Below are 214176 nucleotides of genomic sequence, written 5' to 3' on the forward strand. Positions count from 1 at the left end.
TGTATTTATTATAATAAAATACATATATATTTCATGATGGTAAATATACATAACACTGTTTTAAGCATTTTTTAAGAATATAATTCAGTGGCATTTAGGACATTTGCAGTGATGTGCAACCATCACCGCTATCCATATCCAGAACTTTCTCAGCATCCTAAATAGATACTCTGTACGCATGAAACAACTCCCCATTTTCCCTCCTCCGGGACCTGGTACCCTCTCTTCTATCTTCTGTCTCCATGAATTTGCCTATTCTAGCTTCCTCATGTAAATGGAATCATACAGATTTGGGGTTTTGTGGGTTAAAAAAAAGTGGCTATCTCTCAGACAGACAGACTGGATGAAAAGAAATGGAGACAAGCCAAATGCAGCTTCCCTTGGCTCTTCCAGTCCCTGGCGCGTGTCCCTCCTTCCCTGCACGTCTGCATGGCGACCATACCATTAGGCGCCTTTTTTTTTTTTTTTTTTTTTTTTTTTTTTTTGCGGTACGCGGGCCTCTCACTGTTGTGGCCCCGCCCATTGCGGAGCACAGGCTCCGGATGCGCAGGCTCAGCGGCCATGGCTCACGGGCCCAGCCGCTCCGTGGCACGTGGGATCTTCCCGGACCGGGGCACGAACCCACATCCCCCGCATCGGCAGGCGGACCCCCAACCACTTCGCCACCAGGGAAGCCCTCCGTGTAAGCCTTTTTTTTTTTTTCTGCGCTACGCGGGCCTCTCACTGCCGTGGCCTCTCCCGTTGTGGAGCACAGGCTCCGGACGCGCAGGCTCAGCGGCCGTGGCTCACGGGCCCAGCTGCTCCGCGGCATGTGGCATCTTCCCGGACCGGGGCGCGAACCCGCGTCCCCCGCATCGGCAGGCGGGCTTGCAGCCCCTGCACTGCCAGGGTAGCCCCGGGCCCCTTCTTGAAGCTCCTTGTGCTGTTCATCTCAGCCCAGTTCCTTCCTGCTCTGCACAGAAGCTGATTTCCCCTTTGCTGGCTCCGTCAGCTGAGCTCAAAAGCAGGGTCGCACCTCAACTCCTGGCACAAATAACATCTTGTGCAGCCTGGCTGGGTTTGGACGGGCAGCTGCCAGGCTTCTAGTCCCCTACAAGGCCGTCCGGGTCACAAAGGAGCTTTGTGTGTGACCAGCGGGTGTTGGGCGGGGGCCCTGCTGGCTGAAGCGCTAAATTGTTCTTGGTACTTTTGCTCTCACTGCCCTTGAGACCTGGGGCCTGGAGGGCACTGTGACCTGGCAGATGACCTTCCCCATGAAAAATAAAACTTGCCTCTGCTTCTCCTGCACGGTTCTTGGTTTGTAATTATCTGTGACTTTTTCAGGACTGACCAATCAACAAGGCAGTCTTGGAAAGCCTATCCCTCAGCATTTAGTGACTGGAAAATTAGACTTCCAGATCCCTGAGGGGTCAGGGCAGATTTCCAATGAGTATTCCTAATTTGAAAAATCTGTCCTCAAATTTTCTTAATTCTAGAGATTCTCCTCCAGAATGTGGGTTTCCTTTATCTGTGATTAGATGTGGAATGTGTACATTCAAATGTATAGGATGCCCCACGCAACAGTGCATAGGCCAGGCTATTTACCTCTTTACCTGTTAGTAAAGATGATTTCAAAGTGGCTTCAGAGGGAACTGACCAAACCTTACCGTCTTGGTCCAAAATCTCCTAGTCTCCCTACAAGAATGCTTTTCTTCCCGAGACTCTGTCCAGTCTAGTACCTACTCAGTTTTGTTGTTGTTGTTTTTTGTTTGTTTGTTTGTTTTTGACTAGTAGACTCTGATTTACTTTGCATGACACTTGCCCTTGTTTTAAGATTCTTTCTCTCAGTTTCCTCCTGATTCCTCCTTTAAACATTCCTTAAAAAGGCTCTGGCCTGGCCCCTTCTGTGTCATTTCCTTCTTCCTCTGTGTCTTGCTAGTGGCACGGTGGCAATTGGACATAGGGTTTTGTGTTAGATACATCTGCTTTCAAAGCCTGACTGTGCTACTACCTGGCTGTGTGACCTTGGGCAAGTGACTTAACCTCTCTAAGCCACAGATCCCTCCTCTGTGAAACGGGAATAAATGATTTGTCATTCTCGGGGATGTTGATACAACTGCTGAAAATAATCAGGAAAATACCTGGCACATAGCAGAGACCTGGCAAACGTTAGCACACATCCCATGCCCTTTTCTTTCCTGATCTAGTTTAGTGTACGCCCTTCCCAGTCGGCCTTCAGCAGACTTGAATTCCTGGGACAGACCCCAAATGTCCAGAGCTCTTTCAGGTCTAAGCCAATCGAGGCTCCACACCGGCTGCCCTCAACGGAAGCGGGTGATTGACACGCCCCTTAACTAACTCCACGCCAGGCTGCGCCAAGGAGGGGGATGTTTCAGAGAGACCCCCGGCAAATAAAGCCAAAAATACCTCTGACATGGTTCCACAGTGTCTCTTCCATCTTCCTGGAAGTGACAAAGGACAAAGCCAAGGAACCAAAAGGATTGCGGTGCGGGTTTGGTTTTACCGAGCAGACGGGCCCAGGACTGGGTCACCTGCGTGTTGTTACCGGAGCAGGTAACTGGGCGATTCTTTCCCCTAGAGAAGTTAGGGCGCTGCTGGAGCGCGCTGAAGCTCCCTAGGGGCCGAGAGACGTCGTGCACTCAGCCGTACTGTCAGGGCTTAGGTTTCTATTTGTGAAAACTTTCTGTATTGGTTGGCTGCTTCTCGCCAGCCTCCACCGCGATCTGCGTGCTCTGCGCGGCACAGCTGTGATGGGTTTCCAAACCCTCGCTGCAGGCGGACAAGGACGATTAGGCCGGACGAATGCCGGCGGTGGCGTCCTCGGAGTGGGGTTCCGCGGGGAGCAGCCTGCTGAGGTCAGAAAGATGCAGCTCTCGCTCCGGGTAAGTTGCAGGTCCCCGCTGGGCCCATTGATTGCAGTGCAGACTTGAATCCAAATTACTAAGGAAGATCATCATTTCAGGCGATAGCACTGACGCTAAAGACTTTGAGCTTTGGGGTTGGACATTTAAGTCCGCCAGGTGTGTGATTATCTCGTTTCGACCGCGGAAAGCGCGGTTCCATCTGGGTCCCCAGCGAGGGGTAGGGGGGGATTTCCGGAGGGAACCGAGGGAGAAGCGAGCACAGCTGCTCCGGCGGTCCCCAGCCCGCATCACCCAGGGCCCGGTGTCGGGGGGAGCGCAGGGGGCCCGAGTGGCTTCCAGCTCGCCTCTTTGGCGTCTCCCCGCGAGCAGCAGGCCGGGGGGGTGGCGCTTCGCTTCCCTTGGGAGCTTCTCGGATTGCTGCCGGAGCCCCGGATTTGGGGGTTGGCGCGGGGAGATGGGGGTGGCGGCGTCAGGGCGCCGCTTCCCCCTCCTCGCTCCCTCGCTCGGCCGCTGGGGGGCGCAGTGACCGCGCAGCGCGGTTCGGAGCCGCGCCAGAGAGGAGACGCCGCGCGGCGTCCACTTGGTTTTCCGCCGCTTAGTTGAGCCGGGCGGGGCCGGGGACGCGAGAGCTGCGGGAGGTGCGGGGAGAGGGGGAGGGACGCCAGATAGGCGAGCGCAGAGCGGAGACTCGGGGGACCCCAAGGTAGGTCAGGCCAGTGCCGAGTCCCGCCAGTCCCCGGGAGAAGGTAGGAGGGGGCATCTGGGTTAGGGTGGCGGGTTTTTGTGGAGTTGCCTTGCAGGGGGTGAGGGTGGGGACGACCCTGTGCTCGGCTTGGGTCCGGAGGGGCGCAGGAGCCGGATCACCAGGCACTTTTGCGCAGGGCGACTCTCAGTAAGCGCGAATCCTGCGCCCTGCGTGGTCCCGGACGCTGGGCTCCGGACTCGGTGGCTTTTCCCGGTTCTACAAAAAGCGCCCACACAGCAGGCGAAGGTCCGCGGAGAAGCACCCGCCTAACACGCCCAAACCTGGTGGCAAGCAACTTTTGGCTCCTTAACTGACCTAGGTTAGAGTGCGAAAGCGCCGCGCAAGGTTTCGTCTGGGCATCAGGTGTGACATCCTCCTGCTGAGATTGCAGCGCGAAAAGCGGATGCTGCGTTTCACCCTCACCCCGCCTGCCCGTGGCCGCGCGGGAGGTTTGCTACCGACCTCCTGCGAAATTGATGCTGTCGACTTGGAGAAGGTAGACCACCTTCAGAAGAGGGATCGTTTAGCCTTCATGAGAACGAAGACTCAAAGGAAAGGGGATATTCAAGCGCTGCCCTGTGTTATGCCAGTGTAATCTGGAAGGATCTTTAAATTGAAATGTGCAGGCGAAGTGCAAAGGACTGAGGGTCGGCCGACTTGGGGTTCTTAGACCCTGTCCTGAGGCCGAATAGCAGTGAGCTCTCAGCAAGTCAGGAAACCTCGTTGAACTTCAGTTTGCTTGTGTGAGAAGCGTGGGGATGGTTCCTGCCCCACCTCACTGGGTGGTTTGGAAGAGAATTGGAGGGAGGGTGGTATTTTGAAAAGTATAAAATGTGGTTTGTACAAATTAAGCATTGCTGCCCACACCTTTTTCCTGGCCACCAACGGAACCTTGCTCATAGCCGAGTTAAGGCAGGAACTTCGCTGCAGTGCGGGCGTTTTCCTGGTTACCTGTCAGAGGGGCGAGATGTGTCTGTTTCTCAATCTCTTGTTGCAGTTCCTCTTCACGGGCACAGCCGTTGTGAAACTGCCCAGCACAGTGTGACAACAGGGGACAGGAACTTTGCCTTGTTCTCAGCTTCTTTAGGGCGGGTACAAAGCGGGGGAGGGGCTTGGAGAGCGCACAAAAGTTGAAAGTCTTTGTTGGAGCGGCTGGGGGGTTAGATTTGATTGGACAAGTTCTTCAGGAGAACAGGTTTAGCTCCGAAAATATCGTTGGCTTTCTGAAGTTGGAGTTCTTGTTTTCTGACGCGGGGAAAATTCTGTCAGAGCCAAGGATAGACATCCAAGAAGAAGCATTTTAACTCGAATGCCTTTAGAGGAAGCTAAGTAAAGAGATCCGGAGATGTTTCCCACACAAATCATAACACATATTAGCAAGGACAAGTTAGAATAATATCTCTTATTACTAAATTTAGATTCGTGTATCTAATACTGAAAGGAGAGCTTCGCATGGTTGGTTGCGTTACTGTTAAAATTTAAGCAGTCCATTCGAGATAAGCGTGTCCTGCCTTCCAGAGGCTATAAACGTGAGCAATACTAGAGCCTGTATGTCATATTGTATCTTTTCACGATACCAAACAAGACCTCTGACTGGCTTTTCCATTTTAACTAAAAGAAGTTGAAAGATGACTCATTCAAGAGCTTGGGAAGGGATTCCCTGGTGGCGCAGTGGTTGAGAGTCCGCCTGCCGATGCAGGGGACGCGGGTTCGTGCCCCGGTCCGGGAGGATCCCACATGCCGCGGAGCGGCTGGGCCCGTGAGCCATGGCCGCTGAGCCTGCGCGTCCGGAGCCTTGCTCCGCAACGGGAGAGGCCACGACAGTGAAAGGCCCGCGTGCCGCAAAAAAAGAAAAAAAAAAAGGAGATTGGGAAATGAAACTAGATTGTCTAGGGGCTTCCCTGGTGGCACAGTGGTTGAGAATCTGCCTGCTAATGCAGGGCACATGGGTTCGAGCCCTGGTTCGGGAAGATCCCACACGCCGCGGAGCCACTAAGCCCGTGCGCCACAACTACTGAGCTTGAGCTCTAGAGCCCGCGAGCCGCAGCTACTGAAGCCCACGTGCCACAACTACTGAAGCCCGCGCGCCTAGAGCCTGTGCTCTACAACAGGAGAAGCCACCACAATGAGAAGCCTGTGCCCCGCAACAAAGAGTAACCCCCGCTCTCTGCAACTAGAGAAAGCCCGTGTGCAGAAGCGAAGACCCAATGCAGCCAAATATTAAATGAATAAATAAATAAATTTATATAAAAAAACTAGATTTTCTAATACAGAACTGTAAATCTTTATAAAATAACACAAAGGGTGATAATAAAGCTAACTTTTATAAACTTGTGTGCCAGACTCCGATATGCATGTTACAATCCATTTAGTTCTCACAAGTCTGTAAAGAAACTGAAGCACAGAGACGTTGAGTGCCTTGCCCAAGGTCACACAGCTAATAGTGAGGAATTTCTCTCAAATTGGCATAACAATTACATTTGATTGGTAGTCTTGTGTTTGTTTCTTAACTTAGGCGCTGGGTTTTCTCCCACATATACAGGCAGTCAGGAGTGAGACTCAGGGCTCTGGAGCAGGGACCCAGGACCCTGAGCTTGCTGCCAAGTTGCTGTGTGGTCTTTACTTCCTTTTTCTGAGCCTCGGTTTTCTCATCCACAAAATAGTGATAATAATCCCAAATTGAGTGAACGCTTTATTCCTCACCTGAACATGGAATGTGAACTGTAAAAGAAATACTTCTCAGCATGTAAAGGGAAGTTTCAAAGTGTTTTTGTCTTCCGTTAACAGTAGGCTGGCAGGTGGCAAATGAGTAAAAGCTGGAGGAGACTACACACAATGGAATTTACCCAACAATTATGTTTGAAAATTGTTTTTAAAAATTCTTGACTTCTGTTCTTGGATCCTTAGCATTACATTTATTAAAAGAGATAAATGCAAATTAGACCTCAAAGTTTTTCTGGCAAGTAACATTGAATAACACTCACAGCCAGCACATGCTTTTCTCTGGTTGAGTTCAGGTGATGAAAATTGGAGGGTGGAGGGTTTTTTTGTTTGTTTGTTTTTTAATCCTTACATTCTACATCCTTTTATTCCAACAAGCTATAGTGGGTCAGAGAACAACCGAGTCCTGAAAACATATGGAAGTTACTTCCCTATCTTCTCTTTCTTTGTTTGGAAATTGTTCTTAGAAGACAGCTTTTGGGACAGCCAGTTTAAATCTGGTAGGTGAGGAAACTTGAACTTCTGTATATGCTTGTATTAAGGGTATTTTAAACAATACGGTTCATTGTCAAATCATTTGAACTGTCCTGTGACCTATGTAAAATCTTTTTTTGGGGGGGGTTCTCACTCTTAATTTAGCCTGTGGTCTTGAGGGAGGTAACTGTGTCAGTGTTACTGATATGGCCAGGCTCACAGCAGCCAGTCCACACTTGGTGAATTTTGATGATCTGGAGTGATGTTTGGATCTGTGCTATTTAAAGATCTTCCCTTCACCCCTGTGCTGTTGTAGGTAAGAATGTGGACTTGGAGAGAGACTGCCTGGGTGGGAAACTGGCTCCATTGTCTAACCGTGCCTCAGTTTCTCATCTGTAAAATAAAAACAGTGTTGTCATATCTACCTCATAGGTTGTTAGGAGGATCAGGTGTGTGTGTGTGTGTGTGTGTGTGTGTGTGTGTGTGTGTGTGTGTGTAGAAAGCTTAGAACAGTGTCAGGCACATAGTAAATGCCATCTAAGTGTTAGTAATGAACTGATGATGATGAGTGCTCTCAGAGGATGAGTGCTATGGAAAAAGAAACAGGGCAGGTACTTCCCTGGTGGTCCAGTGGTTAAGACTCCACGCTTCCACTGCATGGAGCACGGGTTCAATCCCTGGTCAGGGAACTAAGATCCCACATGCTGTGCAGTGTGGCAAAAATAAAAAGAAGGCAGTAAATGGGGATAGGGTATACTTGTAGGGATGCAGTTTTTAACAGGGTGATAGGGAAATTCTCAACCCAAAGGTAAAATTGAATAAGACAGGGGGGTAGAAGGGTGTAGGGGTGTAAAGGGGTATAGTGGTGTAGGGTCGCAGAGGGGTATAGAGGTGTAGGGGTACAGAGGTAGATAAGGAGGTCAGAGAGGTAACTTAGGGACACACGGACAGATATAGCACATGTTGAAGGGTTTTTTTTTTAACTTGGGAATTTTCTTTTGGAAAATTTCAACCATTAAGTAGAGAGAACAGTCCATGTGCCTTTCTTCCACCTTCAACAATGATCAACGTGGCCAATTGTGTTTCATCCATATCCCCCCACTGGCACTGTTTTATTTTAAAGCAAATTCAAGAAATTCTATCAATTATTTCTAAATCCTTCTGTGTATATTTCTCAAAGATAGGCACTTCACCAAACATGACCATGATACTTAATCTCTTTGACTTTGTTTTCCCATCTCTAAATTGGGACCAGCAGAACCTCCCCTGCAGTGCTTGTGTAAAGATCAGGGTGGATGCTTGGAACCCTCAGTGTAGAAAATCGGTGCCCTGTTATTCAGCCATCATGCCGACGGTATTGTCCTTACTCTCCCTTGGGTTTGTTTCTTTTTTTCCTACATAGTTCAGTCATGGCATTTTCACTTCTACTTACCCTCTCCCTTCTCCATGCCTACTTTAGGCACATTTATTCCGTACTCCCTTTATCTACTCTCCTTTTCCCCTTTTAGCTTTCAGTGCTTTTGTTCTCAGCCTGACTTACAGCCTGTGCTCCTTTTATCCCTGTGGCACATGAAATACCAGTGCTCTGTAGTCTTCCCAGACCTTTTTTTTTTTTTTTTTTTGTGCTACGCGGGCCTCTCACTGCCGTGGCCCCTCCCGCTGCGGAGCACAGGCTCCGGACGCACGGGCTCAGCGGCCATGGCTCACGGGCCCAGCCGCCCCGCGGCACATGGGATCCTCCCGGACCGGGGCACGAACCCGCGTCCCCTGCATCGGCAGGCGGACTCCCAACCACTGCGCCACCAGGGAAGCCCTCCCAGACCTTTTTGAAGGGAGATGGGTACTTGGCCCATTTCATTTTTTCAACAGCATCATTGAGATTGAAATAGAATTGACATCACATAGAATTCACCCAATTAAAGTGTACAATCCAGTGGTTTTAGTGTCTTCACAGGTATGTGCCAGAACTGAGAACATTTAGAACCTCAAAAAGATACCTTTTACCTGTTACCCCCTATCTTCCCATCCCCCAAAGCAACTGCTAACCTGCTTTCTGTCCTATGGATTGGCCTATTCTGGACATTTCATTCATTCATAAATAAATAAATACATAAGAAATATTTTTGTCACTGGCTTCTTTCACTTAGTAGGATGTTTGCAGGGCTCCTCCATGTTGTAGCGTGCATTAGTACTTCCCTTCTTATTCTGGCTGAATAATATGACATTATATGGCTGTAGTGTCCTTTGGTTATCCATTTTTCAATCGATGAACATTTGGGTTGCTTCCACTTTTCAGCTATTGTGAGTAATACTGCCGTTAACATTCATGTAGGTATAGAAACATCAAATCACTGTTTTGTAACAGGAACTAACATAGCGTTGTAGGTCAATTATACTTCAAAAGCAAACAAATTTATAGAGAAAGAGATCAGACTTGGGGTTGCCAGTGATGAGGTTGGAGGGGGAGGGGAGGGGAATTGGATGAAGATGGTCGAAAGGTACAAACTTCCAGCTTTAACACAAATAAGTGCTAGCGATGTAATGTACAACATGATCATTATAATTAGCACTTCTGTATGTTATATATGAAAATTGTTAAGAGAGTAAATTCTAGGAGTTCTCATCAGAAGAGAAAACGTTTTTTTTTGTATTTCTTTAATTTTTTTTTTTTTTTTTTTTTTTTTTTTTTTTTTTTTTTTTTGCGGTACGCGGGCCTCTCACTGTTGTGGCCTCTCCCGTTGCGGAGCACAGGCTCCGGGCGCGCAGGCTCAGCGGCCATGGCTCACGGACCCAGCCGCTCCGCGGCATGTGGGATCCTCCCGGACCGGGGCACGAACCCGTGTCCCCTGCATCGGCAGGCGGATTCTCAATCACTGCGCCACCAGGGAAGCCCTGTATTTCTTTAATTTTGTACCTATATGAGAGGATGGATGTTCACTAAACGTACTGTGATAATTGCTTCACAGTGTATGTAAGTCAAATCATTATGCTGTAAACCTTAAAGTTATACAGGGCTGTATGTCAATTACATCTCAATTTTTAAAATTCATGTATAAGTTTTTGTGGTAACACATACTTTCATTTCTCCTGGGTATAGAGCCGGGAGTGGAATTGCTTGTTCAAATGGTAACTGGATGTTGAACCATCTGAGGAACTGTCTGACTGTTTTCTATCAATAATATGGCTCCCCATTTTATTTTGCCCAAATATGGGAATCTAGCTATCTTTCAAGTGCAGGTACCCACCCTTACTTTGGGTAAATTTTTATATTAATATTTTTCTAAGTCTTATTTAGTTATCTAATTATATTCATGTATAAGTCTTTTTTGTTATTGACGTTTTTTGTTGTTTCTTTTTTAAAAATTATATTTTGGCCGCGTTGGGTCTTCGCTGCTGTGCGCGGGCTTTCTCTAGTTGCGGCGAGAGGGGGCTACTCTTCATTGTGGTGCGTGGGTTTCTCACTGCGGTGGCTTCTCTTGTTGCAGAGCACGGGATCTAGGTGCGCGGGCTTCAGTAGTTGTGGCGCATGGGCTCAGTAGTTGTGGCTTGCGGGCTCTAGAGCACAGGCTCAGTAGTTGTGGTGCGTGGGCTCAGTTGCTCCGTGGCACATGGGATCTTCCTGGACCGGGGCTTGAACGCGTGTCCCCTACATTGGCAGGAGGATTCTTAACCACTGTGCCACCAGGGACATCACTGTTATTGATTTTTGAGTAAAGCATTACTTGAGCAGTGGTCCCCAAAGTGGAAGTTATGTACCTTTAGGGTACAAGATGATTCATTGGAAAACAAGAACAAAATGCTATGTTCTTGCATCTTTTCAATGAGACTTTGTAATTATACAATGTATTAGAATATCTGTGTATATGTAAGGTTTATAAGTAAATAGTCCTATATTGGAGATGTAAGTGCAAAGTTTTTTTTTTTTTTTTTTTTACAAGTAGGAAGTCATATAAAACTCTGGGGACAAGTGTTCTAAAGGCATGGGATCAAATATATGTAGCTGTGTGGTTATTAATCCCATGCTTTGTGACAATTCCGATGGGGGAATTCTTAAAATTACTTTGCTAAAGAAATTGAAAATATCCTGCTAATTTCAGCCCAAATGGAACGTGTAAATACCAGTGGGAGGAGCTTTGGATCAGGTGTTGGACTTTTATTTTTATTCTACTTCTGCTGATTACTAATGGTTAGACTTTGGGCAAGTCCCCTAAAGGTCTGCATTTCAGTTCCCAAACTGGCCTAATAATAATACCCGAAATATCGTATATTTTCATTGTGCAGAACGAGAGTGGTAAGTGTGATGTATGCAGTGACCACAGAAAGTCAGTCATTTGTGCAGCTTGTGCAACCCTGCAGTTTTCTTAGGCAAATGTCTGGGTTTCCTGGACCTTTTCCCTGGCTGGATCTTCCCCTTCCCACCCCACCTCACCCCACCCTGCTTTCTGTCCTTCCTCTGTGTTCTTCTGACAACAGACCTTCAAAATGAAGGGTCATTGCCAAAGGTTGAGTTGGACGCAGAGGAGTCGTGTGATGCCACCAGCCACCATGGCGGTATGGCACTGTCTCCTTCCTGGTGCTTTTCATATGAGAACGCAGCATTCAGCACATGTGCACTGAAGGTGCAGCTGTCTCAAAACGGCAGTTTACTCTGATTCCTGGCCCCTGCCCTGGAAGCTATGGAGTTGCATTATTGGGCATCTTAAAGGTTTCTGTGTGATCTGTGATCGCTTGAGGCTGTAGACATCCTTGGGGGATATTAGCCTTTGCTTAAAGTCAAAGCATGAAGGGAAGTAGTTACAGAAAGATGAGAAGAGGTTCTGGGGACTGTGTTAACCAAGGAGCTCACATGATGTGGTTAAAGATTTCATTCTCTGCTTGCTTTTGTCTCTTACCTGGCATGCTCAGTAAGACACCGTAAAACTGAGAGAAATGAATTTGACCTTTCACCCCCAACCCTTGTTTGTGATTTCTCTTCTCTAACACCCTTTATTCTAAGGAGATGGTTGGCAGATATTTTAGGTCGTGATCTCCAGTTTCTTCTACAGGGTGACGTCTGTTCTTGGCTTCCTTTCTTGGGCAACAGAAATAACCAGTATAACCATGCTTAGGTACTGTTGGCTAGTTTGTTCATTCTTTTTTTTTTTTTTTTTTTTTTTTTTGCGGTACGCGGGCCTCTCACTGCTGTGGCCTCTCCCGTTGCGGAGCACAGGCTCCAGACGCGCAGGGGCAGCGGCCATGGCTCACGGGCCCAGCCGCTCCGCGGCACATGGGATCCTCCCGGACCGGGGCTCGAACCCGCGTCCCCTGCATCGGCAGGCGGACTCTCAACCACTGTGCCACCAGGGAAGCCCTAGTTTGTTCATTCTTTTATTCATATACTCAATATATTTATTGAGTACCTATGATATGCCCCTGTTCTAGATACTAGGGACAGATCAGTGAAGAAAATTAAAAGTTTTTAAAATGCCCTCAAAGATTTTACATTCTTGTGGGTGTTAGTCACTGAGGTTAAATGAAATGAGGATTAGTGCTGAGGAGTAAAGAGAGAAAGATAGTTGTGAAGGGGCAGAGGCAGAGAAAATCCTAAATCCTAAACCTGACATGCTTGCTCCTAGCCCTGGAGTATCTGTAAGATTGTTAGGGGTATTGGGAGCTAAAGCCAGCTCGCTACCATCAAAATGCTGGCTGCTTATGGTCTGCAAGGCTTTTGCCTTGCAGGTCTCTCTGGAGGTTCACGGCGAGTCATCCGCCCCTCTTGCAAAGGTTGCATCTTTGCAGCGGACACTGTACCTCAGCAGTGGCCCTAGTGATGCAATCATTCTCAATGGGATCAATGACTCCAGCGCTCAGGGACCTTCCAGAATGACTTGGGGGTATTGCAAGTCAAGTCCTGGAGTCTTTCCTTTGTCTAGGGCCTTTGCTGCTGCACATGTGTTCCCTAGTAATCTGGCCTGTGTTCACCTTCAGTAGGAAAATCTCAATAGAAATGACACTAAGCTTTGCAACGAGCTTTCTCTTCCTTTAAAACGTGTTTGGAAATGGATTTCATCTTTGCACCTAAGCATCTCTGATTCAAGGGAGCTCATTTGTGACAGTGGGAAGGACTTTTGAGAAGATGCCAGGCATTCCTTAGATCCATGTTACCTGCTTCCAGTCAGTGCCTGAAACTTATGAATGTGTTTAGCCCCTGTCTCCCCTCCACCAGAATGTAAGCCACTGGAGGGCAGGAAACTTATTTTAGTCACCACTGTTACCCCAGTGCTACCAGAACAAGAACACTGCCAGTCATGTAGTAGATGCTCAATAAATATTGGCTTAATTGAATAACAGACTACAAGCAATGTGGCAATAAGCAACACAGCCAGCAGCCATATCTTGGTATCTCCTGAATTATCTGTTGCCCCAAAGATCCAGAAACGGAGATGATCTCTCATCACCAGGGTCTGGACTTTATTTCCAATCATTGCTCTCTCCTCTGTGTCAGTCTGCATGTCAGAGAAACTCATGCTCCTTAATGAGTGTCCAACCTGGCTTGTCATCCTTTCTCTGCCACTACCCAGCTGTGACCTTAGATATGGCTTTGAATTTCTGTGGGCCTATTCTGTGGGCTCTAAAATGTTCTTATTCTATAACCTGGCAAAGCCAGCACCTGCTGGCTATTTGTGTGAAACAAGAACAACTTTCTAGAAGGAAGTAGAACAAGCACCTGCTTCTGAAAGTTACTTTTTATGAGGAAGTCTGTTTTTGCTCAGTGCAGTTGATTCCGTATCTGGGAGGCTCATGAATAACATCATTCTCTTTGAATTATTAACTTTAAACTGTTTATAAAAACACAGGTATTGGGCTTCCCTGGTGGCGCAGTGGTTGAGAATCTGCCTGCCGATGCAGGGGACACGGGTTCGTGCCCCGGTCCGGGAAGATCCCACATGCCGCGGAGCGGCTGGGCCCGTGAGCCATGGCCGCTGAGCCTGCGCGTCTGGAGCCTGCACTCCGCAATGGGAGAGGCCACAACAGTGAGAGGCCCGCATACCGCAAAAAAAAAAAAAAAAAAAAAAAAAACCCACAGGTATCACTACTGCTTACCATTTGTCTGAGGTTGTGTGTTTTTCATATGATTTCATATCTGTAATCATCTCTCACACAGAAAACCAGATATGATGTGCAGAAAATTGAGAATAAAACATGACTGACATAGCTTCATTCTCTTGGAAATAGTGAGATTATCATGGGCTATGGACTCAGAACTAAAATTGGCACTAGTGAAAGAAAAGATCTAGTAAAAGAAAGTCAATCAAAAGCAACATGAATGAAGATGTTCATTGCTGTATATTTTATAATAGTGAAAAACTGAGAAGTTTCATCAGTAGGAGTCTGGCTAAGAATTTATGATACATTTGTACCATAAAAAGTGGTAAAATAGTTAAGGTAAAGAATATACACCCTCAATGGGACTTCCCTGGTGGCGTAGTGGTTAAGAATCCGCCTGCCAATGCAGGGGACACGGGTTAGAGTCCAGGGCCAGGAAGATCCCACATGCCGCGGAGCAACTAAGCCTGTGCGCCGCAACTACTGAGCCTGCGCTCTAGAGCCCGTGAGCCACAACTACTGAGCCTGCACTCTAGAGCCCACGAGCCACAACTATTGAGCCCGTGTGCTGCAACTACTGAAGCCTGCGTGCCTAGAGCCCGTGCTCCGCAACAAGAGAAGCCACCTCCCGCGCACCACAACAAAGAGTAGCCTCCACTTGCTGCAAATAGAGAAAGCCCTCACGCAGCAATGAAGTCCCAGAACAGCCATAAGTCAATCAATCAGTCAGTCAGTCAATCAATCAATCAATAAAATATTTTAATAAAGAATATATACCCTCAAGACAAGTTGCTGAGAGAAAAATAAGGTATGTTTAGAGTATGTTTAGTATGATGTCGTGTGTATGTGAAAAAGAAAATAAGACATTTCTTCTGATCTGACATATGTATGTTAATTCATAGAAAAAGGTCTGGATGGAATAAACTGGTTGATGATGTTATTTCTGGGAAAGAAGTAGGATTGGTGGGGGCTTAGTGCTGTGACACTGCTTCACTTTTTACTCCAGGCTTCTGTGTTTTTGGCATTTTAGAAAACCAGTCATGAGTGGGTTTTTTGGTAATTATAACACTCGAAATTACTGGAGAGGAAAAGATTTGTGACAAAGAGAAATTGGGGCACCAAGGGAGATTTGAGGTCGGGAGAAGGAAGGTGAAACACTTCAGGTAGTGAGTGCTGGCCGTTCTCACCAAACCCTGTGATATTTTGTGACTGGTGATTTGGAGCTTGTGCCGTGTTCTCAGGATGATATATATACATAGATGTCCTACATCACTCCAAAAACTATGACCTACAATGGAGGACCCACAAATCAAGAAAACCCAGTTTCCACATTACCTTCTTTTGGTCTATTTGTAAGCATTGGATGAGAAAAATTTTGTATCTTTAGGAAACATTGATTCGCTTCCACCCCTGGATGAGTAAGTCTGCTACCATAATAGAGCAGTTGTATTGACCACAGAAGTCTTTCCTCTACCCGTGACTTTGTTTCCACTTTGTTGGATTTATTCATTCAGTCTGTAACTTTTATTGAGCCCTCATCTGCCACTCTTAGGCAAGGCCCCTGCTCTCCTGGAGCTTCTAGTCAGGGGGGTGGACAGAGATGACATGAGTATCAGGAAGTAAGAACTACTGTGATGAAAATTAAGCAAAGTGATGTGAGAAAGCGTAACCAGGAAACTACGGTAAGAGAGGTAGTTAGTAAAGACCTCTTTGAGGAAGTCATTCATAAACCCAGGCACGCATAAGAGGGGAAGGAGCCAGATGTGCAATCACTTGAGGAAAGAGTGGTCCGAGCAGAGAGATTACAACGGGGCCCAGAGAGGGCAAGAGCGTGTGGGACGCAAGAGTTTGCTGTGAGGTTGGGACTTCCGGAGGTTGGACAGGCGAGAGAGGTCTGCAGGACAGGACCATGTCATGCCTGGAGGACAAGGTAAGGATTTTGGATTTTATTCCAGATTCGATGGGAAGCTATGGGGGTGGGGGTCGATTAGGGGAATGATTTAGGTTTATAAAATATGTCTCTGAATAACTTGATTACAGATAGGTGAGAGTGGAAGCACAGAGACCATTGGGAAGATGGCAGGAGGTCCGGTGGGAGAAGTGCTTACCACCCTAGTGCTTACACTAGGGTGGTGGCTATAAGTTAAAGATGGAGAGCCTGGGAAGGTAGGGTCAGTACTGACTCCTACATTCGGGGCTTCAGCAACTAGGGGGTTGCTGAGATGGGGAAAACCAGGCAGGAGCAGATTTGGGGGGGGGGGAATCAGTGTCTCTTTTGGGTATATCAGGTTGTGATGTCCCCCGGACAAACGTCAAATAGGCAGTAAGATACGCTAGCCCAGAGTTCAGGGGAGGTCAGGAATAGAGATCCACGTGGGAGCCGCCTATACATAACGATGGTGTTTAAAGTCCTGGCACTTTATGAGGACCAAAGTCTCAGGCTCACTGCAGTGTGCCCATGGATTTCACCCTTCCTTTAGGGTCAGTGCCCAAGCAGACACCTCCATCTCTAAACCTTCCCCCCGCCAACCTTGCTTTGGCTGTTGAAGGCTGTTTAGAGCTTTACAACGTGAAGGACAGTGGAAAACACCAGGAAGACACGTGTGCTGGGCCTGTAATTAGTGATGAGAGCGCTTGTCATTTGTGTGGCTCTCAACATGGTAATCACTACCTAATTTACTAAAGTTAAAAACGGAGCTGAAAAGTGAGCGGACCATTTTAAAGACAGAGTCTAGGTTTGTAGTGTGCCCTTTAGATATTATAAGCTAATCTTAAATTCGTATTGCTGTTATAATCTAAGTAAGTATTACAAGCTCATGTAAAGTTATACAAAACAAAAGGTTTCAGTGCTATTGCTTCTCAGTTTCACATGCCACTTGCCTACTTTGTTGAAATACAAACACAAACTAAATAAAAATAAGAAACTATGACAAACGTAGGGTGGATAGCTAGTGGGAAGCAGCCTCATAGCACAGGGAGATCAGCTGGGTGCTTTGTGACCACCTAGAGGGGTGGGATAGGGAGGGTGGGAGGGAGGGAGACGCAAGAGGGAACAGAAATGGGGATATATTTATATGTATAACTGATTCACTTTGTTATAAAGCAGAAACTAACACACCATTGTAAAGCAATTATACTCCAATAAAGATGTTAAAAAAGAAAAAGAAACTATGACAATGTGTCTTTACTTCCAGATGGCATTCCCATTTTGAGTTTGACATTTAATTTTATTGGAATACTTGATGGATGTTTTACATTTTTACCTGTTTTTTTTATCAGCAGTATCCTCATACGACTTTATCCTGGTATAAAAATAATATTTGTATGCTTTGAAATCCCTTTCCTATCCCAGTGTCATATCCCTTACGTTCGCTTCTAGTTTTATGGCCGATTCATTTAATTTTTTTCCTTTTAAATCCAAGCAGAATTTACTGTGTTGTATAGGGCAAAGTACAAACTTTATTTCTTGTTTCTTTGCTTCCTTAAAAGAATTTGGAGTTAAAAATATGATTGAGCCCTTGTTTATCGTGAATGATTCTTGCTCATTGCAGGTAAGCTCCCCAGCCCTCTAGCTGACCAGGTGGTGAGTTCAAGGTCCTAAGCCAACAGCACAAGGGAATTCACACCAGCCCTGAGCCTCGAGGATGGTGTCACGGTCTGTGGGCTAGCAGAACTCTCCTGTGGACCCCTGGGAAGGACTCAGCAATGACCCTGGCGACATTGATGGTTTGCCCAGCCTGCTGGACACGGACCACCTCTCCTGCGCATCGAACATCAGGTTTACGAGGCACGGAGCTGCCTGGATTAACCCCCAGTGTGTGTAGCAACCGCTGCAGGACTCGCCCCCGCCAGGTGCCAGCAGTGGAGAACAGAGAGAGCCGTGTTGCCTGGGACGCTGCCTCTCCCTTGGGCCCTTCACCGTTATCTCTTGGGGACTCCGTGTCGGAGACATCATTGTCGAGGGGCACTGTGGACTCCATGGGCAGCTCCTCTGCCCGGGGCTCAGCCGAAAAAGGCAGTGACTTCCCTCTTACCTCAAAGGAAGAACGGGCAGTGCTCCCAGGACGCTGTCCTTGGACGCCTCTGTTCACAAGCTCCAAGACTGCTTTGGCTGCGCCCCTGTGTCGTGAGGCTGACAATGTTTTTCTCAAGCCTTCCCAGCCGACAGCTTCCACTGATGCAGGTAACTCTGGTGGGGACTGCCCTCCTTCCTGTCTGTTCTCACACCAGCTCTGAGCACCTGGGGCTGAGGCCAGGTGTTCCTTGCAAGGGAAAAGCTCCTGGGTTTCCACTTGGCCCACGATCCAGGGCATGGGCTCAGTTCATGCTGTCTTTGGCCCAGCACAATGGGTCACGATGGACAGAGTCAAGGATTCCCCTTGTCCTTAGACTGCAGGAAAATGTCATCTTAGCTCAACTTAGTTGATAATCGGTGTCACCTGCCATCTTGGAGCAGGTATGTGCCCTGCAGGAGAAAACACCAGAAGTGCTCTGCATTCAGTGTGGTGATGGAAGGTGGGCCAGACAGAGTGGGCTCCAATTCACTCCGGCGCTGAGGTAGGAGAGGAACTCGCCTCCGCTGTTAGATTTACCTGGACAGGGTGTGGCCAGAAGAAAAGTAAGACTTAAAAACAGTAACCACAATTCCTCCAAACTGGAGAAAACCTTTTTCTGTTAAAACCAGGGCTATGGGCTTCCCTGGTGGCGCAGCGGTTGAGAGTCCGCCTGCCGATGCAGGGGACGCGGGTTCGTGCCCCGGTCCGGGAAGATCCCACGTGCAGCGGAGCGGCTGGGCCCGTGAGCCATGGCCGCTGAGCCTGCGCGTCCGGAGCCTGTGCTCCCCAACAGGAGAGGCCACAGCAGTGAGGGGCCCGCGTACCACAAAAAAAAAAAAAAAAAAAAAAACCCAGGGCTACGAGGTCACACACATATTCCTAAAATACTGAAATTCCTAAAATGAGATAATCCATACCAAACGCCACTCAGGAGTCAATAAATTAGCAATTCTTGTTAGAATTTGTGGCATGCTTAGTTTATTTTTAAATATTCATTATGCTATATTCACACTTTGCATTGACGTGTATTTCTGTTGGAATCCTAGTTCAAATAGTCAATGATGTTTTTTCTTTTCAAAACAGTTTTAAAAGCTGCCTGCCTTTGTATATTTGTGTGTGTGTGTGTAAGTATTTATTTCTCACTAGCAGGAACCAGTCCTCCCCCTTTCCTAAAATACGGGGTTTATTTGTTCTATTGAAACTTTTGAAAAGTCAAAGATGGTGACAATCTTTAGCATATTATTAATAGTTTAAGAAGAGCAGATTTTGGACAATGTTTCAGTGGGCTAACTTTGAGTTAAGAACCAAATTGGAGCAAAATGGCACGGTCTGATTATAGGCCTTTTTTTCTCTTTTCGCTCACCTGGCCGGATAGGTCTCAGGAAAAGAGTGACTTGTAAATCCCCTGGTTGAAAGGTGAGAAATTAGTTTCCTACTAGATTGTCTCAGAGGAGAGTGAGGAGAAAACAGAGAAAATGGAAAGCCCTCTCTCCCGCAGGCCACCACCACGACAACTTATAAAGTGACGGAAGATGACCTGTAGGGCCTAGTGTACCCCTGCCCCAGATCATGTTTTATATTCCTCTATAGGAAGTGGTTCTGCAATTTCAAATTATCCTTTCTCCAAGAAAGAAAAGAGGCACCCCAGCCGCTTTGTCCAGAAACAGCGACTCCCAGCAATCTCTCTAAGTACCTTTAAAAACCACTCTGTCTTTTGAGAGTATCTCTTGAACTTGGTAAGCGGATTCATGCCATGGGCTTAAGGAAAAGAAGTCCCGAGTGAGATGGTTCCTTCTTTCTTTGCTATGGGGGCAGCAGTGGGGAGAGCAGGCATTTGCCACAAGGCCTGGGATTTTCCTGGATCTGCTGCCTCTCAAATGGGGGCGGCAGGGGTTTCCTTTCTTAGATTATTTGGGAGGGAAAGACACCTGAGCCTGTCAGCATTTCCTGGGGCTCTAAGAAACAATTCCTTTTGTCTGCATAGGATCTACACGTTTACAAAGTGGTTTCACATTCCTTATCTCCTTCACTTTCCCAATAAGGTAAGTATCCCAATAATAGTAATTATCCCAATTCCAGGGATGAGGAAATTTTACCGCAGAGGCACAGCTGGTGAACGGGGTGGGGCTGGAACTGGAATCCACTGTCTGATTTTTCTCTGTGCTTTTTCCTCTATCCTCAGGGTCCCCAAACTATGACCTGTAGCCAAACCCCTCCAGACTCCTGATTTTACAAATACAGTTGTGTTTGTTTTGTCTATAGCTACTTTCTCAGGACAGTGGCAGAGCTGAGTAGTAATTGCAACGGATGCTGTGTGGCCCTCAGATCCTACAATATTTACTACCTAGTCCTTTGCAGAAAAAGTTTGCCCACCCCAGATGGCTTCTGAAGCTAAGAGGTCCAAAGTTTTCCATGCAACAGTGGAGTTCTTGAAGACGAGGCAGAGGGGTTGGGGGGATCCTGCTTGCCTCTCTGTTCGCCACCCCGAGAGCTTTAAAGCCTTCAAAACATCTGTAGCATTTTGTTCTGATTCACCAGGTTGGGACAACAGCACTTATGGCTCTCACAGAAATGTTTTGCCTTACAAGCTGCAATAAGATGTCACATGACAGGCCTCATTTTTGTCTTCGTGGTGTTCATTGCCAGTAATGGAGTGGCTTAATAAGGATGCAGAATGGATGAGTCAGCCGAATATATCCTCTGCAGCTTATTCTTGTTTTTGACTGGAGGAAGAACGTTTTAGAGAAGCAGTGCTGACGTTTCTCAGATAGATTTTGTTTCTGTAAACAGGAAGTTTTAGGTCAAATGCAGTGAGTTGGAGGAATGATCCCACAGTTCTTAAGGCCCTGCTTCTAGACTGTTCCTTCTCACCCTCCATCTCCTGTAGGTAGATTCCATGATCCTCTTCTCTTTCTACCCTCTTTCCTCATTGGTCTCCTCCATTCCCATGGCTCTCTGGGAATCCTTCTCTGAGGATTCCTCCCAAGTTACTCCAGAAGCTTCTTGCAGAAATGATGACCCTCTGCCATCTGCAAGGTCTACCATCAGAAGGGTCTTTCTTCTTCTGTCGTCCTAATTTATTCTAGAATTGTGCTGATTTTTCTATTTGTTTTATTTTTTATTTTATTTATTTATTTATTTGGTTCTGTCGGGTCTTAGTTGCGGCACGCAGGATCTTTCCTTGCGGTACACAGGCTCTTTGTTGCAGCATGAGGGCTTCTCTCTAGTTGTGGCGTGTGGGTTTTCTCTCTCTAGTTGTGGCGCATGGCACACAGGCTCCAGAGTGTGTGGGCTCCGTAGTTTGCAGCACACGGGCTCTCTTGTTGAAGCGCGCGAGCTCAGTAGTTGTGGCACGTGGGCTTAGTTGCCCCGCGGCATGTGGGATCTTAGTCCCCAGACCAGGGATCGAACCTGCGTCCCCTGCGTTGCAAGGCAGATTCTTTACCACTGGACCACCAGGGAAGCCCCTGTGCTGATTTTTAAAACAGCATTTAAAAGCCACTCCCTAGAATTGTTCTTAGATAATCTTTGAACTTCTTTTTCTCTATTTTTAATAACTTGTTGTATTGGCAGGTGCTATTCAAGTCGGTGGAAGAACTCTTTCTTCAAATTCCTTCTCACCAGAGGCATTCGTGCTCCCTGTGGATGTAGAAAAGGTGAACACAAGCTTCTTTTTTCTTTTTAAAACCACCGAGAGTGTTAATCCCTTAGAATGTGCTGTTCTGATTTCAGTCTGGAAACTTCACTGCATGAGGCATGGCAAATAAGTTTCATTTCAGCATTTGATGGGTAGTATGTGCCCTCAGCTGGGAAGTTTTCCATGATTGATGAATGATGTCTCCCACTGAGGCACCACCGGTCTAGGGTTTCATATCACAAGAAATTCAGCTTGGGTCATCTTTTGGTTGCAGTGGGCTAAATCTTCTGTTTCTGGAAGATATGGGCTGTACTTGATGTAATGACCGATAATAACGCAGTTAAATAAACATATGTCTCTACGCATTAACTCCACTTCAATACAACTTCTTGATTTTTCAATCTAATACACCCTCAGTGGAAAAAAAAGTTGATTATGCTTGTGAGAATTTTAACTGATCATCTTTTCCTCTGCAGGAAAATGCTCACTTTTACATTGCAGATATGATTATATCAGTCATGGAGAATGTGAAGTGTAGTATTCTGAGTCAACAGCACACAGAGACCTGGAGTACAGGAGAGGCCAGCGGGTCACTCGGGAACAAGCCAGCGGACTCGGAAGTGACGTTTTATAGCCACATAAAGCAGGGATCTGGCTCTTCCACTTCGTCCCACAGTGGCTCTGAAGGCAAGTGGGGCAAATATGAGAAAGCTTCCTGCTGTATTTGCCACGTGCATCCCCTCCGTCAAACCCTCTGTCTGCAGTTTCTGGAGTAACCTGTACAATGCCCACCATTTCTGCCGCTTGGCTTGGAATTGGTCATCGTGCGCCGTTCAGTTATGAAATCGATCTGCTTTTTTCTTGGGCGCCATCCTGCCTTCCCTCGTCCTCTGTCTCATCACGCAGCATCCCTCTTCTTACACAGGCTTCCTTCCCCCCTGTGGTCCTCTTTCATTCATTCCGATAACAAGGAGCCCATGATGCACTGGGTGCTGGGAATCTGCAGGCAACAAGATGTGCTCCGTCCCCCAGGGAGCTGTCGCGCTGGAACAGAGGCTGAGGAAGGGATGTGTGATCACTGGGCTAACAGAAGCAAGGGTCCAGCGTGGCGAGTCACGGGCTCAGGGCATCTCTCTCTCTTTTTTTTTAATATAAATTTATTGTATTTATTTCTGGCTGTGTTGGGTCTTCGTTGCAGTGCACAGGCTTCTCACTGTGGTGGCTTCTCTCATTGTGGAGCACGGGGTCTAGGTGTGTGGGCTTCAGTAGTTGTGGCACGCTGGCTCAGTAGTTGTGGCTCACGGGCTCTAGAGCACAGGCTCAATAGTTGTGGCGCACAGGCTTAGTTGCTCCGTGGCATGTGGGATCTTCCCAGACCAGGGACTGAACCTGTGTCCCCTGCATTAGCAGGCGGATTCTCAACCACTGCGCCACCAGGGAAGCCCAGGGCATCTCTCTTTATTCTGGGATCCAGGGAGCCTTCCTGGACCGGAGGGGACCTAAGCTGAGAACTGAAGTTAGGGCTTAACCATTTTCTTCCCATTTCCTAAGTCTGAGTCCTGCTTCAGTCCTAGATTCTTTCTCTATGTTTACTTCCTGGGAGATTTCATCCACTGCGGTGCTTTTCCATTATTCCTTCTCCCTTGATATCTCCCTAGTTTCTTTCCAGTCTTTCACCTGTCTTCTAAGGGCTTGCTTCACAAGCCTGGGAGCTGTTGAACATGTTTACCTGGCGGGCAGGTAACTACCTTAACTTGTCTAAACTAGTCATCTATCATTCCCTTACAAGGCCCCTCCTTTCAAAAAAATGATGAAAATTAAAGCCCACTTTTCCGTGAGACTGCCTTCACTTAGCATCTTAATCAGGAGCCTTCCAGTGATGAGGGAAGCACCAGCTCCATGTGTAGCACAACGCTTGACACAAAACAGGTGCACAATCAATAGACGTCGAATATACTACCTCGCTCAAATTTACAGGGATTTTTTCAAGAAAGGATACAAAGCATCCTCATCGAACCCAGTGGTGGCCAGTACGGAACTGACCAGTAGAGAGGCAGCCCTGGCATCTGTCTTTTCTGGGGTTTTTGTGGCTTCTCATTACTTCTCTTCTTGCAGTTGTTTCATTCTCCTTTTGCTGCGGCCAGACTTCTACCCTCCCCCTAGCATCTGGTTTCAGCTCGGCAGTCCCCCTGCTGGCTCCGTCAGGCTCTCACAGCTCAACCTAGCCTTGCAGGACCCCAAGTCCACATCCCCAGGGAAGAGCACCTGGCCTGCTTTGACTGGGTGTCCACAACTGGCCGGCCAGCGGTGGCCAGGGGAGCCGGGGAATGGGATATGGACCGTCGTTCCCCTCGAGGCCACCCGTGGTGAGAAAAGAAGGGGTTCATATTCCTGTACACGGGGCTCTACCTGTGACTCTACCTCATGCCCATGGTCCGTCCTGTTTCTACAAGGGAAAAAAAATCAGTCCTGACTTGACAGTGATACAACATCCCGCCACCTGTGCCCCAGTCCCACCTTTTACCTGGACCACCACAGCAGCCTTCTGGCCAGTCGTTCTGTAACAGCTGCATCTAGGTCCGCCGTGTATGTCTGCTGCCTTTGATGTTCTCTCTTGACTTTCAGCCTCTTTCCCCTCGTTGATCCTACACGCCTCTGTTCTCCTAGAACACAGCTTCTCATCCTCTAAAATGGCCTGCTGAGTTTGTTCCACATTTTACCCTGGGATTTCAGCCTTTGGGGCCCAGCTTCTCCCTGCCTCTCCAACAGGCATCTCCTGCCATTCGCTTCCCTGTGCTGTACCATGGGCTCCAGTTTTGCTAGCCTGTTCTACTCGCTGGCAGACGTTTTTCATAAGCTCCTGCCTCCCTCCCTTTGCTTCCCTGGGCTCCCCTGGATTGCCGGTTGCCCAGGAAGAGCACACTAGTTGCCTCCTCCTTCCCATTCTTCAAAAGCAATCTCCCACTACGAGCTCTGTGACATGCTCCCTGATTTGTATCACAGGGCAGGGGTCCCATTCATGGGAAATGAATCATAAGCTGTGCTCCAGAATGCTCTGTGATTATCTATGTGCATGGCCTCTCCCGCCTCTGAACTTCTGAAGGCCCGTGACACACACCTTGCTTTCTTGCTTTTCTTGCCTTAAGTGTGTCGGTGTCTCAGCCCCCTCATGAGATCTTAAGCTCTTTGAGAGATGAGAATTTGTCTTATCTATATTTGCATTCAATATAGTGCCTGGCCTGAAATATTTTATAAACATTTGTTGAATGGTTGACCGGAAACTCATGCTTAGCTGAAATTTTTTTAAAAAATATGAATATGTTAAATGAAATTGTAAAATATTTCTACCACCCAGATAAAAATATTTATCTCTTATCCCTCTTGTGACATTTATGGTCATAGAGGTTACTCCACGAGGTAAGGCAGGCGTTCAACAAATTGCAGGTTGATCGAGAGAGTATTAAAAACAAAAAACAAAAAATTAGACAATATCAGCATGCACCTCACATAGGGTGAGCGATGCTTCCTGGAACTTTATCAGTTAAGTATATTTTTGGGCCTGTACTAGGTTGCTATGTAAATTGTATGTTACTGCTGATCATGATCGAAAGAGTGTGAGAAACACAGAGGTGGGTGAAATTGCCCCCATTTAACCCATGAGGAAACCAAGCTGAGAAGTTGATTGTCCCCCAGCTAGAATGGTTTTTCAGTGATCACATTTTTCGGTGAGGGTATTTCTTGAGGTAATGGCATGATTTGCAAAATCATTTCCCAATTATTTGGCATTTAGGTAGCTTTCAATATTTTAACACTTTAAAAGGACTGCAGGGCTTCCCTGGTGGCGCAGTGGTTGGGAGTCCGCCTGCCGATGCAGGGGACACGGGTTCGTGCCCCGGTCCGGGAAGATCCCACGTGCCGCGGAGCGGCTGGGCCCGTGAGCCATGGCCGCTGAGCCTGCACTTCCGGAGCCTGTGCTCCGCAACGGGAGAGGCCACAGCAGTGAGAGGCCCATGTACCACAAAAAAAAAAAAAAAAAGACTGCAGATAGCTCCTTTGTGATCAAAATCTTCCTCTTTCACCTGTTTTTCTCTGTTTAATGACATTCTTAGGATAATTCCCCAAACTGGTATTAGGGATAGAAAAGCATAAACATATTTGTACTAGTTTCCTAGGGCTCCTGTAGCAAAATATGACAAACTGGGTGACGTAAGACAACAGAAATTTATCCTCTCACAGTCGTGGAGGCCAGAGGTCAGCCATGAAGGTGTTGGAAAGGGTGGTTCCTTCCGGAGGCTCTGGTCCACGCCTGTCTCCTGGCTTCTGGCAATTGCTGCGGATCCTTGATGTTCTTGATGTGTAGATGTATCCCTCCAGGCTCTGCCTCCGTCTTCACAGGATGTTCTTTTTTTTTTTTTTTTTTGTGATATGCGGGCCTCTCACTGTTGTGGCCTCTCCCGTTGCAAAGCACAGGGTCCGGACGCACAGGCTCAGCGACCATGGCTCACGGACCCAGCCGCTCCGCGGCACGTGGGATCTTCCCGGACCGGGGCACGAACCCGTGTCCCCTGCATCGGCAGGCGGATTCTCAACCACCGCGCCACCAGGGAAGCCCTCACAGGATGTTCTTTCTCCGAATGTCTGTGTCCAAATCTCCCTCTTTTTATGACACCAGTCGTATTGGATCTAGGGCTTGTCCTGATCCAGTACGACCTCAGCTTAACTTGATTACGATGCAATGACCCTCTTTCCAAATCAGGTCACATTCACAGGTTCTGGGCAGACATGATTTGGGGGGACACGTTCAACCCAGTACAATGTTTGTCACCTACACTCTTTGCCTCACTGTGAAAGAAAAAAGTGTTTTTCGCCCTCTTTCATTTTGTAAAACTTTGTGTTATGGAAATTTTCAAACTTACATAAAAGTAGGCAGAATACTCCTATGGACCCCAGTAAACTCAGCAGTCTGTTTCACTTAATCATGTGAATATATAAGAACATCACAAAAAGAGCTCCCTGTACTTTTTTAATTCTAACAGCTGAATTTTAAAATTTTTTAAAAATCAGCTAGCCCTTTCATGTCCCAATTTCGATTTAGCTGGGTGTTGCAGGTTGGACAGTCCTTTTTCTTCTTGTTGGTGAAACCTCCTTCCTTTCTTCTTCTAGGTTGTGCTGTGTTACAGGTCAGCCCAGTGGCTGAAACACCTCCTTACGATGTGATGAAAGAGGACTGCAAATGTGACTTGGAGGAATTCGTTATCGTAGGTAAGATTTGGAAACGCATGATCTCTGACTAAGTACCCTCCTACCCACATACATACTGACACTCATCACCCACAGTACCGCAGGACGTGGCATTCAGAGAAGCTCCTCCCAAGATCAGACAATGTCCCTGATATAAAAAATAAGATGTCTCGCTAGTAATCTCTCATCTCATTTGTAGATTTGAATGCAAAAGAGGTGCTCGTTATGGTCCGATATCTGTTTGGCGCCTCAATTATATTTTGATGAAATTTCACACGGGCATATTTTGAAATCCCATCTTTGGTCATTAGCTGTAGTCTCATAGTAGAAACACAGAAGAACGTGAAGTATGGAGATGCTGAATAATTGGTCCTTTCTGAGATGCAGGCAGCTATTTCTGTGTTCTTATAAACTTGACTACGATTAAGTGAAACAGACTAAAAGACCTCACTACCCTTTCTTTGATCTTCCCACAGAACTTGGAGATTTCAGCAATACCACAGAGACCTGTGGATGTTCCTGCAGCTCCTCTAAGAGGTATCATCTGCACACAGACCCCCCCGGGCCGTCACCTCTGAGGCACTGTAGACCCCAGGCCTCTGACATCTTGGGCCAAATTCAGCCAGTTCCAATAACAAGGATTACTGCTTAGAAATGAAACAATCACTGCTAAAGTTCCTACAGTGTTTTTAGAGTGTTTAAAAGACTTTTGTACACATTCTCATTAATCCTCATGGGTGGGATGGGCGGGTTTTCTTAAACCCCATTTTATGGATGCAGAAACTGAGGTTCGGATGAGATGTGCCTCAGGACGCCGTGCTGTTAAATAGCAGAGGTAGGACTTGAACTCAGGTCTTCTGACTCTACATCTGGTGCTCTTTTCACCACCCCTCCCCACCTTGGTACCCTCAACAAATACAAGCTGCCCTGTTGAGCGTGGAGGAATTGAGTCGAGTAAGGTAACCCTCGGTGGGCAGTTGATGCATGGTCTGTTGTATGACACCTTCTCTGGTTTTTGGAGAGGGAAGGATAGTTGAAAACCTGAAGCACAAGACCGTAAAACACTCCTCATGAATATAGTATTCCATTTTTGCATCTCTTACATTTTAGTGTCATTTATGAGCCAAACTTCAATTCGGCTGAGCTAATAGCCAAGGAGTTATACCACTTATTCAAGAAGTGCTGGATGTCAGAAGTTAATTATCAGCTGGCAGGCTCCCTGAATACAGCTGGCTCCATAGTAAGTATCAACAGAAGTTGACCTTGAATCAAGAGTTCCTAGGGCTTCCCTGGTGGCGCAGTGGTTGAGAGCCCGCCTACCGATGCAAGGGACACGGGTTCGTGCCCTGGTCCGGGAGGATCCCACATGCTGCGGCAGCGGCTGGGCCCGTGAGCCATGGCCGCTGAGCCTGCGCGTCCGGAGCCTGTGCTCTGCAACGGGAGAGGCCACAACAGTGAGAGGCCCGCGTACCAAGAAAAAAAAAAAAAAAAAAAAAGTACCTAAATTCTCATTTTGCCTGCTGTTCACATCAGATGTTTCTGTCTTTCTTTGTTGCTGGGTGCTGATGAATCTGATGTTGATTGAGCACTTGTGATGCACCAGGGCCTGTGCTCAGCAATTCAGGTTTTAATCCTCACAAGTCTCCTATTAGGTAGATGCTACCGTTATTTTAATTTTAAAGTGTTAGTTCCAGACCCTCAGTGGTAGAGCAGCGAGAGTCAAGCCCCAGGCTGCCTCGTTTGAAAGCCCAGGCTGGTTCCCTTCCACACTGTGCGCCTAGCAGGCCACCCACCGGGGCAGAGGACTCTGTGGCAGAGGCTAAAGACGGGGTGGGAGAAAAGCGCTCTGGAAGTGCAGGGAAGGCAGTGTTCCGTTTCACCAGGGGAACTTGGGAAGGCTGATAGGCGATCTCAGAATTCAGGGTAACGGTCAGGCCAGGCAGAACTGTAGCAGGTAGGGGCACGTGACGGGCATTCTTGGCAAAGGGCAGCTGGGACAAAAGTGACAGGGAGGTGCTGGGTGTGTTTCCCTTTTTTTTTTTCTGGCCTGCCGCAGGGCATGCGAGATCTTAGTTCCCCGACCAGGGATCAAACCTGCACCTCCTGCAGTGGAAGCTCAGAGTCTTAACCACTGGACCGCCAGGGACGTCCCCATGGTGTTTTTTTTTTTTTTTTCCTCTTAATATTTTTTAAAATTAATTAATTTATCTTTGGCTGCATTGGTTCTTCATTTCTTCCAGAGGGCTTTCTCTAGTTGCGGCGGGTGGGGGCCACTTTGTTGCGGTGTGTGGGCTTCTCATTGCGGTGGCTTCTCTTGTTGCGGAGCACAGGCTCTAGGCACACGGGCTTCAGTAGTTGTGACACGTGGGCTCAGTAGTTGTGGCTCGCGGGCTCTAGAACGCAGGCTCAGTAGTTGTGGTGCATGGGCTTAGTTGCTCCGCGGCATGTGGGATCTTCCCGGACCAGGCATTGAACCCGTGTCCCCTACCTTGGCAGGCGGATTCTCAAGCACTGTGCCACCAGAGAAGTCCACATGGTGTGTTTCTTGAGCAGAGTGTTCAGTGTGGTTGGAAAACGTGTGTTTGAGTGTAGCTGGGTGTGTTTGGGGGACAGTTAATCTTAACCTTCCTTGGAAATTAAGCTCAAAAGCGACCAAACTATGGAGGGCATAGATGCTAAGTTCAGGAGTTTGGATTTTAGATGCTAAGAGGTAAGTATAATTGTTGGGAGAGGGGCCTCTGCACCTGTATAAGCCGGGAAGTGTCTGCAGAGAGCTGCTTCTGGAAAAGTCTGACTACAACAGGGGATTCTGACCCACAGCATTTGTCAGCCTATTGACTAAGCAGGGTAAGGTTCTGCTGTGCACGAAAGCATTCCAGGTCACACTGACCTACTTACAGCAATTCGAAGTCTGGAAACAAAAGAACTAACTGAAAATACCAAGCAAAGTGATCTCAGCTGCGTGATGTCTTAAGCAATTCCCCTGCAGAGGGTTTTAGATACAGGGAGGGCTCTGCCCAGGTCCTTTAGTTCAGATGAAAGCAGTTTTCATTTCTCAAGGTAAGTTTGAATGTTGGGAACACATTTGAATGTTCTTTTATTTCAGTTCCTGAAATATGCTTGTTGCTCCTAAATCCTCTTCTGGGTTCTTTACGCAGGTTGTAAATGAAGAATGTGTCCAGAAAGACTTTGAATCCAGCACGGATGTAGTACAGGAAATTAAATTGAAGTCGAGGATCAGAGAGACTGGAGACTGGGCGCCCCCTAGGTTTCAAATCATATTTAATGTTCATCTACCGCTCAAGTAAGTCTGGGTTGCTGCTTGGACCCTCCAGTACATTTAAAACAAGTTGTGATGGGTCCCACCTGACTCGTTCTGAAAATAGGTGAAGGCAAAAAATAATATACCAAGGGACAAAGAACAATTTTGTTTTAGGAAGAGAAAAGTTGGGTACATTTTTCTGAGTTAGCTTTCTTGGCACCCTGTTTATCATGGGCTTTTGGGTTCTGTAAGTTTTGACAACTTAAGAATTTAACTATGTGTCCTTAATTATGAACATTACATAACAATTGAAAAGTAAATAGGCTCATATTAAGTGGCTAATAGTGAGCCTTAAAAATTACACACAATAATTTTAAGACTAGGCCACTCTATTTTCCAGTGCAATGTGAAGTAAAAATTGATGAATTACTTTTTTTAAAGGAAAATTTAATCTTGAAAAGCACACCTATAGTTAAGAAACATAACAGAATGCAAATAAAAATATCTTTGTTCTCTATGAAGTAACAAAATCCTAAAGAGACAAAAAAGCTAAGATGGTGCAAAAAAAGGAAATAAATACATTGTATATAAATATATATAATAATTTAAAGTAGTGTTTATTCTGAGAGTAGATGACATTGTAGACCAAGGGACATTGTAACAAAATACAGTTTTTTTCATTCTTCTTGGTTGGTATTTAATACAGTGTACAAACTGCAGAGTTATGAAGGGACTGGTAAGGGTCATTTGCCTTCCCTGTGGAGGTGCCTTATAGACTGACTATTTTTTTCTTTTGAGAGAATGCCAGGAAGTTCTCTGGGGCTGCTTGGGCAGAAGAGCCCCCTCTCCAAGCCTAGTTGAGAGGTCATTTCCCTTGGTGTGGGATGTCTTTCCTCTGGGATTTCCCTGGGTCCTCTCAAAGGCATATGAGTAGGGTTCCACATATTTTTACCATGGCCACTTTTGCTGACCCTAAACTGTATTAAAATTTTACAACTTTCTCCATATTTCCAAATCCCATGTGGAACTGTGACACTAATAGTTCAATAGCAAACACTTCAGTAGACTATCTTTCACCAAAAATGTTTGATAGCATTGTCTTATATTACCTCTTATTCATCTAAATGTCTTTGGATCTATCTGTAAACTACCCAAGTGCATCATCTCTTGGTGTCCTGAACTTTCTCCCAGGTATTACGTGCCTCTAGTTCTCCGTAGAGAGAGAATTCTGTGTATGCCCAGTGAGAAGTCTCTAAAGACCCCTTGGTGGAATAGTTACTTGTGATACTGACTTCTGCTTTGGTGGCAGCAGGGGCTTTTAAAAGACCTAGAGATTTCAACTAGAAAACTATAGAATAATTCTATTTCTTTCCCAAATGAAAAATGATAAAATTAAGCCCCCATGCCAAGAGAAGTATGATGATGTCAATTTCTCTTCCAATCCGTGAAAAATGCCCCCTTGGCCTTTTCTGAAATGTAACTCTTATCATTTTCTGCCCTCAGGAGGGATCTCATGGTAGCAGCCCAAAATTTTTTTTGTGCTGGCTGTGGAACTCCAATAGAACCTAGTAAGTATGGATAATGGGTTGCCTGCTTATTAGGTGATAACATTTTTTTCTTAAAACATAAGTATGGGTCTATTTTTCTCTCAAGTGCATACAAGCAGTAATTACACAGCAGCAAACCTTTTGTTCAACAATTATTTGATTCATAAGCATGTGAATGAAATTTTCATAATTCCATATCCATACTTTGCATTTTTAAATACTGTAAGTTAAAAAGCACCCCCAAATAACCAATTCTTATATTTCCTGTTTATCCCTCTATACATCCAAAGTTGGGCGGTGCCTTGTTTTTGTCAGAGATGCCTTGATGAGAAGTTATAGGCGCTTCACGATGCTACCCTCTCTTTCGTGAAGAGGCCACCATGACCTACAAGGCTCTGTGACTGCCCATTACCTCTCCGACTCTTATCTCCTAGCTTTCTCCCCGTCGGGCATTGAGCTCCAGCCACATGGCCTCCCTGTTGGTCCTTGACGGCATTTACAAATTTCTCTCCCTGGAATGCCCTCCCTAAGACATCCCCCTGACTGGTTCCCTTCCTTCCTTCCCATCTTCATTCACAGATCTTCCCTGGCTACCCTATATCGAAACTGTCCACCTCACCACCCCTCCTGGCCACAAACACACACATACACTTTATATTCCCCTGCCTTTCGATTTTTTATTCAGCCACGTATCTCCCTAAAATATTCTTTCCTATTTTACTGATTTTTCTTCTTATTGTCTGTCTCCCTCAGAAGACTCTAAGTTCCATGAGGACAGATATGTGGTCTGTTTTATCCATTGCTTTCTCTGTTCCTCCTACAAGCATGCCTGGCCCACAGTTGGGACTCAGTAGATATTTGTTGAATGACTGAATGGCTTACGCAGGAGCTAAGCAGAGACTCCTCTGAGAGGGTTTCAGAGAGTGGCCCCAGGGCCTAGAAAGTTAGGTTTCACCCCATCAGAAAGGCGAGTTGCTCGCTTGAGACTGGGAATCACTTGTTTTGCTGTGAAGGCATCCATAGGTCTAACCCGAGGAAGCCTGGGAAGAGGAGCTTTGTGGGAAAGCGTTCCTTTGATAGGCAGTCTTGGAAGGAAAAAGACTTTGAGCATCTCCACCTCAAGAAATAAACATAGAAAGCAGAAATCTGTCTGAACTCCCTTCTGCCATGTTGAATGATAATGCCTGCCATGAATCACCGTTGTGACTAATTTTCTTCGAATGACTCTCTTCCCCGCTAGTCTAGTGGGGCCCGTGTCTCTTTGGTTAACCACTGTATCCCGGGGCCTCAGTAAATATTGAATGCATGACTCAGAAACTGTGAATGCGTGACTATGATTCCACCAACTTTTAAGGTACTTCCCAGAGTTTGTTCACGTGTGGAGACGTAGGCCTGCACCACTGATAATCGCATGGGCCTTCCCCCATGGAGCTGGCTGACGGCAAGTCAGCAGCTAAGTAAATAACAGAGTGACGCCTGCGACAAAAGAGAAAGGCAAGAGTGCTATGGGATTTACAGCCAGGGAACTTAATCTGGGCTCAGGGGGCTGGGAGTGAAAGGTTTCATAAGGAAGTGATTGTCTCCAAAGGAGGTGGGGGGGTCACCATATGTAAAGGGCCCAAGGCTACTGCAAAGAAGTCCTGTATGTCTGGAGGGTAGGAACAAGAGCAGACAACATGCTGCAGAGGTAGGCTGAGCACAGAGGGCTGGAGCGTTCGCAACCGTGGAAATCATTTTGGACTTTTCCCGTGAACTTCCTGTAGTTCTTAGGATAATGTTAACTTTTCATTTCGAGATATTTTTAGACTTACAGAGGAGTTGCAAAAATACTACGGGCACATCCCGTATACCCTTCACCCACCCTTCACCTTATAGTAATCATAGTATAATTATTAAAACTGATACATTAGCATTGATACAATCCTAGTAAGTAACCTACAGGGTTTATTTGGGTTTCACTAATGACCGCTATGCATTCCCGGGTCCAGTCCAGAATTCCACATTGAATTTAGTTGTCGTGTCTTCTTACTCTCCTCCAATCTCACACAAAACTGAATCATTTGAAACGTAAGCAGCAGAAAGGATGGTATTTTACCCTTTAGCGGGTCCTAAAAATAAGGATGATGAACAGTTATCCTACCAAAGAAAATTAATAACGATTCTCTAATATTGTCTAATAGTAGTCCAGATTCCCTCGTGGTCCTCAGGATAATGTATATAGCTAATTTGTCCACCCAGTTTCCAACCAAGTTCCATACATTGCATTTCGTCATTACTTCTCTTTAGTCAGCTTTATTCTAGAACTGCACTGTCCAGTATGGTAGCCACTAGCCCCTGCGGCTACTGAAAATTAAAATTAAAAATGCAGTTCCTCGAACACACGGGTCACACTGCGGGTGCCTAGCAGCCACCTCTGGCCTGTAGTGACTGTACCGGACAGCCCAGATCAAGAACCTTTCTGTCCTCACAGAAAGCTCTGTTGGACAGCGCTGTTCTAGAACTCTTCCCTCTTATTTTTTTTTCTATGACACTGACTTTTCCTGAGGTGGGAACAGCTGTGGCTCAGAGCAGAGTTTCGCAACCTCAGTGCTGTTGACTCTGTTCTGTGTGGGGATGGGGTAGAAGAGACTGCTCTGTGCACTGTTTGGAGGGGCTTGGGGGAGACTCTACCCCGTGACTTGTAGGAAGTTGGGCAGCATCACTAGATGCCTCTAGCAGCTCCCCAGTTGTGACACCCAAAATTGTCTCTAGACATTTCCAAATGTCCCTTAGGGGGCAAATCACTCCCGGTCGAGAACCGCCGGTTCAGGGTGCTTTGTTTTGTTCTGTTTTAATTCAAGGACTGAGGAAACCAAAAGAGATGGACGTAATTCGTTCTGTATTGATAGTATAATGCTTAGTATGTAGTCAGTGAAATTTGGTGAGTGAGAGGCTGGATGTTGAAACGTTCGGATTTTAGATGTTAGAGAAAGGTGCATTCTAACAGGAAAATGCATTGGCCCCTGCTGTCCTCCTCTGTCTTCACATCTTGCTAAGTTCGATCAGAAAAATAGAGTTCAGGGGCCGGGATATCCCTGTGTTTTTCCCGTTTAATATAAAATGCGCTGAGGCCCTATCATACGCAAAATAATACTCATTATTCTTCATATCAGAGATCTTAAGCCAAGGTGGGAAACAGACACAGTACAATAGACTTTTCAAAGTTTCAAATTTGAGAGCTCAGACATAAATCATTAAGCGCTTAAGTTCTTCACAAATAATTTGTCAACCCTAGAGAAGTGTCATATGTTAATTTAGAGTTTGATAATAGCGTATGTACATATGTACCTACCGTTGACCCTCATCATTCACGAATTCCGTATTTGCAAATTTGCTTGTGACTCTCCAAAATCAGTACTCACGGTGATTTCACAGGCATTCACGGGTATGTGCAAAGCACTGAAAAAATTATCGCCTGAAACGTGAGTTGCCCGAAGCACTTGCTCTCAGCTGAAATTGACCGAGGCAGCTCCGCCTTCCTGTTTCGGCTCTCATGCTGTAAACAGGTCCTTTTCACAGTTTATTGAATGCCATGTGTTTTCACATTTTGGGGTGGTTTCAGCTGTTTAAACTGGCCCCCAAGCTTAGTGCTGAAGTGCTGTCCAGTGATCCTAAGCTCAGGAAGGCTGTGATGTGCCTTAAGGAGAAAATCAGCTTCCTTCGTGAATGATCCTCGGCTCATCTTCGCCCCGAGGCGTGAGGGAGGAGCACATAGGAGGCTTAACTGAACTGCCATTTTCTTTCTTAAGCCGGGTGGTGGGCACCCAGGTATTGGTTGCATTAATTTCCATACCTTTTGTTTGTCAATATGTTTTATTTATTAACGATATTTCCAAAAGCAATGCGTGTTCATTTTAGCAAATTAAAAAGTGCAAAGAGCAAAACTCCTTTCTTTCCCCCACCCTCTAGAAGTATTCACTGATGGCTTTTTGGCGGGCACTTTTTTGGACTGTGTGTGGTTATTTTTAAGAACAAAATACAGATCACATTATACACACCTATACCTGGACGTCCACTCTCCACTCTTCCCTGTATTTCATAGGCCCTCGGGTATCTCACTGTTGAGTGCACCATGCTTTTTTAACCAGTTGCTTCTTTTTTTTGCGGTACTCGGGCCTCTCACTGCTGTGGCCTCTCCCGTTGCGGAGCACAGGCTCCGGACGCGCAGGCGCAGCGGCCATGGCTCACGGGCCCAGCCGCTGCGCGGCACGTGGCATCTTCCCGGACCGGGGCACGAACCCGTGTCCCCTGCATCGGCAGGCGGGCTCTCGACCACTGCGCCCCCAGGGAAGTCCCCCAGTTGCTTCTTAATGGATATTTAGATCGCCCCCCCCATCTATTATAAATGTGCTGTAATGAACACTTTATTGCCACACGTGCAAGTTAGCATTTCTGTCTAATGCTGCAGAAACAAGATTACTGCCTCACGTTGAAGAATTGAACTGTATCATGGAAATGTCCTAAAAGGTAGCCTCTCCTGTCAGCCCTGGGAGTGAGTGCCCACCACTCTACACCTCACCAGCTCTGGATCTCTTAAATGTGTGACAGTCTGAGGCAAAGCCAAGTATTTCACTCATTTTATATGCATGTCTTTGTCGCTGAGACCGAGTGTTTTTTACACCTTTACTGGTTGTGTTTCCTCTTCCTATGTATTCCCAGCCTTTGTGCACGGTTTTTTTCTTTTCCTCCCTGATTTATTCAGGAACTCTTTGGGGTGCTACTTCCTAACAGTCTACATAGAGTGCGTTATCATTTCCAAAGCATTTTTCATAGGTGTGATATCACGGAATCCACTTCTGAGTTGTTTTTGTGGCTTCAGGACACTTAGCCTGAAGAGATTCGGGCTTGTAAGGGTCTTCCTGCCAGTAAGGGGTTGAGTCCGGACTCCCAACCAAATCCCCACACCCTGAATCTCATATTCTTTTGGCAACACGTCAGTTTAAAAGGCCCATCTTCCAAATCCAAGAGGGTTTCGGGAGGGTTCTATTTCCCGACACCTGTTACACGAGAGCAAAGCTCATGAATGGCCATGACTCGAGGCCTCCGGCGTCTGCCAGAGCTTCCCCAGCGCGGCCTGAGCGTCGTGAAAACAACGATCCTGAGTCTCGCCCTTGGGAGGCACTTGGAGGTGGGGACAGGCAAGGGCGTGTTTCCAGCGTCACGTGATCAGCGCTCCTCCCCCCCGTGTGTCCCGCAGAATTTGTGAAGCGGCTCCGCTACTGCGAATACCTGGGCAAGTATTTCTGCGACTGCTGTCACTCGTACGCGGAGTCTTGCATCCCTGCCCGGGTCCTCAGGATGTGGGACTTCAGGAGGTACTATGTCAGCAATTTCTCCAAACGGCTGCTGGACAGCATATGGCACCAACCCGTCTTCAATTTGCTGCACGTAGGCCACGGCCTGTATACGAAGGCCAAGGAGCTGGACAGAGTAAGGGTGAGTAGCTGCCTTTCCGGGGAAGGGAGTCCAGCGGCTGAAAGGGTCCTGTGGCAGTAAATGGACATCTCCCCCAGCTCGGGGCATCCAGACAGAGCCTCTAAGGGGCGGATTGACCATCCACCGGATGGAGCTTATGCTTCAGAGACCCTCGCCTGCTTGGGCTCTTTCCGTGGTTCCAAACCGAATTTCACATTTACGCGTAGTTTCCATTTATACCTAGCTTTTGAATTTTATTACCTTTTGAATACAAATTGTACGTGTTTAAGGTGCACAACATGACGATTTGGTATACGTATACGTGGTGAAGTGATTGCTAGTCAAGCTAATGACCATATCCATCCCCCCACACAGTTACCTGTTGGGTGTTTGTGGTGAAACACCTGAAATTTACTCTCTCGGCAGATTTCCAGTATTTAATATAGTCTCGTGAACTGTAGTCACCATGCTATACGTGAGGTCTGTAGACTTTTCCTACATAACTGCAACTCTGTACCCTGGACCAGCATCTCCCCATTTCCCTCACTTCTCCCCTAGGAACCACCCTTCTAGTCTCTGCTTTTATGTACTTGACTTTTTTAGATTCCACGTATAAGTGAGATCACGCAGTTTTCGTCTTTCTGTGTCTGGCTTATCTCACTTAGCATGATGTCCTCCAGGTTCATCCATGGTGTCTCAAATCGCAGGACCTCCTCCTTTTGTATATAGTTTGGTGTTTTTCTTAAAGAAGGCCCCCAACATTGTATAAGCTTCAGGTTCCCCAAGACCTGGGTTCCTCCTGGACCCTCTGTAGATCTCTGGGCTCAGTAATGAACCCCTGCTATAAAGACTGTGTATTTCAAAGGCTTATTTTCTAGAGTTGTAGCATTTCAAGGTTAGAAATAACATTTAATTGACTTATACATTTCCAGTGTTATTTCTTGTTAACATCTTTATTGGAGTATAATTGCTTTACAATGGTGCGTTAGTTTCTGCTGTAGCACAGAGTGAATCAGCTATACGTATACATATATCCTCCAGTGTTATTTTATCACATTTACCTTTCCCCCTGTTTGGTTCCTCACATCAGGAAATCCAGGAGCAGCTATTTCATATCAGGAAGCTGTTGAAGACCTGCAGGTTTGCTGAAAGGTGCTACTGCTGGCTGGGACGGGTGGGCGGGCCTGTGAATGGGAGGTCTGATAACCCCACATATTTGCTGATCCTTTGTGCCTCCAGGCCCAGCTCCTCCAGTACATAGCGGTCACCTTGTGACTCTCCTTGGGGATGCCGAACGCCTCTTGAATGGTGCTAAGCCTTTTAACTCACTAGCAGGGAATTTAACATGTTAAGAATGGACCAGTATAAGGCTGAAACAACTCTGGCCAGTGGGCTATTACTATTATTGTCATTATTTTATTTTATTTTATTTTATTTTATTTTATTTTTTATTTTTTTGCTGTACGCAGGCCTCTCACTGCTGTGGCCTCTCCCGCCACGGAGCACAGGCTCCGGACGCGCAGGCCCAGTGGCCACGGCCCACGGGCCCAGCCGCTCGGCGGCACGTGGGATCCTCCCGGACCGGGGCACGAACCCGCGCCCCCTGCATCGGCAGGCGGACTCCCAACCACTGCGCCACCAGGGAAGCCCCTATTGTCATTATTTTAAATTGTGATAAAATACACATAACATAAAATTTACCATCCTAACCCTTTGTAAGTGTCCAGTTAAGGGGTTAAGTCCGTTCACATTGCTGGCCAACCATCACCACCATCCACGCACAGAACTCTTTTCATCTTGTAAATCTGAAACTCTGTACCCATTCGACACCATCTCCCCAGCCTCCATTCCCCCAGCCCGTGGGAACCACCCTTCTCTTTTCTGTCTCTATGATTTTGACTATTCCAAGTACCTCATATGAGTGGAATCAAACAGTATTTGTCGTTTTGTGACTGGCTTATTTCATGTAGCATCGTGTCTTTAAGCTTCACCCCACGCTGTGGCCTGTGTCAGGATTTCCTTCCTTTGTAAAGCTGAATGACTTTGCATTGTATGTATATTCCACCTTTTGTGGATCCATCCATCCTTCTTGGGTTGCTTTCTTTTGCTTATTGTGACTAGTGTTGCTATGCTGATAGAGAGGCATGTCAACTTTTATTGGCTGTGTAATAGTCTGTACTACGATGTGGTATTAAGTATTGTCCTATTACTGAACACCTCATACATTTTAAGTATCTTTTGTTATTTAAAAAAAAAAAAAAAAAAGCACTAAGCTTTAGCTGAATCTCTGACCACATCCATAGGTATGGCCTGAGGATGAACTTCTGAAGGCCATGGCCGTAAAGGCACAGGCATAAATTTAGCAGAGAGATTTTTAAGTGGAAGAAGAGTAGTTTACTCAAGGAGTTAAGATCATTTGTTATAATAGCTGGAATCATAGGTTTTAAAACATTGTTGTTCTGTTTTAAAGCTGCTTTCCGTTTCTGATCTTTATTTGATGATGCTGCATTGCTTTTGAATGACATTTCTCCTGGAAGAACTTGTTTTCTGTAGTGGTTTGTCCTTGAGCTCCACCTCATGGCATTGGGGTGAAAGGTTAATTTCTTCTCAGGGCCTCAATTTTCTCCGTAACACGTAACAACATTCACAATCTTACCATCTACGAAAATTTCTTGAATAGCCACTCTGTGCTTCAGATAAACAAGCAACAGTACACATGTTAAGGGAGAGTCCTGGGAGAACGTCGGCACAGAGACATCTTGGCCAGAGTGTGTGTCGGTCGCTGCGCGTGCCCTGAGAGTGCTGGGGGAGGGCAGCGTGTAGTTCATATGGGACGAGGTGGGGAAGCGAGCAGACAAGGCTTTCTGGAGACAAAGCCTGAGCTTGAAGAGCAATTCCAAGCGAAGATGAGGGGTCAGGGATCCTTTGGCCGAGGAAGTAGTGTGAGCGAGGACCCCGGGCTGGGCAGAGAATTAAACACGGTCTGGCATCCCTAGAATGTCAAGTCCAGCGTAGGCAGTGGCTGGCTTGAGAATGCAGTGCATGGTGGTGCTGCTAACTGATTTAGGGAATTCCAGAGGAGATCAGGAGGCTCGGAGAAGATTATGTTCGGTTTTCAATGCCCTTGGGACTTCCAAGTGCCTTTGACAAGCCTGCAGTTGGATGCCTGAATCTTTTTTTTTTTTTTTTTTTTTTTTTTTTTTTTTTTTTTTGTGGTACGTGGGCCTCTCACTGCTGTGGCCTCTCCCGCTGCGGAGCACAGGCTCCGGACGCGCAGGCTCAGCGGCCATGGCTCACGGGCCCAGCCGCTCCGCTGTACGTGGGATCTTCCCGGACCGGGGCATGAACCCGCGTCCCCTGCATTGGCAGGCGGATTCTCAACCACTGCGCCACCAGGGAAGCCCGGATGCCTGAATCTTAATCTCAGTGCTGGACCCGTGGTTTGGGAGTCATAGTAACTCTCTGATGGACCTGAAATTTAATGGAAATGAATCAAGTGGTAATTTTTTTTATCTCAGTACACGTTTTCAGGACTGGAAAAACAAATTTTCAGTTTTCTTTTGCTCAGCGTGCACATGGGCAGGCTGCCAGAGACACTTTTCTTGTTCAAGCTTTTTGAAATTCGGCCTTTATGGAACTTTCACTTCCTGGCTTCCAAGCAGATTTGCAAAATGTAAAGTGGGGAGTAAAGTTAACTTGTTCCTGGGGCTATCTTTTTTAAAAAGTTGAGTTCAAAATATTCAGTGTGAGTGCCAGGAAAAGACACCCGCCTGTTTCTGCCCTTGCCAGTGTCAGGGGGGTTTGACTTCCCGTTGGTTTCCTTTCCGGCAGCACATTAAAGGAGTTTGAACAGGTGCCGGGGCACTTGACTGATGAGCTTCACCTGTTCTCCCTGGAGGACCTGGTCCGGGTCAAGAAGGGGCTGCTGGCGCCCTTGCTCAAGGACATTCTGAAAGTTTCCCTCGCGCACGTGGCCAGCTGTGAGGTGAGGTCTGTCTGCCCTGGTGGGTGCATCCCTGAACTGTGCCTTCTGGGGCCAGGCCTGGGCAGGGTGTCCTGCACTTGCCTCTTTTAACCCTCACAGGCTCTGAGGAAAGTGCCAGCAACGCTATTCGCAGGTGAGAAAAATGAGGTTCAGAGCTGTTAAGTACCAGACCCACAGCATCCTACTGGGATGCAAGCCTGGGCCCAGCGACTTGTGGTCTGGGCTCCCAGCGCCGTGTGGGACCTCCCTCGACTCCCGTCTGCCCTGACGTGCCAAAGGCAGCCGTGTAGACTCAGGATCCAGTGGAGCGGGAGGTTCTGTGTCCTCACAGAGTGACAGATGGCAGGGGAGCTATCAGACACAAAATGAGATCCTTTAAGAACACATATTTAAAATCATGATCTTTCTCTGTTGCCTCAGACTGCCCTGATGTGCCATTTCTCCAGACAAAACAAATGCACATTTATTGTTCTGATTCTTCCACTGTGGCAGGATATAGCATCCCGTTCCTTCTAGAGGCTAGAATCATAGACATTTAAAAATTGGTGTTTGCAGAACTCTGTATGGCATTAGAACTCTTGTAGAGTAAGAGTAGTTTACAGTCTGGGCTTATAGAATACCAAACTGAAATCTTTACATCATCTGCCGTAGACAAGCTTTTTAATTGTTACGTAGATCCATGGCATTCAGTGGCCTTGTGCAAATATGATATGTTGCTTAGGCATATCTTTTGTCCTATGCAGAATGTTTCATTTGACTTCTATGACAATTGCAATTCACGAATTTATATAAATGTTTTAAATGCAGAAACGTGTTACTTCCACAGTCAATCTGGGGGATGCTAGAATAAAAGATTTCAATACCTAGGGGAAAAAACTGGTGCTTATAAAGTTCTGTGAAAGTGGTAACTCAGCTTCTGCGTCAGGAGAAGCATTACCAATGAGGGCTCTCGCTTTTTGACTCCTATTCTTACAGCTGTGTCAAGGAAAGGGTTTCATTTGTGAATTTTGCCGGAGTACAGCTGTCATCTTCCCGTTTCAGACCGCAACGTGTAGAAGATGTTCAGGTATCGTAATGCGATAACACCTTAAGCTTTATAGTAGCTTACTAACTTAAGCGCAAAGTTAAGTTTGATGACTTCAGCACAAAATTAACTTAAGCTTAAAAAACAGCTTAATAACTAAAGCACTGTGTTATTTCTTTAAAGTATAATAATGCTGCTGTGTGCTTCTCTGTTGAATTGGAGCCAATAAAGGTCTGGGTGCACAGGGAGGGGTATTTGAGTGGGGCAGAGATAAAGGATGATGTCTTATGGAGCAGGGTTTGGAGAGAGGAGGTGGTCCCTGTTTGGCCTGTCCCCCAGTTCTTCTCCATCGGGGCAAGTTACAGCTGCCCCTGTTTTGTAATTGAATCACAGTCAATCCCAAGTTCACTAGGGCACTTCGCAGGTTCAACACCTGCGAGGGTATGAAGGCAGCAGGGTTGGGTAGAGGGAGACGTTGAACTGTGGTGGGGTGGCCACGAAGAACTCAGTGCATCTCAGGGAAGCTGGGATGGTTTTGCGGCATTTTCCCAAACTGGAGACGAGAGAGCCAGCCAGGCCTTTAAACCTCGTATTGACCGGTCACCGGATGCAGGCTGGGGCCAGCAAGGAGGCATGACCTTGATCAAGCCAGCTCTCTTTAGTCAGGGCCATTTCCAGAGGAGGGATGCCTCCTCCTGATCCATCAGCCACTGTTGCACTCTTAGCACGCCAGGGGGGGGGCGGGGAGTGGTGGTCTTTGGACAGATCTGGGAGGCACTGCAGCATCCACTACATCACGTTCCCTGAGCCTCATGTTCTACTGGCCCTCATGACCTACTGGGGACTTTGGAGTCCCTCTGAGTTTCAACCTGCCTGATTGCTCTTTGGAAGACTCTGGTTTCTGGGTTCAGATCCCCTCTCTCCCCGGCACGGGGATGAGCGTCTGTACATATTTGAGAAAACCAGCTACCTGTTTGCTGACGGCTGTCCTCCTTGCTTGCAGCATGCAGGGCTTGCTTTCACAAGCAGTGCTTCCAGTCCTCCGAGTGTCCCCGGTGTGCGAGGATCACAGCAAGGAGGAGACTTTTGGAAAGCGTGCCTTCGGTGGCGACCTCATGCCCTTGACTGTTGTGAGAAAGACTGTGAAACACTTGTTATGATCACGTCTCCTATTGATAAGATCGTTTTATTATTGTCTATTAAGAAAAAAAGATGGCCAATATTCTCTTTATTATGTATATTTAATATTTTACAAGAATGCAGATTCTTTGTTGTTAAGCATAGGGTTGTTACTGGTGATTTTGTTTACAAATGTTCAATGTTGTTGCTGCTACTGGTTTTTTAAGGTGTTTTTTTTTCTTTTGATACTTCTTAAATTGGATTTGAATAGTTGTATTTAGCTAATGGTGGAGCCTATTTTTTATGAATTGTAACTAACAAGACAAATTACTCAGTTCCTCTTCCCGCAAAGCTTGTTTTGTGAAAGGGATTGGTACTTTCAAGGAACAAAAAGGCAACCAAAAATCTGTTTGCTCAGGCTTTTTTTTCCAACTTAACTTCCATTTTGTAATTGTAGCAGTCTTACAGATTTACTTATTCCAGGGTTTGTACAGAGGGTACGTATTACTTCTGCAGTTACATCTGTGTCGAGGTGAGTTTGAGATGCTTAGCGGTGCGTGCAGGTGCCGTTTGAAGTAGTTGCCTCTAGATGGCGCTCTTTCGGGTGGCACAAATCAAACCTGTATTTGTCACCTCTGTTCCACAAAGTCAAGGGACGCATGGGTGGGTAGAACTTTCAGGGTTTTGTTTTATAATTCTATAAAATTAACTATAAGATATTTGAAGACTTAAATACGCTGTGGGGAAATGCTGTTAATGAACAATGTGATTCTAGTAATAACTTTAAAATCGTAGACTTTCCATTAACAAGGTTCAGTGAATCACTAAGCCTTTATGAATTTCTTTTTCCTAATATTTCTTATATTTCCATGCTTTTCTTCCACCTCCTATATACTTTCTGCTGCTTGAGAAAGGGCCCTGGGGCTGGGTCCCTTCTCAGCACATCTTTGGTCTGGAACGTGGTGTCATGTCCCGAGGATTCTCACGCCCTAAGTAAACCTACTCAGAATGAACTTTTCAAACAGCACAGGCAAGCAATAAAGTGGGACAGGTTGTTCCCTCACCCCATCCAGTCGTGTGTGTGTGTGTGTGTGTGTGTGTTTCATTCAGTGGGATGATATTGAGTACTTGCAAGAAATGAGCGTCTACTGTAAATCTGGTGTCTTCTCATCCTATCAATTGTTTTCCCATCCCAGATGCCTCTGCTGGAGCTGTGCCCCATTCATTATTTAAGCTAGGTCTCTTTTATTTTTTTTTAATTAAAAAAAAAATGTCAGTGTGTTTTAATTAATTAATTTGGCTGTGCTGGCTCTTAGTTGCAACACGCGGGATCTTTGTTGACACGTGTGGGGTCTTTAGTTATGGCATGCGGGCTCTTAGTTGTGGCATGCGAACTCTTAGTTGTGGCATGCACGCGGGATCTAGTTCCCTGACTAGGCATCAAACCCGGCCCCGCCTGCATTGGGAGCAGGGAGTCTTAACCACTGGGTACCGGGGAAGTCCAAGCTAGGTCTCTTTTAAATAGAAATTCAGGCACACAGGGTAAGATAAATGAGATGAAATTTAAGACACTGTTTCATTTTTACCCATAGCTTATATTCTGTCTTAGGAATCTAGGATCCGAGGGGCATGTTGATATTCCTTGTAACAGTCCTACGAGGTTCATGTCAATATCTCCATTTTACAGGTAAGGGCACTGAGGCTTAGAGAAGAGAAGTAACTTACCTAGGTTCCCACAAGTTATGCATGCTGCCTGCCTCCAAAGACCATGTTCCAACTCCACTTCTTCTGTGGTATCTTTTTTAGATCACACACACAAAAAAACACTTTAACTTCTAAGTGCTGGTCAAACCTCAGTTGGTGGCATTGGCTGAGTACTTTCTCACATTCTTCCCTTGCATTGATTTGAGGGAGTTGCTGTGGCTTATGCATTGCTTGAAGGGCTTTGTGTTCAGGCTGCCAGGTCTGTAAGGCACTGGTGAGTGAGTGTGTGTGTGTGTGAGAGTGTGTGTGTGTGCACGTGCATGGGTGTGAGACACATTTTTTGTGTGTGTGTGTGATATGCGGGCCTCTCACTGTTGTGGCCTCTCCCGTTGCGAAGCACAGGCTCCGGACGCGCAGGCTCAGCGGCAATGGCTCACGGGCCCAGCCGCTCGGCGGCATGTGGGATCTTCCCGGACCGGGGCGCGAACCCGTGTCCCCTGCATCGGCAGGCGGATTCTCAACCACTGCGCCACCAGGGAAGCCCAGAGACCCATTTTTGATGTTGAGGAAGAGTGCACAGGAGCTACCAGGAAGTGATGCTTTTGGTTTTTTATTTTGAGGAAGAATGAGGCCATTTAAATAATCAGTCTACAGGTTTGACTGAGCTGTGGTTCCTCCCTGCCCTGGTAACAGAGGCTCCTTCCCAGTAAGGTACCTGTTGGAACAGAGAAGTGGCCTCAACCCACCCCGGAGGGACGTAATTAGTTGTGACATACATTGCTCTTTAATGGGATTTACTACTTGCCTGGTTTTCCCATGGCTGCTGGAAGGTAGATGAAGACCTAGTGTTTCTCATCAGACCATCGCCCACAGTGAGGCGCTGAGGTTCAGGCCCAGGATCTCAGGGATCAACGTTCTGCCTTTATACTCTTGACTTGGAGAATCCCAATAACATGTCCTTTGCAGTTGCGGTTCTCAGCTGCAAGTGGGGAGCTCTACCAGGGGACATGGGGCGAGGAGGCTGAGCCATCCCAAAGTCGACCTGGTGGGGTGACTTGGGTAAGACTCTTTAGCCAGAACTATGGACCGAATCCTAGATCTGCCACTTCCTACCTGTGTGACTCTGACCACGCTACTTAACTTATCAGTACCTGAGCTTCTGTTCGAAAACTGGGGGATGATAATGATACGTAGCGGATAGGAGGATTTGACATGAAGCTGAAGCACCCAGCAGAGGCGGCGGCAGGAAGGTCAGGGGCAGCCCTGGGAGGAGAGATGCCTGGAGGTGCAGGCAGGGGCCTGACAACATGCAAAGAGAAGCACGGGATTTGCCCCAATTCTGGGGTTAATCTTTCCGGTCCTTAGTCCTCTCGGCCAGGAGAGCTGGCCCTACGTGTGTGAGGAAGCGGAGAAGCGTGTTTTCTCAGTTTTAGGCTGAGGTTCTCCAGTTGTGTTTGTAGCCTCCCATCTGTGACATCACTCGTGAACGCACTATCTTAGTTTCTGGGGAAAAAGAGAACTCTGAGTCCTCTTTCCAAACCAGCTGGGGAATTATTTAAAGATAGAGATCCTTAAATGTTTGTTTTGAGGAGGCACCTTATAAAGGATGTGGGAGGCCTCCAGGATGCATTAGCTCCGGTGCTGGCGTCCAGAGCCATAGCCTGCAACGCAGCCTTCCGCCCACACAGCCCTCCTGCCACACCTAGGCAGAGGCAGAGAAGCTTCTACTTGCTCGTTTGGGAAGTGTCCCCTTCTGCCACCGCCCTATCCCTACTCTGTTGTTCTTGCCCTCGGTCCCATTCACTCTAAACAAATGTCAACATTATAAACAAATTAACGAAGCTATTCCATAGGCCATTTGTTGAGGGGGGTGCTTTTGCCAGGCACATAAACGTACCTTTGGGAAAGGGCTAGACCCCAGACTCTAGTTACCTGGATCTGAACTCCTTCCCCTGAACTCTTCTCATTATGGACCCCACAAGTGGCAGACAAGAGCACCGTGCCTTCCCACTGAAGGGGGAGGCCTCTGGGGACAGCTTCTCTATTAATATTGAACAGAAGATGGCTTATTAGTAGCTGGTGGGCAGTCTTTATTACATCAAGTTAATGGACAGCGGCTCCCATGAAACGTGAGCCTATTAAAAAAAAACAGGAAGAAAGACGTGTTTACAGCTTGTAGCATGTCCGTCAATATTGCTCTTCTCTTCCTGGGCACATGGTCCTAGCCCCATGCGTCTGGCTCAGCCAATGTAGCAAAAGAGGGACTGGGGAGATCCAAGTGGAGGTGATGCCCATTACTTCCGGTCTGGCCTTGAAACATCCTCTTTCCTTCCAGTCTCTCATTTCTCTCTGCCCCAAGACGTCTCTCTGATGTTCAGCCTGAGAGGAGAGACCTAATCTGGAGGTGTTTCTTTTTATAAATGTGGATTGGTGGTAGCAGTAGGGGACCCAGGGTGTGGGTAACTGTAAGGGTAAGCAGGCAAGTGTGTTGGGGGTGGATAGCTGTGGACCCCGGCCTTCCCTTAGTTTAGTCCGGTTCCTTTAACGAGGTCCTCTGGTGCTCCAACTAGACCTCCCTGTCCTGAGGACCTCAGCCTCACATGGACACAAGCCAAACTCACCTACTTATGACTCTCCCCTCAGCCTTCCCAGCTATACTAACTTATGCTAACAGGTTATTGTGTTCTCCCAGTTTTGTACCAACTTCAGAGCTGGGGGCAGGTAAGGACTTCAAACGATAATTCTTTCGCCCCCAGCTTTTGTCTGTGTTAACAGCACCAGAGCCTGGGATGTCTGGAAAAAGGAAGAAAATGAATATTTACTGTGCATCTATTATGTGGTAGAGACTGAGGTTTTCTATTTTAAAAATAAATGGCCAGGGGCTTCCCTGGTGGCGCAGTGGTTGAGAGTCCGCCTGCCGATGCAGGGGACGCGGGTTCGTGCCCCGGTCCGGGAGGATCCCACGTGCCGCGGAGCGGCTGGGCCCGTGAGCCGTGGCCGCTGAGCCTGTGCGTCCGGAGCCTGTGCTCCGCAACGGGAGAGGCCACAGCAGTGAGAGGTCCGTGTACCACAAAAACCAAAGGAAAAAAAAATAAATAAATAAAAGTGCAGGGTTTTAAAAAAAATAAAAAATAAAAAAATAAATGGCCAGAGAAATTCTCTCTGGGGAAATGACGTTGATTCTGAGCCTTAACTAACAAAAAGCAGAAAGACATGCAAAGATCTGTGGCCTGAGCATTCTTTGGCAGGAAGAATGGCACAGGCTAAAGACGCAAAGTACCAAGAAGCCTGATGTGTCCAAAAACCAGAAGATCATGGCTAGAGCAACCCAGGCAGCGATTAGAGAGCAGGCAGGAGCTAGATCACGTGAGGCTGCCGAGGCCACGGGAAGGAGTCTGGATTTTGTTCTGTGTGAAGCAGAAGCCCATTGGAGGATTACGTGAAGGGGAGTAGCATGCTCTGCTCTACATTTAAAAGCGATCATCGGGCTTCCCTGGTGGCGCAGTGGTTGAGAGTCCGCCTGCCGATGCAGGGGGACACGGGTTCGTGACCCGGTGCGGGAAGATCCCACGTGCCGTGGAGCGGCTGGGCCCGTGAGCCATGGTGCTGGGCCTGCGCGTCCGGAGCCTGTGCTCCGCAACGGGAGAGGCCACAACGGTGAGAGGCCCGCGTACAGAAAATAAATAAATAAAAAGTGATCATCAATGTTATGTGGCAGCCTGGATGGGAGGGGAGTTCGGGGGAGAATGGGTACATGTACGGCTGAGTCCCTTTGCTTTGCTCCTGAAACTATCACAACGACTGTTAATTGGCTATACTCCAATATAAAATTAAAAGTTAAATAAATAAATAAAGTGATCACCCCAGAGAAGGGCATGTTTAGGGGAAGCAGTGGTGGCTAGGTGATCAGCTGGAGGCAACCCAAGTCCAGGCAAAGAGCTAATGGTGCCAGAAACTGCAATGGCAGCAGTGGAGTTGAGAGAAGTTGATGGTCTATTGTCCAGGCATCAATGTTGTGATTAAGACCTCGAAGTATACTTATGCACAATAGTGAGAAGAAACGCAGTAACAAAATTACATCTCTGGCCATGACCGCAGCTAGGCACCCACTCCGCACTTGGGGAGATTGGTTGAGACTGATAATCTCCTGTCTCCCTCCTTTATTTCTAAGACTGTTAACATTGATGAGGAAAGAGAAAAAAAGAAAAATATATATCATCCATCTCTACAGCAGGTGGCAGCACTGCTTTGGGTTTGAGCCTCAAGCAATGAAACGTGCACATCAAGGCTACCAAAATCGACAGCATTTCAAGCTCACTTTGGTGTCTCCACAGGCAAAGAAGCAGCAAATCAATCATCATCATCGTCTAGAAAATCACCCTTCAGGAAGGTGGTCGACCGGATTGTAATTTAAACACGTCATTTTCCCATAAGGACAGCATATCACCTTTTTATGAGGAAGAGTTGGTTTATCCTTTCTTTCCAGCCCTTACAAAGCACCACACTGCACCGGGATGATTTCCTGGTAAATCTACAGTATCTTTACCTCTTTAAAGGTGGAACTCCCAGGGCTGTTCTTAGACCTGGGTCTGGGGTGGGGGAGTGGAGCCAGGGTGATAGAACGAAGCTTAAGAGCCTCAGGACCCAGACCACTTGAGTTTCAAAGCTGTCTCTTATACTTACTAGTTCTATGACCTTGTGCAAGTTATGTAATGCTTGTGTCTCAGTTTCCTCATCTGTAAAATGTACATAACAGCGGCGTCTACCACATGGGGTTGTTGTGAAGATTAAATGGGTTGTAAGCATAAAGCATCAGAGCAGTACTGGCTGCATTGGGAAGCACGGTACAAGCGATGGTGAATACTGTCGCTATTGCGTGTGTGCATTTCAAGGGTGAGAACAGCTTTGCAGAACACCAAGCACTCATCACCCCAAGCCAGGAGCAACTGGCCACAGAACACCTCCTTATTTTCCCACGGGTAGAATCCAGGTGGTCCAAACCCCAAGTTGGAGTGGACAGAGAGGCATAAGGTGTGTCCCTGCTTCTAGAATGGGCTACACATCAAGCCCATGGAGAGGCAGAGTTGAACCTAAATTTGCACCTGGTCCAACCTCCCGCTCCTGTGGCGTCCTGGCCTCAGAAAGCACAGCGTGTGCTCTCCCAAAGTCAACTGACCCCATGTCATTTACACCCTGATCCTAATTCCACATTCAAATCAGCCTCACTAGATGGAAATCTGCCCCCATTCCAAAGGTTCTTGAGGGGAAGGAGGTGTGAGATGCCAACTTTGGCCCCAACACTACCACCGTTAGGAAATCCGCAAGGAAAAGTGACTACTGGAGAATTCAGTAAGGAAAAGGGACTTTCTTCCTTTTGGTTGAAAACCAGAAATTCATTACAGTAGGACCACAGGGTCAGCCATGAGCCGGTCTGTCCTTCAGTGAGTGTCTTAAGTGCCCTGGGTCCCTGAGCTGTATCAATAAGAGAAAAAAAAATGTGTACAGTATTTGAATATCTGTGAAGCAGCACCAGTGACAAAGATAGAGCTTCACAGAGCTGAGCGAGGGCTGTCTCCTGATCCACCCCCAGCCCACATTGTCTGTGTCACCTAAGAGAGGCTAGGATAGGCCTGAAGCCCAAAGGGCCAGGGTTTATTTGGAAACATAGGTCTTACACGCATCACTTAAGTTATACGGCTGACATAAACAAGTCACCTCACCTCTCTGGGCCTTCATTTCCTTGCCTTTAAACGGAGCAGAAATGAACTAAATCAGTGTTTCCAGCAGTGAGTTCCCTGGAGCATGAGTCCTTGGAGTTGCTCCGTGAAGAAAAGAGTTCCGTGGTCTAAAGCAGTCGTTTCAATCTTGCCCCTCAGGGGACACCTGGCCAGGTCTGGAGACAGTTTTGATTGTCACAGCTTAGGAAAGGGGGGCGGCCCTGGCTTCTCGTGGGTGGAAGCCAGGAATGCTGCGAGCTACCTTACAATGCATAGGACAGTCCCCAAGACAAAGAATGATCCCTCCCAGGGTGTTATAAGGTTGAGGAACTAAGATATAATGAGAAACCCTGGTCTAACGAGCTTGAGATTTACGGAGCGTATCGCATCACTTTCTTTCTCCACACACATTAGCATGATGAAGACAGAAGCATCACCATAAGTGCTCTTTGACCCAGTGTTTCTCAACCTCGTTTCATCATGGAACACTCTGCCTCCCTGTCCCCAACCATCACAGGCCCATAACTTTATTTTCCTCATGCAGAACGACCTCCAGACAGTGGCCCGTTTGGGGAGATGCTGGCAAGATGGTCTCCAACGTGGTTTTTTTCCATTTTAAAAAACATTTGAAGGCATTTTCCTCTGATGAGGCAGCATAATGTCGAGTTCTGAAATATAGCTTGGAATCCTGCTTCTTGAGTGGGATCGCTCTGTGAGCTGTGACTTTGGACAGGTCGCTTCAGCCTGGGGTTCCTAAGTTTCCTCTAAAGTGGAAGTAGTAGCATCACCACCAGGCAGGGGGGCCACAGGGTTAAAGGAGATAACAGCCAGCAACCACACTTGCTAAGCCCTCAATTCAACGTTAACCATTATCATCTGAGTGTTTCGTCGGTGCTCTGATTTTGTGATTTCCTCAAGGCTCTGTGGCTGTTCGAGGTGTCAGATGTGTCCACAAGAGGGCACCAGCCACACAGTTTTGCCTCCAAGCATTTTCAAAGCCAGTCGGAAAGCCCTGCAGGCCGTTTTGCCCGCGTCCTCCGTCGGATTTCTCCTGAGCTGCTGAACCACAGATGTGAGAACCGATAGAGACCCTGCAGATGACGGAATCCGACCACCGGATTTTGCAGTTATAGCCACAGGAGGCTGACTGTGAAGCTGGTGAGCATGACTTACAAAACCAACACAGTGGCAGGAAATCTACTCCAGGAACATTCTCTGTGGAGTTGGATGGCAGGACGGAAACAGTCTTTCTGGAAGGCAGAACGGCATCAAGTGGGTTAACAGCAGTGCCGAGCTGAAATGAGAGGCAGCTGCTGGTGTGTGTGTGTGTGTATGAGTGAGTGAGAGTGAGAGAGAGAGAGAGGCGGATTGGAAAAAAAAAAAAAAAGGGAAACCCCGGATTCTGTTACTGTTCCTTTCCTCCTGACGAGCTCGGAGGACTGACGTATTCAAGATGGCATTTGACAGGCCGAGCCTGAGAGCATTTTTCACACCCAGGGCCCCTTTAAGGGAACCTGCTCCACCCACAGTCCCTGGGGCTCAGACACCATATTTTGTCGTCCTCCCTCCTGTCCAGTCACACCTGAGCCCAGGGTGTCCAGTCCTTCAACCTGCTGGGACGTGTGGCTCGCCGCCTGGTGCGGTGCATGAGCTGGACCCCCTGCTCCCTGAGATCTAAGTTATCAAAAGACAGAGGCGATGCGAGTGGGGGTTCAGCTAGCAAGTCATGAGGCAGAAAGGGGCGGGAGTGGCCCTGAGTGACCGCACGGAGCCAGCAGGTGAGGGGGCGGGACTGAGGCGGCACGGAGGAGCACACACGCAGCAGGAGGCGCGAGGGCCCTGAGCCCGACGAGGCCGTGGGCCAGGGAAGGGCGGAAGGAGATGGAGGGTTTCTGCAGCAGCCTGTCCCCCACTCTTTTTCAAAGCAATTTGTTTGCGTCTCTAGTTTCCTACAACTAAATTGCTTAATGAAGATAAAGTTTTGAAGGTGGTGTCAGACTGCAAACCTCATGGCAAAGGCAACATTGATGGTGTGTGTTTATGGATTGGAATCATATTGCAGGAGAGCCTGTGGGTATGTATGTGCTCAGAGGGAATAGTCCTCCTCCCCCTCCCCTCCTCCTCCTTCCCCTCCCCCTCCCCCTCCTTCCCCTCCTCCTCTGTCCTCCTCCCCCTCCTTCCCCTTCCCCCTCCTCCCCCCTCCCCCTCCTTCCCCTTCCCCCTCCTCCCCCCTCCCCTCTCCTTCCCCTTCCCCCTCCTCCTCCTTCCCCCTCCTCCTCCTCCTTCCCCTTCCTCCTCCTCCCCCTCCTCCCCCTCCTCCCCTCCTCATCCTCCCCCTCCTCCCCTCCTCCTCCTCCCCCTCCTCCCCCTCCTCCAAAGTCTCCTCCTCTTCCCCCTTCATTTTCTCTTTCTCTCCCTACTTCTCTTTCTCTTCCTTAGCTCTAATACCTTAATTTCTTAAACGTTTTAATTTTGAAATAGTTTCCGAATTACAGAAAGTTGCATTTTGCCGATCACCTGCCCTGATAGCTACAGGGCTGGTTCCCTTTGGTTATTAAAATGTGAGCTTAAACATCATCACCACTTTGAGACACCTGTCACTCTTAACTACTTCACCTTATTTTAATTCTTACTATCTGATATTTTCCTTTCTCACTTAAAAAAATACATTTATGGTCTGTTTTATTCCGTCCTATACAGGGCTTGTACATCATAGCTGCTCAACAGAGATTTAATGAATGTTTGTTAAGTGAATGAGTGTGCTGACTTCAATTCTGTTCAGATCAGTATTTGCTGGTTAATGGTCCTAGCTTTCTTCTTGTGTGGTATGTGTCTTGTCTTTCATATTGCTTTCAGTTTTCTCTTATATATTCTCCACTGTCTTTCTCTCCATTACTGTCCACTTATCTCTTTGTTCGCATTCTTACTAACTTCTTTCTTCTTGATGGGGTCTCTCTCTTGCTTCCATGCTTGTTGTCAGCCTTCAACCTTCAGGAGACCTTACTCATATCTTTCAAAGCCAACTTTTCAATGAATAACCCCTGTACTCAGCCCCCTCCCACCCTGTTTGACATCATCCCCTTGGGCCACGGTCAGTCAGAGCAGTGTGGATTCTAGAAGACAAAGAAGAGCAGACAAAATCATCATTCATTCAAGTCACCTGCCAAGTACCCAAAGAAAGAGCCCTGTGGGTCCCTGTCTTTTGTGAGAGGTAATTAACTCCAGAGACAAAAGTTACCTACTGTCTGGAGCTCATTTAAACTTAGCCCTCCTCACATATCCTGGCAAATTTCACAACACTGATAATGCAATAGCAGCAAAGGGGGGTAAATATACGTGGAAGATAGTGCCGTATATCACCCAGCAAAGTTTTAAAGGCAAATGAGGAAAAAATATTACTTCTGTCCTGAAGCTGTGGAAGGAATCTTAATCTTTTTTTGTAATGCCTTGTCTGAACTAAACTCCCATGTTACATCTATATTGAAAATGCACTCAGAGAAAAATCTGGTTTTCATCGTATATTTCAAATATTGTTTTTTTAAAAAATGATTGTTGTGTGCTGCATAAGCATCAGATTAACTACATGCTCCTTCCCACCCTCCCTCCTAGAATCTTATTAAAATGACTGTAAAGGTAATTACAAAAATCCAAGAGGACAAAGTGAATTGGATACGAAACAGCATCAGAGAGAGATTTCAACACAATTTTGGGTGATGGAGGATTTGCAAAGAAGGGGGCAGGATGGGAAGCCAAGGGTTCCCCTTCGGACCCACAGAAAGGCTTCCCAAGGTATGCAGTCCCACAAGGCAACACGCTGAGAACCGGGATTTTCTGTTAGTCTGTCTACGGAGCAGTTCGCCATCCTTCCCATCCTCGTGAAGTCTGGCAACTGCCCTCCCCACCCCTCAGAGTCTGGAGGCTTATTCTCTAGAGAAACTGACCTTAAGAAACTCGGGAGAATCATAGTGAAGTGGGGTGGGGAGAGATGGGATACAAGTTGGAAACAAGGGAATTAAGTGAAAATCTGCCCATTGAATAGTAGGCTCTCATCCCCCACCCCACACTCCGAGGATTCTTCTCTGAAGCCTGTGAATAAACCAAGAAAAAAGATCCCAGGCACCAACACTGGAGGACTTCCCTCCCCCCAAATGAAAACGGGAACTTGCCAATTGATCTCCCTGTGGTGACGCCCCACAAATACTCACAACTGAACTTGCAATTAGCTTTGTGCTTAAATATGAAAGAATAGGCAAGATCACCAGACATTTTGTGGGTAGCTACAAAATGGAAGAGAAAGAGAGAGATAAAGAAATAAAAAGGAAGGGAGGAAGGAAAGAACAAACATGGAGAAAACAGATCATGCTGAAAATAGAAAAAAATAAATTAACATTCTATGGTGGAGGAGGGAAGGTAAGATTATAAAGGGATAGCTCAGGCTGATCTTGGTGGTGATGTATCTTATGTGATAAAATAACAGAATTATACACACACATTGTACCAATGTCAGTTTCCTGGTTTTGATATTGTGTTACAAGTACGTAAGATATAACCATTTGGGGAAACTGGGTAAAGGGTACTTGGGACCTCCTGGTGTTACATCTTTGCAATTTCCCAACCATCTATAATTATTTCAAAATAAAAAGTTAAAAAACGAATACCCTCAGTGTGTTAAGAGAAGGTATTGCATCACAAACAAGAATGAGATACTGTGAAAATAATCAAAGGAAGACAAATTTCTTTGAGGTTAAAAATATTACAGTTCCAAAAAATTAAAGGGCTGATAAATAATACTGAAAAAGTCTCACATAAAACAGAAGTGAAGGTAAAGCAATGAGAAAAGTTAAAGAGAAAAATAAAGTTAAAAAAAAAAAAAACACACAACTCTTGGCCGTAGGATAAGAATAAAGGGACCCACGGAGTATAGATAAGTCGTAGTAAAACCACAGCTCAAGAGTGAAGGAATGCCACATCTCCTACTCAGACCCCCAGGGTGTCTGTGGATCCAGAAGCCCTCTCCAGATCCAGTCCCGGTAAGAGCACGTGCTTTCAAGTTTGAAAGACAGCCCACCTTCTCTATTATTTTAATCGTATCCTTATATGAAGTCCCTTTACTTGAGTTAGCTTGAAGTCTTGCGTTGCTTGCAACCAAATGAGTCTCACCAGAAGAAACATGAAATACGCCGTTGAGACGTCGTTGTTTCGATGTTCACAAAAGAAAGTTTTGTCATGAGTTTCATACAAATGCAAGAGGAGAGTAAATACAAATGCATATGCAATAACTATGCTAGTACAAAGAAGGCATTGTACTAAAAGTATTGGTTTTCCCGGACAACTGAACGATATACGTTTGCTGATCTCGCGGGAGCTGGAGGGGCTTTGGGCGCAGCCGCGGCCCCGCCTCAGCAAGGCAAGCCGGCAGAGCCATGACAATGCGCATGCGCTGCGCCAGGCTCTGCGCGTACTCAGTTTCCAGAGAGAAGAGAGGGCCGGTGCCGCGTGCAAATTGAACTCCTGTGGTTTCTGTCTACCTGGAAACCTACCGGGAAGGAGATGCTGAAAAATGCCGTTTAGCTTAGCCAAGTTGACACCTGGAACCACTATAGGTATGCCACTATTATTCTAAGTTTCCCCAGGGCTTTTCTAAAGTAGCAAACTAAGATGGCGAATTTTGAGTTTGGAAAATGTTTGGTTTTAACAAAATCTCAACTGTGAAGGGAGTGGCTGGAGGATGCCAACTCCAATGATGAAGCTCAGGGGATGAGAACTTTCCAAACCCCAAGCAGAGTTGAAGCTGGATTTTGCCCTTGACAGGAAAAGAGTGGGGTTGGGGGCGGGGGGGGGGGAAGAGTTGACCAATGGAGTCGGGGGTGATCCAGTATGTTACCTAACTGAGTCGTAGGGACCCTCTTCCGGGCCCTAGCCCCACAGAGGCCCTCTGTCTGCAGGGGAGGGTTCTTTTTCCACTTGGGTTCAGTAGGTGAATAAGGAAACCGAAGCTGAGATAGCAACACAGCACAAGCTTTATTCAGTGGCCAAAGAATGGAGAAGCGGGAACTAAGTTCACAGATCAGCTTCTCACCTACCTGGGGAGAGTGGTTTAATTTTAAACACTGAAAGCAAAGGGAGGAGGAACAAAGGGAGGCATATGCATTAGTCCGCTGGAGAAGGGGCAGGGCTTTTTCTGAGGGTGAGGGGTTCTACCCCCTTTTTATTCTTTTTTTTTTTTTTTTTTTTTTTTTTTGTGGTACGCGGGCCTCTCACTGTCGTGGCCTCTCCCGTTGCGGAGCACAGGCTCCGGACGCGCAGGCTCAGCGGCCACGGTTCACGGGCCCAGCCGCTCCGCGGCACGTGGGATCTTCCCGGACCGGGGCGCGAACCCATGTCCCCTGCATCGGCAGGCGGACTCTCAACCGCTGCGCCACCAGGGAAGCCCCCCCTTTTTATTCTTTTTGGGTCCTTATTCTTAGGTTTTGGCTGCAGGTGGGTGTGTTATTTTATGTGCTAATGTAGTAAAATCGGCGTATAATGAGACTCAGGGTCTGTTGGAGGTCAGATTCCTCAGCATCTTGGTCCCAGCTGGTTCCGTCTGGTTTTGTCTGTTTGTAGCTTCCTTTCTTATCGCTGGACCCTTTAACTTAAAGATTTATGGTACACTCTAATAAAGATGAAGGAAGGAAGGAAGGGAGGGAGGGAGGAAGGAAGGAAGGAAGGAAGGGAAAAACCCAGAAGAAAAAAAGAGTGAAACTCCCACATCAATGATACATTCTTAATAATAATCAATAAAAAATAATAAAATTTTAAAAAAGAAAAAGATTTTTGGTAACTACTGCTAAAGGTGGGGGAGTTGGCAGGTTTGGAGCAAGGACACTCCTGCTAAAAGTGGAGGTTGGAGGGTTGTGAGCAAAGCCCTGGAGCAGTTCTGGCAATAAATACAATATTGGAAAAATGTTGGCCACTTGCTTGAGGAAGTTGTGGGAAAATTAATCATATCTATGGGCACGTGGGGGGAAAAGTCACCCATAAAAAATAGAAACTCTGGGCATGAACCACAAACAGGCATGACTTATCAATGTATCCTGCTTGTATGGATTGTGAAACTCAAGCCAAGAAGTGAACATGCAAACTGATCCAGAGGCATTGAAAGCTCTAGAGTCACGGCCAAAACAAATGCAAGATTGTCTGAACCCAAGGTTCACTGGGACTCCCAGTGAAAAATTAACTCCTAGTAAAGATGAGTACAATTAAAAAAAATAAATTCAACTCAAAGAGGAAATCAGCTATCATGAAAGAGAGTTAGCATATATAATAAACAAGAGATTAACATGCTGAGAATTTTAAATAACAGGATAATCTGAAAGAAACTCTAAAATATAAACATATATATAGTGACCAATTTTTTAGTAAGCTTAGAAATCATAATAACAGCATAGGTTCTATGAAAAAGAGAGTTAAGAAAGAAACAAAATTTCTAGAAATAAGTCATTGAAAAGAAAAACTTGTATGAGTTAAACAGCATATTAGGAACAGCTGAAATACTGGAAGATAAATTTGAAGAAATCGTTTTGAATGCAGTACACCAAAATAAAGAGATGGAAATATACGTGAGAAAAGTTCAAAGACATGGGGAACTAGATAAGAGATTTTTTAAAAATTACATCTAGAAGGAAAGCATAGAGGGAAGGAGGGAGAGGCCAATGAAGAGCCAATGGCTACGAATTTTCTAGAGAGGAACAGTATGCAGCCTCAGTTTGAAGAAGCATTCTGAATTCCCAAGCATAAAAAATAAAACCAAGTTCACACTAAATATATTAGGGTCAAACTTCAGAATATCAAAGACAACAAGGAAATACTAAACACAATGAGAGGATCCATAGGTTACCTAGAAAAGAATAGGAGTCGTGCAGAGAACAGACTTGTTATCAACAACAGATGCAAAAGATAAATGTCGCAGTGCTGAAGTGAAATAGTCATCGGCCTAGAACTGTGTACTTACCTAAATTATTATATGAGAGTGCAGTGAAATAAAGGCGTTTTGTACATCAGTGCCTACCATGTAACAGAAAGTCTTCCTGTAGAAATTCTGCCTGTATTTAAAATATATATTTGTTTCTAAAAGTTAGTGTTTCTCATAATACACTTTACAAATGTTACTACTGTAGATTTAGTTGCCTGCGTGGAACAAAAAAGCAGAGGGAAAAACGCCAACTTTCCCAAGTTTACCAAACAAGTTGAAGACAAAAAATTCTTGATCTTGGACTTCCAGCTCCAGAACTGCGAATAATAAACTTCTGTGTTTACAAGCTGCCCAGTCGGTGTTGTGTTGTTGTAGCAGCCTGAACGGACTACCAGATAGGTAACAAATAGTCTGTGGACTGACAGGGATCCACAAAACATGCATTACGTAGCACAGTCCTGCAATACAGTGGTTTCACCCAGAGGATTATTCGATTTTAGAATTTTAGAGCTGGAAGGAATGCTAGACCCCATCCAGTCCAAATCCTTGGTTTTACAGTTGAGGATACTGAGAACCTGAAAGTTTTAGTAAATGGCCCAGAGTCACACAGTGGGTGCAATTCAATGTGAAGTCAAGGCCAAGTGTCCTGAGTCTTTCTCCTCACCAGCACTCCCTGAAATTCCCAAAGGAAGATGAATTTCCTCTGAGGTTCCTGCCGAATAGTCTTCAGGCTCCATCTGACGTGCGGTTTAGTAGAAGGGCCAGGGTTGCCTCCTGGATGGGGGCGTGATGTGGAGGATGAGAATGCTCTTTCAAAACAGACAGAAAGGGGTCATGTTCCAGCTGTCTCTGACTAGAAGAATATCTTTGGGACAATTACTTAAATTCTCAAAACCTCAGTTTCTTATATTGTAAACGTCCCACCTTGACGTTTGCTGTGTGGATTAGAGATACAAAGCTAACATCTCTGGTGTTTCCTCTTGTGGTAGGTAGAATAATGGTCCCCCAGAGATGTCTCGGTCCTAATCCTTGGAGCCTGTGACTATGTCATGTCGCATGGCAATGGGAGAATTTAGGTTGGCAGGCGGGGTTAAGGTGTGCGCTGATCTTGAGATGGAGAGATTATCCTGGATCATCTGGGTGGGACCATTGTTAAGAGGATAAGAATCCTCAAAAGACGGAGAAAGAAGAGGAAAAATTAGAGATGACAGCGGGAGACAGAATCTTCTCTGGCTTTGAAGATAGAAGGGTGTCATGAGCCAAGGAATGAAGGCAGCCTCTAGAAGCTGGAAAAGGCAAGAAAATGGATTCTCCCCTAGAGCCTCCGGAAGAAACACAGCCTTGCCGACACCGTGACTTAAACCCTACACCCAGTGAGACCCATTTCAGACATAAATCCTCCAGAACTGTACGATAATGAAATTGTCTTCTTTTAAGCCACTGATTTGTGGTAATTTGTTACAGTAGCTGTAGGAAACGAATATACCTTTCATCTGAGCATTATTCCTGCTTTCCTAGAGCAGCCTTTACTTATCTTTTGGAAGACATAACTTTTTGGAGGACATATCTCAGTGGTATTTGGGGGCAGAATATGCTGTAAGAAAGCCAGCCAGAGCAGAAAGCCAGCTTCTCTTGAGGGTGTAGCTCTCTCCTGCTGTTTCTCAGTTGCCTTTAGCTATTTGGGTTAGAAACAGTGGTTTCATTTGGGAGTCATCGCGCTTGGTAATTCAAACGTACTCCAAAATAGCTAATAATCTGATTTAGTTTTTCTCTTGCCTGATTGTACATTTTAGTTAGAGCTGCCCTCTTGCAATGTGTCAGGCGCTGTTTGCCAGGAAAGGGTTAAGGGAGCAGCAACGATGAGGTTCCCTGGTGCCTGGCAGTGGTGGCAGCAGACGGTTTGTGGTCTCTGCCCCTTGCAACACCCATCATCCTGTTTGATGCAACCCTTTGATGCAGTGTGAAAGGGCAGCGACCTGCTCTGTTTGACCCACTTCCTTATACTCGAGCACAGGTATTGTTGGGATTTGCATGTTTCGTAACTGGGTTTTCATTACATTGCATAAAATTCTCAGCATGTGGAGACGCCATAATATGACCATTGCCAGTGATGAGTTTATATAAAAAAAGGAGAAAATGCAGCGTGAGGCTCAACCTAGTTTTGACACATACTTACCCGCTTGCTTCCAATCACATGGGTGTGTCGCCTTCAGCTTCTCTGGTGATACTGATGCTGGTGGGGACCCGCTGGCTGTTGAGAAGAGGAACAAACTTTTCAGCGGTTCCTCAGAGTAAAGAAGCTGTTTCTATTTCTGAAACAAGCTGTAGAAGTGTGGGAGACTTTTAGCTTCCCCCTTTTCTAATTTTTAAAGAATAAAATAGCTAAGTCTGGCTCCAGGTAAAATAGTGAAGCGTTTAATCCATTTCCTTAAGATTTATGGCAGTCAAATTTATTTAATTTTATTACAAAATTAAACTAGTAGAAAATAGGAAATTTTAAAAAGACACTTAAAATAACCACAGTAAGATACCAGCTTCCCCTATCAAATGATTAAATATTTTAAATGACAGTCCTCAGTGTTTTGGTGAGTGTGTGGTGGAAGTGGTGACGTAGATTGCTGGTGTGTACATGAGTGAGCACACAAATTTTCCAGAAAGCCAACTGGCTTTCTGTGTCAAGAGCCTTCAGCATGTTTATATATGTAACCCTGAAATGATACTGTTCAAAATTCATCTTTTTAAACTCATCCTTTCAGTTTCCTTATCTCTAAAGTAGAGATATTAATAGAGACTATTTCATAGGGTCATTTGCGAATTAAATAATGGAAAACTCACACAATGTGTGCTAGACAAATGTTAGGAATAATTATTGATGAAAAAACTAAGAATCTTTCCAGATAAAAATTATTACAACACGGTGGCATAGAACTTTCAGATATTGGTACCCTGTGTGCTTGAACAAACCTAAAGAAATATTTTAGGAAGAGAGCTTTGGTCCACCCACTGCTCATTCAGCTCTGGAAATAGATCTCTTAAGATGTCTCAAAGTTACGTAAACTGGAGCTTTCGATTTAATTCAGACACATTGTCATAAAAAGGGTTAAGGACTTCTTTGACGTAAGAAAACTACACATATAATTTTTATGGATTGCTTTTAGGGTAAACTTCGTGTGTGTTTTTTAAGATTTTTTTTTTGATGTGAACCATTTTTAAAGTCTTTATTGCATTTGTTACAATATTGCTTCTGTTTTATGTTTTGGTTTTTTCGCCATGAGGCATGTGGGATCTTAGCTTCCCAACCAGGGATCGAACCAACATCCCCTGCATTGGAAAGTGAAGTCCTAACCACTGGACTGCCAGGGAAGTCCCTAAACTTCGTTTTCTGAGGGAACATTCTAGTGAGCACTCAGTGGCTGGAATTGTGTGTTTCATGTGGGCTGATTGAACTTTATCAGCAGCAGGTTTGTAGGTTTAGGATCTGGGTCTGTTTGAAGGTTTTCAGAGGTCTTTGATGACGAGCCTTCCTGGCCCCTAAGGAACGGCAATTCAGATTGCTTTGGCTGGTAATGATTGGGCTGTAGTTTGGATGAGCAAATCAAAGTCTCTTGTGAAAGAAAAGAGGAGAATTCGGAGAATTCGGCTGTTTGGGAAGACAATAAAGGGAGTGTGCAACAGGAACTGACAGAAAATAGAGAAGAGAGCGCTGCAAGTAGTGTTTATGGGATGGAGAGCTAGTTAGTTACCTGGGACTTTAGAGGGGATGTTCAGAATGGGGAGGGGCTGCCCGGGGAGGGGGGGAGGAATTGGGGAGGGGAGTAGACTGATAGCCCTGTCCTGGGTTCTTCTCATGCAATTGGAGCTGCCTTGAATATCGTCTCCATCACTGACCCACAAGCGTTCACACATGTAGAGACCTCCGTCCCGTCCACCGCTGAGCTGCATATAGGGTAAACCTGGGCTCCACCTGCCCTGTGCTTTGTCAGCTGAAAGATAGACCCTCAGGCTGGGACAGTGCTTAATGACATCCCCATTACCATTATAAGGTAATATTGTTTTCCTATTTTTTTTTTTTTTTTTTTTTTTTGTGATATGCGGGCCTCTCACTGTTGTGGCCTCTCCCGTTGCGAAGCACAGGCTCCAGACGTGCAGGCTCAGCGGCCATGGCTCACGGGCCCAGCCGCTCCGCGGCATGTGGGATCTTCCCGGACCGGGGCACGAACCCGTGTCCCCTGCATCGGCAGGCGGATTCTCAACCACTGCGCCACCAGGGAAGCCCTGTTTTCCTATTTTTTAAAAACCTGTTTGTCTTTTACACAGGACATGCTATCTGCTTGTGTCCATTGTGAACTATAAATAGTTGTAATTCCATTTGCTCTGTAAAAAGGGGGTCAAGGAGATAGATCCATTAGTCGTGATAACAAACGCCCTGTGTTATCATAATGGAATGAAAACAGCTGCCATCTAAATTCAGGGACATTTGGGGGTTCTTTGAGAAATCACCAAAAGGAATACTGTACATCGTTTTGGGTCTCTTTCTTGGTGTGTTGCCAAGTGGACAGGGAAAATGACATTGGAAAGTTCCAGTTAAGGCAGTTCTTTCTATGACACATGATGTTACAAAAAAGTGCCCTTTCCTGGATGCTGTTTCAAGGACTGTCTCTTATCGTGCTTTCTGGGCCAAGAGAATCTTCAGTTAAGGTCAATTGGAAATCTGGTGGCTGAGCAGATATTTCCCAAATAGATAATGACTTTTTGTAATTGTCTCTGTATCTGTCCTAGGCCTTATGGAGACTATTGATCTGTGTGCTGAGCCAAGTTTTGCATTACTAATAAATTACTGGGGTAATTCTTACTTTTTAGTGCCTCGCTCCTTAAATTAAAAGTGTATGAAAAAAAAAAAGTGTATGGCCGAAGCAAGAGTGACTCAGGGATCAAAAAAAAGCAATTAGTGTGCATCTCTTTTTAGTACAGAAAACACCTACCGTTTACAAGCTATGTGAAATTGAGCTAAAAAAAGTAAAGGAAGAAAATCAAGCTGACTGTCATTTGTACAGTTTCAAGTAAGCCCATGGTTCTTACTGAACTTTTAAAAATTAATGGTCAGTGGCTTAGCTGAGTTGCCAAGGAATACCACTTGTCCCCATAAAGTTTCAACTCCGGCTTCTGCAGAATTTTCTAACATCAAATTCCTGTATTTGAAACCCAGTGAAAATTTAATTGGTTCAGGTTTTCCCAGTGATCAGACACACTCAGCACATCACTGGGGAAATGTTGTTAAGGAGGGTCAGACGGCATTTCAAAACTGACACTTGGAGGAGACTGATCCTGTTCTTCTCACGCTCCAGGTGACAGGAAACGTCCTTTCCAATTTTCAGAGGCAGCCGGGGTGGAAAGTCTCTCAAAAGGGACAGGTGGCCCCGGGGTCCTGCACTCGTGCATTGTCCTTGGGCCATGAGGGCCCGGTGGCGAGGGGGCTGCAGCTGCCTTCTCGAGCGAGCGGGACCCAGTGAGGGCAGAGGCCGTTGTCGGGAAGGGGGCGGCACCGAGCAACTTGACCCCTTCTCTGCACAGCCCTGTATACCCACGTCCAAGGGCTGGTTCTTTCCCTGCCCCTACATGGAATTTCTGCTACATCCCAAAGTCCTCCTGCCCTCTGTGTCCTAAGCAGTACCATTTCAGTACCAAAGCAACCAGTCCAGTGAGATAATCACACTCGGAACTCTTCAGCAAGGAAGAACATATTGGGTCAGGCCTGGAATCCATGGGGGGGGAGGGGCTGTGATCCACTGCATTTGTCACCCCTCAGTACCCTCCCCCACCTTGCTCTCGATTGCTTAGCTATAGTTTCTGACCTTTCAGAGAGGTGCCCCGGGGTGGGGGAGGGGATTAGGAGAAAAGGACACGGTCTCGGGTCGCTGTCATGATCTGGCATTGTGCCATCTGGGCTTGGTGGATGCTCGAAGCCCTCTCCTTCTGGAAGTTTTGTGGGTTTCTTGGAGAGTCCGCCACGCCCAGGAATCCCCCATCGCGGCTCCCGCTATTCAGGCAATGCTTTCCTTCAGTTGCCACTTCCATCTCCCTCCAGCCCTGTACCTCCAGCAGTAGATCCCCCTGCAGAATCATTTGGCTCCACACCCCAGTAAAGCTCCCGGAGAGAAAACCCTTTCACAATGACTCCAGGCCTGATGCCGCCTCCGGTCACCTGACCCAACGGGAACCTCCTGCGTCCTTGCCCCCGAGTGTGGTCCTGCCGCTCGTGCCCAGGCTGTCCTGTCTCTTTTATCTTTGCTTGGCCACCTCGGGCCTGTAGCCCCAGTCTCTTCCCTTCAGAATTCTCTGCGCGTGTCCTTCACCAGTGCCTTGTGTTCGTGAAGTTCCAGTGAACATAAAACTCATCAAGCAGGCCCTAGAAACCTTTCCCAGTTGCCTTAAGGCAAGGGGGAAGCTACCTCCACGATTTCTTTTGGGTAGCTGGCGGATGCCTGTCGGTCTGCTTGTCTGTGACTATCACAAATCTAGTTTTGTCCACCTTATTTCCAAGCTCTATATAACGTTTTGACTTGAAATGTTATGTATAACGCCTCAATTTGGAAACTTATTTTAAGCATTCAGGCCCCCGCAAAACAGAAACACCAAGAGTCCCACTTCAGCATCCTGTTACAGTTGCTAACCCATATCAAACAATAGCTGAGAACCTAAGAAGTGGTATCAAATGCATTTATAAGGTGCTAACATGGAAACAAAGAAAAGCTTAGTCTGACAAGTTATACTGACAAGGATTCAGAGGCAGGTCAGGACCTAGCAGGTGTGAGTGTTAGGATTGATTAGTAATGTCTGCAGGGAGCTGGGGAATATGATGATGCAGGGCTTGGTGTCCGCCGTCCGAGAAGATGTTGGGGGCTCAATAACAAAGCAGATCTTACATGCTGTTCCCAGGATATCTTGGTTTGCTATTTAGAAGATTTTTTTTCTTCGAAGAGGTGTACAGAGGTACAAAAAGGAAAGTAATTGGACCAGGAGTGGTTGCTTTCTTCCTTGCCAGAGACCAGATAGACCCGTGTCTGGTGAGGTGAAAGACACGGGCCCCCTGCCCCACCCCACAAGTGGAATCACAGCAAATCAGTTTGTTTAACCTTGTTCCCAGCCTAACATATAAACCTAAGTGAAATCAGGTTTAAAAGAGCAGCTTCAAGGGAAAAATAAGTGAGCTCAAGACAGATGACTTTAGCAGGGGGAATATTACTCTTTGCTGGTATCGTTGATTGGAGTCACACAACAAGCTATGTTTGTTAGGGTTAGGTTTGGCTGGAGATAACGACAAATGCAAAATATCAGTGGCTAAACCAAGCTAGAAATTAATTTCTCTCTCATATACAAGATACCAGGTCTGATATTGTGGTTTACAGTGTCATCAGATACCTGGGATCCTTCTTTCTATTCTCAAGGTCACCTCATGGCCCAAAATGGCTCCAGTTGTCTCGTTTTCATCCTAGGCTGGAGGAAAGGGCAGAAAGGGTCTTCTCTTGGATCAATCTGGTCCCTTTAAACAGACTTCCTGGAGCCCTGTGGAAACTTTCATGTCTCATTGGCCATAATTTCATCATCAAATCTAGCCTCAAGTGAGCCTGGGAAATTCAGTATCTTATACTGGGAGGCAATGTGCCTAGCTGAAAATCAAGATTCTGGTCCTAACGAGGAAAAGGAGAAAGGAAATGCTGTGGGTTATATGTCTTCTGTGCCGCACAGGTAGTACTAGAAAAGCAATGGCTTTAAAATCCCTCCATTCTTTTGGTATATGAAACTACTTTGCAAATTATTAAATATTTAGGCAACGTAATCTGGTTTCTAATGGGTTGTAAGAGTTTGAAGTGATGCAAAGACAGGGCACTATTTGGTGAGAGATTAAATGAGCAAATTAGGAGTATTCAAATCGTAGTGTCTTTTTCTCCTGATAAATAACTTAAACATTGTGACCATATATCTGATTTTTTTTTAAATGAGAATGTATAGTCTGGCATCTCATCTGAGTCTGGCAATAGATCAGAATATTGTGAAGTCATTTTGCAATATGTTATTAGACTCACTTTCATAAAAATACAGAAGGTACCTGCTATGTGTAAGGCATTGTAGTAGAAAATACCTGAAAAACTAGCAAAAGGGAAAATGGCATACCTTATTTTTAAAAAGGAAAAAAAAGGCCAATCTATTAGAATGTAAATTTCATGAGGACAGGAACTTTTGTCACTTTCATTCACTGCTATAATTGAAGGGTCTAGGACAGTGTCTGGCATACAATAGGAACCCAATAAATATTTGTTAATTGAATGAATGACTGAATGCGTCCTAGAAAATGTTGACCTGTCTCCTACTCTAAAAAAACAAAACACAAATCAACTTGAAAGTATATATATGTATGTTTTTCTTTGTTTTTTTTTTAGGCCACGTCATGCGGGACTCTAGTTCCCCAACCAGGGATCGAACCCATGCCCTCTGCATTGGGAGCACGGAGTCTTAACCACTGGACTGCCAGGGAAGTCCTTATATATGTATGGTTTTATAAATATGTTTTTGAGGAGTGGTATATTAAATCATACTTAGAGCTAATAATTTAAAGATGCCATATAAAGATTTTCAAAGAATGCTTTTATAAAGAGAATAATCACCCTTATTTTGTTTGTTTGACAAATCTAGATTTTTTTAATATGTGACACTTGCATAAAGTGGCCTCAACTCCACTTCAGTGCCCAGAAGAGACAGAATATGACTTAAAACTAACATAGTTTTAAAATATCATATCAGCTCTATAAAACTAATTTTTTCCTATGACAAAGTCATAATGTTGGTGAATTAATGAATGAAATAAAGACTTTTTTCATACTTCTTCTTCCTATGAAGTATAAATCAAGGGAATCATTCTAGAGACTTCTCTCCCTCCATCATGTTCAACATCTAATTTTATATTTTAAAAATATTTTTATATATTTTATATTTATATATTTATTTATATTAATATTTATTTATTTTTTATATTTTATATTCTAAATATTTCCTAAAAATTCTCCTCTCTGCTATTACTCTTTTGGCTAGGTAGAAACCTTAGCATCTTCTCTGGATTTTTAAATCTATTTCCATATTTAATCATGTTATTCTTCTGTTAAAATCTTTCAGTGACTCTTCAGCCATCAGCGACCCTCCTTAGCATGGCATGGGAGTCTTATGACCCCACTCTGTTTATTTCTCTAGCCTTATCTCCCATAATGCTCTGCTATACACTTTACAACAGTAACCCCTTTCATTTGGTTCAACTAATGTGTCCTCGGGAAGTCTTCCTTGAATCCCCAGAATTGGCCTTGTGTGACCTCACTGTGCTCCTGTGGCATACAGGACACACCTCTGTCATAGTACATGCCACATTACACTTTATCCAAAGGACATATACTTCATGGTACCCGTCATCTAGTAGGTACTCAGTAAATCACTGGTGAATTGAACTCAGCTGGAAAAAATTTGATCTCCAGAAAACATTAGTTTGAAAGTTTTATTTAAATAGTAGTTAATGTGATTATTATTTATTTTCTTCTTCCATTACAAAATGACTAATCTTCGGGTCTCACCAGAAGTATGCAGCAGGACACTCTGAACCCTTTGTCCTCCCACAAATAATATGTTCCCCAACAACTATTTTCTGGTGAAACATATAACATTTCTTATTGGTGAAAAATAGGACTTCCTAACATGTTAGAAAAAGTGGTTAGATAGTCAAAATGGGTTGGCACTCCTGATTTGTGGAGGTATGGATTTCTGAGATTAATTGCATTGGGAACATTTGCATTGCTGGCCTAGCCAAAGGAATCCTATTCAAAGATTAGAAGTGCTTAACTAAGTGCAACTTGGAGAAAATAGAAAGAAGAATCAATTTTTTGTCATTAATCTCTACATCATCCCTCCCCCCAAATATAATGAAAACAACAAATCAGAATAATCAGAGGGGCTTCCCTGGTGGCGCAGTGGTTAAGAGTCCACCTGCCAGTGCAGGGGACATGGGTTCGAGCCCTGGTCCGGGAGGATCCCACATGCCACAGAGCAAACAAGCCTGCGTGCCACAACTACTGAGCCTGCACTCTAGAGCCTGTGAGCCACAACTACTGAAGCCCATGTGCCGCAACTACTAAAGCCCGCGTGCCTAGAGCCCGTGCTCCGCAACAAGAGAAGCCGCAGCAATAAGAAGCCCGCACACCACAACGAAGAGCAGCCCCTGCTACTCTTTGCTAGTGGCCCCGCTAGCCACAACTAGAGAAAGCCTGTGTCTAGCAACGAAGACCCAACACAGCCAAAAATAAAAATAGAAATAAAAAGAGTAATCAGAGATCCTCAATTGACATTCAATCAACTGGAAATGTCATTGTGTCAAGAATTTAAAAAGAGAAGAAATTGGAGAAATGTGTGTTTAAAATCCATTAAAAAAACAAACAGGGCTTCCCTGGAGGCACAGTGGTTGAGAGTCCACCTGCCAATTCAGGGGACACGGGTTCGTGCCCCGGTCCGGGAAGATCCCACATGCCGCGGAGGGGCTGGGCCCGTGAGCCATGGCCGGTGAGCCTCCGCGTCCGGAGCCTGTGCTCTGCAATGGGAGAGGCCGCAGCAGTGAGAGGCCCGCGTACCCCCACCCCCCCCCGCGAAAAAAAAGAAAACCATAATGCCCTTGAAGGCAGCCATCATGGTACAGGAGGAGGGAGAACTGGGCTGGGCCTGAGGAGACACATTCTGATGTTAAAAATAAGAGCTACCCTTTTCTCAGCCCCTACTCTGTGCCAGGTCCTGTACTAGGTACCTTATCAGTATTGTACTGAGCCGAGAAGCCTTGGGCCTCTCAACTTTTCTTGGCCTTATTGGAAGGAAGGACTCTGAATCTGGGCTTTGGGAGGGAATCAACTCCCATCCCCGCACGTCCTGCCCCGTGGTGACTGCCCACGTGGCAGGGGCTGCTGACTAGAACAGCTCCACACACATATGCCACCCTCGCTGCAGCTTTCCAACTGGGTGTCAACCCTCACTGCTGGGAGGTGGGAGGAGAGCGAAGTTTGGGAGGGATGGAGCGTTAGCAGAGGAGGGTGGTTGGGCTGTAGAAAGCCCGTTCGCTACAGGACACTTGTCTGCCCTTCATCAGCAAGTCAGGAAGGACCTGGCCTCCCGGGCCTGCAGGAAGCAGAGGCCCTGAGTGGTGCCGCCTGCAACGCTTACTGCAGCTGCATCAACTTGGGCTGGAGAAGGCCCTGGGGAAGCCGTGGTGGGGGGCTGGTGCTTCCCCATGCCTCCCTCTGTGATCTCTGGCCGACGGTGATTCCATAGAGTATCTTCAAATTGTCGCTCATGGGGTGTTGTAGGAAAGGCAGTTTATGAGAGTCCGCTTATCAAGAGTCCAGACTCAGGATGCGTGATGGCGGGTATATGAAACTAAAGCACTGCCTCCATGTGCAGGTTATGGTTAAAGAGTGACACCAGTGAGTGACCTCTGAGCATCCGCTGCCCGGGAGATGTTACATGCTTCTGCCTCCTTCGATTCTGAGCAGGAAATGACAATGTCCAGTAAAGGGGGCTTAGAAGGCCCTACTTGCCTATCCCCACCCCCTGCCTTTCGCCATAGCTGGCAAAAGCAGACTGATTCCACTTTTGGCTGAGAGAACAAAGCAGAGAGCAAGCAGAGCTGGCGTCCAGTTTTTCAGAGCAAGGGACAGTATTCCTTGGAGCTATATTGACCAAAACGCTGAGCTTGAAAATAATATTTTTTGAATAAGTGCATAAGCACTTATATCTATGACTAACTCCCAAATAAGGTGCAGACATTTTATCATAAACAGTATGGGTCACACAGAAACAAATGCCCCAGTAACTGAATTATTACGCTTATTATTATATGAATGAAGTCACTGTATGTTTCTGAATGGGGAGACTGTATTGTGTGGATATCAGTTTTCTTCAAATCCTAACCAAAATCCAAAATTGTTTGGTGAGGGGGAGAAGAAATAAAACAAAATAATTTTTAAAATTATAACGATTTTTAAAAATTATTATACAAAACAAAATAATTTTTAAAATTATAATACTTTTCAAAAATATAATAGTTATTATACCTTTGTATAATAACGAGGGTACAAGAATAACTAAAAAGTATTGAATAAGGGTAACAATGAGCGGGAACTTGATAAATGAAATATTAAGATGTGGTTTCAGTTAAAACAACTAAAGCAGTATGGTGTTGACATCACAGCAGCAAATTAATGGAACAGAATAGAAAGTATAAAAAAAGGTGGCCCTAACTATGTAAGAATTTAATGTATCACAAAGACAACATTTCATATTGGTTGGGTAAAGATTCAGTAGGTAATGAAAGAGAACACAACTTTGCAGCATTCTAGAAAGACTTGAATTTTGGAACCATACCCCGGTTAATGCTTCTAAAGTAATTTCGAGGTGGATCAAAGATTAAAATGTAAAATATAGATCAATATTTATGTAAATTTGGGAATAAGGAAGGACTTGTTAAGCTTAGCAATAAAAAAAAACATAAAAGAATAGATTGATTTGGACCAACATCTCCCCATTTTCCCAACCCTTTCCTCCCACACTCCCACCATCCCTGGTAAATACCATTCTACTCTCTGCTTCTATGAATTCAAGTTTTTTAGATTCCACATATATGTGAGATCATGCAGTATTTTTCTTTCTGTGACCAGCTCATTTCACTTAACATAGTGTCCTCCAGGTTCATCCATGATTCTACAACCTAAAATATAAAAATCTTCTCATCCAAAAAAAAAAAACCCCACTTCATATAAAAATAAAAGGCAGGCAGTAAGCTAAAAAATATTTTCATCATATAGGACAGAGGGTTAATGTTCTCAATACGTATAAGCCTTTATAGATCAATAAAGTAAACATACCAATAGAAACATCAGAAATAGATGTAAATGGAAAGTCAGAAATAATGATAAAATCATGACTATTTAACATGGACCCCAAATGAACTTTATGAGTAGTAAAAGAAAGTAAATGAATCATGTATACTTTTTGTCTAATTGGCAAATGAATATACTAGTTAGTTAATTAACTAAAATCAGTGATGTTGTGGGTTTGAGGAAAAGGACATTTCATAAACTGCTGGTGAAAAGGTTAAACTGGTATGAAGGAGCACACTTTCATTCTAACAATAAAGACTTAAACTTCTGTAGATGTCTTATAATTTTTAAGTCAAAATTACATTAAAACCAAATAAAAGCAAGTATAACTTCTGGAAAATATTTAGCTTTATAAGTTTTTATTGTTGCTTATAATTGATAAAAACTGAAGACAATTTATTTAACAAGAGAATATTAGACAAGTAAGTTAGGGCACTTCCATGATGACTTATCAATATTGGATATACTAACATAGAAAAATGTTTATATATATGTTTAGATATATTATATATATATATATATATATATATATATATATATATATATATATATGTATGATTGAGGGGAGAAAGACCCACAAAATATCACCATTAGTAGATCCCACAAATGGGGCTACTCTTCATTGTGGTGCATGGGCTTCTCATTGCAGTGGCTTCTCTTGTTTCAGAGCACTGGCTGTAGGTGCGTGGGCTTCAGTAGTTGTGGCTCGCAAGCTCTAGAGCGCAGGCTCAGTAGTTGTGGCGCAAGGGCTTAGTTGCTCTGAGGCATGTGGGATATCCCCAGCCCAGGGCTCGAACGCGTGTCCCTTGCAGTGACAGGCAGATTCTTAACCACTGCGCCAGGAGGGAAGCCCCTATACTGATTGATATTTGAAGGTTAAACCAGTCCTGCATTCCTGGGATGATTTTTATAGATGGGATCTCAAGGATGACAGTGTATGGCTGAGATGGAATGAGTAGACAATAGTATTTTACACCAAAATCTGCATCTCTTATTTAATCAGCATCTTGTCTGTGAGCCTTCTGGCCTCTGGAGACCAGTGATTCCCAGCTTCAGTGAGCTTCGAACAACCTGGAGAGATAGTAGTTATGAAGCTTCCTGGATACCATCCCTAGAGATTCTGATCTAGTAGGTTTGGGATGGATCTGAGAATCTGCATTTCCAAGAAGCTTACAAATGATGCTAATATAGAATATAATGCAAAAAAAATGTTTTTTAAGCCTACTGGAATAGGGGAGGTTCTTCTGTATACAAATGCATACTTATATGTGCTTATAATTTCTCTGGAGCTGGAAGCATTGTTGGCCTCTGAAAACTGGCTTCTGAAAAAAATTCAGATGAGGCAGACTTACTTTTCACTCTCACCTAAATCTTTTTTGAACTGGGTATTATGTGCTACTGTTATTCATTCAAAAGTAAATAAAACAAATATATATTCCCCCCAATTCCCTATTAAATATAAATGCACATACCTTTTGAACCAGGACTTTTACTTCTAGGGATATATCCCAGAGCTGTATCTAAGCATGTGCAAATGAGAAGGTTATTCACTGCAACATTTTTTTTTCATAGCAAGAGTACAAAAATTTGAAAGTTCGTTACTAAAGTGAACTGGTAAAATAAACTATATACAGTGCTCAGCAGAATAATATGCAATCATAAAAAATGATATAAGCTAATAATATGCTGATGTGAAACTATCTCTGTGACATAATATTAAATGGAAGGGTGCAGAAAGGAGCATGTATTATTTTAATATTTTATAAATAGTAGGAAATATATATGTTTATTAGCTTACATGTACATAAAATATCCTGGAAGAATATAAAAGGCTTGATATCATTGGTTGTCTCTGAGAAGGGAAATGAATGACAGGGCACTGGGGTTAAAGAATTTTTAAGATATACTCTTTTGTATCTTTTAAATTTTGAGTTACGTGATTTTAATACCTGGTAAATATTTCTCTAACGATACTTGGTAGATATCTTTCCATGTCAGGCAAAACAAAGCTATCTAAATTTTTAAGTGGCTGAATGATACTACCTTGTTGGATTTACCATATTTAACCAATTCTCCACTGATGAAAACTTAGAATGTTTCTAATTTTTCACTATTGTAAATATCATTGCAGTGAATGTCTTTGGATATATTTTTGCACACATGTACAAGTTTTCTTTTTTAAATTACTTTTAAATTTTTGACTGTGTTGGGTCTTCGTTGCTGGGCACGGGCTTTCTCTAGTCACGGTGAGCAGGGCCTACTCTTCGTTGAGGTGTGCAGGCTTCTCATTGCAGTGGCTTCTCCTGTTGCGGAGCAAGGGATCTAGAGTGCAGGCTCAATAGTTGTGGCACAGGCACGGGCTTAGTTGCTCCACGGCATGTGGGATCTTCCCAGACCAGAGCTCGAACCCGTGTCTCCTGCATTGGCAGGTGGATTCTTAACCACTGTGTCGCTAGGGAGGTCCTGTGCAAGTATTTATGAGCAATAACTTTTTACAGTTATTAGGATAAAAAATACACATATTAAATTTTGATTGTTATAGCTATTTAAATATTTAGTTCATCTTTTTGTTGTTTTTTTAAAAAGTCTCTGATAGCTCTAGATTTTAGCTGCCCAAAACATTTTTCCTTTCCCCAATTTTCAGTTCCAGAACTCTTCTTCCTTGTAAAGAATCTATTTCATGTGTTTGGGGAGGGGCTAATTTCCCTTTTCCCAGTTACAGAAATGTGCATGTGACTCAGCCAATCAGAGTATTCCATTCATGCACTTAGAATGATTTGTTCATATATGGACATGTGAGAACCATGTTGAACCAGTGAAAATCATCCCTAATATGTTTTACAGTAACAGTGGAGATAGATAGTGCCCTTTTCTCTGAGGTTCCTGACATTCCAATACACGAACCTGGAATCATCAGTGGTCATCCTTGCTACCTAGAAATGAGACAGACTTACAGAAAGGTGTTACTAAGAGGTAGATGATAGATAGATAGATAGGAAAATAGATAATGCCTTGATGACACAGTTTGAACTGAATTTGCTTGCCTGAAGACTCATGCACAAATGACTACTAATACATTTCCTTTGGTTGCTTCCACTGGTTCTAGTGAATTTCTGTCATTTATAATCAAGATTCCTGGGTGAATAGTCTAGTTCTCTGTCGGTCGTATGTATTACAGATGTTTTCTCCAGTATGCTGTTTTGTCTTTTGACTTTATTTGTGGTGGTTTTGGCTGTACAGGAATTTTTAAAAATTTTACACAGTGAATCTGTTCATCTTTTCTCTTGGGTTTCATTTCCTACTTAAAAAGATCCTTCTCATTCTTATTTTTTATTAAGACCCTATTTATCTCTTTGTATTTTCAATTTTGAACTTTAGGAATCTGGAAATTGTTGTGTGTGGTGTGAGGCAGATACGTAACCCCGTTTTTTTAAGTAGAGTGGTACATTATTTCAGTGTGTACATATATCTGTCAAAGTGATTATCTCTTGTTCATTGGGTGGTGGCATTACAGCAGAGATTTTGTTTTCCTCTTAGGTTTAGTTCTGTTTTCAAATATTTCTGTAATGTATGCCTTTAAAAAAATTTATTTATTTTAGGCTGCATTGGGTCTTCGTTGCTGCACGCGAGCTTTCTCTAGTTGCAGCGAGCGGGGGCTACTCTTGTTGCAGAGCACAGGCTCTAGGGCACGTGGCCTTCAGTAGTTGTGGCGCACAGGCTCAGTAGTTGTGGCTCGCAGGCTCTAGAGCACAGGCTCAGTAATTGTGGCACACGGGCTTAGTTGCTCCACGGCATGTGGGATCTTCCCAGACCAGGGCTCGAACCCGTGCCCCCTGCATTGGCAGGCGGATTCTTAACCACTGTGCCACCAGGGAAGCCCCTCTATAATGTACGTCTTACTTTCAAATTAAAAAACACACTGTAAGTTATTTTTTTAAGGTCTATAAGAGATCACTTAGAATCCAGGTTTGTACTAACCATGAAGAAACAGCGAGATTGAGCTCTAAGTATGTTTCATGTTTGTCCAAATGTCTAGGTATATTTGTTTCTCTGCAGTGTCTCTAAGATATTGTAATTTCCCATGAACCCTATTCTTTGCTGTTTATTCTTATTTCAGTATGACACCACCCAGTTACTCAAACCAAGAAACAACATTTTTTTAAAATAAAAAATGAATATACTTTTCCTCCAAGAAATATTTCAGGGACAAGTGTAAGCATTAGTAGGCTATATGCCACTAAGATTTAGTGAATTAGGATTTATTTTTTTAAATCTTGTTTCACAATTATAGGTGTATTACATTTTTAATGAATTTATTATCATGCTATAAATATCCCCTTCTGGATTACATGTGTGATATGGTAGTTACTTCTCCTACATGAATAATTTTATTCTTTTGCTGGAGAATACCTTGTATACTTCTCAGGCAAGGTTTTCCTATTTCTGCTTAAAATTGAATTAATTCTCAAGGAGAAGAATACAGGCATCCCAATTTATTGAATTCATTAGTCAGAAAAATTATTTTGCCTGGCTTATTTTTTTATTTAAATGATATTACTACATGATATGCACAAACTGACATAAAATGTATTTTCTGACATTCTCTAATTATACAATAGTTGTATAAATGTAAATCGTTTCATTTCATCAGGTTTCATTAGCAGTGACATTTTAGATTTAAGTTAACTGCACATAAAAGATATGCCATATATGAAACAATTCTGTGCCTTTATAAAATTGTTTGTTATCTCAAAATGCTCTTTTTTTGTTTTTTGTTTTTTTTTTCTGTATGCGGGCCTCTCACTGCCATGGCCTCTCCCGTTGCAGAGCACAGGCTCTGGACGCACAGGCCCAGCGGCCGTGGCTCACGGACCCAGCTGCTCCATGGCATGTGGGATCCTCCTGGACCAGGGCACGAACCCGTGTCCCCTGCATCAGCAGGCGGACTCCCAACCACTGCGCCACCAGGGAAGCCCTCAAAATGCTCTTTTACCTTCCTCTTACTAAATACTAATTCTTAAAGCCTCAAGTTCTACTGTATCCATATGTTGCTTTGCATGTAATTTTGTACGTTTTACTTTATTTTCTTGCCAGACTATCAGTGAAAGCCTACTGAGTGCTGGCACTAGCCTAAGGAATCAGACTTTATGAGATGGCAGTCAAGATAATTGAAAGATTGTACCAGTTTTCTTAGAGCCTGGGTAATGAATTCAAACAACTAAATATAGTACTGGAATTAATCTTTTATTCTCCAAAGCAATCCACAGTTGAGATAGTTGGCACTGGACAAATTTCCACAGAAATGCACAAATATTGAGAACTTGGGTACATGACTTTGAATCCATATGAGGCCCAAACCCCACTGATGACTTTGATTCCTATCTTATCCCTGAGAATGGATGCATAAAAAGGCCAATTGTAAGATAAATACTTTTTGCAAAGGATTCTAATAACATTTTTCTTTTTATAGTAAACATGCTCTGAAAGAAATTTTCTAGATCTTCTTTGAAATCCCCGAAGACTTTTTACTAATCATTCTTAAGTAAATATTCTGCAGATTCCCTAACAATCGCAGACTTTCATTAGGAGCTAGGATTACAAAGAGGATTCACATGAGAAGACATTTATCTTCCACACAGAACCTGTGCTCTCAAAGACATGAATGATTATATACGTAAACTTTAATGGCTTTTAAAGTGGGACTCATAAATCACTGTATGATTCATCAACTCGGGATTTAGAGATATTCTTTTACCAGTAACATTATTGAAAACAAAATTGCTTTCCTTTACTTTTCTGTAGCAGGAAGAGGAACAGACATAAAATATAACAGGAAACTGTGTTACTCCAAAAATATTGCAGGATCGGATGATGTGAAAACCTTCACCGAACATTGGACCATGACACCATTCACATTGGGATGTGCTGCAATGAAGGAAACATCAAATCTACTAAAGGAAAGACATTTTGCTTGATGCTATGTAAGACTCAAAGTAGTATAAAATATGGCCTTTCTCATTATCGATCTTACCATCTCATTGAGGAGCTAAGACATACACAAGTGAAAAACTAAATGCTAAAAAATAAATATATGTGTATAAAAGAATCCTAGTTCTCTAAAACAGAAAAAGTATAGATTCATAGTAAGAAAACACCCTAAGGACAAATCCCAAATGGAAGACAGTAGTTTTCCTTGGACCTGTTCTCCTGTGTGATCACAGGGAATTTTAAATTTCTTCATAATGTTTTTCTGTATTTCCCAAATTTTCTATAATAAATACATATTATTTTTATAATTAAAAATAAATATATCATTTTAAAAATAAAGGGACTGTTGTAACCTAGTGTAGGATTAGTGCTCCACAGTGGGAGAGGCCGCAGCAGTGAGAGGCCCGGCTGCGTACCACAAAAAAAAAAAAAAAAATTATCTTAGTAATCATTTCATGATGTGTATGTATATCAAATAATCCTATTGTACAATTTAAATATATACAATATTGTAAAAAAAAAAAAAAAAAAAAAAAAAAAAAGACAAAAAGCAAGCCTCCTCTGGCCTGGAATTGTAAGAGAGGAAAAATATTTTTTCCTCTACACATCTTAGGTTCATTGGCTGGGGCCCTGGAAATTAAATTTGTCAGTTTAAACTTGTCAAACAGCTTATCAAGAGAAAAAAAGTTTAATTATGTACACATACAGGGGACTTTCTCAAAGAAATGAGACTCAAAGAAGCAGCCAAATGATTGAGGCTTATATACCATCTTAGGATAAACAAAGGAAAAGGGCATTGGGGCTTCTGAGAAGCCCAGTTATGGGAAGGCAAAGGGTGGAAATATATGGTAAATAAGGGTTGTCTTGTTATACAGCTAAGAGTCTCTCAGGTGATAAGAGTTGTCTCCTGAAGTAGTTCTCTTCCTGGTGTGAAAACATTTTACAAACGGAAATTTCCAAAAGGGGAAATTTACATTCTATTTTAAGGTAGTTACTGGGAGGTAAAGAGCTTTTCCTGCATCTGTTAGATCTAAGTTGCCTTAAGCTCAAAATAATACCTATGTCAAAGAAGCATATTTTGGGGTGGCATATTCTGGTAGCAAGAAAGTAGAAAAATTCAGAAGGTCCAATATTTGCTATAGTCCCAGAAAGAACACAGAAAAATAGAAGATAGAATTTTCAAAGTAATAGTATAAGAAAATTTCTCAGAATTAAAAAACATGAGTTTCTAGATTGAAAGGATGCATCAAGTACTGAACACATTGAATTAAAAAAAAAAAACTCACAAAGGCACATCATCATGAAAATTTTAAACAACTAGCAAAAAAAGAGAAGATTCAAAAAGCTTGCCCTTCCAAAAAAAAGGTATAGGTTATATATAAAGGATAAGGAATAAGAAAGCTGTAGATCTCAAATAAAAAATAGAAAAGTAGAAGATGATGAAGCAAGTCTCCAAAATCCTGAAGAAAATGATTGAACCCAGAGTTTTATACCCAGCCAAATTATCAATCAAGTCTGAGTGCAGAATAAAGACATATTCAAATACGCATGGTCTTAAATTTTTATTTCCATGCATTCTTTTGCAGGGAGCCACTGGAGGGCTGGCTTCACCAAAATGTGGAGGTAAACAAAGAACAAGGTATCCAATATGACTATAGTAAAGGAAATTCCAAGATAATAGTGAAGGGAAGTCTTGGAATAACAGTTGTGCACCAGATCTAGACAGCAACATTTCTAGATTAGGACAGAAAGACACAGGGCTCCAGGATGATGTATTAAAAAAATTAATAGGACTGATAGCCATATCCGTGACATTCATACTGATAAAGATTTAAATAATTCTATCAGAATTTTCATGGCAGAATTAATGATAAACACATAAAGCAAAGTAAATGAATAAAAGTCAATTACTCTTTCCAGGAAAAACAAAAAGTTGTACAGTAAAAGAAATATATTCATAGTACACTGTGTAGCCTAACTATGCATTACTTAGATTTTATAATAATTTAAATAATAATTATTGATTTAACTTAAAATCATTATTTTACTCGAGAAGTATTAATCATTTATTATGTCGCCAGAACTATCCTAGGTACTGGAGATAACATTAGTGAAGAAAACTATCATGTATTCTTCTCTTCATGGAGTTTACATACTACAGGACCAGCCTGATATTAAATAAAATAATTAGATAAAATATAAAATGAGGTGATGGTAAGTGCTAAAGAGAAAAATTAATGCAAGGAAGGGGGAGGAATAAGGAGTGCCAGTAAAGTGAGGCATAGGATGCTTGAAATTCTAAACTTTCTGTAAATAACTATATTGTGAGGTTGGAGGAAGAAGACAGGTATATATGAGGGCTGATAAGAGTCCCATTACCTATCTTGCTTAGTAGGAAATTTAGAGATAATAGCTAAAATTGAAAACACAAGAAGAATGACTCAAGGATGCTATTTAAAAATACAGAGGCAGCTCCAAAATGAATCCTCATATATGTGGTCTAATGATTTTCAGTAAGGGTGCCAAGACAATTCAGTGGGTAAAGGACAGTCTTTTCAACAAATGGTCCTGGGAAAACGGAATATCCACACATAAAAAAAATGAAGTTGGACCCTTACACCATATCCAAAAATTTACTCAAACTGGATCAAAAACCTAACTGTAAGAGTTAAAACTATGAAACTCTTAGAAAAAAATATAGGAGAGGGACTTCCAGGTGGGGCAGTGGTTAAGAATCTGCCTGCCAATGCAGGGGACACAGGTTTGAGCCCTGGTCCGGGAGGATCCCATATGCCATGGAGCAGCTAAGCCCATGCGCCACAACTACTGAGCCTGCACTCTAGAGTCTGCCAGCCACAACTACTGAAGCCTGCGCGCCTAGAGCCCGTGCTCTGCAACAAGAGAAGCCACTGCAATGAGAAGCCCGCGCACTGCAACGAAAAGTAGCCCCCGCTCACTGCAACTAGAGAAAGCCTGCGCAGGGCAACAAAGAACCAAAGCAGCCAAAAATAAATAAATAAATTTTTTAAAAAATATATATATATATATGGGGAAAAGCTTCATGACGTTAGATTTGGTAATAATTTCTTGTAAATTACACCCAAAGCACAGGAAACAGAAGAAATAGATTAAGTTGTACTTCAGCAAAATTTAAAACTTTTGTTCATTAAAGGACACCATCAACAGTGGGAAAAGGCAACTGACTGGGGAAAAATATTTGTAAATTGTATTTTAAAGGGGGTTAATATCCAAAATATATAAGCAACTACAACTTGACGAGAGAAAACACAAACAATCCAATTTAAAAATAGGCAAAGGACCTGAATAGACATTTCTTCAAAGAAGATACACAGGTGGTCAAAAAGCACATGAAAGGATATTCAACATCACTAATAATTAGAGAAATGCGGTGAGATACCACCTCACACCCAGTAGGATGGCCAATATAAAAAACAAAAACAGAAGCAAAACAGAACATAAGTGTTGGAGAGGATGTGAAGAAATTGGAACCCTGTGTACTGCTGGTGGGAATGTAGAATGGTGCAGCCTCTATAAAAAGCAGTGTTGCTGTTCCTCAGAAAATTAAAAATTCAATTACCATATAATACAGTAATTTCACTTCTGGAAATAGAAGAAGAATGGAAAGCAGTTATTTGTACAACCATGTTCATAGCAGTATTCACAATAGCCAAAAGGTGGGAGCAATGCAAATGTCCTTCAACAGATGAATGGATAAACAAAATGTGGTGTATCCATACAATAGAATACTATTCAACTTTTAAAAGGAAGGAAATTCTGACACATGCTACAGCATGGATGAGCCTTGAGGACATGATGTTAAGTGAAATAAGCTCATCACAAAAACAGACTAATATTGCATGATTCCACTTATATGGGGGGGTTTCTGGAGTCATCAAACTGATAGAGACAGAAAGTAGAAGGCTGTTTTCCACGGGCTAGGGGGAGGGGGAGGTGGGGAGTTGTTCTTTTATGGGTATAAAGACCGATTCCAGTTTTGCAAGTTGAAAAGACATCTGGAGATTGGATGCACAGAAATAAAAATGTGCTGATTGCTAAACAGTACACTTTAAAATAATCAAAATGGTAAATTCTGTGTTATGTGTATTTTACCACAATTGAAAATAAAATTTTAAAAATATGAGAGCAAACACCCAGAGGAGAACTTCAAAAAGTTTGGCAAGAGGTGACTCTGGAGGTAAAGAGTGAAGGGGGATAGAAATACGGGCAGGGGTGATTTTCATGAAAAGACCCGTAGTAAACATTTGATCTTTTAAACTAAATACTTGTGTTGATAAAAGATAAAATTATTTTAAAGAGAAGAAAATTTGGTTGAGCAGGTCCCCTAAACTCTTGAGGAATGTCATCTTCAGAATAAGGAAGTTTAGTGGCCTGAGTTATTTCCTTATTTCCTCTAACTAAATAGTTTTATTACTGTCCCCAAGTAAGTGATATATACTGGAGAAAATATGCTGGTACTAATAAAATCACATGGAAAATTAAATTGCAACATTTAATATAATTTTATCAAAAAATTCAAAGACTTTTGCACAATAATGAAAAATAGAAGGCTATGAAGATGTTAAAAAACATACTGAGTTATCTCTAGTAAAGATGACTTCCAAGTATTAAGTATGATCAAGGCTTTATAGTTTAGTGGAACTGAATAATACTTTTGAAACTTTAGTCTGTATCTCTAAGTAAACATTTCTATCATTCTCGTGCACAAGGAAGTTAAGGTAGAATCCTATGGAACGTGAGTCTTCTGACCCAACTCTCAACAAAGGCAGATTTCTCTGTCTGATTGAGGTGATAGAATGCAGGTAGAGACACGGGGAGGCAAAATGCAAAGAGAAGTTGTAGGGGTCAAAAAAGAAGCTCACAGCTGCTAATGGGTAGGGCCCAAGTCACTGGGGTGGCGGCAGAAGCTGGGCTTGGAGCAGCCTAGGCGCAGGCATTGTACAGAGCCCAGAGCTGAGCCACCATCCAGACTCAGCAAACGTAGTACTTGGGATGGAGGTTGGAAATTAAGGATCAAAGCCAAGAGTAGACGTTAGAGGATGAGAGTGGGGTTGGGTGACAAACGCCTCCTTCGTTGTTTCTATTTTTATTAATATCATGACAGTTGTCCTTGATTAGATTGAACCCCTCATCGTTTTTATTCCTCCCTCTCTTACTTGCCTCACATACTCAGGCAGCCGTTGAGTTCATTTTACCTTCATAATTTGTCTTGTGTCATTGCCTCCCCATTTACTCCTATACCTATTACCTTGGTTTAATCCCTCCTTTCCAGTTACAAGAGCGCTTTAGGTGAGCTCCACCCAGCCTTCCGCTACTCTAGTCCATCTTTGACACTACTGCCAGGTCTGCTACTGTCACCTGCAATGGCTCCCATGACCTAAAGAAGAAACCGCATCAGTGGTCTCCATAAGCTAGCTCCAACCTTCCTTTTTAAACTTACTTTTTGCTATTCTTCATAGATGTTTTGTTCTGGCTGGACATTCACTTTTCTCTTTGCCCACGTTCCTATTTTTACTCAACTTTGGTTCATTTCCCCATTTGGTTCCCTCTTCCTGGAATGTCTCTTCAATACAACACATATTTCCAAATATATAAATTTTACCTGTTTTTCTAAGACTCTTTTCAAACACAGTTTCATTTCTAAATCTTTTCCCTATTTTCCCAGCTGTAGTTGTAATCTTTCCTCCTCTAGCCCCTTTTATTTGTAATTCATTTGTCACTTTTTATTTACATGAAAACCCATCCTTGTAAAATTTCCAAAAAATACAGAAGCATACAGGGAAAAAAGCACAGAATTTCCCCTTTATTCCTCCTTTAAATCATTCTAACTCCCCTTTGCAGAATAACTAAAGCTCATATTTGGTGGTGTTCCCTCTAGCTCCCAGACACGTGACTGTTTTTTACATAAATGGCATCTCTCTTGTTTATGTGTTCTCTCTGTATGTATGTGTCTGTGCATACAGCTTGCTTTTCTGACTTAGAAAAATGCTTTGGACAGCTTTCTATGTCAATACATTTTGTTTTACTTCATTCTTATTAACAGCACCATAATGTTCTAAAATATGGATACACCATTTTATCTTACCACCTTTTTATTGATGCACACTTAGCCTGCAGTTACTATCCCTCTACCTAACTGTGTGTTCACATATAACTATTTCTGTAAGACATATTACTAAAATTTAAATTCCTGTTTGAAGGAATATGTAAGATACTGTCAAATTAACCTTCCACAAAACTTCCACCAACTTGACAGTGCCACCAATGATGCATGATAATCCTGTTTCTGGCCATGCAAGGGCAACACTTAATATCAATCTTTTTAATTTTGATAAAACGGGTAGGTAAAAAACCCTATTGTTGCTATTTTACATTGCAGTTCCTTGGTTACTAGAGAGATTTAACATTCTTTATGTTTATCATCTATATATCGTCTTCCATGAATTGCATATTCCTATCATTTAGCCACTTTCCTATGGGTTATATCTTTTCTTGTTGATTTGTGGGAGATATATGTTTAAACAGTTATAAGCATTGCAATATCTTCTTTCAGTTAATAGCTTGCCTCAATATTATTGATGGTTATTATATTATGTAGAAACATCTTGTGTCAAATTTATGAAACTTTGCTTTACTGTTTATATTTTTGAGGTTTGTTTAAGGTATCTTTCTCTGCCTTGAAGTCATATAGATAGTCTCCTATACTTGCTTGTTAAGGCTTTAAAATTTTGCTTTTCATATTTAAGTCATTAATCCAATTGGAAATGACTTTGTAAATGATCGTAACATATACATAGCAGAAACATAATTATATACTTCTTACTTATAGATGATAAGATGTTTCACTGTCATTTATTGAAAAGTCTATCCTTTGCCTACTGATCCACAGTGCTATTTTTGTCCAACGTCAAGTTTCACATGTACATGAGAACATAACTGGGCTATGTATTCTTCATTGGTTAGATTGTCTTTCCTTGCATGTAATATCAACTGTATTTCTCTAATTTTATAAGTCTTTATATCTGATAGGCAAGTCCCTAATGTTAGGCTCCCTTTTCAGGCTTGCATTGGCTATTTTGGAGTCTCTGCTTTTCTATACACATTTATAATCAGCTTATCAAGTTTCTCAGAAAATTCTGTTCAAATTTTGACCAGAATTGCATTGAATCTATAGCTCTATTTGAGGAGAACTGATATATTTTTGGTATTAAATCTTATTATACCTGAGTGTGTGCGTCTCTCCCATTTAATTCAGCTTTCTTTACCATTTTGTAAAGTTTTAATCTTTTTCTCCATAAATATCTTAGACATACTTCACTTGATATATTCCTAGGTACATTATGTTTTTTATTGCTATCATAAAAGGTATCTTTTTAACAATCACATTTCTAACTGTTTGATATCTGATTTTAGTTACATCTTCTTTTTAACACCACACCATAGACTTCGTTGTTACTATTACTTTATAGATCGTAGAGATCATATTTGTTTACCCCATATTTTCTAATTTATTTTCCCTCCATCCCTTCTTACATCTCAGAGCATACTTCTGGAGTTATCTTTCTTCTTTCTCATGCACATTCTCAGCAAGTTTCATTTCACTAAAGTGAAAATCTGTGGGGAATAAATTATCTGTTTTATTATCTGAAAATCCATTTTTCTCCCTTATTCTTGAAAGTTAGTTTTGCTGGGCTAAATAACATTTCTTCAGTTATTGTTCCACTGTTGCTAGCAATTTATTTGTTGTTCTTTGTAAGTGACTTTTTTTCCAGCTGATTTCTAAGTCTTTGTCTTTGGTGTTCTTCACTTTCACCACAAGGTGTTTCACCTGGCTTGTGTAGAGTGTTCAATATCTGTGAATTCACTCCTTCAATCACTTCTGAGAATTTACAGACACTACCTCATTGAACAATGACTCCCAACATTCTCTGGGACTCTAAGGATATGTTAAAGTTTCTCCTTTTACTGTCCATGTCTCTTTGCCTCCTGTCCACATATACACAATAATTTTTCCAGATTTCTCTTCATATGTGGATAATTTTCTGTTAAACCCACGCACCAATTTCAACTATTACACTTTTAGTCTCTAGAATTTAATTGCGTTTAAAATTTCTTTTTCATATATGCCTGGTCATATTTGATGGTCTTTTATCCCTTAACCATTTTAAAAATTATATCTTATTTCTTTAAACACTTGAAGTAGGTAATTCATATTCTGTCAACAATTCTAATATCTTAGATCCTTGGAGATTCATATCTGTTGATTGTGACAATTTTTACTCTTGGTGTTTTATTTCCTCATGTACTTGAAAATTTTAATTTTGAGATAATATTCATTTGAAATTAATTTTCTGGAATCTTTAATGTCTAAATTGAGGATGTTTCTCTCAAAAACATTTGTTCTGCTGAAAGAGAAGTATTCACTGCTCTGGGGCCACCAGCCCCTTTGGGAGTACAGATTTCACTCAGGAATACCATGTTCAGCTTCCCTATTTCGTGGTGAATTCAAATCTCTTGGTCCCATATATGTTTACAGTCACTAGTTAGGTTTTAATTCTTTTTAAATGTTTTTGTCCTTGGTGATTTTCTTACTTTCTCATGTGCATTCAAATCTCATGAACATTGACATAGTGCATTAAAATCGAAAACTTTGGCACCTGGTTCCTTTTTTAATTGATAGATTTTTAATTACTTTTTCAGTTTCTCCAGTGGTTACTAGTATGTTCAGGTTTTCTGTCTTTCATTCAATCAATATTGGTGATTAATATACTCCTGGAAAACCATTTTACTTAGGCATACAACAAATATTTGTTATATCAGGGAATTCCCTGGTGGTCCAGAAAAGTAATACAAGCAATGATGATCGGTAGTGCAGTAAAAAATAGTTCTACACCATCTAAAAGGAAATAAGAGGTGAATCTGAGTGGACTCATAGTGTGTGGGCTTTGAGAATCCTAGTCCTGAGATAGACAATAATTCCCACACTGGCTGTCGACCCCTGAGGAAGAGAAGTTGCCCTATGTGTGTCTGCTCTATTCCTGGTCTCTATGAAGTTAGAGTAGAATAAAGCATTTCCCTTCATAGTGTGCCTGACACTTAAGAATCTTTTTTTTGGAAGAATCCCCTTTGTCCTTAGTGGTTCATAGAAAAGACTTATACTACAACTGTTTAGATATTGCCAGCTACACCTCAGCAATCTGTACCTCACATTGGATTTAAGTAATAACTTGAGAAGGTGGGCTGAATTCAGACTACAAAATTATGCCTGAAGAGCCAGAAGGAGCAATCTGAAAGATTGCATATGTTTTGGTGTGTGGTGGTGGTGGTGGTGGTGGTGGTGGTGGTGGTGGTGTGTGTGTGTGTGTGTGTGTGTACAGTAAAACTATCATCTGGCCCTGTAATAAAGAATATTTAAAATATTCATTTAAATGCTTAAAAGTGTGTTTTGGTAAAAAGAGCTTCAGAATTTGCTCACCATTTTAGTAACTTTTGAATTTCCACTGGGATCACATTATAATATTTATATAGATTATTCTTTAAAAAGAACAAAGAAGTAAGTTGAGTAAGACGTTGTGGACTATTCATAGAATTCTCTTTCCAAAGACTAGGATGAGTGAAATTATTCTCAAATAGGATTTTTTTCAGGTTAAGCTTCAAAATTGCATGTGGAAAACTAGTCAGTTCATTTCCATCAACGATCAATTTTTCAAGTGATCTGCAAATAAAGGAAACCATATTTTAAAAGATAGAAGAAGAAATCTGTCCCAGTGTTCCCCCAAAATGGTATAAAACTTAGCAGTAATAAAATGTGTTAAGTATTTCCTTAAAATCAAGAGAATTAACTAAAAAGCAACCAAACCAATATATTATCATGGAAATATGTGCATTTGTGTAAATAGTAGAGTTAAAGCACATATTTTGGGTCTTTGCAACAAGTCATCACTATGGAAAAAGGAATAATCACAAACAGAAGAATGAATGTTATACTACATAAAATATAATACAGTATAGGCTAGTGATACAAAGAAAATTTATTTTCATAGGCAAATTAAACATTAACACATACTTTTTTTCATTCAGGTAAAGGTCTCAACTATTGGTGGAAGGCAGCAGTGGGGAAACAGACCATCATGCTGGGGGAAGCTTTTATCTTGCTTTTATAAAATATTAAAGAAAAATGTGTTTATGAATTTTGGGGAAGGAAAGATAGCCTGTAGTAAACTCAGAAAGTTCAATGGAGTTCCAGAATTAACAAGGGAGAAAAAAAGAGAACAGATAGAATCCTGAAAACCCCCCCCCAAAAGAAAGAAATATGAAAAGGAGAAAATGAATAAATAGTAAATACAATGTAAAACAGAAGGTAAAAAACTAAATATATCATAACAAATGTGAACAGGCTGAATTCTATTAAAATACAAAGATTATTACACAGGAAATTAAATAATTGATATAAATATTAGAAAAGCAGAAACAAAATGATCTCATTTTACTGAAGATAAGATAATGCTCCTAGAAACCAAATAAAATCTAGTAAAACTCAATCAGAACTAAGATAATTTTTTACATAGTTTGATTTTTAAATGTAAAGAAGTAAAGAGCTCTTCTCTATTCTGTTGTATTCTTTATTTCTCTATTCTGACTGGCGATAGTCAACTAGAAATGGGAATTACAGAAAATATTACATTCATAGTAGCAACGCAACTGTATGTTTTGGGGGGGAGGAGGGGCTTAGAATGATACTAAATGATCTTAAAGATCATAATATAAAGAGACTAGTTGAGACTATTATTGAAAAACAATCTCCATACTGTTATTTAAATTATTCTAAAGTCATAATCAAAATAGTATGGTACTGACCTAGAAGGTCAGAGATCAACTTCAGAGACTTTTTAGAAATTAGTACAAGAATCAGAGCTTAGTATTAAAGCACTGTGTATTACTAGCATTTTGTGTATATGTATTTCCTTACAAAAAAATCAACTGATAAGAATTACAGGTGCACACACGGATAAATGGACAAAAGCAGCTTGTCATTCTGTTAAGGTGGTCATCAATACTAGCTTTTAAATAATTACTGAAAATGTTATATCTTAAAAATACTAAGCACCAGTCATTCAATTTACAGTTTGGTAAACTTTATGCTTCATATATTATGTTTTATGGTTGTTGAATAAATGAAAGGACTCAATTTTATCCATCACAATCATCACCTAATATATCCTTAAGGGGCATATGTCTTATGGGTACTTACTACTTCCAAAATACCTGAGTTTCTGGATTTCATTTGGAATAAAAGCAATACTATTGTAGGAAATATCAAGTTCCTCAAGATTAAACAAGCAAAATAACCTTAAATAGAAAGAGAAAATGATTATATGTTTACCATTACTGGGCATTAATAAAGAATTTAATTCTTCAGTAAATAAAAGCATAGAGAATCTATTTATCTAAGATTTTTAGACTTTTTTAAAATTATAGATGGTATAATTACAATGATTTTTAGACTTTTTTTATTATAGACTTTTAAAAATTATAGATGGCATAATTACAATGAAATTTCCTAAAAATGATTCATCTATCCCTTAAGACAGATTTGAAATGTTTAGAGTTGGTAAAGCCCCATCTAGAAAAAAACACCTCTATTAGTTCCCTAGGACTGACATAACAAATATCACAATCTGGGTGGCTTAAAGCAACAGAAATTTATTCTCTCACAGTACAGGAGGCCAGAAGTCTGAAACAAAGGGGTCGGCAGAGTTGGTGCCTCTGGAGGCTCTGAGGGAGAAACTGTCCCTTGCCCCTCTCCTAGCTTCTGGTGGTTACCAGCCATCCTTGGTGTTCCTTGGTTTGTGGCAGCATAACTCCAGTCTCCACCTTTGTCTTCACATGGCCTTCTTATAAGGACACCATTTATTGGATTTAGAACCCACCCTAATCCCACCCTAATCCAGTAATGACCTCATGTTAACTAGTTACATCTGCAAAGATCCTATTTCCAAATAAGGTCATATTCTAAGGTTCTGCATGGACATGAATTTTTGAAGGGCACCATTCAACCCAGTGCAGTTGCATTAAGATTTTACTGGTGAAATATCTTTGATCTTTCTTTCCATTAAGCAAAGTACTTAAAAGTAAGAACCAAAGAACACAAAGGCTAACGCAGAGAGTCCTGTCACCTGGGGGGGGGGGGTGGAGTAGGAGTTGCTTCTTGGAGACTGGAATTGAAGTATGACATTTACCAAAATCCCTAGTAAATATTCCCCTCTTTGTGATCGCTCTTCTCAAATATCTTCCTGTTTTCCTTAAAGGATGAAAAATTACTTGCATGATTATTAACTAAAGCATCATGAGCACAATATTTCATAAACTTCCTACTATTTTAGTGTGGATTATAATTGTCCTCGTGATCTGTTCCCAGACTACTCGTCTAACTCACCTCTCACACTACCCCACATTCACCTCAGGCCCAAAATTTATTTGCTGAATTTCCCTGAATTAGCCCAGTTCTCACATATCTCCAGTTCCCCCAAACTTGACTCTTTGATCAGTGTCTGCCATTTTTTAAGTCTTGGCTTAGATATCACCTCTTCCAAGGAACTCTTCCTGCATCTTTCAGAATGGGTGAGCTGCCTCTTCTGTACTTCTCTGCTTACCAGTATCATAGAATTTATCACACTGTGTAATAAATGTCTGTCTCCTAAACTATGACATTCTGGAGGCCAAGGATTCTATTTTACATTTCTGTATATCCAGTGCTTTGCCCAGTGCCTAGCACATCAAAAGTGCTTACGAAGTCACAATTGAATAAAAGGTATGCTGACCTCAGTTAATTTAAAAATCATTTGCTTTGAGAAATTAATGAGATTGAATAGAAAAGCAAAAACAAAAAAAAACAAAAAACTTTTCAGTTCAGTGTTCATCTCAGACATTTTTTCCACCTCTGTAAAGAAAATACCATCTGTTCCATTTTTTTAATTCAAAATTATGTTACTTCATTTTCTTGCCTCAGGCAGTTTCTAGAGTCATTTTGTCTTCCCTTACTGCTTCAGTACAAGCAAACTAGTCTGGTTCTAGGCTTTCACTGTTGATGATAAATTCCTGTTGATTGTGATTTTTAATTGGGCTTGTAGACAGCACTGAGAAAGCTAATTAAGAAATTTCATAGGCTCTAGAGTTGAAATTTATCTCATCTGTGTATGATTTTAGAGAGCAAATCTGTTTAGACAGCCTCAGTTTGGTTTGATACTCTATACCCCACTAGCAACAAATCTATCACAATTTTTAGGGTGTGTAGAATGTTTTACATTTATTTCATTGTTTTATTTATCAGCACATCATTGAGCAATGAGATGATGCTTAAACTATAGCCTTGCTGTTGGCTTGGAAGATTGTGCTAGCATTAATATTTGCATGTCATAACAATCACCACCACAGCAACATAAATATTATTTATTGAGAGCCTACTATGTGTTTGTGGCAGTTTAGAATGATCTTTCACTGGACCACAGCAATATTGTTAATATTATTTACAGATTTTAAAAATGGAAGCTACCTTGGTTCCTTGCAATGGTAAATGGGAGTGTTCAAATAGAATAAAATACCTAGGAATAAACCTACCTAAGGAGTCAAAAGACCTGTATGCAGAAAACTATGAGACATTGATGAAAGAAATCAAAGAGGATACAAACAGATGGAAAGATATACCATGTCCTTGGATTGGAAGAATCAACACTGTGAAAATGACTATACTACCCAAAGCAATCTACAGATTCAGTGCAATCCCTGTCAAATGGCATTTTTTACAGAACTAGAACAAAAATTTTACAGTTTGTATGGAAACACAGAAGACCCCAACTAGCCAAAGCAAACTTGAGAAAGGAAAACAGAGCTGGAGGAATCAGGCTCCCTGAGTTCAGACTATACTACAAGGCTACAGTAATGAAGACCGTATGGTACTGGCACAAAAACAGAAATATAGATCAATGGAACAGGATAGAAAGCCCAGAGATAAACCCACACACATACGGTCACCTTATCTTTGACAACGGAGGCAAGAATATACAATGGAGGAAAGATAGCCTCTTCAATAAGTGGAGCTGGGAAAACTGGACAGCTACATTAAAAGAATGAAATTAGAACACTTCCTAACACCATACACAAAAATAAACTCAAAATGGATTAAAGACCTAAATGTAAGGCCAGAAACTATAAAACTCTTAGAGGAAAACATAGGCAGAACACTCTTTGACGTAAATCACAGCTAGACCTTTTTGGACCCACCTCCTAGAGTAATGGAAATAAAATAAAAATAAACAAATGGGACCTAATGAAACTTAAAAGGTTTTGCACAGCAGGGGAAACCATAAACAAGATGAAAAGACACCCTCAGAATGGGAGAAAATATTTGCAAACGAAGCAGCTGACAAAAGATTAATCTCCAAAATATACAAGTAGCACATGCAGCTCAATATCAAAACAACAAACAAGCCAATCCAAAAATGGGCAGAAGACCTAAATAGACATTTCTCCAAAGACATACAGATTGCCAACAAACACATGAAAAGATGCTCAACATCACTAATTATTAGAGAAATGCAGATCAAAACCACAATGAGGTATCACCTCACACCAGTCAGAATGACCATCATCAAAAAATCTACAAACAGTAAATGCTGGAGAGGATGTGGAGAAAAGGGAACCCTCTTGCACTGTTGGTGGGAATGTACATTGATACAGCCACTATGGAGAACAGTATGGAGGTTCCTTTAAAAACTAGAAATAGAACTACCATATGACCCAGTAATCCCACTAATGGGCATATACCCTGAGAAAACCATAATTCAAAAAGAGACATGTGCCACAATGTTCATTGCAGCACTATTTACAATAACCAGGACATGGATGCAACCTAAGTGTCCATCAGCAGATGAATGGATAAAGAAGATGTGGCACATATATACAATGGAATATTACTCAGCCATAAAAAGGAACGAAATTGAGTTATTTGTAGTGAGGTGGATGGACCTAGAGTCTGTCATACAGAGTGAAGTAAGTCAGAAAGAGATAAACAAATACCGTATGCTAACACACGTGTATGGAATCTAAAAAAATGGTACTGATGAACCTAGTGACAGGGCAGGAATAAAGACACAGTCGTAGAAAATGGGTGGGGGGAGCGGGGGGAAGAGGAAGCTGGGACAAAGTGAGAGAGTAGCATTGACATATACACACTACCAAACGTATAGTGGATGGCTAGTGGGAAGCTGCTGCATAGCACAGGGAGATCAGCTCCGTACTTTGTGATGACCTAGAGGGGTGGGATAGGGAGGATGGGAGGGAGGCTCAAGAGGGAAGGGCTATGGGGATATATGTATACTTATAGCTGATTCACTTTGTTGTACAACAGAAACTAACACAACATTGTAAAGCAATTATACTCCAATAAAGATATATTTTTAAAAGAACTGTAAAAAAAAAATAAAAGAAAAAGGAAGCTATAAGAAGTTAAGTAGTTTATCCAAGTCAGTATGAAATCAAATTAGTACTCCCTGTTCTTCAGGTATATGGACACAAAGTAATTCAATCCCTATCTTTAATCAATAGCAATATGGGAAAATAAGTTTGTGCATTTCCAGAATCAGCTCTTACTTTATGGTTCACAAGTATGTTCTTAGGTTCTTTATTCCAAACAGCTTCTCTTTCCCAAAAAACATGCTGGCTAATTAAACTGAACCAAAACAAGGCAAAACTTTGATTCTGTTAGTTAAAAGTAGTAATTTTCTATGTCGTATTCCTCCTGGTATCCACTGAGAAAAAGATAACTTATTTTTTTTACTTTTGTTACAGTTATAGCTTCATAACTTCAGGGAGTGAGGTGTGTGTACATATATGTATGTATGTGTGTATATACACAGAAACAATTATAGATATGTGTGTACACACAGATTATTATACATACATAAGTTACCTATCTCTGTCCACTGAGAGTGTCTAGAAGCAATATCATCCCAACAGCAGTGGGAATATCCAGCACCCAGATCTTGTTTTTTAAATACCATCCTCCAATAAAAAGGAAATAGGGTTTCCTAAGAGAAATGGCTGATTCTAGTATCAGGGCAGGGAATCAAGGCAGTACAGTTTATGTTACTGTGAAAAGATAGATGAGTCAAACAAAAATAAAACTCATAATGCGATGTCTTTACTTCCTTAGTATTTATTCTTTCTTTTTAAATACATTTTATGTGTAATGTGTGATGTGTATGTAAGCGTTTTTACACAGAAATGATATAATTTTTACATACTTTTTAATTTTTCAAAATGAATAGTTTTACAGTATATTAATGTAGATCATGGATTGTTAATTACAAACAATGCTGGATGAACAGTTTTATAAATGAATTTTGATGCACTTTCTTAATTACTATAAGAACTTTCTTTTGCAAAATGTTATTCAACTATTTAAGAGTCCCTGTGCTCTTAACTTTCTGCCCTTAACCTACATTCAATTTGTTAAAATCTAACTGGAAGAGATATCTTGTTTTGGCTTTTGGTTCAAATCTTTCATTAAGACTTAAATAATTACCAGTCCATATGTGGGGAAAAAAATCCATCTCTTTTAAACCTGGATATCAACATTCCTATTAGAGTTTAAAGGATCTTAGACATCATACAGGTAATTTCTTGGTTCATAGATTAGGAAATTGAGGCCTAGAATGGTTGTGTCTTTCTCCAGATTAAATAGATAATTCTCAACTTTGAAGTTAAAAGTCTAGAATTCTTTTTTTTTCTCGATCTTTTTTTTAAAAAATAAATTTATTTATTTATTTATTTATTTTTGGCTGCACTGGGTCTTCACTGCTGCATGCAGGCTTTCACTAGTTGTGTTAAGTAGGGCCTGCTCTTTGTTGTGGTGTGTGGGCTTCTCATTGCAGTGGCCTCTCTTGTTGTGGAGCATGGGCTCTAGGCATACGTGCTTCAGTAGTTGTGGCTCGCGGGCTCTAGAGCACAGGCTCAGTAGTTGTGGTGCACGGGCTTAGTTGCTCCACTGCATGTGGGATCTTCCCAGACCAGGGCCCAAACCCATGTCCCCTGCATTGGCAGGCGGATTCTTAACCATTGTGCCACCAGGGAAGTCCTAAGGCTAGAATTCTTAATTCCAAGTTCAGAGTTCTGTCGATATCCAGAAAGGCTACCAAGGAATAGATGTAAGTTTCTCACCTGAACTTCATATGATTTAATCCATATTCATCTAATGCATGTCTAGATATGTATTTACTAGCCCGAGGTTAATTGCCATCTATGTAGCTGGTTGGTTTTTTTTTTTTTTTTTTTAACACCATAATTAGAAGCAAATCAGCTAATTGGAACTGAATAAAAATTATCAAATGGCTAAAAAGTAGCTAGCTGCTTTCAGAATGGAAATTGATCCTTTTCTAAGTTATATGCTCTTTATTTTCTGTGTTTATAATCTCAGACTATCAGCCTTACCCAGGTGGAAGCGTAGTAATCAAATTAAAGGCGATGTTGAAAGTTCTAATGAACTTAAGTTGTTGAATTGTAGAAGGGATTTCTTTGATAGGATTATTTCTCAGATTCAGTATTTGTAAATTTTTAAGACAAAATATCTGAAGAATGGAAAAGAGAAATAAGCATGAGTAGAATACTAAAGTATGCGAATCCTTATTTTTTACATTTTATAAACCCTTTGAACTAATGCAGTCAAATCAGTATGGTAACACTAATTGGCTGTGTCATATATCTCAATAAATACCTTTGGTAAGCCTTGAAAAGAACCAGCATTCATATGTATGATATGTTAAGATAGTGCAACTACTGTACTCATACACCCTTGACTCAAGAATGTTCCTTTTCTAAATGGGAAAATCATCCTGTTTGATCAAGCTCATGGTTTCATAAGAGGCAACCATGTCAAGAATGAGGAATGTAGGAGATACCTGCATAATCAAGAAAATAAGTGGAATTAACCTTAGCAATCAGTGGGGTGTCTGATATCATAGCCAGCTTGATTCACTCTGATATCACAGTAATTTGTAAATACTGATTTTTCATATGAAATTTTAAAATAGAGTATGCCATTTAAATCCACAATCTTTGCTTCATTTATATATTTCTTGCTCTAGTGAATCTTAACAAGCTTTTACATTAACTCTCTTTAACATTAAATTAAAACTTTTTATATCATGAAGATTTAAAATTGGTGGAGTAGAGCATGCTTATTCTTGTCATCAGAAAGTTTAAGTCCTCCAAGTTTGTTTTTTTCTTTTCAAGATTGTTTTGGCTATTTGGAATCCCTTGCAATTCCATATGAACTTTAGGATCAGCCTGTCAAATTCTGAAAAAAAGGCAAGTTTATAATTTTCATAGAGAGTGCAATGAATCTGTAGATCAATTTGCAAGTATTGCCATCTTAACAATGTTAAGTTTTCAGATCCATGAACATGGGATGTCTTGTCATATAATTATGTCTTCTTTAATTTCTTTTAACAAAGTTCTGTAGTTTTCACAGTATAAGTTTTGTGCTTTTGTTAAACTTACTCCTAAGTATTTTCTTTTTCATGTAAGTAGATATGCTTTATTAATTTTATTGTCAGAATTATTTGTTGCTAGTATGTAGAAATACAATTGATTTTTGTATATTGATCTTGTACACTGCACCCTTGATTAACTCACTCATTAGTTCTAATAGTTTTTAGTGAATGCCTTAGGATTTCTATATATAAGACCATATCAGCTACAACAAAAGATAGTTTAAACTCCTTCCTTTTTATTTTTATTTTTATTTTATTTTTTTTGTGGTACGCGGGCCTCTCACTGTTGTGGCCTCTCCCGTTGCGGAGCACAGGCTCCGGACGCGCAGGCTCAGTGGCCATGGCTCACGGGCCCAGCCGCTCCGCGGCATGTGGGATCTTCCCGGACCAGGGCACGAACCCGTGTCCTCTGCATCGGCAGGCAGATTCTCAACCACTGCGCCACCAGGGAAGCCCTAAACTCCTTCCTTTTTAAAGCGAATGCCTTTTACTTCTTTTTCTTGTGTAATTGTCTTGGCTAGAAACTCGAGTACAATACACAGTGACACGAGTAGACATCTTCATCTTGTTCCTGATCTTAGGAGGAAAATTTTCAGTTTTTCACCATTAAGTATGGTATTGGCTGTGGGATTTTTGTAGACATCCTTTATCAAGTTGAGGATGCCCCCCTTCTATTCATAGATATTGAATGTTTTTGTCATGAAAGGATGTTGGATTTGGTAAAATGATTTTTCTGTCTCTGTTGATATAATTGTATAGTTTTTTTTTAACCCTTCACTATATTAATGTGGAATCACATTGATTGATTTTTGTATGTTTAACCAACCTTGCATTCCTGGAATAGATCTCACTTTGTTATAGTGGAAAATCCTCTTTATATGTTGCTGAATTTGGTTTACTAGCATTTTGTTGAGGATTATTGCATCTATATTCATGAGCTATTCTTCTATAGTTTGCTTTTCTTTCCATATCTTTGTCTAGTTTTGGTATCAGGGTATTACTGGTTTAATAGTTTGAATGAGAATGTTTTCTCTGATTTTTCGTAAGAATTTGTAAAGGATTGGTGTTAATTCTTTTTAAGAATTTGCCAATGGAGCTATCTGATCCTGGACTTTCCTTTGAGGAAAGTTTTTAAATTACTACTGAAACTTTCTTTTTTTATAGAACCATTCAGGTTTTCTATTTATTCTTGAGTCCATTCTTGTGTCTTCCTAAATATGTGTCCACTTCATCTACATTATCTCGTTGGCTGGTATACAGTTATTTGTAGTATTCTCTTAAAATCTTTTTTAAAAATTTCTGTAACGTTGGTATGATATCCCGTCCTTCACTCCTAATATTAGTAACTTGAATCTTCGTTTTTTCTTGGTCAGTTTATGTCAGGTTAGTCAATTTTGTTGATCTTTTCAAAGTAACAGTTTTAGGTTTTGCTGATTTTTCTTCATTGTTTTTCTATTCCCTGTTTCACTAATTTTTATTATGTCCTTCCTTATTCTTTCTTTAGATTTATTTAGCTCTTTTTCCCTTGTGGCTTAAGATGAAATGTTAGGTTTCAATTTTTTCCTTTTTAATATAGTAATTGATAGCTATAAGTTTCCCTCTGAGCACTGATGTAGATGTATCCCATAAATTTTGGATTGTTGTGTTTTGACTTTCATTTATTTCAAAGTAATTTTTAATTTCCCTTTTGATTTCTTCATTGACTCATTGGTTATTTAAGAGTGTGTTGCTTATTTTCCATTTATTTCCAAATTTCTTTCAGCTACTGATTTCTAATTACATTTCATTGTGGCCCAAAAATATACTTTCTGTGACTTTCATTTTTTAAAAAATTTATTTATTTTAAATTTTTTGTAGACTAACCTGTGGTCTCTTTTGGAAAATGTTCCATGTGAATTTGAGAATTATGTATTCTGCTACTTTTTGTTAGAGTGTCCCATAAATGCCTGTTAGGTCTTATTGGTTTGTAATGTTGTTCATGTCTTCCATTTCACTTTTCATCTTCTGTCTGGTTGATCTGTGTGTTATTGAAAGTGGGGTATTGAAGTGCCCAACTATTATTTTTGAATTCTCTATTTCTTCCCTCAGTTCTTTCAGTTTTTGCTTCATGTATTCTGAGGCTCTGTTGTTAAGTACCTAAATGTTTATAGTTGTTACAGCATCCTGAAAGATTGACAAAATGTCCCTCTTTATCTCTAGTGACATTTTTTGTTTTAAAATTTATTTTGTCTGATATTAGTATAGCCACTCCAGCTTTCTTATGATTGCTATTTGCATGATATATCTTTTCCTATACTTTTACTTTTAACCTCTTTGTATCTTTCACTCTTAAGTGTATCTCCTTTAGACAGACTATCACTGGGGCTGACAAACTATTTTTTTATTGGATTGTTTCATGTATTAACATTTAATGTTGTTATTGACATGGTTGGATTTACATCACAATTTTACTTATAGTTTTCTAAATATCATGTCATTTTTATTCCTCATTTACTAGCTTCTTTTGCATCAACTGGATATTTTCTAGTATAACATTTTAATTACTTTAATGATTTTTTTCCCACTGTATTCTCTTTGGTTATTTTCTTAGTGATTGCTTTAGGGGTTGTAATATACACCTTGACTTACCAGAATCTACTTCAGATTTACACTAACTTAATTCCAGTGAGATATGGAGATGTTGTTCCTAGATAGCTCTGTTCCCTCTTCCTTTTTTTGTACTATAATTGTTATACATATTACATCTGTATATGTTACAAACCTAACAATACATTATTATAATTAGTTACTATTGTATGTGATTTTGTGTCTTTTAAAGAAACTGAGAGAAGAAAGGAGACCAAGTATATATTTATATGATTTGTAATATTTACCATTTCTGCTTCTACCTTTTCCTGTCCTAAACTATTTCAGTAGGCTCTGTCTCTGCCAGAGTCTACCATCTTGAATTTTCCATGAAACTTGTCCAATCACCACATGTATGCCAGCCTCTAGTCTTCTATTCATTTCACTTACACTATGCTAATAACTTAGCATCATTTGCCTACCCCTAGTACGGCCCTTCCAAGCCTGGATGTTGCCATTTTCATTGGAACATTTTATCTATAGCTATACAACACTGATCTGCATTTTAATGGCAAGTTCTACTTATTTCTATCACTTTAAAAATGAGTGCTTTATATTTTACACCTGAAAATCTCCCATACGGTTATACATTCTGCTTGAGTGGCTAGAGTATTCTTTGGCACATGCACAAGTCTCATAGATGACTGTTTAGAAGAAAGGTTATAATTAATGCAAAGAACTAAGATTCCTATATTCCTTGGGAATTCTTGTCAATTTGTCTTAGTCAAATTAATAAAACTAGTGTAATATACTAGAAAAGAACAAATAACTTCTAGTGAAAATAAAAACACAATATTATAGAAATTATGGAAAATATATGTTTCCAGTACTACATGTTTGAAATAGAAAGCAAGTCAATTTGCTAGAAATCAATTCACTAAAAGTTAATACTCTGGAAATCAATTCACAAAACAACAGAACACCCCATGACCAATGAAACAATGACTAAAGACACTGAAAACATAATCTGTCCTAATTACTTATAATGACTTGTTTATATAATGACATTGACTCATCTCATCCCATATCTGATTATCCTTGGTATGTTTTATTAAGCAGAATATCCTGTTTCAGCCTATTGTAATTAAAACTTGTTACAACATCATATTACCTTGTCACTAAACATTGCCTTTAAAGCTTCCAATTAACATGGATAAAGTATATCTTAGGTTTTATTCAGAATCAGAAAAATAAGTAATTTTACATACATTGTACAATTATGAGAACATATTTGAGAGCCTGACCATAACACAGTCTTTGAGGATTGTGTCATGGGACTTGCTAAGAAAAATGTACTATACTTTTGGTACTTCTAAAAATAAGCCTTTTAGGATACAATCCAAAATATATTTCTTTATAGTAATTCCAGGGTATCATAAGTGTCTATTTTTAAATTATTATTAATAATAAGAAATTATGACAATATATACAATAGTAAAAATGGACTCACTTCTGTGGGAAAGTAACAGATGTTATTGTATGATAAATTAAGATATATCAATTGGAAAGCCAAAGGGGTTAGGTCTGGACAGTTCAGGAGAAAAAAGCCCTAAAAGAAAGTGACAAGAGATAAGAATTAATTATTTACCATGCACAAACTATTTTATACAAGTGTTTAAAAAAATGAGCACATAATTCATCTAAATGACAATATTTGACCTAATAACAAGCCTATAATAGTCTTCCATTCATTTATTTTAGTCTTTCATGATAATAATTTCTTAAATATGTAAAGAAACAAAATAGAAAAATTAAGTATTTACATATGTAATAAATATAGTGTTACATGTGTGAAAGGCATTATTTCAGTTAATAACAAGCAAACATTTATTGACTGTCCACTACATGCTGAAATAAGTAATTAAATATATTTTATATTTAATTCTCTTTACCCCCTTTTTTTCATGTTTCTACTTCTATTTCTCTGTTATCTTTCTATCAACGTGATACACCATATCAACAAACTGAAGGAGAAAAACCAGATAATCATCTCAATAGATACAGAGAAAGCTTTTGACAAAATTCAACACCCATTTATGATAAAAACTCTGCAGAAAGTAGGCAAAGAGGGAACTTTACTCAACATAATAAAGGCCATATATGACAAACCCACAGCCAACATCGTCCTCAATGGTGAAAAACTGAAACCATTTCCACTAAGATCAGGAACAAGACAAGGTTGCCCACTCTCACCACTCTTATTCAACATAGTTTGGGAAGTTCTAGCCACAGCAGTCAGAGAAGAAAAAGAAATAAAAGGAATCCAAATTGGAAAAGAAGAAATAAAGCTGTCACTGTTTGCAGATGACATGATACTATACATAGAGAAGCCTAAGGATGCTACCAGAAAACTACTAGAGCTAATCAATGAATTTGGTAAAGTAGCAGGATACAAAATTAATGCACAGAAATCTCTGGCATTCTTATACACTAATGATGAAAAATCTGAGAGTGAAATTAAGACAACACTCCCATTTACCATTGCAACAAAAAGAATAAAATATCTAGAAATAAACCTACCTAAGGAGACAAAAGACCTGTATGCAGAAAATTATAAGACACTGATGAAAGAAATTAAAGATGATACAAATAGATGGAGAGATATACCATGTTCTTGGATTGGAAGAATCAACATAGTGAAAATGACTCTACTACCCAAAGCAATTTACAGATTCAATGCAATCCCTATCAAACTACCACTGGCATTTTTTACAGAACTAAAACAAAAAATTTTACAATTTGTATGGAAACACAAGAGACCCCGAATAGCCAAAGCAATCTTGAGAACAAAAGATGGAGCTGGAGGAATCAGGCTCCCTGACTTCAGACTATACTGCAAAAACAGAAATATAGATCAATAGAACAGGATAGAAAGCTCAGAGATAAACCTACACACATATGGTCACCTTATCTTTGATAAAAGAGGCAAGAATATGCAGTGGAGAAAAGACAGCCTCTTTAATAAGTGGTGCTGGGAAAACTGGACAGGTACATGTAAAAGTATGAAATTAGAACACTCCTAACACCATACACAAAAATAAACTCAAAATGAGTTAAAGACCTGCATGTAAGGCTAGACACTATCAAACTCTTAGAGGAAAACATAGGCAGGACACTCTATGACATAAATCACAGCAAGATCTTTTTTGACCCACCGCCTAGAGAAATGGAAATAAAAACAAAAATAAACAAATGGGACCTAATGAAACTTAAAAGCTTTTGCACAGCAAAGGATACCATAAACAAGATGAAAAGACAACCCTCAGAATGGGAGAAAATAGTTGCAAATGAAGCAATTGACAAAGGATTAATCTCCAAAATTTGTAAGCAACTCATGCAACTCAATAACAAAAAAACAAACAGCCCAGTCCAAAAATGGGCAGAAGACCTAAATAGACATTTCTCCAAAGAAGATATACAGATTGCCAACATGAAAGAATGCTCAACATCATTAATCATTAGAGAAATGCAAATCAAAACTACCATGAGATATCATCTCACACTGGTCAGAATGGCCATCATCAAAAAATCTAGAAACAGTAAATGCAGGAAAGGGTGTGGAGAAAAGGGAACACTCTTGCCCTGCTGGTGGGAATGTAAATTGATACAGCCACTATGGAGAACAGTATGGAGGTTCCTTAAAAAACTACAAATAGAACTACCATACGACCCAGCAATCCCACTACTGGGCATATACCCTGAGAAAACCATAATTCAAAAAGAGTCATGTACCAAAATGTTCATTGCAGCTCTGTTTACAATAGCCAGGACATGGAAGCAACCTAAGTGTCCATCAACAGATGAATGGATAAAGAAGATGTAGCACATATATACAATGGAATAGTACTCAGCCATAAAAAGAAATGAAACTGAGTTATTTGTATTGAGGTGGATGGACCTGGAGTCTGTCATACAGAGTGAAGTAAGTCAGGAGAAAAACAAATGCCATATGCTAACACATATATATGGAATCTAAGAAAAAAAAATGTCATGAAGAGACTAGGGGTAGGACGGGAGTAAAACACAGACCTACTAGAGCATGGACTTGAGGATATGGGGAGGGGGAAGGGTAAGCTGTGACGAAGTGAGAGAGTGGCATGGACATATATACACTACCAAACATAGGGTGGATAGCTAGTGGGAAGCAGCTGCATGGCATAGGGAGATCAGCTAGGTGGTTTGTGACCACCTAGAGGGGTGGGATAGGGAGGATGGGAGGGAGGGAGACGCAAGAAGGAAGAGATATGGGAACTTATGTATATGTATAACTGATTCACTTTTTTGTAACGCAGAAACTAACACACCATTGTAAAGCAATTATACTCCAATAAAGATGTTTAAAAAAATAAGTCCATGAGATAGATTAGAAATTATGACTTTTAATTCTTTTATATCACCCCCACAGAGCTCAGGATTGTACTCTGGAGTCAAATATTCTTTTTTTTTTTTTTTTTTTTTTTTTTGTGGTACGCCGGCCTCTCACTGTTGTGGCCTCTCCCATTGCAGAGCACGGGCTCCAGACGCACAGGCTTAGCGGCCATGGCTCACTGGCCCAGCCGCTCCGTGGCACGTGGGATCTTCCCAGACCAGGGCACAAACCCATGTCCCCTGTATCGGCAGGCGGACTCAACCACTGCGCCACCAGGGAAGCCCAGGAGTATTCTTTTAAAATTATATTGATGACTGTGTAAGTAGATGTTTCTCTTGACTAGCTCCATTTAACTCCTTAGAAGATATACTCTTCCTCGATTTAAAGCAGGAATCAGTGAGCTACAGTCTGCCACCTGCTTCTATAAATAAAGTTTTATTGGAACACATTCTAAGTTTGGGCATTGTAATACGGCTGTTCTTGTACTACACAACAGAGTTGAGTAGTTGTGACAGAGACCATGTAGACTTCAAAGTCTAAAATTTTACTTATCTGTCCCTTTACAGAAAAACCTTGCCAACCTCTGATTTAAAGTAATTCACTTTGGGACTTCCCTGGTGGCACAGTGGCTAAGAATCCACCTGTCAATGCAGGGGACACAGGTTCAAGCCCTGGTCCAGGAAGATCCCACATGCCACAGAGCAACTAAGCCCGTGCACCACAACTACTGAGCCTACGCTCTAGAGCCCACGAGCCACAACTACTGAAGCCTGTGTGCCTAGAGCCCGTGTTCCACAACAAGAGAAGCCACCACAATGAGAAGCCCGTGCACTGCAACGAAGAGTAGGCCCCACTCCCCACAACTAGAGAAAGCCTGTGTGCAGCAGTGAAGACGCAACACAGCCAAAAATGAATAAATCAAATAAATTTATTAAAAAATAAATAAAACTTCAAAACCAGATAATCTGATTTTTTCTATTATACTAATGGGCAACAGCCTTGTTTCAAACCAGCCCTTCAACTAAAACCAAAAAGAGAAACAAACACAGCACAACAAAGGCTTGGGGAATGACTAAAGTAGCTAGGTCTTAAGAAGCCAAAATTCCGGAAAGAAGGGAATCTCGGGTGTTAAACACAGCATTCAACACTATTTTTCTCCAAAAGTCATTTGCCTAATCCAAAACTGTGGTGGCGAACTATAGCCAGTCTCACAGGGCTAGGGAGACAAAAATTGGAATTCAGGGCTTCCCAAGGAGAAGGGACTTCAGACTTGATATGAGGTGGCCTTAGGAAAGAAGTTTAACAGGAAATCTCTACAAAAATTAAAGTCCGGCATTAAACGAGCTGATTTTGATTAGATTAAGATGAACATCCCCTAGCCTCTTTGCCTGTCGGAAGCAACAATAAAAAGTTTTTGGAAGAAGATAATATTATCTAGGGCCTCAAATTATTTCTACGCAACATCTATCATGCAATCAAAAATAAAAAGACATGCAAAAAGATAATACGTGGACAAAAATCAAGAGAAATGGTAGACAATAGAAATAGGCCCATGGAAGGTCCATATTTTGGATACATCAGATGTGTTAAAAAAAAAAGTTAACTGTGATTAATAGGCTCGAAAAATCAAGTTATAAGATAAAGAATTTAAAGTTCAAAGAAATTAGATTATAAAATAAAACAACCAAAATTAAGGACTTGATAAAGGTTTTAACAGCAGATTTCACAAAGCTGAAAAGAGAATGAATGAACCAGAATTTAGGTAAGAAGAAAATGCTCAGAATAAAGCACAGAGAGTAAAAGGGATACAGGAAGAGAGTAAGGGATATATGGGACAGGATGAAAAGGCCTAAGATACCTGTAGCTGGAGTCTGATAAGAAGAGGACAAAAGGAATGAGACAGGAGCAATATCTGAAGAGATAGTAGAAGAGTTACACAGGCATCAAAAAATGAGTTAGCAAGTGTTCTTCCCTGTCTGATTTCTGAAGGAGTTAGCCTAAACTGATATTATTTCCTTCTTCATTGTTTGATAGAATCACCAGTGAGGCTGTTTGTGCCTGGAGCTTTCTCTGTGTGAAGGCTCTTAATTAAAATTTCAATTAGGTTTTTACAGGCGCAAGACTATTCTGATGTTCTAGTCCTTGCTGTGCCTGTTTCAGCAAGTTGTGTTTTTCAAAAAATTGTTCCTGTTTCATCAGTTTTTGCATTTATTGGGAAAATGTTGTTCTTATTATTTCATTATTTTCTATTTTAATGTCTGTAGGAAATATGGTGATTTCCCCTCTTTAAATTTTGAATTCGGTATTTAGAGTTTCTTATTTTCTTAATCATACGGATTTAGCAATTTTATTAATTAATTAACAAAGGATATTGATCTGTAGTTTTCTTGTGTCTTTATCTTCCCTTGATATCTGGGTTATATTGATAGCCTAAAATGTGTTATATGTTGTTGATACTTTTACTTGTTAAAAAATATATTTGGTCATCTGAATGACCAAAATATATTTCTCATATATAGTTGGACTAAATTTATCCATGGTTCCTGGCTACCAGCTCCCAAAACCCTTGGAATTTCCTGAACAATAAGAGCAATGGGAGCATCTTTTGTCATAATACTTATTCTCTTATCTTCAGTTCCTGAAATTGCTTCAGAACCGTAAAGGCAAAATGGGTGTCTTGTTATTCATAACAAACCCCTTTCCATCACAACTGGATTTATGTTGGTGAGGTGACTTTTGAAAGGGGCTGGGTGTCAGAAGAACCAACCATGTGATTAGAAGGTTGGAACTTTCAATCCCCTCACCTCTGAAGAGGGAAAGGGATTGAAGACTGAGCTCAATCAGCAATGGCCAATGATTTAATCAATTATACTATTAATGAAACCTCCATACAAACCAGAAGGACAGGATTTGGAGAGCTTCCAGGTCAGTGAACACATGGAGATTTGGGGAGAGTAGCACCTGGAGAGGGTGTGGGGTCTCCACACCCTTTCGTCATACCATGTCCTATGTTTTTCTTCATACAACTGTTGATTCACATCCCTTATATCCTTTGTAATAAACCAGTAGTCAAGTAAGTAAATAGCTTTCCTGAGTTCTGTGAGCCACTCTAGCGAATTAATCAGGAAGGGTCGTGGGAATTTCTGATTTATAGCCAGTCGATCAGAATTAATAGGTAACAACTTGTGATTGGCATCCTGAGTTGGAGGGGGTCCTTGGAACCTCCAGTCTGTAGCTGGTTGGTCAGAATCACAGGTGACCACATGGGCTTGTGATTGGTGTCTGAAGTGTAGAACAGTCTTATGGGACTGAGCACTTTACCTGTGGAATCTGATATTATCTCTGGGTAGATAGTGTCAGAATTGATTTGAATTGTAGGACACCCCGCTGGTGTCCAAGAACTGTTGGGTGATGTGGGATTACCCCCACTCCACCAGCACAACAGTGGAATTGGGTGGTGTTCCTTCCTCTTTTATTTTCTGGAAGATTTAGAGAAGTATATATGTTCCTTTTTCTTTAAACGATTAGCAGAATTCACCCATGAAGCTATCTGATACTGCATTGTTCTTTGTTGGGAGGTTTTGATTATTTATTCAATCTCTTTACTTTTTATAGGTCTGCTCAAATTTCTCTTTGTTGTTGAGTCAGTTTTGGTAATTTATGTTTTTCTAGAAAATGTTTCATTTCATCTAGGATATTTAATTTGCAGGCATGCAATTGTTCATAGTATTCTCTTATAATCCTTTCTGCTTCTGTGAAGCCAGTAGAAATATTTCCATTTTCATTTCTGATTTTATTTATTTGTATCTTCTCTCTTTTTGTTCTTAGTCTAGCCAAAGGTCAACTTTGTCAATCTTTTCAAAGAACTAACTTTTGGTTTCATTGATTCTCTCTATTGCTTTTCTATCCTCTGATTCATTTATCTCTGTTCTAATCTTTATTTCCTTCTTTCTGCTAACTTTGGGTGTAGTTTGCTCTTTTATTCAAGTTCCTTAAAGTGCAAAGTTCGGTTACTGATTTGAGATCTTTCTTTTCCACATACCCCTTCCCCACACATACCCAGTACATCTCCTGATATCAACATCCCAGACACCAGTATATTTGTCACAATCAGTGGACTAACATTAGCACATCATTATCAACATAAATCCGTAATTTATGTTAGAGTTCAGACTTTTTGTTGTATATTCTATGGGTCTTGACAGATGTATAATGAAATGTATCCATTATGACAGTATCATGCAGAATAATTTCACTGCCCTAAAAATCCCCTGTGCTCCTCCTATTCATCCTTCGCTCCCTCCCTCCAAAATCCCTTACAACCACTGATATATTTACTGTCACCATAGTTTTGCCTTTTCTGGAATTTTTGTTGTTCTTGTTATTCTTCGTTTACTACATAGCTGCCTCCTTGGTGTTTAATTTTTTCTAATCTGTCATGTTGATTCCTTTCTCATTCCCTTTTGTGTACATTTTTAAGATAGTTTCTTAGGAGTGGTGACCATGAAGATTATGATTGGCGTCCTAAATTTAAAACATCTAGTTTGGGTTGATACCAAGTTAACTTCAATAGCACACAAAAGTTTTGTTACTATACAACTCCATCACTCCCTCAACCACCACCACTTTATGTTGTTCCTTCAATACCATGGAGAATAACCTAAGTTAGGAAACCTAAAACAAAAATGACCAATAATACAACAGGAAATTGCCATTGAGAAGATGTAGTATACCTTAAGATTAAGTGCATTTCTTCCATGAATTTGACAGTTTACTATGGCCAGGTTGATCATGGCTGTTACTGTTTCATTGCATGTTGCCACAACAGTCTTCAAACCTTCACCATGTACGATATGTGCCACTGAGGTTTTGGTTTTTCTAGATTTAATGCTACCTAAATAAACAAAACAAGACAGGAAATGCAAACGTGTCATCACTTAGAGTGAAATTTAAAAGGTATTCATGTTATGATAACAGTAAATCATCATAAATAGGTTACCTGGATGCCTCCTTTGGAAGAGATTCCCCATAACTTTTACCCACCCAACCTCATGTTGGAGATTCCCCATAACCTCCATCCACCCAACCTCAGTTGGTTCTGTTGGCCAAACATTTTAATATTAGATAGCAGACTAATATTAGATAGCAAGCTTTTCTTTCCAAAGGAAAACCATAAGCTCATAGATTTCTACCTCAATAATTTAGATTCCATCAGTCTGAGTCTTGTCGTGCTATATGTAAAAGCATCTTATTTTATGATGAATTACATAAACAACTTCTTGCTTCACAAAATGAATAAAGGACATCATACAAGCATATCTCAGATAGAAATCACATCCCAAGGAGAAATCTTGCTTTTTGCCTGAATATCGCATTGATGTAGGATTCAAATACCGTATGTAACTAAGCTCTTCCCTCAGTTTAAAGACGTCACACAAGAAAGGGGGGGGGGGGGATGCAGACAACTCAGGAGTAGCCAAACAGCGACCACCTACATTTACTTTATCACAACCCTTGTGGGTTTCACCTTTTGTCAAAAATGGCCTGTTCAAGCACACACCCAGGTGTGGCAGGAAAATATTTTGAAATATATTCTACACTCCCAGCCATTCTTGCTGTATTACTTGCTGCAACATATTTTATTATCTCAGTAATTCTCATACCATTGCTTCAATGAGAAGAAACGAGGCATCCTAGACCAAAGAAAACAATGTTCAGTTGTTAATTTCTAAAATAGGCCTTTGTGCCCATTTCAGATCAATCGATGTGAAAGTTAGCCACAGAATAAAGAAGGATGTATGATGTGATATGGAGATTCCTTGTCTTGTGGGAGGGCATGGAGCAAGAGGAGTGGAGAATGAGTTAAGAATTAAGTCTGTGGCCTGCTTCCTGCCCCCCCACACTTATGGTCCAAGCTCAAGCAGTTGATTTTTGAGTCAGAAGGAGGGACATGGAGGTGCAGAGGTGGTTCGAAATTCCCTGACGGATTTCTGAAGGCTCTCAGGATGCTTCAACTTACCTGCGAACTTTTCAAAGAGAGAGACACCAGAGTGGAATAAACTCCCTAAGTCAGAAATGGTAGCATGACTTGTTTAGGCCTCTGATGTGGAGGAGACCCAGTGGTTAATTTATGTCACAGACAGGGATAGGGAACTGCTGGAAGGGTAGTGTGCTCAGAAAGTCTTACAGTTGCTGTAGTTAATGATACTACAGTGTATATTTGAAAGTTTCTGAGAGAGTGAAGCTTAAAATTTCTTGTCGCAAGAAAAAGTTGTCAGGTGATGGGTATTAACTGAATTTATTGTGGTAATCATTTCACCATACTGTATATTCATGTTTCAAATCATTATGTTGTATACCTTAACTTTATACAGAGTTGCATGTGAATTGTATCTCAATACAACTGGGGAAAAAAGAAAGTTTTATGGCTGGAGTGTTCTTCTGTGTATAATCTCCTACTAAACACATCTGTGAATCATTAATTTGTTATATTACTTTTTCTGTTCTAAAATTTTATATGACTCAAATTTTTAAAAACAGAAATTCCAGTTCTCTGATAAAATTCTCCAACTTTTTATTTTCTTCAACATAGTAATCAGTTATTTTAAAATCCTTGTTTGAAAACTCCAATATCTGATCCTATGGTTCCCTTTCTTTTGCTTCTTTCTACTGGCTTCCAGACCTTTTATCCTGTTTTTAGGATGCCTTGTGATGTTTAAGTTTAATGCTGGACATTGTGAATGAAAATTTTAAAGGGTCTGGATAATATTATCTGTCTCTAATAAGTGTTAGGTTTTCTTCGACTAGGCAGGAAGTACCACTTCGATTTATCAAGGATTGGTTTTGAGTTTTGTAGGGGATAACCTATTTTAGTTTTGTCCTTTCTCCTAGAGCATCATTCTTATTCCCACGGCATGGGTCTTCTGGGTCTGCAACTGAAAGCCCAGTGTGATTACCAAGGCCCCTTCATTCCAGCAGAGCTTGAACTCCAATAATTGTCTTCTGTGCAACTGTCAAAATCTAGGCTCACTTCCTTAGCATCTCAGCTGATGTTTTCTGCTGTGTTTCTTAGCATATTGTTCTGTACGTGCCCAGCTTAGAAATCAGCCAATACTCTTAAGGGAGTTTGTATGCAGATATTTGAATTCAGTTCTCTCCTCTCTGATGTATCACCCCTCTATCCCAGCTATCTTGTCAACTCTGAAGTCTGACAGCTATCTCCTCAATCCAGTAAAACTATCACCTTCTTTCTACCTGTGTCCTGTTCTCCAACACCACAAATCCCCTCAAGCAAAAGCCAAGGTAAATGTACAGCTAATTCAGCTTATTTCAAAGATGGTAACCACTCAAGTCATGCTTGCAAGGGTTACTCTCCAGTAACTTCAATGGTTATTTTATATATTTGTGGGCAGCTTTAATAACTGATTTTGGTGGGAGGGTTTGTCCAATACAAGCTACTCAATCTTGGCTAGAACCAAAAGTCATTAGGTTATTTAAAAATCTGAATCTGATCATTCTAATAGCTGGAACTCCTGTGGGTATGTTTCTACTGTTTACTATTTCTGCTAGTTTTCATTTATTTTGTTTTTCTTTGTGTACCTGATAATTGTGAATTGTTTACTACACACTATTTGTGAAATTGTTTATAGAAATAGTGTGAGATGTAGGATGATGTAATCTTTCTTTAAAGATGATTTTTCATTTGTTTCTGCTAGGTAACTAAGGTCAAAGCACTTAAAACAGGGCTGGCACATGGCAAGCAGTTAACTCTCATGATTGCATGTCTATCTTCCCCATCCAGATTAAGAATACTCCATCTTTTATGTTCCCCACATCAGTACAAAGTTGGGTTTATAGTCAACACTCTAAAACTAGTTGCTGAGTAAATAGCTTAAGGAATGGAAAATGAGGTGGGACATATGTGTGAATCACACGCATATACACAAACACACAAAATCATAAATACTTTTATGGAGAGATAATCATATATACAATTTTAAAAAGAATGATATAAACTAGCATTTACCTTCACATATGCTCAGCATGCTTTGCTTTGGAACACTTTCTACATGTTCATATTCTGTTACACGACTTTCTAGGAAAAAAATTAAAAATAGGATAATGTTTAAATTCGTGTGAGAATTCATGTTGAGGGTATTATGACTTCATTATAATTGTTCATCTTTTAATGAATTGAGGTTATATCCATGGAAAAGTGCCCATGCGTCAGCACTGGCATTCTGCTTCTAGACCACCTTACGGATGACTGTTCATTCATACTGCTCCTTTATATGAGCTTTTCTGATCCTTTGAACTGCTTTATCTGGTTCCCATCACCACCATCTGGGTGGAGTTCCCAGTTTGCCCTTGGCAGACCTGCAAGGTCAGGATTTCTGCTACTGCATTCTGCCCCATATATTAAATGTACAGGTGAAAAGGGATCCCACCAACCCATTCTGCAGACCCAAGGGGGAACCACCGTATGCTTGGATGCCTTCTCTCCCTTTTGCTCTACTTGACCCCATTATCACAGACCATGTTCAGACTGGATTTACCTATCACAGACTGTCTTAGAGGTTTCCTTGGTAAAACTGGCATCGGTATGAAAATGGGACCTGGAAAATCATTAATATTTAGTGTCACCGTACGACATTGTAAACGGTCAGACTGCTGACTTTCAGCTTTAACAGGTATAGTCCTCGGTACAGGGATTGGCACTGTTGCACTTAAACGTAACTGGGGCTGCTTAAAAGTATAGGTACTGCTCTCTTGTAAAAACTGGTCAGAATGAACTTCCTTGAGTTTGGGAGTGGGCACTGAAGAAGGGGCACTTGGTAGTTTGGAGAACTCTGAGGAGAGAATCAGAATCTCTTTTAAAATGTTAGCATAAATATTTGTTATTTTTAATGGGTCTTCTGATTTTCTGGAACTTTCCATCTTGCTTGTTTCTTTCCCAAAAACTCGACTTGAAGCTGAACGACACTTGGGAAAAAATATGGAACCAGTAGCAGTCTCTGGAATGTGCCAATAGACATGCTTAGAAGATTTTTTGGTTGTTGAAATAGTAGTCACTCTTTTTTGTACAGGATGATCAAGAAAGAGATTTTGAATGTTGACGGGGGGTTGTGACTGAACTGTTGGAACGTCAGGAAAACTAGTTTTATCTCTTTCAAATGAAGCAGTTTTATCTGGAATGAACCGTACACGTGGTAGCTTAGTTTCACCAGTCTTTCCTAAACCAGAAAAAGGAAAAATAAAGCAGAATTAGATTATGTTTATCAAGGTGTCAGGGGCAGAACTATTAATGTCTCAGCATTCAGAACTTTTCTTTATCCACTCACCCTCTCACCTTATAAAAACGTTTCTGTATACAGTCACTCAGCTATCAGGACTTTTGTTTACCTTACTGGGATAAAGTTTGCATGAACAATTGGAGAATCAGGAGGGCTAAATTGTATTAGATTTAGAAAGAGTAGGGAGCTACTCCTGGAAGAACAGAATGGATGAAGAAGAGGAGGACATAAAGGGAGATTTTTGAGCAGTTGCCACTAAAAACTCTGGCAATATGGAGGAGGTAAAAATGACTCAGTGAAGTTTGGCTATTTATCATTTATCATTATCGCTTCCTCATTTGAAACTTCTTTGAGCAAAGATTTACATTTCTTTTCAAAGCCAGATATCAGACCCAGATGGCTTTGGAACATGATAACATGCTGATACTGGCTACAAGGTACCACGAATTCACTCAGGTTACAACCAGAAGTATTCTTATCTCTCTTAGGTCCAGAAAATGCACTGCGCCTGCATTCTTAGGGACCTCACTATATCAGATTGTGCTTTCTCTTTCTTCTGTGACAGAATGTTAAATAACATTTTTGTCTGTCATCTCAGTTGAGTACAGTAAATGATGAGGACCTCAGCATTCTAATGAGAAGATAATAGATGCATTAAGGCAAGATTTGCAAAGAGATGGCCAAAACAAGCCCAACTCTCACCAGTTGTCTATATTCGAGAGACGGCTAGAGGTTGATCCGCATTCGCAGAGAGGATTTCTCCTGAATCAAGCTATTGGCGTGCTATGTGTTTCGCTGATCTTCCCCTCTTTGTGGTGGGTGGAGGAGGAGGATTTGCCCCGACCTCAAACCAAGTGAGGGGGATTCTCAGAGAACCATCTACAGAGAACAGGAGTGTATGCCACAAGGAGAAAATAACATCTCACCACTCCCTGCCATGGTTCCCCCAACCCCCTTACACCTACAGAGTAACAGAAATGTATCGGCCCTCCCATTGCTGTGTCGCAACTTGTGTAAGGCAAGAGAATCCTTGAATCTACTTGACCTCTACCTTCTGGCATTTCAAGGGGGTACAGAGACTGATGACGGATTCTTACCTTAACTCTTAACTCCTTAACTCTTTCCACTCCTAGCCACACCTATGAAGATACCAGAAACTATGAGTTGGGGAAGAGAAGTAAAAGAACAAGGTGGAAGAATTTATCATGCCCCTGTTTCCCTTGGCTTGTCTAAAAATCAGCAGACCTAGTCTGAGCTGGGAGAAAGGGCAAGGTTTAATTGCATGCTAGATGAAAGTATTGATTTAGATTGGACTTGTTTAGTTTCTAAAGATGAGACAAGCCTAATAGATGAACGTGACTAGAAAAGCCTTGGTAGAGAGATGTGTGCCATGTGAGTTTAAAGGGCAGTAGTAGGAGAAGGATAATGTTTGCTTCCTGCTTATATGGAACTTATCAAAGCTAGCTCATTCCATAAAATGGTTACACCACCATCTTCAACTTTCCTTTCTCTCTCTCTCATATTAAAACAAAGCATGATAACATGAGCAAAATCTAGGTGATGTTAGGTGTGACAATGACTTTTTTTCTTAATTTTTTTATTGGAGTATAGTTGATCTACAGTGTTGTTAGTTTCTGCTGTACAGCACAGTGAGTCAGTTATACATACACATCTATCCACTCTTTTTTTTAGATTATTTTCCCATATAGGTCATTACAGAGTATTGAATAGAGTTCCCTGTGCTATAGAGAATGACTTTGTAGATATGACACCAAAACAACAATCCATGAAAGAAAAAATGGTTAAGTTGGACTTCATTAAAATTAAAAACTTCTCCTCTGTGAAAGACATTCTTAAAAGAATAAAAAGACAAGCCATGCACTGAGAGAAAATATTTGCAAAACACACATCTGATAAAGGACTTGCATCCAAAATAAAGAGCTCTTCAACACAACAATAAGAAAACAAGCCAATGAACATAGCTACTCCAGTTTTGGTTCTTTTTTTACATCTTTATTGGAGTATAATTGCTTTACAATGTGGTGTTAGTTTCTGCTGTATAACAAAAGTGAATCAGCTATCCGTATACATTTATCGCCATATCCCCCTCCCTCTTGTGTCTCCCTCCCACCCTCCCTATCCCACCCCTCTAGGTCACAAAGCACGAGCTGATCTCCCTGTGCTATGCAGCTGCTTCCCACTAGCTATCTGTTTTACAGATTGCCAACAAACACATGAGAGGATGCTCAACATCACTAATCATGAGAGAAATGCAGATCAAAACCACAATGAGGTATCACCTCACACCAGTCAGAATGGCCACCATCAAAAAATCTACAAACAATAAATGCTGGAGACGGTGTGGAGCAAAGGGAACCCTCTTGCACTGTTGGTGGGAATGTACATTTATACAGCCACTATGGAGGTTCCTTAAAAAACTACAAATAGAACTACCATGTGATGCAGCAATCCCACTACTGGGCATATACCCTGAGAAAGCCATAATTCAAAAAGAGTCATGTACCACAACGTTCACTGCAGCACTATGTACAATAGACAGGACATGGAAGCAACCTAAGTGTCCATCGACAGAGGAATGGATCAAGAAGATGTGGCACATATATACAATGGAATATTACTCAGCCATAAAAAGAAATGAAATTGAGTTATTTGTAGTGAGGTGGATGGACCTTGAGTCTGTCATACAGAGTGAAGTAAGTCAGAAAAAGATATTACTGTATGTTAACACATATATATGGAATCTAAAAACAAAAATGGTTCTGATGAACCTAAGAGCAGGACAGGAATAAAGACGCAGGCATAGAGAATGGACTTGAGGATACGGTGGCGGGGGGGTGGGGGTGGGGGGGGTGGAGGGCGGGGCATGGGAAGCTGGAGCGAAGTGAGAGAGTAGCATTGACATATATACACTTCCAGCTTTCTTTTGATTAGTGTTAGTATGATGTATCTTTCTCTATCCCTTTACATTTAATCTATCTGTGTTTTTATATTTAAAGGAAGTTTCTTGCAGACAATATATAATTAGCTCTTGTCTTTTATCTACTCTGACAGTTTCTATCATTTAACTGGCACACTTAGACCATTCACATTTTATCGAATTACTGACATTGTTGGCTTAACATCTACCACATTTGTAAAGTTTTCTATTTATTGCAGTTGTTTTACTTCTTTGTCTTTTTGAAATCCTCCATTCTTTTTCTGTCTTTTCTGGTTTTAGGTGAGAATTTTATGAGTCAGTTTCTCTCCTTCAGTATCATTCCTTTCTTAGTATATCAATTATACTTATAAAAATGTTTTTAAGTGGTTGCCCTAGAGTTTGCAATATGCATTTACAGCGAATCTAAGTCTACTTTCAATAAACACTACACCGCCTAATGGGTGTGGCAAGTATCTTTTAACAGAATAGTCCCAATTCTTCTCTCCATTTCTTATAACACTGCCGTCATTCGTTCCATTTATCCTTGTGCTATGATCACCCAGTACATCGTTGCTATTCTTGCTTAGAACAGAGACTTACCTATTAGATCAAGTGAGATCACTTATCCTTCTCTGACACTCTTCTTTTTTTAGGTGGACCTGAGTTTCTTTTGTTGCTCAAACGGTGTGGAATACTTTCTCTTACTAACCAATTTAAATCATTTTCCTTATCCAAAGTCTACCTTAAACCTTATACAATCCATCCCTCTTGATTAACACAGCCCATACTTACTGTTCTCATTACTTAATTCAACAAACATTTAACATCTCCCATGTGCTAGCTGTACACATAATGCTGAGGGTACAATCACACAGCACAAACCTTACTACCATCAAAGATCTCATGATTTAATATAGAAACTAGGCAGGTAAACAGTTACACTAGAGAATAAGAGCTCAGTAAGGGGGTAGATAGGGGATACTCTGGGACCATAAAGGTAAGCATTCTGACTGGGTGCAGAGAGAAGAGGTGCTAGGGAAATCTGCCCAATGAAGATGATATCTGTCTTCTCAATTTAGACTTCCCTATTTTTTGAGACATTTTCCCATCCCCATGATTTCTTTTCTTTTTCTTCTAGTATGTTAAAATTCCACTTTTCCAATAGACTCCTCTGCCATCAAAAACTACACAGGTCTCCTCTATAATTAAACATATTTCATTTCACTTTCACTAATTCCTCAAGTCTTAGTTCACACCCCATTCCTGCCCCAGTGTTTCTCACATTTATGAAGTACTACTGTCTGTACCATTAATTGGGCATAAATTCTATGCTCTTTGTATAGTTATTTAAGGTTCTTACTGTATGTGTATCTCATCTTTAGAGTTTAAAGTTCTTGAAAGGTCCTGAGAGGCAGGGACCAGATCAATCGTGTCATTCATTCCCTACAGCATTTAGCATTGTATGCAAACTGCAGGTATTTATTTCAGGCTTTTATTTCAGTGTTTGAATATTCATTTTTATAAATTGCATTTCGGTCATTTTAAGTATTCATTCATTTATTCAACAAGTATTTTGAACATCTACTATATGCAAAGCACTCTGCCAAGAACCTTTGGAGACACAGGATTACTAATAGTTAAGGTCATTGAATCTCCATGTTGCCAAAAGCAGGAAAGCCCCCCACAAAAAAGAATTATCCAGCCCCAAATAGCAAGAGTGAGAAACTCTATACTAGAGGATAAACTTCAACCAAAAGATAAACGGAAAAACTACAACCAAAGAACTGGTAGTGAGCAGTATATCTACATAACTGTGGGTATTATTATTACAGAACAGATTGTAAATGCAGAAATGTAGCACATTATAGAAATGTAGAAATGATATAACAAAAGTTGGTAGGGAAAGCGAGAGAGGAAATTGGATGTAACATAGGTATGTTGATTCACACATCTTTAATAGCCATGGATCAAAAGGTAATGATTTAGCATTGTAAATCAAGTTACAGACTAGGCATATTTTAACAGTATAAATGTTGACACTAAAATAATTAATCAACAAAAATCAAGGGGTAGAGGAGACTGAAAAGGGGAAAGAAGAGGAAATATGCTAATTTTACCATTGCTTATAAGTAAGGAGTTAATAAATACCATATACAGAGATAGAGGATTAAGGGTATTATATAAAGTTATAATCATAAAAGTGGCTCACCTTTACATCACAGCACTTACCACGGGTAATTTTACATTTAGTTGTATGATTATTGGATCCCACCAGAGGGTAACTAAGAAAGAGGATTGGCAGACTTGGTTTTGCTCACTATTATATCTCCAGTCCTTAGCACTGTGCTTATAAATACACTCAGTTCTCATGATTTGTGGCAGTTCTGTTCTGTAGTCTCAGTGAGCACTGAGTTATCCAACACTGAACCATTACTTCTTGGGAAAATGCGGGGTTCGGTTCCTGCAAGCCTCTGGTCTCAACATTATCCGCAGCCAATCAATACATAACCTTGTTTTATGTGTACTTCTATTTAAATACACTTTATTTAATATAGATTGTTCATTCATTAACATTGACCTCTGAGCCAACAACACTAACTCAGGCCTGAAGGAAGCTTCTCTAAGGCATATATTTTCTCCATAAGGTACATCACGGCCTCCTTGTACTATACTCAGGGGCTATTTTAGACTGTTAAATCACCAACAAAAAGTACAGAATTCAGAAAACATGGCACTAACTAGACCAGGAAAAGGGCAGTTATTTATAATATGAGAGCTAAAACAAGAATGCACAGCCATATCTTCCTTTGACTTCAGCTGGGAACGTGTGTTTTCAATGCCCTTCATGTGTCCGAGAATTATCACATATACCCCCCTCCTGCACAGTTTCCCTATTATAAAAGGAGTGAGAAGGACCTCTATATACTGCTCCGAAGTGTTCTTCATGGTATATTTTGGAGCTAAAAAGACAAAATATAATACAGTGTGCTGATTGGGGGGATAAAAATAGATTCTAGCAGCTAGGTAAATTCACTCCTACAGAATCCACAAATGGTGAGGATCAACTGTACTTGTGGAAATGAATTGGATGTTACATCTTACAACAAACATTTGTAAGTTGCTGGTTATTAGTGAGTGTCTTTATTGTGATTCGGAGCTGTGCAGGTTGAGAAACTTCTGTAAAAAATAAAGTTAAACATCTGAGTAATGCACATACCTGCACGGGATTTCTTCTGACATAAAGACAGCTTAGGGAGATTTGGAGGTAAGGGTCTTCGAAGAAGTTGTGGATGGTTTTGCATTTTACTAATAAGCACTGTTTTCACAGCTATTGATTGAAAATTGAAAAGTTTTTGAATATGTTTGAATTGTTGCTGAAAAATAATTCATTCGAATGCAGATTACATCCTAATGAAACTTGTTCTGCACTAATACTATACTGGGTCCAAGGAGAATTCCTATAAAAGGAAAAGAGGGTAAGAAAATAATTTCTTAAAACTTCTAGAAAGAATCTAAATAAAATTTGGGTTTATAATTAATACAAAATTTAAAAATACATATACTATTACCAATCAGGATCATTCTAAAATTCTACATGTTAGCAAAAAGTTCAGTTAGTGTTATTTCACCTAGTAAACACTGATTTTCCAGAACAGTAGAACTGACACTCATTCTTTTTCTACCTCCAAAATATTATCAGTTTATAAATTTGGAAAGAGTTTTTGGTCAAAAAGGTGAGGAAGTCCTTCCATGGCCTCTGAAGACCCACAATACCTAACTTCACAAATAAGTTGTTTCCTTTCTGTAATAATGACTTATTTTAAATTTCAACCACTACACTTGGGCCATAACTATTTAACCCCAAAATAAAACGGTCTTCAGTATAATGAGATTTTCCAGGATCGCGGTCCCAATTAGTACTGTTTTAGGAATGATGCCAGAAGATAGAACCAAATATGTGTGCTTAGTCGGGACAATATCAAAGTGCCTGGGACATCACTATTCAGTTGACAGTCTAGACGGGTACGCCCTGGAGCTGTACAAATGGGCCGCTTTATCCCCCCAGGATGACTTGCACACAAGCACTCAAGGTATGCTTCCTGGTAGTACGTCCCACTTGGTGCCTGTAATTTTCCGTTCTTATTATTGGAAGAGATGCTTGGAAACGTTGGACTCGTACGCTCTCCTTTAGGGCAATCAGCTGCTTCTCAATCAGCTTTTCCTTTTTTTAATCTCCTCTTCCTGGGAATTTAGGCAGGTTAAGGTCAAGTGAGGTCGCAGGTCTTCCCGCGGTATATGCTGTCCGGAAAGAAAGCACCCAGGCCACCCTTACCCACCCGCCAGGTGCGACCCGAGGCCAAGCAGACAGGCCCTAGCAACCGGAAACCGATAAACCCGTCGCGGCCGCCGGATGCGCAGGCGCAGGCGCAGGGGCGAGGGCGGGGCCGGGCGGGGAACGCACCCGCCCGCGGAGCACTGCGCAGCCGGACACGCCCGGCCGGGCGGTGAGCGCCGAGGCCATTCGCTTTGCCCAGCCGCTGTGCCGGGCTGCAGGAGAAGACTGCTCCACGTGCACCTGCTGTACGGAACCCCGTGGTGACAATCGTTATTACTGCTTTTATTCTTAATGACAATGACCACTATTATGTATTTACTTTCCTCGCTCGCAAGGTGCTTAACTCGGGTTTCTAGGCTCCGGGCTGGCATTCTTTCATGCTGCACTTCTGCGCAACCGGGTCCCGGGGCTGATTTTACAGGGCCCCCGAATAGCGAACATTCTGTTTTCTCTTCCTTTAATGCAACCTGTTTTGTCTTTTTGATCCTTTAAAGTGCCTGGATGAATAGGAAATGTGTAGGCATGGGGCATTAAGGATCCAAGAGAGCTTTAAAAGAAACCCATTTCTCACTGTCCTAGTTATTTGTTCTGACTGTCGTGTTGTGACTTGTGTCCTGTGTCATGTTGTTGATGAACCTGTACGTACAGTGATCGATACATCGTGTGTGTTTGCGTGTATGCGCATGTGTTTCTCTGGAGATTTGATGGAGAAAGTGCGAGAGAGAAAACTCATTAGGTAGGTGTGAGGATCCCAGCTCAGAGAGTGAAGTAGATGGAGCTACCTTCCAGTCCTGTGTTTTGTTTTGTTTTGCTTTATTTTGTAAGTACAAGTGTAGGAACTTTAGTACAGTTGTTGGAAGATGAGACTTGTGTGTAAATCTTTGTAACTTTGGGGATCTTTCAAGATTTACTCCCTAACCCAAGTCTTCCTTTTTCTCCTTAGGAACAAGCATATATTCTTAAACAGTCAGTGAAAAAACTGGAAAAGTAAAAAAGTATTTCATCAGACTCTGGGAAATATTCAGCACCTTGTTTTCCTTTGTATGTGGTTTCTTTTCCTTGTAAGATAACTATGTCCCAATTAAGCTGCTGCCCAACATAATGAATTTATTCCACTGTTAATCCACTGCATAGATCAATTAGCTTCTCAGAAAGCTGAGAAAGTCGACAATAGGCAGATCTGTTTGCTAGGTTTTGTCTCAAGTACTATTTGTTGTGCCTATTTTGTAAGTGTGAAAAATGTTTATATTTTTAACCATGAAAAATATTTATGTTCCAATAGATAAATTGAGTCAGGTTCCTATCCTCTTAAAAGTTGTTTGAACCATGAGAATTACTGGGATTCAGTTTTACTGACCAATGCTTGTGGCCTTTAAAATTTGTGCTTAGTATTGCACAGTCAAAATCAAAGCGACGCACTTATAAATAGTTTTTTGTAAATGCTTTGTCACACATGGAATCAGGCATCAGGCTTCATTCCCTGCAGATTTCTTCTAGCTAATAGCAAGCAGAAACTAGGGCTGTTTAATGTGTAACCTCCTTAGGTGTGAATATTTTGTCTTCCACTACTTACTACTTCTGTTACTTAGCACCAAACGTTTAGGTAAATGAGATCGTGATCATGAAAATTAAATTCATGGCTTGGTGTGTTTCATATGCATATATCAGTTTTTCTAACACAAATTACTTGCTTCCTCTGTGGAAATGATGTACAAGTGCAGGCCGGATTTAGAAAGTACACATCACATTCAATTTGGATTCTTTTATTACTTTCATTTAATTTATTAATTTTTAAATTTTGGGGGGAAATATTGCTACTTCAATCTCCTTTTCTTTTTTAAAACTAATCATGTTTCTTTAAATAATACAACTCCCTCTGATTTTAAGAGTCTCCTTCACCTGATATACAGTACAGTCATCCTTTTTGTTTGTTGCATTAGCTGTGTGATGAAGCTTGTCGAACTGAACCACAGCACTTTAGCAGACTGTACTAAGGAGGCCACAGTAATGGTGAGCGCCAAGGTTGTATACATTCTGTGGGGGTTTTTTGGTTTTTTTAAATGTTGCCAAAACGAGATAAAAGCCTTATGCACAAGCAACCCTACGCACCCTGCAGGTAATGCTATTGATTTTCCTAACGAGTGGGGAGTACTTGGGGAATCTCAGATTTGCTGTTGGTGAAAGGACACAGCTCTGGTGGAATGGTGTAGAAACTGTTGCTGGAAATCTTCACTATTTTCTATATACCGCTCTCTTTGTTTGTTTTCCTTTTAAACAGGATGGAGGTTTACAAAATAGTTTGGTCAGTGTAGATTTAATTTAGCATTTTACTTTATGGAAATAACTGCAGTGATCTGTATTTTTGTGCTCATATTAGTTTTTAGAAGTTCTTTTAAAAAAAATAGTTATTTTTGAGAGCACATTGAATAAACTGTTGATAAGCCCCAGTGTAAACCAAGGCACGAAAAGCTTTTGAGAAAGAGGTATTTTCTTGATCTGAGCTTACCTGTTTTCTTATATATATACTGAGAAATGTCTTTACTCTTCACCAGTCACAGTGGCTTAAATGTATACTTTTATTTCATGTGTTTTCATGCTGCTGCATAGAGAACAATTTTATATTTTCTTAAATGTTAATAAAGATATTTTGAGAAGCTGCTTTTCTTTTTACCTCTCCTATCTCATTGCAAAGGCAAAAACTTCGTTTCTGTTCTTAATTATCTGGGGGCCGGTTATTTAGTTTTTTCTTTTTGTCTTTCAGGATGATAGTCCTGGGATTTTTTTTCAGAAAAATCATTATTAATAAGGAAAGGTCATGCAACCTGCATCACAGAATTAAGAAGTATTCCCAAACATAGTGAAAGAACAATGTCTGTCTGTTATAAAAGCATATTCATGAATTCAGCCATTCATTCCAGAATGATTTATTGGAACCTGTGTGTAAGGCTCTTTGCTAGGTGCTAAACTTTAAACTTTATTAAAAGAACATGTAATGATTCATTTGAGGCTTTATAATTTTAGACATTAAAATGAAATTTTAAGTCTTTTCAGTCTTTATTTATCTATAATTATGATTACTTGAGGCTTTTTAATTTTTTAACATTTTTTAAATTATGTTGCTCGGGTAGAATACTGTTCTTTATTCACACTACCCCGAATACTTAGGAACAGTTCTGTATTTCCTTAGTTTCAGTGATTGTTTTCGACTGTCTGCGCCCAGCTAATACTAGATATCTGGGTATATTGTATGATTGTGTCCTTCACCAAAAAAGGGTAAATAATACTTGTTTCCTTAATGTTAGGTTGACTAAGCAACATTGCCTTTCATGCTGTGAGTGATGAAATGTCAATGGTGGTTACTTACCATGTGGAAGGCACTGGTCTAAGTGTTGATTTTATGTTTTATCTTACTCCACAGTTCTCATGTTAACTGAAAATTCTATTACCTGCATCATATGTCAATCAAAGGCAGCATAGCTCAGCTCAGCTGGGTTCAAATCCCTGGCCACTACTTGATAGCTCTGTGCCCTTGGACCAGCTACTCAACCTATTAAAGCCCCTGTGGTTTCTTCACCTGTAAAACTGGGGTAAAATGGTACCTGACTCAGGATGTTGTGAGGATTTAGAGAGAGAATCTAGGTCAAGGACTTAGGTTCATGCTGGGTACAGATGAGTCCTCATTAGATGCTAGCTGTTAAAAACAAATAGCTCAGATTTCCTATCTGCGTTGTCCCCGCTTTATGTGATTATAGTTGATGTTAACCAAAGTATTTGGAGGGTTGAAGGGTGAATCCTGGGCATTTATCCATCAAGTGTCACACTTGGTTTGCTAATGTCTCTGGTATGTTGGTGAAAGAAGTCTGCACCTCTCAGATTGTGAACAAATGCCACGCATGCTCCAGGGCAGGTCCCTACATTCTGTCACTGGTCCTTATACCCCTCTGGACTGCAGAGGAGCCATGGGACAGCTCATGCCTGAAAATGTCCAAGTGCAGTGATGTGAGTAAAGAGACCTTGACCGACCGGTGTCATTCACGTGAGTTGAGTCCGTGAGCTGCTGTCAGCATTGATTGAGCTGGACCGAATCCATGATGAATGTCAACCTGTGACCCAAGGATGAAAGCTGCCTTGTTCTCGGTGTCCTCCAGGCCAGCTGGTGAGCCAAACAAAAGTGGAAAAGGCCAAAAGGCTGCAGTGTGACCCTCCTCAGAATTGCTAGAGGGAGAGATGTTCTGAAAGCATATAATTTTTCTCAGGTTTTTTCTAAAGTGCTCATTGGACTTTGGGAGAATAGTCTACTGAGTCCTTGGGACCAGCTAGGATTTAGTCCTGAACTTACAAGGACCATGTGCCATACCCATGAGGTGTAGGGGCTGCGCGCCTTCTGTTCAGTCCTCAAAAAAGACCTCTAGCATTTAGAACCATAGGCAAGCAGAAATGCTTGGTAATGACTTACTCTTCATTCTAAGGCAAATAGCAATTTATGATCTTAAATAGTAAATATGGTGGATTTGCTTTTCAATCTTATTCTGCTTTATGCTGACAGTCCTAAGTGTAATGAGGCCTGGGCATGGCATGTGGGAAAGAGCACAGGTTGCCCGCACATGTCATGGTGCTTTATATTCTCCGTGTTGGTGAAGAACTCACATTTCTTACACACCACAACCAGACTAACAGAACCATCACTTTTGTTTCAGTGTCACACAGTGAGTTTAGTATGCTTTTGACAGTTCTTCAAGAGTTACAACAATCTCAGTCCCCCCACCCTTATGTTTTGATGGTGGAGATTACATCAGGATTGAACGTAGTAAATCTCAGGACACTGTTTCTTTTCTCACCCTGTTCCTTCATTTCCTCTGCCCGTTATTCCAGGTGAAGTAGTACCCTCCAATGGAAGAGATACGGTGTCCAGCTCTGTTCAGGAGCCAAGGGGAAGACAGATCATGGGGCTTGCTCTTCCCTCCACCACAATTCCAAACAGAGCAACTACCCTTTTATCTGTTTGACATATTAATATGGCTCTGCTTAAGACTTGCTTTAAAGAAGAGGTTCAGTAACAAGAGATTTGCATGCAAACCACCAGATAGCATGAGAGTAAGTCTGTGCTCCTGCTTCTCATCCGATGGTACCTCGTCCTGAATCATGGAGACCTCGCATGCCATTGCTGGTGGGGTACCTTTCTTGCACCCACGAACCCCACGCTACCCACCCACCCGAATCAGACCCATAAGGAGATACCTCTAGTCACCCCTTCTTTCAGTAGGAGCTAAGGAAACCAGACCATCCCCTTCTTCCCCAACACCCACTTCGCAAACCCAGACTCCTGGCATTGAAAAGGATTTGCATCCAAAGGATTTGTACCTTCTCGTATCACTTTGCCCAGGTGATCCCTTTGGGGAGGAGAAAAAGCATCTCATCCTCACACCCACTCTCTGCTTCTTCTCAGTACGTGGTTGTGAGGCACTTGATGTCCCCAGTGAATGGAAAAGGAACTTAAGGGGTCAGTGAGGAGCTGAACTGATAGACCACAGTGACTGAAAGTGGAACCACAAGTATAACAAATCTGGCTTGTCACTATTTGCTTAGTAGGAATTAGTTAGTTAGGAACCAGAACGGCCGGTTTTGCTAATCTTGTAGGTGTAAGACGAGCTGTAATGAATTAGAGCAGCTGTGAGTTTTAGACCCACACCTGAGGACTAGACTTGATCCAGAGTGGGTTTTTTTGTTTGTTTTTTTTAAATATCCTCAAGGTTTTTAATTATTTATTTATTTATTTTTGGCTGCATTGGGTCTTTGTTGCTGCGTGCGGGCTTTGTCTAATTGCGGCGAGTGGGGTCTGCTCTTCGTTGCGGTGCGCGGGCTTCTCGTTGTGGTGGCATCTCTTGTTGTGGAGCACGGGCTCTAGGCGCGTGGGCTTCAGTAGTTGTGGCTCGCGGGCTCTAGAGCGCAGGCTCAGTAGTTGTGGCGCACGGGCCTAGTTGCTCCGCGGCATGTGGCATCTTCCTGGACCAGGGCTCGAACCCGTGTCTCCTGCATTGGCAGGTGGATTCTTAACCACTGCGCCAGCAGGGAAGTCCTCCTATTTTTCTTCCAGAAATCCTGATTTAAGCACCTGTCAGCCGTGTGTAAGAGTGTTTATTTCCCTTCATTCTAACTGATCCTGGGACTTAGTCAATTTTTTAAGCTTTGCTATTCTAACAGGTGGGAAATAACATCTTATTTTAATTAGCATTTGATTATTAATGAGCTTAAACATCTTTTCCTCTGTTTATTACTGAATGTTTCCTATTATAAATGACTTATTCTAGTCTCTTGCCTATTTTTACATTTTAGTATTTATTATTCCCCCTGGTGATTTTGAAGGGAATCTTTGTATAGTATAGATACCTAATGTACCCAGTTTGTCTACCTCAGCTATTTAAGATGAGACATAAAGTGGTTACATATTTGGGCCCTATAACCAAACAGGCATGGTTTGAGTACTCTCTCCACCATTTACTAGTTGTAAGACTTTGGTCAAGTTTCTCAACCCTCTAACTATTAAAGTCCACATCTGTAAAATTGGGACAGTAATGGCGTCTACACTACATAGAATTGTTGTGAAAATTAAATGAGAGTGTCTTCAGAGTGCTTTCATACAGTGCTTAGAGTATTGAAAATGCTCAATAAATGTCAACTATCATTTTTTCCCAATGATAATTGCAGAATCTAATAGTATAAAGAAAAGGCTACACTCCTGACCATTATTATTATAATTACATATAACAGTGACTTTCTATGTTGCTAAGTTAAACTGAAATGGAACTTGTGCCCTTCCCCAAAATTATATACATACATATATATTCATAACGTTATTTTATGCTTGAGCATGTGTAGTTTGTTTAGTTGGTTAGAAATCAGTGCTAGGACTTTCAGTCTATGTGACTATTAGTGCTGATGTGGACAGCCTTCTACCCACCTCAAATACATAGAAATGTAAGAGATGAACAGAAAGGGAGATTCCAGGTGTTGATACAACAAAATTTAATGGCAGTGAAGTAAAGTCGAGGTGAAGCCATGGTACTCCACAGGGGTATCTGATGTGGAGTTTTAGGGGCCAGGCACTGGGGTTGTACCACTGACACAGGAAGTAAAGATGCGCTCTCTAGTCTGCAGTGGGCAGAGAACTGAATCAAAACACCCTGAATAAAGTTGAGAGCCTCAAAACTGAGACCCATCCTCTGGAGCTAGAAAATCTACACCTTAGCCAGTGAAGTGTCAAGGAAGTTGACCATGAGGCTGGGCAAGAAATATACGAATATTGGACAAAGTAAGCTCTCATGGACTTATTTTTTAAGGATGCAAGGAAATGATTCATCAAGATGACATGCCAACATGAGACTGTCTGCACCTAACAACATAACTTCTAAATACATGAAACAAAAATGGACAAAATTACAAGGAGATGTGATTGATACATTCATTTCTAAAATGGGGATTTTTTTAAAACACGTCTCTCAGTAACTAAGAGATCAAGCAAACAAAAGAGTACTAAGGATGTAGAAAATTTGAATAACCCAATTGATGTTTGATCTGATAGACATACATAGATAACTGTATCCAATAACCAGAGAACACACAGTCTCTTCAGTACACAAGAAATATTGACCAAGATTGATGCTTACTTGGCCATAAAGAAAATCTCAGCAAATTCTAAAAGAATATTTTGCAAGTGTCTTTGTCTGTTCTGGCTGCTATAACAAAATTACCATAGACTGGTGCCTAATAAACATTTATTTCTCACAGTTCTGGGAGCTGGGAAGTCTAAGTTCAAGGCACCAGCAGATTCGATGTCTGGTGAGTCCCGTTTCCTGTTCCATAGATGGCTGTCTTCTGCTGTGTCCTTACATGATGGAAGGGGCAAGGGAGCTCTCTGGGATCTCTTTTAAAAGGGCACTAATCCCATTCATGGGAGCTCCACCCAAAGGCCTCACCTCCATATACCATCACCCTGGGGATTAGGCTTTAACATATGAGTTTTGAAGGGACACAGACAGTCTATGGCAAAAGGTATCCTAGTTTGACTAGAGAGAAGATGGGTAGGTAAGGCTGCAAATGTAAGTCTGGGAGAGAGTTAAACGTCAGGATTTTGACAGGCAGAGAGCTACTGAAAGATTTGGAGCTGGGAATCCATGGGGATCTGCATTAAGAGATGCATCTAGAATTGAGGCCAACTTCCTCCCTTAATTTTCAAGAGCTAATGAAAAAGAGCCAGCTCCAAGTGATTCATGAGATCACGCGAAGTGAAGGCCAAATAATGTCACTGAAGCCTGCAGTTGTTCAAAGAAAGCGAAGTGGGAGAACTGAGCAGAACACAGTAGACAGCCTGGACGGTGAACACAGAAGAACTCGCACGATGGGGGATCAGTGCCATGTTCACGAGGCGATTTAATTCCAGAAAATCACCAGTATCCTCATTAAAATAACTTAATTTGGTTTTGTTGTTATTGTTGTTTTGAATTTAACCTGATTTTGGATTTATACTTAGGCTCTAATGGCATTAGCAGTTGATGCCAAGTTTTATGTTTGCTCATGTAATAGAAATAAAGACAACTTTGGACGTTTGGGATAATTTTTCCAGATATTTATTCCTGTTCGAGAAATTCTGGTCTAGCGGATGCCCCTCATTTTACAGTTATGTAAAACGAAGCACAGAATGGTGACTAATAATAATAGTAACTATAATAAAAATTATTAAATATGACTTAACTTTTGGTTCATATCTTGTATAGTGGTCATTATGCTAAGTGCTCTCCATGCATCACTTCCTGTATACCTCGTAACTATGCTAGGCTGTGAGTGCTGTTTACTTCTCCTGTTGTGATGAAAAAACAGGCTTACAGGGATTAAGAAGCTTGTCCAAAGGCACAAAGACAATAAACCTAGGAACCAGGTTAGGAACCCAGACCTTTGTAACTCCAGAGCGTGTGTTTTTAATCACCTAGCTATACTGGCTTCATCTGGCCCCACAAGTTGAAACAGCCAAATTTCAATCCAGGATCTCTTGACTTGTGGTCTGGTATATTTTCCACCTCACCCCAGGCCTCCATTTCTTTGAGAGTATATAGGTGAAGCCACAGAGTAGTTCAAGATCCTATTGCAAGAAAAATGTTTAATTAGGCATATCTACTGTGTCAGAAGTTTAGAATATTTAATCATATTTTTAATGTCATTTGGGAAAATCTTTGACTTTTCATGGAGCCTCTGGAATGTTTTAATCAGATATTTGACGCATCTTTTGTTTTCTCTACCACCTGTAGCACAAACCAAGTATTCAGGTTTTGGACCAGATATTGGTCTAATAAGTATTTGTTGGATGGATGAATGAAAATCTAGAACCTCTTTTCTACTTATGAACAGGTTAGATTTCAGAAGGCTCTTTTCAAGTACACTTGTATATAAGTCTATAATGACAAAAGTGGATTGAGGAAGTATTTCCCAAAAGTCCCCAGAAGTATTTCCAGTAAAGCTGGGTATAAATCAACCAGTCCTGGAAAACTTTAAAATCAGGTTTATTTATCTCCTTTGATAATCAATCTATCAAACATCTTTTCTATAACTGATTGTCTTGGTCTATTTTGAAAATCTTTTGGGGCAGTTAACCCTTCTCTTTGATGATATCTACAACTGTTTTAGTTATACCTCGGTTGAGGTCCTCATTTGATAAACCACAATATTAAATCAACCCTCCACTTACTCAGTACCTGCACCAGTGGAGATGAATGGGGTGGGGGAAAAACCATACGGAATGCTTGTATTTTAAAATCCATGATCACTGTATTATTAATTATAAAGGAAATAGTACCTTTACAGAGGAGGAGCCTGGCAGAGATCACGTGCCCCATGATGTGATGCACTGAAAACAACACATCACTTTTGCGATATTCTTGCCCAAAATACGTACCTGATTTATTAAATTGTGAGGAAACAAGACAAGCCCAAACTGAGGGACATTCTATGACTAGCCTTTTCTAAGGTGTCATGGTAATGAAAGACAGACTGAAGAACTGTCCCAGATTACAGGAGACTGAGAAGGCAACACAACTAAATAGAATGTGGGACCACGGATTGGATCCTACTCCAGAAAAAGGACATTCATAGGACAGTTGGCTAAATTTGAAAAAGCTCTAGTTTAATGAAGAGTGGTGGATCAGTGGTAACTTTCTGATATGGACAGTTATACTGTGATTATATAAGATGTTAACATTTGGGGAAGTTGAGTGAAGTGCATATGGGAATTCTCTGAACTATTTTTGCGTCTTTTTGTAGTTCTGAAAGGATTTCAAGATGAAAAGTTAAGAGATTAAAAGAAAAGTATTTTTCAAATGTAATCACTAGCCTTGGATGTTGTTCAGCCACCATACCCTCTGCCCCTAAAGCATTCACTCTTCCAACCTCCTCAACAGTTATTTCATACCCTCTTCTTTCTCTTTAACCCTTCCATAGCTTCCCCCAAATACTCACTGTGAATATAGAGACAATCAAGAATTTCCACAGCCCGACCTCCCAGCACCTGTGACCATTTACTCAGCTCTCTCTCCTGTCTTTGCGGATGAGCCGTCTCTGCTCCTAGCCAAGGCTGAGCCCTCTACTGTTCACTAGAGCTTATCTTCTCTTATCTACACGAGAAAATTGTCCCAGCTAATCTTCCTCCTGTCTCTTGCATTATTTTTATCTTTCTCTCTGCTGGATAATTCCTGGAATCATAGAAACATACTGTTATTTCTCCTGTCTTAAAAAAAAAAATCTCTTGAGCCCACTTCCCCCTTGAACAAGCTTCCACAACATTTCTCTTCTTCCCTTCATAATAAATCTTCTGAAATTTGCTTATAGTTGCTATCTCCAATTTCTTCCCTCCCATTCTTTTAGGGAAGCTCTCCAGTGGGACTTTTGCCCCGCTCCTCTACCAGACTGCTCTTACATGACTACTAACGGCCTCCATGTTTCTATATGCAGTGGTCAGTAGTTGTCCATCCTTAAATGACCACCAGCGGCTTTTCAGAGGTTGAGGCTTCTCCGCACCTTGAGATCTCTCTTCCCTAGGCCTCCAAGTCATTACCATCACCTGATGTATCTCCTACCTCACTGAGAGTTCCTTCTTAGTATGCTTTGCTGGTCCCTCATCATTTTCCTAACCTTTTATGTTGGAGTGCCCCCAAATCTCAGAGCTTGGTCCATTTCTCTTCTTTATCTGTACTCACCCTCTAGGCGATCTCATCCAATCTCACAGTTTTAAATACCAAATATATGCTGATGACTTCAGATTTAAACCTGCAGTGTGGACCTCCAGACACTATATCCAACTGCCTACTCCGCATCGCCTGATTGGATCCCCAGTAGGCTTAATGGGTCTAAAACTGAACTCTTGCTGTTCTCCACCCCCAAGCCTGCTTTCATCTAGTCTTCTGCACGTCAATTAATGCCAGCTTCATCCTTTCGGTGGCTCAGGCCAAAGGCCTTGGAGTCATCCTTGCCTCTTCATCTTCTCATACGCCGCAAAGAATGTCAGCAAATCCTTCCCGCGCTACAATAAAAATATACACGCAATCTGATGCCTTCTTGCTGTCTCCACTGCCAAGACCTTAGTCCAAGCTGTCATTGTCTCTCACCTAGATTATTGAAACAGCCTCCCAACTGGTCTCACTGCCCGTGTCTTAGCTCTCTTTTGGTTCGAGCGTGACAGCAGTCAGAGGATCCTTTTAAAACATATGTCAAATCCTGTAACTCCTTTGATTAGACCGCCTTCCCTGCAATGACTTCCAGTACCACTGGTGGTAAAAGCCAGCCCTCTGTGTGATCAGGCCGCCCTGACCTCATCTGCTACTGCTCTGCCCCTAGTTCTTGGATTTATCATGTTGCTCTTGAAAGTGACACATGCACCTTTCCCTCGGGACCTTTGCACGTGTTCCCTCCGCCTGGACTTTTCCTGCCCCAGATATCTCAAGGCTTGCCCCACTTGCACTCGCTCACTGTCAGCCCTCACCTCCCTCATGTGTCTGTGCAAATGTTTCTTTCTCAGTAAGGCCTTTCCTGGTAACCCCCTTATTTAAAATTTCAAATCCTCTTCACCCTTCTCCCTGCAAAAGGATGCACACATACTACACAAAACCAAACTTCTATTCCCCTTTCCTGATTTACGTTTTCCCCCTAAGACTTATCAGTATGTAATATAGAATATACTTATTTATGTTGTATACTGTCTGTCTCTCTTAACTGGAATGTCAACTCCAAAAGGTCAGGAACTTTTGTCTGACTCATGCACTACTGTATCTCCGGTGCCTCTGATGGTACCTGGCGCATAGTAAGTGCTCAATAAATATTTGTTGAATGAATGGATGGATGCATGAATCTGTACTGGAACCTCAGCACAAGCCTTAGTGAAACAGGCTTTGAACCAATAGACTTATCCACGCCTTGCAACAACTTTGAGCAGTAATTTGCCACAGTATATGTTATTACTCAAAGTCTTAGCTTTCTTCCTCTAAATTAACACGAGACATCCAACATTTATCACGCCAAAGATTTTTCCCTAGTTTCTTGCAGATGATAATGTTAATGATGATGGTGACGGTGATAATGATTCCACAGGTAGGGCCTGTTTCAACATTTTGCACGATTTGTTTTCAGCCTTTCAGTATCATCTTTACTGTCAAACCCTCATCCGATATGCACTAGTAATGGCCATTATTTTCTCGTTATTCTTAAGTTTTAAATTTTTCTCTTTTTTCATTTCAATTATAATTGCATGCCTCTTCCTTTAGGTTATTTCAACATTCTTAAGTCTTTTGCACTGATTGCACGTGCTAAGGTTAACCATGTTTGTAAACCCGTGATGAGTTCCGTGTTTCTGCGCAAACACAGCAAACTTGCCACAGACCAGAGGTTGTAAATTAATGATCTCTGGATGAATCAGTTACAAAGTAACCAATATGACATTTAATATTTTTAAATTCATTGCCAATATTTTTAAAAATCAGATGATTTCCCCAAAAAATCAGATTTTTGGTTTCTCTTGAACAGTCAAATTTGCCTGCCTTCTGCTACTACCTTTAGATAAGACATACATTTTCCAGTGTTTGTTAGTTCCTGCCACCTTCACTTGGCCCATTTAGCTCAGTTTAGTTACCTGCATGGTCCCTGGAGGTATTTGAGATGGACTCAAACCATAAGCAGGGCGATGGCTTAGAGATTAAAACAACCCTGTGTGCTCACTGTTGCCACCTGCTACCGTAGGCAGAGTTGTATACTTACTCTGAAGCTTTGCTTCCTCTCTGCGAACACTTACAAAATGAAAATTTATAAATTCAGTAGCTTCAGTGAATCTACCACTGGAAGTAGTTTGGGAGACCTTCGTTCATTCTGGTACTTGTTTCTTTTTTTATTCTTAATTTTAAAATATGTATATATTTGTTTATCTTTCATTTACCCTTCATTTCTTTTGATTTACATGGGAAGGAGCAATGAGATGAGAAAGGAGATGAGACGGCAAAGGATTCTTCTCCGTCCCATGTTCTCATTCCTCTGACTGGAGTCATAAAGGACTAGGAGGCCTCTGTAAGGCCCAGACCTCACTGTGTTGACAACTGACACAGCCCTCTGGAGTGGTACCAGGAACCACAAGTTCCTGTTAAACTACTCAGGTTAAAATGTGTAACCACTGGGGCATACATTTGGCACATTTTCTGGCTACTCTATAATTCATTTAAAAGAAGACTTCTACTTGCTGGTTAACAAACGCTCAGCCTTCATCTGTAAAAAGTACGTGGCCAGGGACTTCCCTGGTGGCGCAGTGGTTAAGAATCCACCTGCCAGTGCAGGGGACACAGGTTCGAGCCCTGGTCCGGGAACGTCCCACATGCCGCGGAGCAACTGAGCCCATGTGCCACAACTACTGAAGCCCAAGCGCCTAGAGCCTGTGCTCCACAACAAGAGAAGCCACCGCAGTGAGGGGCCTGCGCACGGCAACGAAGAGTAGCCCCCGCTCACCCCAACTAGAGAAAGCCCGTGCACAGCAATGAAGACCCAATGCAGCCAAAAATAAATAAATAAAATAAATAAATGTTTAAAAATAAAGAAGAAGTACGTGGCCAAACGACAGTGGGAAATGTCACTGAAGTTCAATCCTGATTGCTTTGGATGAGAAGCAAAGAGGCAGGATGTGAATTGTTGTGGACTAGACTCTGAACTGCACAAGAACAGAGAGTGTGTCCGTCTTATCCACTACTGTCCTCTCAGTGTCTGGCTGAGCACCGTGCAGAAAGTAGGATGAATGAGGAAAATAGTGAATGAATTTGGATGTTGGGATCACTGAAGGCAGAAGCTGGCCACTTTCAGGGTCTTGCTGATGGAAACAGGTGTTACACGTTGGCGTAAATGGAAATGGATTCTAAATATTCCTGTTTGGTTGAAGGGACTTCATTTTCAGCCATGATTTCCTTTCCCTGAATATGATTCTTCTCAAAATGGACAGAATTGAAAGTGTATGTGCCTTCCCTTTTGTTGATACTTAACCTTTACTGGGCACAGAAAAACAGGAATAAAATATAGTCCTTTATTAGCTCATCTAATTTAAAATAATATAGGGCTTCCCTGGTGGCGCAGTGGTTGAGAGTCCGCCTGCCGATGCAGGGGACACGGGTTCGAGCCCCGGTCCGGGAAGATCCCACGTGCCGCGGAGCGGCTGGGCCCGTGAGCCATGGCCGCTGAGCCTGCGCGTCCGGAGCCTGTGCTCCGCAACGGGAGAGGCCACAACAGTGAGAGGCCCGCGTATCGCAAAAAATAAAATAATATGAATGCTAAAATAATATTATCTAAATGTATTCCAGTACATGCCAAAAATTGATCAAATTGGCTCTTCTTCTTTCTCCCTCTCTTAATGTTGGATGTCAGTCCTTGAACTTCTACTCACATGCTTCTAAGCGCTTCCCCCTCCCAGAGAGTTGACTCCATCCCATGGTTTTAGTTATCTCCATGGTGATGAAGCTCAAATCTGTATCTTCTGCCTTGATCTAGCCTCACACTCCAGTTACACAGCTTGCATTTTGCACAGGTGAGCTCTCCTGAGCCTTTTCCGTGTGGCCCTAATCTCATTGTGGTCAGGTGGAGTTCATCCTTGTCGTCCTCTCTAAATGCCACATTTCCATCCAGGAGATCACTCTTCCCTCAGCTGACTGGCCTCAAAGTCATCCTTGCCTCATCTTCTCATTTATTTTCTATAGACAGTTAGCCTCTGAAACATCTCTTAGGTTTGTCTCTTGCCCCGATGCCCACTGCCACCGTCTAGAGCCGGCAGTTATTGCCTCATACCTCGTCAGTAGCCATGGCTTCCTAACCCTTCTCCCGGTTTCCAGTCATTTCCCATCCATCCCATTTCTCTCTGCCACCAGACTAATCTAAAATCATCTGTTTCATTGTTTTACTTTCTATTGTGAATGTTTCCTACGATGCTCTTTACCTGGGTCTGTTTTGTGTCTTCCTTGGCACTTCATTGTACACAGTAAATGCTCGCTTAATAAGTGAGTGATTGAAATCTGGAAGCTGTGTCATATGAATTCACTGAAATTCTGCTGACTGTCCTTTGGCCTAATACGCAGAGAATTAGTGGCTGATTCATATCTCTATTTAAAGAATGGAGAACTTGACCGGAAATATTTTCATATTGCAGCTGCAGATAAACAGAAAAGGCAAAAACTTTTCATCTGGGCCTCAGTTTCTTTACTTTAGAGTAGAGTAAATGCCACTTATATCATGGGTTTGTTGGAGGTATTCAATGTGATGCATGACGGCCCCCAGCTCAGGGCAGTAGTAGATGTAAAATCAATTCCAATTGAATCTTACTAAAAAACAAGATTGATTGATGGAATGAATTTGAATCAATATAATGAAATATTTAGGTATTTTATATAAGTCACAACTTACAAATTCAGATTCAACTAAAATTTGGCACTAACTAGGACCACTGTGTTGGGTGTGTTAGCATATATCATCTCGTTTAATTTTCAAAATAACCCTATGATATAGGTGGTATTTTCTCTAATGTACATGTAAGTTCAGCTAAGGAAAGGGAAAATGCCTCCCTCAAGATCTGTTAGCATATGCTGGAATCAGGATTTGTCTCTAAAATGTTTAATTTCAGGTCTTTTGCTTTTTCTGTATACCATCCTCAAAGAGTTTTCTTATTAGTTTTTAAATTTTTATTATTTTTAGGTTTGCATTGTTAAAAGGCTCATGACTTTCCATTTTAATACTTGATTCACACTCTTTTTCTTTTATTTTCTATATGCTTATTTAAAAATCCTTGTCCTTGTATTTGTATTCTTGGTGGTTGGGAGTGTCTCAAACATGGTCTCAGCTGCAGCAGCAGCATATCTATTTACAAAAGTTGAGAAAATACTGTATTTCCAGTGTAAGTTGAATGTAAGTAGCGTACATTTGAAGTTGAATGTAAGTAGCGTACGTTTCAGCCTGTATCTGTTTTAATGACTCTGTTAGTGCAAATGGGTTATTAAATGTCAGTGAACATCTAGGGAGTTGTTATAAACCAAAGATGTGCAGATGCTCTACTTCTGAAATGGTCATAGACCACATACTGTGCTGGATTCAACTTTTTAATACTTAGAAATATTGCAGAGATAACATTTTTATGTACTTGACATTTTGTGAAAATAAAATTTGCAGCTATGAACAGCCCTCTTCCTTTTATAATCTACCTGGCAATAATAGCTATAATTAGCTTTCATTGCACCATTATCAGAAAGGGAAAGTAAAATTAGCATTAAACATGTGTGAAAGTCCGTCTTTATATGGCAGCTGCATATATAAATTCTCTGGGAGAACTATCATGCTTAGAGAGTGAATTTTAGAGGTATATTTAAAACATCTAATTACTTTTGCTCTTTGGTTTAACCTTTAAATGCCATATTGTTCATAGAATCAATTTGCCTTCTCAACTAACCAAATAGTTATTTAATTTGTACTGTGAGCAATGAATTGTGTTAGGTGCTAGGAGAGGGTGCAATTCCTGTCCTCCAGAAGCTGACATTTTAGTTGGGAGATGCCCACACTGTAGATATGCTGCTGCCTCTATCTGAAATGCCCCCTTATCACTCTCTTTCCCATCCTTTGCCTGACGAGCTTCTAAGCATTTTGGAGGTTCAGCTACACATCTTCTAAGACACCTTCCTGCCTGCTTCCCCACTCCCCTGTCATTGGTACACTGGGCATCTCTCTATCACAGTGTTTGTCACAGGGGATGATAATTGTTAGTGTGTTTGGTAACCTCCCAGATTGTGAACTCCTCGAGTTCATGAGACTGAATCTTTTGGGTTTGTTTTCTGAGGGCTTGGAACATAGTATGTTCCTAATAAGAGCTTGATGAATGAACAAAGATGCTGCAAACACATAGATAGCTAGTCATAGAGATTAATTGACAAAGAAAGGTAGCATGCAGTCAATGTAAAGAATAGCTTATAAACAAACACTGTAGGTTTTAGGAGGAGAAGAAAGACTAGACTGATGGTCAAGGAAGGATTCTTGACTCTGGGGGCTTCTCCATGGGCGTGTGGCATTATCCACGTGGGGCCCTGTGCTCAGAAGGGCTCTGCACTTGGCTTAATGTTCTGCTGTCAGGGTCTGAAAATTCTTAATCATTTTTGAACAAAGAATCCCATTTTTTCATTTTGCCAGCAACCACCAGAAGCTGGGAGAAGGGCATGGAACAGATTGTCCCTCCCAGTCCTCAGAAGGAACCAACCCTGCTGCCATCTTGATTTCGGACTTCTAGCCTCCAGAACCATGAGACCATATGTTTCTGTTATTTTAAACTACCCAGTCTCTGGCACTTTGTTACAGCAGCCCTAGCGCACTAATACAGACCCTAAAAGAGCTCTCCGTTGCTTGCTGGGTAAAGCCCAAAGTGCTTATTAACACAGCTAGAAGATCCACCACCGTCTGGTCTCTGCTGCATTCTCCAGCCTTTCCTCTTTCTTTGCGTCCTCCCCCCACCCCACCCCCACCCCCAGCTGCTTTGCACTCTTCACTGCAGGCGTGCTCAGCTGTATCAGGTTCTAGATGTTCCTTGCTTTCTGTCACCTACGATCTTCCACACATGCCAGTCTCTTGTGGTCAGAGTGCATTTCTGCCTTTCCATTCCATCTCATCCTTCAAGTCTCAGCTTTGTCCTCTTCCTTTATTTATTCAACAAACCTTTTCGAAACGCCAGGTGTAGTATTTAGAAGTTAACAAAAGAAACACAGCCCTTGGCCTCATGGGATTCCCAGTCTCGCAGGAGAGACCAATGTCAAATGAGGCAACAGTGGGCGAGCAACGTCAGCAGAGTGTTAGAGGCCATTAAATAGGTGGACTGTGGAAAGTGCCCAAGCACACACGACAAAGCTGGACCCCAAACCTGTAATGAGGGAAGGCAACACGAAGCAATTCAAAGCCTCTCAGCAAAGCTCAGCCCTCTGAGATACCACGTATTTTTGAAGGCAGGGGTGCAGGATAGAGCTATCAAACAGAAGCATTGGTAGAAAGCTTATATAAGGAGCACAGGACGTTCCAAACCCCATCCTGACCCCTACCTTCCTATAAAAAATGGAGATTCATAGAAAAAGAAAGAGCTTTGAGTTATTTTTTAAAAATGATAAAAGAAATAAAATGTTCAATAGAAGTTTTGAAGAAAAGGTTAAAAAACTTCCCTGACAGTAGAACAGGAAGGTCAAGAGGCAGAAAATTAGGAGATCAATTCGGGAAGCCCCACATCCAAATAAATCTAATCTCAAGGAAAAAGAACATTAAAAAAGGTAAGGAAAGGAAATAAGAGAGAAAAAGGGAGAGAACACTTACCAGAGCGGAAATATTTGAATTTCCAAATTAAGAGACCACTGAGTCCCTAGCACAGTGGATGGAAACAGGCCCACTTTAAGATATATCATAAAATTTTGGAATGTCAGGCATATATAGTAAAAGCCCTAAATATTTCCAGAAAGAAAAAGTGACATGCAAGGGACCGTAAGTCCGGACCATAGGTCAGCAGATCTCTCAACAACAACACTGGAACAATTTCTTCAGAATTTTGAAAGAAAATGATTGTGTGGACATCCAAGAATGAAGGTAGACTATGTATGTTTTCAGCTATAAAAGGTCTCAAGAAGCTCCTGTCCCATGCAGTCTTTCTGAGGAATCTACTGGAGGATATGCTTGTTAAGCCAAGGAAGTAAACGAAGAAGGTGGAAGGTCTGTGGTCCAGAAACAGAAGATCCAACCCACAGGGAGAAGGGAATCCCCAGGATGATGAAGGGAAGCTTCTAGATGGCAGCTGGAAAGCAGGACCAGGCAGCAGGATGGAGGACTCTGGGAAGGACCTCTCCAGGAGGAAAAGAGAGGAATGGATTCATTTCCTGGGTTTTCAAATTGCATTTTAGCTCTCTTGGAGAGCTTGGTACAGAATTAGTAAGATGCACATAGAAACCTAACAAATGAGAAAAACAAGATACGAAAAAGCAAATATAAACATTTTGCTCTACATAACTCAGCTATGAATATTTACACAGTCATTGTCAAAACTGCACGTTGGTTTAAAGGTATTATAACCTGTTTTAGAGGATGGTGGGAGGGCTAGTGTGTACACACTGGGGGAGGGAGAGGGTCAAATCTTCACCTCCCAAGTAAGAATTTTAAAAAAAATTGAACCTGAACAGTCAAGACATAGTATAAGCAAGCATAGCCTCTAGAAATGTGAAATAGCAGAAGAAATAGCTAAACTGTTGAAAATAATTGTTTCTGGGGAATGGGAATCAGAGGTAGAGAAGGAGTGTGTCAGGAGACCAGTGTTTCATTATAAACCCAGAGGTAACGTTTGACTTCTAAAACGATGCACATGTGTTACTTTATTAAAAAATTCAAATGTATGTCCACACAAAGTGTGTGCACAAATGTCCATAGCTACGTTATTCATAATATCCAAATGGTGGAAACAACTCAGATGTTTATCCGTTAATGAATGGATAAATAAAATGTGGTGTATCTGTAGAGTGGCTATTATTCTCCCATAGGAAGGAAGTAAAAGAAGCTAGACACTAAAGACCACGTATTGTACAGTTCCATTCATATGATATGTCCATAACAAGAAATCTGTAGGGACAAAAATTACAATAGTGGCTGAGGGTTTGGGAGGTTGGGGGTCAAATGGAGAGTAACTGCTAGTGCTTTCTTTTGGGGGGTGATGCAGATGTTCTGCAATTACATAGTATGGTGGCTGCCCAACTCAGTATACTAAAAGCACTAAATTTCACTTTTAAAAGGTGAGTTTTATGGTATGTGAATCATATCTCAGTAAAGCCATTATTAAAAAAATAAAGGGGAAATGGGTTGCCAGAGGATAGAGTTGGAAGATAATATTTTTACTAAATAATTCATTGTATCTTTTGAATTTTGAGCCATGTGCATATATTATTAATCAAGAAATTAATTTTTAAATTTAAATGAATAGTATTTAAAACACGATGAAAGAGAATATCATAATCAACACTCATGTATACAACACTTATTTTTGCCAAATCTCAACATTTTGCTGTGGACATAGTTGAATTCTTCTGTCTACCTTCCCACTACCTCCCTAACTTTCCAGAGTAGCTGTGTTCTGGAATTGATATTTATCATTTCTCAGACATATTTTTATTATAAACACACACATGTACAGACATATCCATAAACCACACTGTAATAGTTCTTTAAAATGTATACAAATATATTAGTATTATTCTGCAACTTTTGCTTTACACCAACTTTATATTTTCAAAGTTCACTCTTACTTAGTCAATCTAGTTCTAGTTCACTCATTTTAACTTCTGGATACTGTACTGAACCACAGTTTACATATTCACTCTCCTGTTATCTTCACATTTTTGCTGTCAAGCAAAATTGCTGTAAACATTCATTCACTCATTCATGCCATTCCATAACTGGGCACTGGTACTGCTCCAAGAGCCAGTAAAGACCTGCCCAAAGCTGAGCTTATTTTGGGGAGGAGACAGTAAGCTTAATCTCTAACATGTATGTTAAAAGGTGTTAAATCTGTGGAAGAAATAGTAAGGATGATTGGAAACGACAGCAGTAGGAGTACAGTTTTAAGTAGCTGGTCGTGGCAGGGGAGGTACAAGTCATCTGTTTCTGTGATACTGCTGCCTCGTAAACAACCCCGAATCTCAACTGTTTACAACAACGAACCTAGATTTCCTGCGTCAGCTGGGATGGCTCTGCTTCAGAACATGGTGAGCTGGAGTTGGCCTGAGCAGCGGGTCAGTTTCATGTTGGCTTCATGCATCTCCTCATTTCCTTTGGACAAAGATGTGATCTTCTCATGGTAAATGTACTCAGAAGTACAGGAGAGCAAGTTGAATCACGTAGGCATATTCAAGACCTCTGTTTGTGTCCTGTCGGCTAACGTTCCAAAGCTCAAGCAAGTCGCGTGCAGTAAGCTCAGGTAGCAGGAGAAGTATGCTCCACCTGCCTGAGTGGGAGGTCCTGAGCCGTCTCACAGCAAGGATGTCAGTGTATAATTCTATAGTGGAGAAGTAGTGTAGAATTGGAAACTATAATTTTTAAAAATTGAAGGAAGAAAATAAAACTAATACCTAATTCATAGGATTATTGTGAAGAATAAGTAAAATAATGTATGTGGAGAGTCTAGTCCAGAGCCTGGTATAAATATTACAAGACTAGTTAACGCATATAGCGTTTACTATGTGCCACACACTCTTCCACGTTCTCTACATGTATCAGTCGACCTCACCCTCACAACAGCGTAGAAAACAGACCCTGTTCTTATCCCCATTTTCTAGATGAAGGAACTTAGGCCAGTGAAGTCAAATCATTTGCCCAAGGTCACACAACTAATACAGTAGTAGAGATGAGGTTTGATAACCAGACAAGTGGCCCAGTGTCTTTTCTCTTAATCACTCTGCTATGATCCCCCTGCATGCCTCCCAGACCCCAAGTTTGGGTTAATGCTGTGTTTTCTCACGGGCACCCAGCTTTTCTTTTGTCATGGTTCTGAGTACCACTGTGAGGTCACTTGTCTGCATCCTTGAATACAGTGGACATTCTGCAAAGGCGGAGCTCGTGCTCACCTTAATGACTCTCATTCCCTGCCTGTCAAATATCAGGGGGAGGGGAAGGACAGTAGAGTGAGGCAGAGGCATTTTCCCCTTTGAACCATCCCCACAGTGCAAGGAGGGGAAGCGGGGAGAGTATAAGCTATTAAAGATGCTAGAAAAACACGAGATAATTGATGGAGCAAGGTAAGTAAGTAGAAGATATAAGATTAAGATTAAAATGAGGAACTGTTGACCTTGAGAAGATAGAAGAACACCTTCTCTTTTAAGAGTGAAAGAGAAGGAAAAGATGGGTCTTTGAATTTTTTTAATATTCCATAAGAAAACAAGTTGTCCCATTGATTGAAGAACCGGTCCTCATTTATTTTATTTTATTTTTTTAAAATAAATTTTATTTATTTATTTATTTATGGCTGTCTTGGGTCTTCGTTTCTGTGCAAGGGCTTTTTCTCTAGTTGTGGCGAGCGGGGGCCACTCTTCATCGCGGTGCGCGGGGCCTCTCACTATCGCGGCCTCTCTTGTTGCAGAGCACGGGCTCCAGACGCGCAGGCTCAGTAAAATTGTGGCTCACGGGCCCAGTTGCTCCGCGGCACGTGGGATCTTCCCAGACCAGGGCTCGAACCCACGTCCCCTGCATTGGCAGGCGGATTCTCAACCACTGCGCCACCAGGGAAGCCCAGGTCCTCGTTTATTTTAACGCTTCCTTATGCCAGGTTCACACGTACACAGGGTATTGTTTTTGATCCATTCCCTTAACCAGTACGTACTCTTTGTAGTATTTCTACTATAGCTCTGTAATATACTTTAATTCCTGGTACCCTTCTTGATATATTTCAAACTGTATTTGGTTATTCTCATGTAGGTATTCTTCCTTACATATTTTAGATTTAGTATTTCAAGGGCCGTAAAATCTGTTGGCATTTTAATTGGAAATGAATTGAATTAATAGACTAAAATGGGGGAAATTCAACATTTTCAAGAAAATGGCCATGTCTATCCATATATTTTCCTATTTTTTTGGTCCATTATTTTATGTCCATGTATAAAATTTTATAACTTTTTCCATATAGGTTTTGCATATATATGTGTTACAAATGCTACTACTACTACACAAATTGAGCCAGATATCATTTTAGGTAATTTGCAAGTATTATTTAATTTAATCTGTACATTAACCCTCTGAGAACAAAGTGGCAATTATTATTCCCATTGAAAAGATGGGTCTTGTGAGAGCTGAGGCTAGAGAAGGAAGCTCACACCAGATGACTCGGATCATCTCAGTCAACAAGGGGCAGGAATATTGGGCCAGAAAAGGATGCAGGCTGGTAGAGAGGGAGACAGAGGCAAGAGGAGAGAGTTCGGAATAAATGTCTAACTTTTGGGTTCTGTGATCTCTTTAATACCATGATAAATAGTATGATGGACCCAGAAAAAAGCACAGACACACAAGATCATGCATAAAGTGTTAGGGGTCCATGGACCCCAGGTTGAGAATACCTGTTCTCAGGAATTAATGAAATTGAATAAAAGCATTTCTAAGAAGTAATTTGAAGGCAAACAGCTTGAGTTTATAGCATTTCAAGTTTATGTTTCTGGGACTTTCTTCAGCAACATTCAGTAGCCGGGGAGTAGCAGCTGGTGCAGTTTTAGGGATTGAGGCTGTGAGCTCCCTAGCCGCCCAGGGTGGGATAAAGTAAGGAGGGCAGTAGGGGTAGAGGGGAGGCCAAGCACAGGCCAGTTAAGAGGCAGAGGTGGCAGTAGAGGCATGTGGATGGTGGGGGAGGAAGTAGGAGAGGTCCTCTCTGGGTGGAGGCCATCAGGGGGGCATGACCTATAGAGAACGTAAGAATAATAAAACCAAAATCAGTCTGCTGTTTATTATCATGATGCACAAGCAATTCTAAACACGGACAGTGATAAAGCATTCCTCTCCCAAAACGCCTTGGTCTAAGACCTAAACAACTGACTGCCGCCGGGTAGCCTTGTGCCACTTGAGGCAGACAGAGAGATTACGATGGAGGGAGTGGTCCAGGATGTGGGTGAGGTGGGAGGCTGAGGTGGGGACCACAGCTGAGCGGGTGCTAGAGAGGAGGGTTCCTTCAGGTGGGTGTCTGCAAGCAGCACAATTCAATGGCTTTCATCTCCTAGAACCAAGATGTTGACTGGAATCCCACGACCTTTTTTTTTTTTTTTTTTGACTTGAATCAGCTGCTAGGCATAACCGCACATTTCACCCTCTTCAAACATCAGCTCTGCTCACATCTGCATCTGCCTCGATGTTCCACTGCCTTTTTCACCCCTTTTTATAGCAGATGGCATTTATTTACTTACATGCTTTGCTCCTGTACAGACTGTGTGCTCCTTAAGAGCAGCGATTGTGTCTTACTCATTTCTGAATCACCAGTGCCTCCAGACAGGCACTCAAACACCTACTGAACCCATGCACAAGTGTATTTTGCTCTTGTTTTAGATTCCTCAGATGTCCAATGACCAGGCACCAGTAGACACCGTGCTGCTGCTCTCCTCCCAGGTAAACGAAATGAGTCTGTGTTCTTCTTTTTTTTTTGGCGGTACGCGGGCCTCTCACTGCTGTGGCCTCTCCCGTTGCGGAGCACAGGCTCCGGACGCGCAGGCTCAGCGGCCATGGCTCACGGGCCCAGCCGCTCCGCGGCACGTGGGATCTTCCCGGACCGGGGCACGAACCTGCGTCTCCTGCATCGGCAGGCGGACTCTCAACCACTGCGCCACCAGGGAAGCCCTGTGTTCTTCTTTATGAAGGGTTACTGCCACACCTCCAGTCCATCCTGAAACCACAGGGATGCAATTAGGGAGATCCACAGTATCTCGCATATTTTCATCCTTAAGACCATCAAGACAGTATCTGTGCTGTTGCAGAGTCCCGACTGATGATTATTCACCCCAGAGTGAAAAGCACCAGCATTTGGCTGCTTTGTAATGTGATGCATGGATGTGTCTCTGGTGTCCTGAAAGATCTTAGGTGCCTCTTGAACCCCACCCCCTGCAATGAATTACTTGGGAGTAATTATGCAGTGGAGAAAACGGGGTCCAATTCACCCCCTCAGCCTTCCCTGGGGAGTCACAAGAGAGTTGACAGTTCTCTGTGAGGTGAACCACTTGTAGAACGGACTGAATCTCCGCCATCTATTCCTATTCTTCTCCCCACCCTCTCCGCCAAGATGGTGCCTGTAGGGCTCTGACCAAGACATTGCCACACTGCTGACTAATGAAGTAGAGAAACCAGAACAGCTTGGTCTGAGGTTGGAAGCAGGAACTTTCTGGAGGAGAAATCAAAGAAGCAAAAGGAGTATAAGGGCATCCCCCCAACCATGGTACCCACTGGTGGCGTCCCAGGCCCCTCGCAAATACAGAAGTGTATTGAACCAGCAAGCATCTTCAACTCACCATCAGAGCTGGAACATAGCCTCAGATTCTCATTCCTCAACAGCAGGCTGGCCGCTGGAGCTGCACACAGGCTCTGGGCAACACGGAGACAGCCTATGTGTAATGTCTGGTCAACATTACTCAGGATACTATACAACCTTCACATCCTCTGTTAGGCTGTGAGCGCTTGAGCACTTCCATTTGAAGGTGAGAAGTAGCCCTCAGGACGAGCATTCAGGATTTGGGCATAGAACCGAGATCTTTTCATTCTCTTGCTAATTTTATAAAATGTGCATTCAAAAAATAAGTTTGGTCTCTAGGAAGGAATTGAGCAGCCTTGGACTATAGCAGCTGCCTGAGTGATCCGCCAGTGCTCTTTGTAGGAAGCGTCTAAATAATTGAAATCTTTAATTGGGTTAAAGAGATCCCTAGTACATAGGTGCTCTATAAATAAAAGAATGAGTAAATAATATGGTGACCCTCCCTTTCGGGCCCTTCCCCTTAAAGAGATCATTTTGTTTTATTTGCATCCATAAGATCACTGTTCAGGGACTGTTGAGAGGGGTTTGGTTTCACCTGGGGTGGGGCTTTCCCAAGGAACCCCCTTTTAGCTTGTTTCAGGGATACTGCCACCTCTTCCCTTGGCTCTTTCATTAAAAATGAATCATTTGTTTTTCTTTGCTGTAAGTAGCTAGGCGCCAGAGCATTGCATTTGCAATTAGGGGCAGAGCAAGAAGTCAAGGTAGCAGGCTGACCTTGCCTTGTTATCTGAAATCAACAGGTTTAAGTAGCCCAGTGCCTACAAGACAGCTAGAGGGGAAAGAAAGGGTAGGAGAAAGAAAAATGCTTATGAAGAGGAAGTGGTAAGAGGCTTCTGAATTTCAGTGTGACCTGTCAGGTGATTTTTGCAGGGGAGGGGACATGAGGGAAAAAAAAAAAAAAAAAAAACCACGTTAAGTAAAAATGTCCTTATAAAGACAAAATCTATTTCTTTCCTGGCTGATGATTTGTCATTCTAGTCACTTCCTGCCTTGTGATCACACACCCGGGGTTGACAAAGTTGTTCTGCAGATCAGAAAGAAGGGGGGTTTCTGGTCACATACCAGTACCACTGAGAACAGTTTTGCTACCAGGTAAATTTCCTTTGTCTTTTTTGTCGTTTCTAAGTGCTTGTGGTGTTTTGCTTGTTGGGTGGCTCTGGTTCTGTGGATTGTGGATTTTGCCCCCAGGGGACTAGAGATCTCTGAGCACCTGTCGCCCTTGTCCGCTATGAGCCGCGGCGCCGTTCAACTGCCCAGCAAAGCTCCAGCCACATCTCGTGGCCGCCCAGAGTGGGACCCTCCCCTCCGCTCTCTGGGGTGGCTTCTTCTCCAGTTATATGCAGTTATCACCTCCCCCCAAAAAACTATGATTTTTGTTTCCTTTTTAAACCAAACCATGTTCTGATTTATTTCTATTGCTTTATTTCAGGGAGGCTATTTACTGTGATTTGATCTACTTTCAAATGTTCTCAGGAAAGTGGATATTGATCCTTTAGATGGTGCTCTCATTGGCCTAATGGGGATAGTTTAACTTTAGCTCCTGTGGTTCTGTTTTTCTAAAAAAACTCCTTTACAGTACTTTAGTGGATGTACTAACATCTTGAGTCGTATGTTACTGAGTGTGATACTGGTTATTTGAGTGATTTGGGTACCAATGGTTTTTAATGGGTGTGCTTAATAACCACATGGAATTAGAGGCTGCCTCTTCTCCATTTATTCTCTAAAAATAAAAGCAATTTGTGTTGCTTAATTGTACTGTTTTGTAGAATTGTCTGAACTATTTGATATCCTTATGATCATACAAATGACCATTAAGTTATGGAAGGAAAGGCTTCAGTCTATAATAGAAATTCTTATAAAGTTGATATGGGATATTTATTCCAGAAACTTTATTGAAACATAGACTTTGAAACTTGTAGCATCAGCCTTTATTAATTACCATTATTCAACAATATTTAGTACCATTGACAGATGATAAACATAAAAGCCATCTGGACTGGAAATGGATTCATTTATCTGCACACTTACCAAAACCCAATTTTTCTTTACCAAGTATAGCAACTTGTTTTCTAAAATTACCTCCTCAGGACAACTTAAAACAAAAAAACTGTCGTTAAACAAAGGTGATTTATCCACACGTCTTGATTTTGAATTTACGTAATTTATCATAATTGGTTTCTAGTGAATAAAATGATTTAAAGAACATCTACACAGGCAAATCTCAATGGAATTAACTGCTTACCTATAAATGTGAATTTCTGAAGTTGTAAAATGTGATCATCAATATTGTTTGACGCATCTCACCTGAATAGTTTTAAACTAGCAAAAATGTGGAGTTGAGGGAGAAGGACCTGGACCCCTAAAAATAACAGCTTAAAAATATGCTATGTCTTATTTTAAGTAAAAATATTGATGAGAATAAAATGGATTAGGACGCAAAGGTATGTCAGTATTTTCCTTACATTGGGAGGAAATAAAAATGGAATCAAGTTTAGATTGTTAAAGCAGCAACCTGATATGTTATAAAATATCCATTTCTCTTCATTCTTGTTCACTCCCAGCAACATCAGGGAAGAATCTTCTGGGTCTTGCCCTTTGAACAAGCACTGCTGAGGTGGGACATTTCATTAGCTATCCCAGGGATGCTTTCTTTTGTCATATTTGAAGTTTTGTCTCCTTCATAAATTGTGCCTTGAAACAATCGGTAATTTGGGAAACAGTTTCCGTGTTTTAACACCATTTCTAATGCTTTTGCTGAACCCTTTGGGGAATGGGAAGCCAACAAGTAACTTTCTCATTCAAATGTATCTATTTAAATTAGGACAGAACAAGTAGTAATAACACTTAATAGTGATACCTACTTACTGTGTAAGCCTCTCTTCATGCATGACCTCATTTAATCCTCGCAACTGCCTTTAGAGATGAGGAATGGGCTTAGATGGTTGCAGGGCATGGCCCAAGGTCACTGGGTGAGGGGCAAGGGCGGTAGGTAGCCAGGATTTCAGGCTTCATTCTGCCTCTCTGTAATAGTCCGTCTAGTCCAGAGCCTATCTTCCCCACCAGCATCTTTTTCCCAGATGTACCTCGTTATAAGCTTTTCGTTCTGAGGCTGACTGAAGAGATCTTAGCATTCGTGATTTGAAGAGAGAAAGAAAGAAGACAACAATTTGCCATAAACCCAGAAACTTTTTCATAAATAAGAGGTATCATTGTGGGTTTCATATAATAATAGAATGAAGTGGTTTCCTTTGAGTAATGCATAATTTTACTCAAGAATTGTGTGCCTTCACAAACCTGCCTCAGCCACTTTCCCAACCTTATTTCTTGTCACTTCCTCTGCCCTAGCTGCCACCTCCCACCTCTCCCCCTCCCCCCTCCACTTACCCACATGCCAAGTGCACAAGTCCACAAACCACCAGCAAGTTCCAGGCTCTTTCACTTCTTTTCACTCCAACTGTCTTTCCAAGTGCTTTCTTCTTTATCTGTGAAACTTCTGGTCATTTTGTAAGGCTTATTTCAAGAAACCTGTCCTTTTGCAGGTCTTTCCTACTGGTTCTTGCCTCCACTGATTCTTCTGTGTGTGTTTGCTTAATGCTTTGAGTTTAGAGTAAGTAGAGCAGTACTTATATTGTTTTCCTTTCAAGTCCTTAATTTGCTGACAGCCTGAGCTCCTTCTCTGTCTCTCCTGGCATGTACTAGGTGCTCATATTTATTGAAAATTTTCTCAGTTCCTTAGCTATGCATAGAAGTCTTTTTAAAATTTCACTTGTTAACCTAATATTTACTGAGTTCCCCCAGTGACTGCTATGAACAGAGATATAACACTATTACAGTCGTCTTGCTTTTTCTAACATGCTTTCTTTTTGTCAAAGCACTGTTCTTCATTTTAGTCTCAAAGCACTAAATAGACATTGACGTCAAGGAATTTAAGAAATTGTCCAATGACCATAGCCAGCAGGCAAAATTAATCTTACTATTTTAGTTTAAATACATTAATTGAGCTAAAACTTAGCTACCCTTAACCAAAATTAGGTACCTGATAGTAAGCATATTGGATGACCAAGAGCACAGTAACAGATACCATTAACTTTTACTTATTCACTTTGCACTCAGCTCAGAAAATTCTCAAGTCAACTTCTCCTTGTTACCAAAAAAGTGAAGGCTCCTCTGCGTATACTGGGGAGATGGCAAATGAATTCTAAAATCAAGTTAGGTAAAATAAAACTAAGGAATTTTCTCCTAAGGTTATATTTATGAAGAGTCAAAAATTTGTAAAGTAAAATTATAAAATCTGATGACTTTATGACTAATAGATTTTATAGCAAAGGGACATTATTTAGATTCATGTGATTGTCTCCTTAGGATATTTTTTGTTTGCTAGTTTTCCAACTCACAGATATCATCAAATGAATTGATTCTATTCCATCGCGTATGAACCCTGCAGAAATAAAAATTAGAATTAGAGTCCACCAAAATATAAGACTAATCAGTGTCAGCAGACTCCAAGAGTTTCAAGTTTCCCTATTTTGCCAGATGGCAATGCACTTCTTAAATCAAAAGAGTTCATGTTTCACAATGTTTTCATTTTGAAGTATAAGAAGTTACCACCCAATCAGATATTCATCTTCTAGGAGCATCTCCGGGCAGCTGCTCTGACCACTGGGCTCCCCAGATGGCAATTCCCCGTTGCTTTCCTCAGTTGCCTCCTGATTGAACCTCCTTACGCCATTGACTGTTCCCGTTGTTTTGTTTGTCAATTTCAGTCATTACATCAGTTCTCCCAGCAATTTCGTAGTCACTCCATCTTGTAAGATACTGTAAGCAGCAGATGGGGAACAAAGAATTTCAATTCATCGTCCTAATAATAACAGCTTAGCCTTCTATACTACTATTTTGAATTTGAGTGTTTTTCTAAGTGTTTTGACCGTATTAATGCATTGAGTCATCACAACAATCCTGTGAGGTAGGTATTGGTGTTATCTTCATGTTTGAAGGCAAGTTAATCCATTCAAGTATTTTATTACTTTAATTTTCTACAATTGAATCAATTTTATATTAACTACTGAATTCCAGGGGAACCCTCCTGGAATAAACAGGCAGCAGGCCATGGTGCTTATTTTTTTGTTTGTTTCTGTGTGTGTGTGTGTGGTACGCGGGCCTCTCACTGCTGTAGCCTCTCCCGTTGCGGAGCACAGGCTCCGGACGCGCAGGCTCAGCGGCCATGGCTCACGGGCCCAGCCGCCCCGCGGCATGTGGGATCTTCCCGGACCGGGGCACGAACCCGCGTCCCCTGCATCGGCAGGCGGACTCTCAACCACTGCGCCACCAGGGAAGCCCCCATGGTGCTTATTTGTACCTAGACCTTGAGTTGCACGCAGATAATAATAATTTATCCTAAATAAATGCATCTGTATCGTTAATTGCTTTTATTAAAGACTATTTTTGTCAACATCATCATCATCAGTATTTACTCAGCCCCTCTGCGCTTGACTATTTGGTTTTTACCAACTTATAGACCTGTGCATAGGTCACAAAACATGATCTCTACCCTCACAAAAGCTTTGAAAAGTTCTCAGTCACAGAAGATTAGAATACTTGAGTCAAGTGGCATGCCCATTTTCTAGCTGTTGTGATTGATAGACATGAATAAATTAAACAATCTAGTATTTATACCCAAGCACACATATCTATAATTACATAGTAATGGCCAAATATAGGTGTCCTAAAAAATGTGAAAGGATGAAAGATTATTTTAATTGTGAACTGAAGAATAGAGGTAAAAAGTGACCCACTTACTGAGTTAAAATAAGTTTTGCTCAACTTCAGAGCCGCACCTGCCTCAGCCCCACTTTAAGTTAAAAGGAGGCTTGTTTCTCAAATATGGTCGGTTGTTTTTTCTGGCGGAAGGAAAAGCTAAGATGTTAAATTGAGGAACTTGCAAAGAAAGCCACAGTTCTGTGGTTGCAGCATTGATTCTTGTTTTAGTCTAGCACCAGTTCACGGACAGATGGACACACTTGCATGCTCTCTCCATCTCTTTGTCTGTCTCTGTGTGTGTGTCTCTCTCTCCCTCTCTCCCCCCACCTCTCTGTCTCTTACACACACACACACACACACACACACACACACACACACACACACATCCTCTTGACTGGCTGAGCTAAAATGGAAAAGAGATTACATTCTCCACAGGCAGAAAAGCCAAGATGCCAAATTTGGCCGGCAAATTAATGTTGCATGTGAGTTGCAATCTCTAAGTTAATTTCTTTTCCTTTTTTCTCCGGTTGCACTTTCAAGAGGGAAGTGAATGAATGGACTAATTACTTTACAATTAAATAATACCCTGCATTTTGATTCCTCAGTCTGGTAGTTGTCTCCAGTATTTTCCAAACTGTGTATCTGAATGAATGAAGTAAAGAGGCGCCACAAATGCATCTGTATAAAATTTGCATCCTCTTCCTTTTCGCCGTTCCTCAGGCAAAATTTAGAATTAGAACGGCATCTTCGTTAACCTCAGGTGTCACATTTTACAATGTGGATCCTTTGCACCTCCTTGATGTCATGGGCTCACATTGCCTTCACCAGGAGGCAATGTGATTAAGAAAGAAGAGTGGAGGGCTTCCCTGGTGGCGCAGTGGTTGAGAATCCGCCTGCCGATGCAGGAGACACGGGTTCGTGCCCTGGTCCGGGAAGATCCCACGTGCCGCGGAGCAACTAAGCCCGTGAGCCATGGCCGCTGAGCCTGTGCGTCCGGAGCCTGTGCTCCGCAACGGGAGAGGCCACAACAGTGAGAGGCCCGCATACCGCTAAAAAAAAAAAAAAAAAAAAAAAAAAAAAAGAAAGAAGAGTGGAAGATGCATTCCTTATGGAGAACGCTACATAATAGATGCAAAGAGAAAGTAAGAAAAATTGAGGAACATGTATGCAGTTTTGCATTATTGACCCCCTTTTTCTTCATCTCAAAGATGTAAATGAACTTTCCCTTCATTTCCAATGCTTTATAACATTAATTTTTTTTTCCCCTTTGGAAAGATGGAATATCATGGGCACCTTTGATGACTTTTTTCAGATTTTTTTCCTTCCCTCATTGTCTTTCAAGTTGAGATTTTTCATCAAAATATCCCTGATGCTCTGTTTCTTTCCTGTGACCACAGAGGAAGACAGTTGGGACTCTTAATCTGTCTGGTGATTGAATATAATGTATATAATAGAAAATGTATTAACTATCATATATAATGTCACTTTTTAAAGCTTGTGAGTCTGAGTGTCTGCTGTTTCTGTGCATGAGACAAACAGGTATGGTATAAAGAAAAGAGCAAATTGGGAGGCAAACTTGGATTCCTTTTCTAGCCTTTTACTAATTGTGGCGCCCAAGCAAGTCTCTTAAGCCTCCTGAGGCTCAGTCCCCTCATCTCTGAAATAGGGAAAAGTGCTGTCTATCCGCTGGGTCTGCTCTTGGGTCCATTTCCCCGTCCGTTTCCCCATTTCATCAGTCTGTGTGTATATCTCATTCTGCTATACTCACCATCGCTGCTGACTTATTGAGCCCTCGCTATTTGCTAGGCATTGTGCTAAGCTCTTGGCATATATTTGCTCTTATATGTCCACACAAAAGCTGCATGAGGTTGATGTTGTCATCTTCTTAGAACAGATGATCGAACTGAGGTTCAGGGAGGGTTAAGTCCAAGGTTACAGAGCTAGTCAGAGCCGAGATTCACACCTTACCTCTTTTCCATTTTAATAGTGACAGTTTCTTAAACATGTAAACCATGTCTGTTTTCATTGCATTGTATTTTCTAACACGATCCACTGGCTACTTTCTAATAAGTCTAAATATTCCTTTCTGCGGTTGAATATTCAATGATTATTCCTAATTTTCCATCAGGCGGAGATCCCAACTCTGCTTTTGATGGGTCTGCTGCTATACCAAACAAATAAATGCTTGAGGATATTATGGTACAGAGTTCTTAAGGGTTATGAAGCGTTTAGGCTATTTAGTTATTTACAATTTTGACAAAAGAAATGTCATAGCATATCCCATTAGTAAATTGGTATTGGTAAATACTTGCCCACCAAAGTGTGGCTTCCAAGAAAGTGTAGATAAATCTAGTCTATCAAATGAATACAAATTCCTGCCTCAGTTTATCTGTAACTGCTCATTTTGTTTTTTATGAGAATGAGCTGGTCCTTAGAAATTCTGAAAGAACTACCCCCAAGGAGCCCATAGAAAATGAGGTCACTTTATTGAGAATAAAGAGAAGCTTCTGTTGTCATTGCTAGTATACAGATGTCAGCTGCATGTTGTCTTGGTGTTTTTCCATCAGCTCAAACCACAGCAGAGAAAATGCCTGGAGAATTCCGGAGTGGGTAAGAGATAGAGGCAGAGAAGAGGCCAACAGACTCAGTCCCCGAGCATTGGTGTACCTGAGAGTGAGGAGAAACCCAGTGGTCTTCCATCACAGACACCCAAGATCCTTTTTCATTTCATGTCTCACAGTGGAAGTGCAGGCTTTTCTTAAGATTGCTGTACATTTTCCCACTCTGGCCATACTTCCTCAACTGTCAGAAGGTACTTTCCACGATAAGTATTTCAGGCAAGACTAAGCCCAGAGCCCCTTGACCGCTCAGCATGAGGTCAGCCAACACCGATGCTGTTGGCTTCTAGCTGGTATCATCTTCTAATTCCGCAACTGCTTGTGAAACTGCCTTCAAGGACTCCGGAGGAGAGATGTGGTACAAGAGCCAGAGCAACCAAGCTAAGATCATTTGAAGATCAAGCTTACACCTACCCACACATGTAACATACATGCAACTAAGTGTGAATTTTAGACAGGGACTCTATATAATATTTCATATAGTTTATAGTGGAAATTGGGTTTGTTCCCCAAGATAATTTTGTAGAAGTTCTGGTTCTTTTTTATTTTCTCCCTCCCTCCCTCACTCCCTCCCTTCCTCCCTCCCTTCCTTGCTTCCCCAAGCACTTCTGTATAAAATTTAAACACTTTATCTAATTTCATTCTAACACAACTCTTTGGGAGTGGGCACTGGGATTGCATTATTAATATCCCCTTTGTACCTATGAGGAAACTGAGGCTCAGAAATTTTAAGTAACGTGTACTTCAAGCACACAGCAAGAAGCTGTTGCATCAGAAAATCCAGCATCTTTTCATCATACTGTGTTGCTTCCTAGTTCATTCTTTTTGATGTATATAGCAAGCTTAATTCCATAAAGGAAGATAATATCGTTAACGTACAGATGAGGTTTGTGAGACGCCTATGATGCCTTTTCGGGCTTGCTTAGACCGGGAGAAAGTGGGTCGTGATCTAGCACGGGTGAAGCTGTAAACTACTGTGCTGTTCTTAAAAGGACAGGAGGAAACTCCTCCGGTTATTCTCTCCATCCACCTACTGAAGATGTAAAGTACATTTCCTGGACTGTGCATCTCAGGGGCTTTTGTAACCTTTAAGTTGTTTAAATGTTCATTGACTTGTGTCATTTTTCCCGTCCTTTGGTTACACCAGACTGAGATTCCGGAGGCTCTCCTGCTCTTTTCTGACGAGTCACTGGCCCACTTTGAAACTTCGGGCAGCAACTTCACTTTCCAGGACCCCCATTTTCCCATTTTTCTCGTGCAGCAGGACCATGTTGTCTGAGGCTTCCCCAGTTCAGATGTAACCCTGGGCCAGTTACTTAAATCTCAGTTCCCTCATCTGTAAAGAGGAAATCATCATAATGCTCCATAGACTTGTGGTGGAATTAAATGTGATAAAGCACTTAGCACTGGGTAACCGCTCAGTAAACATCAGTTTGTCTTCCATTTGTCCTTTAGCTATTGTTTTCTCTGGCTCCAACATAGATAAACTTTCTGAGGAGAGAATATGGGTTCATCATTCGACGTGAATAAGGAAAAGACTGACTGATCTTTTAAGCTGTCTCCTCTTCATCTGTGGAAACCCAGGTCCCATGTCACTTCTCCCCGGGGCACCACGCCTGGCTACCCAGGGGAAAGCTGTTTTCCCCGTTCCTGTGGGTGTAAAAAGTCCCCCTGTATTCTAGTGACTGGTGTCTCTCTCCCCTACTAAACAGGGCAGGACCACATCTTATGTCTGCGTCGCCAGCATCTAACCCATGACCTAGCATATAGTAGGTACTTACTTGGCAGATGTTTGGTGAAAGAAGAAATGTACAAATAAATACATGAATCTGCTTAGTGGTGGGTACTCAGAATTACCAGAGGATGAATTTCATAGTGCAGAGAGTGATATGTAAATTACATTCAAGTGAACTCTAACACCCATTCCTAATTCTTTCCTGTGTGTGCCTGGTACATTGAGTTTGTGCATCTCAGCTGATTTTACCCTCCTTTCCATCCTGCTCTGTCTGCACACCACAGCCCCTTTCCTCCCAGCAGGACTCGGCTCCAAGTCACACACTGTACACTTTGGTAGAGAGACCTGAACATCAGCATGGTTTCCAGAAACTGCCCAGCCCCAGGTTTTCTTACCTCAGCCAGAACCCTCTGGTGGCTGGAGGGTGGGGACCAGGGGGCATCCCCAGCCTAATTCGAAGACTGCCAAAGGACACTTGCAAAGTCATTTTTCCTGCAAAGGGGTTTCATATAAACTTGATGCATCCACTTGCCTTGTTCTGTTGTTTGTATCTTTCAGTGGGAGGGATATGATATGTACAAAAGAATATTATTGTTAAACTCCTCAAAGAAGGTGATAGTAGACTTCTTTTTTTAATTTTTTTATTTTTTTTGCGGTATGACGGCCTCTCACTGTTGTGGCCTCTCCCGCTGCGGGGCACAGGCTCCGGACGCGCAGGCCCAGCGGCCATGGCTCACGGGCCCAGCCGCTCCGCGGCACGTGGGATCCTCCCGGACCGGGGCACGAACCCGCGTCCCCTGCATCGGCAGGCGGATTCTCAACCACTGTGCCACCAGGGAAGCCCTTAATGCTTTTTAATCGTGGTAAAAGTCACATCATATAAAACATACGATGTTAACTATATTTAACGGTACAGTTCAGCGGCAGCGAGTACATTCACGCTGTTGTGCAACTCTCACCATCATCCATCTCCCGATTTTGTCACCTTCCTAAACTGAGGCTCTGTCCCCTTTAAACACTAACTCCCCACTCCCCCACCCCCTGGCCCTTGGCATCTACCAATGTACTTTCTGACTCTATGAATTTGACTATTCTAGGTACCTCGTATAAGTGGAATCAAACAGCATTTCTCTGCACCTAATGAATATTGGAATGCATTTTTAAGGTTAACTTAATATATGTCCTGCAAACAGACTGCATCTTCTTTTTCTTCCATCTGTGCTATACAGTAGGCCCTCACCAGCCATCTACTTCATGCATAGTAGTGTACATTCGTCGATCCCAGTCTCCCAATCCATCCTACCCGCCCTCCCACCCTGGTGTCCATACGTTCGTCCTCCATAGTAGACTTCTTAAGCCCTGTATACCGTTTGTTCATGGGTTTGTTTGTTCATGGCTACAACTGATTTCCTACGTACTTATACTGTGGTGCCAGCCAGGAGGCAGTGCTGTGAGATGATCTCATACAGTTTGTGATCTCATAGTCTGCTGGAAGAAATGGAGATGTGGACATGGGGGTCTGAACCAGAGCTCAGAGGAGGAAGGACTCACAGAGCCCCACCCAACCGACAGAGGACAGAATGTCTGAAACCTTGCTGATCTCAGAAGTCTAAGGGTATCACTTTCATATTCATCTATGAATTTGGTGTTTTGTCTTTAGAACATTGTGCCTCAGCATGAGTTATTTTAATGTGGTTTGCTTTTCGGTTGCTAAGAAATATCAGAGGTCCTTCCTGCAAAGTCAAAAATGAATGTACAGATGAATACAGAGGACGTTCACCTTGCCTCGGTCATTGTAACCCTGAAGGTGCCGATAGGATATGTATGTAGTATTGGACACGTGTTGTTTGTAGCCCAGACCTGGATGCTGCCTTCTCAATACCTAGATTAAGTTCTCCTTCACGTGTAGGAAACATACATGAAATTATATTCATAAGCTATTTGAAATCATGGGGGAATTATACTTTACCATATGTTGAGCAGGTCTTATGTAAAGAACAACATTCCCTCTTAGGTTTGAAAACGTATTATAAAGGAAAGAGGAGAAATAAGGAGCCTTGGACTCCAGTCCCAATGAGCTCGGTGACATTTGGTCACATCCTTTAACCTGGGTGTTATTTCACTCCTCTGTGACAGGAAGAGAGTGGCCAGATAGAAAATCTGGTGCCTTTACCTCTACATTCTGTGCCTCTGTTTTTCTTGTGTTATCATTTAAGGAACTTGACATAGATGCAGAAGATAGCAAAGGAAACTATTAAAAATTTGGAGAAAAAGAGCCTCCCAAAACAGGTTAAAAGAATTTTCTTGAAGGCCCAGTGGCTATCACCAAGGCATGTGACAGAATTTTTATGAATTGAGCAGCTTCTGTAATTCCCTCTGAGAATAGCCCAAGCGAGGGAGCTTTAATCGTATCAGAAAAGATTTAGGTTACAGGGTTGGGATATGAGACACCAGAGAGGTTGTAGGGTTTCCTTATTTGGATATTTTTGAGAAAATAGTAGATGGCTCGTCTCTTTCTGGGGCAGTTTGCATGCAGTCTTGCCTAGAAACTAGGAGTGAACTGGGACAACAGGACTTAAGATGTACGCAGTGACATCCCAGAAAGCAGATCTCACGTGCCGTTCTGGAAACTTCCCCGCTTTGTGCTGAGCAGTCAGGCAGCTGAGCAGTGGGCATCTGCCTTGGTCAGTGAGGAGGATGCATGAGGACAGAGCTTTACCTGCTGCTGAGGTAAGAACAGGAGCAAGGTGGGGCTGGGAGATGCTGGGTCCACCTCCCAGGAGGTATCTCCCCAGAAGCTGCCTCAGGCCATGGTCACAGCTCCTGATGGCCCCTGACCCTATTTCTAGGCTCATTTGAAATACACCTTACCCTGGCTCTAACTTGTACATACACTTGTCAGCTAGTGAACAGACTTTTGGAACTTTTAACATGGAAGGGACTTCATCTCTCAATTTACAGATGAGGAAACTGAGGCCCAGAGAGGCTCAGTGGAGTCTGACGTTACATAGACAGGTAGCATCCTGGGTCTCCAGACCCCCAGGCTCTCTCTTCCACCCCCTGCTTGTTGTTTTATTCTGATTTCCTTGGAGATGTCCATGTGTATAAATGATCTGATTACTTGTATTGCATGGGCTGATTGAGTTGTTTGATATTTTATTTTTTGATAAGCTTCTGTGCTCATTTCTTACTCTTATCTAATCTCTTCCCTGCCCCTCCTCCCACCGCTGCCCTGTGTTTAGCCTTTCCACCTGTTTATTTTTGATCTTCGGAACTCTCTTCACTCTATAACCATCTTGCAGTAAGTGAGCTGTAATCTCTGTGTTGCATTTGAAACTTGACGTTCAACGGTGGGTGTCATGAAGCCCCAGTCTTCGTGGCCCCCTTGCTTGTAGCCCAGCAGCCAGGGTGGGAATGAATGAATGAATGAATGATGTCTGATATTGAGGTAATGGTGTCACAGTGGATAATCAACTAGCCCATAACAATATTCAGCTTTTTGAAAAGATTATTTTCAAATAATCTTTGGGGTCCCCTGAGCTTTCAGTAGGGGAAGTCTGGATCTTAAGTCCTTGTGGCTGCATGTGAAATGAAGGGTAGCCGTGGATCTTCTAGACATGAATGCCAGGAGTATCACTGTACAGCCCAGGGAAGGAGAGAGAGGCCAAGGCAATGAGGGCCTCCCCAACCCCAGCCTGGAGCATCCCCTTTGCTTGCAAGAAGTTTGCTCTCTGTCCCATCCTTAATGGGGTTGGACAGCTTGGTAGAAAACAGACATCAGGGGGGTGCTGGGGGAGGAAGCAGGGAGCTGGACACTCCTTAGCTGGGGACAGAGTAGGGCTCTGTGTGCCATGCTAATACAGCTTCAGAAGCCCCTCAACTGAGTGATCAAACCACAGAGACCCCCAGAGAAACATCAGGTTCATCAGGCTTGGAGTAATCAGGGCTGCTGGCTTCCTCCGGGGGTGTTTTCATCCCCTGAGATAGACAGCAAGCCGCTGAGCCTGTGCTGGGAATAGCCTTCCAAGACTGCAGAGAGAAGAATTCTGCCCTCTGCAGCAGCCTTGGGAGAATTAGTGTATCTGCAGGGAGAGAAAAGACAATCTACAAGAGATTTTGACTTGACAAAAGAATTCATAAGAGCCCCCTTAAATGGCCATCTGTATTTGAGGACATTTATAATTATTTGGTTCTTAAAAACAAAGGCACTTTTAAAATACATTTTGAGAATCGTCCCTTGTGTGAAAGTTTGGAATATCTGTATCCACAGAGACACTGTATCCCCAGCATACATGGTAAGCTATCACCACCACCACCCCACCCCTGCACAGTGTTCTACTTTGTAAAAGAAAGCGGACAGAATTAAGTGAAAGCAAAACTCCTTCCTTATCTAACTGTAGTATGATAGCTTTTAAAAAAATTTATGGGGATTTTATTTTGCCTCGGAATCCTAAGTATTTTATGTTTCACTTCTTTAATCATCAGAGTCTAACGCTAAAGATGACGGGATTAATGATGTTCTGGATGACACGTTGTTCTGGGTTACTCACTACTCAGTGAGGTGTTCAGAAGTGGTACAATTTTCCCCTGGATATGTACTGAACTTGTGAGGTAAAGGTGGGAATTTGGGTCCTGAGTTTCCAGTTTTACTTTCCCCACTGTGTCAAGTTGCAGGAAAAGTAGGGCACATTCAAAACAGTCCCTTGGCAATGTGATGTCATGTTACAGGTGCCACTCTGATCCTGGCAGTTATATAACTGGGTGTCAATCGATCGAATCAAAATACCAACCCACACAGTGTTACCTCCTTTCAGAAGTGATGCCAATCCAGGAGCCATTTCACTTTGCCAGGTCACCTTTTATCACCCTACTTCTTCTCATTATCAGTTAGGAAACTCCTCAGAGAAAATTCAGCTTACATTTTTACCCTTATTTTAAAGAACGCATTTCCTTCTGTACATTCTACAGCACTGTGTTCTATAGTAAACTCCTACAAATTGTTTCTACATTCAGATTTCAGGGAACTTGAGTCAGGTACTTTTATTATAAGAAGTCATTCTCAGAAATTCTCTTTCACTACCCATCTGGAAAATACCAGCCTCCTTGAAACTCAGAACTCAGAGACTCAGAACTGGCTGACCGAAAGGAGTGAACAGGTCTGGTGACTTTTGCAGTTTGGGGTGGTGGTTCTTTGATTTTCTTATGACTTTAAAAATAATCTTATAAAAAAAGAACGACTGGTACTTTCTTTGGCCAGATGTCCTGGGATTTTATAATCATTGATTTAGTAAATGTAAGTGCTTACAGAGAAACTAGTCAGACGTGACTTAGATGAATGATTTGAGATGTGTCGTCTTAGATTTGTGACTTGGGCAGTGATTCAGAAATGGCGTTCCAAAATTCACCACTGATTTGCAAAAAACCTTAAGATGGTTCTTGGCGAGTCATCGTTAGATGATGCAGTAATTGAAAAGGGCCACACTTAGTGCAGGAGCAGTAGAGCCGAGCCGAAGAAACTGTTCATTCATGCCCTGAAAGGGACATGCCTTCCTCAGGCACTTCTTTTAAGCTCCAGATGGGAGCATCCAAAAGCCACAGCCCATCTCATTACCGCAGTGACCTCTCTTGAGTCAACTGCCAATATGGTGCTGGTAATTTGCAAACCAACTCTTATCAGTTCTCCTTAAGAATCTCAGTCATATTATAACCCAAACCATCAAACATGTATGAATTCAAGTGGGTGTTTTTTTCAGGTAAACATATTAATAGGCTGTGTAAAGTACATAACATTTGATTCTAACCCCAGCCATGTCCTTCTTAGAAACGGTCTGATCTGCATGTTTTTCCATCAGTTACCTCCTCTTCCTGCTTCTCTGCTTTGTGAAAATGCTGTCATTTGCACATTCAGTTTAATTAGTTAAAGAGGCCGTTCTCAGTTCTGGATCTTAATGGCCCTATTAATGGTCACTCCATCCTTTTCCTGCTCTGCTTTTTCAGCTCTGCATTTACAAACTCTAGCCTGGCAGTGCTTTGAGGACTTAGACATAACATAGACAAAGCATTTCATCTCATTGGACCTTACATCTCTTTATTTATAAGATGAGGGAGTTGTACTAAATTATTTCTTAGCTTGCTCTGTCTCTAAAAGTTGGGTTGTGTTTCCAGGACTTACAGCTCACTCTGATGGTAAAAGAGATTCTCTCTCCATATCCATTTGTGTTTGGGCACAACAAACAACAAACGGTATCAGAGTAATTGAGGCTGGTGACGCTTGCTTCTCCAATTCACCTCTGAAATTAAGTCGATCTAGTCTCTTTTCCTTTAGCTATTAAATCACTGGAGGGTTTTGGATTTTTTTTTAATTTGAAGGCTGTCTCACTATTTGGCTTCTCCCAATTGATCCTCCCCATTTATGTAAATCTCTTACAAAAATGTGGTTTACCAGATGCTCAAGGTTTTTCATCTTGTCCTACCCGCCGTGGTTTAAAAATCACATGGTTTTAAAATAACCCTATTTTCCCTTCCTAGGTCTTTTATTTGAATGGGCCCTGCAATTTTTTTTCTAAAATATTTTCTCTGCTTTTCTACTGTACCATGATCTGGAGGTTTTCTTTCTTACCCAACACTGTAATTATTTCCTTTCTTCCTTGGCCCTGACCTTGATCCTTAAAATACAGTCTCATGCCCTGCCTTTACATACATTTCTCACCAGTGTCTACAGTGCTCTCAAATCTAAAACTCTTACGCCAAAGGATAGGCCAAGTTTAGATTCGGAGATCCCATTCATCCTCTTGACCTTTAACATTGGTTCATGTTTTCAGGGTAACGAGGGCAGTGTAGGCACACCCCACCTGAAATGAAGAACAGTGCCTGCCTGGCTTGTAGTAGGCTTTCAGAAATATTTCTGAATCAATTTGTCTCATAATCCCGTGAACATCTGTGAACCAAGAAATAAGACACCCCCAAAATAAGAAAGGCAAGCCTTTACCAAAGGCCTTGCGAAAATATGATGGGGGAGAGCCTTCTCTTAATGCATCCATGGCGTATTGGTAGAGGGTATAAAGAAGAGTCAAGCCAAATTAGTCACAAGAATTTAGTAAAGTATACAAAGTTATATACTGATTTCTTACGACAGAAGCCTTGATTTCTTTTTTTAAAATAAATTTATTTATTTATCTTTGGCTGCGTTGGGTCTTCGTTGCCGTGCGCGGGCTTTCTCCAGTTGCAGCGAGCGGAGGCTCCTCTTCGTTGCGGTGCGTGGGCTTCTCATGGCGGTGCCTTCTCTTGTCGCGGAGCACAGGCTCTAGGTGCGCTGGCTTCACTAGTTGCAGCACGTGGGCTCAGTAGTTGTGGCTCACGGGCTCTAGAGCACAGGCTCCGTAGTTGTGGTGCACGGGCTTAGTTGCTCCGCGGTATGTGGGATCTTCCCAGACCAGGGCTCAAAACTGGGAAGTTTTGAGCAACTTCCCACCAGGGAAGTCCCAAGCTATGGTTTCTTAACACATGAAAGCGAAAGCTTCCTAAGCTAGAACACCTGGATAGAGACTTCATATTATAGTTTTTTTTTTTTAATCTCCCATAGGCTAGGCAAGTTATAGACTTAATGAATAATTGCTGAATGAATGGGTGGACGGAATGAGTGTCTAACAGAAATGCAAAGCAGCATAAATAGACAGCATGGGAGAGGAGAAAAGACTTGAGAACTGGAATCTTGCTGCCCCTCTACCTGGCTGTGTGATCTGAAAGATGAATCTTCTCTGAGCTTCTGGTTCCTGCTGTATAAAGTAGGGCTACGTGTACCTATGCCATCAGCCTTCCTTGAGGAACATTATAAGAAACATAAAACTCGCGTTTACTACATCCCACAAGTGTCTTCTTCTCCAGGCCGTGGTGAAGATACTGCTCTCAGACCTCAGTTCTCCTGCCCTAAGAAAAGTGGTCTGTCTTATGTAAATAGGGTGAATTATGTAACTGATATGTCCTTTCTTCACTGAGCATCTAGAGAACTCAGAGCTAGATTTTCAGCATACTTCTAGCAAAACGTTCAGTCCTAACCATGTGTTTGAAATACGCAAGCTCTTGCTTGCTGTGCTCTTATTTCACCGAAGCTAATTACTCCTTCTCCCTGGGATTTTATTGGTTTACTTCTTAGGTTTGGTTAGGTCTTTGTAACTGGGCTCAGATTGTTTTCGGAACAAGGCTTGAGTTTTAAAAAGAAAGAAAGGAAACAAAAAAAAAGAAGAAAGAAAGAAAAGAAGGAAGGAAAGAAGAGAGGAGGGAAGGGGGGAAGGGAGAGAGACAGAGAAACAGACAGACAAAAAAGGAAGGAAAGGAAGTGAAGGCAAGAAAGTCAGAAAGCCAGTAGCTGTCTCTGAGTGTTATTGTGATGTGAGAGACTGTCTCCTTACGCAGTTACGCCCTCGACAGTTTCTACCTTCCATCAGAGAACCCAATGGACCGGTACATTTTTAGATATAAAGTAAATAATAATACAATGAATCTTTATTGATAATAAAAGATATTTTTTAAGGAATTGAAATAATAACAATATATGTAATTCCACGATATTTAAATCATGCTCCCTGGAATTCCCACCGTGCATAGATGACAAGGAGGCGGAATAGTGGAGGTAAGGTGATCTTCAGGGTCTTTTTCAACCAAAGGCTTTCAGAGTTGGTTTTTGGTTTTTTTTTTTTTGCGGTATGCGGGCCTCTCACTGCCGTGGCCTCTCCCGCTGCGGAGCACAGGCTCCGGACGCGCAGGCCCAGCGGCCATGCTCACGAGCCCAGCCGCCTCGCGGCATGTGGGATCCTCCCAGACCAGGGCACGAACCCGTGTCTCCTGCATTGGCAGGCGGACTCTCAACCACTGCGTCACCAGGGAAGCCCCGGTTTTTTTTTTTAATTGAAGTATAGTTGATTTACAATGTTGTGTTAGTTTCAGATGTACAGCAAAGTGATGCAGTAATACATATACAAATATCTATTCTTTTTCAGATTCTTTCCCATTATAGGTTATTACAAGATACTGAATATAGTTCCCTGTGCTCTACAGTAGGTCCTTGTTGTTTATCTATTTTATATATAGTAGCGTGTATCTGTTAACCCCAAACTCCTAATTTATCCCTCCCCAGAGTTATTTTTATTTGTTCGCTGTTATTTACCTGTAAGGTTTCTATTCACAGAGGGTTGCTTAGGAAAACAAAAGTGTGAAACTACTGATACATGTGATAAATGGTATGTGACAGGATAGTGAGTCAGTGGATAATGGCTGAGGATTTGCAAAATTGAGCGTAATGCATTTTTGGCCAGCAGGTTTAAGTGCTAAAACCGTTCCCTTTCTTGTGTGGTTGTTCATTGTCACTGAGAACAAGTACAGCACTATAAAATGATGTGCAAATATAGAAAAGGAAATCCATTTAAAACAATATCCAGTCACAATTTTTTTTTTTTTTTTTTTTTTTTTTTTTTTGCGGTACGCGGGCCTCTCACCGCTGTGGCCTCTCCCGCTGCGGAGCACAGGCTCCGGAGGCGCAGGCTCAGCGGCCATGGCTCACGGGCCCAGCCGCTCCGCGGCACGTGGGATCTTCCCGGACCGGGGCACGAACCCGTGTCCCCCACATCGGCAGGCGGACTCTCAACCACTGCGCCACCAGGGAAGCCCTCCAGTCACAAATTTTAAATATTTCTAAAAATCAGCAATTTCACGAAAATGCCCCAAATATAATTATACATAGAAGTACCCCTTCTCCCACACTCTCACCCCACTTATCCCTTCCCCACCAGGAAATCCTATAAGCTTTAATGGAACTCCTATTTGAAACATGGGCGTGTGAATTAGCTAGAGACAAGAATATAGTCCATTTTCTTTTGCATTCTCTTTCTACCCACTAGAGGGCAGCAGTAAGGCACAGGGAAAGGGAAAATACTCCAGCCTTAGCATTGTTTCTCGGCCAACACCAGCCTTTCTGAGAACACCTAAAAAGTCCCTCAAATTCCCATAAATGAATTATTAGCGTGTCAGATTCCCTTCCTGTTTTCTTAAATATTTAGAGAACTTTGATAACTCCCTTTGAAGTTATAAAGTTTATCTGTTGGGTTAGCCAAACATATTCATTTGAAGTATGGACGTGAAGATATCTCTTTAAAAGACATTTATATAACAGTTGTGTTTGGGTTGTATATTTCTGTGTTTCAAACTACTCCAAAATGTGATTTTAAACAGCCATCATTTTACCATCTCTCAGTGCTGTTGGTATCAGAATTCTGGGCAATTCTGCTTCATGTGATGTTGGCTGAGGCTGTGTTCATCCGGCGGCTCAAGTGGGCTGGAGTGTCCAAAATGGCCCACTCCGCTGGCTGGCAGTTGATGCTGGCTGTCAGCTGGGGGCACAGCAGGGACAGTTAACCAGAGCATCCAGTTTTCATACTTCATGTGGCTTCTTCCTGTGGCTTAGACATCTCACAGCACAGCAGTTATGTTCCAAGAGGGAACAGCCCAAGGATGAGCATTCCAAAAGGCAGGAAGCAGAAGTTTGCAGCCCCAGACATGGCTTCTCCAGCCTTCTAAATGGTCAAAGCAGTCGCAGGATCAGCCCAGATTCAAGGAGAGGGAAATAAGCTCCATCTCCTGATGTGAGGAGAGAATCAAAGGAAGGAGAGGAATTGGTGCAGACCATCTTTGGAGGCCACCACATTGAGGGTTAAGAAAAAGGCTATTTCTTACATTTGGGGAAGATAATTATAAGTCATGATGGATGCCGAGGAATATTTCTTTACTTAATACATGAGAATTGCTTCTCAGTGTTGTATTTTAAGAAGATACACATCAGCCACTCCCTATGTTGTCCCCTCTCTGCAGATCTGTTGCCTAAAGCAATAAAAAAATGGCCAGAGGATCAGTACCTGATGAAGAAATGATGGAGCTCAGAGAAGCTTTTGCCAAAGTTGGTAAGTAAACCTGCTACCTGAAGTCACACAATTCTCTTCTTTTTTAGTAGCTTTAGGACAGATTCAGTGAATGGTAACATGAGCAAAATAGCAGAAGGGACAGGAATACAGTGGTATTGGTTAGAGGAGCTGGGAAACCTTTTTGAAAGCTGTTCTTCAAGAAAATTACTTCTTTCTCTATCTAAACATGGAATATGGGCCCTTTGTCCCCTGTAGCCTTAGGGACAGGAATACAGTGGTATTGGTTAGAGGAGCTGGGAAACCTTTTTGAAAGCTGTTCTTCAAGAAAATTACTTCTTTCTCTATCTAGACATGGAATATGGGCCCTTTGCTCCCTGTAGCCTTTCCTGGTAATGGCCAACTAAGCCTCATCTTTCACAGCTTATCTGCTTTCTTCGGTTTCCTTTGTTTTCCTAGTTTTCCATACTTATTCTTACTCTGTAGCCCCAAACCTGTGATTTATTCTCCCATCTGTTTCTATGAGAGTCTCTTCAGATTCAGCTGTCAGAACCTCTGTTTTGAAATTATGACTCTTGGATGTTGGAAGTGATGCTAAGGCCCGTATCCAATAGCAACAGGCCTCTTGGGAGATTCTGACTTTGCATGGGGTCAGGCCACAACCCCCGAATGACTCTCTCTCCTGCCCACTCCCCTCCAATCCAGCCTACTCTCACCTCTCTTCCTGCTGTGACCCACATCTCCCCAAACCTTCAGCTCCCCGTTCGCCTTACAGACTCTGACGGCAATGGGTACATCAGCTGCAATGAGCTGAACGATTTGTTCAAGGCTGCCCACTTCCCTCTGCCTGGGTACAGAGTGAGAGAAATTGTACAAAACCTGATGGCTGCAGGCGACCTGGACCAGGATGGGAAGATCAGCTTTGATGAGTTCATCAAGGTGAGTATGACGCAGAATCCAAGGAGATGCCTTCGAAATGCGGGAGTTCAATTCGGAAAACGTCCCGAAATACATTCCCGCCCTCCTTGCTTCAACGCTGCTTATTCTTTCCTTTATGGTTTCATCCATCACAGATTGGGTTTCTACAGATAAATTACGTTTTTGCAGGTTTTTCATGGCCTGAAAAGCACAGATGTTGCCAAGACCTTTAGAAAAGCAATCAATAAGAAGGAAGGGATTTGTGCGATCGGGGGCACTTCAGAGCAATCGAGTGTTGGGACCCAACACTCCTATTCAGGTAGGTGTGCCCGTGTGGGGCGGGGAAGCCGAGGTGGAGAGAGCGTTGAGATGAGTTGAGGGCGGAGGTACACAGGACCAATGTCAGAAGGATCCACGCCTTCTAGGGTTACAGATTCCAAACTCAGTGTTCAAACCTAAGGGGTACAAAGAAAGACAGATGTTAACATGAGTTTATTGACTACTGCCTATTTTCCTGTGTATAAGTGGGCCATCAGTTCTGGCTCCAGGTAGGGTCCGATACCAAATAATCGCATCAGCATTTTAAAAGTACATTAAAGGCTGCCAGAATTCCTTTGTAAATCTTCTGGACAAAAAGAGCTACCCAAGCTTCTACCTCCAAAATTCATGCTCCAAAATGCCTGCTGAGCGGTCCAAAAAAAAGTTGTGTTTTCATTGATTTGAAGGAGACTTGTATATTTATTCTGAAGGCTGCCATCCAGCAGCCTTCATGGAAACTTCTCCAGAACAGTACAGTAATCCAATAATTCCCAGACTGAGGTCTTCAAAACATTAGTTGATCTTAAAGATCAGCTCATGGTTAAGTACAATGCTTAATTGTGAAGAAAATTTCACAGCCTTTTACTATGTAAACGTGCACTAGGAATCTTCAAGACAATAATATGCTGTGTGATGTTTCCCAAACTTTTGTGACTTAGGATTCTTCTGAGGGACTCTTTTTTTCAGTGACATGCAGTTTGGGAAACACGGTGCTGGGCTGTAAGGCATAACCTGAGGCTTTATTAAAATTTCTAAAGTCAACTTCTGGCAGCTTTATGGATAGGAAAGAAAGAACGTGTCACAAATGATTTCATTACATAGCAATTTCATTATACAGTTTCTCCCTGCTACCTGAAAGCAGAGCGTTCCTATGAAACCTCTCATAAACTGAAATGGCGTAAAGCAAAGAAGCAGTTACCTTAGGGCATATCTTGCTAATGGATGCACAGAATAAGTTGAGATGAGACAGATGCTCACAGACACAGTTCAAAACAATGGCCGCTTGATGCCGAGGTGTGGCGCGTAGCTCCCGGGGAAGGAGCTGGGCAGGGCCACTCTCCCTGCTAGGGGCGCCCACCACCTCTGTAAAACAAACACTGCAAAACAAACACGGAGAGCTATGTTTACTTTTCACCTTTTCTCGTAAAAGCAAAAATCCCCTTTGGATTTCTTTTGGTTAACGGAAACGGGTACCAAGGTAGGTCTTTTGTAAAAGTGAAGTGGCATACAGAAAGTTTCATCAAGTGGGGTTACCTGTCATTGTATAAAGAAGCTCAGAGATATTGCAGAGATTGCCTGTGATCACCCCACATTTAAATCAGCAGAGCTAGAGCTAAGCATTAAACCACATTCACATTTAAATTGTATACAAATATAAATGAGCATTTAATTATTTATATATATTTACATGTATAAAATACAGATATGTATATATTTACTTCTTTTTTTAAAATATACATCTTTATTTTTTTTATATTTATTTATTCGGTTGTGCCGGGTCTTAGTTGCCGCAGGTGGGCTCCTTAGTTGCGGCACATGGGCTCCTTAGTTGTGGCATGCGTGTGGGATCTAGTTTTCTGACCAGGTATCGAACCTGGGCCCCCTGCATTGGGAGCGTGGCGTCTCAACCACTGTGCCACCGGGGAAGTCCCTATATATTTACTTCAAAATGTAATATATTTGCATATATGTAGCTTCTAAATCTGCTTGCTATATATATGTTTTATGGTTGGAGTGAACAGAGATTCTGTGCCTATTTCCCAAATCATTTGAGATTTTTTTAATGTCAATAAATGTGAGATGATAGGATAATGGACAAGATTAGCCTCACAATGTCTCTCCTGGGCACAAGAATCTAAGATCCATGTGTATAATTTTGCTTGTATCAAATTTTCACTTTGCAAATAAGTCATATTTAATCATTTACTTGCAGAGGAAGAGAAGTATGCCTTTGTCAACTGGATAAACAAAGCCCTGGAAAATGACCCTGATTGTCGGCATGTCATCCCAATGAATCCAAACACCAATGATCTCTTCAGTGCTGTTGGAGATGGCATTGTGCTTTGGTAAATACCTTCTTGGCTTCTGAAAGTTTCCCTAGAATTTTCTGGAATACCAGCAATTCACTGTGTTTATCTTTAGGCTCACTTCCTTTGGGACTCAGCTGGATCTGAAATGCTTTTCCAGACTTTCATGTGGCAGGTTCAGGAGAGCAAACTGATTTCAAAAGCAGCTTATAATGAGAAATGTAAAACTACCATCACTTGGGTGGAGGAGAGGGGTGCACAGTACAGAGACAAACATGAACATAGAGATATAGTAACACAAGGTCAAAATCAATTATTTTTGGAATATACGCCATTTTGCTTCATCTGAGCATGGCCTGCTGTGAGAGTACATAGAACTGAATGATAACAGCAGCATGATAATTGAAGCATCCAACGCAAGTCCTCAAGCAAAAGAACTATTATGTTGAACTAAATATATGTTGTGTGAAAAAAAAAAAAGAACTATTGAGTGGTGCACAAATGCTGCAGGCACCTGGAAAAGGAGGGATGTGTTCTATGCACGGGAGCCCTCTCAACACGGTTGGTCAATTCAGGATGGTGCCTTTGAAAATGCCTCTGTGGCTCTTGCTTCGGCAGCCTCTCTGGCACTGTAAGATGTGACCTGAATGAGGAGGCTTGAAAGCCCAATCTCAGGTGGTCTCGGGAATTGAAGGGAAAGATGTGTGGGCAACAGTTTGAGCCTCCTACCCCTCCTCTGCTCTGACCAGAGCAATTCCACTTTCGGTATTTTGTTTATTAGAGCTCACCATGAGATTTCATTTTTAAAAAGTTCAACAGCTGAAAGAAAACATCAAAAACCTAGCCTGCCTGTTCAGGTCCTGTCTCGTTGGGTCCTGACTCTTTAAGACCACCCCCTGGTCTTCCCTCAATCTCTTTCTAGTTGTACCTCCCAAGACGCCCATGACTCAGGCACCGCCCGGGGCATGAGTGAAGGGTTGTATGAACGACTGGATGCTTCACCAACCATACTCACTCTTCCCTATACACACCTTGCTTACAACTTGCACCTCTGGCTTTGCCTTTTATTTTCCTTTTTAAGAATGTCCTTCCCCACCCTCTCCTCCTACACAAATCCATTTACTGTAAAATTTTCTGGTTATTCCAACTCCTACTGATCTCTCCCTTCACTGAATTCTTAAAGCACATATTGTTTGTAGTACTTTGGGGGAGACATTAGAATGTTCTGCTTTGGACTGTTATGTACATTTTCATACCCATATATTTTGTCTCTGTAATTTGACTCTAAGCTTTTCAAGGGCAGGGATATCTTATACTTATAAGTATATACTTATACTCTCCTACTGTTTCCCAGAGCTTCTAGTTCACTAGAGTTTCATATTTTTCAAATAATGATTTAGGGGTTTGTTTTGCCTAAATTGCAGTAAAGGGCCTTTTATTTAAATATATGTACACACATACACACAGCAAAGTTGTGGAAATACATCTTTATTTAAGCATCTATATGCCTAAAAATTGTTAGAAAAAAAGTTAATGTTGATTTCTCTTATTAAAAAAAGAAATAGTCACATTCAAGTTTATTATTCTTTGATTTTGTTGTTGTTCCTTTGGATTTTTTCTCAGCTTCCTTTCTTTAAATAAGATGGAAGTGACCTAAGGAAATTTATTTTTAATGACCCATTGGAGGTTAAACCAAAGCTAAGTGGGTAAAATCAGTTTTTCATAAATAATAGCTGCTTATTTTGTTTTTTTTTTTTTTTTTTTTTTTTTTTTTGCGGTATGCGGGCCTCTCACTGTTGTGGCCTCTCCCGTTGCGGAGCACAGGCTCCGGACGCACAGGCTCAGCGGCCATGGCTCACGGGCTTAGTTGCTCCGCGGCATGTGGGATCTTCCCGGACCAGGGCACGAACCCGTGTCTCCTGCATCGGCAGGCGGATTCTCAACCACTGCGCCACCAGGGAAGCCCATAGCTGCTTATTTTGGATGTCTGACCAATGTATTAGATATTTAAGTGGGAGACATTTCTAAAGTACTGATACTATAATGCCTACAGGAGAATATAAAACATTTTATTATATGATCAGTTGAAGGTATAGAGTTTGACCAGCTGTCAACTAGAAATTTAGACATTATATAAGCTCAAAAGTGTATAGATAATCTTTTATATAGTGGAGCAATTTTCATGGCTGAGAAAGTGAAGTACTCATAGAGAATTTGCCTTGGCTCTCCACCCAGAATTTCCTAATGTGCTAAGGAAACCAGAATAATATTCCAGCTTTTTAGGTGAGTGAATGAAGTAGGATTCTTATTTCCTGCCTCAATATACTGTATGTATTCAAGGAAACTTAACCTTTCCCACAGAGAGTTTGAGTCTAGTCAAAACTGCAAAATTGATTTTATATCTGAACGCTGGGTAGCACCAATGATGTTGCCGGCCTCTTTGCTTATGGCATTGCTAGAATTTAAATTCAGTGTCACTGGGCTCTTCTATTTAGAAGCCTGCTTTCTTTAATTGTTTCTCTTTCAGTAAAATGATCAACCTGTCAGTGCCGGACACAATTGATGAAAGAACAATCAACAAAAAGAAACTCACCCCTTTCACCATTCAGGTGTGTCTTCCCTGTGTTACCTTAACGTAGGATTGTGCTTTGAAGAAATGAGTCGCCGTGACTGCTGAGCCAGCCTTTTTCAGGCGCTCAGACATTGTTTCCAAAGCCCAGGCTTTGGGCTGGTGATCTGTCATGACTAGTAGGGAGAGGGGGACACATTTCTCTTTTGTCTTGTATTAATATAGCGGGGGGAGGGGGGGCGGGTGAGGGAAGTTAGTGAGTATTAGTAGCTGGGGTAGACTTTGTTTGGGCCACGTATGAATAAAATTCACATTGGCTAAAATTTAACTCAAACTTTCCCTGGCAGTTTATCTTGGAGCTGATGCCAACTACACAATATTTTATCTGAAAAGATTAGCCTTTCTAAGAAATGAGGGGGTAAAAAACGGGAAGTGCTCTGGCAGCCTTCACGGTGGTATATTGGCCACAGGCACCAATGTGATAAATGTAATTTGCTTTTATGCCTTCAGTTTGTTGATTAACTGCAACAGTGACTGGTAGTAAGTAAGCTGCATTTCTGTCTTATGTTCCAGCATTTTAACATTATTGTAATCTTCTTGCTCAGAAACCACATCTCACTCCTTAAATCATGAGCAATATATTATGTCCTGTTTGGATTTCAGCAACCCTGTGTTCTTAAAAAATGGAAGCCATGATCAAAGCAAGAACTATGATTAAATGTACATGAAGGCACTTAATGTCATATTTAATCTTGATGTTAACTTTTAGTTCTTGATATTTTGTACTTGTCACTTTGAGCTCTACATTAGGGTAAAAACCCAGTTTTCTTCCGATAGGCCCCTTCCCAATTCACTGGTGGCTTATGTTTTGTTTTTAATTTATCATAAAAACAAGTTCTGTACATCTTTGACTCTGATATCTCCTTCGTTGCGGACTCAGAAATAATAGTACAGTTGACCCTTGAACCATGGGGAGAAGGGGATGTGTCAGCCCTCCACTCGGTCCGAAATCCAAATATAATTTACAGTCTGCCCTTCCTGTACTTGGTTCCTCCATAACCACGGTTCTGCATCCATGGTTTAAACCAACCGTGGATCGTGTAGTACCGTAGTATTTACTATCGAAAAAAACCTACATATAAGTGGATCCAGCAGTTCAAACCTGTGTTGTTCAAGGGTCAACTGTAGAAAAGACCCTGGACTGAAAGTTTCACTGACCCTATTCCACCTGTGTATGAATTACCGTACATACATTGTTGTTAGTTATAAGAACATATCATCTGTATGTATGTGGGTATGCGTGTGTGTGTTTGTGTGTGTGTGTGTGTGTACTCAAGGTCCCTAGATATTATAGATACTCAATAAAGTGTCCTAGTAAAAACCGCTCTGTCTTTTCTAGGAATTTCATTTGAATCTTTTTCATTCCTTCAATATCCAATCCGAATGTCAAAAAGATATTTTGTTACTCTCTTTCATGACCTTGATTTACATTAACAACTGGGTTATTGACAATAACCAGTGACAAGACAGTGACTGCCCTCAAATGTGCCCCTTCATTGCTGGCTGATGGAGATGCTGAGAGTGGAGGCTCCATCACAGAGCCGGATGGAAGAAGAAGATGACTCGTTAGTTTCATTCTGACCAGGAGGAGCCTTCAACTCAGGGCTCTGGCTTGATGGACTAGGCACTGCCTGAGCCCAGTGTCTGGGTTACTGGATTTTACTCCAGTAAAATCCAGGTGTTACTCCCTGCTTTATTTTCAGTGTTAAAGATCTAGTGAAGACAATGCCTCTAGACCTATGAACTTTCTAGAAGCAAAACGTTGCTGCTGCCGATCAAGAATGATCATTTGGCATCTGCAAAGTCAAAAAAAAAAAAAAAAAAACTTGCATACTTTTTCTCCTTCAGGAGAATCTGAACCTGGCTCTGAACTCTGCCTCAGCCATCGGCTGCCAAGTGGTTAATATCGGGGCTGAGGACTTAAAGGAGGGGAAGCCTTACCTGGTCCTGGGACTGCTGTGGCAGGTCATCAAGATTGGGTTATTTGCGGACATCGAACTCAGCAGAAACGAAGGTACCTGCAAAGCCTCCAACGTTAATAATGGCATGACTTTTTGTCAGTGTGTCTCTTGGGGGCTGTGAGAGGAAGATGTCAGGAGTTATCAAACTCAGAATCTTCAGTTTTTGAAAATGTAACACATTCTATCCACACTGCCCAGACTTTTTAAAACAAGAGAGCAAAAGCTTTTTTAAGACCACAGACTACTAATAATGCTTGTTTAGAACCTATAACTCAGTCTAGCTGTCTAGGACCCGAACCTCAAGAGCTTTTGAGTTCACTTGGCCTTTAGACACTTGGTAACAAATTAGGCTATTTTAAACTTGGATTTTACGAAGTGATTCACATTCATATACTGCAGTGATAGCACCAGAGCAGAAACTCAGTCTTACCAAGATTATAGGAAATTACATTTAGAGTTTCAGAGTTCTCAACTAAATATTGTAGCTGTCAGTCTTATTCCATCTACTGTCAGCGTCCTAAGCATTTAAACAATTCAGCCTGTCCTTTAGACAGTAATAGTAGACCTTGATAAATATCATACAAAACACACTGTTACCTTTCATTTTTCCTGTACAGATCCTACTAATATGAAATCTGTAGCCAAATTCTAACCTTATATATATATATTTATATTTTATTTACATGTCCAAATCAAAGTAACCAGTAAAGAATCATGGGGTACCATTTGAAAACCAGTATATTAAACAGAATATAAAGAAGAAAAAAGCAAATAGGGAACTTAGAACACATTAGAAAGAATATTGATTTGCAAATAATGACCTCAGCTAAATTTAAACCTTCTAGCTGAGCAAAAATGACTTAATTCATCCGGGAAACAGAGGAAAGAGTTAATTACACTTTTGAGATGCTATAATTATGCAGGTAAGCATTTGAAATATAAAACACCTATGGGAATAAACAAGAGGACATTGTCGTTACTACGAAATAGATCTCTTAAAAGCAAAACTGTCATATCATATCAAACGCGCTCTGACAGACGAGCAGAGTGTTCTGAGTCGATAGTCTTGCTGATTTCCATGGCTCTGCTCCTGTAGTCTTAGGCATAGCACTGATATTCATTGGTGCCTTGTCTTCCCCACCCAAAAAATGGGGATAATAAATAGGCTTACAATATCTTACACCTCTTTTCAGGGAATAACAATAAAGTGTTTATTCCATGGGAAAGGCTATATGTCCCTCTGTCCCAGAGAGAGAACGTGGTATCTTTGACTTCCCAGCAGGGCTCAGTTTAATTTATAACTAATCCCCCCAAATATCCCCTGCATTTATTTTTCTTCGGTTTTTGCCCTTCTTCAGCACTGGCTGCTCTTTTGAGAGAAGGGGAGAGTCTGGAGGATTTGATGAAACTCTCCCCCGAGGAACTCCTGCTGAGATGGGCTAATTACCACCTGGAAAACTCAGGCTGCAGCAAAATCAACAACTTCAGCAGTGACATCAAGGTAGGAGGAGTGTACTTTGTACACGACTAACCGCAGGGGGGAAGGGAATTGGGGCATTAACAGAGAAGAGACAAAGATAAAGACAAAGGGCTTCATCTCTTCAGAAGTTCTGGTGTTAGATAGAGTGGCCAGTGCTGTTTTGGAGCCCATGCTGTTCTCGAGTCCATGTGCAGCTGCAGCTCAGGGCCACATACAGATCAGACCTGCCCAAGGCCCTAGCATCAAACAAGATGGGTGTCCCCTGGAGTTTCAACATCAGAACGTAGAGGGATGAGGGTGAGATAGAGGAAGAGCAAGAGGTAAGACTGATTTTTAGGTAAAGAGAGTCTGTGTAGGATTCTAATGTTTTCTGATTTTATCAACGGGAGCATCAGATGGGGATTCCTTTAAAAAAAATGAAACCAGGATTACTCTTCTAATTATCCTAAATCATAGCAAACAGTATGAACTGCATGCCAGGCACTGTTCTAACTGCTTTATGCATGTATTGACTCATTTAATCCTCACAACAAGTCTTTGAGGTAAGGATTATTATTTGCTCATTTTGCAGATAAGGAAACCGAGGTAAAGAGAATATAAGTAACTTGTTCGAGTTCACATAGCTGGGGGAATGGGGGCGGGACTCAAACGGAGCAGTTGACCTCCATGGTACTTGACCACCATACATACTGCTCCTCTAAAACAATTCGTAAATTTCTTGAAAGCTTTTTATTTGTAGAAACCAGAGTGATGTTTAAAAGATAATGATTCTGGGGCTTCCCTGGTGGCACAGTGGTTGAGAGTCCGCCTGCCGATGCAGGGGACACGGGTTCGTGCCCCGGTCCGGGAAGATCCCACATGCCGTGGAGCGGCAGGGCCCGTGATCCATGGCCGCTGAGCTTGTGCGTCCAGAGCCTGTGCTCCGCAACGGGAGAGGCCACAACAGTGAGAGGCCCACATACCAAAAAAAAAAAAAAAAAAAAAAAAAAAAAGATAATGATTCTGGAAGCCATCTGCAATGAGAATTAACCCCAGAAAACATAGAAGACACAGTTAGTCCTACAACAGCGATCCAAAAGGGGGAAAGGCTGAGGGAAGCATGCACTGTAGTTTTCAAGTTTGTGAAAAGTTCCATGCCAAGGTGAAAGGAGCAGCTTGTTAGCATTGAAAACACATGGACCGACACAGAAAGGGCTTAAGGAGCGGGAAGGAATGTCAGTCCCAGTAGGAAATGGTATGAGATGCTGGAATGCAACATGAGAAAAACATTCCAGTCTCCACTTTCTCAAAAGTTAAAGACATTTTCTCCAAAGAAGAAGAGTCAGAGGAAAGGTCACATGACTCACCAAGTCAACCCAGGCTTGTAATTCTTGAGTGACAACTTCCCCCTGCTGTGGACTTAATGGCTTTTAGAACTCAAGGTCTGGCAGGCACAGTACCAATTAGAGTGAAGCTTCTAGATGGAAAGTCCCCCGTTCCTTAGGACATAAGCTAATAATGCCAAATTTATTTTTTCTAACTACACAACTTTCACTGGTTATTAACATTCTTCTTGCGCCACCAGCCAAACTGGGCGTAAACAGGAACTGGACAGCATTATGTCCCTTTGTGCTCAACACTTAGGCTCTGCAATTATTCCAGCCAAAATTCTCAAACTTTTCAGATAAAGTTAGGATGCTTGGTTGGGGGCATAAATTTACCTGATTAGCTATGACTGAAAGGCTGTGTTCTTTAGAATATGAGATAGGAACTGGCAAGCTGAGCAATTATACAGTGGTTGTGCCTGTTCTCTGGGAGTAGCTGCCTCACCACCAACGTCCGAGCTGTGACATGTAAGTCTGAGCATGGGGCAACTTTGGGAGGTGCCCTTAAATCACACACAGTCAGCAAAGGAGGGGAGAACCCCCAAAATACAATGAATGCGACAAGGTTCTTAGGGTCTGGTGAAATGAGGTGACTCTTAGCAAAGCTAAAGAGATGTGACACATGATGTGCAGATTTTATTCATGCCTAACCCTGCATGGAACTTTCACTGACTTCAAAATACCTACAGCAAAAAGTAAGAGAAAGCAGACGGTAGAGAGAAGAGATGAAAATCAGTTTCCCAGGTGCAGCATCCATGGCCGGTGCTCTCTCTTCTCATCTTTCTAATGTCGCAAGAGGTGAGCCTACCTCAGCTCTCCCTGGGCTCTACCCAGTTTTTAAAAACAAACAGAGTGACAGCTGATTTTTCAGTCTTTAAGAGAAATTAAGATGTCTTTAAATGATTTAAATAAGTTACCTGAAAATCTGTAGGCTTTCACTGAATGAGAATAAACTTATAATTTTAAGACTATGATTCAGAAAATTTTTTGTCAATAAGCTTATTAATTAATATTATTATTATTATTATCATTATTAATCTATTTCTTAGATTTCCAGAATCTAAGAAAACATGAGAATTCAGTATTCATATCTGCTCTGCAATAGCTAAACTAAACCACATTTTCTAGCTTCTTGATAAGTAGTAAATGCACTTACCTTAATATTGCTCCCTTTATATAAAGACTGCTTGTGAATGCTTCAATATTCTGTCTTTGAAATCTTTTTCTTTTGCTGATTGTCCATTTAAATGTGTTTTTAAACTCTGCCTTAAACTTCTGCTTCCTTTCTCTGTCACTTTTTTTTTTAATTAAACCTTAGCTGACTGACTTCTACAGCAATATAAAGGTATATATATTTTCCTGTATACAATTTAATACATGTAAACAAATTATTTTTCTCCGCTAAGATCAACAGAATAGCATTTGCCTTTTATGTATGTCCTGTATTTTTAACTGTTATACTCCTTTTAGAAAGAAAGGCAAATATAATATATAAAGAGACAAATAGAAAATTCAAATTAGTGAATGTTCCCAGCTTTGTTAATTAAGTTGCATTCTTGAATGATAGTTGATTGAGAAATGAAATATGTTTGCTTTGGGGAAATTATTGTCGTGCTAAGTATGTAATTAGCTGTGCCATTTTAAAATTGTAATTTCCTCATTTCTCACAGGACTCAAAAGCTTATTACCACCTGCTTGAACAGGTGGCTCCAAAAGGAGATGAAGAAGGTATTCCTGCTGTTGTTATTGACATGTCAGGACTGAGGGTAAGGCCATGCCCCAAGTCGTGTTAGATGCAATGATTCCTCTGCATTGGCTGTTCCATTGCCCTGTGTGATGCTGGCTCCAGAGTTCCATGAGTGGACATCTCTGCTTAGAGCCGTGTTAAACTGTTAAAAACTGTTAACAGTTTTGGGTCATAACTGTGGAAAATTGAATCTGGAAATATAATTAAGAAAGGAGAGGAATACCAATTAAATGCCATACACCATCGGAGGCACTTCTGCATGTGTCCCATCATTTAATAGGCCCTACAACACCAAGAAGAGCTATTTTTTCCATTTTTAGGTACCTGAATATTATTTCTAGAAATAGACAGGATATTTACACAAATAAATAAATTCCCACTATCACAATGAAAAACAAAATGATATTCAGAGGGGTTCATTAATATGTCCAAGATCATATGACAGATTATTGGAAGTCATATGATCCAAGGCTGGGACTCTTTCCTCTGTTAATAATAATAAGAGGAAACCCCACTTGCTGGGTTCTTCCTATGTGCCAGGTATTATGCTGGGCATGTTGCTTACACTGCCCCTAATCCTTGCAAACCTCACTAAAGTAAGTGCTAATAACTATGTTTTATAACTGAGAAAACTGAAGGTCAGAAAAAGTTAATAATCACCTCATGGCCACAGAGCCAGTATGTGGCATAGAAAGGATTTAAGCCCAGGATGGCTCCAAAATCCACTCAGCCACAGCCCTGCCTCACTACACCATTGAGGGTAATGGGAGAAAGGGCTGGACAAGATCGACTGAGTTTTTAGAGGTGTCTGGTATGAGGACTCATTGAAAACAAAGTAGACAACCTGGAAGAAATGGAAAAATTCTTAGAAAGGTATAACCTTCCAAGACTGAACCAGGGAGAAACAGAAAATATGAACAGACCAATCACAAGTAATGAAACTGAAACTGTGATTAAAAATCTTCCAACAAACAAAAGTCCAGGACCAGATGGCTTCACAGGTGAATTCTATCAAACATTTAGAGAAGAGCTAACACCCATCCTTCTCAAACTCTTCCAAAAAATTGCAGAGGAAGGAACACTCCCAAACTCATTCTATGAGGCCACCATCACCCTGATACCAAAACCAGACAAAGATACTACAAAAAAAGAAAATTACAGACCAATATCACTGATGAATATAGATGCAAAAATCTTCAACAAAATACTAGCAAACAGAATCCAACAGCATATTAAAAGGTTCATACACCATGATCAAGTGGGATTTATCCCAGGGATGCAAGGATTCTTCAATATACGCAAATCAATCAATGTGATACACCATATTAACAAATTGAAGAATAAAAACCATATGATCATCCCAATAGATGCAGAAAAAGCTTTTGACAAAATTCAACACCCATTTATGATAAAAACTCTCCAGAAAGTAGGCATAGAGGGAACCTACCTCAACATAATAAAGGCCATATACGACAAACCCACAGCAAACATCATTCTCAATGGTGAAAAACTGAAAGCATTTCCTCTAAGATCAGGAACGAGACAAGGATGTCCACTCTCACCACTGTTATTCAACATGGTTTTGGAAGTCCTAGCCATGGCAATCGGAGAAGAAAAAGAAATAAAAAGAATACAGTTTGGAAAATAAGAAGTAAACTTGTCACTGTTTGCAGATGACATGTTATACATAGAGAATCCTAAAAATGCCACCAGAAAACTACTAGAGCTAATCAATGAATTTGGTAAAGTTGCAGGATACAAAATTAATGCACAGAAATCTCTTGCATTCCTATACACTAATGATGAAAAATCTGAAAGAGAAATTATGGAAACATTCCCGTTTACCATTGCAATAAAAAGAATAAAATACCTAGGAATAAACCTACCTAGGAAGACAAAAGACCTGTATGCAGAAAACTATAAGACACTGATGAAAGAAATTAAAGATGATACCAACGGATGGAGAGATATACCATGTTCTTGGATTGGAAGAATCAATATTGTGAAAATGACTATACTACCCAAAGCAATCTACAGATTCAATGCAAACCCTATCAAATTACCAATGGAATTTTAACAGAACTAGAACAAATCATCTTAAAATTTGTATGGAGATACAAAAGATCCCAAATAGCCAAAGCAGTCTTGAGGGAAAAAAACGGAGCTGGAGGAATCAGACTCCCTGACTTCAGACTATACGACAAAGATATAATAATCAAGACAATATGGTACTGGCACAAAAACAGAAACATAGATCAATGGAACAAGATAGAAAGCCCAGAGATAAACCCATGCACCTATGGTCAACTAGTCTATGACAAAGGAGGCAAAGATATACAATGGAGAAAAGAAAGTCTCTTCAATAAGTGGTGCTGGGAAAACTGGACAGCTACATGTAAAAGAGTGAAATTAGAACACTCCCTAACACCATACACAAAAATAAACTCAAAATGGATTCGAGACCTAAATGTAAGATTGGACACTATAAAACTCTTAGAGGAAAACATAGGAAGAACACCCTTTGACATAAATCACAGGAAGATCTTTTTTGATCCACCTCCTAGAGTAATGGAAATAGAAACAAAAATAAACAAATGAGACCTAATGAAACTTCAAAGCTTTTGCCCAGCAAAGGAAACCATAAACAAGACAAAAAGACAACCCTTAGAATGGGAGAAAATATTTACAAACGAATCAACAGACAAAGGATTAATCTCCAAAATATATAAACAGCTCATGCAGCTCAATAGTAAAGAAACAAACAACCCAATCCAAAAATGGGCAGAAGACCTAAATAGACATTTCTCTAAAGAAGACATACAGATGGCCAAGAAGCACATGAAAAGCTGCTCAACATCACTAATTATTAGAGAAATGCAAATCAAAACTATAATGAGGTATCACCTCACACCAGTTAGAATGGGCATCATCAGAAAATCTATAAACAACAAATGCTGGAGAGGGTGTGGAGAAAAGGGAACCCTCCTGCACTGTTGGTGGGAATGTAAATTGATACAGCCACTATGGAGAACAGTATGGAGGTTCCTTAAAAAACTAAAAATAGAATTACCATATGATGATCCAGCAATCTCACTACTAGGCATATACCATGAGAAAACCATAATTCAAAAAGACACATGCACCCCAATGTTCATTGCAGCACTATTTACAATAGTCACGTCATGGAAGCAACCTAAATGCCCATCGACAGATGAATGGATAAAGAAGATGTGGTACATATATATAATGGAATGTTACTCAGCCATAAAAAGGAACGAAATTGAGTCATTTGTTGAGATGTGGATGGATCTATAGACTGTCATACAGAGTGAAGTAAGTCAGAAAGAGAAAAACAAATATTGTATATTAACGCATGTATGTGGAACCTAGAAAAATGGTACAGATGAACCAGTTTGCAGGGCAGAAGTTGAGACACAGATATAGAGAACAAACGTATGGACACCAATGGGGGAAAACCACGATGGTGGTGTGCTGAATTGGGCTAGTGCGATTGACATGTATACACTGATGTGTATAAAATTGATGACTAATAAGAACCTGCAGTATAAACAAACAAACAAACAAAAAACAACTAATACTAAACTTTCTTTGGGTTATTTGTATGGAGATATGTTAGTATAAATGTTTCAGACATTACATGAAATTTCTAAAAATCTTATATGTTCTGGTATAATGTTATAAGTCATAATTCTAGTTATTACTTTAAAATGTATATCTCAGAAATAACTAAATTTCCTTGTCAATTGCATTATTTGTGAACTTTCATCAAATCTTTAAACCTTGGTCATTTTTAAGTCTTTTGTCATTTACAGACAGTTTTGGGTGTACTCTGATGCTTTTGCAAAAATGTTCCTATAAAAGGGTTTCATCTTCAAGGAATTCATGGAAAAGACTCTGACAAGTACAGGTTTCTGGTAACTGACTCTACTGCTGAACTGAATGAATAAGCGTTTTCAGAACTCTAATGGAAAACTGATGAATTCATAAAAGTGCTAACAAAAGATCAAGATGAAAAAAATTAATTACATGGGACTGAGTGAACTGATGAAGATGATTATAATTTTTGTGACTTTCTGTTTGAATAAAAAAAAAAATCCCACAAGGACTCAGAGGCAAAAAAATATACAAATCAATTTTCACTGCAAAGGAAAGGAGCTGTTACAGTGGAGGATTACTGGACTGAATGTCAATATTATGACATAGTATGAGTGTGTTTCGTGTTTGGTAATTGCAATCATTGTTGCTTTTGTTGTGGTCATCCAAAAAAAAAAATTATTCTTACAGTTGTCTCATCTGTTGTTCAGCCACGTTATCTGACACAGATAGGATTTAGAGAGAATAATCTTAGAAAATCAGTATGGTTGAAATCCTCAAGAAAAAATATCCTGTGGGTCAATCCAAAAGAAAATCTTGATGGAATGTTTTTATCTTATTTAGAAAAACAACTTTGGAAAGAAAATTAACAATTTTGACAAAAAAAAATAGATAGAACCATGCAGTATAAAAAAAAAAGAAAACAAAGGGCACAACAAGGGTCCGATTAAAACATCGGTTTTGCCAGCACTTTAGTATTGATGTAGAGAAGTTGCCTTACCCATTCTTGTGCCTCATTTCATATCATTAGAGTTAAATCCAATGAGTTAATATTAAAGTTAACTTATTCCTGCATGAGAAGTAGAGCTCCTGAAATGTGTAGTGTTATCTAGCAAAGCATCATAGTAAGAGATAATTCTAGTTTTAATAAGTTCCAGTTGTCTGAAAATTTGTGGTTTCATACACTTTTAAGAGCATTAAAGGGCAATGGACCATATTTCAACAGAACTTTAGTCTTCTGATAAGAGTCTGTTTACAAATGACTGGAGATTCTCTAGAACTATTTGAATAGGCTTTTAATATATTAAGGGGGTGATCCTCAATCTGAAGTCTGCAGAAGCCAAATAGATATTATATATTTATCAATGACACTGTAGCTTAAATTTATTTTGTCTGAGCTGCAAGTATACCAACTCAGTGTGGGAAAGGCGGTTAAACTAAACTTCTTGTCGGCAGATGTAAATATCTTTGATGAACTGAAAATAGGAATATAATTTATTACTTAATAAATGAACATTCATGAGGTCTATGCAAGAAGATAATAAAAAGGAAAGCTAATGGTTGAAAATAATTGAGATGAACTTACATGATAAAACTGTAGAATCTACTGAATCTCTTTAAAAGCAAGACAACCAACTATTCATCTGAAATGGTTCTGTTCTGTATGAAGATGGAAGGACTTGATTACTTAACTTTTGAGATTCCTTTTACCTGTGACTTTCTGATTTTGGTTCAGGCAAATACAAGTGATAATTTGCTGTTATTAAATGTCTATCTGAGGTTGAATACTAAGGGTTTCAGTAAGATTCCCATCTCTTTTTCATGTTATCCATGTCTACTTTGTGCCTAGAGAGGCTTTGACCCAGCCTTGAGACGTCCGTCCTTTTTCATTGCAGGAGAAGGATGACATCCAGAGGGCAGAATGCATGTTGCAGCAGGCGGAGAGGCTGGGCTGCCGGCAGTTTGTCACAGCTACAGATGTTGTCCGAGGGAACCCCAAGTTGAACTTGGCTTTTATTGCCAACCTCTTTAACAGATACCCTGCCCTGCACAAACCAGAGAACCAGGACATCGACTGGGGGGCTCTTGAAGGTAACTGGAAATTAGTTGCTTAAATGTTCGGAAAAGCAGTCACAATTCTAATTCAAGGGCAATTCAAAATCACCTCCTAAGCAAACATAAGCCCCTTACATGGAAGATTTGCAAACGGGTCATCAATTCTCTGGTACATAACAAAGAGAATAAATAGATTAATCAAGTCAATTACAGACAAACAGGAATAGTCAAATACCATTATGTCACATCCATTATACATAGGCTTCATCCATTATCAGAATTAAATGTTTTAGGGAAGACAATGCACTTAATTATCAGATGAAATAAATCCTGAGTTCCAAAAACCTAATTTATGTACTTAATGGACTGAGCGTTAATTCCAAGAAGCAAGAAATTGCAACCACTCATCATTTAAAAATGATATTTGGGCTTCCCTGGTGGCGCAGTGGTTGAGAGTCCGCCTGCCGATGCAGGGGACGCGGGTTCGTGCCCCGGTCCGGGAAGATCCCACATGCGGCGGAGCGGCTGGGCCCGTGAGCCATGGCCGCCAAGCCTGCGCGTCCAGAGCCTGTGCTCCGCAACGGGAGAGGCCACAACAGTGAGAGGCCCGCGTAACGCAAAAAAAAAAAAAAAAAAAAAAATGATATTTAACTTATGTTAAGAGATGCTTACTGAGATTTTTGTTTTGCTTCTTTGATTTGGAGAACGGGGGCCACAAAATAATATTTTGAGGCAGAATCCATGACGGTTATATTTAGGAGGTTAAAGCCCTAAGACTGGACAAAAAAAATCAGACAGCTTTCGTCAAGTTCTAATAGGTGATAGCACCAGAGATGTCTTTCTTTTTTTCATCATGAATTGTCCCGATATTGAGACAGAAAATCAATACAAAAGTAATAATAAATGAATATCACCAAAGAAAGAAAATCCAGATTTTAAAAATTGGTTGATCCTTTTCTGCAACGCTTTACTCTAGCTGGAAGGGCAAAATCAATCTGTGTTCCAACGCTGCTGCATTTGTATGATTTGATAAACAGTGGTCAGGGGTCTGTGCATTCTGTTGACTACCAAATATGTATATCAAGCCCTCTAATCACCCATTTCTAGCTGCCTCCAGATCATCCAGATTTGGGTCCATCACTATCGCTTGAAATTCAGCATATACAAGACAGAATTGATCATTTCCCCTTCCCCCATTGCCTCTCTACCCCCTGCCCCCATCACATCCACTCTCCTTTAGAAATTCTCCATTTCCATTAATCATACCATTTTTTTTCTTCAGTTACCAAAACTCTGGGTTCCACTTTGATATCTTCCTCTCTTTCACCCCAAAATCTCTTGAATCAACAAACAAATACTAATAATTCTTCCCACAGAATGACCTTTAGATTGTTATTTTTCCTTTCGGCTCTTCCGGTCTCTTATTAAATCATACACCAACTCTTTCACTAGGTCTTAGGGGCCTCCTCCTCCATCCGTCAAGCACTTGAATGTGCCCGCGTGCTGGTGTCAAACACTATCCCCTCTGTGTGTTTAATTTAAATGCATATTGCCTTTCAGTAATTTTGCACACTGCTGCCAAGCACATCACAGTGCTGCTTTCATTATATCTCTCTGCCTTGCTCAAGAATTGATTATAGTAATAAAAAAAAGAACCCATAATGACTGTCATTGTCTAATAGATCAACCAAAATCTGCTACCTTGCATCCAAAGATCCCTGATTCTGGTTCCAGCCACTAGACAGCCTTGTCTCTGTGGACTATACAACACAGATCCCTGAAAAATCAGTTCCTAATGGTTTTAAGACAGACCTTGCCTATCACTCCCTCTGTGTTCATATTTACACAATCTCCTACTTCCACCCCTTACTTATCCCCCCAAATCCTCTCCTCTTTCCTCTTTACTATCCAGATTTTACTAACCCTCTAAGGTAAAGCTCAAATTGCACTCCCTCCAAATTTAGCCCAGAAAATTATCTCCTTTATCTCAACTCAAATATAAATATCTACCTCATAGGTTAGCACTCTAGCTTGCATGATCCCTCTTTGATGCCTATAATACTTGGTTTTCCAGAAAGAATGTAAGCCTTTGAGAGACAGCCCTGAAGAGTTTCCCCACACAGGATCTTGTGCACTACTAATAGATGCTCTAGAGATACTCATTGAATTGAAATGGAAAAAAAATTAACACAGAATAGCAACCCTCATCCAAATTCATTAGGGTTTTTATTTTTTTCTACTTTCAGTGTTTATTACGTCCTCTTTAGTTAAACTTTGATCATAAAAAAAGGCATATTTTCTAGGTACGTGAAAGATAACTGGTCTTCATTCATTTAGGTGAGACAAGAGAAGAACGGACATTTAGGAACTGGATGAACTCCTTGGGTGTAAACCCTCGAGTCAATCATTTGTACGGGTAAGAATATTGGGAGACTCTTCCTTAATATGAGGTACCAAGACCTGGAAAGATCCCCAAGATTTCAAATACCACCGTGGTGTGCAATTCTCTTTATAAAGTGTGTGCACCTCGGTGAGAAGGGGGAAATGCCACATTGAGCAGCAGATGTTAAGAAACTCACTTCCATACACCAATCTTGCTGTGTATTTAGTACAAAAATCATAACCCAGCAGCAAAAGGACAAATGGAATCCCTGTTGTAAACCCAAGATCTGCTCAGAAGCAGGCCAAACAGTAAATGTTCAGTTTGTGGTTGTATCTCCTCTACCATTTGTTAGAGCCGTATTTCTTTTTCTGAAGGCTGCGTGTTTCTGCTGAAGGGGCAAAGGTGGTCACACCGGGGAGACCTCCAGTAAATTCCCTCCCTTTCTCTGAGTCGAGGTTTCTTCACCTCTAAAGATGGAGCTACTGATGCCAGTGTTGCCAAGTTGCTGGGAATGTTCCTTGAGCTAATATATAAGGAATTGCCTGGCCCGCTGCGGGAGCTTCATAAATGCTGAGTATCTGAGAATTCTTTTGTGTTTGTTTTTGTTCAGTGACTTATCAGATGCCCTGGTCATCTTCCAGCTCTATGAAAAGATTAAAGTCCCTGTTGATTGGAACAGAGTAAACAAACCACCATACCCCAAACTGGGGGGCAATATGAAGAAGGTAAACCATGACTCTTTTTTTTTTTGGTTGTGTTGGGTCTTCGTTGCCTCACGCGGACTTTCTCTAGTTGCATCGAGTAGGGGCTACTGTTCATTGCGTTGCGCGGGCTTCTCAATGCAGTGGTTTCTCTTGTTGTGGAGCTCGGGCTTTAGGTGCACGGGCTTCAGTAGTTATGGCACATGGGCTCAGTAGTTGTGGCTCACAGGCTCTAGAACACAGGCTCAGTAGTTGTGGCGCACAGCTTTAGTTGCTCCACGGCATGTGGCATCTTCCCGGACCAGGGCTCAAACCCGTGTCCCCTGCATTGGCAGGCGGGTTCTTAACCACTGTGCCACCAGGGAAGTTCCAAACAATGACTCTTCTGATGTTCTGGTAGGCAGGTGAAGTCATAAGCCTGCAAGAATACCTTGTGAATACTTTATCAGGAGGCCAAACTTAGATAACTGTTTATCCATGGATTAAATTAGAGTACTGCAGTCAGAAACCTGAATGGTTTTATTAAAGTGAGTTCATTATTTCAGTTGATTACTTATTTATAATTCCATGTTGGATGTCTTTAAACTTTATGATGTAAAAATTCTAATTAAGATAATTAGAGCAAGCAGAGCTGCAGGGTTGCTTTTGCCCCAGCAAGATCATCATTCTAATTTTCTAAAGAATCGAAGCCTTGTACTAACAGTTTGACTTGTACAAATAGTATGTCTAGTGTCAACGTAATGGGAATACATTGTTTTGTAAAAGCAGCCATGGGGTTGGCACGAACATTTCCCACCATTTCTCGTGCCTGTGACCCAATGAGCCATGAGTCATAGCCACAGGAATACCTGTCCCACATATCGGTCTACTGTGTGCGTGTAGGATGGAGAATTCAGATGTTCTATGTCAATCTCTATGAATTCAGCTATTTTAGGAATATTATAGACAGGTTACTTAGTATGGCTGTCTAGTTCTGTAGTGTGATATAGCCATGAAAATGTTCATCATAATAATTCATTTTCGTTTTGCACTTAAAGTACACTATGAATATTTTTTTGGTGGGAGTGAGGGGTTCGATTTAAGAAAAGATAGAAAATTATTTGACTAACTTAGAATCCTAGAATTGCAGAACCAGACGAGGCTTGAGAGATCAATCAATCTTACCTTATTATTTCATTTTATGTCTTTATTATCTTATTTTCTCGGGTATTTATCATCATAGAGATGATGACATTAGATTGTTTCCCTTCCTGCTCATTAACAGCTTGAGAACTGTAACTATGCAGTGGAACTGGGGAAGAATCAAGCGAAATTTTCCCTGGTTGGCATTGCTGGACAAGATCTCAATGAAGGAAACCGCACCCTGACATTGGCCTTGGTCTGGCAGTTAATGAGAAGGTAATGCAACTCAGGGGAATGGTATTTTATTGAATGTATTCTTCATCTAGAAGAATACTTGCAAATTTCAGAGATGTGATTTAATTTAATAAAACTATATTTTAAGCTAAACTTAAAACCAAAGGAATGTTGGCGGGGCAGTCCTGTTTTGTTTTTTTTTTCTTCCGTTCAGTTCTGACAGTTTTGTTTCAGGTACTTTGAAACTCTGTTATTAGGTTCGTCAGTGTTTTAGATTGTTATGTTCTCTTAATGAATCACCCTTTTTCATATGGAGTGACCCTGTTTATGCCTGGTAATATTCTTTTCTCTAAAACCTATTTTTCCTGATATTAATACAGCCACTCCTGCTTCTTCTTTTTTTTTGTTGTTTTTTGTTTTTTGCGGTACACGGGCCTCTCGCTGCTGTGGCCTCTCCCGTTGCGGAGCACAGGCTCCCGACGCGCAGGCTCAGCGGCCATGGCTCACGGGCCCAGCCGCTCCGCGGCACGTGGGATCCTCCCGGACCGGGGCGCGAACCCGTGTCCCCTGCATCGGCAGGCGGACTCTCGACCACTGCGCCACCAGGGAAGCCCTACGTGTGAATTTTTATCAAAAATTATCTTCACAGACACGAACAATTCCATGGCTACTCTTTTAAGATCTCATATTTTTTATTGCATGATCTAACAGAGCTATTCCACTTTTTTTTTTTTTTTTTTTTTTTTTGTGGTACGCAGGCCTCTCACTGTTGTGGCCTCTCCCGTTGCGGAGCACAGGCTCTGGACGCGCAGGCTCAGCGACCATGGCTCACGGGCCCAGCCGCTCCGTGGCATGTGGGATCTTCCCGGACCGGGGCACGAACCAGTGTCCCCTGCATCGGCAGGCGGACTCTCAACCACTGCGCCACCAGGGAAGCCCTCCTGCTTCTTATTGATTAGTTTAGTGTGGCACATTTTTTTTCCATCCTTTAACTTTTAACTGATTTGTGTAACTACAGTCACGTATCTTTTAAAGGGACTTTCAGAATAAGGGGATAAATATGCTATATTTACCTGCATATCTGTCATTTCAGGTGCTTTTCTTCCCATGGTGTAGATCCAGATTTCAATCTGATATCATTTGCCTTCTACTTGAAATATTTCTAGCAGTGTGCATCTGTTAGCGAGGAATTATTTCAGCTTCTGTCTGTCTGAGAAAAATCTTTATTATATTTTCATTTTTGAAAGGTATTTTATCTGAGTGTACAATTCTAGGTTGATAGTTTTTTCTTTCACTATTTTGAAGATGTGTTCACTGTCTACTAGCTTGCATCATTTCCAATGATATATCTGTTGTCATTCCTGTCTTTGTTCCTCTGTATGTAATATGTCTTTCTTCCTCGGCTTCTTTTAAGATTTTCTCTTTATCACTCATTTTAAGTAATTTGGTTTTGATGTGCTTTGGTGTCTCTTGTGCTTGAGGTTTGTTGAGATTCTTGAATCTGTGGGCTTACAGTTTTCATCAAATTTGGAAAATACTTGGCTTCTATTTCTTCAAATATGACTCCTGTACCCACCCTCTAGTTTTTGGGGAACTCCAGGTACACATTTATTTGGTTATTTGAAGTTGTCCCAAAATTCACTGTTGCTCAAATCATCTTTTTCCTTTACATTTCATTTTTTTCCTCTCTCTGTTTCATCTGGGATAATTTCTATTGCCTTGTCTTAAATTCACTGCTCTCTTCTTCTACAATGTCTACCATTAATTCCATTTGGTGTATACTTTCTTTTATCTCAGACATAATAGTTTTCGTGTATAGAAATTTGATTTGGGTCTTTTTGACATCTCCTCTATTTCTTTCCTTAACCTTCTTGAACATATAGCATATGATTACAATAACTGTTATTTCTGGGTCTGTTTCTATTAACTGATTTTTATCTTCATTATGGGTCATATTTTTCTGCTTCTTTGCATGCCTACTGATTTTTCATAGTATGTGAGGCACTGTGAATTTTACCTTGCTGTGTGCTAGATATTTCTGTATTCCTTTAAATATTCTTGAATTTTGTCCTGGGATGCAGTTAAGTTACTTGAGCATAATTTGATCCTTTGGGGGCTTACTTAAAATCTTAATTAATCTCGAGCTAATTTTGTCTCTCAATACTGAGATAATCTCTTCTGAGTACTTGATGCTCCATATATCATGAGATTTTTCCACTCTGACTGGTAGGAACCAGATTTATGCCAGCCCTGTGTGAACTCCAAGGATTGTTCTGCCCATTCATTTCTGAAAGTTCTTTTCCCAGCCTCTGGTAATTTCCTCACATGAATGCTCCAAGTAGCACTCAGCTGAACACTTGAGGCAAACCCTCTGAAGATCTCTGGAGCTTTCTCTCTAGATGACTGTCCTCTCCGGGCAGCTCTCTTCTCTCCGCTATTCTGCCCCACACATTCTAGCACCCTGGCTTCCTTGAGTTCTCAACCCTGTCCACTTGGCTCAGGGTCACTGGCATGCTCTGTTTGAGTTCTCTCCCCCTGCACTGCAGCCTGGAAACTCTCATGAAATAATCTGGGACAATCTTAGGGTTTACCACATTTGTTTTCCTTCTCTCAGGGACCACTGTTTTGTGCTTCCTGTTGTCCAATGTCTGAACAATGTTGTTTCATATTTTTTCATTGTGCTTCATGTGTTTAAGGCAGAAAAGTAAACTGGTCCCTGTTATTCCATCATGACCAAAAGCAGAATTTCCTGCTACTTCCTTAACAGAGAACTTTAGATACCTTTTAGAGTCAAACATAAAATTGATTAATGTGAGAGCTATGTGGCCATATTATTTAAGCAATAGTAGAATATAATAAGATATACAAATAGAAAATAAATGGTGAGAAAAGTAAACAATTTTTGGTACAAAAGCATGAGCCTGGGAAGAATTCTAGACAGCAGATCTGTAAGCATGAACTGGTTTACTTTTACATGCTTTGCTCTTTCCCCCTTTACTGATAGCTCCAACCAGGCAGAAGTCTTCCGTTCCTTAATTAGAACCTATGTTAGTGTGACTTAATTCATTTTTCTACCTGGAAGGAAGCCCAAGAAACCATATGTCACATTACATTATGTCTAACAAGGTAATGGCAGAGACAAGGGTTTGTCCCTAAGCACTGCTGCTTTATTCCCAGGCCACTGTCTGCAGATCCTAATATTTATAATGGTCCTTGGAGTAATCATGTCAGTGTCTCCAGGTGATGTAGGGTGATCAGAAATGATCATAATCAATTTAACTACCAGATTTTCATTTGCTTTATCAAGTATGATGCTCCATTACTCCTTTCTCAACTGGGATCTCTTTAATGATTGAAGGTAGACGTCATAAGGCTTCTCTGGCACAGAAAACTGTAGAGCTATACTGCATGTATCTAGAACATCACTGAAAGTTCCTAATGGCCGTTCTCACTGGTGTATTTGCAGAAACGATTTCTGAACTACTCTCTATTTTCTTTCACATGTGTTTTTAATTCTTAACAGACTAGATTTTGGTACTGATTTTTTTAAAAACCAAAGCAAAAGTCTTTTTAGTTGCAACAGTTAAATTGACTTATGGGTTTGAAGATGAAATTATCTTTGATATTTTCTATTTTAGTGACTTAAAAAGAAAACTCAGGCCAACTCTATTCTATTTTGAATTTCATAATATCTGAAAATCACTTTGTAATATGATCTTCATTCTGGAAGTTTTATAAAAATGTGACCCAACATCATAGTTTAAGGCTAGTATATATGTGATAAGGGCTAGTTTGCTGCTGTGTCTCTACCTGCTAAATAAGTCATATTTCTCATGAGTCTTTACTATATAAGAATTGTGCCTATAAGAAAATGGACAGAGAAATGCATTACTGTGAAAGGCGATGAAATGACTGATAATTATGTAAATGCCACCAGAAGGGTATTTTTTTTTTTCTCTGTGTGCCACACATTAACAGAGCTAATAAATTTAGAGCCAGTTCTAGCTGGAATTTATTTCATTGGATTTCACAGATGTGCTAATTTGGTCATTTATCCGGACAATAAATGGCATGTCATTTTTCCCTCTAGAAACAAATGAAAGCTTAAACCTCCCTTTCCCCTTCAGTAGCCTGGAAATCATTCTCAGATTGGAAAGCTGGCAAATTGCACGTGTCTAAGTTTGGAGACCAAAGCCTGAGGCAAGTTAGGCTGCTGGCAGACAGCCACAATAGTTAGACTCCAACAGATGAATCAAGAGTCTGAGGCAGGCAAAGGAGGGACTTCTCCCCAGATCAAACAGGCTGTGGATGGTGAATTGGGGATAGGTCCTTGAAAAACAAACTACTGAGGTATGTCCCTCTGGGTCACATGTTAAATAAATAACACAAGTGTTTGATGGCAGGAAGGCACACAAGTCATAATCACAGCCCCTCCAGCCCCACCCCCCATCCATCGTCTGCTGTTGGATGAGGCCCTGGCTTAAGCTGGAGCTCATGGGGCATTTCGTTTTGACAGAGGGGTTCTCAGCACCGCGTGGTGTGCAAACACCAGGGATACTGGGATCTTGTCTGCAGGGTTCCATTTAACGATAGCACAGTCCCCCCAAAACATGTTTCATGATAAGGAGTGATTATCTCACAAGGAAAATCCTAGGAAGACACAAGCCGAATTGATTTTTGTTTTCAATTTTGAATCTGCCTTTGGTGCTTCATGGACTTTCTAGACTGGAGTCTGCAACCTAAATTTTGGCCTTTCTTCCCTTTGTTTTTCTGATGCCCTTACAAGCAGGTGTCTGATTCCGTTTAAACCTCCACATGTCCCTTGAGGTGACAGAAGGACACCTCTGTGCTCACTGGCACTGTGTGCCTCCATGGGGGGGCTGTTCTCAGACCCCTGAATGCAGTCAGCTGCCTCCAGGATGTTCTGTGTCTAAGTTTCCCTGTCCCTTTGTGGCCTTTTGTATTCGCATGAATAGACTTTTGCATAAAGGTGAGCTTCTCCTCTGTACCATTTTCTTCCCTCACTCAAGGAGTGGCTTGAAAGCACTGCTCCTGTCCACTGGAGAGAGTCAACAGAACAGCCTGGGCCTCCTGGCAAAGGGAAGTGAGAGTTCGGTCCTGAGATGAGTGAGGCTGCTGGAAGATTAAACCTAGTCTGTTTCTCAGGTTATTTATGGATGTGACCTGATGAAACAAACACTAACCCACCATCTCTTAATGAGTGAACCAGGCAGAAATTCTTACATGCTATAGTAAATGCTGGTAACTTTATGCACATGCTGTTAGGAAACAAGCCGGTTATGACGTAAATGATACGATCAAACCAAGGCCTTTTTCCAAACTAGTAATATTTTGAAAATCTAAATGGAACTTATCCCACGTGTACTCGTTATTCCTTAGCATTTTGGTCCCATCTCTGGGCCCAGACTAAGCATTTCCCATCTCGACTTTCTCCTTGCTTTTTCTGGGAGAAAATCTTTCTGTTCGTCTCATCTACTACTCTCCTCTTTCAGTTGCTAGATGCCCAGTAGGTACTGGGCATCTGCTAACCCGTGAAAGCACTGAGATGAATATGGTCTGTGGGACTCAGTCCAAGGGCACGAGGTAGGCAGACAGACATGCACGTCACCTCCATCAAAAGCTCTGGGAAACAGGCTGGAAGCAAGTGTAGCGATAATGATTAATATACTGCATGGGTCAGAAAAATGATGCTTGAACTGGGACTTGTTCTCAGGATTAGAAATTCACTAGAGAGGAAGGACGTCCAAGGCAGAGCGCGCATCTGGGTCATGGAAGCAGGAGGCAGGAGGACACGTGGTGCGGTCGGTGAGCTGCTGATCGTTCTGTGCAGCTGGAAGAACGTGAGTGCGTGTGACCATAAAGCCTTGAAGAAGGAGGGGAAGGAGCAAATGGGAGAGGCACTGAAAAGGGACGCTCGGGTCAAATTGCGAAAGGACTCGGGTGCCATTCTAAGGAATTGGATCTGTGTTCTTTGGGCCTCGGAGAGTCCCTTTAAATGACATGACTGGAACGGTAGTTTAGAAAAGGCAGAATGAAGAGGAACCAGCTGATGTGAGGGAGTCTGGGGAGGTGTCACTGAGAGGACTTGGGTGCCAGATGGGTCCTCATGACTTTACTGTTTTGATAAAGAAAAGTTGCAGAAACCCGTTTCCTCCCCATCGCCAATGAGAGGAATGCCCTTTCACCTGAAGGAAGCAGGGCATTGCTCCTGTTTCTGAGATTACACTTGGAAACCATGCGGGAGATTGTGGAAGAACTGTGTTTAGCGCAGAAGCAGTGACTGGAGGAAGATACCCGATGGATTCTGTAATGGGCAAAACCCCTGAGCACCCAAGTGGAGGGTGACCTCATTTAGGGAGGCCCTGCAGACAGGACTCAAGGGCAGGATACTTGAGTTTCATTTTGGACAACACACACTGCAACTCTAGTCTTCCGTGGGTAATTTGACTCTCCCCCCGTACAAGACTGAACCGTGAGGCCAGCAGACCTGCCCACCTGCTCTACTGCTCGGCTCTCTCCCTGGGTGTACCCTTTGAGAGAGATTAGCTTGGGGAATGGTGAGTCTTCTCTGCTCCGTGGAATTTTAACAGCTTGGAGCATCTTCTTAATGTTTCCCCTGCAAAACCCACTTCTCATAACAGTATGTATCTGAGGCAATTCTTACCCTCAAACTAGAGATTAACTAGAGATTAATGTGTATTCCCAATATTTCTACTTCTGTGATACACAGAGGAAACTCTTTTATATTTTTGCCTTATTATGTTGGCTGCCTGGGCTTTGAAGTATAGCTGATTTACAATGTTGTGTTAATTTCTGCTGTACAGCAAAGTGATTCAGTTATATATATATATCTATGTATATGTATATATACATTCTTTTTCATACTCTTTTCCATTATGGTTTATCACAGGATATTGACTATAGTTCCCTGTGCTATACAGCAGGACCTTGTTGTTTATCCATCCTGTATATAATAATTTGCATCTGCTAACCCCAAACTCCCAATCCATCCCTTGGCCACCCTCTTCCCCCTTGGCAACCACAAGTCTGTTCTCTATGTCTGAGAGTCTGTTTCTGTTTCATAGATACGTTCATTTGTGTCATATTTTAGATCCCACATATAAATGATATCATATGATATTTGTCTTTCTCTGTCTGACTTACTTCACTTAGTATGATAATCTCTAAGTCCATCAATGTTGCTGTAAATGGCATTATTTCATTCTTTTTATGGCTGAGTAATATTCCGTTGTATATATGTACCACATCTTTATCCATTCATCTGTCGATGGACATTTAGGTTGTTTCCATGTCTTGGCTAATGTGAATAGTGCTGCTATGAACATTGGGGTACATGTAGCTTTTTGAATTATAGTTTTTTCTGGATATATGTGCTTGGCCTTTTCTAACACTGAATTGTTCCTTGATTTTCATAGTTCCTTTAAGAAAAGCATCACTGGTTCAAATCCTTTGTTTCATTTTCCTTTCCCTGCTTCTCTTCTGCTTTCTCTCTGTACAATGACAGTGGTATTTGCTCTGCATCTCACTCTAAGTATAAAGTTCTATTTTGTTATTCTAAAAGGAACTAATGTCATTACATATTCATTTTTCCTCAGATATAGTGGTGTTCAGGCCATCTTCTGTGACAGGAAAAAGAAAAACTTTGCTATGCTGGCGACTCTCTGTGAATAGTGAATTCTTTTTTAAAAAATTTTATTGGAGTAGAGTTGATTTAAAAATGTTGTGTTACTTTCTGCTGTACAGCAAAGTGAATCACTTATACACATACATATATCCACTCTTTTTTAGGTTATTTTCCCATATAGGTCATTACAGAGTATTGAGTACAGTTCTCTGTGCTATACAATAGTGAATTCTTTAGCAACTTTTCTCCAGAAATCACTCTTGATTTTGTCCAGGTACACACTGAATATTCTTGAAGAACTTGGAGGTGGGCAGAAGGTCAACGATGACACTATTGTCAACTGGGTGAATGAAACATTGAAGGAAGCGGAGAAAAGTTCACGCATCTCTAGTTTCAAGGTAACACGCGTGTCTCCTGCTCGCGGCCACCTAAGCATTGTGCTTATCTTTATTGCTTCCGCTCTGTTTTCAAGAGTGACCTTCAGTGTGAGGTCTTTGAGGCTCCCCCTCCCGTTTTGATTTTGCTTGAATGACCCATTATTGTTTTGACCTTCATAGGCCATTTCATTGACAGATTTCTCGTCGTTTTCTCCCGTAATAATTAATTTTAAAAACCCAATCGTTTTTTTACATGGGATTTTAGACGTTGTCCTTCCAAAGTAATGTAAAATATAATGTTTTTTAAATGTACATAGCCCCGTGGTTCAGACTGTCAACATAATGAGGTGAAATGTAAAATGCTAAAAGATCTCCCATGGGATGTTTTTCTTCTGAAAAAAAAAGCAGTTGTTTACTTGTATGCAAATCCCATTTTTATTAATAACAGCATGACATTTTATTACATTTCTTCACTCATGTTTTATACATTAGCTGGATCCTTCCTCAAGGGCCCTGCGCACTTGAGCGACAGTATAATGTCTGCGTCATATCTTAACTACAATTTCCTGGCTTAAAGGTCAAGGTGGCGGAGAGGGACCCCTTCAGAGTTATATTAACAGGGCGGGGGCTTCCCTGGTGGCGCAGTGGTTGAGAGCCCACCTGCCGATGCAGGGGACACAGGTTCGTGCCCCTGTCCGGGAAGATCCCACATGCTGCCGAGCTGCTGGGCCCATGAGCCATGGCCGCTGAGCCTGCGCGTCCAGAGCCTGTGCTCTGCAACCAGAGGGGCCACAACAGTGAGAGGTCCGCGTACCGCAAAAATATCAATCCTCTGCTTCAAAATCAAGAAAAAACTGAAAATCTCTCCCCTCTCAGAAAGGGCAGAAGGTATATCTCTAGGCTGGGCTCTACCAGGAGTGCCCGGCCCTGTGAGCTCAGCACAGGAAACGGCCAGCTCTGTCCTCCCTCTGCTTTTACCAGCCGTTTGGTCTGGAGGTCGAAGTGGAGGCTGGTGACCGATGTGAGCAAGTCCTTCCAGAAGGACATTTGGGAAGGCGGTGGCGAACAGCACAGTAGAGGGGTGCCCCCAGGATAGAGCGCGGTCTCAGAACGAGGGGGCTCCTTGTTTGTAACAGGGGGCTCCTCATTTCCTCTCCGCAGACATTATGAAGACAGCTTTACCATTTTCCTGATTTTTTTCCTTTTTTTGGCTGCTTCGGGCGGCATGCGGGATCTTAGTTCCCTGACCTGGGATCCCACCCGCGGCCCCTGCAGTGGAAGCGTGGAGTCTTCACCACTGAAGCACCAGGGAAGTCCCAGCGTTTTCCTGATTTTATAGTGAGGAAACTGGGGGCTCGTTTAACTCCTGAGCTTACAGCTAGTAATTGCATCAGGGAGGGGAAAGCACCTTTCACCTGCGAGGTGAGGTTATAGAGCGGAGAGTATCTATAGGTCACTTGACCATGGCTATGAAGTGAATAGCCCCGGGCGCGCGTCTCTCTGTAAAACAGCTGCCGCTTTACAGGAATGCGTCCCATTTCATTACCCAGCAGCTTCTGGGGTGACCCCGTGGGGATTCACTCTTGGGAACGTTTGGCAATTTTTTGCCCCTTGTGACGCTCTGCGCTAATTTTCTCCTGTCTTCTCACGGAGTCATTGCGGAATTGATTAGGTCGAAAGGACCGCAGAAGGAAAATGTCAGATTAGCCCCACACTGCTTTTAAGTGAAACCCTTCAAAAACTGAGCACAGCGCACCCCGATTAACCGTTGCAGAAACAGTCCTGGGCCCTCCTCACCTATGAACGCTGCCAGCTGCTGGCCATCTCTCTGCCTGTCAGCCCACCAAGACTGTGGGAAGGAAGTAGGAAAGAAGGTGAAACTCAAATCTCTCCATTTTGCTTCCGTTGTGCTTCTTTACCAAAAAATTCTATGGAGATAGAAGCTCAGGCTAATGGTGGAAATTACATGACAATTATATGTATATTGATCTTAATTTTGTGGTAGTTCTTACATAACCCAGAAGTAAATAAAAATGGACCCATTCTATTTTTAAAAATACTATTCTACCTCTACAGAGGGCCAGTGCTGGAGACCTAGCATCTTGCAGGGGTCCTGTGTCTTGTTTCTTTGTTAGAATTGGTTCTGATTTGGACCCAGAAAGTATGAGGTGTTTGAACTTGACTGTGTTCAGATGGTGACACACAGTTGCCTCGACATGTCTGTACTCACAGGTGCAGAGTTTTGTGCATTTACACCTTAAAAGCATTCACAGGGAGTTCCCTGGTGGCTCAGTGGTTAAGAATCCGCCTGCCAACACAGGGGACACAGGTTCGATCCCTGGTCTGGGAAGATCTCACTTGCCGCGGAGCATCTAAGCCCGCGAGCCACAACTACTGAGCCCGCGAGCCACAACCACTGAGCCTGCGCACCTAGAGCCCGTGCTCCGCAACAAGAGAAGCCACCGCAATGAGAAGCCCGCGCACCGCAACAAAAAGTGGCCCCCGCTCGCTGCAACTAGAGAAAGCCCACGCGCAGCAACGAAGACCCAGTGCAGCCAAAACATAAATAAATAATGTTCCTTTTAAAGAAAATTCAGGTAGAACCTTTAAAAAAAAAAAAAAAAAAAAGCATTCACAGCTTTGTGTGTGTCCATCAAACTGTTTACAGACACCAAAGAAAGAGCCCAAGATTTTAAGTCAGAATACCTGGGTTCAGATCCTAGCCCCAGCACTTATTAGCAAGCCACCTTAACCTCCGAAACTCCCTTTGCTAGCTGTAAATTAAGATGAGATGCCTCCATCCAAGGCTTGTGGCAATAAGCGAGATAACCTATAAAAAGTACTGAGCAAACTGCGAGACTCCAATGGATATTAGGTGCAGTCATTGCATTTGATCACGTAATTTCTGTCACTGTCTACCTGGACCTGTGGACCCTTTTCTTTCCCTAAGGTCCCCAGGAGAGGGAGCATTCACTGAATCCCGTCCAGCTGAGCCCGCATCGCTCTCCCTGCCTGTCACCTCTGGGACGTCCCCTGAAAATGAAGAGGGGTTCCTCTTAATGTCTTTAGTCTCTCTTTTCTGATGGTTTCTTTTTCAAATCATCCCGTCCTCTACTAATAGCCAGTACTTGGATGAAACATACTATCTGTCACCCTCTCTGCTTTTGTCTAGTTGCTCTAAATGCCTTCCATTCACTGTTTGGGAAAGACTCCCTGCCTGTTGGCAGACAATGGATTTCCTCCACTTAGTGAAGCAGCTACTAGTGATGCCCCTACAGAAATGACCACTGGTTTGAAACACCATGTGCGACACCGTGGCATTTCCCACACCAGGACGTATATGTTAGTATTTAAGAGGAAAGAACCACTCACTTGCCTCGAGCCAAATAGAAGTAACTTGGGAGCATATTGTTAAAAACCATGCTTTCTCTCTATGCAGGACCCAAAGATTAGTACAAGTCTGCCCGTCCTGGATCTCATTGATGCCATTCAACCAGGTTCCATTAACTATGACCTCCTGAAGACAGAAAACCTGAACGACGAAGAGAAACTCAACAATGCAAAGTACGTAAATAAACCTGGGGTCAGGGAGGAAAGGGTGAGCTGGCATCTGGGTAGCTGTGAACTCCAGTGCCGGTGCCTTCGTGCAGACACTTTTAGGTTCACCGTTGATGCTTTTTCTCCTCATGAAGTACTGTGTCCCGTCATCATTATTTTCAGTACTGGCCAATAGCAGTTTAAGCCTCCAGGTGTTAGAGGGAACAAGACAAAAATGATTGATAACAATTGAAATTGAAAACAGTTGACTTCTGATTGATAAGCAAGCCTGTAATTTCATAAAACCAATTTCCTAATCATAATCTATGGGAGGCTTCCTGAATAGAGTTTGTACACGGGTGCGTGCAAACATAAACATGCTATTTGTGAATATCTGTGGAGATGCATGGGCAGGGGTGGGGTTCAAGACCAGAGTCTTCACCAGCTTGAGAGCAATAGCCATTTGCTTTACTTGTAGAATGAGGGTCAGCAGAACCCAAACTTGGTCTGTTGTCAGCTTTTTTTTTTTTTTTGGCGGTACGCGGGCCTCTCACTATTGCGGCCTCTCCCGTTGCGGAGCACAGGCTCCGGACTCGCAGGCTCAGCGGCCATGGCTCACGGGCCCAGCCGCTCCGCGGCATGTGGGATCTTCCCGGACCAGGGCACGAATTCGTGTCCCCTGCATCGGCAGGCGGGCTCTCAACCAGTGTGCCGACAGGGAAGCCCTGTTGTCAGCTTTTATACATCAGGTTTTATTTACATAGTTTCTATAGCTCTTTCCCTGATACAACAGCAGAGTTGAAATAGCTGTGACAAAGCCCACAGAGTCTGAAATATTTGCTATCTGGTCTTTATGGAAAGCTTGCCTTCCTAGAGAGGTGCCTTTCTCAAAGCAGGCTGTATTAGTTCCTAGGTCTGCCATAACAAAATACCACAAGCAAGGTGACTTCAAACAACAGAAATTTCTTCTCTCACTGTTGTGGAGTCTAGAAGTCCAAGATCAAGGTGTCGGCAGGGTTGGTTCCTCCTGAGGGCTTGGATGGAGAATCTGTCCCGCACCTCCCTCATCCTTGGGCTTATAGGTGCACCACTCCAATCTCCAACCCTGTCTTCACATGGCCTTCCCTGTGTTTCTGTGACTTCAAGTAGCTGTCTTCTCTCTGTGTGTGTATGTCTGTGTCTCTTCTCCCTCTCTTATAAGGACATCAATCATACTGGATTAGGGCTCCAACCTACCCCAGCATGACCTCATCTGAACGAACTATACCTTAAATAACACTTTTTCCAAATAACATCACCATCTGAGGTACCAGGGGTTAGGGCTTCTGCATATGTTTCTGGAGGTGGGCAGTATTCAACCCGTAACACAAGTCCAGGGTTAACAAATGACTGGTGCCCAGCTGCCCTGCTGTGTATCTTATCCCAGCAGGGCCCTTCTCTCTGTGCCCAGTTTGGGAAAGTGGGGACGTGCGTTCCTGGTATGCTGGTGTTTAGCACAGTCTAATGGAGAGAAGAGAGATAATTCAACAGCAGTTACAGTAGAGTGTGAGGGATGGTATGGAAGGAGGGTCCCAGGGTGCTGTGGAGGGGACAGGAAGGGAACTGAAGCTCTACCAAATAACATCTAAGCTGGGACAGATTGAAAGGACAAGTAAGAAGGAGCTGGACACGTGAAAGAAAGACTATACCAGCAGAGGGAAGAACATGGATGAAGACCCAGAAATTGAAAAAAAAAAAAAAAAAAAGGCCTTGAACCTATAGATGTTCGAGAGGGATGTGATTAAGTTTAAGGAACTTGCCCAAGGTTTTACAATTATCAAGTGGTTCAACTGAAATTCAGAGTCTGACTTCAGAGCCCAGGCTCCTAAGCATGTCCTGTAAGGGCAAGATAACAAAATTACTTAGAAAAAATGGGTAAAAAGAATTATATAGAATCCTAAAGGTGGCTATGGTGGCAGGATTGTGCATGGTTTGTTTGGTTTTTGAAGCTCTATTTTCTAACTTCTTAATAATTTTTCCTCTATTTTATAATGGAAAAATTAATTTTATTTCATGAATAATTAATATAGAGGAAATGATTGAGAGATGGACAAGGATAAAGAATGGGGATGCTCGGGCCCAGTGCTCTTAAGTTAATTTGATCAATAAAGTAAGAGTAAAGTTATTTCAGGAGAGCAAAGGGAGTAATGGGGCTTTGGGTGGAATGGAGAATCTTTGCAGTAGCCACTGCAAGAAGTTACTAGATAATGAATGAGGAGAAGAAAAGAACTGCCAGGTAATAGCGTTGGCTCATTTGAAAATAGACTACAGCTAATAAAAATTATCTTCATATAACTATAAACAGAGCAAAAATATTCTGCTACAGCTCTGGTAATCTTATGTGAAAAATGTGTGTAATGTAAAACTCTGGTTATTCTACTACTATAGTATCATAAATAAATACACATACATGTAGGTGAGGATTAGAATGGAACAAGGAAGAAAGGACTTGATGGGTAAGGTCGAGGTATTACAGATGCCTTTCCCCTTTTTTCTGCCTTGTAAAAATGTTTCTGTAGTTGAAATGGTGTCTGCAGACTTTCCCTAGCACACACTCTTGTTCAGTTCTAGGACTTTTTCTGCCACTGTACAGCCCAAGCGAATAAGCATGCTGTGGGCACCGAAAGTGGTGCTAGCTAGGAAGCTCTCTAAGGACAAATAATAAATTTAGTAATTATCACGAGGCTGGACAGCAAGTTTGACGGAGTCAGGAGCTTTGTAAGGCCAGCATTTGCCCTCAAATCGCGGGAGGAACCCAGTGATTGGCTCCAGCCATACCAGGAATGAGCTCTGTATAGCAGATAGTTTATAGTGCAGAGCAGAGAGTATATGGTAGAGATTATACAGAATGACTATAACTGTGATCCTCAGGGGTCCCCTTCATGCTTGCTTAGGCTCCCCTCATTCTTCCTCTTTTCTCTTTTAGGTATGCCATCTCTATGGCCCGAAAAATTGGAGCAAGAGTATATGCCCTTCCAGAAGACTTGGTTGAAGTGAACCCCAAGATGGTCATGACAGTGTTTGCTTGCCTCATGGGGAAAGGAATGAAGAGGGTGTAAGGCCCAGCGGGCAGGACTGGAGGCGCGCATGCGTTTCTGACTGCTCGCTCCCAGGAGACACGGGGACAAGTCAGACCATTCCAAAGTTTTCAACTTGGTGACATTATACAAGGTTCCACAAAAAATGTGTATCCGTTCAGCCAAGTAGCCTTCGTGTATTTAACAAAAAGTGCTTTATTCTTTGCAAAAGACCCAGGCTCTTACAAATTTTTTTTTATCATTGAATTGATTGCTTTGCAAATCTAGAGACAAAAAGAACTGATTTTCCAGGCACCCTTTCTGCTTTTGCCACTTTAGTCAAGTATAGAAGCTGTATGTAGTGTTGTTAATTTTAACATAATCTTTCAAACCAGCTTAAATCGGCTGCTTTCTTGTTTAGGGTGAGAACCAGGAGGGGAGAATCATCAAACCAGCCCTAAAACCGGCTTCTGGAGGCCAGCGTTTGATCTGTTACGAGCCTCGTTCGTGTAGCCCTTCTGCACTCTGTCTCCCTGTGACTTTGTTCTCCACGCTCTCAGAACTCTGCCTTCTCTGTGGCCGACCTCTGCTGGCCATCCTCCTCTTGGGGCCATTTTGGATCATGTGACAAATCAGTCAGGCTGTTGGGATCTCCAAGAGTCTCTGGTAACCTGAAGACCTAAGACTCATCATCAGAGCCTTTTCTCAGAACTAGGGTCCCAAATGTCATCAGATTTTATTTTTTCAGCCAATAGGAAGCCCTCTGTTTTTAACTCTACGATTTGGGCTCTGACCAGATCTAACATCTTGACTACTGTGCCTTCAAATAGATTCTCACTTAACTCTTGGTGGAAGGTTCTATCCAAGGAGGGTGTCATTGAGCAGCAAAACACTAGGGGGCAGTGCAGAGCCATAACAAAGCATCTGTTCTTGGGTGCTGCCTCTCCGTGTATTTAGCTCTGTGTGTTAGATCTAGTTATTGTGGTATGGCTGGACATCTGGTGACTGGGAACCATCTTGCTCTGATTTCATTTGCTCTTAGATCATAGTGTATGTGATTGCTGCCAGGCCATAGGACCAATGTTTACTTTTTTGGTACCCTCAAGCTCCCAGGGGCCATATGTGCCAATGACCAGTGACCCCCACCTCACCCCTGTACCCCAACACACACACACACACACACACACACACTCACATACACACATACCTAGCCAGGTGTCAAGCTGGGTAAGAACTGGCTGCATTGCTTTGCAAAGAGCTAATGACTGGATAGTTAAAGAATTCCAAAATAAAACCAGAGGAACAGTGTGAATTTGAGCAGCTTTAATAGACTATGCAATTTCCTTGAAAAGTTACCAAAGGCTAAATAGCAACAGAGCACTGGGCACCAACACTAGACCCCCGCTATCATAGTGGAAGAGCTCGTCAATGAGGTATCTTCTTTAGGAGGTGGTATGTAGTGGAACTTAGCCATTTTTCAAAGCAATTGAAATGCATCGCCCCAGCTCTGCTCCTTGGCAGTGGGCTCAGGAAGCCGACATGTGGCTTCTCCCGGCCCATAACCTGTGTTTCTGCTGCATCTGAATGCAAAGTGGTTGGCTTTGTCTTAATCTGCACTTCATCATGTAGCCTCAGACAGTTCTCCCCCATCTGCCTCCAGGAAGCATGTTACTGCCTTAAAGGACAATGAAGATAAAGTAATGCTCAGTTCTCTCCAAATAAAAAGTTCCCTGTACTGGATGTCTTCTGAAGGTTTCGTAAGAGTATACTCTAACTTATTCATTCATTCAACCAACACGCCCTGAGGGCTGAAATGTGTCAGGCACTGCGCACGGTTTTGGGAATACACCTGTAAATGAGGCAGGCATTGCGCTCAGCTGATCAGGAAAGCCTGATGATAAACAACTCCACTGACAGCTGTGATGAGCGATGGATGCGGGCAGGGTGAGACAGGCTTACAACAGAGGAAGCCATCTAAGAAATATTATAGCTGAAAATAATATAGCTGAAATAATATAGCTGAAAGCTGAAGAGTAAGTTGGAGGGAGTTGGACAAAGAGGAGGCCAGAATGAAAGGTTTAAGACACAGATTCTCAGACACACAGTGAACCCAGTCATGAGCAAAAGCCAGACTTGGGAATTGGTGTGAAACGGTTTCTAGACTGATTCGAGGAGGAATCTTTAGGGCTGGTGGTGCCTGGGGTTTCCTCTCTAGCCTGGCTGGGCCTCACTTTGGGTGGCACGGGGTGGGAGGCAAGGTGTTTGCTGAGGAATTTTCCTGCAGCCGGCCCCCGCAGGTGGGCTGCTGGCACAGAAAAGCATCTGTTTGGCAGGGTCACATCCTGTGCTGCACAGGTATCACTCGCCCCCACAGCTGCTGGGAAGCTGGGCTTTTGTGCTTAAGCCGTGCGTCCTGGCTTCACCAGCAGCAGCTCTTTGGAGATGGCACTTTCCTGGCCTGACATTCCTACAGCGTCTACACTTAGGAGGTAGCGGCCTGCCTTACATCTCAAGAGGTTAACAATATTAAGTGTGTTTTTGTGTGTATAAGACTGCACTGATAGGTCCTGACCAGAAAGACTGAACAGGTACAGGAATGCAGAATACTATCAAGGGAAGAATACTAAGACTCTTGGAGACGAGAAGGCTAAAGGAATACAGCCATCTGAACACGATAATTTTTCTAAATTTAAAAGTTTATTGTTACATTTTAGCCCATCGAAATATGACATCAGAAAGTAAAATTGTACCAAAGGGTCTACAGTGGAAAGCAGAAGCAGGCCACCTTCCTACCCCCGTGTCTAGTGATGTGCTTTAAAGCCAGCTCATATTGGCTCCAACTGGTTCCAGTGTTAAACCATTGTTATCTTGAAATTGGCCATGGTGGGCATATTTACAGCATGGAAATAATCAAACTCTACAAATAGGGGTTTTTATCCCCAGACATCTGGTTTACCAACCCACCACTACCTCTGTCACAAAACCTCACTTCCCCTCCTAGTCAGCGACCACTGTTACCAATTTCTTTTGTACCAATTTCTTTTGATTATTTCTTTCTAGAAATAATCTACGCTCATGTTATACACACACACACCCCTTTTTATTGCAAATATGAGCATACCATACACATCTTTCTGCATCTCATTTTCTTCACACCAAACCTTGGAGACTGTTCCACGTTGCCAAATACAGACCTGCCTCAGTCTTTTCAACAGGTGCACAGTATTCTGTTGAATGGATTTGCCAACCTGTATTTAACCAGTGGCCTATAAATGGATATTTAGGTTGTTTCAATCCTTTGCTATAGCATATAAAGCCACAGTGAATATTATGTGCACTTCTTGGACTCAGAATGTTCTTTTTTTTTTTTTTTTTTTTTTTTTTTTTGCGGTTCGCGGGCCTCTCACTGTTGTGGCCTCTCCCGCTGCAGAGCACAGGCTCCGGACCCACAGGCTCAGCGGCCATGGCTCACGGGCCCAGCCGCTCCGCGGCACGTGGGATCTTCCCAGACCGGGGCACGAACCCGCGTCCTCTACACCAGCAGGCGGATTCTCAACCACTGCGCCACCAGGGAAGCCCAGAATGTTCATTTTAATGTAACAGGTACTTAAGTTTCTGCTCTAGCAAACGCATTAAACACTGTAGAGTCACACATCAATCCTCCTCTGAAGTTTCCTTGAAGTATTTGACAAAGAGCCCTGAGCTGGGATGGGCCCTTGAGCCCCTCCCATCTTCTCCGTTTCACGACTAAAGTATGTTAATCCAGTGGGGAGATAATGTGCACATGCAAAATGTACTCAAAAGCAGGATGTGATAAATGCTATAACAAATGTGTAAATAAAGTATGGGAGCTCAGGGGAAAGATTAATTCTGAAGGAAGGATTAGCAACATTTTGCAGAAGATCTGAGCCCCGACTAGTGAGAAGTGGGCAGGAACCATGTCTCACAATGTTGCTGTCTCCAGCAGTGCCAAGCACTTTCTCAATTTTTAAGGAGAGCTGGGTAACTGAAAAATCGATTTGTATTAGACATGAACAAATGTTTCCTGACTGTGGGAGATGCCCGAGAGAAGTCATTGTGAGAAAAGTTGTGAAATAGACCTACCTGCAGAGTTTTTAGAAGGGGGTGGATTCCTGTTTGTTTGGAAATTATGCCATTAGAGCCTGTCTCGAGACAATGCATAGGACTAGATGGGCTTTTCAAGTCTCGGGCCAATCTAGTGATTTTATCCACCTAAACGCACGCGCACGATCTAGTCTGTCCCTTGGAGCACAATTGTGGTCTCGATTATAAAAAGAATGGAAACTCAGCCCACCTTAACACCAGCCCATCTCAGCTGATGCTTAATGCACGAGAGACATTCCGCTGTGCTCCCAGCGTCCCTGGGCGGCTCCGAGGCCCACCTTCCCTGCAGTTACTGTACCTGTTGTCATTCAGCAGCTGCCGAGATATCATTGACTTTGCTCTCCGTCCCCCCCAAACCCCCAGTGTACCGGTGCGCTTGGATGAAATGCTGGCAGTGCTCTCTTAGCGAGCTTGACCTGACACGTCTCTGCCGGCCTCATGATCCAGTAACCAGAGCTGATGGTCAGCACAAGTCAGCAGTGCTGACCGATCCTCTTGTGAAATCTAGTTCCTTTGACAGTTTCCTAATAAAATTCCAGGAATTAAACTCTCAGCTGCCAAGGACTGCTCTTTCCACAGTGTCCTCGGCACCTATTTTTCAGAAGGCAGAGTTTACCAACTGAGGCTGTGAGTGGGTGACCAAAAAAAAAAAAAAAAAGGAAAAGGAAAATTGTGTAAATGTTTTCTCATGTCTAAAGTCTACATATACTTAATAACCCACCTTAGGTCAGACACAAAAGCACGGATAAGCTAGTCAGCACCCACCATCTCACCTTTAACAACTCAGAGAGAGGTCGGCAAAATGGCAGGGATTTTTTATATTATCTGGCATGTCAAAATTGGGGAGTTCCATTTCAATAAGTATTTTGGTTAATAAAGAGCTACCGTGTATAATTTTTGGAATAGTAACTTTTAGAGGATTAGAATGCATGCAAATATTTAATTCTAAAGCTCTGTGCAATACAACATAAAAGTTAATGATTCAGCAGGCGCTTTTGGATTGGGCCAGACCACGGGCCTACTGTTAAGAGTCGAATGTTCAAACCTCCTTGCTCTAAGTCTGGGGCTAAGACCAGGGGCACTTGGAAGCTGGTTAGAAATGCAGAATCCCAGCCCCACCCCAGACCTACTGAATCAGAATCTGCAGTTTAATAAGATCACCACTTAATTCACATGCACATTAAAGTTTGAGAAACACTGTCCTTAAAGATCTGCGGTTGAGAGTCAGTTGCATTTGAATCAACTTTAAATTAGATTACACTTTCCCAGTAACACTAGACTTGAGAGATTGAAAAGCCCCTCCGCTAACATTTCCCCATCATCATTGTTCATTTGAGGTAGCCGAAGTGGCTCTGCCTTGCATCTGGGTACATCCCCCATCACCCAGCCTTGTCCCTTTCTGTCCCTCTCCCCCATGGCCCCTCTCTTCCCTGTGGCAACCCACTGCCAGCCACAGGCCCCAAAAGCTTCATGTCCCTGGTCCTGCTGGGTAACTTAAGGTGTCTCTTGGCACTGCCTTCTCTTACCTGCTGCCCGGGGCTGCTGCTTTCATGCATCTGACCCAGTTGGTGCTACATCACTGAAGTCTTCTCTCTTGTTCCTTCAATACCTCCATCAAACCTACTGACTCTTCTCCCACCATCTCTGGAGCAACGTCTCTATGACTTCCAGTGACAGCTAGCTGACTTAGTAAACCAAACTGTCCCAGGGGGAGGGGATTGTGGCCCTTCAGTGCCTCTACTCTTTTCTCCTCCAAAACATGCACTTTACAATGACTTTCTAGGGCTATAGCTTCATCATTGTTATCTTTGCCAATTTCCTAATGGCAAAGAGAGAGCAAAGCGCCTTCCAGATAAACAGCTATAATATGCAAAGGTCCAGAGGATGGAAGGAGATGGTTATCTTTGAGGAACTGAAAGGCTAGTATGGCTGAAGGAAAGGGAAAATTGCCATATCATGAGAAACAGATGGACTAGAGAAAGGTTTAGAGCTGATTCTCAGACTCAAGTGTGCTTGAGAGTCACCTGGGGAAGTAGCTGAAACACAGACTTTCCAGATCCCACCTTGAGGTTCAGTGCTTAGAGGGCTGGTGGGTCCAGGAGTCTGCATTTTCCACAAATACTCTCAGAGATTCTGGGACTCACAGGCCAGCCCTGGAGAAGCACTAGTCCAACCCAGCTGTTCTCAGCCCAGGCTGCACAATGGAATCATCTCAGGAGATTTACAAGAAGCTGGTGTCTATGCCCCGCCCTCTGAGGTTTTGGTATAATTGATCTGATGTGTGGCCAGGGCAGCTGGAGATGCGCAGGTGACTCTAATTACCAGTCAAGATTGAGAACCAATGGGATGCAGCCTGGGGTGCTCTTCAAAAGGGCGGCCTGGGTGGAGCATCTTAAAAAGCAGATAGACCAATAAGAGGGAGTAATGGTTAGAAACGGGGAATGAAGGGATGGAAGTGTTTCAAGGACAAACCCTGCTTTCTTCACAATTTAACCATCCAGCCGACAAGCATTTGCCTGTCTGGGTGCCTTACTATAGGCACCTTCCTGGCGCCACGACTCCCAGGCTCAGTATTTGTAGCCAAAGCGAGGGCATGAGAACCTGGGATGGAGTTCTCTGCCTTCGAGCCTCAAATCCCCCTCTTCAATGACTCCCAAGATGGTATCATCTTTCCTCCCCCCTCAGAAACACAGGGGGCCCGGATACGCCAACCCTTTGTGCAAATTCTAAAACTGCTTCGCTCTGCATGAATAAACATGAGAGTGTGTGGAGGGGAAACACGTTTATCAATTTTGTGTCCTCCAAGCCTCCCAAGATTATGCAGTTTTAATGGCTGAAAGATTTTGAAAGGAAAACTTGTAAATTGAGCTGCACCTAAACTCATGACAAACTGCCATGAAATTGACTGACTCTCTCAGCGCTTACCTAACAGTAAGCCTGAGCTGCATATCCAAGTCCCGGCCAGTCCAGATCACGGTGGCGTTGCCCTTATCCTCAGCCCGCTCCAATTGAGAGAAGGCAAAGCAGCCACTACTCACAGGGGAGGTTATCTTTTTAAGCACCTTAATAAAGGCAGAGGGTTACGGCTCTTGAAGAAACACTTGCCATATTATCTTTGCCACCTAATGTTCCAAATTGACTGGAGAGCAAATGTGCAAAATTAGCTGGTCCCCGGGGGGCATGATTCCGTGAGATCGATCCGCCCAGGACCAGATTGGCTTCTGGGGCAGTGACTCATCCCCTAACTCTTCGGAAGCAGCAGCAGGAGAGGACAGCTGTCACCAAGGTTCACCTGACCTGGGTAAGGCTCCGGGAAGAGAACACATTGGCCCCTCTCAGCTCCCTTCCTGGTTTATCTTTTTTTTTTTTTAATGAATAGGACATCCTGAACACCTGTTTTGCCAGTCACCTTCAGCTGCTATCCCATTGAATTCCCACAACAGCCCTCAGAGGTAGGTTATCATTAACCTTATTTTTCTGCAGGCGAAACTGCACCTCCGAGAAGCTAAGAGATTTGCCTGTGAGCCAGGGTGGAGCCCATCCGATCAAGCTGTTGTGTTCTTCTCTCTCTCTCTCTTCATGCAATAAATCCAACTGAAGAGGTCAGTTTGAGGAATTTTGCCTGTACACAGCGTAACTACCGCCACAATCAAAACAGAGAATTTTCCCATCACTCCAAAACTTTCTCCAGTGCCTCTTTGTAGGTTAATCCCTTCCTCCCCAGCCTCAGGCCCTGGCAACAACTAACCTGTTTTCTGTAATTTTGCCCTTTATTGTGTCATGTAGATGTCCAGAGTATATAAGTACTTCCTACAAACTAGTAATAAGACAAACCATCTGATTAAAAACCAGGCAAACAATTGGAACACACATACACACATATACTTATGGCCAATGAGCACAAAAAATGTTGTCAACATTATCAGCCATCTCAGAAATTTAAATGAAATCCAAACTAGACACCACCATACACTTACTAGAATGGCGAAAATGAAAAAGACTGCATCAGATAACAAGGATGTGGACCAACTAGAACTCTAATATATTGTTGGTGGGCATATAAAATGATACAACCACCTTGAAAAAAAGGCACAGGAGTTGCTTATAAAACTAAATATCTCTATGACCTAGCAATTCCATTCCTAGATATCTACCCAAGAGAAACAAAAATGTTTGTCCATCAAAAAAGCCTTGTAAAAGTATATTCATAGCAGCTCTCTTCATAGTGGTCCCAAAGTGAAAACATCCCAGATGTTCATTAATGGAATAATGGATAAACAAATGCAGTAAATAGGAATGAATTGCTGGCATATGTGGCAACATGAAAGAATTTTAAAAACATGCTGGGCTTCCCTGGTGGTGCAGTGGTTAAGAATCCGCCTGCCAGTGCAGGGGACACGGGTTATGAGCCCTGGTCCGGGAAGATCCCACATGCCGTGGAGCAACTAAGCCCGTGTGCCACAACTACTGAAGCCTGCGTGTCTACAGCCCGTGCTCTGCAACCAGAGAAGCCACTGCAATGAGAAGCCCACGCACCGCAACAAAGAGTAGCCCTCCCTCACTGCAACTAGAGAAAGCCTGTGTGTAGCAACAAAGACCCAATGCAGCCAAAAATTAAAATTTTTTTAAAAATTTTAAAAAAACCACATGCTGAGTAAAAACTGTCTGACACAAGAGTACATGCTATATGTTGTGGACTAAATGTTCGTGTCCTCCGCCCCACCTGCCCTCATTTACTTGTTGGAACCTAATCCCCAATGTGATGATATTTGGAAGTGGGGCCTTTAGGAGGTGATTAAGTCATGATGGTGGATCCCTCATGAATAGGATTAGTGCCCTTATAAAAGAGACCCCAGAGAGCTCTCCAGCTTTCTTTCTGCCATGTGAGGCTACAGCAACAAGGGGGCCATCTTGGCACCAGGAAACAGTCCTCACCAGATATTGAATCTGTGCCTTGATCTTGGACTCCAAACCTTCCAGAACTGCGAGAAATAAGTATTTGTTGTTTAAGCCACCCAGGCTATGGTATTTTTGTTTTAGTAGCCCAAACTGACTAGGATGACATATGAAGTTCTAGATCAGGCAAAATTAATCTGTGGTAATAAAATCAGAGCAGTTGCTGTTGGAGTTGGGGGGAACTGATTGGAAGGGACATGCAGAAATTTTCTGGAGTGATGAAAATTTTCTCTACCTGGAGAGTAGTGTGGGTTACTCAAGTATACATATTTTTGGAACTCATCTAGCTATGTACTTAATACCTGTGCATTTCATTGTATGTATCTCAATTTTAAAAAGACACTTCCCACTGCTGCCTAGGACTGGTTTATAATAGCTGTTGGTCTGTAGGAGACAAAGGAGTAACTCAACCGGAAGTAACTAAACCAGTAACTAAGTCAAGTCATCTGACTGGTGACTGGATCTTTGAAGGCCACAGTGTTATCATGGCACAGAAACTCTGAAAACCAGAGTAAGACAAGGTTCTGGACTGGAAGCCCAGGGGCTGCTTGAAGCCTTGTGCAAAATGGAGAGAAGTGAGCGAAGAGGTAGAAAGATAGAAAAGGAAAAGCTTCCCAATGAGCTTACAGACCCAGGTTTCAAATCACAGAAGAAATCAAATGCTAAGGCAGCCAATAAAACCAAAGCTCAGTGCATAAAATCACCCCAAATTCAATTAAACTTCTAGAGCAGCCTGGCACAGACTTTAAAAATAAGTGTTCTGAGGATTCTCAGCAAGAGCTCTGAAGAAACACTACCCATAAAAAATGAAACAATAAAATAGTTTAAATGATATTTTAAAATATGGATATGAAAACAACATGGATAAATGTGAAAAAGTGCCAGTTGCAAATGTTGGAAAATATTTATATAGTTATTGAAACAATAACAAAAAAATACCCACCTCAACTGACTATGTAGTCTAAACAAGACACAAAGAATGAATTAGTGTATTTGAAGATACTGCTGAGCAGAGCACTCAGAACTCAGCATACAGAGACAAAGATTATGGTTTTTAAAAATATGAAGGACAGTTACAAGACATGGAGGGCAGATCAAGGATCTCCAAAGGGACTAGCAGAGATCCATCCAACAGCTGAGGAAAGAATAAAGTGATTTTCCAAAACTGAAGAAAGATCTAAATCCTCAGATCAAAACTACATTCTGTGTACCAAGCAAGAGAATTAAAAATAATTCCACATCTATACCAGAGTAATGGATCTGAGGAGCATCAAAAATAAAGATAATCCCTTAAAAGACATTGAATAGAAAGGACAGCTGACCTGCTGGGAAACAACAGTTCCTGGATGGCCAATTTCAACCACACAACAGTAGATGCCAAAACACAACAGAAGACCTGTCACATTGGAATATTACATTCAACTCAACTAGTCTTTGCAAGTGATGGCCGAACGAAGTTATTGTTAGATATACAGAGCATAATAGAATTTACCACTGTTGGATCTTAACTAAAGGAGCCTTTAAAAGATTGCTTCAGCAAGAAGAAATGGTTTTAAATCCATGGGGAAAACCATAGGATACAAAATAAATAGAGAGCACAAAAACTGATA

General features: G+C 41.9%; 3 protein-coding genes across 17 annotated transcripts; 2 read left to right on the top strand and 1 right to left on the bottom strand.

The window, feature by feature from the left end:
* The first annotated feature begins 2604 nt into the window (after nt 1–2604).
* On the top strand, nt 2605–44042 carry RUBCNL (rubicon like autophagy enhancer). Of its 6 annotated transcripts, none has more exons than XM_067016176.1 (14): nt 2605–2882; nt 17442–18073; nt 21519–21601; nt 22059–22269; nt 26746–26844; nt 27300–27360; nt 27934–28063; nt 29982–30127; nt 31589–31653; nt 36869–37107; nt 38177–38238; nt 40918–41071; nt 42047–42137; nt 43099–44042. In XM_067016176.1, exons 2-14 carry the CDS (start codon nt 17596–17598, stop codon nt 43218–43220), a joined length of 1941 nt encoding a protein of 646 aa, XP_066872277.1. In that variant the 5' UTR covers nt 2605–2882; nt 17442–17595; the 3' UTR covers nt 43221–44042. The 6 variants fall into 6 exon arrangements, with proteins under 6 accessions (XP_066872277.1, XP_066872281.1, XP_066872282.1 ...); XM_067016180.1 differs by having other exon boundaries at nt 2675–2882; nt 36869–37101; XM_067016179.1 differs by lacking the exon at nt 2605–2882 and adding an exon at nt 3410–3610.
* A 23042-nt stretch (nt 44043–67084) lies between these two features.
* Nucleotides 67085–205220, top strand: LCP1 (lymphocyte cytosolic protein 1). Of its 10 annotated transcripts, none has more exons than XM_067016626.1 (17): nt 67085–67123; nt 166249–166337; nt 167071–167234; nt 167403–167532; nt 169465–169597; nt 172086–172167; nt 174036–174201; nt 175507–175649; nt 178311–178337; nt 178663–178758; nt 184250–184445; nt 186747–186825; nt 187403–187517; nt 188758–188891; nt 196790–196913; nt 200332–200456; nt 203395–205220. In XM_067016626.1, the coding sequence occupies exons 2-17, from the start codon at nt 166274–166276 to the stop codon at nt 203525–203527; spliced, it is 1911 nt and encodes a 636-aa protein (XP_066872727.1). In that variant the 5' UTR covers nt 67085–67123; nt 166249–166273; the 3' UTR covers nt 203528–205220. The 10 variants fall into 10 exon arrangements, with proteins under 10 accessions (XP_066872727.1, XP_066872723.1, XP_066872725.1 ...); XM_067016622.1 differs by lacking the exon at nt 67085–67123 and adding an exon at nt 119782–119926; XM_067016624.1 differs by lacking the exon at nt 67085–67123 and adding an exon at nt 144304–144365.
* Nucleotides 77227–118647, bottom strand: LRRC63 (leucine rich repeat containing 63). The gene is made up of 9 exons (XM_059042345.1): nt 118563–118647; nt 111670–112347; nt 111141–111209; nt 107848–108008; nt 100196–100294; nt 95060–95196; nt 88838–88921; nt 87048–87287; nt 77227–77470 (listed from the first exon to the last, which is right to left on the bottom strand). Exons 1-9 carry the CDS (start codon nt 118645–118647, stop codon nt 77227–77229), a joined length of 1797 nt encoding a protein of 598 aa, XP_058898328.1.
* Nucleotides 205221–214176: the final 8956 nt, after the last annotated feature.

Source organism: Kogia breviceps, chromosome 16 (genome assembly GCF_026419965.1).
Source record: "Kogia breviceps isolate mKogBre1 chromosome 16, mKogBre1 haplotype 1, whole genome shotgun sequence".
Lineage (NCBI taxonomy): Eukaryota > Metazoa > Chordata > Mammalia > Artiodactyla > Physeteridae > Kogia > Kogia breviceps.

Coding starts and splice junctions, on each gene's coding strand:
- RUBCNL (XM_067016176.1), top strand. CDS start 17,596: ATGACCCTGGCGACATTGATGGTTTGCCCAGCCTGCTGGACACGGACC. Junction 28,064..29,981: donor TGAATACAGCTGGCTCCATA/GTAAGTATCAAC, acceptor TTCTTTACGCAG/GTTGTAAATGAAGAATGTGT. Junction 41,072..42,046: donor CGCACGTGGCCAGCTGTGAG/GTGAGGTCTGTC, acceptor CTATTCTTACAG/CTGTGTCAAGGAAAGGGTTT.
- LRRC63 (XM_059042345.1), bottom strand. CDS start 118,647: ATGCAAAACCATCCACAACTTCTTCGAAGACCCTTACCTCCAAATCTC. Junction 95,197..100,195: donor TCTGTTACTTTCCCACAGAA/GTGAGTCCATTT, acceptor TCCATTCTTCAG/ATATTTTGTCTTAAAAATTT. Junction 88,922..95,059: donor ATTACTACGCTTCCACCTGG/GTAAGGCTGATA, acceptor TTTCTATTTAAG/GTTATTTTGCTTGTTTAATC.
- LCP1 (XM_067016626.1), top strand. CDS start 166,274: ATGGCCAGAGGATCAGTACCTGATGAAGAAATGATGGAGCTCAGAGAA. Junction 169,598..172,085: donor GGAGATGGCATTGTGCTTTG/GTAAATACCTTC, acceptor TTTCTCTTTCAG/TAAAATGATCAACCTGTCAG. Junction 178,338..178,662: donor ACTTCTACAGCAATATAAAG/GTATATATATTT, acceptor CATTTCTCACAG/GACTCAAAAGCTTATTACCA.